This window comes from Panthera uncia (assembly GCF_023721935.1).
Source record: "Panthera uncia isolate 11264 chromosome A3 unlocalized genomic scaffold, Puncia_PCG_1.0 HiC_scaffold_12, whole genome shotgun sequence".
Classification (NCBI taxonomy): domain Eukaryota; kingdom Metazoa; phylum Chordata; class Mammalia; order Carnivora; family Felidae; genus Panthera; species Panthera uncia.
Genome location: NW_026057579.1, coordinates 13,949,589 through 14,215,077, shown reverse-complemented (window position 1 = coordinate 14,215,077; position 265,489 = coordinate 13,949,589). Strand labels below are relative to the sequence as shown.

The 265,489-nt window shown below is 40.3% G+C and overlaps 2 protein-coding genes, 2 non-coding genes and 1 pseudogene across 9 annotated transcripts in view; 2 read left to right on the top strand and 3 right to left on the bottom strand.

Moving 5' to 3' along the window:
- The window catches only part of BIRC6 (baculoviral IAP repeat containing 6), a 224,931-nt gene extending 218,727 nt beyond the window's left edge, over window positions 1–6,204 (top strand). For all 6 annotated transcript variants that reach the window (XM_049652325.1, XM_049652324.1, XM_049652323.1 and 3 more), the window contains 2 exons: window positions 4,012–4,146; window positions 5,277–6,204. In XM_049652325.1, coding sequence (XP_049508282.1) covers window positions 4,012–4,146; window positions 5,277–5,456 — 315 coding nt within the window. In that variant the 3' untranslated portion in view covers window positions 5,457–6,204. The remainder of the gene's footprint in view (window positions 1–4,011; window positions 4,147–5,276) is intronic.
- A 15,810-nt stretch (window positions 6,205–22,014) lies between these two features.
- Window positions 22,015–208,244, top strand: TTC27 (tetratricopeptide repeat domain 27). Its single transcript, XM_049652326.1, has 20 exons — window positions 22,015–22,264; window positions 23,681–23,858; window positions 24,257–24,386; window positions 30,637–30,777; window positions 35,751–35,853; window positions 47,884–48,048; window positions 51,803–51,936; window positions 59,641–59,753; window positions 63,084–63,150; window positions 94,036–94,149; window positions 122,365–122,460; window positions 127,202–127,324; window positions 147,515–147,742; window positions 167,672–167,770; window positions 171,806–171,858; window positions 178,000–178,165; window positions 197,322–197,519; window positions 198,805–198,916; window positions 203,145–203,245; window positions 207,998–208,244. The coding sequence occupies exons 1-20, from the start codon at window positions 22,165–22,167 to the stop codon at window positions 208,118–208,120; spliced, it is 2,544 nt and encodes an 847-aa protein (XP_049508283.1). The 5' UTR covers window positions 22,015–22,164; the 3' UTR covers window positions 208,121–208,244.
- On the bottom strand, window positions 44,385–45,265 carry LOC125937550 (cytochrome c oxidase assembly protein COX20, mitochondrial-like; annotated as a pseudogene).
- Window positions 47,468–47,550, bottom strand: LOC125937833 (small Cajal body-specific RNA 18). Its single transcript, XR_007462520.1, has one exon. It is a non-coding gene; the product is annotated as a small Cajal body-specific RNA 18 (non-coding RNA).
- Window positions 47,630–47,769, bottom strand: LOC125937840 (small Cajal body-specific RNA 17). The gene has a single exon (XR_007462527.1). It is a non-coding gene; the product is annotated as a small Cajal body-specific RNA 17 (non-coding RNA).
- Window positions 208,245–265,489: the final 57,245 nt, after the last annotated feature.

Below are 265,489 nucleotides of genomic sequence, written 5' to 3'. Positions count from 1 at the left end.
AGGTCTATTTTTAATTTTCTGAGGAACCTCCACACTGCTTTCCAGAGCGGCTGCACCAATTTGCATTCCCACCAACAGTGCAAGAGGGTTCCTGTTTCTCCACATCCTCTCCAGCATCTGTAGTCTCCTGATTTCTTCATTTTGGCCACTCTGACTGGCGTGAGGTGGTATCTGAGTGTGGTTTTGATTTGTATTTCCCTGATAAGGAGCGACGTTGAGCATCTTTTCATGTGCCTGTTGGCCATCCGGATGTCTTCTTTAGAGAAGTGTCTATTCATGTTTTCTGCCCATTTCTTCACTGGGTTATTTGTTTTTCGGGTGTGGAGTTTGATGAGCTCTTTATAGATTTTGGATACTAGCCCTTTGTCCGATGTGTCATTTGCAAATATCTTTTCCCATTCCGTTGGTTGCCTTTTAGTTTTGTTGGTTGTTTCCTTTGCTGTGCAGAAGCTTTTTATCTTCATAAGGTCCCAGTAATTCACTTTTGCTTTTAATTCCCTTGCCTTTGGGGATGTGCCGAGTAAGAGATTGCTACGGCTGAGGTCAGAGAGGTCTTTTCCTGCTTTCTCCTCTAAGGTTTTGATGGTTTCCTGTCTCACATTCAGGTCCTTTATCCATTTTGAGTTTATTTTTGTGAATGGTGTGAGAAAGTGGTCTAGTTTCAACCTTCTGCATGTTGCTGTCCAGTTCTCCCAGCACCATTTGTTAAAGAGACTGTCTTTTTTCCATTGGATGTTCTTTCCTGCTTTGTCAAAGATGAGTTGGCCATACGTTTGTGGGTCTAGTTCTGGGGTTTCTATTCTATTCCATTGGTCTATGTGTCTGTTTTTATGCCAATACCATGCTGTCTTGATGATGACAGCTTTGTAGTAGAGGCTAAAGTCTGGGATTGTGATGCCTCCTGCTTTGGTCTTCTTCTTCAAAATGACTTTGGCTATTCGGGGCCTTTTGTGGTTCCATATGAATTTTAGGATTGCTTGTTCTAGTTTCGAGAAGAATGCTGGTGCAATTTTGATTGGGATTGCATTGAATGTGTAGATAGCTTTGGGTAGTATTGACATTTTGACAATATTTATTCTTCCAATCCATGAGCATGGAATGTCTTTCCATTTCTTTATATCTTCTTCAATTACCTGCATAAGCTTTCTATAGTTTTCAGCATACAGATCTTTTACATCTTTGGTTAGATTTATTCCTAGGTATTTTATGCTTCTTGGTGCAATTGTGAATGGGATCAGTTTCTTCATTTGTCTTTCTGTTGCTTCATTGTTAGTGTATAAGAATGCAACTGATTTCTGCACATTGATTTTGTATCCTGCAACTTTGCTGAATTCATGTATCAGTTCTAACAGACTTTTGGTGGAGTCTATCGGATTTTCCATGTATAATATCATGTCATCTGCAAAAAGCGAAAGCTTGACTTCATCTTTGCCAATTTTGATGCCTTTGATTTCCTTTTGTTGTCTGATTGCTGATGCTAGAACTTCCAGCACTATATTAAACAACAGCGGTGACAGTGGGCATCCCTGTCGTGTTCCTGATCTCAGGGAAAAAGCTAAAGGCTTTTCATACCAAGTGTTAGAATGTGCAGCAGCTGGAACCCTGATCCACTCTGATGGGAATATAGATATCATTACAGCCTCTTTGGAAAACTCTTTGGCAGGATCTAATCAGCTGAATATATGCTGAAAGACCAGCAGTTCCACTCCTTGGTGTGTGCTTCATAGATATTGGGTATAGTGTCTATACTGGGTATAGAAAATATTCATTACATTGCTCATAACTGCCAAAAATTAGAAACAGTTCACTTGTCTTTGAACAGAATGGATGGGCAAATTTTGGAATATTCATAAAATGGAATACAGCAATGTGAATGAATGAACTGCTATGCAGGTTAACATGGACAAATATCATAAATACAATATAGGGCATAAGAAGCCAGACACAGAGAATACATTTCATATGTTTCCTTTTATTAAAAGCTCAGAAATGAGTAAAACTAACTTTGGCTTAAAGAAGTCAGGATACTGTATACCCTTCCATGAAGATTTATGGTGAGAGGTAGCAAAAAGGGGCTTGCAGCCTGCTTGGTAATGTCCTGTTTCTCGTCTGAGTGGAGATTATGTTGGTGTGCACTGTGGGAAAATGCATCCTATTGTATGTGTAATTTGTGTACTTTTCTCTATGCGAAACTTCACTTTTAAAATGTATTGAAATAAGTGTGTAAGTGTATATACTCAGTTGAGGTATAATTTGTTGGTTCATGCATAAAAATTTTTTTACGGAAGAAAAACCGTTAACACAAGGAACTCTGAGTTGGGGGATGACTTTTACAAAAAGCAGATAAGTATAATTTGCAACAATAATCTTTCTCATCCTTTAGAACCTGGCTCACATTAAAGGGGGCGCCCTTCATCCATGTATGCTTTCCTGATTTTCCCTTCAGATGTGCCTCTTTGACTTCCCTGGGGGTTTTTTGTTTGCCTTTTCTTCAGTTTATTTTATTTCATTTCATTTCAGTTCAGTTCCATTGTAGTTAACATATACTGTTATATTAGGTTCAGGTGTACAATATAGCGATCCAACAATTCCGTACATTTTTGTTTTTTTAAGTACCTCTTTCTGGTTCACCTACCTCTTGTCTGGTTCTGTGGTTGTCATGGTTCGTCATGTCAGGCAGTGTCTTACTTCTATGTCCCTGTAGGCATCAAGAGCAGAAACTGTTAAATGTAATAGGATCTGACTGGTGTGTTACATCCATTCGCAGTTTCCCCTAATAAAACTTTGTAGGTATTATTGCCTTTTCTTTAGGGGAGATAAGCTCATGGGAATATAGTGGCCCACCCAGCATACAGAATAATATTTTTTAATTGATTTTATAATAATTCCAAATTGATCTATTTTCTGACTTACATTGAATAGAAGTAGACTCCTACTACTTAAACAGGAAGAAATTGTATTTAATTTTTCAGATAATTTTTTTAATTCCAAATACAAACTATAATTATTATAATGAAAGTTAACTTTATAATGTATTAATACTATTTTATCTAAAAATTAACCAGAAGACAAAATTAAGAAAGTAGTAATAGTGCTATTTTTAGGACTCTATTCTGATTTCTGTGTAAATGCCTTTGACACTTGAATGTCTTTAGTTATTTAGGTATTTGTAGAGTTCTCTTTTCAAGGTAGAAAATTTGACAGTTTTTCTATTGTCAATACTTTCCTAATTATTTTCTCCTGGTTATTTACTCACTTTGTGAATATACTGCATTATATACATCTTTATTTTCTCCAGTAGGATTAACTATTTTATTGTCTGGTTGAGCTTGGGCATTATTTTCTGTGTAGAGCTGGGCATCTCTGCACATGTCTTCTGATGTCAAAAGCATGATTCTTCCGGGGTACCTGGGTGGCTCATTCGGTTGAGCATCTGACTTTGGCTCAGGTCATGATCTCACAGCTCATGAGTTTGAGCCCTGCCTCAGGCTCTGTGCTGACAGCTCGGAACCTTGAGCCTACATTGGATTCTGTGCCCCTCTCTCTCTCTTTGCCCCTAACTCACTTGCATTCTGTCTCTGTCTCTCTCAAAAATAAACAAACATTAAAAAAAAATTTTTTTTTTAAAGCATGATTCTTTCTTGTTAATACAGAATTCACTAAATTAAGTTGTATGGAGACAAAAACATTGTAATTGTCTTTTAAATTTCATTTCTTTGTGGGGCACCTGGGTGGCTCAGTCGGTTGAGCATCTGACTTCAGCTCAGGTCATGATCTCACAGTTCATGAGTTGGAGCCTCGTGTCAGGCTCTGTGCTGATAGCCTGGAGCCTGCTTCTGATTCTGTGTCCCCTCTCTCTGTTCCTCCCCTGCTCACGCTCTGTCTCTCTCTCAAAAATGAATAAACATTTTAAAAAATGTATAAATTTCATTTCTTTGTCATGCCCCTTATTCTGTCTTTTTAAATTCTGACCTTAACAAACTTTGTTCCCTTGACTGTTTTATTCTTAAGGTTATACACAAACATTTTTACTTGAAAAGAGTTGAGATCATGGCCCAGTGCGAAGAGTGGATTGCAGACATCCAGCAGTACAGCAGTGATAAGCGGGTAGGCAGGACTATGTCTCACCATGCGGCAGCTCTCAAGGTGAGTAAGCCTTCCTAATAGGAGCCCTATTGTATATTCACTGACGGACCCATGGCCACCAAACGGTAAAGGAATCCAAAGGATGCAAAGATTAAAACCATCAAATTTTTCCTTCTCCTTCCCTAATTGTTTTCTCCTGTTGTCCACAGTGGAAGGGAAATTGGGGTAGGGAACTTACGAGTCACCAGCGTGTTAATCCATTTTAAAACCTTACAAATGGCTGCAAGTGTGTAGTTGTCTTACCTTGTTAATGCATCTTAGACCTCCGACCAAAATTTAGTCTCTCTGAGGTCAGAGATTTTATCTTCCTTATTCTGCTCCTTTTACATTGTCAGTGTTGAACACTGTACCTCCTACTTAAAAACTGTTTTGTAAATGTTGGTTAGTTAATTTTCAAAGTCAGCTATTGACAACAACAAAATTTGAAACCCCTGGTGTGATATTTGAGGCCATTTCTCTCCCACTAGAAAATTATAATCCACAACTTAATATTCATAGACAACTAATCACTCTCTGTTAACAAGTCTGTATCTTTCCCTAAATGGCAGTATAGTATAATACAAAATTACACACTCTCTCTAAATCTTCTTTTTCATTTGGTTAAATTAAAAAAAAAAATTATGTTGATAAAATTGTTTCTAAGGTTTTTTCTAGCATTAAGTGAGGTAATTAGTGTGAAACATATTGCAAATGTTATATACATCAACCTGCTGTGCCTGATGAATCTCATTTAGTAAAATAATGATGGGTTTATTTTCATTTACAGACTTTCTCTCAAAAATATTTAGCCAGAGGCAAGATGTATTAGTCAAGAGGTTACTCTCTTTAATTTAAAAGAGTGTGTATTGCAGAAGAACGGTATCTTCTATATCATAAGTAATGCTGTTTTGCTCCAGGGATGGAGGCGTGGGTAGGGTCTATGGGCATGCTACTCAGGGCTTTTTAGCAACGTCAGTTATTTTGAGGTTCGAGATTTTTGCCTCTTACAATAACTAGCATAAGGAAGGTGTTCAGTAAGTATTTGTAGGCCTAACGCTTTGGGTTTTGTTTTAAACTCATCTCCTCTCTCAGCTGACGTTATGTTAGAATCCCAGGGTTTATTCCAGTATCACTTACTCTCCCCCATGTAGCGTCACACTGCTCAGCTCCGGGAAGAGCTGCTAAAACTTCCCTGTCCCGAAGGCCTGGACCCTGATGCTGATGATGCCTCGGAGATGTGCAGTGCCACAGCCGGTGCTGAGGGGACTCTAACGCATGATCAGGTCAAACCCAGCAGCAGTAAGGATCTCCCCAGTGACTTCAAATTATGAGCTGCGTTGACACGGACTTCGTAGACACAAAGGCTTTGAAGCACAAGCCAAATATGTCAATATTTGTATGTAAGAAACTAATTATGTAATAGTTATTGAAACTGAAACTATACTATGCCCTTAAGGAGATCCAGTTTAATTCAAGGTGATCTTTATTTACCTGTACAAGAGTGTAAACTTTTTTGTGCTTTTATTTTTCAATTGTGAGAACCACTGATTGGTATGTTCAACAAATTTGTGTATACAAAGAAATGGATAAATCACTGATATATAAGGGAAACTACCTTAGGAAAGAATGTTTACTGAATGTTTATTATTTTTTTTTTTTTACTGTAGAGTGAGGGGTTGTTAACAAAGAATATATATTGGTCATTCTTACAACTACTATTTAAAGTCAGCAACTTTTCACTGAATTTGATAGATTTTATGTTTGGCCATATCTTCATGCTCATATTTGATTTCTGAAGACCTCCTACATACACTTAAATAAAAGTTAAATGGACATACTCCCTCTTTTTTGATTTACTGGTACATTTTTTAAATGATAAATATGCCATAAAATGCATTATAGCTGGAGACTTGCACTTGTATGGATGAATTTATTACATTCAACGTATTTAATTTTATGCCTTCTAATTCTAAGATGCAGAAAAAAATAAATGAACATGATTTTATTCTATGCCAACATTTGGGCCTGTGAATGTATCCGTTATTTGAATTTAAGTATATGAAAAGGAATGGTCAATTTGAAAAGTCACTCTAAACTGATTTTTTCCTAAAGGGCTCCTTTTTTCCTGGACTCTGGTTTTATTACTAAAGTCACATGTATGTATTAAACATTGAGGCTCTGTAGAGCAGAGAGGATACCTCTCTGGTGCTGTTACAGTACATTCTGTACCTGCCATATAGGCTCATTTTCATGCAAATTCTTCCTAGAGCCAAATAAATAAAGACTTAGGTGTATTAGTATGTCTTCTTTCTAAAACAGTTTGCCATGGTGTGAAATGCTGTTTCTACAAAGAATTGGACACTTCCAAGACCTAAGCTTGGGAAAGGAAAGGATATTTTTCAAAGACCAATTATCACAAAGGAAAAGCTAAGTATATAAAATGACGTGGCCTGTGGGAACCTTGAATCTGGAGCTGACCAAGAGAAACTGTATTCTGAACATTGAGCTGCTCTCTGAAGCAACAGGGGAGCTAGGGAGTGTGATACTCTCTGATGTACAAGGGGTAGTGCTCCTTAAGCATGGACAAAGGAGGGGACAGACTGTATGTGACCAGAAAACAAAAAGTTCTCAAACACACACTGTTCGATCTGGTGGGTGATGAGCTACACCAAGAGTGACAAAATAAAGTCCATTTATGAGGAAGAAGAGTCCATTAAATGTCATCCACGTACATGCTAGCTAAATTCTAGGTAACAGTAAGAAGTAAAAGGACAGTCCTCCATCCTCTAGGCTTTTTGTTTTTTGGTCTCTCAGGGTTCTGTGAGGGATAGAAGATAAAAGCTACTATATCAAGTGTACTGTTTGCCTCCAACTTGTGATTTTTTTTTTTAATGTTTATTTATTTTTGAGAGAGAGAGACAAAGCACAAGCTTGGGAGGGGCAGAGAGAGAGACACAGAATCTGAAGCAGGCTCCTGGCTCTGAGCTGTCAGCACAGAGCCTGACATGGGGCTCGAACTCACAAACTGTGAGATCATGACCTGAGCTGAAGTTGGACGCTTAACCGACTTAGCCACCCAGGTGCCCCTTGGGATTTAATTTTTAGTCATTAAAATAAGGCTAGGTCCTTTTTCTCCAATTCACACCACTAGTCTTCAGGGGGCTTTATAAAAGAAAAGTAACAATACCAGTACGATAAGGTCCAATTCATGTTTTTAAAAAAACAAAACCTAAAAGTCTGAATTTGAGACTGATTACTTTCAAATGGTTCCCTCTGGGATCCTGACTTTATGCCAGCAAACATTTGAGCACTCACTTTGGTACTAAGTACAGGTTCCCGAACTTCAGGGTTGGATGACAGACGTGGAAACTTGATGTCAGTACAATTGCTAAGTTCCCAGAAAGAGTTCTTTACGGGGTACTATTGGGAACACAGGGGAGGAGCACTTCGCTCAGGCAAAATGTTTGAGGTGATGTGGTCAGGAAAGGCTTCCTTAAGGAAAATATCCTGAGTCTCGAAGGATGAGGATAAAGAATTCAGGCAGAAGTTACCACAGACAAAAGAGAACAAGAGGAGAGCTCGAGTTAATAGCACATTGGATTGTCAGAGACAGTGGGATAGTCAAATGAGATGTTAGGCCATAGCGTTAGATAGGAGGGCTTGGATCATGGAAGACTTCTCTTGTTAAGGAGCTGTAACATCCTGTGTGTGATGGAGAGCTCCCAAGGAGCTTTAATTAGGGGAGCAACCCAGTCGTACTGTTTCAGGAAGATGATTCTACCAACTATGGGGAGGTAAGGAGATGAGTTAAGAGCCCACTATAGTCCAAGTGGTAGAGCATAAACTAGGACAAATAGGTAGAAAGGAAGGGGGGGGGGAATACATATTTTTTGGTATAAGAATAACCAGCATGTTTACAAGCTAAGTAGTCTGAGGGGGGTTGGGGTGGGGTAGGAAAGGTAAGCGTGAAGGCCTTAGAAAACAATGGAACAAAAACCAGCAGGCATAGGATGGCCTAGATCCAAAACAGCATGTGCAGAAAATGTGAAGAAATTTGGAAACCAGTTAAGACCGTTGGTCTATTCATAAAACTATCAGCTAAGAAGACTTTTATCTTAAAGTACAAAAATAAACTGCTTAGATACCATTGTAGCTTTAAGACCAATATCTTCAAAGTCAGATGTAGAAAGTACTATAAATATTTTTTTGATGTCCTGTGATTCGGTTTATGTAGGATAAGGTGGGTGAGGTGAGGTGTTCTAGTTAGTGTGTCTTACCCTGGTAAAGAGTCAAGGGTTTTTGGTTCCTTTCCGCTAGAGACCCATCCCATGCTTTATACAATGCTGTAAAAAGTGTGCAGCTTGTCACATTGTTTCCTCTCACTTTCTGCACTTAGCCCACTGCCACCTGGGAGCAATCTTAACCGTGAATTGAGCAGCACTGTTCTCAACAACTCAAATGGGGCTTGGCCCCGAGCCAGGCAGTACTCCCTGGCCATTTAGTCCTTAACCCAAAGCTGATTATTTAAGTACACGAATTTCTACAGTTGGCCTTTTTTTTTTTTTTTTTTGTAACCAAGCAATATATACACTTAAAGTTGTATTCTGATATGACCTTGTGTAGGTGCTAGAATAGTATTTTGCTGAAACAAGCCTCACATCTTGTGAGGCAATGAGACTGGTTAGAACAAAAGATTCCAAGATGGAAACTTTCATGCCCACTGGGTCAGCCTAGACATGGGAGTAACAGATCCAGTTGCAGACCTGGGGGGAAGCTAGACAGACTCAGCTGGAGGAGGCAGCCAGGGTAGCAGAGGACTGGAGCCAGCAGCCTGGCCCAAGCTGCCATGCTGATGCTCCAGTCTTGGGCAAGGCAGTCAGAGCCTGGCAGCTCTTGGGTTCATCTGGCTTCATAAAACTGAGTGGTTTTATTGTTATTATAGCTTAATGTACAGCTCACTATGGAAAGTTGGGAAAATCCTGAAAAATACAAACTGCGAAAGTAAACAGTTTTCTGGTATCTTTTGCTCTAAATCTATTTTCTATACTTCTCTTTTCTATGCAATTGTTACATTGTATATACACTTCTATCAGCTTTTTAACAACACGTTAGGAACACTTTTTATCCTTAAGGAAACTGAATGGCTACATAATATGGATATACTTACCCAATCCCTTACTGTTGGACATTTAGGTTATTTCTGTTTTCTAATTACAAATAATGCACTGATTAACATGGTCAGTACCTTTATTTCCTTCTGATAAATCCTAGAAATAAAGTTACTAGGTCAAAGGTTTTGATGTATATAATGATGAATTGCTTTCCAGAGAAGTTGTATTGATTCTTACTTCCAGTATCAGTTAACATTGCCGTGCCCTGGCCAGCATTGGAGATTATAGTTTTTTAATCTAGCATTTTTCCTATTATCATCAAACATGATTATATCTGCATTTCTTCAACATTATCTATTTATTAGCCATTTGAATTTCTATTTTGTCAATGATGACTTTATACCTCTTTCCCATTTTTTTATGTATTGTTTTAATGTTTTAATATATATGAGCTCCTTGTGTAGTAGGATTTTATTGTTTTTATCATTCTTACTGTATCTTTCCCAAATGGCCTTTTAATTTTTCTCAAGTTTTAAACCACCATGAAATAATCTATTGATCTTTTCCTTTGTGATTTTAACTGCTTCTTTATTATTTTAAAGCGCATCCGTATACAAAGACCAAAGAATCCTATATTTTCTAACAGGGATTGATTTTGGTATTGGTCCTAGGCCTGTCTGGATCCCAATTGGAAGAGGTTAAACCACTCTCTGGGTCTCATCCCCCATTCTATGCTCCCACCCAGCCCAACATAGTGGTAAGAATGCAAAAGCCATGTGCTCAAGTTGGAAGGTGCCAGGCAGGTTAAAAGGCAGCTCTTTGTTTTTTCTTATTTATTTATTTATTTATTTATTTATTTATTTATTTATTTATTAAAGTAGGCTTCAGACCCTGCACGGGCCCAGTGCGGGGCTTGAACCCACGACCCTGAGATCAAGAGTCAGATGCTTAACCGACTAAGCCACCCAGGCACCCCAAAAAGAAGGAAGCTCTCTCTGGAGCACCTGACTGGCTCATTTGGTACGAGTCCCACGTTGGGCATGGAGCCTACTTTAAAAAAAAAAAAAAAAAAAAAGTCCTTTCCCTTTTTTCTCTTGAAAAGCTGCCCAATTCCCCACAGCTTTCCATCTTTCAGCATCAACTCACCTGATGCTTCAAGCTAAAGGAGCTGATCTGAGTCCTCTGAACCTGTCCATTTCCTAGATAGAAGAGGCATCCTCTGGCTTCCATCCCTTAGCCCCTCGATGCAACCCTGTAGTGACCCCACGGCCTCCACCAAATGACTGGTTTCCTTCTATGTTCCTGTGTTCCTGCTCAAGTTGCACCAGCTATATTTTCTTATGCAGGAAGAAATTGCACTGGTCGCTATTTTGACAGTGTTTTCAATTTAATACACTTCTATTTCTCCAGGGAGGGAATGCCTGGTCCAGCCATGTCCAGGCTACTGGGGGCCTCAGAATACTGATCCTCTACACCTTCCTGGCCTCCTCTGTTCCAAGGGCTAGGTCACAAGCGGAGACATGGATCTTCATTCCTCCGCCTGCTCCCATCCCGTACCTCTGTTCTTTGCTATCGCTTTTCCCTAGCCTTCCTACAGGTTTCCTTCTTTGGTTTCTCCCTCTTTTCAAGGGGCCACAGAGCCCCATCTCCCTAAAGCTGTTCTCATTATTTAGAGGGACTAGTTAGAGCTCTTGTAGCTAGTTTTAGCTGGTTGTGTCCTGAGACTTAAATGACACGGGTTTCTCATTGTTTACTTCCAAAGATTGGAAATAGCTAGCTACCCATTGGATATTTTTTAACCTGGCAATTACATGTATTTCTGATTGAATTCTGTAGTCCATGCATGACACCCTTTATAAAAGGGAGTGTTAGGCTCCCTTTATCTTACGTTGGGTTTACTCTACAATAGTGGTTGAATTTTTTTTGTTCACTGGCTCTGGCCAACTCTAGCACACCAGGGCTTTATCACACTTGGGAGCAAGGTCTTTGTTTCTCTTTGTGTTGTGTGCATGTCTCTTCCACAGTATTGCAAGTTTCCTGAGCTTGGGGACTGTTTACTTACTGGTAACCTTAGCTGCCAACAGAGTGTCCAGAATACTAGAGGTATTTAATAAATATTTATTGAAATTTTTTTTATTTTTTAATGTTTATTTCATTTTTGAGAGAGAGAGAGAGAGAGACACGGAGCATGAGCGGGAGAGGGACAGAGAGAGGGAGACACAGAGTCTGAAGCAGGCTCCAGGCTCTGAGATGTCAGCACAGAGCCCGATGTGGGGCTCAAACTCACGAACCGTGAAATCAGGACCTCAGCTTAACCGACTGAGCCACCCAGGCGCCCTGAATTATTATTTTTTTTAAAGGGGCACCTGGGTGGCTCAATCGGTTGAGCCTCCGACTTGGGCTCAGGTCATGATCTCGCAGTCTGTGAGTTCAAGCCCCACGTCGGGCTCTGTGCTGACAGCTCAGAGCCTGGAGCTTGCCTCCGATTCTGTGTCTGCCTCTCTCTCTGCCCCTCCCCCGCTCATGCTCTGTCTCTGTCTCTCTCTCTCTGTCAAAAATAAATAAACATTAAAAAAAAAATGAATAGTGGTTGAAACTTTCCTGAAGTCTTTTTTTTAAACCTTAATTTGCTTAATGATTTGATCTTTAGATTTTAAGGTTAATCTAACCTTAACAGAAAGGCTTCTGAACTTGCCTTATGTAGTGTATTTTTTATTATGTATCTAGGAGCTTTATTTAAATCTCTTTTTTTTACCCTGCTGTTCTTAAACATTTTTTTTTTCCATCTGAGAGTTTCATAGGTAATTGAATTAATTAGTACAGTGCTTTAGTTCAGGATAATAACCTGTCTTAAATGTCTTGTTCTTTTACTTGTCTTCCTGAACTTGATGAAAATCCTTCATGATAGCCCTTTATTTGTTGACAATAGTTTTAATTTAACTTCCTATTTGTCTTCTGTCCTTGCAGTTTTACAATATAATTGTCTTTTTGTTGTTTTTTTTTTAATTTTTTTAAATTTTACACAAGTGGATATTTAAAGTGAGAAAAAGAGATCATAATTAAAATGCTACAAACATAAAGTGCCAAAAATAACCTAACACTAATTGAAATATACATATTTTGGCTGCATTCTTTTTGCTATTGTTTTCACGGCTGTAATCTCTTGATCATCTCTTTACAGGCCACGGTTTTTATAATATTTTGTAACTGTTGAATAGGAAGACCATTCCTTATTTCTTCCAGTATGGTTGATTAATATTTGTTATTATTGATGGTAGGGATGCATAAAACATACAACCTCACCCACGAACATATACCCTGTTTATAGTATTCCAATAGGATTGTGTCCCACCAACACATAAATTCTGTATTCCATGATTCCCATAAAAAAAAAATGCTGGTTTTGTAATTTCTTTATTTTTTGTTCTTGTTGTCAACCAACATATTTTAATCCTTTGGCGCATTTGAATTTTCTCTTATAGTGGTTTAGGTTTTGAAAGCTTTTATGGGGCGCCTGGGTGGCTCAGTCGGTTAAGCAGCCGACTTCAGCTCAGGTCACGATCTCGCGGTCCGTGAGTTCGAGCCCCGCATCGGGCTCTGGGCTGATGGCTCAGAGCCTGGAGCCTGCTTCCGATTCTGTGTCTCCCTCTCTCTCTGCTCCTCCCCCATTCATGCTCTGTCTCTCTCTGTCTCAAAAATAAAAAAACGTTAAAAAAAATTTTTTTTAAATAAATAAAAGCTTTTTATAAATGGACAGTTTAAAAAAAAACTGTCCTGTCAGTTTAAAAAAAAACTGTCCTGTCAGTTTAAAAAAAAAAAAATCAGGCAGGGAAGCCTGGGTGGCTTGTCAGTTAGGCAGCCAACTCTTGATTTCGGCTCAGGTCATGATCCCAGGGTCGTGAGATCGAGCCCCTGCATCAGGCTCTTTGCTGAGCGTGGAGCCTGCTTAAGACTCTCTCTCCCTCTCCCTCTGCCCTCTCCCCCACTCGTGTTCACTCTCTCTAAAATAAGATGAAAATACACTAAAAAAAAAAGAGGCAGAAAAGGCTCGAAGTGTTCTGTTTCTATGGACGCAGTGATGAACAGATTGACACTCTCTCCGCTCATGGTGGCCTGAGTCTGGGTGGGAAGAGGAATTCTGAGCAAGTAATTCAGGATGATCCGTGCCCAAAAAAGTGCAGGGTCCCTGAATGTCCACTGCACTTTCTCCCTGTCGGAAGGCAGGTCCAGCATTCCGTAAGTCTGACTCCTTTCCAGACCAGGTGTGATGTCAGGGACATTGCTGAAATCACTGGTTGTATTCTTTTCAGAGTTCCCCAGGAATTCCTCCAGAAGGGATTGGGCAGCATACTCTTCTGGGACCTTGAGAACAGGTCACTGTGTGACCAGGAAGAACACAAGTCTCCTTTGTGTCCAGCAGCCAGACAATCACAGTGAGCCCAACGCTCTTCGAAGAAAATCGGGCCTCCGTCTGCTTAAGGTCAAGATCAGACACAGCTTCCCCATTTCAGGCCGTGACTTCATTGCCCTCTCTCAGCCCTTCTCCATACGCCAAGCCGTCAGGGAGAATGTCACTTCTAAGTATTTGGCTGGGATGCTGATTCTTCTCCACCTGCACGATCACTGCAAACCTGAAGTCAGGCACCCTCCCAGGTTTTGTGAGCTGCACATCATAAACCTTGTGTAAAAGTCAAACATATTCCTGACAGGAGTAGAGTTCCATTTTGGCCAGGCACTGATGAGGATTGAGTCTTCTCACAATTAAAAAAAAAATTTTTTTTAATGTTTATTTGTTTTTGAGACAGAGACAGAGCATGAATGGGGCAGGGTCAGAGAGAGAGAGGGAGACACAGAATCTGAAACAGGCTCCAGGCTCTGAGCTGTCAGCACAGAGCCCGACGCGGGGCTCAAACTCACAGACCGCAAGATCATGACCTGAGCCGAAGTCGGACACAACCGGCTGAGCCACCCAGGTGCCTCTAGTCTTCTCACAATTTTAGATACCTGATTATTGGAAACATTTTCCATAGACATTTTCTCTGTATATTTCAAGCCTTGTTTCTCTTCCATCACCCATCTGTTTACCTCTGGCCCAGAGCACCATAGGACTTACTCATTTATTTCGTCCTAAGACCTTCAACTTGTATTTTTGTTCCATAAGAGATCAACACAGAGAACTGGCTCTAGGAGTATCCCTGGATGTTGGTGGGGGCGCCTGGGTGGCTCAGTCTGTTAAGTGTCTGGCTTTGGCTCAGGTCATGATCTCACGGTTCACGAGTTCAAGCCCTCAATCAGGGCTTCGGATCTACTCTCTCTCTTAAAAGCAAATAAACACTTAAAAATAAAATCCTCTAAATTTGTCAAAGGATTGTGAGACCACTCACTAATCAGTACGTGAAATAAAAAGACAAAGCTGAATGTATTGCTTCCTACATAGTTTGCTGGGGCTGCCGTAACAAGTAACACAGACGGAGGAGGCTTAAACAAGATCAAGGTGTTGGCATGACGCCTCCTGGCTTGGCCTGTAGGTGGCCGTTTTCTCCCTGTGTGTTCACATGGCCTCTCTGTGCATGTGAATGTTGTAATCGCCCCTTCTTATAAGGACATGGATTAGGGCCCACCCTACTGGCCTTCTTTTACCTTAATTACCACTTTAAAGACTCTATCTCCAAAGACAGCCACATTTTGAGAGGTCTTAACTGGGGGATAGCATCCCAATGTATGAATTTGGGGGTAGCGGTTGTGGGGGGGAGACACGATTCAGCTCCTGACATTTTCTAAGTGAGGGGACATTTTCTACGTGAGGGAAAATTGTGTTGGTCAGGCAGAGTCTGTCCCAGCAGAGCAGTGTTGATTTTCCATAGGGTGAGGGGCAGTGTGGAGTTCGGGGACTGGCAGCCTTTCAGAGGACTTGACATCATGGGAATTCGAGCTACTTCGCTGACACTCTTGGTGGTTGGCACTTAGATGCATGTTTAGCAGAGCGAGCCCATCTCTGCCAGGCTGAGCTTCGGCACAGGAGGCTGCCCCTGGATGGCTTGTACGAGCGTACGGGTGAGGCAGGTTGTCGTTGGCACAGCAAGCTTAAAGGCCAGCCGAAGGGCCAGTCTCCCTCAGTTTGTGGCAATGTTATTCTCCATACAAGTGGCTTTCATCTGGTCCCACTTTTGGCCTAAAGTGGCCTAATACCCCTTCCCCGGAACTTGTGGTATTTCTGGCTGATTTACAAGTTTGCACTCTGAATCCCAGTCACTGATGTTCTGCTGGATTACAGAGCAAGGGACAGACACCAGAGCCAGCTGGCTCTCTCAGATCACTAGTTCTATGGCCTTAAATGGCTTCACCAAGATTCAGTTTCTTTTTCTGTAATTGGAAATAACAACAACGGTCTCACAGTGTTGTTATAAGTATCAATCATCAACATGACTTAAGGGAAACACCTAGCACAGTATCCATGCCACATGCCACTTCATGGTTCTCATCTCCCACTTATTAGACTCGCCTAGAAGCTTTAAAAATTGCTGAGAAGAGGAATCTCCATAGCCCTCTGAGGTTCTGATTTAATTAGAGTTGGTTCCAGGCAGATGATGATAAAACTCCCAAGGTGGTTCTAAAGGTCAGCCAGGCTTGAGAACCATTATTAACTGCTCCAAAATGGTAACTCTTTCAATCCATTCTCGTATATCTTGATTGGCTTTCCCCCTAAACGTGATACTCTCCTCAAACTTAAGCAATTTTTCTTCTACATACTTGAGAAGGAAAAGCCCTCCCCATGCTGTATGCACACAATTTTATGACAGGATGTCTGTGGCTCTGATGTTATAAGAGATGTGTCTTCAGACCCAAAAGTGGAATTGAGGAGACAGGGTGACTGGAAGGGAATATTTCTTTTTCCAAACTGTAAAAGGATCAAGTCACATAGAAGTCTGCCCATGACATTTATACAGGAAGATGCAAAGGGAGATACACATGCTGGATATTCTAATATTTAAGTTATTAAAGTGATTGTTTTTAATGTTTATTTATTTTTGAGAGAGAGAGAGAGAGAGAGAGAGAGAGAGAGAGAATGAGTGGGGGGAGGGGCAGAGAGAGACAGACACAGGATCTGAAGCAGGCTCCAGGCTCTGAGCTGTCAGCACAGAGCCCGACCCAGGGCGTGAACTTACCAGTTATGAGATAGACACCTGAGCTGAAGTCAGACGCTTAACTGACTGAGCCACCCAGGCACCCCTCTAACTAATAGTTCTATGTGAAATATGTCCTATCATCCTACTTTGACAAATGTTATCTTCATAACCCATAGAATTTATGTATGTATGTATGTTGACTTTCTTTCAACAAAATCTTAATGATGGTTTAATCCTTGTGTCAGTTCCTAGGGCTGCTGTAACAAATTACCACCAATTGGGGGGCTTGAATAATAGAGATTTATTCATGCACAGTTCTGGAGACCAAAAGTCTGAAATCAAGGTGTGGGCAGGACTAAACTCCATCTGAAGCCTCTAAGGGAGAATCCATTCTTTGCCTTTTCCTGGTCCTATTAACACCAATAAACTAAAGAATTAAAAATATGTGATGTAATTTTATTCCAAGTATATAAAGTTTGAATGTATTTTCATCAAAAATGTAAATTTTTAAGAAAATGTTAAGTTTCTATTTTTCCCCTAAAACTATTTATTAAAACTAAAAGCAAAATACAAACTATAATTGGGGCGCCTGGATGGCTCAGTAGGTTAAGCGTCCGACTTTGGCTCAGGTCATGAAATCGCCGTTCGTGGGTTTGGGCCCCATGTCGGGCTCTGTGCTGACAACTCAGAGCCTGGAGCCTGCTTTGGATTCTGTGTCTCCCTCTCTCTCTGCACCTCCCCTGCTCATGCTCTGTCTCTGTCTCTCTCAATAATAAATAAACGTCAAAATTTTTTTTAAAAAATGCAAAGTATAATCAATGACTCTCAAAACTTTCATGCTGGTTAAAGAAAGCTAAACTTTTAAAATATTTTAAACATTTAATCCAATCTTTTATAAAAACAATTCAACAGTTCTAGGGTTTGATGTCATCTAGTGGCTAATGTGAAGAATTGGTGATGTATTACATCTCATTTGAATGGTACATCTGAGTTGTTTAAAACCATGAAATGTTTTCTAGCTACTGTCCATATGTGTTGTAAAGAAAATTTTGGTACCTCCAGAACCAAAAATAGAACGCAAAGAGTAGCATCACTATTGAGAAAAGACACTTAATTGTGCAAGAATCTGTTACATTCATGCCAAGAGAGAGATTGTAACAAGTTAATTGTCCTTTCTCTTACCTATGAACTTCTGCAACTCAAACCTTCCCTGTATTTTTAATTCATCAGGACATAGATAATATGTAGAAAAGCCTTTCTCTGGAGTCTCAACAGTCTAAATCAAGAGGGCAGATGTTCAAGGTCACCTTGTGTCCTTGGATCTTAAGTGACAGGAACCCTTACTCATGTATTCTTTGAGTCAGTTTGTTTGTGATACATAGGTCCCTTTAGAGCTTCCCACCCAGGGGAGGAGGCCCCCTTATGTGATTCTAAGCATGCCTAAGAGTTCTTCAGTTGAGGGAGAGATGGCACTCTCTATATGGTGCTGGTTGGATCAAGCCTGGATTATGTGAGACAAAGCAGCATTGTTCCTATATCTATACTTATGTCTCCTTTGTATCCATTTTGCATCTAGTGAAGTCTTGTTGAAAGCCTTATCGTATTTTCACCTGAATGAAGACCTATCGAGGGAAGGGTCTTATTTTGCTTTGTGGGGGAAACAGCATACTCTTGAGGGGAGCGTGCTATGTTAGTGTTTAGAGTCAAATTCTAGGAGCCCAAGGACAAAGTAAAACCTAGGAGGACATCACGGGGCTGCCTGCCTTCAGTCCCTACTGACCAGGGCAGTTTCCAAAGAAGGAAACCTTATGGGATCTGGTTGCTTTTCATTAAGGAGGGTAGCTCCTTGTTCTGTCTCTTTTGACTTCTATTCATACCAATATTCCACCCTCACCTGCAAACATTCTTTCTTTCCTCTGCTTCTCCAATCTTTGCTTTTAGGGATTTTTAGTGCCTGTACTGACCTAGGCTCTAGAGCTGTTTCTAGTATGTTTGCTAGGGAAGTTATTTCACTTATTTACCTACTTGCTCTGTCCTGCAGACCAGTCACATACTTCTCACCCACCGTTGTTCACCAGATGTGGAGAGCATGGAACTTTGGGCGTCAGACTAGGTTCAAACCTTAGTGCAATCGTGGGCAAGGTACTTACTTCTCAGTTTCCTTATTTGAAAAATTGGCTTAATAATATTTACTTTAAAGAGTTATTGAGAGTTAAGTGAGATATCCATTGAACTGTGTTTAACACCACATCTTCTTTGTCTTATAACTTCAATCCATGTTAATTTGTTTGCCACAGGACACAGACCCAGCTAACTCTCTGGAGGGTTCCTGGTAGTTGTGGGGTTTTGTTCTGAGAGACACAATGCTTGGAAAGAGCAGAGGACCAGCAGTGGGATGAGAAGAAAGAATGGTGTGTCAGGTGAACGCTTTTGAATACTAGTCTTGGGAGAGAAGATTTTATGTTTTATACAATGGACACTTTTTTAGAAAACAGTGTTATTGAGGTATAAGTGTGTATAGTTGACATAGAAAAAGGTGCACGTATTTTAACTGAACAGTTAAAGTTTTTCCATATGTATATTCCCATAAAATCATTAGCACAATCAGATAGTGAACATATCTCTTACCCCCCCCCCCCCCGGGAAACACTGATCTGCTTTCTGTCATAAAGTACTTTGCATTTTCTAGATTTATATAAATAGACTCATATATTACTTTTCCTGGCTTATTTTACTCAGCATAATTACTTTGGTGTTTGTGTATATTGTGTGTATCTATAGTTTATTCATTATTATAGCTGAATACTAGTCCATTATAGGAATATATCACAATTTGTTCATTCATTCATCCATGCATGGACATTTGGGTTGTAGCCAGTTTTTGGCTATTGCTAAAAATGCTGCCACACACAGTAATTAAAAATTATTATTAAACATGAGATTTGTTAATGAATATGAAAAAGGATCGAAGGATCATGAAATGCTGGTTACAATCCTGCCTCCTTTTTACTACTTAGAAAGATATGAGATAAGATTAGTTAAAACACATAATGTGTATCAAACGTGAAGCTGCTTGGAGAAAGTACATTTACAATACAATTTAAGGTTCTAGGGTAAACATGGAGTATTCAATATATGCCAAGTCTTCTTCTTCAAAACCCACTACATCTATAGTAAAGAAAAAAATTAAGACATATTCAACAGGGAAGGAGACCATGAGGCTGGGTAACCCTGTCTGGGAGCTAGTAACTGAGGTAGCTGACCAGAGAAGGCATGATCCTAAAAATGCAATGGAAAAAACTAAGGCACACTTGCAATCAGACTGAAGAATCCTCAAAAGACTCAGCAGCTGGGAGCACCAGATACCCCTGGGACTGAAGATTATGGGGTGGGAGGAGGAGGGGCTAAAATGAGGAGGATTGAGGCAAAGCTGATTCAGTCATTTGCCCACTCCTTTCCCTCTACCCCAACTGTAGTGGTCTTTACATGGTCTGATATTCAGACTGGATCTTGAATGCTGACACTCCTGGCTTTCTTGCTCTACTTGGCTCTGGAACTCTGGCAACCAGACCCTCACTGTCTAGGTAGGAGATTTAAAGAGTCTCTGAGAGGGGTGCCTGGGTGGCTCATTTAGATAAGCCGCCTGATTTTGGCTCAAGCTGTGATCTCTCTGTTGGAGGGATGGAGCCCTGCCTCCAGCTCTGCGCTGACAACATGGAGCCTGCTTGGGACTTTCTCTCTCTGCCCATCTCCTCTCTCTCTAAATAAATAAATAAACTTAAAAAAAAAGAGTCTCTGAGAAATCTGGCCAGCTCAAAAAAAAAGAACTTAATAGATGGTGACATCAGGGTTCTCAGCAACCCGCCCAGGCAAAGCACTCCATGGATCCCCAAGTGGACCTGCCCTGCCCATCAGCTCAGTATCCACTCCATATATATTTTTTTCAGTTGAGACCATATTTTTTTCTCCCACATTTTTATTCCTGGAGTCCATTTTGCCTGAAGAGAGATTAATATACTTAATTACTATGATTGTGAAGCATATCTCATTTAAGGATTTTTTAAAAGTTGATTTATTTATTTTGAGAGAGACAGAGACAGCGCGAGGGGGGGAGGGGCAGAGAGAGAGAAAGAGAGAGAGAGAGAGAGAGAGAGAGAGAAACAATCCCAAGCAGGCTCTACACTGTCAGTGCAGGGCCTGCCGAGGGGCTAAAACCTACGAAACCGTGAGATCTTGACCTGAGCCGAAACCCAGAGCTGGACACTTGCCCACTAAGCCGCCCAGGCACCCCTCAAGTGCAAACAAACCAACCTTGAATTCTAGAGAAAGCACCAAGTTCACTGTGTGGGACAGGGGGGCTCTACAGGCACCCGAGGAATGGTGTAGTGGTCAGTGTTTCTACTGTCAATTGGTTTAGACAGTGCTGGATTCTGTGCTGAAAAAAACAACAACAATACGGATGGACACCCTGATTAAATATCATTTCCCGCACCAATAACTTTTAATTACTTCTCAATGAGAAGACCTTCTCGGGCTTCTGCTCTTCTCCGCTCACAGCTCAGGTCTGGCTTCCTTTGGCTTCTTGCAGCAGCCGAGCACCATTCCCCCCAGGAGCGGCTCTTTCAGAGATCTCTTGCACTTTTATTGCCGCAGGAAGGCTGCGCGGTCGGGATTGCCCTGGATCGTGCACGGCATTCCATTCTCGGAGGGCAGGTGTCAGGCCCACTCGGGTGGCGTCCCGCCCCGCTGAGGCCTGGGTCTCTGAGCCTCCGTTTCGACCTAGGAGGGCGGCTACGTGGAAGAAAGGACAAGGAGAAATGCGAATGAGGCGCCAGCTCCGTGCTCAGCGGCAGGCCCGCAGGGGTGACAGGTTTCTGGCGTCAGTCTTTCCTCCACTAACTTCCTTCCCTGCACCAGCCGCCGGGCCACATGCCCCACTCGGTCATGATTTAGTGGCAGCGTCAAAACCAGATACCTTCCTTACACTTTTTAATTTTTAAAGTTGGTTTGTATTTGTTTGTGTATGCGTGCATAGAGGTATGTAATCTCTACTCCTGACATGGGGCTTGAACTCACGACCCCTAGATCGAGTGGCCGGTTCCCCGGCCTCAGCCAGCCAGGCGCCCCGATGCTTTCCTCACACTTTCATTCTTTCTAAGAATAAAGACCTAGTCTCTGCGGACGAGGTTCTTAACCCGGAGTTCGCGGACTCCACTTCAGAAGGTCTCTAATCTGCCGGACGGTACCCAAATGTTGGCACTAAGGGCCCACGTGCATTTTGCCGCCAGGACCCGCGTCAGGTAGTCAGGAGGGTTCTGATCCAAAAAGGTTTAGGAATCCAAGCGTTAGACCTTTCCTATTACCTCTTCTTCTCAGACCAAGACCGCCGTTTAGCCTCATTTTATTTAATCCCAGTCCGCAGCGGGTGGGGCAAGAGGACTCCATGCCGCTCAAATCTTCTACAGCTCGAGGCCCCCGCCCCTAAAGAGGAGACCCACCCTCGAACCCGCCCATTGCCCGCTCGGGGCGGGGCGTCTCTACTGGGCATGCTCAGTACTAAGACCTTGGGTTGGTCTCTTAGGCGGAAGCCGGGGTCGAGTGTGTGTGTTTTTTCCCAGGGTGTCCCGCGCTGCTGTCATGGCCGCGTCCGTGTTCCTGTGTCTGCACATGGAGTTCTAAGGCTGTGGGTGTATTCACAGGAACTGTCACCACGAGATTTCAGCGTCTTTGGGCCCTCCTCCTTTCACCTTCTTTAGTTGACTCCTGTGTGACCCTCGTAGGAACCTGTTTGGGCTGCAGCGATGTCCAGGGAGATGTGGATACCGGAGCTGGCAGTTTTGAGGGGCTTCCCCACTGAGGCTGAGCGGCAGCAGTGGAAGCAGGAGGGAGTAACCGAATCAGGTGAGAAAGGCGAACCTCCCAGGAACGTAGGCCAGCGTGTGGACTGTGAGGAGAAAGAGTGGCGGCGGCTGGGTTTTCATTCTTCCGTGTTTGTTTTGTTTTTCTGCCCAAATCTAGCTGATTCCTTAAAGCTTTGGATTGTTGCATCCTTGATGTAGCGGGTGGGGTCCTTGGGCTCTGTGCTTGTCTTTACCCCAAACTTCTCACCGCCTCGGTTCAGTGATGACACCGATGGCGATGTCAGCGTCTTTTCTAAGTCCTTAACTTTTATACAGTCATTTAATCCTTGTAATAGACATGTAAGGTAGATACTACATTTAATACCACTTTGCAGCTGAAGACATTTAAATACATTGTTTAAATAATTTATTCAAGGTCCCACCGCTGAGAAACAGAAAAGCTAAAACGAGGCAGCAAAGATGTAATTCTTGTGAACAGTACACATTTACAGGAGAGGTAGGGTTAAAAGGCATATTTACTAGTGATAAATGCAGGATATAGGCACATCTGGTTGTGGGATTAAGGCTGAATCCAGAAGAGAAGTAACAATCTAGGACAGTATATAAGCGGGGTGTGTGTGTGTGTGTGTACACACACAATAGGTGTGTGTGCACACACAAGCAATAGGTGCTTCAGGAGAGAGGTAGTTTTTGAAGTCTTGTCATCTGGAAAATTTTCAGGGAAGAAGTCAGATTTGAGCTGAATTTTGATTAAAGAATGAGACAAGTGGAGAAGAGCCCAGCAGGAAAAATCACAGACATATTCATGGGGTATTAGGGGAAAAATGAGTGAACCAGCTCTGCCTCAGGGAGTATAGTGTGGGTAGGAGGAGCCAGGTTATGAAAGGCCTTAGACCCCTGTTTATGGAAACTTTTCTCTTGTCAGTAGGAATCTTTTTGAATTCCCAACAGAAGGGTGACAATACAGTAAAACCTTGGATTGCAAGTAACTCGTTCTGCGAGTGTTCCTCAAGATGAGCAAACATTTCTAATAAAGTTTGACTTGATAAATGAACGATGTCTTGTGTCACCGAATGTCGCATGAACACAACTGAGCCAATGGTTCTTGAAATCCGCTTTGATATACCAGTGCTTGGATTACAAGCGTGTTTCCGGAATGAATTATGCTTGCAAACCAAGGTTTTACTGTACTTACTAATGAGGAATATCATTCCTGGGTCTGGCTTCTACCTTGCTGCTCGTTGTATGGATGAGCTGCTAATTGTAGAAGAGGTGATGTTTGTAGAATGATGGGAATTTGCTCAGTGCTTTGTGATTAATGTACAGTAGGCATTCTAAGGATATACATTTAAAAAATTTTGCATACTAAAATGGTAGATTTACCTAATGGTGTTATCATTTACAGTTTGAAAAAAATGGTTCTTTTGGATTATTGGACTAATTTTTTATATTGCAGAGAGTGGATCTTTCTTACAGTTGCTGCTAGAAGGGAACTTTGAGGCCATATTCTTAAATTCGTTGACTCAAAATATTTTTAACTCAACCACAATGACTGAAGAAAAGATTGACAGTTACCTTGAGAAGCAGATAGTAACATTCCTGGATTACTCAACAGATTTGGACGCAGCTGAAAGGTAGAATTTTATTTGAAATTTTCATAGAGAAACAGACTGAATACATTTACTAGAAAGACAGTTTTAGCTGTCATTGGAAAACCTGTGCTGTCCAGTATGACAGCCCAATAGTCACATGTGCTTTTTGAGCACTTGAAATAGGGAGTGCACTGATGGACAGAATTTTACATTTCATTTAATTGTAATTAATTTAAGTTTAAAAGAGCCTTATGTGGCTCACGGTTGTAATATTGGACGTTGAGACATAAATTGTTCAGGTTTCAGAAATTTTGTTTTGTAATACTTGGATAATCTCAATAACTGTTGGTTAATATTTTACATTTTTCCTAACAAAACTGAAATGGAATTAGTTGTGGTTGCACAGTGGTTCATATTTGTTTCTTTATTCTTCTATGCAGACAACAGCTGATATTCCTAATTGGTGTAAGCAGTTTGCAACTTTTTGTTCAGAGTAACTGGACGGGGCCTCTTGTTGATTTACAACCTCAGGATTTTTTGCCATCCTTTTTGTTCCAGCAGTTCAGTGAGGTATGCTTTTCGGAAATGTCATATATAGTTATTATTGTGTTATTATTTTTTTCTTTAGGAACTAGTCTTTATAACCTGGAGTTAATGGCAGATAGGAAAAAAAAACATGACTGTATAGCTTGTACAAAGCCTACTAAGAATGCTTGTTCATTGGTCAGATTTTCAAGTACTTCTAGAAGTTCCATTGTCAGTCATAGACTCTTCATGGAACTCTCCCAATTTATGGAGCTCTCTTAGTTGCCCTTTTTACTAAAGTCCAGGCACCTGCACCAGTCACCCAGTTGCAGATATTACCACAGTTATGTAAAGATCTTTTCTGGCAAAGCAGCAAAACTGGAAATCTGTTTAATTTTATTGCAGGTAAGTTGTGCTGCTGTGCTTAAGAATGGATCCCATGGGTGGTTTCCTTTATATTACAAATACTTCTTTAAAGTGCCTGGCACAGAAGTGCTCCATGGTGATAACAATTATTATCCATATATAAAGACAGTATTACTGATTGGCATTAGTATGTTATCAGTAGAACATACAGTTCGAATTCTGCAACAGTTTTTCAGCGCATATGCATGGAGCTTGGTGAGTATGACATACTCCATAAGAGAAGTGTGGTGACAGTGACTTATCCAGCCACCTCAGAGATCTAGACATAGCTATCAATCACTAAGCCTACAAAAAGGGCTCCTTAGCATCCAAAACTTTTGCAGCAAAAGTGACCTGTTTTCTGTTAGCAAGCTTCTCAAAATTAGAAGTAACAAATGAAAGGGGAATGAAATTATTAGAGATAAGTGTTAATAATCTGATGGTAGAGGGGCGCCTGGCTGACTCAGTTGGTGGAGTGTGCGACTCTTGATCTTGGGGTCATGAGTTTGAGCCCCGTGTTGGGCATAGAGCTTACTTAAAAAAATAAATAAAATATATTAAAAAAAATAATCTAATGGCAGTGTGGAAAGAGAAGTACAAAAGCAACCACAATCTGATAGCTACAGTAATTAGCACTGTACTGTCAGTGTAGTGAGTCACTATATTAGGTTGCAGTAGAGTAATTGAAATTCATAATCCTGGCCTTAAATCATTACTGAAAGGTTAAAGGATCATCTGTATCTCATGTCTAAGAAGGGAATTTTTTTTTTTAAAGTAGGCTCCATGCTCGAGGTGGGGCTTGAGCTCACGACCCTGAGATCAAGAGCCAGATGCTCTACCAACTGAGTCACCCAGACGCCCTTCTAAGAAGGGAACTTAATCTGCACTTTACAGAGGTTTTCATCCAAAGTAATTAAACTAAAATCCCGAAGCTTATGTGACTTAAAGAGATCTGCTTCACTTTTCTAGAACTTTGCTATTTATGTGGAACATCTCACTCCCTCTCTTACTGTGTATGAGGCATACTGTGTATGCCTCTTCAGTCCTGTGGCGTTAAAAACTCATCAAAGTCATAAGTGTTTGTTGAGCGTGGCTCTGTGGGGCGAGTGGGGCTTAATTGACATGTGTTCCATCAGTTTGAGGTATTCTAATTTTTTTTTTTTAATTTTTTTTTTCAACGTTTTTTATTTATTTTTGGGACAGAGAGAGACAGAGCATGAACGGGGGAGGGGCAGAGAGAGAGGGAGACACAGAATCGGAAACAGGCTCCAGGCTCTGAGCCATCAGCCCAGAGCCTGACGCGGGGCTCGAACTCACAGACCGCGAGATCGTGACCTGGCTGAAGTCGGACGCTTAACCGACTGCGCCACCCAGGCGCCCCAGTTTGAGGTATTCTAAAGATGAGAAGACAGAGGCTCCCGGTGGTGAAGGAAACTTGACAGAGGTCTTATAGCTGGGCAATTGGAAGCCACATTTTCTGGGTCCAAATCCAGTCCTCTTTCTGCTCTCTACTGGTGTAGAAGCACCTGTAAAGTCAGGTAACAATTCAAGGAAGTACATACGTAGGTTACATGAGAGATTTGGACTGTAAGAATATTGAAATTAACCAAATTAACCAGTATTGAAAGTGGATGTGTCAGACAGTTTAGTTGGGGGTGGAGCGTGAGTTGAACCTGAAGGGTGATGAGGAAATGGACAGGTGGAGAAGAGGAGGAAATGCAGTCTGGGTGCAGTCATGTGATCAGAAAGTCAGAGGGGAGAAGAGCATAGTGTTTGTGGGAACGGGCTGCTCTGAGCTTGCTGGAGTAGCAGTAAAAGGTCAGACTTCATGGGATTCAGGCCAGACTGTAGGAAACCTTGAGACTTTGATTGTAGCTTTTTTTTTATTAGAACTACCTCATACATTCAAAAAAGCGTATAAAGTGTATACAGTTTAAATAATAAAAGCCCTTGGTTCCCACCACCCAGCCTGAGAAACATTAGCAGCGTTGAAGAACAGAGCTTCCCGACTGCTGCTCCCCAGATGTCGAGCCCTGTGTCATTGTAGTGTCCATGTGGGGCCTGGGCTGGGTTGGGGGAGCCTGTGAACTGGTCTCCTCCGGTTAGCAGCATTTGCTAGTTCCTGCTGGGCACCACTAATAATAGCATCTTCTGCGGATGCTGTGCCTTGGAAAAGGTTGGGAAATACTGCCTCAGAAGGTCCCCTGTGTGCTTCCTGATGGCAGCCCTGGCCCCCCTCTCCCATGAACCAGGCTCATAAATTTTGTGTTAATCATTCCATTGCTTTTCTTCATAGTTTTAGCACCTGTGTAACTCCAGGAAACATACTGTTTAATTTTGCCAATTTTTGAACTTTTATAAATAAATGACATACACTGTACGTCTTCTGTGACTTGTTAGGCTCAGTGATATATTTTTGAAATTACATCATTATTCACTTTTACTGTTGTATAGTATTCCAGTTGCATGACTAGACCAGAATTTATATGTCTGTTCTACTCTTGGCCATATGGTATGTTTCCTTTCTTTTCCCCCCAATATATTACATACAGTGCTATTAGGAACATATCTTCTGGTAATCATTTGCAAGAATTTCAAAGCACAGCATACTGAAAAAATGATAGCGTTTGTTTGATGCAGTGTGCTAAATGGAGGAGGCCCTTGGGCTTTAGTTGGGTACCCTGAGGGCTGAGGGGATGGTCTTTTAACACACTTGTATACCCATCCCAGCAGGGAGTTGCGAAGCTCCTCTGTGGTGTATATTTCCGTACGTGGAATCGCTATGCCCTAGAGTATACACATGTTCAGTTCTTCTTGGTAATGTCAGATTGTTTTTGTTTATTTCTTTGTTTGTGTCAGGTTATTTTTAAAGGAATACTCAAGGGGCCCCGAGGTAGCTCAGTCTGTTGAACGTCTGACTCTTGGTCTTGGCTCAGGTCATGATCTCATGGTTCGTGAGTTCAAGCCCCGTGTCCAGCTCTGTGCTGACAGTGTGGGACCTGCTTGAGATTCTCTCTCTCTCTCTCTCTCTCTCTCTCTCTCTCTGCACCTCCTGCCCTGGCTCTCTCTCAAAATAAATAAGTAAACTTAAAAAAAAAAAAAAAAGACAAAAGGAATACTCAATTTATACTCTTTTCCAGCAATCCAAGAATTTGGAAGGTAGGGGGAGTTGAAGTTTTTAAACACATGAGTACAGTCATTTTCCTGTGGTAATTCATGATTCTTGGCTCTTGTGAAGCACAAATATTTGTGAATATATTTTATTGTCATAGAGTATAGTGACCAAAGCTAAATTCATTTTCCTTGCCCACAGATCTCTTCCTGCCCCTCAGCAAGGTTCAGGGCTATGCTAATCATTAGCAAGGCTGCAAGGACAGGGCCAGGATCAACTACCTTATGGTGGTGTGGCCTTATCATTTTTAACACTGTTTTCTGGTTTCTGATGCTAACCGGTCTCAGAGGAATAGCACTAAAGGTCCATGTCTGAGCAGTACGTGAGATGTGCTGACAGCGGAGAGCTTGATGTGGGCTCGAACTCACAAACTGTGAGATCATGACCTGAGCTGAGGTCGGATACTTAACTGACTGAGTCACCTAAGTGCCCCTAAACAATCCTCTTTAAAAATGGACAATTTCCCAAAACCTCTGGAAACACATTTGGAACTCAGTTGCAATATCAGTGTTATATCTCGGGTGTAGGCAGAGGCTGATTTACTTAAGCAGAAGATAGAAAAGCATTTCATTTTTTCATGATTATGCAAGGTAGCACTGGGAAGAGAAATGTATTTATTTATAGATTCACTCATTTATTTGTTATTTGTCTTGTTACTACCATCTCCCGAGAGTTTTGAATTGAAGAGTAGGAGGTTTAGTAACCAACCCCTGCTTTGAGTATCAGAGGTAATGATACCCAGGTGGTATATCATGGGCTGTCTCTATCTCTTTGTATAATTTTTTATTTGTTACCCTAGTAAATTACTTGTTTGCTGCTTCTGTTTAGGGATTTCATTTGCAAGAGAATGATCTAAACGTGTGCTAGAATGGTTAGTTATGTTTCTCATTTCAAAGTGATTAGAATATGGATTATTTTTCTTTTTTTTTAATATTTATATATTCTTGAGTGTGAGTGGGTGAGAGTGGGGGAGCACGGGAGAGGGTCAGAGAGAGGGGGAGACAGAGGGTGTGAAGTGGGGTCTGAGCCATCAGCACAGAGCCTGATGGGGGCCTCGAACTCACGAACTGTTATGACCTGAGCTGAAGTCGGATGCTTAACTGCTTGAAGCACCCAGGTGCCCCACAGATTCTTTTTCTTAAAGGCATGTCATATCTTCTTGTAGTGTACCAGTTTGGTCTGGACTTTGGGAAATAAGGGTGGTTGTATCCTTATTTTGACATCTTTGTGTGACAGAGAACTCAATGAGGCTGCATCTCTAGTCTCGGCACATTAGGCAGGTTCTTCTCCCAAGTTCTTAAGTGAGTATATCTGCTGGTATATTCGGCACCTCTGCATGGGGGTCTCGCAAGATGCCTTGTGCTCACGTGTCTCAGACTGAACTCATGGTGAGGGTCTCCCCCACACCTGGTCCTCTTCCAGTGTCTGTATCTTAGTAGCCATGCCACCATAAGGTAGTGGTCCTAGTTGGAAGGCTGGAAGTGATCCTGGCCTGGTGCTTGCATTCTTCCTAATGCTTAGCATAGCCCTGAACCTTGCCAAGGGGCAGGAAGCGGTCCGTGGGGAAGGCAGCATGGGGTGCTAGGAGGAACACTGATTTGGGAGTTGGAAAACAGGCTGGAATCTGTTCAGACACTGACGTCTGTGTGATTTTTGACTGCACTTAACATTTGTGTCTGTTTCCTTCTAAAATTGAGGTAGTTGTAGTAACTTCAAAATAGCTTCTTAATTATTGAGGTTTAAAAAAAATTCCTCTGGCCTTAGTGTAGGTAGCGGTAAGCTTTGTTTGCAGTTTGGTGGTGCTCTTTCTTTATTCCTCTATTACACTTCTTGACGATGAAGGGAGGACAGCGGGTGAACCCACAGCTTTTTCTTTGTTGCCGGTATCGAATGCTTCAACAATGTATTTATCCAGGCACTGGCATTATTTGGATTATTTAATTTAATCCTTACACGTACCCTACAAGGTGTGGGTTCTATGATTTCATTTTGTAGTTAATGATGTTTCAGTTCAAAAATTTACCTATATCCACAAACTAACAACAGGCAGAAAAAGGACACTGTCCTGTGTCTGTGACCTTGGAGCTCATGTTTCTAATGGGTAAGCATTCCTGCTGTCTGTCTTGTGGCAGTCGTCAAAACTATATAGTGCACATTTTAGAAAATGCAGGTGATTTGTCCATTGTAGAAAGTCTCTGTTTAAAGACTGGGTTTTCCAAATGCATGTCTTTTTTTGCAGCCTTCTGTTACCACTGGTCCGTAGTTTTAGGCCCACTCAGCATTTGATATGTAAGATCTAGCTGGCTGTTTGGCTTAGGAATTATGGAGCAGACCTGCTTTGTAATGACGTTTGCCAGCTAATGAAGCATATGTGAAATGTGTTTAATGTAAATACTTTAACATAGGGATGCTTTTTATTTTGTTGTAAGTAAATCTATAAAGTCGTGAAACCTCTTCAATACTAGCAGTTTCTTGACTTCCCTGTTCCTCTAAAGTATAGGCATGTAGGTGGCCATCTGTTAGGGCAGCCTGGGTTTATAGGTCTCCAGGGGCCTTTTAATGTTACGATTCTGTCCAGTGCCAATTGCTGTGTAATAGATTAATGCCTTTGTTTCAAAGTTGAATTAACTGGAAAATATGTGTTATTGTAAGATCTATAAAGAGTAATATTTTGTTAAATTACATCATCTTGGCTTACTTTTTTTTTTTTTTTTCCAGGTCAAAGGACTGGATGCGGTTGTTCTGAATCTGCTTATTCTAGACGGGGAATCAGTCTACAGCCTGACCTCAAAGCCCATACTACTCTTACTAGCACGAGTTATTCTAGTGAATGTAAGACATAAACTGACAACCATTCAGGTAAGGGGAGAAACGACGGTAGGTGGTGTTTTCTAAGTCTTCTTTAGGTATATCACTTTAAAATCTAATGAAAATAGAGATGCCTGGTTGGCTTAGTCAGTTGAACATCTAACTTTGACTCAGTTCATGATCTCACAGTTCATGAGTTTAAGCCCTGTGTCAGGCTCTGTGCTGACAGCTCAGAGCCTGGAGCCTGCTTCATTCTGTGTCTCCCTCTCTTTCTGCCTCCCTCTCCCCTGCCACTTGTGCTTTCTCTCTCAGAAAGGAATAAATAAACTTAAAAAATGTTAAAAAATTAAAATCTAATGAAAATAAGCAAAAACTTTCTCCTTTTATGAGATTCATCTAATATAAAATGAGATTATATTGAGCCCCTTTAAAAGGATTGTATAGACGTATGTTGTGTATGTGTGAGTGTATGTAAATGTTGATTCTCTGAATCTTAAAGGTTTGAAAACATCCTCCATGGTCTTTCATGAATTTCCTGTAGGGATAGTGAGCAGGAGGCAGAATTTTAGTATTCTTGCAGTCGATCTTAATTACTGTTTCCTGGCCCACATCCTACCTTGGTTCATCATTTGGGTTGGATTTAGTAGAGCATTTATTGAATGTCTGTTACATTGTTTCTTTAGGTCACAGATAAATTAGTGAGAAGACCTGCTCTACTCACAGAAAGCTACTATGCGGTAGGAGTGACAGAGCTCCAAGAGAGATACAAGCGTGTCTTTTGAGGGTTAGTGGACGTCACCACCTGTACAGTGTGCCTTGTAGCTCCTCAGGCTGCACTGTGCTGTGAAAGCAGCTGTGGACAGTTTGTAAACGAATGGTGTGTGTCTGTGTACCAATAAAGCTTTATTTATGGACACTGAAATTGACATTTTATATACTTTTCACATGTTGCAAAATATTCTTTTGGTTTTTGTTTTTTTCCAGTGTTTTAAAAATGTAAAAACTGTACTTAGTTCTTAGGCTGTACAAAAATAAGAGTGGGGTGGATTTGGCCTGCGGACTGTAGTTTGCTGACTTCTGTTCTAATTGTGGCAACTTGAGGATGTAGACCCAGAAATGATAAATCTAAATTGTATGTGAAATCTCCCAATTTCCAAGTTTTGGCTGAAGATTTTTAAGAAAAACAGTATTTCGGTGGGCAAAATGTAGACTCGGGCTGTACTGTGTAAGGACTTATTTTCCTAAGTATTTCATACCCAAGTAGGGATAAGAAGGCAAGTTTTGCCTCTTTCAGTGACTGTCATGCCAGCCAGAGGAATTGGAATCGCTTGTACTGGAAGGGGTTTTACTGGATGGGCTTCAAATGTCAGAGTAGATATAAGGCCTTATCTTTGATTGTTTAGTCATGCTAGCTTGAATAAAATTTTTTTTCTAGAGTTGATCTGAGTGAATGCTCTTTTCTAGAATGACTAGTATTTGGCTCTAAAGAAAGTGTCACTGAGGCATGAGGCTGCCAGATGACATTATTGTCTTTGTAGTGAGACTAGAGTAGTAAATGAGTGAGACAGTTTTAAATTTTGTTGGTGGAAAACGTTCATCAGCCAGTAGTTAAGCATCTTTTAAAAAAAGATATATGTACTATCAACTTAGGGTTGAACAAGTAAGTATTTGAACGGCTGGTTGTAAATGTCATACTTTGTGGGGTTGGAGAGACAAGTTACCTGAATTTCTTGGCAGGTGCTAAACAACTTTTGACTTGGGCTTACAACCCTGTTGTCTTGTTACCCATCACCATGCAGAGATCACTCTGTGCTGAAATCTTCCCTTTCAGTGAAAACAGGAAAGTTCTTTCTTCTTTGGGTCTGTAATATGTCATTTTCTAAATGATGATATAAAAATGACTTCTTTGATAAATGAAGATAAAATAGTAAAGAAGTGTCCCATACTTAACCAAGTTAATTTTAACCTTTTTAAGTTAGCTTTGAATAGACGTACTCATGAAGAATATATCAAGTTGTTTATAATGATATTTTTGTGGAACTATACAAGAAGGTGATTTTCCCCAAACCCCCTAATCTGTGAAGTATATAGACTAGTATTAGTAATATGTAAATGTTGAGTAAAAAGAGTCTTGGCTTCGAAATCAGACCAGAGTTTGTCTGGCTCAGCCGCTTAACAGCTGTGTGACGTTATGCTAGTAAATTTCTCTGGAATATCAGTTTCCCTTATTTATAATTATTTTAAAAATGGGCCAAGCTGGCAAAGATTTATTGGGTGCCTTTTGAGTACACTTATGCTTCCTGCCTTTTAGGAGGTTATTGACTAGTGTGACTTCCTAATCAGAACATTCTGTCATAAGTGCTAAAATCAGGAGACAGGATCTAGAAACTAGAGTGAGGCTTCAAATGTCTTTTTTTTATTAATGCCTCAGATTTTCTATTAAGCAATTCTTGGCAAACAGATAAGGGCACTTTTATTTTCTAGTAGAAAAATAGGCTATGCTTTCTTTATTTTTTTCACACTCCCTCTCACCCCAGATAAAGATTTGGGGTTAAGAGTTAACTTATAGATCTGATTTTTAAAGGTTCAGCATCTGATGATGTAGGTTTTCTTAAATTTATTTTGTTATGTTTTTATTTTATTTTTGAGAGAGAGACCCAGTGAGAGCAGGGGAGGGGGAGAGAGAGATGGAGACAGAATCTGAAGCAGGCTCCAGGCTCCAAGCTGTCAGTGAAGAGCCTGATGTGGGGTTCGAACTCACAGACTGCAAGATCATGACCTGAGCCAAAGTCGACGCCCAACCAACTGAGCCCCTGATGTCGTAGGTTTTCTTAAAAGGACAGTTTCTTTGACTCACTCTGTCTGAATTCCCATGTCTAGAAAAGGAAGGGTGGGCTGTCAAACCTGAGTCACTTAATGCTGATGCCAGTTCAGGGATAGATAATCGAAATGTAGCCTGTCGTTAGCCTTAGTGATAGAAAAGAAGGAAAATGAGGCAGCACCTCCGGGAAGTAAATGAAACATGATGTGAAACTTCTATTAGATAATTCTACCTTTCCTCACAGGGACTAAGGAAACAGCATCAGTAATTAAGAAGGATTTTGTTACAGAATCAAAATTCATTTGTGACCACACCATTGTTGGAGCAATGTGCTGTGGAGCAGTGTAGGAGGGAAACCAGGCAGTTTACCCCTTAATCAAATGAAGACATTAAGTTCAAGTTAAAAAAAAAGATGCTTTTGATAGTTAAGCATGATCTTCTATTAGTAGATGTTGCTTTTATTTATTTTTTAAAATGTTTATTTATTTTGAGAGAGAGAGAGAGAGAGAGAAAGTGAGCTGGGGAGGGGCAGAGAGAGGGAGAGAGAATCCTAAGCAGGCTCCATGCTTTATCAGTGCAGAACCCAAACCCATGCAGGGCTCGATCCACAAACTGTGAGATCATGACCTGGGCCAACATCAAGAGTAGGATGCTTAACTGACTGAGCCACCCTGGTGCCCCAGTAGATACTGCTTTAAAAAAAAAAAAAGGAAAAATTAATTTCTTATACTTTCATGCAGTATATTCAAAATAGCATAGTTATAATATTTAATTTAGATGATTCAGTGCATGGTCATACTTAATATTTTAATGAACCTATCAAAAATATTTAATACTTCTTACTTGCAAACTCACCCATACACTCTTCACACATGTACACATACACTCATATATGCATAGTGGAAGATCCAGAAGGTTATAAGCCTTTGTCATGGATTTTTCCAGGGGAGGAGAATGGCACTGAGTCAGCTGAAGAGAGACTTTCACTCTTCACTGTACATGCTATTGTATTGGCTTTTTGTTGTTTGTTGTTTTCTTTCTGTTTTTTTCTTTTTTAATAAGGAGCAAGTTATTTTTATTTTTATTATTTTTTTAATGTTTATTTTAGAGAGAGACAGCATGGGGGGGGAGGGGCAGAGGGAGAGCGAGAGACAGAATTCCAGGCAGGCTCTATTCTGTCAGTGCAGAGCCTGATCCGGGGTTCATACTCACAAACCATAAGATCTTGACCTGAGCCTAAGCCAGGAGTCAGATGCCCAACCAACTGAGCCACCCAGGCGCCCCAAGGATCAAGTTTTTTTGAAATAGTGATCAAGTGAGAACAGCATCAGACAATAGAGAAAAACCTACTGTGTTCTCAGCCACAGTCAAGACACTATATGAAATTCAGTCTCTATCCTCAAGAATGTTTGGACCAGGTAGAGTTATACTCTTGAAAAACAAGCACCTGATGCAGTGCTAACTTCTAGGAACAGTGTAGAAGTTCAGAGAAGGGAGAGACTAATATGTGCCACACTCGTGGGAGAAGGCTTCATGGAAGGGTCTCGCCGGGTGTGGAAGGGATTTTCTTAGTTTTGGGGAATATTTGAATGCAGGGTATTCTTTGCAGTGTAGTTTGTGTAAAATATATTGCTCTGAGGAGGACCTAGAGATGGGCAGGACGTGATTTCTTATTGGGTAGATGGTGGGCGACACTGAAAGCTAGGGATGACCTACGTGAATCAGTGGACTGTGTTTGCAAAGGAGGTAGTACAAATAATACGCTAGAAGTTCAGAGCAGAGAAAACATCACCACCCCCCTATGCCCACCGCACTCCCTGCCTCTGGGAGGTTCTTGCTGGAGTTCTCCTGGGCGAGTTGCTGCCTGGTTTATGGCGCTGAGGGGGTGCCATGGAGGAGAAGGGTGCTGACAGCAGCAGACGTTTTAAAGGACGAGGTCGTAAGTTCTAAACGGCATCACGAAGCCCAGCTGATTTAAAATACAGGCTCTGAGAGAATGGAGCAGAGGGGTTCTTGCGAAAGAGGGAGAAGCTGATGTGAGTATCATCATCAAAGACAGAGCAGTGGGTGGATAAGTTTGTCGAAGAGTAAGTTTAATTTTGCAAATGTTAAAAAAAATTCTAAACGCTAATTTCAGTTAGTGGAAAAATTGTTTTCCAGAGGGGCCTTTACTGTCAGTTTACATGGTTCTTTTTTTCCCTAGAGCTTGCCATGGTGGACTTTGAGGTGTGTGAGTATTCACCAGCAGTTGTTGGAGGAGCGCTCACCGCAGCTCTTTGCTCTTGCCGGAGACTGTATCGGGGAAGGTATGTAGCAGATTTTGTTTGATGCGGGCATGAAGTTCTTGGCTGAGATATTCCTTTTTAGTTTAGTTTTTTACAGGTAATAGTAACTTCTTGGTTGAGGGGGTTTCTTTTTCTCCCCTTTACTTCTGGATGTGGAATATCACAAATTATTAGGGTGTCAGATTATACAATTTCTTTTCACCTTTGAATTTAAAAAGAGGTCATCATTGTAATTTATATTACCTATTTAGAAAGTGATTTGTTTTATGTAGGTTGCCATGATTTTATCACAAGTGGCTTACAAGTATTTTAATATTTTGTCTGTGTTTTAATCTGAGAAGCCTCTTTGGAAACAAATGCAAACTTTCTTTGTTTAAAAAAACTTCCTTCATTAATGAGTTGGAGTAAATTGTGCCAAATGACATGCAAAATAGAAAATTATTTATCCTCTGTCCTATTGAGTACATGAAGAAAGCCTTTTTTTTTTTCACATTTAGTAGAAAATACATTTTCCTAAGGATGGCAATAGGTGGAGAGACATTTTTACATTTTGTATTATTTTTTATTATAATACGGAATATGCATGTACAAAAGTACCTAAAATATAAATGAAAGTAGAAACCACACACCTCTGTCAGTGCCTCCCACTGCCTTTGCTACACATACCTTGCAGGTTTCCTAGGGAAGCATTTTTATTTTTTTATTTTTTTATTTTTTATTTTATTTTATTTATTTTTATTTTTTTTATTTTTTAATATGTGAAATTTACTGTCAAATTGGTTTCCATACAACACCCAGTGCTCATCCCAAAAGGTGCCCTCCTCAATACCCATCACCCACCCTCCCCTCCCTCCCACCCCCCATCAACCCTCAGTTTGTTCTCAGTTTTTAACAGTCTCTTATGCTTTGGCTCTCTCCCACTCTAACCTCTTTTTTTTTTTTTTTCCTTCCCCTCCCCCATGGGTTTCTGTTACGTTTCTCAGGATCCACATAAGAGTGAAACCATATGGTATCTGTCTTTCTCTGTATGGCTTATTTCACTTAGCATCACACTCTCCAGTTCCATCCACGTTGCTACAAAAGGCCATATTTCATTTTTTCTCATTGCCACGTAGTATTCCATTGTGTATATAAACCACAATTTCTTTATCCATTCATCAGTTGATGGACATTTAGGCTCTTTCCATAATTTGGCTATTGTTGAGAGTGCTGCTATAAACATTGGGGTACAAGTGCCCCTATGCATCAGTACTCCTGTATCCCTTGGATAAATTCCTAGCAGTGCTATTGCTGGGTCATAGGGTAGGTCTATTTTTAATTTTCTGAGGAACCTCCACACTGCTTTCCAGAGTGGCTGCACCAATTTGCATTACTAGGGAAGCATTTTGAAAAGAGAAAAATCTTGGGTACCTTGATACTTGGTTTCCCTGGGCTTTTGGAATGATTCTTCTTAGCAAAAGTTGCCAAACAAATCAAAACAAAAACAGATTCTCTTGTAGTGAAGGAACACTTGAACACAGATGAACTTGGACTTGGTTACAGACTTCGGAGTTACAGAGAAGGGGTTTGACCTTCGGTGTGTCTGATTCCAAAGCCCGTGGTCCTTTCACCATAACAAGAGTATGTATGGCGTGAGTACGTGCACATGTGTGTATGTGTGAACAGTACTCTCCCTTCTCCGTGGTGTCCATCTCAATGGTTTCGGTTACTTGCAGTCATCTGCGGCCTGGAAGTAGATAATCCTCCTTCTGACCAATTGTCAGAAGGTTAGAAGAAGCCTAATGCTACATCACGATGCCTGCGTCAGGCACCTTACTTCCTCTCATCACACCGGCATTTTATCATCTCACATCACCACAAAGGAGGGTGAGCACAGTACAGTAAGATATTTTGAGGGAGAGAAAAGGGCTTGGTTCTACTGTGGTTTCTCACATCCACTGGGGCCCTGGGACCTGTCCCCCTTGGATAAGGAGGGCCATGGGGGGGAAGCGGTGGTTTTCGTCACTCTGGGTGGAGAAGCAGTGATCTGTACTTGGTGGAGTAGCACACTCATGAAGGCATAAAACGACTCTTAACATGTGTGCATATGTCATTACAAGAAGCTCCCACACCTTTCTGGAGTCTGTTTCCTTCAAGGGTACCTCTATGTAGTAACAAGCTAGGCCAGAATACAGTGGAGAGAATGTTAGTTTGTGCAGCAGTAAATACTACTAAGCTAGGTAATTTAGTTGAAATTAATGTCTCAATTTTGTTGTTGTTATTTTAGGATAGAAATACATAAGCATATGCTAATCTTAGATAAAATGAACATCTGTACATTATTCAAAAGGAGAAAGTAAGGAAAATATTCAGTCAGTATGATAATTGATTCATTTATATTGTGTATGCCAACTGAGACTTAGACCATTTATATTCTTTCAGGACTTTAGGTAATGCAAGGCTATGAAACAAGCAAGGGCATGTTAAATCAAATTTTGTATGTGTGTATATATATATATATATATATATATATATATATATATATTCTGCTATGGGATTTAAACCTGACATATGATAGATTAGTTGTTTTATTACATGTAAGGAGTTTACTTTTCTGTACAATGGTAATTCTTTTCTTTCTTTCTTTTTTTTTTTAACGTTTATTTTTGAGAGAGAGAGTGTGAGCAGGAGAGGGGCAGAGAGAGAAGGGGTCAGAGGCTCCCAAGCCAGCTCTGTGCTGACAGCAGTGGGACTGACATGGGGCTGGAATTCATGAACCATGAGATCATGACCTGAGCCAAAGTCAGATGCTCAACTGATTGAGCTACCCAGGCACCCCTATACCATGGTATTTCTTAAGTAACAGAACTGAAAAACAGACTCTCGCTTTTTCTGACCAATAGTTTTGGTTTAATGCTTTTGGATTATAAAAGATTTTTATGAGCAGATTTAGCCTACTGAACCAAGACTATAGATTCTCTAGACTGGAGGTCCTTGAGAGCTGTTTTTGTTTGTTTGTTTGTTTGTTTTGTTTGTTTTTAAGCTTCTTTCTACTTAGCATAGTGCCTGGAAAATAGTAAATAATTAGTACATATTTGTTGAATAAGAACAGTTAAGGTTTATTGAGGCCTTTCTACATGCACTTTTAGAACTCCATCTGTTCTCCATTTCAGTAGCAACTTTTATCTGACTTAACTTCTGTACAAGAGTTTTTCAAAAAGTAGAATATCACAGGTGCGCCTGGGTGGCTCAGTCGGTTAAACATCTGACTCTTGAACTCAGTTCAAGCCTTGATCTCAAGGTCTTGAGTTCAAGTCCCACCTTGGGCTCCATGATGGGTGTGGAGCCTACTTAAAAAAAAAAAAAAAAAAAAAAGGAATATTACAGCAGTTAGGAGAAAAATTGATCCTACCCAGATGCCATATGGACTTTGAATCTCTCCTAATAACATTGCCTAAAGGTGGAGTTCTCTTCAAAATGAATACAGAGTGAACCTTGGAGAAAATGAATACCTGACGCCCCATTTAGCAGACATCTTTTCCTCTGTATTCAGTAAAATGAAAACTGTGTAGACTGAGTCTCCCCCATTCATGCCATTGCATATTTTTGACATGACGTGAGGTATACTCCATAAATGAACATAGTGCAAAGGAAGAAGGGGGGGTGAGCTTCTAATTTATGAAATTGGGTAAAGTTTTGAAAGGCAAGGGTGACTTTAACATCATCGATAATTATGGGGAGAAAAAGTTGCCTTTTCCAGAGGATAGTGAGAGCATTTGAAGTAAGATGGCATCAGGATTCAGCCCACTGTTTAATTTTGTAGAAAGGTAATTACATTACACTACTTAGGATATTATACGGTTTCCTGTGCTTCATTATACTTTTATGGAAAACTGGTTAACAAAAAGTGAACAAAAAAGGTGTCACTAGGAGTTGTTTTTTCTTTTTATGGGAAATCGAATTTGATGCAGTTGTTATAGCGAAAGTCACATTTCTTCCCTTATTCCTATATTATATAAACTTGCATTTATGGCTACGTTTTTTATCACAGCACAGTGACTAATGTTCATAATTATTAATTATTAAGAAAAGAAAAAGTAGCATTCCTTAAGTGCCATTTTATTTTATTATTTTTTTTTAATTTAGAGAGAGAGAAAGAGAGAGTGAGTGCACAGTGGGGAAGAGGGACAGAGGGAGAGAGAGAGAATCTTAAGCAGGCTCCATGCTAGGTGCAGAGCCTGAGGCAGGGCTTGATCCCAAGACCCTGGGATCATGACCTGAGCTGAAATCAAGACTTGGATGCTCAACCGACTGAGCCACCCAGGCACCCTCCACCCCCTGCGTTATGTGCCATTTTAAAAAGGAAGGACCATATGATGTGTTTTAGAGAGAATTCTATTCTGTGGGGTAAAATTAAGTTTCCAAACAGAAAGGGTTAACTAAGATCTGGAAAATATGACTTGTAAGTGACTCATTCCCCAAGTGGTCTTGATTCTTTTCTGCAATATATTTCAGCATATCATTTACTTTGCCTTACAACTAAGCATTTTTTATGTTGCCATTCTAGGCTAATCAACGACATTTTTCATTTTATCTAGTCATAAATTCGTCCATTTTGGCTATGTTTAAGTAGGTCTGCACATAGTCTTCAACTGCAACATTTCATAAACAATTTTATTTAAAAAAATGTTTTGTTCTGGGATTTGACCCAAATGTTGACCGAGCAGTCAGTTACAACTGAAATATTACTCAGTGTCCAGAGAAGGATATTATATTTGAAATGTTGCCCTTGAAGGATCATCAAAAAGTTGGCAGGATTTTTTTCAGTCTATGAAACATAAGTGAGGATTTCATGAACAACTGTGGTCGTTATATTTTTGTCCAGGAATGTGACATCAGTACAGTGTAGTGGAATAGAGCCCATCACACTGTCAGCAGAACTTTGCTGGACTGATCACATGTATGAAATGAGTAAGTTAGAGTCTTGCAAAGTATGCTCTTTAGTGTGATCTAGGCACTCTTTTTGATGTCACACCAATGAAACCCATGATTCTCTAAAAGATGGCTTAGATGCACACACAACCATTTATTGTGGGAGCGTATACCAAAAATGCATTTGATATAGTGCATGAGATGTAATATTGCAGTTTAGCTCTTCGAAATTGAGTTTATGAAGAAGTTCGTGTGTAAGAGAAAAGTTTGAAATGCTTTGTCCGGGAGTTCTGCTATAACATCTATAGGCAACTCTGTAACTCTCGGGTTAAGTTGTTTCCTCATCAAAAGAGCTGATCAAAAGATTAATCTCTTGGTGACTGATGAGTGCATTGATTTAAAAAAAAAAATTGATACTTTGCAATGAGTGTTATTAAATATACTAAACATATTATAACTATCTGTAGGAATTTCATTTTAAAATAGCCTTAAAATAATCTTTTAAGAAGAGACTTTGGTTTTAGCACACATTTTAAATGTACTAGTTGACATTTGTATCCAGAAGGTCATGAATATTCATTTCCATGGAGAACCTACAGGTTTATTAAAATAATATACATCTGAGTTGACATGTTCCTTTCTTTACTTAAACCTTGAGTCATCCAAAGCTTGAAACTGTGTGTTCATAATTGACTCATTGTTTTCCATGATACTGTGCATCTAGCCAGTTCTTAAATCTTACCAGTTCTTCCTTAAGGGTCCCATGTACATCCATTCCTACCACTCTTATCCTAGGCCATGTCCGAAATCTTTAGTTTGGAAAGGCCCTTTAGAGATTATTTTGTTCAGCTAACTAACTCATTTTACAAAGACTTGTGACTCAAATTGCCCAAGAGCCAGACCTATGATGTAGAGTTTGTAACTCCAAATCCCTCCCACTCTTCTTTCCATTATATTTCTGCAACTGGTCAGTAGGGCAGAATTCTAGTATCTGATAAGGATAATGCAGTTCACATTTCTACAGTGCTAGCTCTGTACCAAGCCCTGTACTCTTTAAGTATATGAACTAGTTTATTCCTCACAACCACTCTTATGAGATAGAACTGAAGACTGAAGAGTTTACAGAGGATGGTAGACTGGTGCATGTAGTGTTCTTTCCTTTTTTTTTTTTTTAATGGGTTTTTGGAGAATAATTAACCTACAGTATTTACTCATATTTTGAAGTGTGCGATATTTTACACATGTATACACCTGTGAAATTACCACAATCAAGACAATTAACAGAATATGATGTTTTAAGATCTGGCTTTTAGTTTCTCCTGTCACTTAGACAGCTCATCTGATTTCCGAACTAAGGATTCTTTCCATGTAAACTGATCTTTGAAGCCTTTCCAGGTATAAAATAATGTGATTCTTCTTAGGCTGGCTCTCCACTCATCCTAATGCTGGAATTCATTGCAAGATTGTATCCAAAAGAGTTACTTCCTCTTCCCTTGGGAACTTTCTGAAATTACTTTGAGGGAGAATGCATTCCATTGTTAGTATCTGTAATTGCCGCAAAGTGCTTCCTTTTATTAATTAAAAACATCTGTGATTTTGTCACTTATGACTGCTAGCCAGAGCTGTGCTGATATAGTAGCCACTAGCTATCTGTGACTATTTAAATTTAAATAAGTAAAAGAAAAGACATAAAAAATTCAGTTCTTCAGGTTCACTAGCCACATTGGCAGTGCTCAGAAGCCATGTGTAGCTAATGGCTGCCATTTTGGACAGTGCAGCTAGAGATTATTTATATTGTCAGAGAATGTTTTGGACAGGACTGCTGTTGAGCAACAGACAATGACAAGGTAGGTCTGTCCTTCTTTCTATATGACCAGCCCCCAGTTACTTAAGGCTACTGTCACTGTCATTTCACGTCTGAAGGGTTGTCCCTGACTTGCAGACTCATTCTTGGCCTTCGTTCCCTCTCCCTCTATGTTAGTACTGGATTGGTTTTTCTAAATACCATTTACATCATGTCCCTTTTTTGCATTAGGAAAGTCTTTAATTGTTCCCAGTTTTACCTTTGACTTTATATTTTATACTCAATTTGATATTTAATACAAATTGTTTTTAGAATGCTTGCTGTGTTTCAGTCACCATGCCAGGTGCTAGGGATATTGAGGAACTCAGTGGGGCAAGGGCAAAAATTACAAGTAGAAAAAAGGGCATAAAGGGGATAGGAAGGGATGTGGTTAATCTAAACCTGAGAGATCAGAGAAGGCTTCACAAAGAGCCTCATGCTTGAACTGACTCTCGAAGAATTAAGAATTTATTAGATGAAGCTGGAAAAGGTATATAACATGTATTAAGAGAAGTACAGAGACTTGAAACATCTCTGTGGGTTTGGGAATTTGGGTAGTTTGGAATGGCTGGAGCAGAGTGTGAGGGTGGGTTGTGTGGCAGGTGATGAGGTTGAACAGGTAGGCAGGAACTGGTCCTTAGAACATTGGATTCCATCTTGATGGTTGCTGTCAAAAGGTTTTTAAATATTTGAGTACTCCTAATACAGTTATTGAGGGCCACCTATGATAGGGGGTACATAGAGCAGTGAACCAGACTCACGTGGGCCCCTCTTTTGTGAGCCTTATGGTCTAGAAGTGAATTGCAGCCAAATTTCTACCCATCTTTCAAGGCCTGCCCTTCTGAAAAGGTTTGTTCAACTATCCTAGTCTTAGGGATATGCCCCCTTTGGTATTTATGATCAGTACCATACAATTTCACTTCACAGTAATTGTTATGTGTCTTCTCTTCCTAGCTCTTCTTTTCCCCATATCTTGTTAGGGAAGATCAGGGCTTAAACCTTGCTGTAGGATCTGGTGTAATTCGAAGCATATATAATAATTCAGTAGATGTTTATTAAAAGTCATAGGATAGAAAAGAGGGAAATTGTTGAGGAAGGGAGAGAGGCAGGAGAAGGATGGAACACTGGAGGAGCAGCAGTAGGAAATAAGCTTGCAAAGTATGGAGATAGGGAGAAAAGGATTTTTTTTAGAGGAAATGAGTTGGCGTTGGCTAGTGCTTTCCTGTTTAGACATGATGTCACAAATGTGTAAAGGCTGGCTTACGGTTATGGATTCTTAGGATAATTGTTTTCCCCCTTCTCCCAGTGCCATTTTTCTTGCTGACCTCTTTTGCATGGCAGACTTAACCTCTTTTTTTAACCTCTCAGTGAAGATACAGTAATTTGGGTCTCAGCTTTGAATGGACTCTCCTGCTGGATTGGCTACTTTGGGTGGGTCTAGGCCTCATCTTCTGTCTTTGGTGTTCCTTGCAGCCATAAAAATGGAATTCTAAGGTCCCTAAGGTTTGGTAGATAGCTTCAGGGCAGAATATGGCTTCGGTGCTTGCGTAATTCCTCAGGTTCAGTTTTCATTCAGTTTTTGTTCTTTGAGGATTCCTTACTTTCTTCTCAGCACAGTGGTATCAAACATCTTATTTATTTTAGTTTATTTATTTATTTTTGTTTATTTATTCTTACACACACTTTATTTACTTGATTGAAAGCCTGTGGTACATACAGTGTTTAATATAGCTGACTTAGCTTTGTTCACACTGACTCCAATGTGCTATATTTGGGTTTTCTGTGCTTGAGACTTTGCTCAGTTGCTGCTGTTGCCATTGGTTTGTTTTCTTTCAGATCAGGAGCAAGGTGGGTACTTTCATATAAAATCTTATTTTTAATTTTCTCTCTGGCAATTGTCTCCTGGGTTTTTAGCTTGTATAGTTATACCTACAATGGAACCAGCATCCTAAAACCACTGAGATAAATCCTCCTACACCAATATCACATTATCTCCTAAATCTACTAGTTAACAAAAGATGTCCAAGGCCAGCCACAACAGATTCTAAAGAGCCATTCATATAATATTGAATCCCACGCCCAGGGAATGTTTTCGGCATCTAAAATTCCTAGGATCTTAAAGGGCTTTCCTGTGGTGGGTTCCCTCGGCTCTGGCCCTGTAGCCATGAGTTCTGGTATATGACTGCGGCCCTCCCTGGCCTGCACTGTCTATTAAACATTTTAAGTCCAGACTTTAAATCTAGCTTTAAAAAATTTTTTTTAATGTTTTATTTATTTTTGAGACAGAGAGAGACAGAGCATGAGCAGGGGAGGGGCAGAGAGAGAGAGAGAGGGAGACACAGAATCTGAAGCAGGCTCCAGGCTCTGAGCTGTCAGCACAGAACCTGACGCGGGGCTTGAACTCATGAACCGTGAGATCATGACCTGAGCCAAAGTCGGACGCTTAACCGACTGAGCCACCCAGGCGCCCCTAAATCTAGCTTTTTAAAGGTGTTTTTATTGGGAAAGTAATTGGTCATGCTGTTGGAATTTAAAGATTAAACTAATTCTTAAAAAAAAAAAAAAACACCCCCAAAACAAAAAACCATGGCTTGTCTTCCTATTTTTATTGAACAGTCTTTGACCCCTGAATATATGAGCTACAGAAGAAGTAGAAGATGAAAGCCAATTACTCTAATATCCACCTGAATACACACAGGTAGATAGGTAGGTAGGAGGGAAGATAGATACAGACAATCAGCTTTGGGCATTTATGTGACTTAATTATGTGTTATTAGGACAGTTTAAATTTGACAGCCTTCCCTAGACTTACATGGTCTATCACAATGTCATAAGTCTACTTACATGCAGAAATGGCCTTTCTGTGGTTATTGAGAGGTTTTTAAAAAGCTTGGCCAAGTTTTACATCCCTTGATATATATTGCATCCAGAACCTTAAGGGAAAATTACTTTACTGTTGACAACTAAGGAAAATTGTGTCACTTGTGAACTGTGCTAAGATGATAGAAGGTTATTGTATTTCTGAGAAAAATGGCTAGACACTCAGGAATAGTGGGCAGATAGACGGAAAAAAATTAATAAAAAGCACTAAGAGCACTGAATATCATCATTTCCTGCTTTTCTTGAGTTTGGTTTGTGTGGAAGAAATCTGATGGAGTTTCGTTGCGAGAAATTCATGTTTGGATGCCTGTCTGTCTTTTAAAGTAACACATGTACATCTCTGCTTACTCTCCGAGTCCAGAGAATCTCTTTAAAAAGGACTGGCAGTATATAGAAAAACACCTCTTCAGACTCATTTTAATTTTGGTTCAGAGTAAAATAAAAGATATCTGTTTCTTAGCTCTAAGTGTTTGTCAGATAACTAGGTGATGAAGGAGGTTGGGTTGTGTAACATCACCTCTATATTCATTCTGCCAACTCCCCCCTCACCCCTGTTTTTTCCAATAAGTGTGGATTCACATTATGGCTTTGCCACTTAACAACTGAGGTGACGAGTGAGTAAGCTATCTAAGTTCAGTTTTCTTTTCGTTTCTATATTTTTTTTATTTGAGAGAGAGAGAGCTTGCACGTGCACATACGCAGGGAAGGGGCAGAAGGAGAGAGAGAATGTTAAGCAGGCTCCATGCTCGGCATGGAGCCCGACAGGGGGCTTGATCCCTCGACCCTGGGATCATGACCTCAGCCAAAATCAAGTGTTGGATGCTCAACCAACTGAGCCACCTGGGTGCTCCTGAGTTTAATTTTTTAATGAATTAAGTGGGGATAGTGTCAGCCTCAAAGACATCATTGTGAGAATTATAACACAATATATACCTAGTACTAGGCTGAGATGGCATTCAGTATGTATCACTTCCCTTTCAGCTTGAATAATAGAAAACTGATTCTCCATCTTTGGACACTGGAAGTGTATTTTCTATTCATTTATTATGCATTAATTCTTTAAAATATTTTAAAAATCTTTTTTTATAAGTTTATTAAGTAATCTCTACCCCCAAAGTGGGGCTGGAACTCACAACCCAGACATCAAGAGTCACCTGCTCCACTAACTGAGTCAGCCAGATGCCCCTAAAATTCTTTTTTTTAATTGAAGTACAATTAAGGTACAGTGTTAATATTATTTTAACATTATTTATGCATTAATTCTTGTGGAATGCTGACTAACCCACTACTGGAAGCCTTTGTGAGGGGTAGTTTGTCAGGGGTGCTGTAGAGGTGTGGCTCAGGTGACCTGTGGACACCTCCTGCACTCTGGTGTGTGTCAACTAGCCTCTTTATTATATATGATTAATTTTGACAGTCATTTTGTTCCAGACACCTTGTTATCAGGTTATTATCCTCCCGTCTATTCAGCTACGGTATTCAGAGAAATAAATCCTAATCTGACTGCTAAGCTAATATTCATTCTCTATTTGGTATTCATATAGTCATCTGTATCTATGTGTGTCTTTCTCCTTTGAAGGGAGAATTTCTACATTCATTATGAGGCAAACAGTCTGTAAGCTGAGCTCTTCATTAGATTTTCTGTGATGTTTATTTGTAGATTCATTTGGTACTTTGTATCTTCACCTTGCATTGCCATATTCTTTTATAGCATGAGTAAGACAAGCAGTCTAAAATTAGAGCAGATTTATAAATTGTATTTCCTAGGATCCTGTGGAATAAAGGATGGATGTATGCAATGTCCTTAGCTTTGTTCTTGCAACATGTGAGTGCTGAGAGAATGCTAGCTGTGAACTATTTTTATATCTGCGTTCCTCATCTTTAAGAGCAGGGAATATGCAAATGTATACTTCGCATACTGTGGACTCAACATTTTACTCATTTTACTTAATCATAGATTGTTATTTTCATCATAGTTACCCCCCCCCCCCCCCCCCCCCCGTCTCACAGTCAGCTCTCAGCACACACTCCATCACCTGGTTCCTAGAACTCAGATTGTGCAGTGGTCACGTCATCATTGACCAGGGCTCACACTTACAGTGGCAGAGGCCTTCCTAAAGCTCCATCATCTCCAGCCTACATGCTGCCCCTATTCTCCTGGCCCCCGGTCCCCAGTCCCACTTTGCCAGACACATTTTCATAATCTTTTCAGGCTCCAGGCTAGTGGCATCACCAGCAATGGAGCCTGATCATGTAAGGAAAATACCACGAGCTCATGAGCGGCTAAATCGGGGACTCCGGGGCGTCCCTGCCCTAAGACACTTACTACACTCCCTCAGATGCCAACCTCCCCAATTCCTCCTGCCCCCGCCTGCCAACTCATCATAGTTTTTAATGTTTCATCTCATGTCTTTCAGTGACGAAACAAGAAGATCTGTTTGTAGATGATTCCGGTCCGTATTTGGCTATTCAGTTCCATCTGGAATGTGCATATATATTTTTATATTATTATGAATATGCAAAAGCAAAGGATCAGTTCCACATTGCTAAAGACATCAGCAAATTACAAATTGATTTGACAGGTAAGACTTGTTACTTTTTGTGGGTTATTAATTTATTTTTGTGATGAAACTATTACATTGGCAGTTTGGCTGTCTTGTTTGGTTGTATTTGATTTTTTATGTTCTGTTCTTTGCTTTATAAAAATAGATTTTAAAGATTTTATTTTATTTCATTATTTTTTTCTCTTTTAATTTTAGAGAGAGACAGAGTGCGAGTGTGAGAGGGGCAGAGTGAGGGAGAGAGAGAAAGACAGAATCTTGAGGAGGCTGCACGTTCAGAGCAGAGTCTGATGTGGGACTTCATGACCCTGAGATCATGATCTGAGCTGAGACCAAGAGTTGGATGCTTAAACAACTGAACCACCCAGGCGCCCCAAGAATTTATTGTAAAAATTCATAGTTTTAGGGGCACTTGGGTGGCTCAGTTGGTTGAGCATTTGACTTTGGCTCAGGTTATGATCTCACGGTTTGTGGGTTCAAGCCCCGCGTCAGGCTCTGTGCTCACAACTCAGAGTGTGGAGCCTGTTTCAGATTCTGTGTCTCCCTCTCTGTCTTTGCCTCCCCTGCTTGCACTCTGTCTCTCTCTCTCTTTTTCTCTCTCTCTCTCTCTCTCTCAAAAATAAATAAACATTAAAAATAAAAAAATTCAGTTTTAGGGGTGCCTGGGTGGCTTTAGTCGGTTGAGGTCTGACTTCAGCTCATATCATGATCTCATGGTCCATGAGTTCAAGCCCTGTGTGGGGCTCTGTGCTGACAGCTCAGAGCCTGGAGCCTTCTTCCCGTTCTGAGTCTCCGTCTCTGCCCCTCCCCTGCTCGCACTCTGTCTCTCTCTCAAAAAAAAAAATAAAATAAATAAATAAATAAATAAAATAAAATAAATAAACGTTAAAAAGTGTTTTAAAAGTTCATAGTTTTAGAACAAATTAGGAATGAAATCTTTTCTTTATTCCTGGAGATTTCCTCTATTTTCTAGTCTGGTTAGATACATGTTAGTAATGTACAGCAGCCAGGTAGTATACAAATGAACTTGTTTTTAAAAAGTAAGCTCTCGGGGCGCCTGGGTGGCTCAGTCGGTTGGGCCTCCGACTTCGGCTCAGGTCATGATCTCGCGGTCCGTGAGTTTGAGCCCCGCGTCGGGCTCTGGGCTGATGGCTCGGAGCCTGGAGCCTGTTTCCGATCTGTGTCTCCCTCTCTCTCTGCCCCTCCCCTGTTCATGCTCTGTCTCTCTCTGTCTCAAAAATAAATAAACGTTAAAAAAAAAAAAAATTAAAAAAAAAAAAAAAAGTAAGCTCTCTGCCTAGTGTGGGACTTGAACTCCAGACCCTAAGATTAAGAGTTGTGTGCTCTACCACTGAGCCATCCAGGTGCCCCTACAAATGAACTTTTTGATCATTTGTTTGTGAATGTGGGTTTCCTAAAGTTTGGCCTAACTCCCAAGTTTGGTGTGGCCTCTTTACATCGCCCTTGTTTTGTAAATACCCACCTTCCATCCTGGTTTTCTTGTTTTCCTTAAGAACAGAAATTTTTGACTTTTATTTTTTTCAATACCTTAGAACACGGGTATATAGTTGGCACTCAGATGTTTGTTGAATGAACAAGTAAGTTACAGAATTTCTTCAAAAACCTCTGTGTTTCTTCTGAGTATCAAATAAGAAACATTAGTTGCTTTTTATATCTTGCTCTATCCCTGGGTTTTCACAATATTCTTGGCATTCGGTACTGATGACATTAATGAAAGTCAGACATGGTCAGTTGAGCACATGTGTTATACCTGTTAAACCTGAGCTGAGCAGTCCAGGCTGTGACAACGGGTGTGTGAAGGTTGAAGTGATTGAACTTATTTGTCATTCTTGGGCTTGGTCTGAGTTATCCCTAAGGCCGATTCTAGGCCCCTAAATTCTTTGTTTCTTGGGGCGCCTGGGTGGCTCAGTACGTTAAGCATCTGACTTTGGCTCAGGTCATGATCTCACGGTTCATGAGTTCAAGCCCCCCGTCGGGTTCTGTGCTGACAGCTCAGAGCCTGGAGCCTGCTTCAGTTTCTGTGTCTCCCTCTCTCTCCGCCCCTCCCCTGCTCATGCTCTGTCTCTCTCTCTCTCTCTCTGTCTCTCTCTCTCTCTTTCAAAAATAAACATTAAAAAAAAAATTCTAGGGGTGCGTGGGTGGCTCGATTAGTTAAGTGTCTGACTTCGGCTCAGGTCATGATCTCACGGTTCATGGGTTCAAGCCCTACGTCGAGCTCTGTGCTGACAGCTTGGAGCCTGGAACCTGCTTCGGATTCTGTGTCTCTCTTTGTCTCTGCCCCACCCCCACTTGCGCTCTGTCTCTCTTTCTCAAAAATGAATAAACGTTAAAAATTTTTTTTCTATGTTTCTTATTGAGCTGGTCTTGTCAATAAAATCTTTCAAATACATTATGAGTTAAATATGACTGTGGCCTGGTCTGGGATCTTAGCCATCTTTTATTACATTGTTTGTATGGGGAAATTATTAAATATCTAGCTTATAACTTTTGGAACGATGGCCATATGTAAGTTGGAGTCTTGTCTGTATTTGAGAATATAGTTATGTATAATATAACTTGTGAGGTTAGTTTCAGAGATTATGTTTTTAAATGTTTCAGCCCTAGGGGGCTTTTCTTGGGCTATTTAAAAACTAATGGCACGGTATTCTGTATAGTCACCTATAACTGCTGGTATATTTACTAGCTAGTTCCTCATATTTTTTCCAAGTTAAGAGTGAAGAACTTAAAAAAATACAAATGTGGTACTCACAAATATAAAATGGGAATCAGATTATTATTTTTTTCCATTTAACTGTAGCCTTTCTATAAAAAAGTGAGCTGTGTTAGGCCGTCTCAGTAGCTATTTTTATGTAACATGTGTAAAGGGCCAGATTCATTGCAGGATAAAATCTAGACTTCTTAGACGGGTCATTATGGTCAAGGGTCTTTATAATCTGAAGCTTGCCAGAGAATGGATAATAGGACTGTTGCTTCTATTAAAGCTATTCTTGTAGCAAGGTATTTCAGATACAAAATGGACAAAATGTTGGTGTTAAATGAAGCCAGATAGAATCATGGAAAGATAGACTGTGGGATTTAGAACCTGGAGACCCTGGCTTTAAGCTCTGGCTCTGATACTGATAATCCCTGTGATCTTAAGCAAGCGGCTGCACCTCAGAACCTCTGTTTTTTCATTTGTTATATGAAGATGCTGATAATCCTTCTACCAATGACACTTTTTTTCTTTAAATGTTTATTTATTTATTTTGAGAGCTGGAAAGAGTGGGGGAGGAGCAGAGGGAGAGGGAGAATCCCAAGCAGGTTCTGCGCTGTCAGCCCAGAGCCCGAAGTGAGGCTCTCTATCTCACGAACTGTGAGATCATGACCTGAGCCAAAATTAAGACTCGGATGATTAACTGACTGAGCCACCCAGTTGCCCCCATGACACTTTTTTGAGGAAGGAGGTAGTTTGATGCAAAAGTAGGTATGTGTAATCCAGTGGTGTAAATCTTGGGTTTGAGTTCTGGCCACATAGCTTATTGGCTTTATAATTCTATTTTAATTTTTAGTATTATTATTAATTTTTATCTCCCACCCTGGCTTTATAATTTTATAAGTAGTTTTAAAATCATCACTGGGCCTCAGGATTTTTTAAAATGTGAAATGGAGAAAATACCTTACAAACTCTAAAGCACTCTGAAAATACTACTTTTCATGATTGTACAGTAGATGTAATTGACAAATCAGTAGATACAATTTAATATGCTTTTTTCAGGTGCTTTGGGGAAGAGAACACGGTTCCAGGAAAATTACGTGGCACAACTTATTCTAGATGTGAGAAGGAAAGGGGATGTCTTTTCACACTGTGAGTTCAGTCCCGCACCCACTCCTCAGGAACATTTAACCAGGGTGAGTAGGATCGAAAGTTAATTGAATTAACATCCAAATCTGACAGTGTCAGTAGGTGAGTTTTGTAGAAACACTGAATGGGTTGGGAAGAGGCTTCATTTTGTCCCTTTTTGAGCTGTTTCAGGGTGGCTGGGGTTTTAAAAAACAAACCTATGGCTAGGCCTTTTTTACCCTTAAGTAGAGATAAAATGTTATTTTTTTTCTTAGACTTCAGTAATAGGAATTAGCAATGCAGTTAGTTTGTATTACCCTTCTTGAAAGAATTTGAAGGACGAACTGAGTAGAGTCTAATTTTTCTAGCTGCTACCGTATTTGTTGTCTTAACTTTCACCTTCTGTGGATATTTTTAAATATTAAGAGACATGAAATTTCTTAGACTTCCTCTTTAAAATATATAAACAGATGATAAGAATACCTTTTTACCAGTGTTCTGATCCTTTGTTACTCTGTCATTATTGGGCTGGTTGCTGCCTTAGTATGTTTTTCTTGACCTGGCTAATGCATTCTCTTCTTTTTTTTTGTTTTTTGTTTAAAGATTTTATTTTTAAGTAATCTCTACACGCAACAGGGGCTCGAACCTATAACCCTGAGATCAAGAGTCACCTGCTTTACTGACTGAGCCAGCTAGGGACCCCATGCATTCTCTTTTCTTGTAGCTTAATTTTATGGCTCTTAGCAGGATAATAAGTTGGAGAACTTAGTGGTCAATATTCAAAGCTAAGAAGGTACAAAATGCCTTGGGTTAAGATCCAAGAGCTTGTGACAAAGCTTGATTGGGACACAAGGAATCCCTGGGAAGTGAAGGGAGCTAAAAGCAAAAGGTGGTTGGGGGGGGTGTTATGGTGATTGACAGTGACAGCTGATGGTCTCATGCAGTCTGACCCCTAACACAAAAGGAAAATTTAAATAGTAACTACTCTTGTTTTCAGATAATAAAGAAATTTACCCCCCCCCAAATAAATAAATTTATGGCTCTTGGTCACTTTACCTGTTTAGATGCCTTTCCATCTCCTTCCGCAGAAATCATTAGCATTTGTATTTTTTTATTGCAGAAATCCCAAGCCAACATTTTTGGTAGTCCTTTGCTTGATGTTACTGTCTTTGAAGCCCTACTCTTCATTTTAGAGCCTACAAGCACATTTATCTTGGGTACTTTGAACACCAAAATTCTATTCTGTACTGAAAATAGTGCCAAGAGTAGGGGCTAGGGATGGGAAGGGAGAGTGGCAGCAGTCAGGAATCCCAAGGAAAACCTTTAATGACGTATTGTATACCTCCTGGGCTTACTCCAAGCACTGTCTTGTTTGCATTTAAGATATCCAGGGAAGAACAGCTATTGATTCTAAGAGGGGAAGGAGGGAGGTAAGGAAAAGATGTAGAAACTCAGGGATAAGACTACACAGGGTGCTGCCTATACTTCCCCACATAGGTTGAGCCATAGTGAAGGAGGGCTTGTACTGCTGTGTTGATGCTGGTCCAGGAACACTGTGCTGTTACCTGCTTCAGTCCTTGGCCTCCTTACATGTCTGGAGTCTCCTCTTTAAGCCTTTATTTTTCTTTTTTTCTTTTTTTTTTTTAAACCTTTTGATGTAAACCAAATCCTTCTCTAAATCTTAGATTAACTGCCATAATCCTGATCTTTAAGCCACAGCATAGCATCAATGAAAAGAGATTTAATTCTGCAATCCATGCGTTTAATTCAGTAATCCATTGTTGTTTATTTAATTAATTTATTTTTTTAATGTGGAGTTCTCTTATTCAAAATTGTCTTCTGGGGGCGCATGGTTGGCTCACTTGGTTAACCGTCTGACTCTTGATTTCGGCTCAGGTCATGATCTCATGGTTCGAGAGTTCGAGCCCCACATTGGGCTCTGTGCTGACAGCGATATTCTCTTTCTCTCCCTCTCTCTCTGCCCCTCCCCTGCTCTCTCTCTCCCTCTCAACATAAAAAAAAAAAAAAATTGTCTCTTGTGATGATAAACAGGATAAGGATATGATGACTGTTATTAGGAATGCAAAAAAATGATGCACAATTTAATATAGAATTTACTGAATCTTTAATATTTGAAGTAAAATACATTCAGATAACCTTATGGTTTTCATTAATTACTACTTAAAGGAGTAAGGTACAAATTATGTGATGTATGTATTGATTACATAGGAACAGCTTTATACTTAAGGACAGAAGATAGAATTGCTTGTTTAATTTCATATCCTATTTCCTTATGTGAAGGACACTATTAGATTATAAAATACACTATCTTTTTGATAACCACTCTTTGGGAAAAAAGGCACGTTATTACATCAGTTTTAGTTATTGCAAAATATATCTTGATTGGAAATGTTACAGTGTGAAAATGTGTATCTCAGAATTGAGGAAACAGTAATTTTATTGCCAGTGAGGAGCATATTTCCCTGTGGGCCTTTCTAGAGTCTTAATCTGTTATTACTGGGGAATTATATAGATTCAAGCCATTGGAGATCACCAACAGTTAGGAGCATCCCCACTGTGCAGATTAAAGACACACTCCCTGTTCTTAGTTGTTCAATTGTGTATTCACAAAAAACAAAAATGCATACATGATCACTAATGAGAAATATATATTAAATGCTACGTATGGTATGTCTCACATATTGGAGATAAATTATGTGCTTATTTCTTGGTTAGGTAGAATGTTATGAGGTACAAATGGTACTGGGGCAGAACAATATTCTAAATTTGGGACTTGCAGAATGGTTAGGTAAGTACGTACGGTAGCCGACCCATTAAAACATTTTTTTTTCTTTGAGAGAAAGAGAGAGAGTGAGAGAGAGAGAGAATGAGAATGAGTGGGGGAGGAGCAGAGAGAAAGCATGAGAGAGAGAATCCCAAGCAGGCTCTGTGCTGTCAGTACAGAGCCAAATGTGGAGCTTGATCCCAACTCTCTGGGATCATGACCTGAGCCGAAATCAAGAGTTGGATGTTCAGCCGACTGAGCCACCCAGGTACACCAACAGCCAACCAATTTTAATTTTAGAAGAGCTAAATAGGAACATAGAGAATTTTGAATGAAGATCAAAACTGATTACTTGTTTGTGTCTGACAAATAAATAATTCTGTGTGGCCAACTCTGACATATCTCAGGTCTTCTGTGGTGGAGGAGAAGGAGTCCTGGGATGGTGGAGGAGACTTGGGCCCCTGTCCCTTCCTTATTGTCTAGCCTGGGATGAGAATCTGGTACAGTTACAAAATACTTAGTTTCCTCATTTGTTTTTTCCACATCACGCTTTGTTAAAGGATCAGATTAGATTTATAAAGGTACTGTATGGGTGTGTTAAAAACACTGTGTATTAGGAGCACCTGTCTGGCTTAGTCAGTAGAGCATGTGACTCTTGATCTCGAGGTTGTGAGTTTAAGCCTTGTGTTGGGTGTGGAGATTACTTAAAAATAAAATTTTAAGAAAAAAACAGAAAACAAAACAAAACATTGTGTGTTAATTAAGTAGATTAATATAACCCTATAGTGATGTAATAAGATGAGAATTTTGGGATACTGTAGTGCTACATAGACCAATATGGTAGCCATCAGCCACATGTGATTATTAATCACTGGAAAGTTGGTTGGTTCAAACTGAGATATGCTGAAGTGTAAAAGACACATCAGATTCATAGACTGTATGAAAAAAAGAATGTATGATGTCTAATAATTTTCTCTTGACACAAATTACTGGAATAGTATTTTGGATGTATTGGGTTAAATCATACGTTTTTTTTTTTTTTTGTTTTTTTTTTACTTTTTTACTTTTTTTAAGTGTGGCTGCTAGAAAATTTAAAATTATGTATGTAGTTCTATTTTTTAAATTCTGAAAGGCCTGTCTTGAAAATGATGGCCACCAGGGTGTGCTGTGCACCCGCCAGCCCTGCCTTTGAAGGGTGCCCATTCCGGGAGGAAGAGCCATTTTTTCAACTGATTCTGAGCAGTCGCCTAAGTTTCTGTGTTCCTCCCATCAGCAGTTGTTGGTGTTGCTGTACTCTTTTCTTGAAACCCTGTAGGTAGAGACAGACCCACCGTTAGGGTGATTTTGAGGCTGGACAAGGAAACAAGTTCCTCTGGGCTGTGTTTTGGGCAGACTTACTGCTTACTAGGGAAAAGGTTACGAGTTAAGAAGTTGACCTCTTAGCCATAGACAGTCCAGCTTTCTGGTCTGTTCAGCTCCTAGTTTTAAGTGCTTTTATTGAATTAGAAAAGAAAAACTTAAAGTGTGCCTTTTTATTTTAAATGTACATTTTGCATTTTGAAAAATAGACCCCATAGAGCCACCACCATAATAAAAATACAGAGTCATTTCCATTACACCAAAAAGTCGCTTATACTTCTCTGCAGTCAGTCACTTTCCCTCCCACTGGTCTGCTTTCTGTCACAGATTAGAGCTGCTTTTCCTAGAATTTCAAATAAATGGAATCATACAGTATGACTCTTTTGTGTCTGGTTTCTTTCCCTTAGCATAATGTTTTTTTAAGTTGTAGCAATTCTCTTTTTTCCCCAGTTTTACTGAGAAATAATTGGCGTGTCACTGGATAAGTTTAAGGTGTTCAGCATAATGGTTGGGTTTGCATAAATTGTGAAATGAAATGATTACCACAGTAGGTTCAGCTAACATCTATCTTCTCATATAGTTGAAAAGAAAAGAAAAAACAGAAAAAAGGGAAAAAAATTTCTTCTTAGGGTCTACTGTCTTAACAGCTTTCCTGTCACACAGCATACATCACATCAGGTCATACATCACATTCTTAGTACTTATTCGTTTTGTAACTGGAGGTCTGTAGCTTTTGACTGTCTTCCTCCAATTCCCCTTTCCCCCACTCTTTGCCCCTGGTAACTACAGATCTGATCTCTTTCTCTATGAGTTTTATTTATTTATTTATTTTTAGATTCTACGTGTAAGTGAGATCATACAGTATGTATTTTTCCCTTACTTAAGTTAGCATAATACCTTCAAAGTCCATCCAAATTGTCACCATTGGCAGGATTTCCTTGTTTTTTTTTTTTTTTTTTAAGGCTGAATAATATTCCATTATGTACCATATCTTCTTCTTTTCTTTTAATGTTTATTTTTTATTTTTGAGAGAGTGGGAGAGGGGCAGAGAGAGAGGGAGACAGAGGATCTGGAGTGGGCCCTGTGCTGACTGCAGAGAGCCTGACGTGGGATTCGAACTCACAAACCATGAGATCATGACCTGAGCCAGAGTCACATGCTTAACCCACTGAGCCACCCAGGTACCCTGTACCATATCTTCTTAATGCATGGATGCAAACTTAGGTCCATCAGAGGACAATGTGATTATCCATTTACCTGTTGGTAGACAGTTGAACTGTTTCTAATTTTTGGCTCTTATGAATAAAGCTGCTTGAAACATTTGTGTGTAAGTCTTTGTGTGAACATATGTTTTTAATTCTCTTTGGTAAATACCTAGGATTGGAATGGTTGGATCGTGTGGTGTGTTCTTAACTTGATGAGAAACTGCCAAACTGTTTTTCCAAAATGGTTGTACTGTTTTATATTCCAAACATCAGTGTATGACAGTGCCAGTTGCAAATGCTTGGTATTGTCAGTCTTCTGAATTTTGGTATTCTAGTGTGTTGTGTGTGTGTATAGAGAGATCCCATTGTGGTTTTACTTTTTTTTGACAATTCATTTTTTAAATCAATTTTTTTGAAAAAGAACTTCTATCCAAAAGTTGATCCATTTTAATTGATGAGATTAAACCCATTCAGTTTGATGGCATTTGACAAATACATATATCTAACCATTATAGTCAATGTATGTTTCATTACCCTAGAAGGTTCCATCATGCCCCTTTGCAGTTAATCCCCCACCTCAGTGGCCCTAAACAGTCATAGATCTGTTTACTGTGACTAGAGATAGATTGCTTTTTCTTTTTTTTTTTTTTAATAAAAAATTTTTAAATGTTTATTTTTGAGACAGAGCATGAGCTGGGGAGGGACAGAAAGACAGGGAGACAGAATCTGAGGCAGGCTTCAGGCTCTGAGCTGTCAGCACAGAGCCTGATACAGTGCTCGAATCCACAAACCATGAGATCATGACCTGAGCCAGAGTCGGACACTTAACCAGCTGAGCCACCCAGACACCCTGATAGTTTGCCTTTTCTAGAATTTTACATGAACTTTTTTGTATCTGGCCTCTTTTGTTGAGCATGTTTTTGAGATTTACCTATATGGCTACCTGTGGCAGTAGTTCCTTTTTATTGCTGATTAGAATTCCATTGGATGGATATAGTATAGTTTTTCTTTTATCTGTTTATTGACAGACATTTGAGTTGTTTCTGGTTTGGGCGATTACAGCCCAAACCATTGGGCTTATGAACATTTATTTATATATGTCTTTGTGTGGATATGTTTTCATTTCTCATGGTAACCACTTAGAGTGGAATTGATAGCTCCTATAGTAAATATATATATATTTTTTATAAGAAGTTGGCAAAATATTTTCTGTGGTTGAACACCATTTTAAATTTCTACCAATAGTGTGTGAAAGTTCTCATTGCTCTAGATCCTTGTCAACATTTGTTATTGTCAGTGTTTTAAATTAGTATTTCCTCTTGACTACTGTTGTCAGGGATCTTTTTGTGTGCTTATTGGCCACCTTCCTTTATGAAGTATCTGTGGAAATCTTTTGTCTACTTTTCTATTGGGTTGTTTATCTTCTTTTTGAGTTGTAAGAGTTCTCCATACTCTCTGCATACAAGTCTCTTTTCAGATATTTGTTTTTTGAATATATTCTGAGTCTGTAGCTTGGCTTTTCATTTTCTTAACAATGTTTTCAAAAAACAGAAGTTTTCAATTTGTTGAAGTTCAATTTAGTAAGTTTTTTTCCTCTGATGGTTCAGGTTTTTTTTGTATGTTCTAATTAAGGACTAATTACCTAGCCCAGCACTGCAAAGCTTTTCTCCTCTGATTTCTTCTAGTTTTTTCAGTATTAGCTTCTGCATTAAGGTCTGTGATCAATTTGGGTTTAATTTTTGTGTTGGTATGGGATAAGAGTGAAGGATCATTTCTTTCCAAATGGATATCCAGTTGTTCCGCCATGTTTTTTTGAAAAGACTTTTCCTGTGTTGAATCACCCTAGGCACCTTTGTTAAAACTCATTTGACCATATGTGGGTCTAAAATTCTGGACTCTATTTGATTCCTTTCATGTGTATGTCTATCTTCATGCCAGTACCACGCTGTCTTGGCTTTGTAGTAATTCTTGAAATCAGGTACTCTATTAAAGCCCCCTAAGTCCTCAGATTTTATTCTTTTTCAAATTGTTTTGGTTATTCTAGATCCTGTTGAGAAACAGAGTTGGGAGTGGATGTTTTAGATTAGAATTTAGAATAGAGTATGGAAAGATCTGGTTTTAAATCCTGGTGGATCAGTAGAGGGGCTTTTGCCTACTGGGCTCAATGAATGATAGCTGTTGTTTCCTATTACTGATATTGTCAGTGCATTCCTGAGGTTTAGATGGCATGTCCTCTGTTTCTACGTAGTAAATTATCTCTAAATATGTGTTTCACAAGAAAAAGCCTATTGACCATATGTAGACATTGTATAATCTTTAAACAAAAAGGTAAGTTATCCCTCCTTAGTAATCAGTTGCATACAGTGTATTGAATGAATCAAATTTAATTTTTGGTCTAAATATTTTCTTTTGTATTGCACCAGAATCTTGAACTCAATGATGACACTGTTCTAAATGAGATTAAGTTAGCAGATTGTGAACAGTTTCAGATGCCTGACCTGTGTGCTGAAGAGCTTGCTGTTATCCTTGGAATCTGGTAAGTCAGTTACTTCCTTGGGTACTTTGAACACTTCGCATATTGTTTCTCTTGTATTGAGAAAGACTATTCCAGGACTCAGTTTTTCTGGATGAATAGGGAATCTTATAATGCTTATAAGGATCGAGAATAGTGGGGCAATCAGTTACCACTAAACCACCAGTGGTCTCCACTGGGCAACCAAGTAAAGGGTTAGAGATTAGGAATCTCAGGGATCTCCTTTGAATTAGTATACTTATCCTTCTCTTTTCCTTCATAAGTAAAATATCTTTGATTAGCTTTTGCTAGAAATAAACTTTTAATAAAGTATTTAGGAGAGTTGAGAATGACTAATTTGACCTTTGAGGATATTTACATTCTGAAGGATAGAATTCTTTTTTTTTTTTTTTTTTTTTTTTAATTTTTTAAGTTTATTTATTTATTTTGAGGGAGAGAGCGCCCTCCATGGGAAGGGGCAGAGAGAGGGAGAGAGAGAGAATCCCAAGCAGGCTTGTAAAAAAAAAAAAAAAGTCTTTTCACTCAGTAGAACTTACCCTTTTGTGACCACCTCATAGCATTTTACTTCCTTTCCACTGACAGTAGGATTTCATTTACGCACAAGTTGAATGCCGCCCTCCATTCCTCTTGTTAGTTAGGGTGAAAGGGATCACACACACACAGCTGTGCTTCTAAGCCCACAGCACTCGTCCTATCACATTATTTGATTCCACTGACAGAATTTATGCTTACTATGAAACATTGTCCAATTCATGATGATTCTTAGTATATAAATAATATAAATAGCAACTATTTGTGAGCAGTTTCATGTGCTAGGAATTGCACCATGTACTTCCCACATTACCTCCTCTTAATGTTCTAGTGACCCTAGAGTTTGTTACTCTTCTCCATTTTTCAGAGGGGAAAGCGGGTTTAAATGGCTGACTGACTTATTCAGAATTACAAAGCAGCAGTGAAGGCTTGAATATCCAGGTTTTACTGACCCTAAGTTTTGAGTTCTCCTCTATGCAGTTTCTTAAAACATCATTTTGGCAAATTCATGATTGTCAACTTATCAGAAAATTAAATCAAGCAAAGTATACATATTCCTAGGCATTCTGTCAATTGAGCTTTAGGTACAGTGAATTAAACTTCACAGTTGAGAGAGGACTAAAAGACAAAGAAAATGCTTGTTCTAAAATACTGTTTTTTTCCTCCAAATACAATATTGATGGAACAGTTAAAAGTGCTGAGTGGATTTCGTAGGCAACTTGAATCTTCCCTGTTCGGTAGAAACTACTTGGTTATGTTTTGAATCTTGGAGCACCTGATGCGGTTTATAAATGAGTCAGGACATCTACATGAACTGAATTCCCTTGGGGGTTGTAAACAGTGATTTTGTTACACCGCCTGATCTCTGTCTGATCCCCATGGTCATTACCTGTATGGGAAGGTGACTTGGACGTTGCAGTGGGCTGGGTTGGTTTAGAAAGGAAACACACAGAAGGTGAATTCTTACAGATGGTTGATTAGTGAAGCAGTGGGGCTAGGAAAAAAGAGACAAATGAAAAACCAGACTCTTAAATACAGAGAACAAGCTGGTGCTTGCCACAGGGGAGGTGGGATGGAGGGATAGGTGAAATAGATAAAGGGGGTTAAGAGTAAACTAATCTTCTTTTAGAGGTTTTGTTTTTTTGAGAGAGAGTGCACGTGAACAGGGGAGGGGCAGAGAGGAATGGGGAGAATCCCAAGCAGGCTCCATGGCCAGCACGGAGCCCCAGTGTGGGGCTCGATCCCACAACTGTGAGATTATGACCTGAGCCGAAATCAAGAGTTGAATGTTTACCCAGGCACCCCGAGAGTAGATTTATCTTTGTGGGCATTGAGAAATATGTAGAATTGTTGAATTGTTATATTGTATACCTGAAACTTCTATAACACTGTATATTAATTATACTTGAATTTTTAAAAAAGGTAACCACTGTCCTTAATTTTGCATTTGTCATCTTCTGTAAAAAAATTTTTTTTGGTAAACGTTTATGCATTTCTGAGAGACAGAGACAGAGCGCGAGTGGGAGAGGGGCAGAGAGAGAGGGAGACATAGAATCTGAAGCAGGCTTTGGGTTCTGAGCTGTCAGCACAGAGCCTGATGCGGGCTCAAACTCACGAACTGTGAGATCATGACCTTAGCTGAAGTCCGACGCTTAACTGACTGAGCCACCCAGGCGCCCCTCTTGCCTTTTCAAAAAATATATTAATTCACATGTTTTTATACTTCTTTTTTTTTAAATTTTTTTAACGCTTATTTATTTTTGACAGAGAGAGACAGAGCATGAGCAGGGGAGGGGCAGAGAGATAGAGGGAGACAAAGAATCTGAAGCAGGCTCCAGGTTCTGAGCTGTCAACACAGAGCCCGACGTGGGGCTCGAACTCACGGACCACGAGATCATGACCTGAGCTGAAGTCAGACGCTCAACCGACTGAGCCACCCAGACGCCCCACATGTTTTTATACTTCTAAGTTGATTGTTTCATGTTGTTGGTTTCTGAGCTTTATGAAAATGGTATCTTACTATATGTAGTCTTCTGTGATTGTTTTTTCTCTCAATATTCTGTTTTTATGATTCATTAATGTTTTATATGTAACTACAATTTACTTCGCATTACAGCATCCCTTTGGGTGAATATTTCTCTGTTTATCAGTCTCCTTTTGGACGTTTGGATTGTTTCAAGATTTTTTCCTATCATACACAATTTTACTACGGATATTTGTGTGTATGGTTCCGGTACACCTATTCAGGAATTTCTCTGGGCTCTATACCTAGGATGGAATTACTGAGTTAAGGATATATGAAGGTTTGCTTTACAAGATAGTGCTAAATTGTTTAACAAAATCATCCTGTCAAATTGTACTTGGATCAGCAGGATCTAAATATTCCCATTGTTCTGTCTCTTTGACAGCCTTTCTCTAATTTTTGCCTAATGGTTACAGTAATATTTTAATTTTTTTGGCCTGAGTTTGATAAATAGGAGCTGGTGCCACGTTAATTCTTTTCATTTTCTTTGTGACCTGGCACAGATAAGATTGCTTTCCCCCAGTAAAATAAGTTATGTTGACATTTAGTACACCAGCCACATTTTATTTGTTAGCATTTTACTACATACTTGCTTATTACATTATTTACTGTCATACTTATCTTTGGCACACTCATATCTATATTTGTACATGATACAATATTACAATATGTGCTTTGAAATATATACACTTCACCTTGCCTTTTTAAAAATTTGGTGTCATTAGTTACAACATGCATTTTAGAATTAATTTGCTTTTTTTTTTTTTTTTAATTTAAAGCACAAATTTCCAAAAGAATAACCCAGTGCATAAGTTAACTGAAGAGGAGCTGCTGGCATTTACATCAGTGAGTAATGTCGTCCTTTCCATTTAATTTTTTTCCTTGTATGTTTTAGGGCTTCTGATGTATTCTTGCCTCAGATTGCTCCTGTTGAAACACTGCCACTTAAGGAAGTTAAGGGGATAAAACCTCATCATTTTAGTTTCCAAACCACATCTATCTTGCTGTTGATTTAAACACAAGCATTTTCCTTTGTACTTGCTTGGATTTGAGGGCAGTGACCAAATATGTCTTGTTCATTGTTTGATCCCAGCGCCTAATAGGTGCTCAATAAATGTTGAATGAATAAATGAAGTGACAGAACAAGAGTTCGAATCCTCACCCCAAAGCTACTATAGTATGCAACTCTTTTGTCTAAAACTGAGGGTGTCGCCTGCATGGATGGGATGAGCAAGAGGACATCAGACAGTGAGGAGCAGAGCCAGGAGGGTGTAGGTTATAGAGGACAAGGAGGGAGGCAGTGTCCAGGGCACGAGGTGCTGGTCAGCCTTCCACACCGTAGAGCAGTGAGAGGCTGTGGGCACTGATAATTAGTGCATTGCTTATCTCCTGGACGGGTCCTGTGGAATATCATGTAGTCTCTCTCATTACGGGGAATTAAGGAGGGAATGGGGTATAAGAAAATAAAGCTGATAGATAAAGACCACAGTCAGAGAAGAATGTCAGTGAAAAGAAAAGATCCAGTAATAGAGATGTTTGAGGTTTTGAGATCAAAGAAGGATTTTCAAGAACAGAAAAGTCGCAGACCAAAGGGTCACTTGGTGTCTTCTTAGCTTTATGGATAAAAAGATAACGCATGTCTTTGATGAGCACAAATTACTTAAGATAATTTTTTCAAAGGCATTTTTATTATCCTAGTTAGAATCAAGTGAGAATTGTGATTTTTTTTCTTTGTTATTTTTCAGATAAGGCAAAAATGAAGTACTTTTATCTGGTAGAAAGCTAGCTTACTTTGTATTGTCATGTACATTTTGCAAGTTACTGTTTCCTGCATAAGGTCTTGGAACTGATGGGATGTACATCCTTTGAGGCCTCTGGGGGCCTGCTTTCTTTTCTCACTTAAGCATTCTGAGACGTCTTTGGTGTTTATGATTATAGTGTATCTATATGTAGGTAACTATGTGGAAATGTCCCTGTTTATTCACCACATATGCTATAAGGAATTTGACAAGTAAAGTGTTAAACACTTTTTTAAAAGATTTATTTAAAAATGATTCTGTGTTTCCTATTTATTTAGCTAATCTCTGTTGAATACTGAATCTATGTCAGGCATTGTGCTGGTCACTGGGGATACAGTGTCAACAAAGTCTTTCCCTCTTGGAGTTTACATCTATTTACATTCTTGTGGGGGAAATATATAATATACAAAGAGAGAAATAATATATTTAACAGATGTGCTCTGGAGACCTGTAGAGCAGGGTAAGGGAACATGAATGGCATGGGGATGGCTGTGTCAGAAAAGGTGGTGGGGAGGATCTCAGTGAGAAGGTGACGCTGAACACAGGTCCACGTGCAGTGAGGCCCAGGGAAAGGTGTGGAGGGTCTGAAATGGTGGTCAGTTTGCATTACTGTAGGGAAGTACAGAGCTGGTGGGGACAAGTGTCTAGATGATACATGATGACTGGGACGCTTGGGTTTCTTCTGATGACTGGGGTAAACAGGATGTAACATGTGCTAGGAAGTGTTCCTGCTGGCCTTTTATGGGGAGGGGATCAGTAATAACATCCTTTGGGGGACTGGTCTTAGCACATTAAGGTATATGTGTGACCCATAGTTATCCTAAAAAACCCACTAAAATACTCTATTTATATTCAAGCAGTTAATTTTTTTTTTTCAGCGTTTCCCTTTGGTGCAGATAAATTTCTTCCTTTTTAAAAAACTTTCCCTTTTTTATTTTCCTGTTTCTTTTCTGATTCTTCCCGCCCTCCTCCCCCACCCATTCTTGTTCCTCTCTACTGTGAAGTACTTCTGACGTAATTAACTCTGGTAACCTCTGGGGTAGGTAACTCATCTCTCCTAACTTGCAACGAGGTCATAAATTTGAATTTTATACTTTTCCCCCAGGGGCTTCACAATACATAATGTTTTTGCTCTCTTTCCTCCTCTAACTCTTCCAAGTCAGAGCTGACCTGAGGACTGATCTCTTTGGAGGAAAGCTGTTTGATTACAGTGATGCAAAGTGCCAGGCCTGACTCTTCTAAGGAGATGAGTTTTTAAATTCCAAGTGAATCTTTATTTCTTAAGAAGTAGGGTGAGGAACTTACCTGTAAGGAGGGCTTTTAGGAGCCCCAAGGATGCTTTGTGATCTGCACCACCCCTTCTTTTGTTTATCCCAAAGGAAGCATATAGAATATACTGGAAAAATCCAGATGAGCCCTTGTCAACTCATCCTTGTATTTATCAGTACTTCCTGACATCCCTTCCTTGTGCAAGATATTGAGGCAGATAATAAGATGAGTTGGAAGTGGCCCCTGGTTTCAATGAGGAATTTCATTGAAATTTATATCTTGTATAATGATATATCCTGTATATAAATATCCTTTATCTGTATTATTCTATATTACTCCAAAAGAATATTGGAGGAAAAGGGAACACTTTGAGTTGCTACCTCACTTCTGAACTCTTGAACTTCTGTCGGTGCTTTTTTCTTTCTTTTCTTTTCTTTTCTTTTCTTTTCTTTTCTTTTCTTTTCTTTTCTAAGTTTAATTATTTTGAGAAAGAGAGAACGGGAGAGGGACAGAGAGAGAAGGAGAGAGAGAGAATCCCAAGCAGGCTCTGCACTGTGAGCACAGAGCCCGATGTGGGGCTTGAACCCATGGACTGTGAGATCATGACCTGAACCGAAACCAGGAGTCAGGTACTTAACTGACTGAGCCACCCAGGTGCCCTTTCTTTCTTTCTTTTTTCCCTTCCTTCCTTCCTTCCTTCCTTCCTTCCTTCGTTTATTTATTTCTTTTGAGAGAGAGAATGAGAGCAGGGGAAGGGCAGAGAGAGAGGGAGAAAGAGAATCCCCAGCAGGCTCCTCACTGTCAGGGCAGAGCCCAACTCAGGGCTCAAACCCACAAACCATGGGATCATGATCTGAGCCAAAATCAAAAGTCAGATACTTAACTGACACAGTCACCCAGGCACCCCTCTGTGCCTTTATTTAACACAGATCATATTTGGGCTTATAATTCTTCATGTATTCATGTATATTCATGTATATTTTCCCTCCCACAGGACTATAAACTCTCCATTTCAGGGACTGGGCTTTGTTCTTCTCTGGGTCTTCTACAAGGTCCAGTGCAGTGCTTCCAAGCTTCACTTGTAATTGTTGCTCAGTAAATGGATGCAGAAGAAGAGAATGAATGAAATAGACTCAAACCCTGGACAGGATTTATTTGTGTTCATTACCTTGACGATTTTAGGTAGTGCTGCATGATGGTACTTGATGGGAAGGATAACCACTTGTTTCATCTTCTTCTGTGTGATGAGGGAAGTAGGGGATGTGCCTCGTCCTCAGCACTGAAAACTTGTTTTGAGGATCAAATTGGAGAATGTCCTGACAGTACCTTTGAGTAGGTAGAGCTGGTGCACCCATAGCTTTCGGGGATGAGCTGGATCCTGGTTTTAGGAGAGCATTTGTTTTCCAGGAATAAGAATTCCTAAGGGGATAAGACCTGCTTGAAATTGGCTGTAGATGTGGGAGAGAAGGAGGAGGGAGGAAACAGCATACTCTTTCTTGCTGGGCATCCATTTACCTTCTCTGGCAGCAGCGTGGTGGCCTGGAACTAGGGGTGTAAGCTATTGAGACTAAGAAGTGTCTTTTTGTTAACAGAAGGTCAGGAGTAGTTTAAGTCTTAATATTCCTACCAGTGGATTGTAAGCACTTGAAGGGATGGGGACCATAGTTACTGGAGATTTGTTAAATATTTATTGAATAGGGGCACCTGGGTGGCTCAGTAGGTTAAGCGTCCCACTTCGGCTCAGGTCATGATCTTGCAGTGTGTGAGTTCGAGCCCTGTGTTGGGTTCTGTGCTGACAGCTCAGAGACTGGAGCCTGCTTCGGATTCTGTGTCTCACTCTCTCTCTGACCCTCCCTCACTCAAGTTCTGTCTCTCTCTCTCTCAAAAATAAGCAGTAAGAAAAAAATTAAAACAACAAAAAAAGTACCTTCCCACAAGATGTTAATTACAAGGGTAAAAGGGTAAAAGAGAAATCTCTTTTTTGGAGACATTTTTATTAGTGATTTCCTGTTGGTGCAGCATGTAGAAATACACGTGAGATAATGTTGGGAGAATGTTTTAATTCAGCAATGTCAGAAGCTTATCCTGAAAGAAATATTTTATTTTTTTAAGGTTGTCATAATGTGGTGCTGTTCCTGAGATACTTGATCCACACATTTCAGGAAAACTGAATGACTCATAGTGAAAATAACCCATATTGTTTTAGAGAGCCATTTATGTTGTATCGGCTTGATAATTTAAAATTAGCTGTTATCTACGTTATTTCCTTTCAGATGGGCCAAGTCAGTGACATTCAGTAATGCTTTTAATTTCCTTTCATTGTTGAAAATGGGAACAATTTAGTTAATTCATACAGGTGTTTCAGTTTTCATTGGCAAAAGTTTTGCTTAAGTGTGAATTGATACTGGCAGCCTGCCTTCTGACTGTCTGCCGAAGCCCCAAGGTCTCCGTAAATGAAAAAAAGAAAAGACTTTTGGAACTTACACATTATATTGTATATATTTTCTCTTTCTGCTATAAATTTTAAAGCTATTTAATAAATACTTATCTGTGAACATAGAACGGTTTGCAAACACTTTTACGTGATTGCCTGTTTTTCTTTTAGGGCATGTGTATTTCTCAATTTTTTAAGATAGGCAACACAACTTTCCGAGATAGCCATGACACCCCTGACAGTTTGTGTTAGCATTACAAGATTGCACATTCTGTATTAAGCAGTTATAGCTCAGGATTTTTTTTTTTTTCTGGTTTGAATACTTGTCTCTCAAAATGTTACTTGTACATTTTAATAGGCATTTATTGGTAATGACTATTGTGGTGCTCTCTGGGTTATAAATGCTGTTAAAGAAGTAAGAGATAGGCCTGCTTTATTTTTTTGTATCAGTTTGTAGGTTAACTGTTATTAAACAGAGGATTCATAAATGTTTTTTGACTGGAGTTGAACTGAGTTACTTGTATATGTCCTATTTCAGGAATAGACAGAAGGACTGCTAGGATTTCAATAGGAGATTAAGGCACTTTTCTAACCACCATCTATCTACTCTGGTAACTGCTAGACTTCTTTCATCACCGTTAGCCATGGCTTAAGGTTAATACTTATTTGTGGGTTTACTTCTAGCCACATTGGAACAACTGGTACTGACCTTGAACTTTTACTGTAAGCAGCTACAAAACTGGACAAAATATATGAAGCAGCAGTGCAAAAAAGGATAAGTCATGACCAAATTGTGTTTATCCCAAGAGTGCAAAATTGGTTTAATATGAAGAAATCAATGCAAGTCATCTTATTAGTAGAGTAAAAGAGAGAAGCCAAATGATTATCTTGATAGCAGAAAAGCATTTGAAAAAAATTCAACACACTTTATTTTATATTACACAATACATACTTTATATTATAAAGTGTATGTGTATATATTATATTATATTATATTATATTATATTATATTATATTATAAAAGCTTTTAGTAAACTAGAAATTGAAGGGAATTTCAACCTGGTAAAGGGCATCAATGAAGAATCTCATTATTAATATTATTATTTTCTATTTTAGAGAACATGTGGGTGGAAGAGAGGGGGAGGGAGGCTCCATGCTCAGTGTGGAGCTTGATGCAGGGATTGATCCCACAACCCTGGGATCATGAGCTGAGCCAAAATCAAGAGATGGACGCTCAATTGACTGAGCCACCCAGGTGCTGCTCTAATTAAAATCATTATTGACAAAAAACAACCTTTCCTCCTTAAGATCTCCATTGAACTGGAAATCCCAACTAGTGTAATAAGACCTGAAGAAGATGCAAAAGGTATATGAATTGGAAAGGAAGATATAAAACTATCATTATGCATAGATGACACAATTATATTCATAGGAAACCCTAAAGAATTGACATGAAAGCTACTAGAAGTAATAGGCAAGGTCTCAGAATACAAGGTCAATAAAAAAAAAAAAATCAGTGAATAATTTCTAGCAGTGAATAATTGGGAAAGACATTTTAAAACTACTTATGATAGCATAAAATATCAAAAATAAAGTGTTTTGTGATAAATTTAACTGAAATATGACTTGTATGCTAAAAATGACATAATGCTGAGAAAAAGAAGATTTAAATAAATGGAAAGATTACAATATTCATGGATTGGAAGACTCAATATGTTTGAATTGACAGATTTCTCAAAATTGAGTTATAAATTAATAGAAATAAATTCCTAGTAGGCTTTTTCTCTTTCCAGAAATCAGCAAGTTGATTCTAAAATTTATTAGGAGGACTTCTGCTTCTGTGATGGGCAAGTAAGCTGTTTGGAGCCATCCTTCAGATAAAAAAGACAAACTGGACAAAATGCAAGAAATAAAAAAAACAGCTATCTGATGAACTTGGGAATGACTGAAGGCAGAAAGATTCTGGAGATGACTGTTTTGCTTGGAAGAAGGGAATGACATTGTGTGTTTTTCTTGTTTCTATCTTATGGCTAAATCTTGGTGTCTTAAGTGCAAGGCAGCTAAAACTCTGATAGCAATCCAGCAGTCTTTCTAAGGACAGAGATTGGGGCTACCATGGCTGCTGGACTGTGAGGGGGAACATTTCATAAAGGAGAGAGTCACAATGAAGATTCTTACATTCTTGATATAAATGTTGCCTAAGTCTGGCTTATTCTTGAGCTACACATGTGTAGGGAATACTCTAAGCAGCTTAGCTAAGGACAGAGGAACTCAGAGGAGATTCTGAGCAGCCACACAAGAGACTATGTCTATAGGCTTAGTCAAAAGTTATGTGCTAAACACAAGACTTTTATGTGTTTAAAAAAAAAATTTTTTTTAACGTTTATTTATTATTGAGAGACAGAGGGAGACAGAGCATGAGCAGGGGAGGGGCCGAGAGACAGGGAGACACAGAATCTGAAGCAGGCTCCAGGCTCTGAGCTGTCAGCACAGAGCCCGATGTGGGGCTCGAACTCACAAACCGAGAGATCATGACCTGAGCTGAAGCCGGATGCTTAACCGACTGAGCCACCTAGACACCCCAAAAAGTTTTATGTGTTATGTGTTAAAATATAAAAAGCCAACACTTTGGAACAACACAAGAAAAATCACTCTCAACAGTGTAACATTCACAATATTTAGGATATCATCCAAAATTGTTCAGCAAATGAAGAATAAAGAGACCATAAGCAATTCATAAGAGACAAGATAGTCGATGGAGACTAACTCCAACATGACCTAGATGTTGGAATTAGCAGACAAGGATTAAAGAAAGATCCTTTGCGGCACCTGGGTGGCTCAGTCAATTGAGCATCTGACTCTTGATTTCGGTTCAGGTTGTGATCCCAGTGTCGTGGGATCGAGCCCCATGTTGGGCTCCATGTTCAGCAGGAAGCCTGCTTAGCATTTTCTCTCTCTCTCTCTCTCTCTCTCTCTCTCTCTCTGTCTCCTCCCCTCCCCCTGCTACCCCTCTTCTTAACTTGAGCACACTCTCTCTCTCTTTCTCTGTCTCTCTCGAAAGAAATCAAGTGAGAAAGATCCTTTAATTACACTCAGTAACATAAAGGAAAAATGTTTGTAATAGTCACAAAGAGGAATTTGTAGAGAAAAATAGAAAGTATAAAGAACCACAGGGTAATCTTAAAATTGAATTTATGTAAAATAAAATGTATGTATTTATGTAAAATAAAAATTAGTGGATGAGATTTACAATTGAATGGAGATGATACAAGAAAGGTTTAGAGAACTTGAAGATAAATCAATAGAAGCTATCCTGTGTGAAGAACCCAGAGACAAAAAAGATAAAAATAATGAATAAGGCTTTTTGGATATGTGGGACAGTATCAGAAGGTTCAACATACATGTAATTGGAGCCAGAAGAAGAGAGAAAATAGGGCAGAAAAAATTTGAAGAACTACTGGCTAAAACTTTCCTAAATGTATAAACATCGTATATTTATGAATTCGAGAAGCACAGTGAGACCTAAGCAGGGTAAAACAAAGTAAATAAAGCCTATGTATGCCATAATCAGTCTGCTAAGGTGAAACATAAAGAGAATGTCTTGATAAGAAATAGAGAAAAATGACACATTAAGTAAGGGAAAACAAAGATTTCAAAGATCTCTAACTTCTTCTCAGGAACTATAGAGGGCAGAAGACCATGGAGCAACATTTTTAAAGTGCTCTAGTGAAAAATGTATCAACCCAGAATTCTGTATTTAGTAAAAATATCTTTAAAGAATTATGGCCAAATGAAGACCTTTTTGCTTTTTATTTTTTATTTTTTTCGATTTCTTAAATGTTTGCTTATTTTTGAGAGAGAGTCAGAGCATCAACGGGAGAAGGGCAGAGAAAGAAGGAGACACAGAATCCAAAGCAGGCTTCAGGCTCCAGGCTCCGAGCTGTCAGCACAGAGCCTGAAGTGGGGCTCAAACTCATGAGCCATGAGATCATGACCTGAGCTGAAGTCGGACGCTTAACCGACTGAGCCACCCAGGTGCCCCTGAAGACTTTTTTATTTTTTTTTATTTTTATTTATTTATTTTTTTTTTAATGTTTACTTTTTGAGACAGAGAGAGACAGAGCATGAATGGGGGAGGGTCAGAGAGAGGGAGACACAGAATCTGAAACAGGCTCCGGGCTCTGAGCTGTCAGCACAGAGCCCGATGCGGGGCTCGAACTCACGGACCGCGAGATCGTGACCTGAGCCGAAGTCGGCGCTCAACCGACTGAGCCACCCAGGCGCCCCTGAAGACTTTTTTAGATAAAAGAAACCTAAGAATTCGTTGTCAGCAGGCCTGTACTATAAAAAAATACTAAAGGAAATTCTTTAGGATGAAGTGAAAAAAAATTCATACAGAAGCTTCAGTGTTCAGAGAGAATTAAAGAACATCTGAAATGATAAAACATCTAGATAAATACAAAAGAGCATCATTTTCCTTACAATACCTTTAATATATATATTTCTATTTAAAACAAATTATGAAATTTTCTGTTGGTATTTTCTGAACTATGTAGAAAGCATGCAAAGGTGGATAAACAGACCTAGATGATTGTAAGTTTTCTACATTTTATGTGAAGGATTACACTATTAATTCTAAATACATTGTGGACAAGTAAAGATAATGCTATTCTAGAGCAACCACTTAAAAATCAAAAGCATCTGGGGTGCTTGGCTGGCCCAGTTGGTAGAGCTGGATCAAGATGTGACCCTTGATCTCAGGGTCATGAGTTTAAGCCCCATGTTGGGTGTGGAGCCTACTTAAAATTTTTTTAAAAATTATAAAAAAGTGCAAAAGCATCTAGCTAAAAATCCAATGATAAGTTAAAATGGCAATCTGAAGTATTTTTGAATAACCCAAAAAGAAGCAGGAATGGCAGTACAATAGGATAACAAATACATTCAACCATATCTATAATTATATTAAATGTTAATGGATAAATACTCCAAATAAAAGTCCGAGGTTGTGAGAATGAAAAAAAAAAAAAAAAAAAAAGCAACAACCAACAAGACATAACTATATGTTCTTTCTAAGAGTTGTATTTTAAATATAAAGGCTCAGGTTGAAAAAAATGGATAGAAAATATTATCCTATGCAAACATTAAGTATAAAAAGATACAATTTAGATTTGCTAAATTAATATAAAATAAAAGGGCTTTGTTATAAAGAATACTTCCAGAGACAGAGAGGGCTATTTCATAATAATAAAGGGAGAATTTTCCAAGAAGACATAATAATCATAAATGTATATGTGCCTAACAACAGCTACACGACGTCTGAAGCAAAAGTTGACAAAATTAAAGTGAGAAATAGACAATACCACATTCATCTTATTTTAACATTCCTCTCACAGCAATTAATAGAACAGCTTGACAAAAACACTGCATAAATACATAGTTAATTTGGACAATACTATGAACCGACTGGACCTAATTGATATTTATAGAACAGTGCACTCAGAATACCTTTTTTTTTTTTTTTTTTAAGTGCACATGGTATGTTCAACAAGACCATATACTGGGCCAGTAAAAAAATCTCAATAAAAAAAAAATGCACATCATATGGAATGTATTCTCTAAATAACTGTTAGATATCTAGAAAAACTCCCAAGTATTTGGAAACCAAATAATTAAGCAACATAGTTAGTCTGTGGATCAGTAAAGAAACCACAAAGGAAAAATATATATAAAAGTCAGTCATTGACCTCTATTTCCTTCAATTCCTTAAAGTAAAATTGTTGTAACATTGGGGTAATGAGCAATGCTAAGTGCATGAACCATAATAGAATTGGATAGAAAGTTATATTGAACTTCATTAAAATTAAAATCTGCTCTTTGAAGGACATCATTAAGAAAATGAAAAGACAAGATTCAGACTGAGCAAATATTCACAGTACATATATCTCAAAAGTCTTGTTTTCAGAATAAAGATCTCTTCCAACTCAATAATAATAGGATAAAGCAATGAAAAATGGAGAAGGTTTGAACCAGATCTTCCACCAAAGATACATGAATGACCAACAAGAGTATGAATGATGCTTAATACCAGTAGTCATTGGGAAAATGCATTTTAAAACCACTTTACACCACTTAAAAGACTTAATACTGTGTGGGGTAGTTGGAACTCTTATCCATTGTAGATACAATGTAATGTAAAATGGTACAACCAGTGTGGAACACAGTTTGGCATTTTCTCATAATCATCAGTGCTACCTCTAGGTATTTACTTATGAGAAATGAAAATAAATGTCCCACAAAGACTTATCTACAAATGTTCATAGCTGTTTAATTCATAATAGCTTAAAGCTGGAAAAACCCAATGTCCATCAACAAGTGAGTGATAAACTAGAGTACATCCAGCTAAAGAATTGATACGGAGCAATGAGAAGAAATGGAATACTGATACATGCAACAGTGTGAGTGAATCTGAAAAACACGATTTTGAGTTAAAAAGCCTGATTCCATTTAGTTGGAATTCTAGAATAGATAAAACTAAATCATAATGACAGAGAATAGGTCACAGATTGATTGCCAGGGAGCTTTTTGAGCTGATGGAAATTTGTATATCTTGATTTTCATGGTTGTTGCATAGGTGTATACATTTGTGAAAACAGCAAAGTCTTGCCAAATAATGGGTTTATTTTGTTGTGCCTGTCATATGTTTCAAGGGAAAATGTGTAGGTGTTATTTAGAACTATAATGTTTAAGATTGATGAGTTTATTAAGATGGATTTTGACTTCAGTGTAGATAGGTCGTCAATTTCAGAACCAGAACACGAAATACTCAGCCTACCTGATGTGTTAAGTGGAAAGAATGTAGGAGAACAAATTCCCAAAGGGAGGTTGCTCAGTGTTCACATTTAGTATCAATTTTACTTTTTTTTATATAAGGCAAAATCAGGGCAATTTCCCTCAAATATTTTTGGAAACTACTGTTCAAAAGAAACTCTAGGTTGCTCTTGGGGGGCTCAGTCAGTTAAGCGTCCAACTCTTGATTTCGGCTCAGGTCATGATCTCACAGTTTGTGGGATGGAGTCACGCATTGGGCTCTGCACTGACAATGCAGAGCTTGCTTGGGATTCTCTCTCTCCCTCACTCCCTGCCCCTCCCCCCTGAACGTACTGACCTGCTTTCTCAAAAATAAATAAATAAACATTAAAAAAGAAACTCCAAATTCAGGTGGAGGAATATACTGTTTAGAGCTCCACTTGTGGTACTTTTGACCCTTAGCACCTAACACAGGTCACTGATTTGTTGAGTTGAATTTTTCTCCCCTCATGATCAAGAGTCAGCAGAAACAACAAACAAACAAAACAAACAATTCATTGGGCCGGAAACTTGTGTATAAAAATAGCATACGTAATTGGCATCTTCTAAAATACGATAAGGTATTAATACATGATTTCAAGCAACTTCTCTGTTAATGGATATAAAAATAGCTAATTAGTAGAATTTAATTCTTTAAAGTCTGTAAATGCCATTCGAGTAGAATCTATGTCAGGTCTGGAGATTAAACTATTGATTGTGTGGCAATCAAAGAGTTGAAGAGTATACAGGAATTCGTTGTATGTCTTATCCTTGAAACTTCTCTGAAGAAAACAAATCTGAAAATGAAAAGTTAAAGGAAAAAACCTCTTGCACAAAACTATACAGAAAATGAGTAAGCCCATCACTGCCTTATGGCTAGTTAACCATTTCTTTTTAATTTAATTTAATTTAATTTTATTTTTTTAACATTTATTTATTTTTGAGACAGAGAGAGACAGAGCATGAACGGGGGAGGGGCAAAGAGAGAGGGAGACACAGAATCGGAAGCAGGCTCCAGGCTCTGAGCCATCAGCCCAGAGCCTGATGCGGGGCTCAAACTCACGGACCGCGAGATCGTGACCTGAGCTGAAGTCGGACGCTCAACCGACTGAGCCACCCAGGCGCCCCATAGTTAACCATTTCTATTTGGAGTTGAAGATAATAAGCCAGCTCTCTGGGACATGTTCAAATAACTGTTAAACTTCTTTAAACCTGCCTTTGTTCTTTAAACCCTTACTGGGTTTCAACCTTGTGGCTTACCCCACCTTGTCTTTAGTAGTGAAGGAAATAGGGAGGCATTAAGAAGTAAACCTAAAGATATAGATTTAAAGGGGGACTGATGGGCCAGAGATCAGAGGCTCCCATGATCAGAGATCAGTGGCAGTTGTGAGGAATGGAATTATCTGACCTAATAGTGCTTTCAGAACTTTCTACTAAGCCAAGACCCTCAGACAAGTCTGAAGGAATCCTAAATTCATGGTGTGGCTTGCATGGCAGCAGAAACCAGTTTCTTTGGAGGAAAACATCAACAGTCCCAAATTAAAACTGAGCAATGAGCTCACAGTTAAAGATCAACAGAGAAGAGAAAGCAAGCCACCATGACTGAGAGTCAACAAAGACAAGAAGCAGGCTAAAGGAAAAATTGTGGTTTTCTGATTCATAATATAGACTGGCTATGGGGATGTTGAAAGAAGTAAAGCATGTACTAATCACGAAGGTAGTCGAACAACTTCTATTCTTAGACTTTTATGATTGGAGAGGGAAAATATAACTTTTACAAGTAATTTGAAACTGAAAACCAGAATTTAAAAAATGCAACCCATGCTTATCCACATCATAGAGAGGTGATAAAACACCAGGAAGGTGTGTGTAACAGGTGTTTCAGAGGTTGCAGACTTAGAAGTATACCTAAGAAGTGCTTCCATCTCCATCAGTAGATACATGTACGGATGTTTAATAATGGTAATGTTTGTCATCATGGCAGACAAACTGGCAACAAGCTAAATGTTTGCTGATAGGAGAAAGGATAAATAAATTGTGGTATTTTATCCTTATTCTCATTTCTTCTTTCTTTCTTTCTTTCTTTCTTTCTTTCTTTCTTTCTTTCTTATTTTTTTTAAAGTAAGCTCTATGTGGGGCTTCAATTCACAACTCTGAGATCAAGAGTTGCATGCTCTACAGACTGAGCCAGCCAAGCGCCCCCAAATTGTAATATTTTATATGACAATTGTGAAATATTATACAACAGGGAAGTGAAAATAAATTAACTATAGCTAAGCAACAATGTGGGTGGGTTTTATAAATGTAATGAAAAGTTGAAAAAAAGTCCCAGATTCACAAGTGTTTATATTATTATACTTTATAACTTAAACTTTAGCTACTTATAATCTTCTGTGTGTATCAAATAATAAAAACATGGTATCTAAAAATTATTTTGAGCAATGGGAAGATCATTTAAATGTTACTTGATAAAATTTTTTTTAATGTTTATTTTTTTGAGAGAGAGAGAGAGAGAGAGAGAGAGAGAGAGCATGAGCCGAGATGGGGACAGAGGATCTGAAGCAGGCTCTGCGCTGAGAGCAGAGAGCGTGGCATAGGGCTCAAACCCATAAACCATGAGATCATGACCAGAGCTGAAGTCAGACCTCAACCGACTGAGCCACCCAGGCGCCCCTGATAAACCATTTTCAAGAATAAACAGTTCTGATTTCACTGCGTACATTTTACTTATAAAGTGAATGTTACTGTCATTCATTAGGCTAGTGTGAAACAGAATCAGTGATGATGGGGAACATTAATAGAAGATGGAAGAAAAAGACTTAAGAAAGAAAAGACCCTTAGTAGGGTTCACAGTCCCCAGAGAAGGAGAAATATATAGGACTTATAGCTAAGTTGGTAATATATTTGATATTAAGGAGTCTTGTTCAAACTCATGTCTTTGTGCTTACGCGTTTGGCCATCACTGAAGCTAAAGAAGGTTCTTAGGCTTTCTGACGTGATGAATTAACATGGTGCTTAAGGATGAAAAATTCAGCTTTAAAATAGTTTGTGTCTTGGGGCGCCTGGGTGGCTCAGTCGGTTGGGCGTCCGACTTCAGCTCAGGTCACGATCTCGCGGTCCGTGAGTTTGAGCCCCGCATCGGGCTCTGGGCTGATGGCTCAGAGCCTGGAGCCTGCTTCCGATTCTGTGTCTCCCTCTCTCTTTGCCCCTCCCCCATTCATGCTCTGTCTCTGTCTCAAAAATAAATAAAACGTTAAAAATAAAATAAAATAAAATAGTTTGTGTCTTTTAAATAGGTCTGTTTCTCATGACAGTGTGAAAGGTGAATCTGGTAGAGCTGATGAACTGACATCTCCAGAATGTAGAAGGTCTTTATTTTATTTATTTATTTATTTATTTATTTATTTATTTTTAACGTTTATTTATTTTTTTGGGACAGAGAGAGACAGAGCATGAACAGGGGAGGGGCAGAGAGAGAGGGAGACACAGAATCGGAAGCAGGCTCCAGGCTCTGAACCTTTTTTTTTTTTAACGTTTAGGTCTTTATTTTTTGAGGCAGCCACATGACTAACAGCTTGATCTCACTCTGGTGTCTGCTTTCTATATGAAAATTTGCAGAGCAGTGAACAGAGCTTTGAGAGCAATTGTAGTAACAGGAGGTTTGGAATCTCAGGATTTGCCAAGCATGTTCCTAGATATTATGGAAGAAATCAAGGTATAAACATAAGACTTGTCTTCCTGGATTTTTTTTTTAATTTTTTAATGTTTTATTTCTTTTTGAGAGAGAGAGCGCGCGCAAGTGTGAGCAGGGTAGGAGCAGAGAGAGAGGGAGACATAGCTGAAGGAGGCTCCAGGCTGTGAGCTGTCAGCACAGAGCCTGATGCGGGACTCAAACCCATGATGTGAGATCATGACCTGAGTCGAAGTCAGATGCTCAACTAACTGAGCCACCCAGGCGCCCCAAGGAATTTTTAATCTAGCTCAGGTCAGATAAACTTATGAAAACATAATTGACAATACCAGGCAGTTTAAACTACAAATTGGTAGCACAGATAAATCCCCTAACTGCTCAAAAAAAGTATTTAGGACAGAGCAAAGAAGGCTTTGTTCACTAAGGGAAGATTTGAGTCAGGCCTTGAAAGACAGCTGGGGTCTAGATGGAGTGATAGCAGGAGCAAAGGCAAGGAGATGGGAAGGGTGAATTGTACTGGGTTTGGTTAGCTGGGTTGGAAGATTTGGTTAGGGCAGTAGTGAGACCTGGGGGAAAACAGATTTGCGACAGATTTTAAATGGCCTCTGGAGTAAGGCCTGGGAATTTGGACTGTAGTTCTCCTTCTGGGGATAATTTATAAACTAAATTTAGAATTCTAAACTTACTGTCATTTGATACTGAATTTAACAATGGATGCGGTTTTGAATAGTTCATTATGGAAGGGGGAATATACTTCTGCTTTTTATAGTATTTCTTTGTTCCTTGCTTTTGTAAGGTCAGCCTGACCTGGGTAGGCACCATCTGATTTGGCTTGAGTGTAGCCAGACAATTATGGACCCACAAAGAGAATGCTGAGTAGGCTTTGATTTATGTGCAGAAAAGCAGTTATCTAAAAGCTCCTTCCTTCACATTTAAAGGAGCAGACCAGCTGGCTGTCATGTAAAGGACCCCAGTGACGTCTGGAAGAAGATTATTGGAAACATGCAGTGATAAGAATGAAAAGGAAATTTGTTTTTAATAGAAACAACACTCCAGAGTTTCTTTGAGGGTGTTACAAAACTTTCTTTGCTACTTTTCTGGGAATGATGGCAGTGTTTCACGTAGTGGGATTGTCAGCTATGTAAAATGATGCCTGTATACATAGCGTATCATAATAAGATTTACTTTTTTAGCGTGATTTAGGGTGGTATTCATTGGCTTTTTCATTTCACACTGTTAGCTGAGTTTCGTTAGGTGTTGGATTATTACAGGTCCTTTTTTAGTGTGAGTCTGAGCACCAGCCCAGGTGGTGTATCTTGAAGTGATAGGCGCCTGCTGAGGCATGCAGAACAGCCTTCCTTTTGCTCTCAAAATACCTGCTTTTCAGCACTTGCTGAAGTGGATTGATTCTCTCGCTTTTATAAAACGCTGTAACTGTAAGCAGAAGATATTACCAGAGTTGATTTCAACTTTCATAGTCATAGTAAATATTTAGAGTATGTATTACAAATTTATGATATAAGTATTAATAAGTCATGTTACTAATAAGTAATATTGTAAAGAGTACATGAAAATTATACACTTACAAAAGCTTACTGGATCAATGAATCGCCTTTCATAGATTTTGGTCAATGAGAGTTGAGAAACGAGAGAACTTTTCTTAAAACAGCCATGCAAGTGTTATCACTCACATTTCGGTGGTTTCTGACCCTTGCCCTGAAGTGCACAGGTAGTGAGTATTCCATTTCATATACAAATGTCTGGTTGCAAATGACACAACCTTCTTCAGCAGTGTCCTAATTCACAAAGGTCTGCTAGTTGAACATACCAAATTTCTTAAGGTTCTTTTTTGTTTGTTTGTTTGTTTTATACTGTATTTTTAGCCAGCATATGTCATACTTCCATGGGGTGATATTTCATCAAATTACTTGAATTCGTAGACTCCAAGTAAAAATAAATGGACTTAAAAAAGACAGCGTATACAATTGTACGATTCCACTTACCTGAAGTACTTTGAATAGTCAAATTCACAGAAACAGAAAGTAGAGTGGTGGTTTCCAGGGGCAGAGAGTTGGGGATGTTTATTGGTACAGGGTTTCCGTTGCGAGATGAAAAGAGTCCTGGACATCAGCTGAACCACCATGTAAATGTACTTTACTGTACACATAAAAATGGTTAAGGTGCTAAGTTTTATGTTCTACGTATTTTACCACAATTTTAAAAAACATTAAAAAGAGGAAAAAAGATAGCACCTGCAATAATGTCATAGACAGGAAGTTTCAAGAAATAAATCTACCAGAAGATTTACGGGACCTCTGTACTAAAATCTGTAAAACATTATTAAGAGAAAATCAGTGAAGGCTTAACCCAATGGGGCATCTGCTATCATGGAGCACTCAGCATTTGAAAATTTCAAGTCTTCTCGAGTGGACCTATATAATGAATGTGATCCCTAACACAATCCCTGAGTTTTGATTTTTTGTGGTTTTAGTAGTTGTTGCTGTTGTTTTTTGGTTTTGTGGAATTCATGCTGACTTTAAAATTCATGTGGAAATGTAAAGGGCTAAGACTCACTAAGGCAGACATGGAGAACTGAGCTGGCGTACTTACATTGCCAGATACCAAGCCCTGTTATAAAACTGTATTATCCAGATCATTGCTTACCATATGGCGGTCCTTGGACTGGCAGCATCGGCATCACCTGGGAGCTTGTTAGAAATGCAGTTTCTCCGACTCCATCTCAACCCCTTATTTGAATCAGAATCTCTGGGGTTGAGGTCAGAGAGTCTGTGTTTTAACAATTTCTTTACGTTATTCTTATGCACTTCGAAGTTTGAGAAGCATCGAATTAAGACATTTTGACATAAGAAAATACGAAACAACCAGTAGAACAAATAGAGAGTCCAGAAACAGATCCATACGGACACGGTTCATCTGATTTATGACGAAGTTGGCATTGCGGTACAATGGAAACGAGTAGGCTTTTCAATAAATGGTATTAGATGATTTATATCCATATCTAAGAAAGCTGTCTTAACCCCTATATCATACTATATATACAAAAATCAATTCCAGACTGAATTTATAAAAGTGAAAAGCAAAAATGTAAAACTTTTAGAGGAAAAAAACACAGGGGAACATCTTTGTGACCTTAGGACAAACAGTACAATGAAGCTATAACCATAAAACAAAAACGATAAATTGGACTATGTTAATATTAAGCATTTCTCTTTATCAAAAGATACCATTAATATTTGTAAAGCCCTTAGACTGGTGCCTTGCCAGCATGTTGTTTGTGTTACACGAATGTTTGTCAAGAATATAAATAATATCCTCTTCCAACAAAAAGAGTACTTGTGTTCAGGAAATATAAATAGTTAACAAATTATTAAGAAAAATTCTGACAACCCAATAGAAAAAACTAAGGACTTCAATAGGACTTAATGAAGAAGCATTAAATGGTCATTAACATAGTTAAAAGGTGCCGAACTTTGAGTCATCGGAGAAGTGCAAATTAAAACCATAATGAAATACTACTACATACCCACCTGAATGGCTCAAACTCAGAATAGACTGTGTTGAGTGTTGCAAGGATGTGAAGCAACAAGAGCTCTCTAATATTTCTAGTAAGAGTGTGGAGGGGAATAACCTTTTAGAAGATTGGCAGGAACTGGGAAAGCTAAATGTCTTCATGCTCCATGACATAGCGATTCTACTCTTAAGTATATAGTCAGCAGAAATACTGGTGCATGTTCACCTGAAGAACATGTCTCAGAGTGTGTGAACCACACATGCTGGTAGTTCATCTAGAATGTCCATAGCACGCTTGTATCAGCCCCAAAGTGGAAACTGCATAGATGCCCATTAGTGATATGATGGTTAAATAAACTATTCATGTAATGGAATATTATGTGGCAATAACATGAATATTCTACAACTCTGTGGATGAATCTTTCACAATAATGTGGAGCAGAAGAAACCAGATCCAAAGGAATACTCTGTGATTATATTTGTATAAAGTAGAAAAGCATGCACACTGACCTCTGGGGTTACAAGTCAGGACAGTGGTTACCCTGCCAGAGGGGCAGGAGAGTGACCAGAACAGAGCACAAGGGGGACAGTAGGAATCTGGTAATGTCTCTTGATCTGAGCGCCGGTTACGTATGTCTGTTCAGTCTGTGAAAATTCATTGTGCACTTATATAAATTATATAAACAATGTTTTTTTTTTAACTTTTTTTTAAAGTTTATTTTTGAGAGAGAGAGAGAGAGAGAGAGAGAGAGAGAGAGAGACAAAGAGTGAGACAGAGAATCCCAAGCAGGCTCCATGTGGCAAACATGGAGCCTGACATGGCTTGATCTCACAAACCATGAGATCATGACCTGAGCTGAAATCAAGAGCCAGATGCTTAACCGACTGAGACACCCAGGCACCCCTAAAAGCAGTGCTTTAATTAATGGAAAAATTGGATTATTAGCCATTTCTTCACCACATCAAACTGAAAAAGACACGGAAAGAGTCCCGTAGGGCATTGACATTCATGGTCAGATGAGTTGCAATGGTCATTCTTTGAATATTCTGAAAGAAGAGTATTTTTAAGAAAATGAATGTTAACAAAGCACCCTTTCTCAGCACATTTTAAGCAAACTAGAATCTCTTTTATAAAAACAATTTCTTTCTGGGGCGCCTAGGTGGCTCAGTCGATTGTGTCCGGCTCTTGATTTTGGTTCAGGTCATGATCTTATGATTTCATGAGTTCGAGCCCCACACAGGCTCTATACTGAGGCGTGGAGCCTGCTTGAGATTCTCCCTCTTTCTCTGCTCCTTCCCCACTCACAATCTCTCTGTCTCTCTCAAAATTAATGAACTAAAAAATAAAAAAATAATTTCTTTCTGACTGTGAATAATTTCATTCCACTTTCTTGTGTGGATGTATTAAGTGTTTGAATCTCTCTTCCATGTAATCTATGTGAAGATAAACTATGAACTTCCAAACTTATTGTTTACATTAGTGCTTTGCTTGGGAATAATCTGATTTATTTCTTTAAACCTATCAATGCTAGAAAAGCATTAAGATGCAGGATGACCTACTCATGACTATATGAAAAAAGTGACAGTTTCTTGCAAAAAAACTCAGAAGCATCAATCAAAGCTTATTCTCACAACACATTTTTGCCATGTATCTAGATTCTATACGTTTTTTTTTTTTTTTTACATGTGTTTAATGTTTATTTTTGAGAGAGAGAGACAGAGACAGAGCGTGAGCAGAGGAGGAGCAGAGAGAGAGGGAGACAGAATCTGAAGCAGGCTCCAGGCTCTGAGCTGTGAGCACAGAGCCCAACGCGAGGCTCGAACTCACAAACTGAGATCATGACCTGAGCCAATGTCAGACGCTTAACCGATTGAGCCACCCAGGCGCCCGTTTTTGTTTATCTTAACAAAGACAAATAAATGTAACATTTTGGTTGTAAGGATGTCTCTGGTACAACAGAGATAGAACAGTATGCTGTTCTAACAGTAATGTATAAGCAGTTATTTTCAACTTAATGCTGTTTAAATATTTCACCAAATATCAGGATGGAGCTGCCAGATACCCTGAAGTCTACAAGGACTTGGTTTAAACATAGAGGGACATAGATGGGTTTGTATTACTTGGGAAGAATTCTAATGAATTGAGTATCTGTGCAAGGGGAAGCTTGCTGCTGTGCACATCAGCTGTTTGCCAGTGCACATAACTAGGCGGGATGAAGCGTTTCAGACTTTAGGATAATAATATCTGTGCCTTTTTAAGGGCGAGTGGCTAAGCTGTGCATCGGCAGGCTGAGCACTACCAGAAAGCTTAGGGGAAATGATCACAGGTTAATTTGGGTTTTGAGTGATTTCCATTTTAAGGGAAATTTTAAGGGTGTTGGTGTGCTCCTTGCCTTCAGAAAGACGGCAGCTTGCTCTCCTGCAGGATGAATAAAATCCTACTGAAGAACCGTTGTCAGGGCTTCCAGATCAGTAAGGAAGAGGTAAAACTTTCACTGTGTGCCCGTGACATGATACTAACGAATTCAGTAAAGTCACAGGACACAAAATCAATCTACAGAAATCTGGCAGTTCTGTACACCAATAATGAAGCAGCAGAAAGAGAAATTAAGAAAACAATCCCATTTACAATTTTACCAAAAATAATAAGATACCTAGGAATAAACTTAACCAAAGAGGTGAAAGACCTGTACTCTGAAAACTGTAGAACACTGATAAAAGAAATTGAAGAGGACACAGAGAAATGGAAAGACATTCCATGCCCATGGAGTGGAAAAAAAAATATTAAAAAAATTTTTTTTGACATTTATTTATTACTGAGAGACAGAGGGAGACAGGGCATGAGTATGGGAGGGGCAGAGAGAGGGGGAAACACAGAATCTGAAGGAGGCTCTAGGCTCTGAGCTGTCAGCACAGAGCCCAATGTGGGGCTCGAACTCATGAACCGTGAGATCATGACCCGAGCTGTAGTTGGACGCTTAACTGACTGAGCCACTCAGTTGCCCCGGAAAAACAAATATTTTAAATGACTATACTACCCAAAGCAATCTATACATCTAATGCAATCCCTATCAAAATACCAACAGCATTTTCACAGAACCAGAACAACAATCCTAAAATGGAACCACAAAAGACCCCAGATAGCCAAAGCAATGTTGAAAAAGCAAAGCAAAGCTGGAGGCATCACAATTCTGGACTACTACAAAGCTATAGTAATCAAAACAGTATCGTGCTGGTTCGAAAGTGGACAATAGATTAATGGAACAGAATAGAAAACCCAGAAATGAACCCGCATCTTTAGGGTCAATTAATCTTCAGCAAAGCAAGAAAGAATATCCAAAGGGAAAAAGTCTCTTTAACAAATGGTGTTGGGAAAACTGGACAGCAACATGCAGAAGAATGAAACTGGACCACTTTCTTACACCATACACAAAAATAAACTCAAAATGGATTAACGACCTAAACATGAGACCTGAAAGCATAAAAATCCTAGAAGAGAGCACAGGCAATAATTTCTCTGTCATCAGCTGTAACAACATCTTTCTAGATATGTCTCCTTCGGCAAGGGAAATAAAAGGAAAAATAAACTATTGGAACTACAAAACAAAAAGCTTCTGTGCAGCAAAGGAAACAACAAAACAGGCAGCCTACAGAATGGAAGAAGATATTTGAAAATTACCTGTCTGATAAAGGGTTACTATCCAAAATACATAAAGAACTTCTAAAACTCACCACCCCAAAAACAAATAGTCCAATTAAAAATGGGTGGAAGACATGAACAGACAATTCTCTAAAAGATACATAGAGATGGCCAACAGACACATGAAGAGATGCTCAACATCATTTGTCATCAGAGAAGTGCAAATCAAAACTACAAAGAGCTATGACCTCACACCTGTCAGAATGGCTAAAATAGGGGTGCCTGGGTGGCTCAGTCGGTTAAGCATCCGACTTCAGCTCAGGTCACGATCTCGCGGTCCGTGAGTTCGAGCCCCGCGTCGGGCTCTGGGCTGATGGCTCAGAGCCTGGAGCCTGCTTCCGGTTCTGTGTCTCCCTCTCTCTCTGCCCCTCCCCCGTTCATGCTCTGTCTCTCTCTGTCTCAAAAATAAATAAACGGTAAAAAAAAAATTTAAAAAAAAAGAATGGCTAAAATAAAAAATGCAAGAAACACCAGGTGTTGGCAAGGATGTGGAGTAAAAGGAACGCTCATGCACTGTTGGTGGGAGTGCAAACTGGTGCAGCCACTCTGGAAAGCAGTATGGAGTTTCTTCAAAAAGTTAAAAATAGAACTACCCTACAATCTAGCAATTACACTACTGGGTATTTACCCTAAGAATGTGAAAACACTAATTTAAAGGGATACATAAACCCTATGTTTATAGCAGCATTATTTACAGTAGTTACACCATGGAAGCATCCCGCGTCCATCAATAGATGAACAGATAAAGAAGTGATATGTATAGATATAGATATAGATGGACATTATTCAGCCATAAAAAAAGAATGAAATCTTGTCATTTGCCATGACATGGATGGAGCTAGAGAATATAATGCTAACTGAAGTAAGTCAGTCAGAGAAAGACAAATACCGTATGATTTCGCTCATATATGGAATTTAAGAAACAAATGAGCAAAGGGGAAAAAAGAGAGAGAGGCATACCAAGAAACAGTCTTAACTTTAGAGAACAAACTGATGGTTACCAGAGGGGAGGTGGGAGTGGGTGGGTGAAATAGGTGATGGGGATTAAGGAGGGCACTTGTCATGATGGGCATAGGGTGATTAAAGTAAATTCCTAGAAACAAAACAAAACAAAAAAACCACTGTTGTCCAGGCTTTTACAGTTGAGTTGTAACTGTATTTCCCTCAGAACAAGAAGCTGACTCTCCTGTTATCAGCCTTGTAGTAATTTCTCTTATTTAGAGCCAACTTTAGATACAAATATTTAGAAATTTACAGAACATTTCTGAGAAATAAGTGAAACATTAGAAGCAAAATAGAGATTGTAAGAATTAGCAATGTATAGTATTTGATATCCTCAAAAAATGTATTTTTTGGAGGAAATAGAAACTGAGAAGATTAAAAATAGTGTGTTTACTATAACTTAATTATACAGAGACATATTTTCATGCACTAAAATAGCCCAGCTTTTTTGTGAGACAAATTCTGAAATTTGGGAGATGTTGAATACGCATATAAGATGTTTCATCCAAATATCATTAGTGACTTTAGAAAAAGAAAGTGAAATAGTAGTTTGAGCTTATTTTTTTATCTTAGGTTTTCTTTTTAAGTCTTTAGCAACACTGAACTTGAATGTAAGACTGTTCTTTTTAAGGACCTTGTAAGTAATGATTTTGTAAAATATATCCTTTTTATATTGTCATAAATTTTTCTTAACCTAATATTTATGCTTTTAATAATTTTTAAGTCTACTGTTCATTGATATTAGGGACATTTACACTGTCCTGCAGTTATCAGCACTTTCCATCTCCAGAATTTTTTTATCACCCCAAACTGAAACTCTGTCCCATTAAACACTAGCTTCTCATACTTTCCTTGCCCTAGAATGGCGGTTGCCATTCTATTTTCTGTCTCTATGCGTTTCACTATTCTAGGTACCTCACACCATCATAAAATATTTGTCCTTTTGTGTCAGGCTTATTTCACTTAGCATAAGGTCGTCAGGGTTCACCCATGTCATAGTGTCTATCAGAACCTCCTTCCATTTTACGGCTGAATAATATTTCTTTATACATAAGGAAATTTATATATAAATCTTTGTATGTATCTCCCAAATTTGTTTATTCATTTTTCTGTCAGTGAATATGTGAGTTATTTCTTCCTTTTAGCTATTGCGAATAACACTGCCATGAACATTGGCATGCAAATATCTATTCAAGTCCCTCCTTTCAATTCTTTTGGGCATATATCCAGAAATAAAATTTCTGGATCATGTGGAATCCTATATTTAGTGTTTTGAGGATTTTTTTTTAATGCCCAGATTTTCTTATCCATACAAAGATATAGTGAAGTGTCTGCCATGAACATGGAACAGTCATTAAAACTTCATAATCTGTTAATCTCTAATGTATTTTGGTTTTTGCTCACATAAATGATTGGTAGCTAGAATCCTAGGCTAGTAAAAGATTTTATCAGCCTATATTTAGGTACTGTATATTCAGTCACTCATTGCTTCCTATCAATGCTGAAACTGTCCTTATTTAAAACCTCTTTTGGGGCGCCTGGGTGGCTCAGTTGGTTAAGCGTCCGACTTTGGCTCAGGTCATGATCTCGCGGTCCGTGAGTTCGAGCCCCGCGTCGGGCTCTGTGCTGACAGCTCAGAGCCTGGAGCCTGTTTCAGATTCTGTGTCTCCCTCTCTCTGACCCTCCCCTGTTCATGCTCTGTCTCTCTCTGTCTCAAAAATAAATAAACGTTTAAAAAAATTTTTTTTTAAAAATCCTCTTTTACATAAGACACCCCACTGTTCATGATCTGATGAGTCACTATTTGGTATTTGTCAACATCTTCCTTTATTTTACTAATTTTTGGCATCTGAGAAGTTTAGCTGTTCTCAAGTACTTTTAAGTTGGATAGTAAAGAACTTTCATTAGCTTTTAATAACCTATTTGTGGAGTAGTGAATATGAAGTCTATAATCATTACAACCAAATTAATGTTAATTTAAAAACTTAACCATAATTCGACAAAGATCAACTTGGGAATTCATGTCATTGTTTTCCCTTCCTTATGACAGAATTTTGGAGGTGAAATAAGCTTTGATCATCTTTTAGTCCTTTATTCCCCCCCCCCCCCCTTTATAGCTAAGATACATCTTAGGTCAAGAAGTTAATCCATTTATTTAAGGGCATTTAGAGAATGTCTGGGAAGGTAGAGCAACCCAAGCTAGTTTAGAAAACAGCTTAATTTCTAGATATTTACAAAGTATCGTAATGAATTAGTTGGCACCTTATTTGCTATAAAAGAAATGGAATTTTATTAAAACTTCATAGCTAAAAGTAACCTTAGAGACCATTAAATCAAATCCCATCATTGTATACATGAGGAAAATGAGGTCTAAAAATAGTACCTTTCCCAAGAGTTATGCAGCTAATTGTTGGAGAGTCTGGTCTAGGATCCAGTTCCTTTTTTCAGTACATTTTTCCACTTTGCCATGCCTCTTCTTTAAAAATATGTTGCATACCACAATTTAGCAATGACTTATTTTCTTTCTATTAAAACAATTTTTTTAAATGTTTATTTTTTGAAAGAGAGAGAGAGTGCGAGAGCATGCGTGAGCAGGGGAGGGGCAGAGAGAGAGGGAGACACAGAATTGGAAGCAGGCTCCAGGCCCAGAGCTGTCAACACAGAGCCTGATGTAGGGCTCGAACATACAAAACTGCGAGATCATGACCTGAGCCGAAGTCGGATGCTTAGCTGACTGAGCCACCCAGGCGCCCATATAAGCTTTTTTTATTTGGCATTTGGAGCATATCGTTATAAAGAAAAAAATACTTTAAGGTAAAGTTCAGGTTTCTGAGCTGCTTCACAGTATACCTGGATTATAGTGATAAAAATATTATTTCATGGTACCCAATTATTATTTACTATGTTGTGTCACTGGGGGAGAGTATTTTCCCAATTCTCTTCAGAAAGAGAAATGTAGGGGCGCCTGGGTGGCGCAGTCGGTTAAGCGTCCGACTTCAGCCAGGTCACGATCTCGCGGTCCGTGAGTTCGAGCCCCGCGTCAGGCTCTGGGCTGATGGCTCAGAGCCTGGAGCCTGTTTCCGATTCTGTGTCTCCCCCTCTCTCTGCCCCCCCCCCGTTCATGCTCTCTCTCTCTCTGCCCCAAAAAAAAAAAAAAAAAAAGAAAAAAGAAAAAAGAAAAAGAAATGTAACAGGTGATTTTCATAAGCTCCAGTCACTGTTCATTTACATTTCTGTTTCAGAAGAAGCACCTTTGTACATAATGTTTTGCCTCTGTGTAAATGATGACAGAGAAAAAAAATTCCTTTTTCTTCCCCTTTATCTCTTTCTTTGAGTACTTGCAGTGTGCCAGGCTGTAGGTAAGGCCCTAGTGGATGGAATAGCTGGGGCCTCTGCCCTGAAGGAGCCAACCTGGATGCAGCGGCAGAGAATCATGGGATGCAGACAGAGATATGCAGGAAGATGGTTGAGAAAGGCTTTCCCAGGAGGTGACGTTTGAGCTGACCCCCAAAGGGTGAGACAGATCCAATACGAGGCAGTGGTCATTCTCGGGTCCTAAATTGGGTGGAATTAAGATTAATTCCTGTCCAGGATGTGGTGGAGACCCTGGGTCAGCCCTGCCTGTCCATCTGCACAGACTAGCTTGAGTCCTCACCGGCCAGCCTGCTGCTTGGATGGTTAGGTGGGTGCTCTCTCCACTGGGTTTGCTTGCTCTACTATTAGATCAGAAATGTCTTAAAAATAACATTTTCTTCCAAAGTTGGCAGAGCATTATAGTGTATATCCCCCATTTAATTTTCTTTTTCTTTACCTAATTACGATCGACTTACCTTGTGGGCAGCAGTGTTCTATAAAATATATTAAACACAGCCTATCTGCAGTTACCTCCTTTTAGAAAGACTTTCCCAACCAAGTCTTTATATCTCCTGGCCAAACAGATATATGATATATGCATTCTTCAGTGATACCATTATCCAGCCAGTTCCCTCTTTAAAGCTTTTCAAATGTCCGTTTGTCAGATTGCATTTTATTCTCGGTGTTTAGTGAGAATGTTTTGCTTGACCTTCGCATAAAAGTCTCAGGCAAACTCTTGTTCTCATGCCAGCACAGAAAACAGTCTGATTTTGTTTCTCTCAGGAAAATATCTCCCCTACTTGGTGTGCAAACCTTAAAGCTGGGCTTTAACTCTGACAAGCCCGTGGCCTGAGCTGATCTCTGTCCTGACACACCATTGACAAAGTGGTCAGTGCGGTTGGGAGCTGTAGGGGAGGACAGGTTTCCTTCCACCTTTTTAGGGCTGGGTCTGCAAATTAACCTGACGGATTAACGGGAGAAAAGCACACAGATTTATGTAGTATAGGTTTTTTTGTGACATGGGGGGCTTCATAAGGAAAAGAAGACCTGAAAAAGTTCAATCTGAGTATTTTACGCTCGGTCTGATGAAGAGTGGGCATCATGGAGGAGGAGTGTGCAAGGTCAAAGAGTGTGTGAGTGTAAAGGATGCTCCTTTCTTCTGGGTGTAGGTAGGATATCTCTCACCTTGAGGGTTTTATGACCTGTTTCAGGGCAGAGGGGCAGGGGGAAGGTCGGAGTGATCTTCCTGCTTCTGCTGTTTCTCAGACTCCATGGGCTTAAAATATTCAATATGCCCAGGTGCCATGTTTTGGCGAAACCATGTCCTGAACCCTATCAGAGGTTAGTGTCATCAACCTGTGTTCACTCTGGATGGTGACTTTCTGTTAGGGGTGAGAGAAGGTGTTACAGGAGGAGAAATCCTGGAGGGGGCCACTTCTGTGGATACTCGGAGGCTTGCTAAGCTTTACCTATTCATATTTAATCCTCACAACCTGTGAGACATGGGAGTCCCCACTGCTGTTTTAGAGAGGAGGTCAAGTAACTTCCCAAGGTCACCCATCTGGTCACCTCACATGGTGAAGCTGGGATTCTGAGCAAGCTCTGGCTGGCTTGGAGAATGTTCGTGCTATTCTCCAGAGCCCTTCCCTCAGCACTCTTCCATCCTGTCACAGGGTTACAGAGACAGTCCCTTTAATAAGGTGAAGAGAAAAAAATGCAGTGATGCGACCCATTGTGGGTTGGAGAATCACTTTGCAGATTCACTTGATGAAGAGTTCATTCCTTTGAAAATTCTTGAGATCAAGTAATGTTACACATTTTAAGTGTTTTTTTTTAATGTCTTTTATACTTCATCGTGTATCTCTTTATAGTGCCACATACACCTATTTATGTTGATGAAGCCGTTCTTCTTGCAGATTTTAGTTACTGAAGGCTGAGATAAGGGTATAGATTAATCTGGTAAAGCATATTTCAAGGGGATAAAATAATTTGCACAGTTAGTTATAGAAGGATAAGATTACCTAATAGATGTTGCATTAGAAAGTAGATTCTGTGAGGGCAGCCACTTTGTCTGTCTTGCTTGCTAGTTTGTCTGTGGGGCCTGTGCACATGGCCTTGCACAGAGTGGGTGCTCATGTGAATCCATGAACGAACACACTTTGGTGAGACTCCATTCTGTTGATTCTCCTCCGCCCTTATTCGTGGAGGTTTTGTTCACTCCTCATCCCACTCCCCCTTAGCAAAGCAGTTTCCCAGCCTTCCTTACTGTGTCCTCCACTCATGTTGCTCTACCACTCTTTCCTGGGTAGTGTCATCATTTCCAGGAGGTAATCGTGTCTGGAAAACATGTTGAAAAAACAAGATAAAGATGTTCCGGAGACCAAGAGGCCAGATATTAGAATCTGCTTTTGCTACTAACAAATGTGTGGCTTAGAGCAAGCGGTCGAACCCTTTGGTGCTTTCTTTTCCTTTTTATTGTAAGGGAGTTGGTCTTGATTTGGAGTTGAAAATTCAAATGCCTAAAGGGGCCGGCAGTTAGCTCACGCGGTGCTCATGGACGGTCTTCCTGCTAACTTCTAATGAGAATTTGGAGTTATAAATGAATGTGACCAAAGATAAACAGTTGTGTATCTTAGTGGTTCCTAAACTTGGCTACAGTTTAGAATGACCTGGGGAGTGTTTTAAAAAACACTTTTACCAGGGGTGCCTGGGTGGCGCAGTCGGTTAAGCGTCCGACTTCAGCCAGGTCACGATCTCGCGGTCCGTGAGTTCGAGCCCCGCGTCAGGCTCTGGGCTGATGGCTCGGAGCCTGGAACCTGTTTCCGATTCTGTGTCTCCCTCTCTCTCTGCCCCTCCCCCGTTCATGCTTTGTCTCTCTCTGTCCCAAAAAAAAAAAAAAAAAAAAAAAAACTCAACCCCAAAAAAAAAAAACACTTTTACCAGATCCCGCTCTCAGAGATCTGATTTACTTGAAAAACAAAACAAAACAAGGCAAAAGCTTCTCAGGTGCTTCTAACCTGCAGCTTGGTTTTGAATGATTAATTGGATTCTTAATTAACTAGGGTGTTTTCTACACTGACTTTTGGAAACAAGCAAATGATCAAGGATATGGTCAGCTGGCAGACAAATAAGCATTTTCCCTTGTTTTGCAGCAATCTTGACTGAAAGTTACAGTTGTGAATGATCATGGGGAGACAGTATTGGATTCTAGATCAGGAGCAGAGTGAAAATTGTGTTTGTTACATCAAGTAGCACCTACTGCATTCTCATTGTCATACATTTTGCCCGTTTCACTCACCTAGAACTTTTATTTTTCTCCAGTACATCTGTTGTCATATTCCGTGGTTTCTACTCCATTCTCTGAATGCTTGGCAGTCACAGCTTTCTGGGGTTAGGACCCAGTATTTGTATATTTGAGGTTTTGTTTTAGGCCAGTCTTTGTTAAGATGCGCCCTCTAGGAAAGCATTTTAACTAAATCGGAGACTCACTACCCTAACCAAGGCCAGAAAGCATTCTCATACATTTTAGTATTGTTTTCTGTAATATGTGTAGAAAGAAAGATCTTTTGCCTTTAAGTGAGCAACTTAATTCTTAGGCATTCTGTGTACTTAAAGTTTGATTTGCATTTGCATGTGTGAATTAGGATATTTTTCAAGTGAAAAGTTACAAGATTTCTAATGGTTTGTTTTTATGCTTGAGTTTGGGTGATTTTTAAAAATTTATTTCAAATTTGAGGAAGATATTTTTAGGTGGTTTATTTTCTCACATTTTTTAAATAACTCGTGAAATAAAAGACTTATTAATTCCTGTTGTGATATACTCTGCCCACTGTTTTATCTGGAAAGATTTTGATTTGTTCCTTAAGGGATTTATTCAATAGATTGGATCCACTAGGTTAAGTAATGACTGCTCAAATGAACACACTCTTCACAAAAATACTTGACAGCACGTTTTATTATTATTTTTTTACAGAGAAGATTTTCAAATCTCCAGTTGTATTCTGATTTTTTTGGAAGAATGAGTTTTGTACTAATCAGAGAGCGATCACTGAGCTTATCCCTTCTTTTTGTGTTTTTGTTTTTTTTTTTTTTCCTCTTCTGACAGTTTTTGCTTTCACAACCAAAGTTTTGGGCCATTCAGACATCAGCCTTGATCCTCCGGACAAAACTTGAGAGAGGAAGCACACGCCGAGTGGAACGGGCAATGAGGCAGACGCAGGTGAGAATTCATGTGACAATTCTTGTTATTCTCCCAACTCTCTTTTGCTATTAAAAAGCATACATCTGGGGCGCCTGGGTGGCGCAGTCGGTTAAGCGTCCGACTTCAGCCAGGTCACGATCTCGCGGTCTGTGAGTTCGAGCCCCGCATCAGGCTCTGGGCTGATGGCTCGGAGCCTGGAGCCTGTTTCCGATTCTGTGTCTCCCTCTCTCTCTGCCCCTCCCCAGTTCATGCTCTGTCTCTCTCTGTCCCAAAAATAAAATTAAAAAAAAACGTTGAAAAGAAAAAAAAAAAATTAAAAAAAAAAATAAATAAAATAAAAAGCATACATCTGTGTTATAAATATAAGAGAATGAGATAGCTTTCATTTTGTTCATTTTGGCATTATTTAGGGTATAGGTTCTAGAGTTCATTTGGCTCCAAAGCCCAGCTGTGTCACTTAGTAGCTCTGTGACCACATTATTTAACCTAAGGAAAACTGTTCCTCTGCTTACAACACTTCTCCCACCGGATGTGTGGGTCTTCCACACCAGGCATTTCTCCGCTTCCCTGTGGATATCAACTGGGTGTCCTACACTTTAATTCAATTCTGACACTTCCTGGAATTAGTTCATACCCCCTAGGTTAAGGGCTCAGACCTACACCACTGTCCTCTACTGTAGATGCCAATCTCAAGTCTGGTACTTCTGACTGACTGGCTGTAAATCGTGGGTTCTGACTCCCTCCTGGGGTCTGATAATTTGCTAAAATGGCTCACAGAACTCAGGGAAGATTTACTTACTATTAATGGTTTATTATAAAGGATATTATAAAGGATACAGATGAACAGCCAGATGCAGAGGCACTTAGGGCGAGGTCTGGAAGCATCCTGAGCACAGGAGCTTCTCTCCTTGTGGAATTTGGGGTGCATCACCCTCTCAGCATGTGGTAGGTACACCAACCTGGAAACTCGCTAAATCTATTTGTTTTAGGGTTTTTATGGAGCTTCTGTTAATGTAGGCATGATTGATTAAGTCATTGGCCATTGGTGAATAACTCATTCCCCAGCCCTGCTCCCCTCCCCTGAGGGTGGGAGTGTGGCTCAGAGTTCCAGCCCCAAAACTGCCTGGTTGGTTCCTGTGTCAGCTAGCTCCCATCCTTCAGGAGTCACCTCGGTATCTTGGCCTGAGGAATGGTGCGAGGGGCTTAGGAATAACAACAGATGCTCCTTTAAGGAAGCATGAGAGTTATGAGAGTTTTAGAGGAAGTTATGAGAGTTTTAGAAACTCCATGCTAGGATCCAGGGATGAAGACTAAATATGTACTTCTTATTACATCACATCTCACCTCTAAACTTCATTTTCATGATCTGCAAAAGAGGGTAATAATACGACTTGCAGCAAAGGTTTATGATGAGTATTTAAAGAGACAATATAAGAGTTAATAAGATGTGGTTCCATAGGTACAGAATGTGTAAGGAGATAAAATTCATCCTAATGCAAACATAATCAAAATTAATCTGCATTCAGGCATCATCTCCATTTAATACTAATGTTTATTCTCATCCAGTGACTAAATAGCATCTCTTTTCATTCTAATAAACTAATAACCATGATGCAAATTGATTGCCAAGAAAAATTAAAAATGTTACAAAAGATGTAGGATTTCGTGAAGCCAATGAAACTGATATTTTAAACAATTTATTTTTTGGGCTGTTTAGGTAGCTCAGTTTTGGTTAAGCATCTGGCTTTGTCTCAGGTCATAATCTCCCCATTTGCGAGTTCAAGCCCCACATCAGGCTCTCCACTGTCAGCACAGAACCTGCCTTGAATCCTCTGTCCCCTTCTCTCTTTGCCCCTTCCTTCTTCTTTCTCTCCGTCAAAAATAAATAAACATTTAAAAAGTACAAATACCTTTTTTTTTTTTTTAATAATTGTAAGAATGATATGAGGAACTCCTATAGGATGAGACCCTGGTCAAATTTTTTTTTTTTAATTTTTTAATTTTTAAAAATTTATATCCGAATTAGTTAGCATATAGTGCAACAATGATTTCAGGAGTAGATTTCTTAATGCCCCTTACCCATTTAGCCCACCCCCCTCCCACAACCCCTCCAGTAACCCTCCGTTTGTTCTCCATATTTATGAGTCTCTTCTGTTTTGTCCCCCTCCCTGTTTTCATATTATTTTTGTTTCCCTTCCCTTATGTTCATCTGTTTTGTCTCTTAAAGTCCTCATATGAGTGAAGTCATATGATTTTTGCCTTTCTCTGATTGACTAATTTCACTTAGCATAATAGCCTCCAGTTCCATCCACGTAGTTGCAAATGGCAAGATTTCCTTCTTTTTGATTGCCGAGTAATACTCCATTGAATATATATACCACATCTTCTTTATCCATTCATCCATCGATTGACATTTGGGCTCTTTCCATACTTTGGCTTTTGTTGATAATGCTGCTATAAACATGGGGGTGCATGTGTCCCTTTGAAACAGCACACCTGTATCCCGTGGATAAATGCCTAGTAGTGCAGTTGCTGGGTCGTAGGGTAGTTCTATTTTTAGTTTTCTGAGGAACTTCCATACCGTTTTCCAGAGTGACTACACCAGCTTGCATTGCCACCAGCAATGCAGAAGAGATCCTCTTTCTCCGCATCCTCGCCAACATCTGTTGTTGCCGGAGTTGTTAATGTTAGCCATTCTGACAGGTGTGAGGTGGTATCTCATTGTGGTTTTGATTTGTATTTCCCTGATGATGAGTGATGTGGAGCATTTTTTCATGTGTCAGTTGGCCATCTGGATGTCTTCTTTGGAGAAGTGTCTATTCATGTCTTTTGCCCATTTCTTCACTGGATTATTTGTGTTTTGGGTGTTGAGTTTGATAAGTTCTTTATAGATTTTGGACACTAACCCTTTATCTGATATGTCACTTGCAAATATCTTCTTCCATTCTGTCAGTTGGCTTTTAGTTTTGCTGATTGTTTCCTTTCCTGTGCAGAAGCTTTTTATTTTGGTGAAGTCCCAGTAGTTCATTTTTGCTTTTGTTTCCCTTGCCTCCGGAGACGTGTTGAGTAAGAAGTTGCTGCGGCCAAGATCAAAGAGGTTTTTGCCTGCTTTCTTCTCGAGGATTTTGATGGCTTCCTGTCTTACATTGAGGTCTTTCATCCATTTTGAGTTTATTTCTGTGTATGGTGTAAGAAAGTGGTCCAGGTTCATTCTTCTGCATGTCGCTGTCCAGTTTTCCCAACATCACTTACTGAAGGGACTGTCTTGATTCCATTCCATAGTCTTTCCTGCTTTGTCAAAGATTAATTAGTTGGCCATACGTTTGTGGGTCCATTTCTGGGTTCTCTATTCTGTTCCACGGATCTAAGTGTCTGCTCTTGTGCCAGTACCATACTGTCTTGATGATACTACAGCTTTGTAGTATAGCTTGAAGTCTGAGACCCTGGTCAAGTTTTATCAGTAGTCCTAACAATGTCCTTTGTAACAAAAGGATCCAAGCACAGCATTGAGCTGCCTCATCCTTTCAGTTTACTTTTTTTGGGACAGTTCTTCATTCCTTTCCTGACCTTTATGGATTTGATATTTTTGAAGGTCACCAGCAAGTTATTTTGGAGATTCTCCCTCAATTTGGGTTTCTCCAACATTTCCTCGTGATTTGATTCAGGTTACACAGTTATGACAGTAATAATATGGAGATATTGTTGTACTTCTCACTGTATTCCTCTCAGGTGCCACATGATGTGAGTTGTCACTTGTGATGCTCTTTGATCATTTGAGTAAGGTCATGTTTGTGGAATTTCTCCCCAGTGTAAAGTTACTCTTTACCTTGTAAGTAATAAGCATTTGGGGGGAGTTACTTTGAGATCATCATGTTTGTCATCCAATTTTCACCCACTTGTTTTAGCATGTGTTGATGTTGCCTGAGAAAGGAAGTTATCATGATGATTGCCAAGTGGTAATTTTCTAATTCCATAATTAGTAAATAATATCTTAGTTGGTATTCCAGAATAGGCAAGAGCTTTCTCTTCTTTGTATTTATTCCTCCACTGATTTATTTATCAGAGTGTAGACTCATGGATTTCTATTTTATTCAACCGGGTGTAATCTTATGCTGTCGTTACTTTTTATTTACTCTTTTTTATTTTGATAGAATTTCAGCTCATGTGAATAAGATAAGCTTAAGTATAGAGCATCTTATTTGTTGCTGTAGTAAAAGCAGAAGTGGATCCTCTGTGTTTAAGAATGCTAGTTGTACCCAATTATCCATTCTTCTCTTTTTTTAGTAATAGAACCTGAATTTTATCCAGACACATGACTTCCCATCCTCTTTTGCAGGTAGGAGGGACCATGTGACTCACTTCTGAATAATACAATGTGTGGGTGGAAGTGATAGGTACCACTTCTTGATCATGTTGAGAAAAGACAGGGGAATTTGTGTATTCCCCTGGCATTTTGTCCTTTCCTCTTGGCGAGGAGGTCAGAGAACTGGGGCTGGTACTTTAAAATTTTTTTTTTTTAATGTTTTTTATTTATTTTTGAGACAGAGAGAGACAGAGCATGAACGGGAGAGGGGCAGAGAGAGAGGGAGACACAGAATCGGAAGCAGGCTCCAGGCTCTGAGCCATCAGCCCAGAGCCCGACGCGGGGCTTGAACTCACGGACCGCGAGATCATGACCTGAGCCGAAGTCGGACGCTTAACCGACTGAGCCACCCAGGCGCTGGAGCTGGTACTTTAAATCAGAGATGCCACGTGTTGAGATTAGCAGAGCTATTTTACCAGCTCTGGATTACTAATTATTGGACTTACAAATGAGGAAGAAAACTATGTCTTGCTTAAGTAAGTATATTTTAAAAATTGCTTTTTACAGTAGTTTAGCCTGTAGGGCCTAAGCTGAGAGGACTTTATTGATGTTCCTGGAGGTAGAAAGATTATTCTGTAGGTTCTATATCTTTCTTAGCTCTGTCTACTGAGAGTCCAGGGCACTGGCACCTCAGCAGCAAATGAGCACAAGTTGTGGCCACATCTTGGTTTCTAAACACCCTTCTTCAATAACAGGGACCATTGCTCCTTGAGTAGATAGCTGATTGTAGGATTGGGGCTGCTGAGGTAGGGAAAATACAAGAATATCTTGTGTAGCGCAAGAAAGTAAGGTAGTGTTTTTTTTTAAGTTTATTTATTTTTGAGAGAGGGAGAGACAGAAAATCCCAAGCAGATTCCACACTATCAGCGCAGAGCCTAATGTGGGGCTCAAACTCACTAACTGTAAGATCATGACCTGAGCCAAAACAAGAGTTGGACACTTAATCAACTGAGCCACCGCAGTGCCCCAAAAGTAAGGTAGTGTTAAAAAAAGAGGGTTTGGGGCACGTCAGAAGGACACAGGAGCTGGTCTGAAAGAGAACCCAATAGCCAAAGCTAGAACAGTTAGAGCAACAAAATAACAAAGTATTTGATTATAATCAAAGTGTTACAACAAATACATGAGTCTATACTGCTATAAGTGAAGGATTGATTGAATAAATGGAAGAAAGGACAAATCTTCCTTATAGAATAATTTGAAATAATTTATGTAGATACAACCCCCCCCCCCCCCGCCCCGTTAGGAGGTGGAGTTTAATCTCTGTCTCTCCTAGAGTGTGAGCTGGACTTAGTCACTTTCAAAACTAGAGTGGGAAACAGAACACTAATGGCTTTACAGCGGAGAAACCTGGCAACGCCCCACCTTAATCAGGTGGTCACGGTTAGCATCACCAGAGAGAAGTCTTTTGACGTCACATACACTCTGGTCATAGGATATGGTGAGAAGAGCACTTCCTCTCTGTGGGATTCTTCCTCCAAACCGGTAACGTCAGTTTAATTACAAGACAGCTTCAGGAAAATCCCAACTGAGAGGCATCCTATGAAGTACCTGGCTAGTACTCTCAAAAGTGTCGAGGTCATGGACAACATGGACTGAGAAACCATCACAGATCAGAGACACTAAGGCAATTCTGTATGGTATCCCACATTGGATCTTAGAACACAAAAAAGGACATTAATGAACATTAACGGGAAAATGGTGAAATACGAGTAAAGTCTGTAGTTGAGTGAGTAATAATGGACTAATGTTAATTTCTTAGTTTTGAAAAATATATTTAGGTAATCTGTTAACATCAGGAGAAAATGGGGGAAGAGTGTACAGGAACTGTCTCTAGTATCTTTTCAGATTTTTTGTAAATCTGAAATTATTCCAAAAGAAAAAGTTTATCTTAAAAAAAAATCAGACACACTTATATTCCATTTAGAAGTTATCTTGGTTTAAGAATGTGTATGCCTGGGGGCACCTGGCTGGCTCATTCAGTAGAGCATGCGACTCTTGATCTTGGGGTTGGGTGTAGAGATTCCTTAAAAATAAAATCTTAAAAAAAAAAAAAAAAAAAAAAAAAAGAATGTGTATGCTTTCAAGTACCAGGTTAACACTGCCACTCGTTTGGTTTCCAGTTGTATGTCCAGCTCCTGCCCAGCATCTCAATGAGGAAGGTGGGGTCAGTGCATGTCCTACGTCCAGATGTTTTTTTAGTGAGGCTTGAGTTAGATTTTTAACTGAGAACACAGGAAGGAAGAATATAGTGAGATCTAAATACTGTATAAAGTATGTTCAGGTTTAAATAATCATAAGCATTACTTGCCAGAGTCTACAAGGCTGGGGTGAGGAGGAGGGAGAGATGACTTAGGGAGAATGCATTTCGTGTGTGTAGAGGACAGGGTGCTTCAGTCTGGGTCATGCTGGAGAGCAGCAGGAGATAATGTTGGGAAGGCTCATTGTTCCAGTGCTAGTGTCAAGTCTTCCAGAAGGCAAAAGAATGTGTATCTTCTCCTCTGAGTGGGAGAAACTATGGGTAACATGACAAAAGTCACAGTTTCTTTCTTTTTTTAAATACCGTTTTATTTATTTTTTTGTATTTTACTTTATTTTTGAGAGAGAGAGAGAGACAGAGCATGAGCAAGGGAGGGGCAGAGAGAGAGGGAGACACAGAATCCGAAGCAGGCTCCAGCTCTGAGCGGTCGGCACAGAGCCCGACGCAGGGCTTGAATGCTCATACTTACAAGCTGTGAGATCATGACCTGTGCCAAAGTCAACGTTTGCCCAACTCGGCCACCCTGGCTCCCCAAAGGTCACAGTTTTGAACAGAGTCTTAAGAGTACTGCAGCATTTGTTGGTGAAAATAGAAGCAGAGACCTTGATTGGGGGTTACTTAAAGAGCCCTGCTTACTGGGAGAAGATTCAGTATAGGTAGAAATACAGATTAAAAAATTTTTTTTCAATGTTTTTTTGAGAGAGAGAGAGAGACAGACAGACAGACACCCACACACACACACACACACAGAGCGTGAGGGAGAGAGGGACAGAGAGAGAGGGAGACACAGAATCTGAAGCAGGATCCAGACTCTGAGCTGTCAGCACAGAACCCAACTTGGGGCTTGAACTCATGAGTTGGGAGATCGTGACCTGAGCCGAAGTTGGCTGCTTAACCGGTTGAGCCACCCAGGTGCCCCTAGACATACAGATTTAAGAGATGATTTCCTTACTACTTGTTCAAGATAAATCATTTAACTTGAAATTGAAATTAAAATGATAGATAGTAAAATTCATAAAACTTTTTTCATCTGTCTGCTTAAATTGAAACTCTTAAGGAAAAAAATGTTTAGAATAAGATTATTTTTCAAAGAGAGAAATCGGGAAACTAAACAATGTGAACACTTTAAAAACAGTCTTTAAGAGCTTTTAAAATGTATTTCGTTTAAAAATAGCTCACCTGTGTTAAAAATCTTTCAGTTGCCAGGAAAAACCAGATGTTTATCTGGATTAAGTGAAGTCTTTGTTCAAAAAATCCATGAAAACAAAAAACAAACAAAAAATCCATGAAAACAAAATACCATGTCCCATTCCAGAGCTGCTCTGTGCCAGTATCGTTTGGCAAACCAAGTAAGAGGGTTACCAAGTTACTATAAATATCAGTGCTGCTAACTTCCTGGGTAGCAAACATTTACTGAATTCTTAGTATGTACCAGGGACTGTATTGCACCCTGGGTGTACCAAGATAATTGATACCTTATCTTTCACTTTCAGGAGCTTACATTCTAAGGGCCAGATTATGTGTCTTGGAATGATTTTCCACTACCTCTTTTCAGTGCCCTCCCCTTCTCTGCAAGATACTATGCAGTTACCATGTCCTGTTACTTTTCTTCCTGCACACTGTTTGGATTTGTTGAGGGCCTCGTATGTGCTTTGCAGCATCACATACCCTTGTAATCATTTTACTTCTTTTCATTCACTGAGTATCATCTTACTTCAGGTCCCTTTATAGTATTGTCACCGGTTGTTTTCTCCAAAACAGTGAGACAGGGATCAGGGTTCATTGCGACCTGAAGAGAATTTGGAGGAAGTGGGATTGGGCCGAGGAAGAAGTCACACTGAGGTGCAGGCCCGACACAGCCCAGGCTATTTCCCATGCCCAGCATCTCCCTCACCCCCTACCTTCCCTTCCCTGCCACTGGATATAGGCTGCCCTGGGAAGTGAGGAGACCTCGGGCTGGGTGCTCTCCATGGCTGTGGGGGCCTCTGAGACAGCTGACAGCTGGGGGCCATGTGCAGACCCCACTCCCTGAAACCGGGCCCAATATAAAGCAAAGAAGGAAGGTGAAGATGTGGTTTCATGAGGAGCACCTTAAAGAGTTCATGTTGAATTGCCCCTATTGTACTGAATTTTATTTATTACGAGCTCATTTTACACTAAAACAGCAAAATGTTGAAGTAACTAGTGTTAAAATGATCAAATATGTATATTTTATTAAAATACATGTATAGTTTTTTTGTTCAAGGAGACTACACATAATACTTTTTTTTATTTTGGGAAACAGTTTAAATAGTTCTTTTTTTCTTGCCCAAGTTTGGCCTTCATAATACAAATAATACTAGGTTACATTTATTTATTAATGAAGGACATATTGACTTAGAAATGATTGGCTTTGCATTCATTTATTACATTAATTTTGGCATGTAAAATGACCAAGTCATCATTCATTCTCCCCCGCTTTTTATGTTTGTTTGTTTGTTTATTTATTTATTTATTTTAATTTTTAAAAAATGTTTATTTATTTTTGAGACAGAGAGAGACAGAGCATGAACGGGGGAGGGGCAGAGAGAGAGGGAGACACAGAATCGGAAGCAGGCTCCAGGCTCTGAGCTGTCAGCACAGAGCCTGACGCGGGGCTCGAACTCACGGACCACGAGATCATGACCTGAGCCGAAGTTGGACGCTTAACCGACTGAGCCACCCAGGCACCCGAATGTTTATTTATTTTTGAGAGACAGAGCATGAACGGGGGAGGGCCAGAGAGAGAGGGAGACCCACAATCCAAAGCAGGCTCCAGGCTCCGAGCTGTTACCACAGACCCCGACGTGGGGCTCAAACCCACAAACCGTGAGATCATGACCTGAGCCAAAGTCAGATGCTTAACCAACTGAGCCACCCAGGCGCCCCTATTCACTTCTCTTTTGGAGCGGCAATTAAACTAAAAAAGCATAGAGGTAAATTTGTCTGTAAGTGTAGAACACATCTTTTTAATTCGGAACCTGCATTAGTCTTTGAATTGTGCACATTATGTTTTTGGATATTGATTAACAAAGGATGTGTTTGGGGAAGATAGATTTAAAGAAGCAGCCACATCACCATGCTGTCACGCTTTGCCCTCTCCTGGCTTCATATATGTGGCATCTCTCCATCTTGCCATCCAGCTTCTGCATTCTGGAGAGTTGTATACTTCTCTGCCTAAAGAACAGGATTAGGGAATTGTTATTTCTGCCTTTACAGGGTGGTACATCAGAGAAAATCATTTCATGTCCCAACCCAGAAAATTTGGAAACTAGCCAGATCATGTGACAAGATGAATGCAGAATTTGTCTAATTTTCTGTCACTTGTTGAGCTATTTACCTCATAATCTGAACTTTTGCCAATTCTCTGATTCAGAGTTTGATATTACTGTGTTTGCTGAAGTTGCTGCATCCCTGAAGAATAAGAGGAAAATGATTTTAAAAGTACTTGTATATATAAAACAATGTTTAGAAAAAATTCTGTTTTAGTTTCTCTAAAAATCTGTTTCCTTCCTCAGCTGTTATAAAATGATAAAATGATAAGCTGTTAAAGCTGGAAGAAAAATAAGCCAAAGGAGCTGTTAAGGGAAAAGCCTAGTCTTGTCATGTTACAAGTTGAGGAAGTGCAGGTGGGATGAGGTCAGGTGACTCACCCCAGTCGGCCTGGCTAGTTAATGAGAGTCTCGCCTGTAACTTACACGGTGATGAACGGCTCCATTGATGTGATGGCAAATCCTGAAGATGGCAGATTTGGGAGGGATTTCTCAGACATACCAAACGTAGAGACTCTTGCATCACACCAAAAGGTAAACAAACCAATGTTATAGGATCCACGGAGGAAGAAGAAACTCCAAATTTTTGAGGACAATCCATTAAAAACACCCTATCTCATGAAAATTATTCTAGGCTGGAGTTCTTTTAACGATTGCATATTTGGGGCTATGATCATGGTGGTAATCATGAAGAAAATGATATTTGTGGAAACACTTTTTAGTGGTCATGATTCAGAAGCAGTGAATTAAAGTGAGATTACATTCTCTAGTATTTACTTATACCCCGCTTTTGATTGTTTTATGTTCATTATTAAAATAATCTTGCTAATTAATTTTAATTGCTCACTTATCTCTTAACCCTGTTAATTTAAATGGGGATGGTCTGCCCCTGTTCATCTGAAGATGCTTGCCTAATGGGGATCTTTTCCTTCACCTTTGAATTTCTGGGAGGATGTTGCATTGAATTGGAAATCATATAGCCGTTTTCTGCCCCTGGAGTCTGTACTGTGTTTGACTCTCTCTACTGTGGCAGTTAATTGAAATTTAACAATTTTTAAATAAGTTTTAGTTTTTCAGGATCACTTCTTCTTAATACTGTAGTTGCATCCATGCTTTGCTGGAATAAAGTTTATGTATCATGTTTGATTCTGGAGGGAGAAGGGCCCAGAATAGGACGATTGGTACTATGATGGAGGTTATTGCTCCTGTGTAGGCTAAAACACTTCTCTGTTAAAAGCTGATAGTCCCTTCTTTACATGACTGTTTAATTTCTAGTAATCATAACAAAAGCCTTAATTGGGGAAAAACTGGTTATAGTCCTATAACGTCAGGATTTATACAGTGAGCCTCATACTTGTTTTTGAATACTTTCATAAAGAAATCATTTAGATTAGTTTTTATATTGATGGAAAACCTCACCTCTGGCATTATATGTAACACCTGGACCAAGTCCATGGGTAGTAGTGGCAAAGTATGTTTTGTTTTTTTAAACTATGTCACTGTTTTTTAATTGCTTTTAATTATAGAAATAATACCTGCTAATTATACAAAGTGTAAGCAATACAGAAACAGAAAGTAAAAAGGGTTTCCCTCCCTTGCTTGCCTTCCAATCTCAACAATTTGTAACCTAGATTACTTTTTCTGCATTAGCATAAGTATTCTTTTTTTTTTAATTTTATTTTTTACTTTTTAAAATTTACATCCAAATTAGTTAGCATATAGTGCAACAATGATTTCAGGAGTAGATTCCTTAATGCCCCTTACCCATTTAGCCCACCCCCCTCCCACAACCCCTCCAGTAACCCTCCGTTTGTTCTCCATATTTATGAGTCTCTTCTGTTTTGTCCCCCTCCCTGTTTTCATATTATTTTTGTTTCCCTTCCCTTATGTTTGTTTATCTGTCTTGTCTCTTAAAGTCCTCATATGAGTGAAGTCATATGATTTTTGTCTTTCTCTGACTGACTAATTTCACTTAGCATAATAGCCTCAAGTTCCATCCACATAGTTGCAAATGGCAAGATTTCATTCTTTTTGATTGCCGAGTAATACTCCATTGTACATATATACCACATCTTCTTTATTCATCCATAGATGGACATTTGGGCTCTTTCCATACTTTAGCTATTGTCGATAGTGCTGCTATAAACATTGGATTGCATGTGTCCCTTTGAAACAGCACACCTGTATCCCGTGGATAAATGCCTAGGAGTGCAATTGCTGGGTCGTAGGGTAGTTCTATTTTTCGTTTTCTGAAGAACCTCCATACAGTTTTCCAGAGTGGCTGCACCAGCTTGCATTGCCATCAACAATGCAAAAGAGATCCTCTTTCTCCGCATCCTCGCCAACATCCGTTGTTGCCTGAGTTGTTAACGTTAGCCATTCTGACAGGTGTGAGGTGGTATCTCATTGTGGTTTTGATTTGTATTTCCCTGATGATGAGTGATGTGGAGCATTTTTTCATGTGTCAGTTGGCCATCTGGATGTCTTCTTTGGAGAAGTGTCTATTCATGTCTTTTGCCCATTTCTTCACTGGATTATTTGTGTTTTGCGTGTTGAGTTTGATAACTTTATAGATTTTGGACACTAACCCTTTATCTGATATGTCACTTGCAAATATCTTCTTCCATTCTGTCAGTTGGCTTTTAGTTTTGCTGATTGTTTCCTTTGCTGTGCAGAAGCTTTTTATTTTGATGAGGTCCCAGTAGTTCATTTTTGCTTTTGTTTCCCTTGCCTCTGGAGACGTATTGAGTAAGAAGTTGCTGCGGCCAAGATCAAAGAGGTTTTTGCCTGCTTTCTCCTCGAGGATTTTGATGGCTTCCTGTCTTACTTTGAGGTCTTTAATCCATTTTGAGTTTATTTCTGTGTATGGTGTAAGAAAGTGGTCCAGGTTCATTCTTCTGCATGTCGCTGTCCAGTTTTCCCAGCACCATTTGCTGAAGAGACTGTCTTGATTCCATTGGATATTCTTTCCTGCTTTGTCAAAGATTAGTTGGCCATACGTTTGTGGGTCCATTTCTGGGTTCTTTAGCGTAAGTATTCTTAAACATCAGTGGGATCATGCAGTCTTTATTACCTTATACCTTGAGGTATACCTTATACTTAAGGTATAAGGTATAACAGCCTGATCAACTTTGCATGTTGGTACCTGTGGATCTAGTTCATTCATTCCGGTAGTTGTATGTTACTCTGCTAAGGGGAGGTTCTGTAATTTACTGAACCTATCCTTTATTTTTCAAGGTGCCCTTTAATTAATATTTTGGCTTTAAAATTGCCTATTAGGAGCTTTGGTACTGCACATGGTAAAAACATTTTAATCTACTCCGAAGGATCACAAATGAAAGATACATATTTTCCTCCAATTCCTAGCCCATTTTTTAGCAGTTTCTTTTTTTTTGTTGTTTATGCTAGTGGTTTCCATCATAACTTTAAATATTACACTTGTATTATACTTATTTAAATGCTTATATTCTATTTCTAGGTTTATCAACTTTAGATGGAATCTCTTGCCTCCACATTGTGAATTATGGATGAAATCAGTACACCTCTCATCCCCTCTTCCATTTTTATGCTTTTTTTGGGCAATTATTAGGGATTATTACTCTGCATTTTACTCTGTAATTGATGTCATCTGTGTTTCATCTATATGTTGATTTTTAAAATTTTAAATCAGTTTTACATTACAATTATGATTATATATGTTAATTATACAATCAAAACCTGTGATTATACCTATGGAGAAGAAGTTGAATGCTTTGTCTCTAAACTTTTGCTACTTGACAAAGGCTGGCATGACAGCTTCCTTTTTTGCCTTTTTTTTTTTTTTTTTTTAACTTATTCTAGGTTGTAGTCAGCTACTACTGTTTCTTTTTATTTCAGTTGGTACCTTCCTTGTTTTCCTTATTGTCTTTTTTATTACCTTTTGTGTAACTTTTCATATGAAGGAAGCGGGTGGTAAAATTTGAGTCTTTGTGAATGTATTTTTCCATCAGAATTTCTTAGTTGGGTTGGGTATAGAATTCTAGTTTCAAAATCATCTTTTTCTAGGACTTTAAATGAGGTCATTTCTTTAATATCTTCAGACATCCTAGTTTGCTGATAAATATGGCAGTTTGACTTTGTTCCATTTTAAGTGATATTTTTCTTCTCATTTTGAACACTTTTAGAATTTGCTCTCCATACTTGGAATTCTGGATATGTCTCAATGTGAGCATGGGTTCTAGCATCATACTACCTGCTTTCAGATGCTAGCTCTATCACGTCATAGCTGCTTTTGCCTTACACAAGCTACCTAATCTCTCTGTGACTCAGTTTCTTCATGTATATTATGGCATAAACGTACTTATTAGGATTATATTAATTAATATTTAGATCAATGTCTCTCATGCAGGAAGTACTTAACAAATGATATAACTATTATTATTTCTCTTGTTGGAGTACTTACCAGGTTCTTTAAGTGTGAACAATCACATCTCTATAGTTTGGGAGTATTTTTTTTATTCTTTTTTTTTTTAATTAAAAAAAAATTTTTTTTAATGTTTATTTTTGAGAGAGAGACAGACCATGAGTGGGGCAGGGGCAGAGAGAGAGACAGGGAGACAGAATCTGAAGCAGGCTTCAGGCTCCGAGCTGTCAGCACAGAGCCCGACGCCAGGGCTCAAACTCACAAACTGCGAGATCATGACCAGGGCCAATGTCAGATGCTTAACTGACTGAGCCACCCAGGCACCCCTCTATTATTTCTTTAATTATACTTTTTCTCCCTTTTTTAAAAAGCTTTTTTCTCTGGTTCAGTTCTGTAGACTTATGTGAGATCTCTTGAATTTATCTTGTATGACTCTTCTCTTCATGCTTTCTATCTCTTTGTACTTTTGCTTGATGTCATGGGAGATTTCTTTTACCCTTTTTTCTGTATCACTAGTTTTGATCATTAATATATTCAGCCTATCCTTGTAGCTTTTTATTTTGACAATTCCCTTTCTTTCTTTCTTTCTTTCTTTCTTTTTTTCTTTCAATTTACAGTTAGTTTCAGATGTACAATATAGTGATTTGAATCACAATTCTATGCCTTTTTTTTTTGTCAGTGCTCTATTCTTAATAACCTTTATTTCATTAAAAATAATATTTGAAAATTATTTTAGTTTTCGGGAATTCTGTATTTTTCCAGTTTTTTTCTAATAGCCTTTTCTTGTTTCATTGATGCAGTGTCTCATTTAATTTCTTTGCACATTGTTCATTAGAATTTTCCATGAATTCTGTCTCCTCAGTAACAAATTATTTTATATGTTCATCTTGGCTGTTTTTTTCTCTTTTCTTTTCTTTTCTTTTCTTTTCTTTTCTTTTCTTTTCTTTTCTGTGTTGTTGTTGTTGTTTTGAGAGAGAGAGAGAGAGAGAGAATGCAAGCAGGGGAGACAGAGGGGAACAGAGGATCCAAAGCTGGCTCTGTGCTCACAACAGTTAGCCCGATGTGGGACTTGAACTCATGAACGGCAAGATCATGGCCTGAACTGAAGTCACCCAGGTGCCTTTTGGCCCTTTTTTTCTTGGTATTGCTTTTCCTTAAATGCCTGATAATCTCCAATGTTGATACTAGTGGTCATTGTGAACTTCCTCTGCAGTTATGTGGATCTCTTTGAGAGGCCTTTCCCTAGAATGGAAGGGCTGACTACAGACTGCACACCTGGCCAGGGTGTGTCTAACTGGCAGGCTTCTTTAGGGTTGCCAAGAATCTTCCTTCTGCACCTTCCCCTGGGGCCCTGAACTCTGGATATGAGGTAATTATAACAGAGATGCTTCTTTTTTCAAACAGGCCCCATATATCCTCTTGCTTTATTTCCTTATTCCTTTCCTTCTGACAAGACCTGTAAGGTCTGGACAACACCCCCTAGATGGCGCATGCAAACAGTGTGCTTCAGTCTAGGGGCCAGAGATGGCGTCCAGGGGAGCTGGTAGCAGTGCCTAGATCCCAAGTGAAGAGCCGGTAACAAGAGATAGAGACCTTCATGAGGAGGAGCTTTTCTCAGTTATTGTCTGAAGCATCAGCCAGTGGTTGTGAGTCACAAAGTCACAGATAGCCTAGAATAGTGGGTCACCCTCACCAGAGTGAAGGCCCAACAGTTGAGCTCTGCACAGAGCAGTGAACTAAACAATTTGTGAGGTGTTGTTAGGCCACTGAGCTCAGGGAGGCCTCAGCAGATACAAAAGGCTTAGCATGCTTAGGAGAAGCACCTGTTCATCAAGAACAAGTTAAAGTATTTAAAGGATGGGATAGCAGGGTCAGAAAAAAGATCCAACAGTTCCAAATATGTGTATGTGGTTGATAATATGTAAAATTAGCTCTGCAACAAATGTGTTAACACAGAGCCTCCCTTTCTGTCCTTAGACCACAGGCAGACCTTGGGTCAAGGCATCACATCAGAACTGCCCTTTGCACGTCGTCATAAAGAACATTGGGCAGGAAGGCAGTAGTTGGGGGCAGAGACGTAGCTTATGTGAGTCATCTCAGCTTATAATCATTGTGTAAGTGTGTGGTTCTCTCAAAGAGATTGGGCTATGACCACAAGAAAGAAGGTAGAGGACCCAGCTGTAGGATGTAATATGTTAGTTATACTAAGCTGGAGGCATGTTCTCCGGGTAGGAGCTCCTCAGGACCCCCCAGTTTCTCAGCAAGATGTCCAGCTGTAGAGGATGCCATCCTGTGGCGTCCAGTGCCGGAAACTCCCCTTGGCATTCTCACAGGGGTGAGCGGCGAGGGATAGTTAATGTCCTCCTGTGACCTCCCATTCCTCAGCCAGATAATGACTGTGAGGGAAGGTGTCCCTGAGCAAACCCCGGCTTCTGACCTATCTTAGCTTCATTCTGAGTTTTGTGAGAAGAGGATTTCTGAAATTGTTTTTTTTTTTTTTTAATGTTTATTTATTTAGAGAGAAAAACCCAGGGAGGGGCAGAGAGAGAGGAAGACAGAAAATCCCAAGCAGGCTCCCTACTTGTCAGTACAGAGCCTGACAAGGGGCTCAAACCCACGAACTGGGAGATCATGGCCTGAATTGAAATCAAGAGTCAGACGTTTAATCAGCTGAGCCACCCAGGCGCCCCTGAAGTTGTTTTACCCCTCACCTTATGAGAGAATTATACCACCTTAGGATCTTTATCATTTCTCACCAAGATTGTTGTAATCGTCCTTAGTTTTTCTCTTCACTGGTTGGTCCTTTTGTTGAAAAATTAACTGACCATTTGTGTATGATTTCTTCCTGGGTTGTGTTTCTGTAGCTATATTTGAGCATTTACTGAATTATATTATACTTTATTGGAAACATTTCTGTCTTCACATCTAGAACGTGAGCTTCTTGAGGGATCAAGTTCTTTATTTTGTTTATTTTTGTATTCTCAGAATAGGCATTCAGTGGATGTTTGCTTCATGTTTGAATTAGCTACTTATTAGCAGGGCTCTTTGAGAATTGGCTAAATTAAAGATCAAATTTTCATCTGGCACTTGAGTCATCCATGAGCTGTACAGACCAGTCCTTTTTCATATCATTCCAGTCCAGATCTTCAGCCCAGTGCCAGAGCTAACAGTAACAGAACAATCACCGTGATCACAGAGGTTAGCTTAGTGTTCTCAGAGGATAGTAATTTCCAGTTTTGTTGGTTGTAATGTTTTAGCGGGTGGGAAAAGAGATAAAGAGATGTCAGTTTTTTCTTAAAGGGTTTCCTAAAAAATGATGACTTTCAAGTATAAATTACTACCTTTTGAGACCATTAGAAGTGATAAGGGAAGGTTCACTCTGTATTTCTCAATGTACCAAAAAACCAACACTTTTTCTTTATATTACAAACTGGTCATTTGTTCTGCATTAAAGAATGCTCTCTCATGTTTTAGTGTCTCAGGATATGACTGTGCTCTGATATTTCCATGTATCTTCATAAAAGCACATCCACATTCATTGTACTTGACAGGCTTGGTATTGACCTTGATGTGTGACAATTTGTGTGAGTGGGGAGTATACATACCACTGCCATTGTGGAGCCCCGGAAGAAGGGGATGGGGGATGGGCACATAGTGTAGTAATTCAAACTGACTGTGGTTATGGCTGGGCTTGCCTAATTAGTGGGTATAGCTTCAAAATTTGAGAAATTACATTTGATATTTATACTTATTTTAAATATCCTCTCCTAAATACAAGGTGCTTGTAAGGATAGATTGAAGTTTAGAGCTTTTCAAGACCCTTTACACTTCTGCTTCGGTAAAATTTAAGAACAGGTTTCAATAAGGAATCTTTTCGTTGTAAGGGACAGAAACCCCATTCAAACTGGCTGTAAAGAAGGAAACGTATTGGCTGTTAGAACTGGGAAATCTTGGGGTATTCCAGTGTCAGCGATAGCTGAGATTTAGGGGCTCAACCAGATCATCAGCCCTTTCTCTTTCTGTCTTTTCTCACCTGTGTTTTCCCATCTCTGCTTTTCTCTGCCTGCTTCAGTATCAGAATGTCTGTTGTCAGAAAGGCACCAGCTTTCATTGTCCACAGACCTCCCAATCCAAGAGGAAGAGAGGTCAAGTATGATGGCCAGGGTTAAGCCCCCTAATCTCTTGTGCTTCACTCCTCTGTAGAACAGAGAGAGCAGGAAGTAGAGCCTGCCTCATACAGATGTTGAGAGATTCAATGGGTTAATTTTCGTGAAGTACTTGGAATAGTGCCAGGCATATAGTAAACCCTCAATAAATCTGGACTGTTATTATTATCTGCACTTTACAGGAGGGAAAGTTTAGGTACGAGAAAATAAAGCTGCCCAATCCTTCATATAACTTACTAAAAGCAGTCATTACTACCTGGAAAATCTGAAAACTTTGGGATAATTACAGTGCTTCACATTTAATATGCTGAGTCATGCCACTGAGTTTTTTAAAAATCTGAGAGATGAAAACATGTCCATTCCGACTCTGTTCTTCACCTGCGTGAGTAATCATTTGCGGCATTTGAAAGTTTCTGAAAAGCATACTAGGATTTGCTCGTGTGATTGTAGCTGTGCTTTTATTTGTTGGAATGATTATAGTTAACCGCTATTTATTTAGAATTGTGTCTAGTTACCACTGTTCACTGAACCCTTAATATGCCGGGTGCTAAATAAGTCTAGCTTATCGGCATTATCTACATTTTTATTAATGAGGGACGAAGGACAGAAATTTTAAGTGACTTACCCAAGGTCTTATAGCTGGGCTAGAATTCAAACCAGGTCTGGTCTCCCTTGGATTTTGAAGTTCTTGCTTTCCAAGGGAATCCGACATGCTGTAGTGTTCTGAGGAAGCTACGAGAACTGGCTTAAAAAAAGATATCAATATAATAAGACTTTGCATTGTCTAGAGGAAAGGAATTGAATGAGCACAGGCAGGAAGAAGTGAATAGAGGCTTTTGTGAGAGAGGCTTGGGTTGCAGAACTCTGCCCCTTCAGGCCAACAGTTGAGGTGAGAGGGGAAGGAAATGGAACACTGCCACTCTCAGGATGAGGTGCTATGAGGGAAGAAGACATGCACAGGGGCGAGTGAAATTGGCTTCTGCCAAGGCCAAGTAAAGAGGCTGTCCTGAGGGACATGGCTAGGCTGAAACCAGGATATGGATTTCATAATAACAGTTTGGTAGAGAATAGGCAATGATTAGTTCAGAGACAAGTGAAATAAAAGTGGGACGAGTAATAGACAGCATAAGATGAACTTTATTTTTTAATATTCATTTATTTAATTTTTAATTTAAATCCAAGTTAGTTCACATACAGTTTAAGAATAATATCTACAATTAACTAAAAAAGGTGTTAACATTACTCTTCCCTTTTCCAGCCATATAGCTGTATGAGGCCATGTTTATTTATTTTTGAAAGATTGAGAGCACAAGTTGGGGAGGGACCCAGAGAGAGGGACACAGAGAATTGGAAGCAGATGCCACACTTGACAAGCAGAGAGCCCGATGCGTGGCTCGAACTCACAAACCCTGAGATCATGATGTGAGCAGAAGTCGGACTCTTAACCGACTGAGCCACCCAGGCGCCCCTAAAATGATCTTTATTATTAGCAGTAAAAAATGTTTTTGAAAAGCCTAGAAAGTTACAGAAAAGTGAACGATAGGAAACAGCAAAGGAACTTCCTGAAAGGATAGAAGAAAGCACACCCACTGAAGCACACTTCCAAGGCGGCCCTAAACGATAACTCTGGTTGGATTCCAGGTAGGGACATGCTGAAGTTCTGTGGACAGAGTCGGATTGTGTTGACTAAATGGACACGTCAGTTTTCCCTGGAAGAAAACCCTGTGTGCATCCTAACGGCCTTGTGCAACGTTACCCAAACTTGCCTGAACACGGGAGCACTTCTGAGGTGCTTGTGAAAGTATAGCTCTTCAGCCTAGCCCTCAGAGCTTCGGGGTGAGCTCAGCGTTGGGGTGGTGATTATGGGCGCTTTTGAGAAAGACTGCCTTAGGCAGAGGTAGGCTGTTAATCTTTAGTAGCTCCAGATGTTTTTCTGTCTCGTGCCTGCCCCAGGACTTAGAGAACAGAGGCTAAAAGGTCATTTACCCAGGTCTGGAGGCCAGAGTTGTGATTTAATGGGAGACGGAGTGCCAGGAGGAACCTTAGAGGTGAGTGTGATTAAGTGTCACAGAATCTGGGGCCAATTGACATTGAGCTCTGAAGAACAGGAGCTTGGCATTGGACACCCACCAAGGAAGGTAGGGTGTATTTATTAAGCTGAACTCTTTAACTTTTTATTAGAAAAGATGATGCTAGGAGTTTAAAACTTTCACTTAGGTTTTAATAATAAATATTTGGTATTCTTTTGCACTTTTATAATCCTTGCAGATTATAAACAAGCCAACTTGTGTTTTCATTTCCTAATTTTTATTCTTACTAAATTTTTAAATATTTATTTTGGAGAGAGAGAGAGAGAGAGAGAGCATGAGAGTGGGAGGGACAGAGAGAGAGGGAGACTCAGAATCTGAAGCAGGCTCCTGGCTCTGAACTGACAGCACAGGCACCCCTCATTCCTAATTTTTCAAGACAAGAGGTTAAAAAAGAATTTCTAAGTATTTCCTTAAACACTAAGCAAGGAGAAGTTTGGGGAGAAAGTTCGAGGTGGGTGGGTGTGGGGAAGGCATTAGAGATAGTGTATCTGCTAATTCTAAGGCAGCAGTTCTCAAAGGGTGATTTGTGGAACCCTGGGGGTCCCCAGACCATTTCAGTATATCTACAGGTTAAAATCATCTCTGTAATAATAATACTGGGGTGTTATTTGCCTTTGCACTCTGTTCATACATTGGGTCAGAAGAGGCAGTGGGGGTGGCAGACTGCCGGCTCCTTCACCTGAATCAAGGTGGGAGGCAGCAAACCTGTGTTGGTAGTCATCCTATGCTTCACTGCCATGCATTCGGTTTCCAAAAAAAAAAAAAGTTTTATTTATGAATGCCTTTGATAAAGCAATAAATATTATCTTATTTATTTATTTGCTTATTTATTTATTTATTAAACTGTGTTTATTTTGAGAGAGGGAGGGAGGGAGAGAGAGACAGACAGACAGACAGGGCATGAGAATATCCCAAACAGGCTCTGCGATCAGCACAGATCCCGACTCAGGGCTCGATCCCACGACTGTGAGATCATGACCTGAGCCAAAATCAAGAGTCAGACGCTCAACCAGCTGAGCCGCCCGAGCTCCCAATGTTATTTTATTAAGTCTTTACCCTTGACGGTGTCTTTTGGAATATTCTCTGTGACGAAATGGGGTGTACGAGGAAACACTTACGCTCCGTGCTAACATACCGTGGTTGTCTCAGGAAAAAGCTGAACTAGCTGTTTTGCCCATGGAACATGATTTTTACTTGAAAGAACTACCGATACCGTTGGGGTGTTCAAACTTAATTATTTGGCAGAAATTTTCTCAAAAAAGCAATGAAGTGAGCTCATCACTTCAAGGAGAGAAATTGACAGTAATTTGTTACTAGTGATAAAATCTTGAGCTTTTAAAGATGAGAGTTTTGGGAAACTTGGATCTGTCCCTGTGAACTTGACAGTTTCCCAGTGTTTCAGGTATTGGGATCAGAGTTTTCTGAGGAGATTGTTGGTGATACTAAGGTATATATATTTTTTAATATTATGTGAAATACATCACATGTGGAAGATGTGTACATTTTCCAAATGACTAATACAGATGGTAAAAAAATCAAGCCTCTGTAAAAGATCCATTCAAGCTTTAAGTTAGATCAATGAGTGTTTTTGTATGTTTATTTGTTTTTTTACCAGTGTATTTTGCTGTAACAAAAGTTCATTGATAAGATTTCAAATTCCACATTGCAGGTAATGCTGAGAAGCTACTACATGTTGAATTTTGGTGTAATATCAAAGAATAATCTCTACAATTAACTGAAAAAGGTGTTAATATCACTCTTCCCTTTTCCAACCACATAGCTGTATGAGGCCAAATTTTCTTCCTAAACTTCAATCAAAATACCTTATTGCAATAAATTGACTAGAGAAGCAGGTTTGAGATTTTTAGATGTCATCTATTAAGCAAGACATTAAAGAGATGTCCAAAAATGTAAGACATTGCCAATCTTTTCAAGACTTAAAGTTGTTTTTCCTAAAGACATGTTATTTATGTTAATATAATGCATCTATTATTTTATTTTTTGTTAAAAAAATTTGTAATGCTTATTTATTTTTGAGAGAGAAAGAGAGCACGAGCCGGGGCAGGACAGAGAGAAAGAGAGACAGAGGATCCAAAGCAGGTTCTGTGCTGATAGCAGAGAGTTCAGTGCGGGCCTTGAACTCACAAATCATGAGATCATGACCTGAGCCAAAGTTGGACGCTTAACCAACTGAGCCACCCAGACGCCCCTATTACTTTATTTTAAAATGGATTAATGAGTATTTAAATTTTTCTCAGTTTTAATTTTTAATATGATAACTATTGATAGATTATAGCCCATACAAACAAAAGCTCTTTGAAGTCCCTAACAATTTATAAGAGTTTAGAGTTGTCCTGAAACCAAATAGTTTAAGACTATTGACCTAAGGTATGACAAAGGGGAGTGCTTCCTTGAGGACTACCTTTTATGTTCATCTATTTGCTCTGGAATCATAAATAAAGGCATCCACGTTCTCCCAGTCCCCATTAGTAGACCCAGTTTCTATCATCCCACACACTGAAGTCTTTTCTGTGTCTGGAACAAGAAGCAATAATTGAAGTTCTTGACCAGGCCACGCCCTGACTCCCATGTTATGGGATTCAGGTGGGGAAAAAAACCAATTATGGAGTTCTGAATATTTTTCCAGTGAGAAGGTGCTTTTTGTTTTCACAGCCCTGGTAATTGCCCACTTAGTTATAAGGTGAGGTTTTAATGAAGCTATCAACTTGGTCTTTGGAATCAAGCAGGCTTATTTATTTTATGACTTTATGACTTTGGGCAACTCATTTTTATCTCTCTGAGTTACAGTTTCCTATACACGAGCTAAAATTGGGCTAACAATAGGTTTAATGGTGTTAATACAGAGTATTTGTAATAGGTTTTAATTCTCATTCCCCTTGATCCTATTGGAAGTTCTCTTGGACTTGGGGGTTTGAGGCAGTAGTTAGCTTGACTACTCTATTTGTAAATCATAGCTGAATGACTGCAGACTCCTGTCAGAGGAAGCTATTCAGACCAACTGTTGGATATATTTGATTAAGTACATCTTTTAATAATAAATCCAACCCTCCTTTTTACACACACATATGTACAGAGATTGTACAACAAAGCAAGGTGATTTGGCATATGATCAATCATACCTTTTAGATTATCAGCTAATTTCTGCTTGGCTCTTCAGAAAGATGATAAACACTTTGATATCATGCTAGCAAGAATGAATAGCCTTCAGTGGGAGGGTAGGTCCTTAGGGACTAGCTCTGTTCTTTTGAAGATATGTGTGCCATACTTTTAGATATGAGCACATAAATAAAGTCTAAATCATACCAGACTTTGTACAGAATTGTCCTTCTATACTAAATCATTCTCCATGTGCTAATTTTAAAATGTAGGCTTCATCTTCCCTATTTTTTTTTTTTTTTGGTGGAAGTTCTTTTTCTACTGAAAACAGAACACTGAAAAGACAAGGCACATCGTTGCTTTCTGTGGTTTTATTCTTTTATTCCCTGTTATATAGAAATATCTTCTGATCTGTGGTACTAAGGTTCCTGGAAGGTTTGAGAGTGGTTTTTGCATGAGGTTAGGGAATCCGTATGCCCAAGTACATTTTCTCAAAGGATGCTCAAAGTATAAATGCTTTGAGGTGGTGTTTGGGGAGAAAATGACATTTAAAGGGAGCCTTAACATTTGATAACAGTCTCATATCATAATGTGCATACATCACAAAATTATTGTTGGTGTGTCCCAGCAGTCATGCCTGGATTTTCTGTGAGTTGGCTCTTTCCCCACCTGTGGACCAAGCCCTAGACTATTCCTCACTCTCTTCTATCACCATCCTGGACTATGCTCTGTCTTGCTTTCATTTCTCAATGATTCAGTTCTTAATGGTGGGTTTAGGATATATATGCTTGTCTTTCTCTCTCTCCATTTTTGGCATTATCATCGTTCCTTAAAGACCACCTCCTCATGTCAGTTTTAACTTATAATCAAGAGCCCATGACTTTCAGGTGTGAAATTCATGAAACTTAGAAACCAGAAAGAGAAATTGGTGCAAAGGTAAGACACTGCTGTAGAGACTACTTACCTACATTTCTGGGAGTACGTGTAAGCTTGCAAAGTTCCAGTTTTGCACAGAATGCATTGTTTGTGTCCGTGTTCATGCACATAGATATACACAGTATTGATTGAGGCCCCAATTTCATTCACTCCTGTTCTCCTAGTACTGAATGTCCTACGTTGTCTTCCAAACTATCTGGATGTTTGATTTACCGCTAACAAATCTTGTGTTCAGTTGATGGTGCAAACCTCCTCAAATGGATCAAAATACTCTTTTGATAAAGCCCTGTACCCACTGAATGTTGGAAGTACAGACATCATTTCATAGATGAGTACCATTATGGTTTAACGACTTGCTTGTTGGAGATAAACCTAGAACAGAATCCAGGTCACTTACACCTTCCAGCACTGTTTTTCCTGTAAAACACTTGAGTTTATTTATATATAATAGAATTATTTACCATGCCTATAAATGATTCCAGTTGTTTGAATAGAGTGGAATTATTTCAGAATGAGTTGCTAAAAAAATCTTGCTCTGAAAAATCTAGAGATGTACTGTAAATATGTCCCTGTATGTATAGTGAATTAGCAAATAAAAAAGAGTTCTTTCAATTCAGTAGAGGAAATAGGCAAATAACAGTATACCATCATCCCTTTCATTTGTATATTAATTTAATGTTCTTAGCTTTATGGGTGGGTAAATCTTATTTAGGAGGCCATCATGCTTAAAGTAGGCAGAAGTGTATTCTGTGCAGGAGTGAAAATAGGTTAGAATTCTGTTTTTAATCAGTATCATACTTATGGCCTAATCAAGCTCTTTTTAAGCATGACTATACTTCTACAGGGGCTTATTCATGGAATCCAGCTCAAATAAGTGTTGGTTTTCTGATCTTCTCCTGTGATTTTGGAGAGTATCTGAGAATATCAGAGATGCTTGAATACTCTGAGATCATCTAAAGTTATCTGAGAGTATCTGAAATATGTAATAAATCTGATCATTAATCAGGAGGTTTTTACTGAGCATTTTGATATATTTTAGCTAGATGCAGTACCTAAGGCAAGCAACATGAGGTTTTTTTTGAAAATAAAGTGTTTTGCATGTAGTTAGAACTGTATAAAAGTAGGTGTTATGTGTTGATTTTGGCTTTTATTATTATAATAAGCATTAGTTATTTTTTTCTTTCTAAAGAAAGAAAAAGAATTGATAAAAGGAAAATTTGCCCCCTTTTGATGAATTAATTCAGCGAAACTTTTATTTATGTATTGTAACCATATGTATTCAGCTAGAAGTTTTTCTTCTCTTCCTCTTATGACTAAACAGCTTTGGGCAGAAGCATGCAACCTTTTTGCTATTAAGTTTCTCTGAAGTAAGGCCAGAAAGCTTTAAAAATATTTTGACCAAGATGGTTTAAGAGTCTGGTTATGTCTCAGTTTGTTCTGATGGACTTGATTGAATAACATCTTGGATTGTCAAAGAAGTGATGTAATGAGTATTTTCTCATTCTACAGGACATTCTTAGGCTAACGTATATATCTCCCTCCTAGTAAAATACAGAGAACCCCCAATTTAAGAGTTTTCCTGCTTAGAAATTGATCTCCTTGTCTTGGGTTTGTACTCTGGGGTATGTTAGATTCTCGTTTTCTTTCTTTTGAGGAAGTTTAGACTTGAGATCTCATACGTTTTTTGAGATTTTCAATTGTAAAAATTAATTTCATAAAAATTTGAAATAATTTCAAATTACAGACAAGTTGCAAGTACAGTACAACTATTTTTTGTATCCTGAAGAATTTGAAAGTAAGTTGCCAACATGGTACTTCATCATCCTCAAATACTAAGACGTTCTCCTACATTGACCACAATATGTACATTGAAATCAGAAAATTAACATTGACCTATGGGTTACTGCCTAATCCTCATAGGATAGGCCTGTGAAAACTAGTCAACTGGCAAAACAAACAAACAAACAAAACCAAGTTAGAGTACTGCATTATGTAGAATAGGTCATGATAATTCATAGTTGAGAGAAGATCTAAGTATATGTCAGAAAAGTATGTATACTTACAATAAATTGAATGACATATTAAGAGGCAGGTGAAGATGATTGTGGTAATGGGTCCATTATGCATGTATTTGCTTAGGAACTCCAGAGTATGGCTGCATTCACTTTGATGCTGAATATGTGAGCTCTTTCGAAGACTGATCATTTGACCACTGGATGGTGCCAGCCTGTGACTTTGCAGTTGGCCCTGGTACCTTTTCGCAGAGTCAGCCATCTTGGTCTTAATGGTCTGCTTCTTGATGTAGCTTCTGGGAGTTCAGTGGTATTTTGGTACAGCAGAGGGATTCTTCAATATAATGGAGCTTGCAGCTGTCCACTATACCTTAAAGATGGTCTTGCCTGAGTGAATGTCTTGCCTTATAGATCTGTTGCTGAAGAGTAAGAAAACTCACTCACTGTGACCAAATAGACCCACCTTTTGCTTTCACTTTATTCCTGAGAAAATAGTCCAGAATGAAGTTCTTCATATAATTTTTTTCTGATTTAAATTTTTTTTTAATGTTTATTTATTTTTGACAGAGAGAGAGAGACAGAGACAGAGACAGAGACAGAGCATGAGCAGGAGAGGGGCAAAGAGAGAGGGAGACACAGAATCCGAAGCAGGCTCCAGGCTCTGAGCTGTCAGCACAGAGCCCGACGCGGAGCTCGAACTCACAGACTGCAAGATCATGACCTGAGCCGAAGTCAGACGCCCAACTGACTGAGCCACCCAGGCGCCCCAATTTTTCTCTGATTTATATTAACAAATGCCATTGTCAAAGTGAATCATAGTTGTGAAATAGATACATTAAAGAGTGCTTTGTCTGCGGTGCTTGGGGGGCTCAGTCTGTTAAGTGTCCGACTCTTGATTTCGACCCAGGTCATGATCTCAGTTTCATGAGTTTGAGCCTTGCATCCGGCTCTGTGCTGACAGTGTAGAGCCTGCTTGTGATTCTCTCTCTCCCTCTCACTCTGCCCCTCCCCTGCTCACGCTATCTCTGTCTCTCTCAAATAAATAAACTTAAAAAAAAACAAAAAACACTTTTTCATAGAAAAGGTAAAAACCTGATGAATTAATACTAGTTCTCTGAAAGAATCATTATAGGAAATCTTAGTTTTAAACTTTTTAATGTACATGTTCAGGTAAATGTTGGTTAATTTTAAAGTTTTTTATTTAAAAAAAATTTTTTAACTTTATTTTTGAGAGAAAGAGACAGTGTGAGTGGGGGAGGGGCAGAGAGAGGGAGACACAGAACTGGAAGCAGGAGGCTCCAGGCTCTGAGCTGTGAGCACAGAGCCCAACATGGGTCTCGAACTCAACGAGCGGTGAAATTATGACCTGAGGTGAGGTCGGACGCTTAACTGACTGAGCCACTCAGGCGCCCCTAATTTTAAAGTTTTTTAAACATTTGAAGAAATTCAAGAAAAAATTTACATGTTTCATCACCTTATCAAAGTGACTCATGTTCTTTGTTGTTTATATGTCCATTTGTATGACTTTTACAGTGAGAATCTCATTTGTATTAAAACATTATTACACATATAGATTCTGATTATGATACATTTTCTTAAGGCTCTTGCAGACCAGTTTGAAGATAAGACTACATCTGTATTGGAACGTCTGAAGATTTTCTATTGCTGTCAAGTACCCCCTCATTGGGCCATTCAGGTATTTTTGTTGCTGTTTGTCATTGGGTATGGAAAATACTTTGCATTTGAAAGATAAATGCATTAGCAAAGAATGATTTTCAGTTTATGTTTGAGTTTGCAAATATTTCAGTGAGAAGAATAAAAGTATCTAGCTGGGGATTGCCGATTACTTCACATTGCTCTTTTGGTTAAAGTGATATTAAACTCTTAAGTTTTTTTTTTTTTAACGTTTTATTTATTTTTGAGACAGGGAGAGACAGAGCATGAACAGGGGAGGGTCAGAGAGAGGGAGACACAGAATCTGAAACAGGCTCCAGGCTCTGAGCTGTCAGCACAGAGCCCGACGTGGGGCTCGAACTCACGGACCACGAGATCATGACCTGAGCCGAAGTTGGCCACTTAACCAACTGAGCCACCCAGGCACCCCTTAAACTTTTAAAACATTTTTAAAAGAATTTAGAACTAGATTAAATAGAATTCTTGAAATTAAGTAGTGGAAGAACCACAGAAGCTTTCATTTTCAAAGTAACTTTAAAAAAAAAAATTTTTTTTTTTAACGTTTATTTATTTTTGAGACAGAGAGAGACAGAGCATGAACAGGGGAGGGGAAGAGAGAGGGAGACACAGAATCCGAAACAGGCTGCAGGCTCTGAGTGGTCAGCACAGAGCCCGACGCGGGGCTCGAACTCACGGGCTGCGAGATCATGACCTGAGCCTAAGTCGGACGCTTAACCGACCAAGCCACCCAGGCGCCCCCAAAGTAACTTTTTATATTTAAAAGCCTTTTTGAGGGTGCCTGGGTGCTCAGTTGGTTAAGTGTCTGACTTCGGCTCAGGTCATGATCTCGTGGTTTGTGAGTTCTAGCCCTGTGTTGAACTGTCTGCCATCAGCACAGAGCCCGCTTCAGATCCTCTTTCCCCCTCTCCCTGCTCACATGCACTCTCTGTCTCTCTCAAAAATAAATAAACATTAAAAATTATAATAAAATAAAAGCCCTTTAGGACCTTTTACCAGATAATGAACCTTTAACCAAGTTGTTTACCAAAGCAACTTAAAGCATTTGTTTCTTGCTCTATATTGTGAGATACCCTTGACTACTTTCCTTGTTCTGAGATATGAAAATACCTAGCATAGCTCCTAGAGCTCCAGATTGGGATTGAGATTCAGGACTTTGCCTCATGGTTCTCCTGGCTATGGTGTGGTTCCCCTATTTTGTAAAATTTTTAGCACTGAAGGCAACCTAGGTACCTGGTCCAGTTTCTTAATATTACAAAGACGCCCAAACTGAGGCCCCGTCCAGTTGACTATTATTTTCCAATGTGGATCACACAGCTGTTCAGAAAGTAGATCTCTCATTTCCCAGTTTTAGTCTGGTTTCCCTCCTTTCCTTATTGGAAAGGTGTAATTAAAACCAGCTTTTACTGCTTACTTAGTATGATATCAGCATGCATTTTGTTCTACATTTTGCACACATTATAATATTTTATTGGAACAATTTTGTGAAATATTCTCATTTTATAGATGAGGAAGCTATGGCACTGAGAAGTTAGTAAGTATTGTCATTTTAGCTAGCTTTCTGTCCTCTCTGTCATGGATTATGCACATAGGTGGTGATTTAGAGTTATAAATGCCAACCCACCATTCAGTGACTCTGAATCCCCATTAGATTTTTTGGAGTGTGTCATTTTTTTTTTTTTTTTTTTTTTGAGAGAGAGAGGGCGCAAGTGAGTGAGGGGTAGAGAGAGCGAGAGCAAGAGTGAGAGCGAGTGAGAGAGAGAGAGGAGGAGAGAGGGGGAGAGAGGGGGAGAGAGAAGCAGGGCTCCACCCAGGGCTTGTGTTTTTACCCGAAGTGGAGCTTGTGTTCACTCGAAGTGGGTTTCAAGTTCTCCTGATGTGGGTCTCGAACTCACGAACTGTGAGATCATGACCCGAGCCGAAGTCAGATACTTAATGACTGAGCCAGCAGGTGCCTGAGTATGTCATACAAGCACAGGGTAAACTAGGGAATTTATTACACATTGGAATTCACTTTGTCTGTTGAAGGCGTCTCAATATAATGGGAAAATAAAGAGCTTTGTTATATTATCCTAAAAGGAATACCTTCTTTAGCAAGAAGGTGTTAACAGCTGGAACTTTTTGGCATGTTTTTGACCCTGATCTGTGAAATTTGTTAAGTGCTTTGTACTGTGTGGTTTGTGGTGGATAAATATTTCAGATTCTGAGCCATTATTATGACAAAACATGTATGTTGAGGATATAGCTTTCAATCTGTTTCCTAACAGAAGCATTAGGAAAATTAAGTACTGTTCAAATAGAATTTAGATGAAATGTTTATTTTATCTGCTTAGGAAGCTGTGGATTTTAGGATCTTTACTTTATCTTTAGATAAACATCCTCTTTCATTAACAGATTAAATAATTTTTTTCTTTCTATAATTATAGGGAGTAAAGATCAAAAAATAATAGCATAGTTTATTGTAAAAAGAAACTGTCTTTATTCTGTCACTAGCTAGCCATAACAATTTAGATGCCATAACTTTCCTCATCCATTATAATGAGATTAAACTGCTTACTACATGAGCACAAAGATTTATTCCAGCACCCACATATTATGTTCAACTTTATAAAATGTCCAAATATATTAAATAGCCAAATTCTCCAAAATTCATGGCATAAGGAAGAATTAGAACATTCCCTTTATTTATTTTGTTAATATATTAGCTTATAAGTTTCAGGTATATTTCATATTACTTTCTAATTTTGTCAACCCAGATTTTCCATATCCTTTGGCTTCTTAACTCTTAAATACGTATTGAATTTTGAAAGAATACTAAAGTTGTATTGAAGAGAAAAGAACACAGTTCTCACTAATATGAAACCATATAGTATTCACGAACCTCACCTACTTTTTTTTTTTTTTTTTAAGTAAGCTCTATGCCCAATGTGGGGCTTGAACTAATGACCCTGAAATCAAGAGTTGCATGCTCTACTGACTCAGCCAGCCAGGCACTTTTTAAACCTTTCTAATATTTTTCCTGTTCTTGGAGGATGAACTATTTATAAACCACAATATGTTTATCTTTTGATATGTTTAACCTTCACTGACCTTGCCACAACTTGCCCCCTTTTCATCTGCCAAGGGCTGGGAAATAAAGTAAGTTTTTTAGAATGTGCTTAAAATAAATCTAAGTAGACCTGAATGAAAAAGACCCAGAGATGCTTTCATGAATGAAGTACACAAATGCTAGTGCATAGATTTATGTCATTTATATCGACTGCTTAGTTTTTATTATTTGTTTGAGTTCAATTTCATTTTTTTCCACTTTGAGATATAATTGACATAAAACGTTGCATTAGTTTTAGGTATACAACATAATGATATGTCTATATATTGTGAAATGGTCACCACATTGAGTTTAGTTAACATCCATCCCCTCACATAGTTACACATTTTTTTTCTTGTGATGAGAACTTTTTAAGAGCTATTTTCTTAGCAGCTTTCAAACATACACTACAGTGTTGTTAATTGTAGCAGCATGCTGTACATTACCTCCTCAGAACTAACTTCTAACTGGAAGTTTGTATTTTTTGACCACCTTCATCCATTTCCCCCATCCTCACCCACCACTTCTGACAGCCACCAGTCTGTTCTGTTTCTGTGAATTTTTTTTAGATTCTTCTTATAAATGAGATCATGTTGGGGCGCCTGGGTTGCTCAGTTGGTTAGGTGGTGACTGACTTCGGCTCAGGTCACGATCTCACAGTTTGTGAGTTCGAGCCCCGCATCGGACTCTGTGCTGATAGCTCGGAGCCTGGAGCCTGCTTTGGATTCTGTGTCTCCCCCTCTCTGTACCCCTCCTCTGCTCATGCTCTGTGTCTCTCAATAATAAATAAATGTTAAAAAAATTAAAAGGAAAATGAGATCATGCTCTATTTATTTTTCTCTGACTTATTTTATTTAGCATAATGCCCACCAGGTCCATCCATGGTGTCACAGATGGCAAGATAGCATTCTTTTTTATGGTTGAATAATATTCCTCTGTGTGTGTGTGTGTGTGTGTGTGTGTGTGTACACGTACATGTACACTACAATTTCTTTTACCCATTCATCCCTTGATGAACACTTGGGCTGCTTCTATGTCTCAGTTATTGTAAATAATGCTATAATGAACATGGGGGTGGAGATATTCTTTCAAGTTAATATTTTCATTTTCTTTGGATAAATGCCCAGAAATAGAATTGCTGGATCATAGGGTAGTTCTATTTTTAATTTTTTGAGGCACCACCATACTGTTTTCCATGGTGGCTGCACCAGTTTACATTCCCACCAACAGTACATGAGGATTCCCTTTTCTCCACGTCCCTGCCAACAGTTATCTTTTTGATACCAGCCATTCTGAACTAGAGTTTTTAAACCTTGATTTCTTGGATCTCAGCTTTACAAATCAGATTGTAACAAAATCTCTAGGCGAGAAGGAAATACTGATTTTGCTTTCTAAATTATTCTGAGTTCTTGGGAAAAATTGATATATTGAGTATTTTGAAAGTTTCTGTACTGTTTTTTAATTTCTTACCCCCTTGCTACAGTAGAGGCAAGTATTAAATCATTGTAAATTTCTAATTAGTAGAGGTCAAATTGTAGAAATGGTGTGTTTATTACAGTAAGTGGACCCTTAAAATGGCAGATTGGATACATGTGCAAGTCAAATGGGAGTCTCTTTACATAAAGAAATGTTCATTATTTTAACTTGATTCTTACAGCGCCAACTTGCAAGTTTTCTTTTTGAGTTGGGATGCACAAGTTCAGCCCTTCAGATATTTGAGAAGCTAGAGATGTGGGAAGATGTTGTCATTTGTTATGAGAGAGCCGGGCAGCACGGAAAGGTATGTCAAAGGAACATGGCGTACACTCGCGAGAGCTTGGGGGCTTCTTTCTTGCTTTGCTTTGTTTCTCTAAGCCCACTTTTGCTAGTACTTGAGTTACATTCTTTTTTTTTTTTTTCTTTTTCTCACTTTTCCCCCAGAAATCTTTTTAATGTTTCCTCTCGTTTTTGTTGGGGCACATAATTTTATGTGTATGCATGTGTGTGTATATGTGAAAGAGAAGAGCAGGCCAAAATTGATACGATGTGTGTTTAAGAATGAATAATGAAAGCATTAAAGACTCTGCAGTTTGGTCTCTTTCCTTTACTAACTCTCCTCCTGAGGACAATTTCAAAGTGAAATATTAGGAATTATTTAAGCATCACTGGGCTGCCTGGTGATCAGAGTTTGTGGGGCTGAAGGAAAGTACCTGGGAGGGAGAGCAGCTGGCTTGGCCTATAGAAGATCCGAAGGGTGTGGCCTCCCGCCCTCCTTGGGGCAGAAGAATTGTTAAGTGTGTCACGCACATTTAATACCACCCTTAAATTGGCCAAAGAGGGAAAATGTTGCAGTGTTCATATCTGTTATTTATTGTTTTTTCCCCTCATAAATGAAGAGAATTTTTAAAAGAACAAGGAGCTCTGCGTTGGGAGTATCTGTTGAAACTGACACATTGAAGTCATACGTTAATTTTGGATTAAACTTTTAAATGACTACATTTCTATCATAAGTACAGTCCACAACAGAGTACAACCCACACATCGGTTCATTTATTTCTACAGCCAACCTTTTGCCATCACCCTGAAAAAAAGAAGTAATGGCACAAGTACACGTGTGTCTGTTTCTTAAATACCTTCCTAAGCATGTCTTATTTTAGACTAGTAGTAAAAGTTACACTCCCTTCACTAATCACCAATGGCAGTGAAGGTAGGTCTGAGTTGTACTGGCGTAAGGAGAAACCAGCATGGAAATAAAATTTTATTGTAGAAGATTATAGAATTTTAATATTTTCATCCCAGGAAAGAACTCCATAATCATCCGTTCCAATTCCCTCCTTTTTGAAATGGAAAGGAGTCTCTAGTGATTTGCCTCAGGTCACAAAGCTGGTTATTGATTGTTGGCTTGAGAGCCCCCCTGGCGCGGTGGTTAGAAGCGGAGCCTCTAGGCCCAGGCTGTGCGAATTAAGCGCTAGTCTTGCCACGTGCTCGCCTTGTGCTATTGGGCGAGTTACCCATGCCCGCCCCCCTCCCCATGCCTCAGTGTCCTCACCTAGTGGGACTTAATCAACCTACGCTACAGGTTTTCATGATGTAACCTACGTAAAGACATAGAATGAATGGTCCTTTCCTTACAGGGATATGTGAGTGTTGGCTGCTATTACTGCTCTGTTCTAAGACACTTTTTTTTTTTTTTCCTCACATTTTAACATCTCTGGCTGTATCTGACACTTGATAGCATCTTCCAATTGCTGGCTGTCAAGTGGCCATCTGGTCAGCTTGTCTGTGCTTGTCCAGACTTAGTCACAGCTATATTTAGTGTCATCATTTCAATGTGTCATCGTTTCAATAGTGTTATGTACCTGTTGTCATTGCTACATAGGGTGGATTTAATCGCCATTTAGAATATCTTCGAAAAGATTTTATTATGATTTGGCCTTGAAACAAAAAGTTATTGAACACACAGAAAAGGACAGAAGCAAAGTAGAGAGATGTTAAGTTTGGTAGTTGTGAAGTAAACTGTTGCCTTTAGAGAAATCACCACAGTTTCATTTACTTTTCTTTAAAAATAACAACTAAGTGCTTTATGGGAGCCAGGAAAGGATGACACCCCTAAGTAAATGAAACTATGTTTTGTATGGAGATGTGTGAAAAAAGTTGTCATTTAAAATGTCAGGCAATGTATGGAAGGCAGGAAGAATTGCCAAATTTTTCTGAATGATTTGTTTTATAAAAGTATCAGAACAATGAGAGGCTGATGTGATTCCTTCAAGGCATTATGTCATCATGTGATTGAAAGCATTTTTTTATTAGTTAAGAGTTTTATGATTGGTAGTATCCCAGATTTAATGAAATATAGTATGTTTCTTCGAGGGTTTAAATATCTATAAGCTGCCACTTAAAGCAGTGCTCAGGTGTTTAACAAAGGAGTCGATGGATGGATGAGTATCCGCCTCCCAGTCTGATGCACTTCCCGTTGTGTTCTTCACTGTGGTAGTCTCTTCTGTTGGCCAGTAAAGAAATAAACAAACTAGGGGCCCCTGGGTGGCTCAGTTGGTTAAGTGTCCGACTTCAGCTCAGGTCGTGATATCATAGTTCGTGGGTTCGAGCCCTGCATCAGGCTCTGTGCTGACAGCTCAGAGCCTGGAGCCTGCTTCAGATTCGGTGTCTCCCTCTGTCTCTGACCCTCCCCAATCTCTCTCTCTCTCTCTCTCTCTCTCTCTCTCTCTCAAAAATAAACATTAAAAAAATTAAAAGAAAAAGAATGAATAAACTGTATGTAAAATTAGGGTAGTTTTTGAAATAGTGATTTTTGAGATAATTAAGTTGAATTAAGTTGATAATTAAGTTGTTGAATCACAAGCACCCAGGTATATTTTGAAATATATGTAAATATATGTAAATATATTTTGAAATTTATGTAAATATTTTTAAAAAGTGTGGAAAGCAGAGACTCTCTCAGAGCAGAAGAAAAAAAATAAGGAATCCATCCCTTTCAGAGAAAGGATTTGACTCTGTCCCCCAAAGTAATTGTAGTATTAATATATTTTTTAATTGGCACATGACCTTGTAAGCATTGTCTTATGTTCATGATAAATTCTCATGTTTCTGGTTACTCTAGAAAATGTGTGTCTTTTTTCTAGGAATGCACGGTCATTTACTTTGTCTTAAAGTCTTTTGTGAGTTTCAGCCAAACATCCCTCAAATTTTTTATTTTAAAAGTTGATTTAGCATTTCATTTGTCACATAAAAGACTTACCTTACCTTTTATTCTTATGTTATATTTGCTGATCAGTTTAACCATAGACCCTAAAAAAGTTTTGCTTTAAGCTGGAAGCAAATGTTTTATTTCTAAAACAGCCGAGATTCTGTTCGTGTTTGGTCGTGTGCCAATAGTTGTCACCACATTTGATTTAACTAGAAGTTTGTGAAATTTTAATCCTTCCATTTAGTGCTTAATGGCATAATTTATTTTTAAAAGGCAAATTCGGAAAAGTATCTAATTCTAATTATTGTGTTCTGGTGCTCGCACCCTATTATTGTAGGGTCTCAGACTTTCTAATTTAGATACTCCTTAACAGAAATTCTCATTATTTAATGACCATTGGCAAAATAGCTTAGATTAATTTTGCCTGACCTTGGGATCAGACCTGGTTCTCATCTGTTAGCATTTATTTTTTTTAAAGTTATCTGGCACACTTCTAGCAGTTTCCCCAAGCCTATGGACAAATTCTTATTTTGGTGTGCAGATTTGATCCCTAAATGAAAGACAAAGACTGAGTTGGTATAAACTGCCTGCAGAAGACGGGAAGGGAGTGGAATGACAAGGATTAGGACCTCTCTTTTTTTCTTGAAACAAGGCTTACCTGAGATTACATAGCCTTATTTTTTATTTTGCTGTGTTTGCAGATCATTGTAGCCATAGGCTCTTAAAAACTTTTCCTTTAAGTTATAAGTAAATGTTTTACTTCTAAAACAGCTGAGACTATTTTAGCAGTTGGTTTGGGTTTTTGGGGGGATGGGAGGTAGGTTTCTAAAAAAAGGTTCTAAAATAGTTTCTTTATATGATGTAAAGTATTTCCTGCAAACTCTTTTCCCACACTGCAGCCAGAGTGATCTTCCTAAAAAACAAATCTGATCAGGTCACTCCCACTCTTCCGTCACTTCCCTTTGTCTCCAGGATTAAGTCAGAGCTCTTTAGCATGAATGGTTTACTGACCACTTCGTGATCTGACTCCTGCTTACATTGCTAACTGCTTTGTCCCCCTCTTTTATCTCTGCTTCATCCCCCTTTGTACTTGCTCATTGAGGTTGTGTTCAAAGTTCCAGCAGGACGAAACTACTTGTCATTTCTTGACTTTGCAGCATTGTTTTGCCTCAGGACCTTTGTATGTGCTATTGTCTGTCTATAACTTGTCCTCCTTCAGCTCACTCCTACTTATATTCTTCAGGTTTCTCCTTGGTGATTACTTTCCACAGTGAGCTTTCCCTGCTACCTCCCTCTCAGATTTGGGGGTGTTTTCCTGTGTGCTTCTATGGCACCCAACATTATTCTGATTCCCCTTTCCTGGTTTACTTCACGTACTAAACTGTAAGCTGTTTAAGAACCAGACTTGTGTCTATAGTATTTACAGTGGTCTTCCCAACACCTAGCATGGGCCTGACACATGGTGAGTCCTCAAAAATATTTGCTAAATGAATGGCTTGTAGCAATTCATTATGAATAGTTACTGCATTGAAACAAATCTCCAAGTAGAGACTATACTCCCTTTGGGCTTTACATGTGGCAAAAGAAACCTCTCCAACTCTTGCCATGTAGTCTCTCTCCAAAAACGAATTATGAGATCTCTCTCCTCCCATTTTAATCTTTTACCTTTAGGAATAGAAGCAGGTGCCTTCAAGAAATTTATTCTTGCTTAGTAGATGCTAGACACTGGGGGAGCATGCTGTTATTATGTAGCACAATATTTTGAGTGCCTCTTTCGTACTGCGTACTTCATGTAATTATTATTTGTCACTGTCATGTACTATTTATAAAACATACAAAGTGTGAATTGTTTCTGCCACTTTACTGATTAGTCCTAGTAAGCAGTTTTTGGAATCTGAGCTTAGACCTTCCTCTTCTCTTAAGCCCTCAGTCCTTTCTCCCCCGTGCCTCTCGCTGGAGTTGTTATTAATTCCTTAAAAATTAGGCGTTCGATTTGTAAGACAAAACCTGCCGTTGTGCCCACTTGAATGAGAAGAATAGGCAAACTTACTGAACGTACCCTGTAAGTTGGTAAGGCAAAATAGGACATGAACAGCTAATTGGATAACTAAGGCTGCTTTTAATTATTCTGTCTTATCTTGGACCTGAAGGATTTATGTTGGCAAGTACCTTCAGAAAATCAAGCCAGAGCATGGTGTTGTCACACACATAAATGTAAAAAGCAATTAGTGAGCACTTGTCTCCGTGAGAGACTGAACAGGACTAGGCACCAGCGCACCTAGAAGAAGTCTAGCTGGGAGCAACCCACTGGGGAGGGATGAAGTGTTCTGCATTTTCACCTCTCAGTTGCTGTTCAAAGGACAAGAATTTAGACTAGGCACAAACGGCCTTTCTGCTAGGATTACCCCTGGCCAGCCATATGGTGCTATCTTAGCTCTGCCCTGTCATCCTTAGTCACTGTGTCAAGGACAGTAGAACACCTTTCCAGTAGCCATTCTCCCTGCCTTTGTAGAGCCCACCTCTGGAATAGTGAAAATCAGAATCCATTTTCGCTCTCTGCTGCTGGGGAAAAGACTGGAATTAAGCTCTGTCCAAAGTTGTTGAGTTATATGCACACACTCACACAAACACATTTTTTTTTTTTTAAGCCTGAGGCTTTTGTCAAGTGGCCAAATCTGACTATTAGTGTGACCTTAAATTCTTAGCCTACGTTTTTCCACCCCCTTGGAATAAACCTCTGGCCATTAGGCCTAATCCTGTCATTTCTGTAGTCTTCAAAGATACTCTTTATAGTTAGTACCACATCTGGGTCTAAAGCTCATTTTCGCCCCTTCATTCTTTGCCAGGAGAGCTTCTTAGAGTTGTTGCTCTGCTGATTCACAACTGCCTGTAATGACCAGATGTAATGTCAGATGAGGGCCAGGCCACACTTATCACACTTTATAACTATTAATGCCTTTCGCTCATTCACAAAATCAAGGCATAAATCACAGCCAGCAGGGGTAGTTTGTTTTGATAATTCCTCTGACTCAAGGATGAATTATTTTCCTCAACTGTTTTATCTTCGTTTTCACCAGGGATTGAACTTCACTTTTACCCATATCCTTGATCAGATACAAGAAGCTCCTTTTAGGCCATCGGTTTCATTTCTCAGTATTTTTAGTCCCAACAAGAGTCATTTCCTAGGTGTGACTCCTTGGGTTATAAGGGTCTGTTAAATTCAGATTCTGCTATATGACCTCTCTGTCAACTAGAATAAACTTGTTGTTAGGTCCTAATTTAGTCATACTTAGTACTGATGTCGGCCAGAGCACATCCTGTAAAGGAGTTCTTCCTTTGTTCTCAATGGGAAGAATCTTTTATGTCTTTATTTAGAATCTGAAGACGCTTAGAAAACACCAGGAGCCCTTGTGACTTTAGTGTTAGTTTTAGTTAAATTCATCCAACATTTATAGAGCACCTACAGTGTGCCAGGCAGTGGTATACCAAAGATGATTACGAGACAGAACTTCCCTCCAAAGAGCTTATAGTTTGATAGTACAGATGTACATGAGGAGAATACTTTAGCCTAAGATAGCAGGTGCTAAGATGGAAGTATGTACAAATTCCAAATTTTATTTGGCGATTGTATCGAGAGCTAAATATTTCTCCCTGTGCCTTCCTGAAAGGCAGCAGTAGTCCACTCAGTTTGTATCTTGTACAGACTTTTTCTCTGAGATCTCTAGCATCTCCTCCTGTGACTCTACACGCTTTCATAAAAAAATGATATTTGGTTGAAATTAGCCTTACGTGGAAAACTTTAACCTTGTAATAATCAGTAGTCTTCTCCTTTGACCTCGCTTCCTCCAGTCCTGTTGGCTCAGTTACGTCAGTCACTTACTCAACAATTGACAACAGCACTTCCACTGTTGGAGAAACTATTAAGCAGTTCACCAATGAGATTATTTACAGAAAATGTTGATGTTCCTAGAAGCTGTTTCCAGTTCACTTCCTTCTTTCTAGTAGGGAAACCCCGAGCATCTTACTTTCTAATCTGGTTTTCCAAAACGAGTTGAGAAAGAGCACAAACATTAGTTTAGGGCTTACTGTGTGCCTGACAAAAAGCTAGGTACATTTCACATCTAGTTCTTGTAGGTAAGGTGCACATGAAGAACAGACTCTCAAAATATTAACCTGCTCAGGGTCCTACATTTTGTAAGTAAAACTAGCATTTGAACTGCCTTTCTGACTAAAGGCACCTGTGTTCTTGAAGATCTTCTTCCTATACCTGGAAGTCTGTAGACGGGATTATGCAACACAGTTTTCTAGGGACATGGTAGGACTCTTATGGTTGTAAGAGAACCAACATATATTACCTTAGGCAAAAAAGGGAATTTATTGGTTCATGCAACTGAAAATTCTAGTAGACCTGGCAAAATAGCTGTATCCAGGGGCTGAGGTGATATCGTCATGGTTTTGAGGCTCTCTTGATAAGGCAGATAATATCGCCACAGGAGGCTCAAGCTTAATAATCCCAGTAGAGAAATATAGTCAATTCCATGACTCTAACACAGATGTTCTAATAAAGACTTAGGGGCCAAAGTCATGGGCCCTGACCTCCAGTAGGCCCCACATGAGCCATATGGAAGGGGTTCCCCTCAGAGAACAGGAGTTACTATTATCAGAAGATCAGAAAAGGGATACTGAGTAGGAAAAAGAGCAATTGATGTCCACTATAGGGTGGGAGTTTAATGCTCTAAATCTGTTGTTATGAGAAGTATTTTGTTTGGCTTACACAGTATTTTGAAAAAAATTAAACATTTTCAGGTAGTTTCTTCTAGGCTTCTTCTAGGCTTCTAGGCTTCTAGGCTTCTTCTCTTGGCTTCTCTTAAATGATGTGGAAACACAAGGCCAAATTCCCACATTATTGTTCTAACTGGCATTCCTTCTTTTATGGGCTCACTCCCCAGCCTGCTTCATTCATTCTCAATAATTGCCAAGGATCTCTGGGCATTTGAGCATGGGACCCTTGCTCTAAGCAGTGCAGATTACCAGTGCAGGTATCAGGAAGTGGAGCGTTAGTCCAGCCATAATTGTAGCTTCTGCTTAAGCCTCAGCCACATGTCATTTTATACTGAGATTCACTGTGTGTAATTATTTCTAAAAAAAAAAATTGTATTAAAAATACTAATTAGTTTTTTTCAATTACAGAATAAAATAGTTTATTGCAGAAACCTAGATAATGTATGTATGTATGTGTGAGTAGAGGGATGGTCTTTGCGGTTTGTAGGTGACAAGATTCTTGCAAGCAACCCTGCTTAATTGTAGCCAGCTGCCCATTTAAATATGCCTTTTCATGTTTGGGAATGCAGTTTTATCCTATTTAATAGATATTTAGATGACAAATTTCTTGTATTCTGTAAAAATGTACATCTGTATTTTCCCGTAGGGAAGTAGCAACCCATAGCCAGAAATACCAAAGCTGTTGCATTCTGTGAAGATTCCTGGCCACCCACATTTTGATATTGCAAAAGAGATATTATAAGCCCTTGTGCTTTATTTATGTTCACTGGGCATATCTATTATAGTTCTTTATTTGACAATGAATTATATAAATCGAGTGGCTAAGTGGAGGAGGGAGGAGCAAATAGAGCATTTTTGGAAAGAGTGAGGAAGAAGACTGAGGAATGCAGGGTGACTAACTGAAGAAAGAAAATATATTGCCTACAAGCTTTGCCCTTGGGAAAGATAATGCTGTTGGCAGGATGAAGAGGTATAAAATCTCAAGGAGAAAGAACTGACTTATCTAATAGAAAAATGTGGGATAGGAATTTGAGGAAAGAAGAGGCCAGTTCAGACCAAGCAAGGTCACTGCTTTTGTGTTTCTTCTTCAGGAGGCTGCCCCATTCTGGCTCTGTAGACCCATGTTACAGTGAATAAAATACCCAGAATTGAAATTGTTTGGTGACAGGAGTTGCATACCACCCACTCCCTATGTTCCTCATTCTTGTAAGTGTTTATTTAGGTAGATATGAATCGGTGGAGGAAGTATTTGAAATCCTCAGTACCTTAGCATTTACAAATGTGAAGGTTTTCCTGATGGTTATTTAATCTTTCATTTGTGTATTTGTCTTCTTTGCAAGTTTGCCAACACTAGGGCTGTGTTAAATGTCTTCGGACTCTGGTGAATCTTTACAGCCTATACAATATTTGTAGAATGGTAGTTTTAGGTCATGCAGGTGTTTTAAGGGTATGGCTTGATGTTCCGAATCTTGGATCCTATTTTTTTTATAGGGTACCTGCAGAGTATAGTACTCCCTTATAATTCTTTTTATTTCTGTAAGGTTGGTAGCGATTTCTGATCTTTCATTTCTGATTTTAGTAATTTGAATGTAAAGAACCAACTTTTGGTTTGTTTCTCTTTTGTTTTTCTATTCTTTCTTTATTTACACTGACCTTTATTATGTCCTTCCTTCTTTGGATTGAATTTAGTTTTTTTTTTTTTTTTCCTAGTTTCTTATGGTAGAAGATGAGATGATTGCTTTGAGTTTTTTTTTTTTTTTTCCCCAGTACAGGCATTTACAGCTATAACTTTTCCTCTAAACACTGTTTTCACTGCATCCCATAAATCTTGGCATATTATATTGTTTTTATTTATCTCAAAGTGTTTTTAATTTCCTTATGATTTCTTTTTTGACCTATTGGTTATTAGGCACTGTGTTATTTGATTTCCATGAATTTGTGAATTCCCCAAATATTTTTGTTATCGATTTCTAATTTCATCGCATTGTGGTTGAAGAATGTACTTTGTATGACTTCAGTCCTTTCAAATTTATTGAGACTTGTTTTACAGCCTAAGGTGTAGTATACCCTGGAGAATGTTCTGTGTGTATTCTGCTGCTATTGGGTGGAGTGTTCTTTAGATGTCTTTTAGGCTTAATTAGTTTATAGTGTTATTCTTTTATTTCTATCTTCTGTATAGTTGTTGTATCCATTACTGGAAGTTGGAAAGTGAAGTCTTCATATATTATCAATGAATTGTGTATTTCTTCCTTCAGATCTGTCCGTTTTTGCTTCATGTAACTTGGGGCTCTGTTGTTAGGTGAATATATACTTATAATTATGTCTTCTTGATGGAGTGAATATATATCATTAAAATACCCTTTCCTCATCCTATTAACAATTTTTGTCTGATACTGATAGCCACTCCAGCTCATTTTTGGTTACCGAATGTATGTATGGTGTGTCTTCTTTTCTTTCTTTCCTTTCCTTTTTATTTTCAGCCTTTTTTTCTGTCTGGACTCTAAAGTGTGTCTCTTGTAGACAGCATTTCATTGAATCATTTTTTTAATACTTTCTGCCAATCCCTGGCTTTTCTTTTTAATTTTTTTTAACGTTTATTAAGTTTTGAGAGAGAGAGAGAGAGAGCAAGTGGGGGAGGGGCAGAGAGAGAAGGAGACACAGAATCTGAAGCAGGCTCCAGGCTCTGAGCTGTCAGCATAGAGCCGGACGCGGGGCTGGAACCCACAAGCTCTGAGATCATGACCTGAGCCGAAGTCAGAGGCTTAACCAACTGAGCCATCCAGGTGCCCCTAATCCCTGCCTTTGATTGCAGTGTTTAATACTTTTAAATTTAATTACTGATAATGTAGGATATATATTGGCTATTTTGTTATTTTCTATGTTTTATGTGTTCTGTCTTTCCCTATTTCTGTCTTACTTTTGGCTGAATGTGCCATTTTAATTCCTTTGTCATTTTTGCTTTTTTTTTTTTTTTAAGTTTTTTTTTTTAAGCAATCTCTACACCCAACATGGGGCTTGAACTCACAACCTCAAGGTCAAGAGTCTCATGCTGTATAGACTGAGCCAGCCAGGTACCACTACTTTTTTTTTTTTCTTTTTGAGTTATTTTCTTAGTCCTTGTACCAGGAATCATTTAAAATAGCATGTTTTTGGGGCGCCTGGGTGGCTCAGTCGGTTGGGCGGCCGACTTCGGCTCAGGTCGTGATCTCGCGGTCTGTGAGTTCGAGCCTCGCGTCGGGCTCTGTGCTGACAGCTCAGAGCCTGGAGCCTGTTTCTGATTCTGTGTCTCCCTCTCTCTGACCCTCCCCCGTTCATGCTCTGTCTCTCTCTGTCTCAAAAATAAATAAACGTTAAAAAAAAAATTTAAAAAAAAATAGCATGTTTTTAAAGTGTCTATTAAACCAATCATTGGGCATTCTCAGTGACAGTTTCTGTTGGTTGCTTTTTTTCCTTATGTAATGGCCATACTTTCTTGTTTCTTTGCCTATTTTTGTAATTTGTTGTTGAAAATTGGATGTTTTAAATAATATAATGTGGCAACTCTAGAAATCAGGTTGTTACTGCTGTTTGTGTTCTTTTGTGTTTAGTGACTTTTCTTAACTAATTCTGTAAAATCTGTATGCTTTGTCCGTGTAGCTGCTGAAGTCTCAGGTTGATTAGCTGAATGGTCAACTAATGATTAGACAGGAAGTTCCTTGAATGCCTAAATCAACAAGCCTCCCAGTCTTTGCTGATGGGCTCTGTGTGTGTGTATGTGTGTGTCGGAGCATGCTTCCAACACTCAGCCAGGCAGTTAACAACCCTGCCTTAGCTTTCACTGAGTGCTTGTGCAAAGCCTCGAGTTCAGCCTCAGGTTAGAGCTTAGGGCCTTCTTGGGTCTTTCCTGAACGTGTGTACCATGTTATACATTCATGGCCTTCTGGACTTCCATGAATATGTTGGTGCCTTTCAAAGCTCTTATGTATATCTCATTCCCTTTTTCCACTTTTTTTGGTTAGCCCGTTGTTTGTCCCACTTGTTCTTTACCACTTCAGACAGCTACAGAATTACCAGTTGTCTGTAATTGTTTTTGACAAAGACTTTTCACTGGGCAAACTCAGAGTTAGGTTAAATACAGACAGCCTTGCAAGTTGGAGAAAGGGGAATAGGAACGGTGCAAGTTAAGATCACACAAAGTGGGGCACCTGGGTAGGTGAGTTCGAGTGGGTTCGTGAGTTCGAGTGCCACGCCGGGCTGTCAGCATGGAGTCCGCTTCGGATCATCTGTCTTCCTTTCTCTCTGCCCCTCCCCTGCTTGCACATGCACTCTCTCTCTCAAAAATAAATATAAAAAAAATTTTTTTTAATTAAATAAAATCACACAAAACTTGTTCTTATCAAGATATCACTACTTTTTAAAAATAAACATTCCTTGGATTATTTCAAGTTTTTGGTTAACTTCCAGAATTATGAAAAAGTTGATTCTAAAACTTTTTGTCAGTTTTCTTGTTGCCTTTATGGAGTAGGGAATTTTCAGAGGTTCTTAGACCACTATTTTTGCTGATGTACACCTGTGGAATATAGGAAGAGTACTGAACCTGAAATTAAGGTCCCATTTTTCAACTTAGTATCTTTCGGTTTTGAGCTGGCCAGTTGGCCCATGGGCATATTATTACCTACCTCTCAGACTTACTATAGGGATTAAATGAAATAATACATTTAACAATATATTGGATAAAAACGAATCTGTAAATCACTGTCAAAGGGGAGGACACATAAGGCGTTTAAAAGGCAAAAAAATGAAGAAAAGATTGTATCATTCAAGTTTTGTTTATGGAAGCAGAGCTACTTTGAGTAGTTTTGGGAATAAGGGGCTTACGAAAGGAGTTAGATCTCACACAGATGTGGGAAGAGCCGAGAAACGAAGGTGTGGAAGAGGGAATAGAAGGACCAGGGCAAAATCATTTATCAGTCCACTTGAAGCACTGGCACGAGTGGACAAGTCAGAACTTACCAGGGAGTCTGAGAAGCTGAGCACTTCCAGCCATGAAATGGGGGCGTGAAGGAGGAGCTTGTGGAGAGACCTGTGGAAAGCTGTTGTCTGTATGTGGCTCCCAGCCCTGGGGTCCACAGTGAAATGTCTGCCGGCCGTCCTGGAGCTGCTGTTGGTTGGCAGGGCCTGCAGTCAGAGGCACAAGCTGGATGCAGAGAGCAGAGGACAAGCGGGGGTCTGCAGGACATCTCTGCATCTTGTCTGACACCGTACCTAACCATGACCACCTTCCAAGAGTAAAAGCTGTTGCTTTACTTCTGCCTTTCACATCCCCACCAAACTCCCCCTCTGACCAGCTCTAATGCGAAATTGGGAGGGAAAGGAATTTTAGGAGACACATCTTAGGTTCCAGCTGAAGCAACTTGACATCGCAGTGCATATGACCCGGCAGTGGGTTAGCCCTTTGGCTTGGGGATTTACTTATTTGGAAAGTTCCAAACTACTACTAACAGGTACAGAGTATTTTATATATTATGTTATGTAAAGAAGAGTTTTTGACTTGGGGAAACTTACAATTTCTTCGAAAGAGGCTGAAATATTGAAGCATTCTTAAAACATATGAGAAGAAAAGCAACTAGAAATACGTATTTATTTTCCATATCTTGCTTTATTGAGATGAGTTCCTTAAAGGCAATATATCAAATGAATTTTTGTAAATTGAACATTTCCTAATAACAAGTTACAGTATCAGGAATATGATCATTTCCACTTGGTTTTTGGGTGACATCAGCACACCATTTGTCTGAGTTTTGGAGTATTATTAGCATGATGTCATCAAGGTCCTAGATTGGTGAGGTCTAATGAGATGGGGAGACAGTCAAGGTCCTTGCAGACTAAATTATACCAGAAAAGTGTACTTCTCTCTGTGCTAGTGAAAGCCCACTACATCTGATGTTGTCTGGCTATTAGGTAGAGAAAAATGTATTTACTGTATCAGTACCTGCTTATCATATGTCAGGGGGTGTGATTATTTACTCCAGTAAAGAGATCATGTCTGGAACAGTAGGTATAATTAGAGCCACCATTATATTAAGTTTGTCATAATCTGACATTTTCCAGGACCCATCTATATTCTGCTCAGTCTAAATGGGTCAGTTAAACTGCCTACACTCACACACTTTGCAGTATCTCTCACGTGTTTGAGAGTGGCACACATTTCTGTAGTTTACATAGATATGCAATGGTGCTTTGGGTTTTCTCTTAAGGGGGAGAGTAAGCTTGGGGCTTTCACCTGGCACTTTATTCTGCATTAGTCCTCAATGAAGGCTCTGCTGGTTGTTGGATATATCTAATTCAACTATGTATTCAAGAAGTAGGGAGGTAACCACTGGGTGGGTCCAGAGACTTACTAGGCCTACCGTGGGATAGACTCACTCCCATAAACCCACTAACTCATCATGGTAATATTCTGGGTCCCAGAGGATTATCATTAACTAAGAACCAATCAACCTTGAAAAGACAGGTACAGTATTTCTTTCCCTCCAGGATAGAATTACCCGGCAAATGTTAAAGGTACGTCTTTGAGGGGGGCACATGAGTGACTCAGTCAGTTAAGCGTCCTACCCTTGATTTTAGCTCAGGTCATGATCTCATGGTGCATGGGATCGCGCTCCGCATCAGTCTTTGCGCTGACAGCACTTTCTCCTGTTCTCTGTCTCTCCCTGCATTCGCACGCTCTTTTCCGCCACTCCTCTCTCAAAATAAATAAACTTTAAAAAAAATGTTATGTCTTTGGGGAAGACAAGGGAAGAATTATGGTATATGCTAGTTATATTATAGTGGGGTCCTTCCTCACTGGTATTGACTCCTTCATTCCTTCCTTCCTCCTTTCCTCCCTCTGTCCCTCCCTTTCTAATTTTTAAAAAAATGTTTATTTTTTTGATAGTGCAAGTAGGGAAGGGGCAGAGAGAGAGGGAGACAGAGGATATGAAGCAATCTCTGAGCTGACAGCGGCAGCCCAATGCGGGGCTTGAACTCACAAACCACGAGATCATGATCTGAGCCAAAGTCGGATGCTCAACCAATTGAGTTACACAGGTACCCCTCTGATTTTTTTTAAAGAGCCTCTGACTGTGAAATGACTCCAGGATAGGCATTGGGTGAGAAACAATGTTTTAGCATGGTGACCTGGGTCAGACGTCTGACCCCAAACCTAGATTTTTTTTTTAATGTTATGTAGATCAAGTTTGGACTTAGGTGTACATCTCATTTGGCTTTAAGGCTTGCTGGTGAGTCAGCAACCACCTAAGATCCATGCTAGTTGCATTATTGTAATTATTACTCTGGCTGTTCCTGTTGCAAATGACCATGCTCCTCTGTAGAGCTACCCTATAGCTCTGAGGGGTTGAGTGCCATCAGCTGGTCTCTATCTATTCTAATCATCCCCTGAAATCCGGAAGCTCATTTCAACTGAAGGACCTCCCAAGTGTTCCCCCCAGTTTACAGGACATCGATAGCACTTTTAAGGGATGCTAATACTGCCATATACAATGTATTTCTCAAAGTTAAGATGAAAAGAATATCCCCTGGGCCCTCTTGGAGGACATTGGGATGGGTGAACAGGTTGCAAATAATAAATTGACAACAACTTTTTCTTCCTAAGTTGTTAGATTCTTTCCTTCACATCACACCAAGGAATTTCTGGCATCTCAACTTAGTTTTGGCCACTTTTTTTTTTTTTTTTTCTTCAGTTTTGGCCACATTTGAGTCCAGGTTTTAGCCAAGCAATTGAGCAAATAATTGAGAGCTATCCCCAGCTGCTTGAGTAGTTAGCCTTATGAATCAAATAGTACTGATGAGTACCTAAATTCAGCTGATTAAAATTGTGATCCGCTTTGTCTACGGTCTGTCACCCTTAGAATCTCTTTTTCCGTATGGTCCAAGATTTTCCCCCTCTAGAAAGTAAATACAGTCTTGCAGTTCTCTTTGTGTATAAGTGTGTTTACATGAGTGGAGGCAGTAAGGGATGGAAGGGGTCAGCGATGAGGAGAACTGGCATTCTCTTGCAAGGTACTTCCCTGAGGTACAGTCATTATACTGTCTTTTTTTTTTTTTTTTTTATTGTTTTTTTGAGAGAGAGAGAGAGAGAGAGAGCATGAGCAGGGGAAGGGCAGAGAGAGAGAAAGGGAGACACAGAATCTGAAGCAGGCTCCAAGCTGTCAACACAGAGCCCGATTTGGGGCTCGAACTCATGAACTGTGAGACCATGACCTGAGTCGCAGTCGGACGCTTAACTGATTGAGCCATCCAGGCGCCCCAGTCATTGTATTGTCTTTAAACAAGGTAGCACTAGTCTTAACAGGTAGGGGAGGACTGCCTCTGCTGGCATAGGAAACTCAGTAGGGTTTGGAGGTTTCTATTTTCAGAAACATCCCGCATGTCCTTATTTAAATTCTTGGGCCTTGCTCCTTCATGGTCAGTGCCCTCTTCTCCTGGCCATGATGAAGTAAGTGGTACTAGAGTAACCCTCTCGTTTTAAACAACCATTGCAGTTATTATTGCTAAGAACCAAGCCACATCAAAACTTTAGTGTCTTAAAACAACAAGAGTCATTTGTTTATCTTGCATTGTTTCTGTGGAACAACTTTAGGAAGGGCTTGACCAGGCCACTTGCGATGTGAGAAAGGTGAGGTGATATAACAGTTAACTCTAAATGAACTTTGATAAATTGAAGATGTGCATGATTACCTCTAGAGCAGTCACTCAAAAATAATAAAATGACGGGGCACCTGGGTGGCTCAGTCAGTTAAGCGTCCAACTTTTGATTTTGGCTCAGGTCATGATCTCAGGGTCGTGAGATTGAGCCCTGTGTTAGGCTCCATGCTGAGCATTGAACCTGCTTAAGATTCTCTCTCTCCCTCTCCCTCTTCCCATACCCCATGTACACACATATTTCCTCTCTCTTTCTCTCTAAATAAATAAATAAATAAATAAATAAATAAAATGATGTGTGGTTAAAAGGCAACAGAGGAAATAAAACAAATGACTAAAACATATTTGATTAACCCAGTGAGATGCCTTCATTTGCACATAGACCTAGTGAAACTGAGTTTGTCCTATATTCAGAATTCACGCAGCAGCAATGTCTACATCCGAGTTTTGGCTATACTACCTTGGCAGCTACGAGGAAAAAGAAATTCTTTGAGGCAATCATAGAAATAACTTGCTTCTCTGAACTTGAGGATTTAAAACACTGAATGTCATTTTCTTTCTTTGTGCTATTTGGTGTAATTAGAAGCCACCAACCTACCTCACAGCCTGGTATCTTCAGTGTCCTATCACTTAATTCACAGAAGCCTTTTTTTTTTTTTTTTTTAATTTAAATTTTAGTTATTTAACACAGAGTGCAATATTGGTTTCAGGAGTAGAATTCAGTGATATATCACATACAACACCTAGGGCTTATCACAAGTGCTCTCCTTAGTACCCATTACCCAGGGCACCTGGATGGCTGGTTGGTTAAGTGTCCAACTCTTGATTTTATCTCAGGTCATGATCTCACGGTTCATGAGTTCGAGCTCCACATCAGGCTCTGAGCTGGAATTCTGTCTTTCTCTCCCTCTCTCTCTGCCCCTCCCCCCACTTCCATGCACAGTCTCTTGCACGCTCATTCTCAGAATAAATAAACTTAAAAAGATACCCATCACCCATCTAGCCTGTCTCTCACCCACCTCGCTCCATCAACTCTCAGTTTGTTCTTTATCATTAAGAGTCTCTTGGGGTTTGTTTCCCTCTCTCTTCTCTCCCTGCTTCCCATATATTCATCTCTTTTGTTTCTTAAATTCTATATATGAATGAAATCAAATGATATTTGTCTTTCTCTGATTGACTTATTTTGCTTGACATAATACATTCTAGCTCCATCCACATCGTTGGAAATGGCAAGATTTCATTCTTTTTTTGATAGTTGAGTAATATTCCATTGTGTGTGTGTATGTGTATATATATAAATATATATGTGTGTATACACACACACACCCCACATCTTCTTCATCCATTCATCAGTCGATGGACATTGGGGCTCTCTACATAGTTTGGGTATTGTTGATAATGCTGCTATAAACATCAGGGTGCATGTACCCCTTTGAATCTGTATTTGTGTATCCTTTGGGTAAATACCTAGTAGTGCAATTGCTGGATCATAGGGTAGTTCTATTTTTAGTTTTTTGAGGAACCTCCATACTCTTGTACAGAGTGGCTGCACCAATTTGCATTCCCACCCACAGTGCAAGAAGGTTCCCCTTTGTCTGTGTCCTTGCCAACACCTGTTATTACTTGTGTTGTTAATTTTAGCCATTCTGACAAGTGTGGGGTGGTATCTCGTTGTGGTTTTGATTTGTATTTTCCTGATTAGTGATGTTGAGCATCTTTTCATGTGTCAGCCATCTGGATATCTTCTTTGGAAAAGTGTCTATTTGTGTCTTCTGCCCATTTCTTCACAGGGTTATTTGTTTTTTGGGTGTTGAGTTTGTTCTTTATTGATTTTGAATACTAACCCTATGTCATTTGCAAGTATCTTCTCCCATTCCGTTGGTTGCCTTTTAGTTTTGCTAATTGTTTCCTTTGCTGTGCGGAAGCTTTTTATCTTGATGAAGTTCCTATACACAAAACCTTACATTAGGTAGGAGCTTTATTCTAAGCTCCCATAGGTGATAATTTAAGAAATTCTTTCATCACTGGATATCATGGAGCACCAGTGCCAGACCCTCTCATGATCACTGCCTCCTCATGCCTTCAGATCCAACCACATCAGATAACTAATCACAAATTTTTATTTTCTGCACGGGCAGCCTTCTGAATTTCTGGGAGGGTTTGGGTTTCAAGTTTCAATGCCATATTGCCAGGAGAAGTGCCTTCAACTACACTATAAGATCATGTCAGCAAAAATTCCACTGTGGCTATAGTCTGTTACGTGTAATTCGGTTGAATACATATATGTGTATATGTAAATATACCTGTGTTGGGTACTTATATAAACAACTTATAAAATTATGGTTAGAACAGTAATAACTATTGTATCATTGTAGAGGTTTCACATGAATTATATTTTAAAATTTCATATGTATTTTGGCTATTTGGGATTTATAACTCTTTTTGCTTAGAAACTGTTTTATAAATTCTGGTTCCACTTTCAGACCAGGCCTAAAAAGCCTGCATAGCCCATACTGTATCAGAAATGCAGATAGGGCGCCTGGGTGGATCAGTCAGTTGAGCATCCAGCTTCGGCTCAGGTCATGATCCATGGATTGTGGGTTTGAGCCCCATGTCAGGCTCTGAGCTGTCGGCACAGAGCCTGGAGCCTGCTTCGGATTCTGTGTCTCCCTCTCTCTCTGCCCTTCCCCACTCATACTCTGTGTGTGTCTCTCTCTCTCAAAAATAAACATTAAAAATTAAAAAAAAAAAAATAAAGAAATGCAGAGAAGCCAGCATCCAAAGACACTTTTATAAGCACAGTCGTCTTTTAGAATGTTTCCCCAAAATTAGACTAGTTAAGAATTCTAGCTGGATGCAACCTAAAGCAAATCAAATACATCCACTTTGAGATTGCCAACTGTGTCAATTAAGGAGCCTAAAGAATCAATTTAGCTTCTTGAGGATGGCTTCCCAGATATCGACATCCATTGTGGCCATCCATGGCTGTCTTGGCATCTTGGGTGACTCCACTGCTATTTATAGGAAAGTGTTTGCATGTAAGGATGGGACGTGGAAGTAGAGCCGCTGCCATGCTGTTGAAACTGATCAGAAACAAGGGGTGAGGGACACGGGCCAGGGAAGCAGAGTAGTGGTAACAAGTACAGAATTAGCTTAGCCGATGAGGTGAATCTGAAGTGTGCACATAGGGGAGTATTACCCAAGCTTGTGCCGTGTTCTGAGGATGGTCTTTAATTGCTAAACCGAAGGGACTGTCTGGAAGCATATAGGCCTCCTGTTGGCAAGTTTTATCTGTGAGATAAACAATGACTATTAAATTGTACCCCCTCCTTCTTTTATAAATGTTTCAGCGATCCTGGGCTCCCTGAGCAGGACATTTTAAAAAAGGAAAAATAAAGCAGACTAAACCAAATAAACTAAACTAAGAAACATACCCTTGCATTGCCATTGAGTAGAGGTGAACTAAAGACGCTGCTCTCACAGTCACAGTGGTGACAGCTGGAGTGGGGGGCTTCTGGGGAGTCCAGTGAGTCCTCCCAGTATCGTGGACTAACTTCCCCTTGGTGCCTTTCTTTCCTGGAGGATTCCAGATGCCAGTAAAGTAGCACTCGGTTCTTACTTCCTGTTCCTCTCTTTTACCTGTACCATATCTGTTTTCTGTTGTTTTCAGCCTTTGTCCTAGATGCATGAAATCAACAGGTCATCTCAAACTTTGAAAATAAAAATTTGGGTCCTGTGGGATTAAAGATGTTTATGTGCTAAAAAAAGAAAAAGCCATTAGTCACTATAAGCTAATTCACTTACTTCTGTTGTCATTTCTAGGCAGAAGAAATCCTCAGGCAAGAGCTGGAGAAGAAAGAAACGCCGAGTTTGTACTGCTTGCTCGGAGATGTCCTTCGAGACCACGCTTGCTATGAGCGGGCCTGGGAACTGTCCCGCCACCGCAGCGCTCGGGCTCAGCGCTCCAAAGGCCTTCTTCATCTGCGGAACAAGGAGTTTAGAGAATGCGTGGAGTGCTTTGAGCGCTCGGTGAAGATCAATCCCATGCAGGTTAGACAGTTCGGAAAGCCCACCTGCTCTGGGCGCTTCTGTTTCTCTTTGGTTTGGTGTCTTACCAAGATGAGTGAGCACCCATCTTCTGCCCACGTGCCTGGTGAGCTGTGTTTGCAAGCCGAGAGCTGAGTCTCCCACGCTTCTGGCTTGTCATGGGAAATGCTGCTTTTCTCTTACTTACTTTCTGCTGTGTTTCTGTTATTTACTTTTCAGTTTTATTTTGTTATTTCTTTCTTTAAACTGTCCTTAACCCAAATACAGCTAGGAAAATTAGGTTTTGTTTTCAGCAGATATGTTAGGGAGAAATAGAGGAGAGTCAGAATTGCACACACTGTAGGACTGTGCAAAGAATTGTTGGAATCAGCAATGAGAGCAAAACTGATATAAATAGGGTAACATCTAGAATGGATTCTTGATCATTTAAGAAAAAGTATATTTACAGACACATAAATTTTTCTTTTTTTAAGGTTTGAAAAAGTAATACAAAAAGTCTGGATCGTTAAAATAGGTGACAAGCAGGGCACCTGGGTGGTTCAGTTGGTTAAGCGTCTGACTCTTGATTTCAGCTGAGGTCATGATCTCGTGGTTCATGAGAACGAGCCTCTTATGGGGCTCTGCACTGATAGTGAGGAGTCAGCTTGGGATTCTCTCTCCCCCTCTCTCTCTGCCCCTCCCCTGCTTATGCTGTCTCTTTCAAAATAAAGAAATATTTAAAATAAGTGACAGGATAAATCCACAGGAGAGGACTAAATTTTGAAGGGAAGAAATTGACCATACTTTGTACTTAATGACACTCAGTTGGCAAAATGATTTTATTCTCAGAAATGGTCTTTGTTTTTTTTTAAACCGTACTTTCTTTATGACTGCTTTCCTGTTTCACCAGTCAGAGGCACACATAACTGTCAACCATGGGTCCTGACAGACATGCACGCTGACTTGGTAACATTCTGGTTAAAACACTAATTTGTAATCAGCTGCTAATGTTTACTGAATACTTACTATGAGCCAGATATGTTGGGCATTTTGCCAATATTTGAACCCAAGACAGACTGACCCCAGAGCCTGTGTTCTTTTTTTTTTTTTATTGTGGTTAAAAAAAAAAAGCACGTAACATAAAATTTACCACCCTAACCATTTCTAAGTGTTCAGTTCAGTTGTGTGAAGTTTATTCCTGTTGTTGTGTAACCACCACCACCGTGCATCTCTACAACTTTTTTTATCCTGCAAAACTAGAAATTTGTACCCATTAAACAGTAACTCCCTATTCTCCCCTTTCTTTAGTCCCTGGCAACCATTCTGCTTTCTGTCTCTATGAATTTGACTGTTGTTGGCCCCTCGTATGAGTGAGTCATACAGTATTTGTCCCTTTGTGACTAGCATATTTCACCGAACTTCATGTCCATGTTGTAGCCTGTGTCAGAGTTCCGTTCCTTTTTCAGGCTGAGTGGTATTCCATTGTATGTATATGCCACACTTTGTTTATCTGTTCGTCTGCAGCTGAACACTGGGTTGCTTTTGCCTCTAGGCTATTATGAATAGGCTGCTATGAACGAGTGTGGGCAGAGATGATCATGTTTTGAACTGGGTAGATTTGGGGCATAGCTCTTATATGCAAAAAATTGGAAGTACATTTTTGAGCTAATCACTTGCTTTCTTCACTCTGGGTAATGAATACAGTGAGAACCTTCCAAATCAGCTGACTGGTAAAGAAAATCCGGAGAAGAGATTATCAGCAGAAATTAACAGGTGCATTTGGCAGAAAGGATATTTAAAGTATTGTCAGAGTTGGTTTTTATTGACAACTCACTCAAACTGAGTGGTCAACTGGGGAGGATTTTGCCCCCCAGGGGACCTTTGGCACTCGGTGAAGTGAAGGGGACTGCTACTGCCATCTAGTGGGCAGAGTCCGAGGCTGCTGCTAAACATCCCATAATGAACAGGACAGCCCCCGAAGGTAAAGAATTATCGGCCAAAATGTCTGTAGTGCCAAGGTTGACAAACCCTGCACTAACTTGATTGTCACTAGATTTTTTTTTCCTTTAAAAAAAAAAAACAATATTGTGTTGTTAAATTTTTACTTTACTCTTATGGAAAATTGTGTCCTTATCCTTGTTTATGTTAGTACCCCTGCCTAAGATTTGCCTAACCTCAGCCGCTGGAAGGAGTGAGGAAAATAAACTCCCTCCCCTAGCCTCCGTAGTCTAAGTTGTATGAGTGGCATGCACCTGATGGATGTGGGTTATTCTCTCAAGCGCACAGTCTCTTCCCAACAGATAGGCATTCATGTTTTCATCTTGCCCCACTGGCTCCTCCTTCTCAGTCTTGGCGGCTTCCTAGGCTTAGTCCTTGGGCCTCATCTCTGTCTACACCAGCTCCCTGGATTTCATCTGCTCCCATAGGTTTGATACTGTCTATACACCGACAACTCCCAAAAGTGGGTTTCAGGGTTTCTCCCCTGAACTTTAGACCCCTGTGTCTAACTGCTTCCTCAGTCTCTCCATCCATTACTCCAGCTTAACATTTACAATATCTGAGATACTCCCCTCCTGAAGACTTTTGTCCTCAAGGTCATCCCCTTCCTAAATTACTCTGACTGGTCTTCCTGCCTCTATCGATCCCTATTCTCAAAGACCATCCAAATGGGTCCTTTTTTTTTTTTTTTTTTTCTAAATCTTTATTTATTTTTGGGAGAAAGAGAGACAGAGTGTGAGTGGGGGAGGAACAGAGAGAAGGGGAGACAGTATCCGAAGCAGGCTCCAGGCTGTAGCTCTCAGCACAGAGCCCAGTGTGGGTCTTGAACCCACGAACCGTGAGTTCATGATCTGAGCCGAGGTCGGACGCTTGACAGACTGAGCCACCCAGGCACCCCCAAATGGGTCCTTTCAAATGTGAGTCCAATATGTCATTCCTCTGTTCCCTCCCCTAGAGGTAGCAGGCAGAATCCCTGAGAGGCTCTCTCCCAGCAGAGTGCCTCCCATTCTTCCCCCTCAACTCACTCCACCTCAACTTCCCCCTCAACTCACCTCTTTCTTCTTCCCTGAATATTCCAGGCACATTCCTGCCTCAGGGTTTTAGCACTTTGATCTCCCTCTGCCTGGATGTTCTTCCAGATATCTGCATACCTCACTCCGTTACCTCATTCAAATCTTTGCTCAAATGTCACTTGTTCAGAGAAGACTTCCACAATCATTCTGTGTAAAAGCATAGCCCACCTTCCACCCCACCTTATACTCCTTACTTTCTTCTCTGCTTTTTCTCCAGAGCATTTAGCACCTTGTAATATTTTTACAGCTTACTTTAAAAAAAAAATGCTGTGTCCCCTTCCCTAGAATGTAAGTCCTATGAAGGCAGAAGTTTTTGTCTTTATGGTTCGTTTATATTTTCCTGGTGCCTGTAACAGTGCCTAGCACATATTGGGATTCAATAAATATTTGTTGAGTGAGCGAATACATAATATCTTTAACCAATTAGTCAATCAAACTATATGCTAATTGTCTGCTGTGTACATAGCACTGAGTCAGAGGACAAAGCAGTAGCAGCAGCTCGCCAGATAGGCTTGTTTGTACCCCCTGCTACAGTCTAGTGAAGCTAACATAGGCAGAACCAGCCAATAGTGTGAGGCATCAAAGAAATACCAAGTGAGTTATTTGTAAAGCACTGGTTACCTAGAGGTCAAAGAGATAGTAGAGACAGGATGGTAGATAGTGAAGATAGGATGTTGAATTTGGCTTTGAAGGACAGATAGTACTTGGATAGGCCAAGAGGAGGGCGGTGGAGAGGGCATTCCAGGCAGGTGAACAGTATGAGCAAAGCCCTGGAAACCGAAAGAGAAGGGGTGCGTACATGTTTGTGTTGGAGGAACAGAGGAGTTAGAGAGTAGGCTAATAGGGGGAACAGAGGAGTCAGTGAATAGGCTGGTTTTGTAGAGTAAAAGGAAATAGGGCGGTTCCAGTGGGAAAGTTGGAGCGGAGCCAGCTTATGAAAGGTCTTAAATGTGAGGTTAAGCTCTTTGGCTTTTTATTTGGCAGATAGGGAGCCGCTGAAGGACCGGTTTGTGTTTGGCTTTGTTTTGAATGAAGGAATGTGGTATGCGTGGAGGTAATTTAGTCTTATTGTTTGGGAAGCGCTGTGGCCTTGGAAGAGACTAGATGTAGACAGGTTTGGGAGACCAGCACATGTCTAGCCTGACAGTTATCAGTCTGGCAGGGGCGATAGGAAAGGGGATGGATGTGAGGGAATTTGCAAGGGAGGACTTGACAGGACTTGATGGTCTCATTATATAATTTTGAATTAATTACTTAGCAAGACAAAGAAATGACAATTGCTCAAAGCAGCATCACAATACAAACAGATGTTATGTGAGGATATTTTGCAGTTTGTCATATGGATCCAATTCAGGCAGGCTGTGAGCCATGCCAAAATATGCAGGCGTTTGATGCTAAGTTGTACAGAACTACTACAAGATACAAACTTGGACTCCATAGACATTGGAACTTGGGATCCAAGTTTGAACCGTGTCTAAGAAGGGACAGCTCCTACATGCTGTCGTCTCCTTTAAGTCTTGGAATAGAAGGAAAATAGAACGGAATTTAATTTAAAAAATAGGGATTTCAAAAAATGTATTCTCTTCTTTCAGACATTTCCAAACAGGTTTAATAACAAAATTTAAGCAGAATGAGAGTGATATTTGGATGGCTTTTGTGCACTGTAATGACTTTCTGAAACCAAATTGGTATAAAAATAGAAGTGTTTGTTTTATATCAGGGAGTGTCTGCAAAACCAAATGCACTGTCTACGGAATATTTGTTAGAGAATCAGAAGACATGTGCACTGTTTACATTTGTGCTTCTGAGATTGCCAGCTATTGTTCCCTTCGACCTACCCGTTTCATTTCCCCACGCAACTTCTGACACTAAAATTCAACCTTAGACTTGACTTTGTGGGCTGTCGGAAGGTGAAGAAGGTGGGAGAGAATAGTAACCAAACCTCCCAAACAGGATCTCACAGTCTCAGGACCCGAATTAAAATAGAAATCCTTATGTCTACTTGTTATTCCCATTGTCCCCTACTCTTATGTAAAAAGTAAAAACAAGGAAATTGCTCAGATATCAAACCAGTATGTGTAGCATTGAAAAAGGAAAATGTCACTTCCTATTATTTTTTCTGCTGTCTCTCAGCACACATACTAGATTCCTTTTCTTTTGTCAGTCCCTTCCCAGGGCACGCCCCCCCCCCCCCCGCCCCCCATTTATTTTCCCCGAACTCTCCTCTTCATTGAACTGGTCACCCACCTTTGTAAGGTTACGTGATATAACTGCAGGATAAATACCCGAAGACATGTATGGCCAGAAGGGCCATGTTGGGAGGAGGTGGGCAGACACTGTGGACTGACCACATCAAGAAAGGCTATGCTGGACATGGTGCAGGAGTGAACGCAGGTGTGCACCGAGGGCTGGAAGGTGAGTAAGTGTTCAGAAGGGAACTGGCGTCCCAGGTTAGAAGAGCACGAGGAAAGCCATGGATTTGAGTGTTCACTAAACATAAGTGGCCAGGTTATGCCTGTTATCCTGGTAACCCATCGTGTTTAGTGTTTGTCTCAAGGTTTTTCATTTTTAAATGAGGTGTTATTAATTGTTGCATAAAAAGCAGAGTGGGTTTTCATAGACATCCTCTTTGTTCTTCCCTCTTCTGCCGCAGTCTCATCTAGTATCGTACTCAATGCATGTGCAGAGGACAGAGCTCCCACTTTCCAGTGCTAAAATTTGAACAATGACCAGTAACAGCCTGTCTCTTTTTTTTCCAACCCTTTCCACACAACTTACTAACCTGACCCTTTCAAGGACAGTACACAGGATGCTCGCTGATAAAGCCTCCTGTGCTTGCTCACAGAGTCTGGGAACAGCCACCTCCTTCAGGTCCGGGGTGCTGGTAGGAGAAATACTCGCACTAGTGTCTTTGTAAGCCCCCTTGTATGTATCAGACATTTGTGCCAAACTGCGGCCTGTGCGATGCATGACGTTGCCTGGCTACCACTTGGCAGGATTAATGGGAAATGTGGGGAATCATAGACTAGATGTATGGGGAGCAGAGCCGAGCAGGCCTGCCATAAATAAAGCACATGGGGAATAGTCTGAATTCTCTTGCTACAGTGGTTTGATCACTTATTGTATGGCCTAAATGTACCACTATTTTTATATTACATTGCTTGGTAACTTGTATATAGTTTATAGTAAACCCTTTGGCAGCATTCATTTCCAAAAAGCAAACAAATGAAAAAAGTGTGTTAGAGGACCATAAGGAACTCAATTCTCGTTTGTCAAGAGAGCTAATGAATGTATAGGTTGTACAACATTTACTCTCCACTTCAGGGGCTGTGGTGATATCACTAATGGGAAGACCTAAATTTGTTGAAGAAACATTAGCATTTACATCAAAAGTTAGTAGTAGTTGGTTTTCTTTTCTTTTTTTTTTTAAAGTCACGTCCAAAGATGATGATTTAATATGAAGCTATAGAAGGTGCATTTTCATGGCATTTTGTGAGGCTTGACTTTTTATTTGGAGCAAATGAAAATGAGCAGAAATGGTTTATAAGATTGGTCCATCCCACATTTTCTTGTATGTGTAGGAAAAGTGAGATCACAGGTGCTAATGTGCTTGCTCTCTTAGGTGAAATAGCTCATCACCAATTGAATTCACCAGTTTGGTATCAGTGACATCAGATGCTTCAAATAGAAAAGTCATTAATTCTGTTCTCATAATGGTTTAATTTTTTTCACCTAGTTAGTGGATTCAGAATAAAATTCTTGGAAATTCATTCTCTCAGAGGTGAAACATCTCACATTATTCTGAATGCTCTTGTACATTCAGTTAAAAAGGTAAACATAACAGATAAAAGTCTTACTTGTAGTGGTGGTAATACGGATATCAATTTTGGTGGACCCTGTGAAGTGTAAACGTACTTGGATTTGATTGTGATGGTAGACATAATGTGGTCCAAAGAGGCTTCTACTAATGGAAATAAAAACTGGCTGTTGTCATTTATAATTTTTTTTTTTTTTTTGAGAGAGTGAGCGAGAATGAGCAGGTGCGAGCTGGGAGAGGAGCAGGGGAGAGAGAGAGAGAATCCCAAGCAAGCTCCATGCTCAGCACAGAGCCCAATGTGGGGCTTGATCCCATGACCCTGGGGTCATGACCTGAGCTAAAATCAAGAGTTGGATGCTCAACCAACTAAGCCATCTGGGCACCCCTACAACTATTTTTATATACACCATTGGGTAATTGAATTATAAGATTCTTGTGACTTTTCTGATGTTGAATTAAATTTTGTATCGTGTGGCAGTATTTACTTTTCTTTTTCTGCCCATCGTCAGGTGGATTTTAAAAATGTTTGAATTTTTTAAGAATTATTTTATAAGTCAATTTAAGTGTCCTACAGTCACATGGACTGTTTAAGAAGAGAGTCTTTTGCATTTTGGCTGCATTCTGTTAAAAATCAATTGGAAATCTTTTATGTCTTCAATTAATGGAGTTCCAAAAAAAATCAAGCTTTTGAAAGTTTTTTAGCAAATTGTAATTATTGTAGGCAATACTTTCAAACAGGGAGACATTGAAATTTTCCACAAAGGGAATACTGAGTGTTCAAATGATACACAGGATTTAATTTTGAAATGTAAAATCACACTTTTGAATATCTTCACTGTCTGCTAGGGCTGCCATAACAAAATATGACAGACTGAGTGTTTAAGTAGCAAAGTTTATTTTCTCACAGTCCTGGAAGCTAACAGACCGAGATCAGGGCACCTTCAGGGCTGGTTTCTCAAATTCATATTTGAGGTCTCTCTTTCCGGCTTTTAGATGGCAAGGCTCTTCCTCTGTGTGCCTGTAGTTCTCTTCTTATAAGGATACCAGTCCTGTCATATTAGGGCCCCAACCTTATGACGTCATTTAATATTAATTATCTCCCTTTTTTTTGGCGTGGGAGAGCTCGAGGGATGTGGGAAGGGTGGAGCATGGTGGGTGAGAGAGAGAATCTTCCAATGCAGGGCTTGATCTCATGACCTTGAGATCATGCCAAAATCAAGATTTGGATGCTTAATGGACTGAGCCATCCAGGCACCCCCTAATCTTAATTATCTCCTTAAAAGCCCCCTCTCCAAATATAGTCACGCTTGGGGGGTTGGATTTTAACATATAAATTTTGGGGAGGTATAATTCAATCTATAACATCCACCTAGGAGGAGTTGTTTGTTTGTAACATTTTATTATGCAAATTTCAATTATATAAAATATATAATAGCAGAGAGACCACTATAATGAGCCCTTTCCCATATGCCTGTCAATCAGCTTCAACAATTACTAACTTATGGCTGATCTTATTTCATCAGTATTTCCTTAACTCAACCCCATATTATTGTAAAACAAATCCACAGGCACCTGTGTGGCTGAGTCAGCTAAGTGCTGGGCTCTTGGTTTTGGCTCAGGTCATGATCTCACGGTTTGTGGGATCGAGCCCCACATCGGGCTCCATGCAGGTAACACAGAGCCTGCTTGGAATTCTCTCACTCCCTCTCTCTGCCCCTTTCCTGCTCATGGGCATGTGAGCACATGTGCATGCTCTCTGTCTCTCAAACTTTAGAAATAAATTTAAAAAACTAATGTATCAAGTCATTTCATTTTTTATTTTTAAAAAATGTTTGTTTATTTATTTTGAGAGAGAAAGACTGCAAGTTGAGGAGGGGCAGAGAGAGGGGAGAGAGAGAATCCCAGGCATGCTCCACTGTTATTGTAGAGCCCAATACGGAGCTCTATCCCATGAACCATGAGATCATGACTCTAACCAAAACCAAGAGTCAGACACTTAACCTACTGAGCCACCCAGGTGCCCCCAAATCATTTCACTTTTATTTTTATTCAAAAAAAATTTTTTTAATGTTTATTCACTTTTTGAGAGATAGAAAGAGTGTTAAGCAGGAGAGGGGCAGAGAGAAAGGGAGACAGAATCTGAAGCAGGCTCCAGGCTCTGAGCTGTCAGCACAGAGCCCAGTGTAGGGCTTGAACTCATGAACTGTGAAATCATGACCTGAGCTGAAGTTGGCCACTTAACTGACTGAGCCACCCAGACACCCCTCTGTTAAAAATATTTGAGTATATATCTCTGAAGAAATGACTTTAAAAAATAACCATAATACCATTGTACTTAAAACCTCAATAATAATTTGTAGGAAACTTTTATTGATCTTCTGATTTTAAATGAATTAATTTATATTCTATACTAGAATTGAAGCCTATAATTTATCAGTGTCTAAATTTGGTGAAACTTATGAAGAATAATAAATAGAAACAATTTATTTTATGAATTTTGTCTTATTAAAAATATTTGTTGAAGGTGCTTGGGTGTCTCAGTCAGTTAAGCATCCAACTCTTGATCTCAGCTCAGGTCTTGATCTCAGGGTCTTGAGTTCAAGCCCATGTTTGACTCTGCGCTGAGCATGAAGCCTACTTAAAAATAAATTATACATACAGTATATATATTTGTTGAAGAAAGGCACTCTAAATGGAGGCAAAAAGACAATACTTAAGAAAAATATTTATAAGTTTCAATATTAATAAGACTAATATTCAGAATATCCTCTGTTTAATAGCAGTTGCTCTGAGTTTACCAGTTATCTCAGCGCATTAGAATTTTTTTCAGGTTAAGGTGCCTAGGTGGCTCAGTTGGTTAAGCATCCAACACTTGGTATCAGCTCAGGTCATAATTTTGCTGTCTGAAATCAAGTCTCGGGTTGGACTCGATGCTGAGCATGGAGCCTGCTTGGGATTCTCTCTTTACCTCTTTCTCTGCCCTTCCCCAACTTGTACTCGTACGTGTGCATTCTCTCTCTCAAAATAAATATTAAATTTTTTTCCCAGCTTTATTGAGGTATAATTGACATATTACATGGTGTAAGTTGGAGGTATACATTGTGATTGATACTTGTATTGCAAAATGATTACCATGGTAGCATTGTATTAACATCTCTGTCACCTTACATAATTACGTGTGTGTGTGTGTGTGTGTGTGTGTGTGTGTGTGTGTTGATAACATTTAAAATCTACTCTCTTGGCAACTTTCAAGTATATGATACAGTCTTGTTAACTATAATCCCCATGCTGTATGTTAGAACCCCAGAACTTATTCATCTTTACAACTGGAAGTTTGAGCCCTTTGACCAAAATCGTCCCATTTCTCTTACCTGCTTGGCCCCTGGCAACCACCATTCTGTTTCTAGAGTTCATCTTTTTTTAGAGTCCACGTAGAAGCAGGAACATGCAGTATTTGTATTTGTCTCTCTCTGTCTGACTTACTTCACTCAGCATAATGTCCTCAGAGTCCATCCATGTTGTCACAAAAGGCAGGATTTCCTTCTTTTTTTTTATGGCTGAATAATATTTCTCTTTTTGTGTGTGTGGGTATGTGTGTGTGTACACATTTTCTTACCCATTCCTCTATCCACAGACAATTAGATTGTTCACATGTTTTGGCCTTTGTGAATAATGCTGCAGTGAATATGAGGGTGCAGATACCTCTTCAAGACAGTGATTTCATTTCCTTCAAATATATACTCCAGAGTGGAATTTGCTGGGTCATATGGGAGTTCTATTTTTAATTTTTCCTCACTACATTTAGAAAGAATATTTTCTCAACTAAAATCATTATGGCCTACTGACAAGAGTCCATCAGAAGTTTTAACCGTTTTAAATGTATTAGCAATAAATTTGACAATTAACCATAAAGAACAACACTGGAGTAGACAGGTAATTTTATGAAAAATTGTAAGTACTAAGGTCATAATGAAAAAAGAAATTAATCAGTAAAACAGCAATACGGTATTAGATATGATTAAGGAAATGATTAAAGTTTATAAATGCTGATAAAATTTAAGTAATTTTAAATCTATAGTATATTACAGAAATGTTCAGATGTCATAAATGTACAGCTTGATTATGTTCCTTTTGTTATTTTAAATGTTTAGCATTTAAACATTTTTACTTTAATATATTTTTATTTTTCAGTTTTGAACAGAACAATCTTATAGGTTCCCTGATACAGTAAAACCAATTTGTTGTTCAACAATTTGTTGGCCAATAAATAAGGTCTTTTTTAATGTATGTAACTTTAATTATTTTTTAATGCTCCATTTCCCTTTCAAAAATGTTGCATTTTGATCAAGTATGTTACATGGTTGCCTAACTAAGCATTATCGAGAGCCTACCACGTACACACACGGATGTGGGAATGAATTAGGCTGTGTCAGCCTATCAGCAAAGAGCGGAGAGTTTCCGGTGGGGAATGATACGGATAGAACTAGTTTTTGAAGGGCCTTAAATGCCCTCCTTCAGGATCTTCCAACCCCGTGGATGTGGAAGTCTGATGTGGTTTTGAACAAAAGAGTGATATGACAAAAGTAGTATTGTAGGAGGTTTAAATAAGGAATGAATGTCATGGATGAATGGGCAGCAAGAGGAAAGATAGAACGGGGTGAAGCCTCATTACAAAGGAAAATCTTCTGAGACCTTGTCATTTGGACTGGCAGGATGGAGGGAGAGCTTAGAATCCGAGAGGATGCCAGTTTCCTCAATTGTCTGATTAAAAAGGAAAATGTCCCCATTGATAGAATGTAGAGAATTCTGGAGGAAGGGAAAAGATCTTTTACGGGAGAAGATAATGTGATTTTGGATACTGAACACGAGGACATGTTGCTGTATCCAAGCAGAGGTGGCCGATCGTCCATTGGACCTAGAGTCCGAAGCCCGGTAGTAAGACCACAGTTGAACTTTCAGATTGGGGCTTTTTTGTGGAAGTAGGTAAAGCCATGTGAGTGAATGAGTTCTTGACAGAAAATCTTGGAAGAGAACGCTGAGCAAAATCCTAACCTTTGAGCAACAGTTGGAGGAAAGTAGAAGTAGCACCAGTGAAAAAAGATTCAAACAAAAGAAACCAGAGTATTGGTCAGAGGAGTAGGGATTCATGGAAAGGATTTTTGGAAACTAAAGGAACAAGTGTCAGTGAGTGATGTGATGTGTAGTGATGAGGTCCAGAGAAGGCCAAGAAGAGGCCACTGGATTTGGAGGTCACTGACGACCTTCAGAACCAGCTTCTGGAGGTTTAGACTGGGCAGCGCATGAGGAAATGGATGTAGCATCAGTCGACTGTTCATATTAGGAGCGTGTCAAAGAGATGAGAGCCAGAATGTAGAGTATTGTACAAGGGGCAGAAGAGGCAAGTAAAATGTTTCAAGATACGGAGACCTTTACATGGTTGAGGGCATTGGATAGAGGAGAGGGTGAATACAGCAGAGGGAGGAAAGATTGAATGTTACAGAGAGAGGGGAAGATAACTAGAGAAGATCACTCTAGGGAAGAGTGAACTGAGGGGAAGAGATGAAGGTATTAGCTCTGGAAAAGGCATAATATTTCTAATGAGACTGGAAAGAAGATGAGAGCATCACTATTATAATAGCATTTTCTGTTTTCTTACGCATCTTCTATAGTCTGAACTAGAATGTAAGCGTAAACCATTTTGAGGTACTGAGGGGGATATGAAAGAATTGTGTTAAGACATGGCCTCTCACCCTCCTGTGGTTTATATGGGCTAAATGAGGAGAGGAGGCAGAAATAACTCTGTGACCAAGGGGTAGAGTAAATAGACAGCATGCTTCGGATGCCTAGGGGTGGCATTATGAATGAGGATGTGAATGGTCAGAAGAGGCCTGGTGCAGATGCTCTGAACTAGGAGAAATGGTTGGGGTTTGGACGGGAGGCAGATGTTGAGAAAACGGGTTTCAGTAGAGAGACTAGCAGATGCAAAAACCAACCATGTAGCCAGGAAGGGTTTCTCGGGACCTCTTGGTTTGCACTGTTTATTTTTTTATTTAATAATAATAATAGCAGCAGCTAACATCAAGTATTTACTAGGTGCCAGGTTCTAGTGTCAACGTTTTACGTGTACTTTTAATCCCCACCACATCCTTTAATCCTTGAGGTACTTACTGCTTTTACCCTCATTTCACAGATAAGGAAACACAGGGTTAAGCAATTTGCACCAGTTCCCACAGCCTGTAATGGGTGGAGTGGGGATTTGAACCTGGGCTTTCTGGTTCCAGAGCGCTTACTCTCAACCTCTTCCCTCTTGCCTCTAGAGGATGTCGTCTTAAGGTTAGGAAGTAATGGTGGATTTGGTTGAGGTCGAGTTAGAAGCTGTGGGAAAGCTTTGAATGCAGAACTGTCAAGTTTGAATTTCATTCTTCCTTTAACGAAGACCCGCTGGGGTTTTCATCAGGAATGAAGAGAAGTTGTAAGTTGCACATTCCGTAATGATCCAGCAGGTGACAGCGCGTGTGTCTGCGAAGACCAGGGAGTTTGAGAGGAACCAGGGAGGCCCTTCCCAGCCCATTCTGTACGTAAGACCACACTTCCAGGGCACAAGACTCTGATAGAATTGAGAGTTATCTCGGGAGCTTGTGCTCTCCCTTGATGTGTAGCGGTTAATTTTCTATTTCATTGTGGTTTTTGAAAGAAGAAAGCGTTTTTATTTGAAACGGAGTTCTCTAGTTTCTGTTGTGAACTGGTATTCACCGTGGTGGAAAGACGCGAGGAATTGGAGCTTACATTCCGATGGAGAAGACAGAATGAACATATGTGAATAATATGGAGAGAAAAAAGAGATTCTTTCCTTTTTGTTCTTCCTTTCTCATATTGGTAAGCAATGAAAAATGAAACTCTTAAAGTCTAACTTGCATAACTGCCGAGAAACACGAGCCCCTTAGTAACATCTGGGCCATAGCTGTGGCTGAAGGGCAGCGGGGAGGGCGGAAGCTTTGCTGCTGTAAACCCGGCTCCAAACCCTGGCGACCCCAGGAACACAAGGAAGGTAAATCCCCTCATCTTTCTGAGCCTCTGTTTCCTCATTTGTGAGGTGGAGATACAATCCCCATCTCAGTGTGCTGCTGGGGAAATCAGAGCCAACGTATGTCAAGTGTCTAGCATGTTTCCCGTAGCGCATTCTCAGTCATAGATGTCACATTTCTCTCCTGCCTGTTGCAGTGCGGTAGTAATGGTGGAAGGAAGTCATCACTGCCCCATTATCTGTAGCCTAAAATTAGGGGGCTACATCTAACATGGGAGTCTCACATGCAGATAATACCTGAACACCTGTATGTCCTCACATTATACGTTCTCTGGAAAGAGTGGGCAAATGTAAGAGCCAGTCATAACCAAATCGGGGAAAGGAATAAAAGGGGGACGTTAAACAATTAATAGCCTGTCTAGTTAAAGAAAAAAATATGTATAAAGTTTAGTTCATCCTGTAGTTTAATTATTTTTTAAGTGTTTAGTTTTGAGAGAGAGACAGAGTGTGAGTAGGGGAGGGGCAGAGAGAAAGGGAGACACAGAATCCGAAGCAGGCCCTGGGCTCTGAGCTGTCAGAGCCCAATGGGGGGCTCTATCCCAGGAACCCTGAGATCATGACCCGAGTCAAAGTTGGATGCTTATCTGACTGAGCACCTAGGCGCCCTGATCCTGTAGTTTAAGCAAGACACTGAAATAGAGGAAATTTTTCCTTTAGAGAGAGAGAGAAGCTGGCAGCCTGGGACTTGTGTTTCCTTAGGGAGGATATGAGAAATTTGGTTATGAAAGAGTTGGTGGTGCACATTTTTAAAGAATATGAGCACCAAGCATTACTTTAGAAAAAAGCTGTTACCAAAGAACATTGGTATCGCTCTTGGATTTGTCTTGGGTCATTTCCTGTTTAAGGAAACCACATTCAACAACTTATCTGAATTTGGGGGTCATGGGAATGAGTCAGGGACGTGGAAAGGAGGGATAGAGAGCATGGCTTGGCTTTAGGATTCGTTATAACATGTTGAACGTTTTACATGACATAAAAAAAAAAATTCAAACAGTCAATCCTGTAAGGAAATTTAGCAAAAATGTGAAGCTGCTGATTATTTCTTCTGCAGAAGCTTTGAGGAGGAAGTAGATTTGAGCAGTAGACTCTTCATTTAAGAAAGAAAATTGTAATACATAAGCAAATGGTACCTAGCATGGATGTACTTTAAGACCTCTGTAAAAATTAACTTAAAAAAAATTTTTTAACGTCTATTCATTTTTGAAAGACAGAGAGAGACAATGTGAGCGGGAGAGGGACAGAGAGAGAGAAAGAGACAGAATCTGAAGCAGGCGTCAGGCTCCGAGTTGTCAGCACAGAGCCTGATATGGGGCTCAAACCCACGAACTGTGAGATCATGCCCTGAGCTGAAGTCGAACGCTTAACTGACTGAGCCACCCAGGTGCCCCAAATTAACTTTTTTATTGTAAAAATAATCCACACCCTTTGCCTAGTGGTGCTTAGTCTTTGTTAGCCCTCGGAGTAGCAAACTGTTTAATTCCTTTTTTTTTTTTTTTTAACTTTGATTTCTATTTTAATTTTTGAGGCTAATGTATTGTGGTCTCTGTGTTCACCACACCTGTTGCACACCAGGAACCAGGAGCCATTGTGTGCATTGTGTGGCTCTAGGCAGATTACTTCCTCTCTAGGCCTTGTTTTCCCCTCTGCCTCTTTTGAATTGATTTCTAAGGCTTCTAAATGAATTGATTCCCTCCGGACTCTTCAAACCTGCGGATTCTCCGGTTTGTGTCGCCAGGGTACTTACTTTGCCACTAGATGGCACTAAGGTGCGTTTGAAGCCTGTCACCTCTGGGTTTTCAGAATCTTGGGTGTTTGCTTCCTCAGATCCCCATTTAACATTTGGGTGACGGAGACCCAGAGGTTAAGTTACTCAGAGCCTCTTGAATCTCAGTCATCCGTCTTCCCCTCTGTTCCACTGTTTCTCTAAGGGGCTTTGTGAGGGAAACTCAGAGACCACGTTCTCAATCAGTCTTGTTCTTTCTTAATTATTTTTAAAATAATTTTAAACCATTCTTTAAGTGCATATATCATCATATTCAAAATAAATAATTGGCCTGCATTAGTGTTTCTGTATTGGCTCCCTCAGAGAAAAAGCTAGACTGTCCACTTCTAAAGATCTTTGCCCTTCCTATGAGCAGCCGGCCTCACAGTTTGTGCTGGAATAAACACTACAGAAATCTCAACCGGAGCCTCTCTACCCGATGGTTGTTTCTCCATTCTTGCCCAGTCCCTCTGACAAGGGTTCGCCTTTCAGCCCTCCCCTCCAACTAAACATGGTCATCCATTCTTGTGCCTCACCTCTGTCCACTTGCCTAATTGGGAGAGCTTTTGCGGGGGTGGATATGCTCCAGTTCTTAAACATTTGATCTCCTGGGTTTTCCCAGCCCATGTTAACCGTTCTTTTTTTCCTGTCTTGCGTCATTGGTGACGAGGATGGGATTGCCATCAATCATGGCTGTGTGTGGACAGATGGTACAGTGGGAGACAGGGTGGCCACGTGGAGAAGACGTGGGCTCTGCAGTCCCGCCGACTGGGTCAGATCTCTGCTCTGTCAGGGACTGACTCTGTGGCCCATCGTCATCTCTCTAATGAGGAGGAAGTAGTAGGGTAATATTTACTACCTGGAGAGGGTCCCGTGAAGAAGAACTGAGGTAATGTATGGAAAGCTCCTGATGTCAGTGCTTGGCACACATAGTAGCTGCTCACTAAGTGCTAATTATTCTGATTGCCATTGTATAGAGAGGAACAAGAGAGGCTATATATAGCATGTGAAAGGTAGGAGCCCAAGCAAGGGTCTCGGTCAGAGGACCTAGATTTTTTTTTTTTTTTAAGATCTCTACATCCAACGTGGGGCTTGAACTCACAGCCCTGATATCAAGAGTCGCATGCTCCACTGACTGAGCCAGCTACATATCCCCCTTTTTACTTTTTAAGTGTAGCTTCTAGAAAAAGTGGTGAGGCTAACATCATATCCCCACCTGATTGTACTGGACTGAAAGGTAGAGAGGTCTTTCGTACTCAAGCATATACAATTTTAATTTGGGGAATCATCTATTAAGGTTTTTCGGAGGCTTTTGATTTTTTTCTCTTACGATGTGCTTTTTTCTTTTAAATACGTTTCTTTTTTTTTTTAATGTTTATTTATTTTGAGAGAGAGAGAGTGTGTGTGTCTGAGCAGGGGAGGGACAGAGAGAGAGAAGGAGAGGGAGAATCTCAAGAAGGCTCCATGCTCAACGCAGAGCCCATGGTTGGGGCTTGATTTCATGAACCATGAGATCATGTCCTGAGCCACAGTCAAGAGTCGGATGCTTAACCTAGGTGTCCCATGATGTTCTGTTCTTAAGAGCCTGACTGGCATCTTGATGCACTATTGGCATTAATCGTTTAAGTAATCGTTAAAAACGAAAAAAGTAAAAGAGGCACCAAATATTCTCCTTCGTCCTCCAAATCCTGAGGACCTCAATGGAGAAACATCTGAATGTATTATTTATGGTTTAGTGTGTCAGCTACAAGCAATTAGAAGATCCTTGAGTTTGTTTTTTAAAAAGCCATTTCATGATTTCAAAGAATAGGGTGTGTGCAAAAACCATCTCCCATGTAATTATATCTTATCAACAGATGGAAATCTACTAGCAGTTAATGGTCCTAGAATTTTCCTTCACATGCAAATTATTAAAACAACACAAATGACCAAGAGTAAAAAAAAGAGAGAGAACCATAATACTATATATTAAATGAAGTCATCAGCCTGATTTTCATTAAATTTATTTTGGTTTTAAGACACTAGTTACAAAACATTGACTTCTTTCAAAACCTTAAAGGTAAATAATAATCTCATTACCAGCTTGTTTTAGAGCTATGAGTAATTGCTAATTTTAGATTTGTAACCTTTGTCTTGCCAGGTGGATTGAAAAATAAAGTTCTTTATTTACATCTTGAATTTACACTTACTTTTTTTTTTTTTTTTAAATAATGACACTTGTGAAATAATTTTGTGGGAAGTTTATTTGCAGAAAGCAAGCACGGCACATGGGTTTTGAGAACTTTGAGTGTAATTTTCATTGTTCTTCCTTTAGTCCCAGAATGAGGTGTCCCTTCTTCCAAGTAAACTTGTAACCATAATTCGTTGGATATAAGATACCATCAGTTGTAAGAGGCACATTTATTTTAAGTGCCACCTTGTATAGAAAATAAAATGCCTCCAATAAACTCTGACAAAGCTGTTGGATCTATTTCAGAACTGTTAAATGGTGAAAAACAGGTGTACCTTATACCTGATGAAATATAAGACAGATTTTGTAACTTACACATTGGTTAGAAGTTAGAGAGCTTGTTTTATATATTGTTTATAAGTTAGCATCAGACTTTAGGTGAGCTCAGAATGTATTATATTTAGTGAGTATGGTTTGGTCTCTAGATTCTGTAAATAACTGATGAAAGGAAAGTGTAATGAGGTCTCTTTTCAAGTGCTGTTAGCCCCTTGATTCAGTAAAGTGAACTAACTTTGCTTCAACCTGGTATCTCTACCTTCTCCCCCCTCCCACCAAACACACACCCACCCTCTTTTCAGTCCTTACCTATTCCTCTAACAAAATCTGTTCTCCATAAAGGCTCCTGATAGCAGTTGTTTATAGCCTCTTGTGAATTCAAGCAAAGTGTTAAATTGCCCAAGGATGTTTGCTTTTTAAGCCTTATCTCTAATTATCGGCTAAAAATCTTTATCTGCTTAAAAACCGTTCAGGCCCCAACTAGCCATATGGAACAAGTTTTGTGAAAATGGCTGGGGGGAGGAGGGATGTGGGGGCGCCTCCTGCGCTGTCTCTGTGGAAGGCTACGGGCAGATAACAGAGCACCTGATTTCCTTTCCCACCCTGAAGGGTGCCACCAGACCTGTCTGCCTGCTCCCTGCCTTTGTCCTGGGAGTCTGTGAACCGAATAGGCTACATTCTGCTGCTGCCCTTACTGACCGTATCCAGAAGAAAAGCAAACTTGCCTTGAAACAGCTGCATTTCTGACCAATTTCATTGAAATTTTTATCAGTTTTATCTTCCTTTTGATAGAGGCTATTGAATTTTAAGGAAGCCCTGTGATACGAAGAATTCTTTTGTAATTTCAATAGCTACTTCCTAATTCACCTGTTTTTTTTTTTTAATTTTATTTATTTTTTTCTTTCGAAATCTCTGTGCTCATACATCTTACTGACTTAAGTCAGGATTTCCATTTTGAATGACTATTTGGCAATCCAGATTCTCAGCCCACTTTTTCTACATTATTTTCAGGCATGCCCAAGCAGATACATGGTAGAGCAGTTACTTTTGTTTAAACTGCAGAATTGTTTGTGGTCTAACTTGAAGATGAAAGCAAGAGTTTTTTGGTTTTTTTTTTTTCCCCTCTCAAGTTTGTTATACATTTATCAGTTGTGAATTTTCTGATATTTTGTATACTTAAATTTTTTTTTTATCTTTCTATTTTATTTTTGAGAGAGAGAATGCTAGCGGAGGAGGAGCAGAGAGAGAAGGAGACACAGAATCTGAAGCAGGCTCCAGGCTCTGAGCTGTCAGCACAGAGCCTGACGCAGGGCTCTAACTCAACGGGCTATGAGCCCCAACTTATGACCTGAGCCAAAGTCGGACGCTTAACCAACCGAACCACCCAGGGGCCCCAATACTTTGTAAACTTTTGACATAGTTGATACTCACTAAAAATGTTAGATTAATCCCAAATTGGTACTATCAGGGTTTATAGACAGAGCTCTTGATTGCATTTATGGCGTTTGGTTAACACAAAGAATGGTGTTTCTCAGCAAAAGACATGCAGTGATATTGCACATGCTTTTGGTGTTGTGTTAGCTTTGAAAACTCTATGAAGAAATTCACCTCTGTTACTAAATTTCATACATTGAAACTAATGTAAAATGTAAGGTAAATATCCTATAGATGTCTGTATGTGCTTGCATGACTTTGGCTTTTTTGTCTTTGCAGCTCGGGGTGTGGTTTTCTCTTGGCTGTGCCTGTTTGGCCTTGGAAGACTATGCAGGTTCGGCGAAGGCATTTCAGCGCTGTGTGACTCTAGAACCCGATGTGAGTTTGTTGGGTCTCCTCCTCTTCTCACAGCTCTGGGATATTCTCTGAGTTACTTGAATTGTACTGTAGTTCAGTAATTCCTGTGGGTACACAGTTTCAGTTATACAGAATGAATAGATTCTAGAGATCTGCTGTTCAACATTGTGCCTGTGGTTAACCATACTGTGTTGTGTACTTACAATTTTGGAGAGAGGGTAGATCTCATGTTAAGGGTTCTTATCACAATAAAAAAAAAAGATAAAAGATGGAAAAAAATTCAAATTTTCTATTATTTTATGTTAAAATAAAAAGAAAACCAATTGGAAGAAAATATACCTTTGACAGAAAGTCACACATTAAGGTAAATTATTTATAAATCTAGAAATAAGTTTTTTCTTATAATAACTAACTTATTCATGGAAAATAAGTTTGATACAACAGTTTTTTAGTTAAAATTATACTTAAGTATATAGCAAAATGTCGCATCTATTCTATCATTCAGTAACATGTGCTGCCTATGTTCATTGCATTATTAGAAAGTTCTTTTAGTTTACAGTCCTTTAATAGTTAATAGTTTCACTGAGATGATAAATAATTCACATATCATGTAGTTCCTCCATTCAAAGGTAAAATACAGTGATTTCTTGGTATATTCAGCATTGTGTGACTGTCACCACAATCAATTTTAGAACATTTTTATTATCATAAAAAGAACCCCCCTGTACTCATTAGTAGTCATTCCTCATTTCTTCCAAACGCCTTCCACTCATTACCCTCCACGCCATGCCCCAGGCAACCACTAATGTGGCTTTGCCTGTTCCGGACACTTCCTATACATGGAATCCTATGCTATGCGGTCTCTTGTGGCCTCTTTCACTTTGATCAGTGTTTTCCCAGTTCACCCACGTTGTTGCACACATCAGTACTTCTTTCCGTTTTACGGCCAACTAATAGTCCGTTATATGGGCGTATCATGTTACTTACTCTTACATTGTTGGACGTTTGAATTGGTTCCATTTTTTGGCTATTTTCATAGTCATTTACAGTTTTTGTGAAAATAAATAGATTTAGATTTATTTTGTGTAAATAAATAGATTTTTGTGTAAATAAATAGAATCACAGATATATGATTCTGTTTCTCTTAGGTATGTGCCTACTAGTAGAGTTACTGGGTATGTTAGCTTTGTGTTCAAGATTTTGAGAAACTGTCAGACTGTTTTCTAAATCACCATTTTACATCCCCACCAGCAATGTATGGGGGTTCCCGTTTCTCCACACTTTGGTAGCTCTTGTTATTATCTGTCTTATTGATTCTAGTCATCCTTGGAGGTGGGATCTTGTTGTGGCTTCATTTTCCATTTCCCTGATGGCTAGTGATGTTGAGCATCTTTCCATATGCTTATTGGCCATTTGTGTCCATTCATCTTTGGAAAAATATTTGTTTGTTGACATTCTTTGCCCAGTTTTAAATTGGGTTAGTTGTCTTTTTATTGTTGAGTTTATAGGTGTTCTTTATACATCCTAGATACAAGACCCATATCAGATATATGATTTGCAAATATTTTCTCCCATTCTATACCTGTTTTTCACTTTCTTGATGGTGCCTTTTGAGATACAACAGTTTTTAGTTTAGATGAGCCCCAACTTATCTGTTTTTTTCTCTTATTGCTCATGTGTTTGGGGTCATATGTAAGAATCCATTGCCAGATTTAAGGTCATGAAGATTTACCCCTATCTTTTCTTCTAAGAGTTTTATTCTTTTAGCTCTGACATTTATGTCCAATCTGCTGTTAAATCTGTTTATTCAACTCATCACACCTTATGTGGTTGGTGGATGTTGACTAAACTTATTACAGTGATCGTTTTACAGTATATAAATGTATGAAATCATCAATTACACACCTAAAAATGAGACAGTGTTATATAGCAGTTATTTCTCAATTTAAGAAGGCTGTGCATCATTTCAGATAATGTGTTTTCTTTAGTCCTTTTTACAGTTTTCATGTTTCTGAGACTTCCAAGTTGTTCCCTTACTGTGTTCATGTCTTCTTCAAATCTTCGTATTAAGAACAACTATTTTGAAGTCTTTGGTTATTCCTACATCTCTTTCATTTCTCTGTTTCTACTAATTTTTCCTTCAGCTGTGGATGAATTTTCTTGCTCGTTTGCACGTCTGTCAAGAGTTTTAATTGTATCCTACACACCATGGATGCTGTGTTGTTGAGTTCCTGGGTTTTGTTGTTTTCCCTCAAGGAAAGTAGAACTTTATTTTGGCATTTGTCTAATTTACTTGTGGATCATCTTCATTTTAAGCTTTGTTAGGGTGGGTGTTGCATTGTCCTTATTCTGGGGTTGTAATCACGCTTCTCTGAGGTGTAAGCTTTTGGTGGCTGACCTTAATCCCATGTGTGATCAATAACAGTTCTCCACTCTGGTTGGTTGGAACTTGAACAGCTCCTAGCATTGTGTGGCCTCCAGAATGTCTGTTCAGCTCACAGCTCTCTGGCAGTTGTTCTCTGCTTGGCTTCAAGAAGTTTTGCCCTGAGCACGTATAGCTTAACATTCAGCCAAGGACCCACAGAGATACTTATTGAGATTTCTGAAGCTTATTCTCTGCACGGATCTCATTTCCCTGCTTTTTTTTTTTGTTTTTTTTTGTTTTTTTTTTTTTTGCCCTGCAAATTCTAGCCGACATTTGAGCCCTGAACTCTAATCTTTTTTTTCTTGAGAGAGAGAGAGCGAACATACATGTGTGCATGATCAGGGAAGCAGAGAGAGAGAGACAGAGAGAAAGACAGAGAGAGAGAGAGACTCAAGCAGGTTCCTTGCTTAGTGTGGAGCCCAACATGGGGCTCCATCTCACAACCTTGAGATCGTGACCTGAGCTGAAATCAAGATGCTTAACCAGCTGAGTTGGTTGCTTAACCAACTGAGCCACCCAGGAGCCTTTGATCTCTTTTTCTTAATCTCAGTAAGACTTGCTTCGTTTGATTTTTTTCCTCCCTGTGCTGCAGTCCTGAAAGTGCCTCTAGATGGAGGTGTAGGTTGATTGTTGAGACATCTCAGTTTACCTTCTCTTGAGGGTCACAGTTCCTTGCTGCTTGTTGTCCAACTTCTCAGAAACAGTTGTTTCCTAAATTTTGTCCAGTTTGTAGCTTTTTATTGTAACAAGGCTAGCCTGGTACTAACTGTGCTATGTCTGCAAGCAGAGGTCCATTGCCACTTGATTTTTAAATCATACGTTTGGAACCTGAAAACTATACACTGTATATTTTGTAAAAAGCTCAACAAAGAGGAACAAGCATAATTCATATCGTTCTTGTTAGAATCAACATTCGTGCAATGGCTTTAATTTATTTTTGTCATTGCACAGAGGAATAGGGAAAGAAATATGTTTGATTGATGAAATATGTAGGAATAACACTGGAGAACACATACTCCTTTATTCTCCTATCTGATGAAGGATGATGGTAAAATAGCAAAGCCTTTCAATATACGAAAAGCAGGGGCGCCTGGGTGGCTCAGTCAGTTGAGCATCCAACTTTGGCTTAGGTCGTGATCTCATGGTTCATGAGTTCAAGCCCCGCATCGGGGCTGTAAGCTACCAGCACGGAGCCCACTTCGGATCCTCTATCCCCCCCTCTGTCTCTACCTCCCCCACTCATGCTCTCTCTCTAAAAAATCAATAAATATTTTAAAAGGTATGAAAAACAATATTCTGCATAGCCTTGGATTTGTAATCAATCTAAATATTATGTAAATTATGTTGCAAATTGTACAGTTATTTTGGAAATCTAAATTTGTAAATAAAATCTTAGCTAAGTTCCAAATTAGTGCTGTAAGAGTTGTGTCGATTTGCTGACCATTTTTGTTTGAAATTATACAAGTGAAGTTTAATTCATTGAATTTTCTCCTACAACTCGAACATTCCTTATTGACAAGTCTGATTGTAAAGAGCACATCTTGGACTCGGAAAATATGTTCTACTTTGGGTGGTAGCAGTTATTTTACCGAAATGAGAGTGGTGTATAACTGGATTCCCAATCATTTCAGAATGCTGAAGCTTGGAACAATTTGTCAACTTCCTATATCCGATTGAAACAAAAGTAAGTACATGAGACAAATATGAAGAACTCAGTTTCCAAAATGAGTGAGTTCAAAAAAAATTTTTTTTTAACAAATGAGATTTTCTTCCACTGAACACTGAACGTTGTGCCTTCCTTCTTTTCCTCTTGCCCATCCATGTCTTTGAATTAGAATGACTTAATATAGCCATTTGAATTCTAAATGTAGCTTATTTCGTGAAAACACTTACCATGTAATAAAAAAAGAAATATTATTTGGAATCTTTATTTGATACTGAAGTTTTACATCCTAAATTTCATTGCATGATAAAAGTAAGCATGCCTTTAGTTAGTCAACTTCATTGATAGATTCGTATCAATTGCTTGATGTGTACTAGATATTACTGAGAAATATAAGTATGAATCAATGTCTTCAGGAATTATAGATTGAAAAAATAAAATATCACTGTATTATTTTAAAAATTGATTAGCATTAGAACTAGTATGTGGTAGGGGCACCTGGGTGGCTTAGTTGGTTAAGTGTCTGACTTCTGCTCAGGTCATGATCTCATGTATGTGAGTTTGAGCCCTGCGTCGGGCTGTGTGCTGACAGCTCAGAGCCTGGAGCCTGCTTCGGAATCTGTGTCTCCCTCTTTCTCTGCCCCTCCCCCTTCCTTGCTCACGCTCTTTGTCTCTCTCAAAAATAAATAAACATTAAAAAATTTTTTAAAGAAGTAGTATATTGTAAATATCAAATGGGAAATACAAAGAGAGCTATAATAGGGCACCTGGGTGGCTCAGTTGGTTAAACGTCTGACTTCGGCTCAGATCACGATCTTGTGGTTTGTGAGTTCAAGCCCCACGTCGGGCTCTGTGCTGTCAGCTTGAAGCCTGGAGCCTGCTTCAGATTCTGTGTCTCCCTCTCTCTTTGCCCCTCCCCCACTCATGCTCTCTCTCTCTCTCTCTCTCTCTCTCTCAGTAATAAATAAACATTAAAAAAATTAAAAAAAAAAAAACCAAAGAGTTCTAATAATAGTGACATTCGTGGAACACTCATTCTTTTTTAAGTTTATTTTTATTTATTTTGGTAGAGATATAGAGAGAAAGTGGGGGAGTGGCAGAGAGAGAGGGAGACAGAATACCAAGCAGGCTGCACCGATGTGGGGCTCGAACTCATGAACTGTGAGATCCTGATCCGAGCTGAAGTCTAGAATCCATCTCTTAGCTGACAGCCCCCCAGTCGCCCCTAGAACACTCATTCTATGCCAGGCACTCTCTTTAGGTCTCAGAAGAGAAAAGGATTATGGTCCTGCTTCAGGAACACTTCTGAGAGAATGTTGGACTCAAGCTAAAATGTGAAGAATGGGTAGATGGACAGAGGAAAGCCTCTCAGGCAAGAGAAATGTGATCATATGCAGAACAAGTAAACTATACCAACTATAGATTATAGTGAGGTCTCTAGGGAGAGGGAAGGTTGGAGTCAAATGGCAGTGCGTTCTGATGATTTGACTAACAAGTTGAGACTATCCTGTTGGCAGTAGGAAGCCAGAGATTTCGGGGGTGGGTGGGGTGGGGGGGGGAGGGAAGTTCATGAAGAAAGAAGCTTTTGGGGAAGATTTATCTGGTGGCAGTGTGAGACAGACTGGAGAGGAAACTGGGGGCTGGGAACCCAATCAGGAGACAGCTGTTGTAACAGTCCAGGCAGGAGATAACTAGCCTGGAAAAAGAAGGGGCCAATGCCAGTTTATAGAGGGGACAACCAAATGGCCTTATTGACTGGCCACAGAAAGCCAAGGAAAGGGAAGAGACAGGGTTTCTGTTGCCAGAGTTTACTAGTAAGTGAAGGAAAGGATGGATCTATTTCCATTTTCATTTGGCTTTATTTTCAAGCTTAATTTAATTTTTCTTTGTGGATTCACAAGATACTTCTGAAGATATCATTAAATCCACATTACATAGAGATCATGAAATGCTTCTGCTGCCCTTGGATGACAAACTACATAAATAAAGTTCTGTTTTTTCTACTGCTGTCTTCGGAAAATAATACTATGTTCTTGATTGCAACTGATTGTGTTAAAATTCCCTGGGGACCCTTTTGGTTTAAAGCAAGGGCAGGGGAAATCCCTGTCATAGTTATAGAGTGATCTCAGTGGTTTTTTCTGGTAACCCTGATAGTTTTGTATGTAGTAAGGCTCTTGTATGTACCTTCTCTTCAGCCCACTAGCCCTGAGCATTCCTCTTTTTCTCGTAGGGGTTCCTCACATTGTTTGACTTCTTTTTGACACTTTCTTGTCTTCCTGCAGCTCCGTAAATAGGTTTTTGTGTAAAAGTGGGGTTGTAAGGTCAGAGGTGAATCACTGCTTTATTGTTGCCTTTTTGCTCTTTCCTTTCTTTGCTGCTGTTCCAGACATGGCTCATTTTTGACTCGTGAGATTGTTACTTCAGGGGTAAATTATGACCGCTCCTCTCAAAAGAATTCTATCCATGCCTAAAAGGAACCCTTCAAACCATGTCATCTGCCCCTTTCCTCTCTTGGGGTTCTTCACTAATGTGCTCTTTTTGCTGTTTCATCTGGTTCCCTAGATGTCATGTCCTTTGGGAAAATCTTCCATCTTTCTGTATAACTTGAAAAAAATTTTTTTTTATGTTTATTCATTTTTTTTTTCTTTGAGAGAGAGCGTGAGTGGGGGAGGGGGAGAGGGAGGGAGGGAGGGAGGGAGGGAGAGAGAGGGAGAGAGAAAGACATAGAATCCAAAGCAGGATCCAGGCTATGAGCTGCCAGCACAGAGCCCGACATGGGGCTCGAACTCACAGACCATGAGATCATGACCTGAGCTGAAGTCGGACGCTTAACTGACTGAGCCACCCAGGCGCCCCTGTATAACTTTTACAGTGCAGTGTCACAACCACTCTGGGCTTAATAAGTGAATCCTGAACTGAAGATCTTTGTGAAGAGGCCATACTTAACTAGAAAAGAATTCATAGCAAAAACGTTGAGACCTGGAAATTGAGGTTAGAGGACCAGAAGACATGCAAGAGAAGGGATACTCCTCCTGCCTAGGTTGCTACCTGTTGAGTTCTTTTCCGGCAAGATGACCTCACCCAGCCCCACACAGATGGGAGAACCCCAGGCGTGGTCCGCCACTGTTGAAGGCAGTTGCTGCCACATGGGAGGTGGGCTCTGGGAGTACAACAGAGAAAGGAAAAAAGACACATGCACACATACACACATACACACATCCTCCCCAAACAGTTTAAGGCTGAATTTGAAGAAGTGTTACAGCAAGGGTACCTTCATTTTTAACTATGAAGGTTAGTGGGCCAAGAGATAAGCCAGTCAGTCTGTTCCATAACACCTCTAGGTAAATTGTTATGACATGGCCATTCTTCTTTTCAAATGCTTCAGGGAGTGATTCTCAGGGCAGTGGCCTGGGATGACCAGAAGAACCTCCATTATCCCTTCCAGAATTTGCCTTGAAGTCATCAAGGAGGAGATGCCTTGTTGAAACACTGGGGCTCAGCAAGGAAAGGGAGGTAGACCTTGTAGTCTTAAATGAACAAACTCAAAATGGCTTTGGAAAAGGAGATTGGTAGCATACATTTGAAGGAGGTTACTGTAACTGTCCAGTAAAACATTTATGATCCATAAAGGAACCAGAGTCTTATCCAGCCAGCAGAGTAAAGCCTGAGAATCTTTTTGTTGGATGAGATGTTTAACATTTCGAATAGGTGAAATGAAGTTCTGTTGATTTCCTTGTCAGTATCAAGTTTTTAATAGTCTTTTTCTCTTTTCTGAAGTGGCTTATATAAGACAAGGATTACTTTTTGGTTTGCTATACCGTTTCTGTAAAACTGCCTAGCCTTTTTTTTTAACTTTAATTGATTTATTTGGCTATTTCTTTAGCTCATCTTTATTTGTTCATAGCATTCTCTTTATGATTTTTTTCAAAAAATTATTAATCTTATTTGTGCCATTTTCTTTTATTCTAAATGGAATTTAGTTAGACATTTGTCTGTTTTATTTTATTTTTTTCAAAGAACCAGCTTTTGGTTTTGTTAATCATTTCTACTTTTGTTTTTTGTTTTTTGTCTTTTTAAAAGATTTTATTTTTAAGTAATCTCTACACCCAGTGTGGGGCTCAAACTCACAACATCGAAATCAAGACTCACATGCTCCACCAACTGAGCCAGCCAGGTGCCCCCTAGTTTTTCTTTATATTTACTTTCTTATTATTTTCTTCTTTCTTAAGTTTATTTGGTATTTTCTACCATATTAAGTTGAATGTTTTCACTATGTCATTTTTTGTAATAAATGCATTTAAGATCATAAATTTCCTGCTACATACTGCTTCAGCTATATCCTGCAGATGGTGATAAATAGTAATTTTCATTATGTTCAAAGTATTTTGTACTTTCTTGATGAATTTTTAAAAAATTATTTTTGAGAGAGAGAGAGAGGCAGAGAGAGACAGCACGTGTGAGGGAGGGGCAGAGAGAGAGAGGGAGACCTAGAATCCAAAGCAGGCTCCAGGCTCCAGGCTCCGAGTTGTCAGCACAAAGCCAGATGAGGGGCTTGAACTCACAAACTGTGAGATCATGACCTGAGCCAAAGTCGGATGCTTAACTGACTGAGCCACCCAGGAGCTCCTTGATGATTTATTTTTGACAGAAGAGACACCAATGGTGGGGCGCTCACAAACCTCGAGATCATGACCTGACCCAAAGTCAGACACTTAACCGACTGAGGCATCCAGGCACCCGTAAATATTTTGTACTTTCTGATATGAGTTTCTTTTTCCCCTTGCTGTGGTTTCCTTTTTTATTAGACGTGCATCATTAAGTTTCCATATATTTCAATTTAGTATTGATTTCTTATTTAATTTCAGAAAATATAGTCTGTATACTTTCAGTTTCACTTTTTTTACACAAACAACTAGTAATTTTTGTTCTCAATAATAGTTAAATGTAATGACATATTTCATCACTTTCTTTTCTCACCATTGATCATTTATTGTATCCCTTTCTTTCTGGCTGAATTCCCTTTTATTTTTGTAAGAGAAGGTCCTTTAGTGGTTCTATAAGATAGGGGCAGAAGGTGTAAACTTTCTTAGTCTTTGTACATCTGTAAGTGTTTGATTTTGCACTTATTTTTGAGTGGTAAGTTTAGCTGGTTGTAAAATTTGGGGCATGACAATTATTTTCATGCAGTGCTTTATTCTGTTGTCTTCTACATCTTTTGTTGCTAATGAAATATCTGCTATTCTCTCATTGTCATGCTTTTTTAGGTTTTAGGATTATCTTTTTAAATTTTTACTTAATTTTTTATTTATTTTTTTTATTTTAGAGAGAGAGAGAGCATGCAAGCAGGGGAGAGGGACAGAGGGAGAGAGAGAGAATCTTAAGCAGGCTCCACGCTCAGTGTGGAGCCTGATGTGAGGGTCCATCTCATGACCCTGGGATCATGACCCGAGCTGAAATCAAGAGTCCAATGCTCAATTGACTGAGCCACCCAGGCGCCCCTGGAGTTATCTTTATGTTTTGAAATTTTGTACAGTATACCTAGGTGTTGGTTTATCTTTATTTATAATATTCGGTACAAAAGTATACTTTTGATCATAGAATTTAGGTCTTTTTTCAGTTCTGGAAAATTCTCAACTATTATCTTTTCGAATATTGTGTCCTGACATTTTCTGCATCTATCTGTTTACTCTGCCATGTCTATCAAATGTATATCTGAACCTTATGTCTCATTCTTTCTTCTCTTTATTACTCTTTTATTTTTTAATCTGAATTCCATGTAGATTTCTCACTGTTGTCTTCCAGTTAGTTCATCAGTTCTCTCTTTGTGTACATTCTAGTTTTTTGTCAGCTATTGAGGGTTTTTTAAATTTGTTTTAATGTCTCTTTCAATTCCAAAATTTCCAGTTGCTTTTTATTTACATCTCCCTTTCCTTGTTGCGCTTCTACCTGTTTTGTTTTGCAATTTCTTGCTCCTTTTAAATTAAAGAAAATTTGTAGGCCAATTTGAGGTGGTTTGAGGTTGTTTGGGTCTCAAATTCTGTACTAACATGAATGACTAAGGACTGACAGAAAGTCCACATTAACATTTTATGCATTAAGTTACATAGTTTATTTAGGTATGATTATTCATTATTATTCTCTTTAAAATCTGGTCTTTAATAGAGTAAAAGCTTTTAGGACTTTACAAGAAGCCCTCAAGTGCAACTATGAACATTGGCAAATCTGGGAAAACTACATTCTCACTAGCACTGATGTTGGGGAATTTTCAGAAGCCATTAAAGCTTATCACCGGCTCTTGGACTTACGAGACAAATACAAAGATGTTCAGGTAAGACATTCATATTTTGACTTTTCAACTTGTGATTGATGTTAATGCTTGATTATATGATTATGATGTTGACTAAATATGTATTTGGTTTTGGTTCTGGTTTCTGGCACAGAGCTCCAAAAACCTTTGGAATTTCCTAAGTGATGACAGCCATAAAGGTGTCTTTTGTTGAGTTAATGAGGTGACTTTTGGAAAGCACCTTAAGGATGGGGTTGGTTGCCAGGGAGTCAGTCATGTGATTAGAGGGTTGGGACTTTTAGTCCCATAACCTCCATTCCCCCTTTCTCCATGACCTCCTAGGAGGGATGAGGGTTTGGAGATTGAACTCAATCACCAATGGCCAGTGATTTAATCAATTTGTCTTTGTGATTAAGTTCCTGTAAAAACCCAGAAGTATATGGTTGGAAGAGCTTCTGGCTTGGTGAACACATGGAGGTACAGGGAGAATGGTACACCCTGAGAGAGCATGGAAGCACCATGCCTTTTCCCACATATTTTGCCCTACGCTCCTCTTCCATCTGGCTGTTTCTGAGTTACATCTTTTCAAAATAAACCAGTAATCTAGTAAGTAAAATATTTCTTGGGGTTCTTTGAACTGCTCTAACAAACTAGCCCAACCCAAGGAGGGCGTTGTTGAAACCACTTACAAAGCACAGGTGATGACCGAGACTTGGAACTGGCATTGGAGGTGGGGAGCAGGAGGGGTCAGCGCTTGTATAGGACTCAGACCTCAATCTGTGGGATCTGCTGTTCTCTCCAGGTAGATCGTGTCAGAATTGAGTTTGTAGTGTGGGGAACTCCCCGGCTTACACGCATGTGTGCACATGTGTGTACATGCACGCACGTACGCACACACGTCAGGATTGGTGACCAGAATCATCTGAATGATATAAACTGTTTCCTTGGCTATACACAGGAAAATTGTGTTGAACACATGTAATGTATAAAAACGAGTGTTTTTTCTCTAGTTGAATATTCTTCATTACGTATTCTGGCATTCCAGTGTCAAATATGTTTGTGCAGTCACAGACTGAATGTTACCGTGACTCAGTTAAGGAAATCTGTTATGTGGTTTATGTATATACAGTGGGCTTGCAGAAATGAAATAGAATGATGTTTGTGTGATTTACTGCTTTGGTTATCTCAGTGTAATAGCTGGAGCAAGTCCCATTCTCATTTGTTCCCTCATTGGACAAGCATTTACTGCCCACTTTCAGATGTTTTGAACAATATAGAAATGAAGCCTAACATTTTCTTTGCAGTGTTTAGTGAAATTGTCCTCTTGGTGAGATGCAGTCAGAATGGTTGACTCTAACACTGTACAAAAAACACTAGATCCTTTCAGAAAATATGGGAAACTTGAAGCCACTGAGTTTGTCACCCAGCAGGATGACATATACAAGATCTTGTGGTTTAATTGTAGGTCAAGACTGTATAAAGAAAGGGCTGTGCAGGAGCCTGTGGGTTACAAAGTCAGGGGGCTTGAAAATACAACACTTTGCATGAATCGGTACATGCTATTTAAAATGTTGAAGCTGGAATTATGAAAAAACAAGAAGTAACTTCTAATGTGTGATAATACCTCTCTATTTTTATGACCTATTGTCTGTACTCCAGCTGTTCTGAAATTTACCTTATACGGGCCCTGTCTTATAGCCCCAGCCCTTGATGTATGCATGGTCTCGCAAGCTCAGCCAAGTTCCTTTAAGGCTCAGGTTTTAGGCCGTTCACTTGAAAGGTCTTTTGGCTTTGAGTAGAAGCATACCTACTTCCAGGGTGTATGTCAACCCCTTTGAATTAGTTTTCTTCTTCTTACACTTTTTTTTGTCCTTGCTAAATATTGTACACTGACCTTCCATTATAGAAAGAAGGGACTTGAATTTTATGGATCAACTGAAATGTGAATGGAGGCATGGCAGAATGTTCCATCCTGGAGAGGAATGGAGCCCTAGCAAATCTGTTTGCATGGTTTCCTGGCAGCCTAATATGTGTCCTGTTGACAGAGCTGACATCCTCTGTTGAGGCAGCTCTTTTTCTTCTACACTTAGCCTGTTGATAAAGGGCACCGATGAGGCTGTGAACAGATCTTGATATGTCACCAAACCACTGGGATGGGGCAGAGATTCCAAAGTACTTATCTCTGGTTTACTTCAACTGTAATTTTTTCAAAGATCTTTCTTCACTAGAAAGCATTGTGTAAGCTGTTCCTAAAATCTCAGGGAGAAGGTAAATAATTTACATTGGTATTTCATTCCAATTTATACTTGAAATAAATTCTGTGTGTTTTTTCTTTCACATTTAAAAAATGTGCATCAAACATTCAAATCCAACACTCCTCATTTAGACACCACCGCTGGCTCAATTCCAGCATTCTTTAGAATTACAAACTGTCAGAGCAGGAAGGGCCTGTAGAGCAGTCCCGTGGGCTCGGCGGGATAAACCACCATGGGTTGGAAAGGAGCATGAAGCCCCGCTCCTGCCTGGACTAGAAGGGTTGCTTCTCCGGTTGTCAACCTGCTCTCCTGTCCTGCTGCTGTTGCTGCTGGAGATGTCACGTCTCCCTGAATTGCCTTAGAATTGGCTCCTTGGCCAGTCCGATGCCATTAATCTTCCATCACGTGCCTCCAACTTCTAACTGATCTGCTTTTCTTTTGGATGCAAGTGGGATTTCCCTTCCAAATCCATATTTTAACTCATGGCAATCCTTCATATCTGCTAAGGATTGTAGTAATTGACTTACCAGACTGGCTTTTTGGATTTTCCCGAGAAAATCCTGATCACTCTTCTATGCTCGGCACCCTTGGAGTTGGTTTTATGTAAGGAGCCCAACTGGCTAGGTCTAGGCCTGTCTCCTTCTGTGAGAGATGGACTTGGGTGGGTTATGGTACGTAAGCATCGAAGTGAGGGGTACTTTTCTCTTTTATCTCTCACTTATTTTCCTGTGCTTCCCAAGGCACATAAAGCAGGTCAAAGTGGGACATGGTAGAGGAATAATAACCTTTATTGGGGGCTTATTGTCAGACACCCTTCGAAGCACTTGACATGGATTAGCTCAGTTCTCAGCACAGCTTTATGGGGTAGTTTTGTGTGTTGGACTCTGCAACATACGTATGTGTCTTCCCCCTTGTTTTAAGGGAGCTAATGATAATCAAAATAACTGTTCAAAAATTGTTCTCAAAAGCTGTTACTTCCACCTCATAAAGAGTTATCGAGTCATCAGGATATTGCTGATTTTCGTTGACTTAGGTGTATCAGTATGCCAGATTGTCTAGCTCTCCCCTCTCTGGCAGGCCTGTATTCCGAAAGAAAGGCAAGACAAAAATGAAACAGTTGCTTTACTGAAGATGATGATGTAAAGTAGGTTCAGCCTTGATCATTCCAGTCTCCTGCAATTAAATTAGCCGGAAACGTGCTGGAGAATCTTACTTACGTTTTTCTTCTGTCCCTACGGTTCCTCTACGACTCCTAGCCTAGGAGTGTCCTTCTCTCTTCTCTCTTGGGAGGGAAAAAATTCTTGCACATGTCTAGAGTAATACTGCTGTATTTGAGTATGGGTAACAGTGTGGGGAGAGAGGTGACACTTAGAATAATATACTGGTAGTCACAGTAGCAAATACCAAGGAGAAAACTGGCAAAAATAATCTGAGTTTAGTTAGTCGATTTTGAAGATAAAACTTTCAGTTGTTGATTTGGCTTGTTGTATACTGAATCCAGTTCATTGGAATTGTAAGAACACACGCTCATAAATCTTTCGGGAACCTCCTGTAAGAAAGAATAAAGAGACTCACATAATAGTTTTTTATTCTGGGGAATTCTGGGCAATTCTCAGTCAATACCATTCATTTTGAAGTAAAAATGTATTCTTAAGTTTTTACTGAAGAATTAAAGAAGAAACAAAGCTTAATGTATAACAAAGGATTACTTTTTTCCCCCTTCGATTTAACAAGCCTCAATTCTGAATGCGTAGAGATACATTTTGAGCATTTTTCAGAAAAGGAAAAAAAGTCTTAAAAAAAAAAACAAAACCTGAAACTTTTCCTGACACAAATTGAGATGCTTTAAAAAAAATTTTTTTTTAAATTTTTATTTATTTTGGAGAGACAGATCAAGACAGAGTGTGAGCAGGGGAGGGGCAGAGAGAGAGGGAAACACAGAATCTGCAGCAGGTTCCAGGCTCTGAGCTGTCAGCACAGAGCCTGACGCAGGGCTCGAACTCACGAACCATGAGATCATGACCTGAGCCAAAGTCAGCCACTTAACTGATGGAGCCACCCGGGCACCCGTGAGATGCTTTGATTGAACTTTTATCTTAGATTTTTCAAACATATTTTGGTGATCGTGCAGCTTTTCACTCCTTCCAGCAAATCTAATTATTAGGAATTTGTACCCATGGAAAAATCATGTTCTGATTTTCATTTAAAATATTCTAATCCTGAATTTAAGTGAAAATCTTTTGGCTTTCTGGAGAAAATTATTAGCATTTGGTTTAAATTTATGGCCAGCTAAACAACAAGGCAAGGATATGGAGAAAAAGGACCCCTCGTGCACTGTTGGTGGGAATGCAAACTGGTGCAGCCACTGTGGAAAACAGTATGGAGGTTCTTCAAAAAAGTTTAAAAAAAGAGGGGCGCCTGGGTGGCTCAGTCGGTTAAGCGTCTGACTTCAGTTCAGGGCACGATCTCGTGGTTCGTGGGTTTGAGCCCCGCGCCGGGCTGTGTGCTGACAGCTCAGAGCTTGGAGCCTGTGTCAGATTCTGTGTCTCCCCCTTTCTTTGACCCTCCCCTGCTCGCACTCTGTCTCTCTCTCAAAAATAAATAAACATTAAAAAAAAGTTTAAAAAAGAACTAGCCTACGATCCAGTTATCACACTACCAGGTATTTACCCTAGCAATACGAAAATGCTGATTTGAATGGATACATGTAGCAATGTTTATTGCAACGTTATTTACAACAGCTAAATTATGGAAGCAACCCAAGTGCCCATCAATAGATGAATGGGTAAAGAAGATGTGGTGTATATATATAGAATGGAATACTACTCAGCCATAAAAAGAATGAAATCTTGCCATTTGCAGCAACATGGATGGAGCTAGAATGTATTATGCTAAGTGAAACAAGCCAGTCACAGAAAGACAAATACCGTATGATTTCACTCATTGTTCACAAAACAACTGAACAAAGGGAAAAAAGAGAGACAAATAAAAAACCACTCTTACCTATAGAGAACGAACCAATGGTTAGGAGAGGTGAGGTGGGTGGGAGGATGGGTGAAATAGAGGAAGGGGATTAAGAACACACTTATCCGTGATGAGCACTGTAACATATGAGGCTGTTGAATCGTATTGTACACCTGAAACTGTGTAACACTGTATGTTAATCACACTGGAATTAAAGTAAGTTTAAAATAATTTGAGGCCAGCTGATATTTTATCTCTTTTCCTCTAATTCTTCCTTTGTTCCTCAAATTCAGAATATGAAACACAACTCCTATTGTACAGTAGTATTTCATCTGTATATGAATATTTCAATGAGTTTGAAATTAGTTTCTATAAAAGTTCAGTGTTTTTAGAAACAATTAATGGCAGCTTTGGGCTTCCTGAGACTTCCCTCCTGTAGCCCCACTGCCACACACAGGAGCACCAAGAACCGTGCATATTGTGAGAAATATTGCTCATAAACAAAGCGCTTTGAGTTTTTATTCTTATTTTTTTTAATGTTTATTTAATTTAGAGAGAGAGAGCATGTGCTTGTGCACACTTGGGCGGGGGAGGGGCAGAGAGATTGAGGGAGAGAGAGACTCCCAAGCAGGCTCTACTCTCTCAGCGCAAAGTCTGATGCAGGGTTCGATTCCCGTGACCATGAGATCATGATGTGAGCCGAAATCAAGAGTCAGATGCTTAACAAACTGAGCCACCCAGCCACCCCTAAAGAAAGCACTTTGAATAACATTTTTGAAGATGTCAGATCTTAAGGCTGTTAGCTTAATTTTTACATTTGGATTTGGAGACATATTCTTGAGAACATAACATCTAGATATAAGGAGCAACTTGCTCAGGTCAGATTATCATCTGTAGCACTTTATAATGGAGAAATAGCCACAGTGAGATAATGTGTCAGGACCTGTTAATAGCTTTCCTTAGAAGTGCCTTGGAGTGCTGCTGGCAATGTTCATTGTCTGGCAGGTGTGGGTAGAATCACTCTGTAGTGATGTAATCATCATGGAAGGAAAGTTTTGCTGGCTAGTGATGGGCTCAGTCATATTTAGCTTCATAGAATATTTCTGACTGTCATCATGCTTTATTACAACCAGTCAGCGTGGACCAAGACAATTGATAGATTGTCTGGAATATTTTTATCTTGGCAAAAAAATTTTACTTATTTTGACTCTGCAAGTTTGGTAACAGGTGTCTTTCAAAAAAACTCTGATATTCTTATGTTTGACTCTACTTGACCTTATTCTATTTTAGTTTGCTTTAAAACTTTTTTAATTTATTTTTTTCTATTTCTTTGTAAATGTGACTTGTCATTTAAATTGTTTCTGTTGCATATGTGTGTTCATGTGTAAATGTATACTCCTTTTAATACAGACACAGGGTAAGTTAGCTGCAAATTATTCTGTATTTTTCACTATTTGTAATAAATGAAGGAGTTGTATCTGTATCTTTTCTCCTTTTTCTCTCTGTGCCCTAATTTTGACTAATGCATAAACTAGTAAAACTTAGGAATGCGTTTCTATCGGAGTACATATTTATATTCATGTATTTTGAATATATATTTTTAGTTACCATAAAGCAAAATTTCATATTCCTGCATAATTAGTCTCTGTTCAGTTTTCCAGGTATTTATTATTGTAAATAATGCCATCAGTACCCTTGTAGATAAAGCCTTGTGTATAGCCATACTTCTTTCCTCAGGGTAAATTCTAATGTTGATTTATTAGTTTTTTCTTTTTTCTTTTTTCTCCTCCTCTTTCTCCTTCTCTTCCTCCTCCTCCTCCTTTTTTGATGACTGGGCCAATCATTTTGGGAAAAGAATTTAAGTATTGCAGTATTACTCCCCACTTGCTATTTGTAAATGGAAGAGGAAGGGATTAACATATATTAAGTGCTTGCTATGTTTCTGGCACTTAACATGGGTTATCTGTTATAGGGCACTCAATATTTGAGGTGGATACTAAATATTTCCCATTTTACAGTGGATGAATATGAAACACAGGGAAGTTACATAACTTGACCAGTCATGTAGCTAGTAGGATCCAAAGACAGGAATCACATTTAGGTATGCCTGTTTTTCTCCTTTGTGTCATATCTTGAAGTCTATGGGATGTCTTATGTTAAAAACACATTTCCACATTATATTAGTGAGTATGTGAACTATACAGAACAAAGTTTTTTTAAATTGGGGTATAATTTACATATATTAAAATTACAGATCTTGGGTGTTAGTTGCTGTATTTGGATCGTTTATATGTTCTTACATAACCACCACCCAAAACAGGTGTGGAACATTTTCGTCACCACAGATGTCCTTTTATGTCCCTTTCTAGTCAATTGTACCACCACCCTTTCTCCCCAAGCCAGGCAACTGCTTTCTGATTTCTGCAGCATGGTTCAATTTTGCTTTTTCTTAAATGTCAGATACAGAGAATCATGTACTGTGTGTTCTTGTATACTGATGTTCTTTGTGTGGATTTCCGTGTGGTGTTTTCTTTGGGAAGGGGGGAGGTGATGTTGATGTGCAGTGGGGCAGCTGGCCAGCCAAACAAATCCTGCAGCGAGTGGTGGCTAGGTATTACCTGAGAGAAAAGAGGGGAGGGAATGGATATATTTTATACAAATTATATCTGTAAAGTAGGTTTTATCTCCCCTTGCTTGCTGAGGTATCTGAGGCTCTGTAAGGTAAGCTAATAAGGCTGGTGTTTCATAACTAGCAAGTGGTAGGAAAGCCAAGACTTGAAGCTTAAAGTCTGGCCTATTTAACCTGAAGCCTGTGCATGCCTTTTCCACACTCTTAAGACTTTTTTTTTTTTTTTTTCCCTGAGGAAGGGGGAAAAAAAATCACCAAATATTAAACTGCCTACCTCACTGTGATAACTGAGGCTTGGGGAAGCCAAGGGTCAGGGTTATCAGGCCAGGAAACAGAGCAAGTTCTTTAAAGAGCTCCCAAGTGGAGCAGGGAGGTAGCCAAGCTGGGAGGTGGAAAATGGCTTCATTCCTGGCCTGGAGCCCTCCTGGACTGAAGGCATTCCCATTCCTTCCTGCTTTGAAGACCTCCAGCACTCAAAAGCCCAACACCTTGTACTCTCAGCCAAGGTTTTGGTGAGACCTGGCCAAGGACTCCAAGGCTAGTGTTGGAGAAAGGGATAGTTAGGCTTTTCTCTTTGTGGGGATTCTTCAGCATGTACATTGGAATCGCTGTTCTTCCATGTGAGGAAGCGGGAACTTTCTTCAGGGACTGGAGATGGCTCCCCAATTCATTCTCTGCTTGCTGCATCCCCTAGGCATGTTCCGGGATGGAGGTGAGAAAGAGGCCTAGGATAGAGAATGAGATGAAGATTCCATATCACCTAAGTGGATGAGAGATGTGGGCGAGGGCTTAAGAGGTCATTGCGGGGCATCTGTGGTGTGGCATTGGTTTGGGTAGGATGTGAGGAGCTACAGGGCTGTTTATATTGATGAAAATGAAATCCCTCTAAGCTTGCAGGCTTAAACAATATACATAGATTATTTTATGATACACCAAATGAATTCCAAATGGACTAACTGTATGCACAGTATTTTTTCATCTCATAAGAAAATCAGGAATAGAAGTGGATACTTCCCAAATTTTCTGAACTTTAAAGCAATAAAAGAAAACTTGAATTTTTATGACTACAGTTTAAAAGTATGTGACAGAATATTTGTAACAAATAGGAAAGATAAAAAGCTAATAATACCCTTATTATATGAAGAGTTAACATCTGCCACAGGAATGAAATGTGACAGAACAGAGAATTCAGAAACAGACTCAAGTAAGTATGAGAATTTAGTCCATGATAAAGATGACATTTTTAAAATCTGTGGGATAAAAATAGAATTTTCAATATGTATTGGAACGGTTGGCCAAGCGTTTGGGACCCAAACCAAAGCTCTGCTTCACTGCTTAAACCAAAATAAATTCAAATGGATAAAATATTTAGATTGAAATGCCTCGAGAAACAGGATTACGTTGTAGATGAGAGCATAGATTCTGGCGTTAGACCGTCTGGGCCTGCAGCCTGCCTCCGCCAATCACTGGCCGTGTGACCTTGGGGGAGTTAATCACTTTCTGTTCCACTGTCATGAGAGGGGGATTGTTGTGAGGATTAAGTAAGTTAATATACGTAAAGGGTTTGAGACGGTGCTTGGCGCACGCAGGTGTTATTAAGTGTAGCTGCCGTCATCATCAGCATCATCATCAAAGAAGTCAAAACCATAAAGGCACTAAAAGAAGGTATGGTAAATATTTTATAGGCATAGGGTTGGAGACACTATTTTTGATCATGACACAAACACCATTCTCCAGTAAGGAAAAGTTCGAGAGATTTGGTACTTGAAGCTTCTACACCTGGGGAAAGAACGCCATCTGAGTGGGGTGCTAGAGGTCACTGTCCCTAGAAGGGGCGGCCATTCGTGTAGTGCCTCCTGAACTGAAACTGGAAGATGACTAGTAGAAACTGGGTGGGTGTGCTGGGGAGACACTGTCTCAATGATCTCAGAGTCATCTGGGTCTTTCTACTTAAGACTGCTGGATTTGTAGCCTGCGGCCACTGTAACAAATCACCTCAAACTTGGCGTCTTCAAACAAGAGAAATGTATCCTCGCCATTCAGTTCTGGAGGCTAGAAGTGTGAAATCAGGATGTTGGCGAGGCCGTGCTCCACATGAGGCCGTGGGGGACAGTCCTTCTGTGCTTCCTCTGGCTGCTGGGGGCTCCTGGCGCCTCCTGGGATTGTGGTGGCATCGCTCCCGTCTCTCCGTCTTCACTTACCTCTGCACCACCTTTTCTGTGTGTCCTCTCCTCTTCTTAAAAGAACTCTGGTCAGGGGCGCCTGGGTGGCGCAGTCGGTTAAGCGTCCGACTTCAGCTCAGGTCACGATCTCGCGGTCTGTGAGTTGGAGCCCCGCGTCGGGCTCTGGGCTGATGGCTCAGAGCCTGGAGCCTGCTTCCGATTCTGTGTCTCCCTCTCTCTCTGCCCCTCCCCCGTTCATGCTCTGTCTTTCTCTGTCTCAAAAATAAATAAACGTTAAAAAAAAATTTTTTTTTTAAATAAAAAAAAAAAAAAGAACTCTGGTCATTGGATTTAGGGCACACCTACTCTGGTATAACCTCTTCTTTTTTTTTTTTTAAACCCGAATCCTGATAAAACCTCATCATAACTGATTATGTCTGCAAAGACCCTGTTTCCAAATCAGGTCCCATTGTGAAGTTCTGTTTAGACATGAATTCAGGGAGGACGCAAATTTACCACAGCTGACCTGCCCCGACTGTTAACATTCCTTTTCAGAGAGAAAGCAGTGCCTTTGAGTTTGGGAAAGATAGGGGAGTGCACCCAACACACACCTCGTTGGTTAGCCGTAGTGATAGCAGAAGTGCCGTGCACAGACACACAGCAAGGGAAGGCCAGAGAGCCCACACTGATCATATGAAGGCCTTGCCTTTAGCAAACGATGCCAGCTGCCTGAACATCTGGAAGTGGCAAAAGAGATCGTAAGGATAGGGAGGGAACTCCCTATAGGAAACTAATAAAGCTTTTCAAATAGCTCTTCGTCATATGCAATATTGACAGAAAAGACTGGAATCCCATGCCATGGTGGGCAAAAATAGGATTTCTCTTATTTTTAAGTTGTCCAAGTCTAGTATAGTTAATACACAGTGTTATGTTAGTTTCAGGCGTACAATATAGTGACTCAGCACTTCCATACATGACCCAGTGCTCATCATACCAAGTGCCCTCCTTGAACCCCATTGCCTATTTCATGCATCCCCCCACCCATGTCCCCTGTGGTAGTTTGTTCTCTCTAGTTAAGAGTCTTGGTTTCTCTCTCTCTCTCTCTCTCTCTCTCTCTCTCTCTCACAAACTAGGATTTCTAAGAAGGATCCATTGTTAAGCTTCAGGAGATCGTGATATGACCTGCAGCACTGTGAAAAAGACGTGTGTGTGGGTATGCGCATATTTTGGAAAGAGGCTTCCAAAGTCTCATTAGATCCACATGGGTATCCAGAATCCCAAGAAAGTAAACACAGACTAAACGTATCTAGTGAAGAGGTAGACTGTTAGGATTCGTTTTCAGATAAAAAGTCTTGTTGGCCCTGTCTTCTCCTCACCTCTGTAAGTTGTGTTACATTACAAATGGGAAAATACTACTGAATGCATGTATCTGTTGCTCTAATTTTTGCACGTTCACAATGTTGTCCAACACATTCACATTCCAAGCACACTCACTTTCTCCCCACTCCCCACACCGTTTCTCTTTGGCTCCTTAGCTAGGGAGAAGCATCTTCCCACATGGCCTCCACTTCCCCGCTGCCAGCCTCTTTGGAGCCCATGCAGGTTAGGCTTTATCTCCCCCAGGCTACTGAGCCCTGCTGTTGTCAGGTCCGTGCGTCCTAACACTTCCTGGGGACACTTGTCAGGCCTCAGGTTCTTCAGCCTGTCAGCAGTGTTTACTGCCACAGATCTCACTCCCTCGTCGAAACACGTCCTTCGCTTGGCTTCCAGAATTTTACAGTTCTTACCTTACCAGCTGTGGCTTCTCCATCTCATCTCCACACTTCCCTTCTCTGTGACAGCCGCTCCAGGCTCATTCCTCACCCTCTTCTCTTCCCCACTTATGCTACTACCCCTGGCGTCTCACCATCACCTTGGTTTTCCTTCTTCCCTTTCTAAGGCGATATATATAATGAAAACAAGGTAAAAAGTTTTCTCCCACATGACCCTTTAATTCTTTCTCATGGAAGCTCTTCGTTTTATTTCATTATGGTTACACTTTTCAAATGTCTTCATTTTTTTTTTCCTGTTGGCTCATACTCCCCTGGTGATGCCGGCTTTGCACGGGTAATGTGTGCTGGTGGGAGGGGTTCACGCAAGCCCAGGACCTAAGGGGTGCCCTTTCTTGTGAGTCTGGGTCCTAGGGGGAGTCTCACCCCTTGGGTACACCTCACCACCGCCCCCTCCCACCACCACCAGGTAGCCTGGCTCCTCGGGAAACCTCCCTTTTTTCTGCCAGGTGCTGCTTTCTCCTCGTGCCCGTGTTCCTGAGTAGCCCTCTAACTTCAGAAAGTGTGGGACTAGCCAGGCCACTGGGACCTGTTGCTTTCCACTTCCCACTGGCCGGGCCCTCTGCCCTGCTGTACCCACAGGTCGCTGGCTTACCCTGGGCTGGCTTGGAGAGCACTCACCTGTGAATGTTGGTGCCTGGCACTCTTCCGCCCTTCGCTGCCCTTGTCCCCCATACCGGGACCAGCCAGTTGCTGTCTCCTATGGTTTCTTACGTATTTGCTGTTTCCACCTCAGATTCATCAGCTTTCTCCTTTCTCAAGCGATGTATGGACTTGGGGTTCAGAAAGAGGAGCTAGCCATGGGTTAGCTTGTGAGCTATATAATTTCCAAAATGATCAACAGTAAAGATGTTTTCATATTGGAAAAAGATGAGTTGAGCACAAATTAAGAAAATGTTTAAATGTCTTTAAAAGGAACTATGTTTTGGGAATGCAAGCTGGTGCAGCCGCTCTGGAAAACAGTATGGAGGTTCCTCAAAAAACTAAAAATAGAACTACCCTACGACCCAGCAATTGCACTACTAGGTATTTATCCACAGGATACAAGTGTGCTGTTTCGAAGGGACACATGCACCCCCATGTTTATAGCAGCACTATCAACAATAGCCAAAGTATGGAAAAAAGCCCAAATGTCCATCGATGGATGAATGGATACAGAAGATGTGGTGTGTGTGTGTATATATACACACACACACACACACACACACACACACACACACACACAATGGAGTATTACTCGGCAATCAAAAAGAAGGAAATCTTGCCATTTGCAACTACGTGGATGGAACTGGAGGGTATTATGCTAAGTGAAATTAGTCAGAGAAAGACAAAAATCCTATGACTTCACTCATAGGAGGACTTTAAGAGACAAAACAGATGAACATAAGGGAAGGGAAACAAAAATAATATAAAAACAGGGAGGGGGACAAAACAGAAGAGACTCATAATTATGGAGAACAGATGGAGGGTTACTGGAGGGGTTGTGGGAGGTGGGATGGGCTAAATGGGTAAGGGGCACTAAGGAATCTACTCCTGAAATCATTGTTGCACTCTATGCTAACTAATTTGGATGTAAATGAAAAAAAAAAAAGGAACTATGTTTACGTAGCAAACATTTGGAAAGAGATTTAAGTTCACTAATAATAAAAGAAATAGCATTCATTGTAATAGCTGCATATACCTTTAGAAGAACAAAATATCAGAGATTTAAAAAGTAATTAATACAGCCAGTGCTGGTAATGCACAGTGAAATGATGCATTTTCATGTACTACTGATAGGCATCTAATTTGATTTAGCCCTTTTAGAAAGTATCACACTTACCTCCAGATTCTTAAAATGTTTATTCCCTTGATTCCGTAATTCTGTTCCTGGAATTCTTTTTTTTTTTTTTCTTTTTTTAAAGATTTTTTTTAATTTTTTTCAGTAATCTCTACCCCCAGTGTTGGGCTCAAACTCCCAACCCCAAGATCCAGAATCACAGGTTCCACTGACTGAGCCAGCCAGGCACCCCTGTTCCTGGAATTCTTTTTTTTTTTTTTTTTTAATATTTATGTTTTTTGAGACAGGGAGAGACAGAGCATGAATGGGGGAGGGTCAGAGAGAGGGAGACACAGAATCTGAAACAGGCTCCAGGCTCTGAGCTGTCAGCACAGAGCCCGACGCGGGGCTCGAACTCACGGACCGTGAGATCATGACCTGAGCCGAAGTCGGCCGCTTAACCGACTGAGCCACCCAGGCGCCCCTCTGGAATTCTAACCTAAGGAAAGTTTCAGTGTGGAAAAAAACTTTGGGCACAAAAGATAGGCATTGAAGCGTTACTTATAGTAATAAAAACAACACTGGCAGCCATGGAAGCAGTGTATTTATCTGACTACAGGGAAATTGTTAAATAGACTACAGTCTGTCAACCCAATAGAATATTTTGAATCTGTTAAAAAAATCTATTTTAAAGATTATATGAAAACAAAAAAATACTATGACATAATGTTAAGCGAAACAGGTAAGAGAAGACAGTTTACATAGTATTAAAAAATTTATACATAGCAAAAAAATTAGAAGAAACTCACTGCAATGTTAGTAATACTTGTATTTGGGAATTTTATTTTCCCTTTTTATTTTTTATTGGCTCTGATGTCTTGAGGAAAAAAAACAATAAAAAATAAAATTACAAAAACCTGTTTGGTTTTGGTTGATTCAAGATTTGGCAAAGAAGGGGTGCCTAGGTGACTCAGTTAAGTGTCCAACTTCGGCTCAGGTCACGATCTCATGGTTCGTGGGTTCAAGCCCCACATTGGGCTCTGTGCTGACAGCTCAGAGCCTGGAGCCTGCTTTGAGTTCTGTGTCTCCCTCTCTCTGCTCCTCCCTCACTCATGCTCTCTCTCTGTTTCTCTCTCTCTCTATCAAACAAACAAACAAATAAATAAATAAATAGATTTGGGGGAAGAAATGATAATGAAATGATCAAAGTTATTAGTATACATATTTCATAAAAAATAAATTTTTCTGGTGTAAAACTATTTCTTATTAGAAAGGAGGAAATAACAGAGGAGTAAGGAGCTGTGCTTTGTAAATTAACACAGCGAATGCTTGACAGCAATATCCAGGACTTGGACTACAGGTTCACATCCAACGCCGCCTTCCCCAGCTGTGTGACCTTGAACAAGTTACTTGACTTCTCTGTGCTCCAGTTTCTTCATCTGCAGAGTGCAAATAACAAGAGGACCTTTGTAGAGGCTCTGGTTCTGACACATGCTCATATTCTTTCTCTGTCCCTCTCACATCTATATATGTAACTGTTATCTACCATTGTCATAGTCTTCTCCATCAAAGCTCAGGAGTCAACTGTCACTGGTGTTCAGGACCCCTCTCTGCACCTCACTTGCTAGGGGAGGCAGGGAAAGTACATTTTGCCTCTCTTGCCTAAGTGTATTTGTAAAGTGGGGCTAGTAAAGTGCCTGTGTCCTAGGATTGCTGTGAGACCCCAGTGAGATCAGGTTGGTCACATGCTTACCACGTAGTGATGCTCATAGCGGAGGCACTAGGGAGGTACTGAGAGCCGATGCCACGTCATAGATTCTGTTTTTCTTTAGGTCTGTTTTGAAGCATAAGGAAAGTCAGGGGCACATGGTGAGTGAGTTAACTGTGAGGGTTTTGCTGTCCACTTCTGATGTAGTAAGGAAGTTGGGGATCATTGATAATCCTGATCGTTTATAGGCTTATATTGCTTTACGGTTTCGAAACTGTTTACATGTGTGTTGACTCCTTGATACAACAATTCTGTGATGTAGTAGGTAGAAGGCCCTACCTCATTACCACTGTTCACCAGTGTTGTAGTCGTACCCCCTTACTTTCGGTGGACTTTAGCAACTGATTCTGTATGCTTCCTCTTTACTCTAGATCTAGCCGGTCTTGAGTCTTGGTGTTTTAGGTAGATGGCACTTGTAGTACTTTGGACATAAAGTTTTTTGTCCTTTTGTTTTCTCCATATGAGCACCCCATTCAAGTGGCCGTATCTTGGATTCTGTTTCCCCAAGAGTTGTTCCATCTCTAAATTCTTCAACTTCAATATTCTATTCTTCAGCTGCTTATTACATACTTAGTAATTCATTGTTTTAACCAGTTACTACTAATTTATTCCTAATAGTTACATTTTTATTTAGGTTACATTTACTTGTTTAACTTTTTTTTTTCATTTTTGATTATGCAAAGGATTGTAATGCTGGTAAACATCATAGACTACCCAAGAGGAAACTGTATTGTTTGGTGATTCATTTAGTCAGAGAAGTTCTATTGTAGTAACTTTGCTGCTTTTTTTTCTTTTTTAAGCTTATTTATTTGAGAGAGAATGAGACAGAAGAGAGAGCGAGCATGTGTGTGTGAGCAGGAGAGGGGCAGAGAGAGAGGGAGAGAGAGAATCCCAAGCAGGCTCCATGCTGTCAGCACAGAGCCTCATGTGGGACTCAAACCCATGAACTGTGAGATCATAACCTGAGCTGAAATCAAGAGTCAGACACTTAACCAACTGAGCCACCCAGGCGCCCCCTCCTCCTTTGCTTCTTTTAAGTTACAAATATTTACTTCTTTCCTTTCCTTTCTTCTTTTTTACACATATTTACTTTCTAAAGAAGAATTTAAATATGTGTTAAAAGTTACTGTTTTTGTAGTCAGTCTGTATAACTAGAATGTAGTTTTTCTCACTAATTAGTTTGAGGAAAATGGTGCTATTAGACAGTAAATTATAAAATTAATGTTTTTTAAAAAATAATTCTGTTATCACTCTGAGACTACTTTTTAAGATTATAAATTAACTCCATTTGTTAATGGAGTTTAATAACTCTTTTTTCCCTTTAGTGCATGGGACTTTCTTAATTACAGGAAATAACTTCTTATTTAATGTTTTATTAAAGTAGAGTGTACATATAGAAAACTATACAGATCATAAGTAAACATAGGAATTTTCATGAAGGGAACACACTTGTGTCCCCAGCCCCTGGAGCATGAGTCAGATCATTGCCAGCTCTCCCAAAGCTGTCCCAGCCCCCTTTCAGTCACTAACCACCCCCTCCCCTGTGCCAAGGACATAAATTGAAAGTAAAATCTAATAAATGAATATTCATGTTGCCGTCATTTTTTCTTTCATCTTTTCCAATCTTTGAATGTGTTTATACTTGCCTTTTCTGTTTTTAAATTAAAATTTTATTTTATTAAGATAACACAAATGTGTACACAAGTTAAATAGTAGTAAAAGGCTTAAAACAAAATGTAGCAATTTCCTGCTCTACCCCTTTCTAGTCCTCAAGATCCTACTCCCTAAAGGAATGTATAGCATTTAGTATATACTGTATTTCTTTTCCCATTTGCACATTTCCAGATTTCATAATATAAGTATATGCTGCTACTTTTTATTAACCAAATTTAGATATTATCTGTTGATTTCCTATTATAGTAAAGCAAGGTCTTAACTCCCTTATATCAGCATCTCTACTACTTCTTTTATCTTCTTAATATATTTACATTAAATTTTTTGGCTAAATGAATATTCTCTATTAACATTCTATGCTTTACATATAAAATTTAAAATATTACAAGGTACTATGATTGGTGGTTTGTTTTATTGCTTTTTGTTTTTTATGATATTATTAATTATTGTCTTGGTTTTCACATTTTTCTCTCTCTTTGTACGTCTCTTGTCTGAAATCATAATGTCTCCTGCCTTTCTTCTTCTGACTTTTGGTCTGGATACAGTCACCAACGCTTGTTATTGCTAAACCCAGTGGAGTCTTCCAGCCCTAAACTTTTGTAGATGTGCTCTCCTTGTTACTTCCTCCTTCCTTGGTTTCCATAACATCACTTTCTCCTGTTTTTCTGAACACTCCTTTTTAGTCTCACTCATGCATAGACCTCTATTCATCTTCCCTTAAGTGTGCGTTCCTTAAGATTCTATCTGGGGGTTCCTGGGTGGCTCAATTGGTTGAGCGTCTGACTCTTGACTTTGGTTCAGGTCATGCTCTCATGGTTCCTGGGTTCAAGCCCCACACTGGGTTTTGTGCTGAAGCATGGAGTCTGCTTGGGATGCTCTCTCTCTCTCTCTCTCTCTCTCTCTCTCTGTCTCTGCCCCTCCCCTGCTTATGTACACTCTGTCTCTCAAAATAAATAAATAAACTTAAAAAAAAAAAAGATTCTATCTGTAATATGATTCTTACCCAGAAGAATCTCTTTAGGTAATGTCTGCCATGGCCATGAATGACTTCTGTTATCTGTTTCTTCTTACAGAACTTTCTTCTACATATATCTGGCCATTGAACATACAGATAGAGAGACTATGAATACATTTGTCTTGCTTCCATACCTGTTCAGGGTCCCACTCTCTTCTTGTGACATCTGCATATGAATTATGTGGAGGCTTTGGTATCTGTCTATAGTTCTTTACCCTACCCTTCTCCTATTCACACAGACACACCACTTCCTTACCCTTTACTGTTCCCTTCACACACACACACACACACACACACACTCAATCTCTCTCTTTCTCTCTCTCTCTTTCTCTTTCTTGCTCTCTCTTTTCTGACCTTTCTCCTCTCAAACATGTGCACTGCCACTCTCCATTTTTATTGGCAAGAAGGCTAAAAATTGTCTCCTGCCCATTGTCTCTTCATGTAGGTAAAGTGAGGAGATGGGATGTTGGGCCAATTGTCAGATCCTAGAGAAAGCAGAGTGTTTTACTAATTTAGTATGCTTCATTTATACTTGATAGTAACTATTTTAATAGATTATCCATTTTAAAGCGTGTTAATCCTTGAAATGTTTAAAAAATGATCACTTGATAGTGCATATTCATATAGTCTCTTCTGCCTTGTTACTTTCAGATTTAAAGTCATGAATGGGATTGTAATATGAATTTTATTACTTTCAGAATTAAAACTACACATTTGGGATTGTAGTGTGAATTTGCAGGTGGAGATCTTGTCCAAACAAGAAGGAAGAAGCGCAATTAAACGTTCTCCTGTCCACTCTTTTGCTATATGCGATTCAGACCATGAGTCTGAGCTTACATTCCTAAAAGCTACAGGTGTCCATCAGATCATTCAGAGAGAGCACTCAGATTGAGAAGACAGAGGCATCGAGCCTGTGAAAGAAGAGCCCTAAGGAGCCCTAAAAGGGAGCACAGAGAGCTTGTCAGTATGTGATTTTAGAGAGTGGTTCAGGACTTTTATTTGTAAAAAGTGTAAAGGTGATATTCCAACAGGTCTCAGGGTTTTTCACCATCATTGTTATTGATGATGGTGATGGTAGCCCTTTGTTTTTTGTTATTATTTCGTTGTTCTTGGCTTACCCGTTTGTTCTGCGCATTTTTTAAGGTCCTTAAAATTCTGGTCAGGGCAGTGCTTGATGGGATGACTGATCGAAGTGGAGATGTTGCAACTGACCTCAAAGGAAAGCTGCGGGAGTTACTTGGCAGAGTGACTTCAAGAGTGACAAATGATGGAGAAATCTGGAGGCTGTATGCCCAACTGTATGGAAATGGGCAGAGCGAAAAGCCTGATGAAAATGAAAAGGTCAGTCCTCTTCCAGTCCTCCTGGGTGCTTGCCTTTTGCTTGAATGACGTGTGGGGCATCTGCTTTGATGGTTGGAAGCAGAGATAAATAGCTTAAAGGGGAAGATTGATATGCTCAGGTCTTCTGTCTTGATTCAGAATCTTTAACATAAGCACTTGGAATTGCGGGCAGGTTAAGACTCGTAAGAATTCATCTTTTCTCTTTTCATGGGTTTTTCTCACACGGTTGTTCTCTGCTTCCTGCAAAAGGCTCTGTCTGACCTGCTCCCCTGCTGGAGCTGCCTCAAGTAGCTGTCCACAGTATATACCCTGCAGCCCTTGCCCCAGGCCCCTTGCTGAAGACTCGGGTAGATGGGGCTCAAGGACAGAAGAGCGTTCAGATCTGAGACGGGGGCCATGGAAGGGAAGAAGAAAAAGGAACCAGATAAGAATATTAGAGGCGAGCTTTAAGTCTAAACATAAAATGCTTTACAAAGGTCGCCCGGCCCCTTTCTTGAAAGTGTGTTAGAACACCAGTTACACTCAAGTAATGCCTTTGGCTTAAGGGAGCCCCCAGGGTTTCCAAGGTTGAAATAATTGTTTTCTGTTCTTTTCAAAACATCCACAACAAATCAAATGTACTCCTTGCGTGAGTTTGGAATTTGCTGCAGTACAGCTAATCTGTGGGATGGTTAGCCGTCTCTCCTCCCTCCGTCCACCCAGCTGGCTTCTGCCATTGCCTGTCTGCCCAGAGAACACATACTTACATGCACGCATGCACACACTCCTACCTGCCATCCTTCCATTTCTTCTTGAATTATGAGGCTTTGCATATGTGGAATCAAGGGTAGTCTGAAGTCTCTCATCTGTGACTTCTCCCTCAAGATTCTGCAGGGATGGAGCTGTGAAAGTGTCTTAAACTTCTGTGAGTACACACACCTTTGAGTAATCCCATAGTTGTGCCTGGGTTCATGCCTCGTTTTCCAAACGGGGCTCGTAAGCTGATGGCTACTGATGCTGAGGAAAGGTGTGCAAGCTTCTTCTAGATTTCCAAACCTGGCATTTCTGTTTTTCTGTTTGGAGGGAAATGTCTCTATCAGATACATCCCTTTGATTGCTTTTAATTGCTTATTGCTGTCGGGTGTGCATCTGTACCCCTTCTTTGATGAGAATAGTAAAGGCTGTGCTGCGTGACACAAACACTCGTTTTTCAAGTTGGAATTAGTTCCATATGAGTTCCAGAAAGCCGAGTTTGAAATGTGAATTACACTTGTTATTCTGAACGTTGTTCTTTCTCTGTCCTCAGGCGTTCCAGTATCTCTCCAAGGCATACAAGTGCGACACACAGTCCAGTTGTTGGGAGAAAGATATGACATCATTTAAGGAAGTGGTTCAGAACGCCTTAGGCCTCGCACATGGTATTTGATGTAATGTTCTGATATCCCTGCCATGCTTTAATGTATTTTTACTGAAAAAGTATTTGTCAGAAGTGAAGTTCCATTACACATCATTTCAGATTATTTCATTGTATTGAAATTGTTGTATTTGATTCAGCAGATCTTTATAAGACCAACTACCGTGTAGTAAGCACTTTGGAGTAATCTGAACAAATATAGGATAGAGCGGTCTGCGGGATAGAGGCTTGAATGCCATCTGAGTGACAGGTTAGTTAGGAGCTTTCGGTACGTGAAGTATCTTCACAACTGTAGCCAACCTTCACGGCACATAGAGTCTACTTGTGGTTATCATGTAGCGGTAGGGAAATCTGTTAACATTTGCTGACTCCTATTCCTTTATAAATGGAAATATTTATTATCAGAAATACGTAGATTCCTGGAGTACATAGCAACATACAAAAAGCTATGGCTTGTACAAAAGAAACAAAAAATATCCTGTCCCTGCCTTTGGGAGATTTAGTGGGTGATATTTGAAGGGAGGGATAACCTTACATATAAAGTTGTATGCCTGTTGGGCAAATATATTCCAGATAAAGGTTCCTTTTAATTATTTGCATAAAGAGAAATATACTGGATAAGTTGACAATACATTTCTATATTTATATTTGAACATGGGTGTGTGAGGCCCTGGAAAGGGAGTTCAAATAAAATAATGAAGCTACAGTGCTAAGAACTGGTTCACAGGGACTATGATCCTATCCTAAAGTCTTCCTCCAACTTCTCCTGCAACTATTAATTACAGTAACTGGGGAGCCAACAAGGGACCATAAAAAGGGTAGACCCTTGAAACCAGGGAGACCTAAACTCCAGGACCAGCTCCACCACAAAGTTGCTAGGTGACGTTGGGTAAATGACTTCTCTCTGAGCCTTAGTTCCCTCATCAGTACAATGGGGGTAATACCTACCTCTGATTGTTCGGAAGTAAATGAAAACATATTCAAAAACTTAACAGTATCCTACACATGGTTTAAATGTTAATCCCTTACATTCTCGCCTCAGCCCTGTTCCTCTGGGGTAGAGGATCTGAGCTGTATGATAAGGCATGCAGAACTAAAAAGAGAAAAGTGAAGAACAAAAATAGCATTTAATATGTCTCTAAAGAAGTCACAGAACATTCAAACAGCTTAGAAATGGGTTTAGTAGATAATAATTCTACTTCTGGTCTTTGATATCCTTGACAAAAGGGATATAAATATCCAGTTTTCTGGGCTGCCTACCGCTTGGCAGATCCAGTAGACATGCTGATCTCTGTCTAGCTGAAGTTCAGAGTAGATAAGGTGGAGGTCATTGCTGGGAGACCCATGGAATGTGGCTACAGTTCATGCGGCTTGTGTTGGCCATGGTGGGTAGGCTTAGATGGAGTTCAGTTCTTGTGCCTTTGACCTTTGTGGATATAGTACCAGGTTTGGGAACCCCCATAGCCACGTGTATTATGTATATAATTATAGCAAGGTGCAATCTCCTTGGAAGAATTTATCTTATCTACTTCAAATTGCCAACCCTAAACATTTCTGTGAACAGCTAGCTTTGTAACAGTTAAAGCCAAGGTATTTTCTGTAATCACTAAGTGTTGCTATTGAACCTGTCAAGTATAAATGCACAGGTTAAAGAAATAAGTGCTGCAGTAAAAAAATCTTCATTTACATCTTAAAGTTGGTTTGAAACTATTTTGGACACTGTTTTTTCATCAGGGCAATACTGGGAGAAAAACAAGTGTTTATTCTTTTAAGTTCCCTTTGACTTTAATGATTTAGGTGTTGGTGCTCCAACAACATTTTAAGCATATTTTAGTGGATGCTCGGGTTTAGTTTCTGGTGATATTTTAGATTGATAAAGATAAATGTTTGCCTTTTCTTGTTGCTTTTTTTTTTTAATTAAAAAAATATTTTTTCATGTTTATTTTATTTTTTAAGAGAGAGAGAGAGAGACAGAATGCGAGCAGGAGAGGTACAGAGAGAGAGGGAGACACAGAATCCGAAGCAGGCTCCAGGCTCTGAGCTGTCAGCACAGAGCCCAACATGGGGCTTGAACTCACGGACTGTGAGATCATGACCTGAGCCGAAGTCGGACGCTTAACCGACTGAGCCACCCAGGCGCCCCTCTTGTTGCTTTTGTATACCAATGCTCAGCTGAGGAATGAACTGGATTTCTATTCTATTCTGTTGCCCACCTTGCTCAGTTCTGAAAAGGCAATGTAACATTAAAAAAAAAAATCTCCACACAATGACTCCTTTGAGTTGCTCTTTGTAAGAGTAGCTACGTGCTTCAAAAGGCCAGAGAAGACATTACAGTGTCTACATAGGGTTTGAGACCTTTGAATAACAACGTTGTCATTTTGTGCCCCTTTGTATTGTTTGGGGGCTATTCATTTATAGCCTCCGCTCTTCTGTTTTCTGGGAAACGGTGCGCAAAAGCTGGTTCTTTCTTTGCCATTCAGGAACTTTAAAAATAATAGTTATGCATTTTAACTACAGTCTACCTGGAGGAAGCACTGCTGTCTTGGATTTGCTGATAATTTGAAACAGCAGTTTATTTCTCTCTTTTTCTGGAGCTCTCTCTTTATCTCTAGTGCCTTTTGGAAGTGGGATTGAGGAAGGGGTCTAATAGTGTTTGTCTTTTTGATCTGCTTTTGTGTTTTTGTTGTTGTTGTTTATTTGTTTTGTTTTTCAGAATTAAAATAAGGATTTAAAAAAGAATCACAGGGGCGCCTGGGTGGCTCGGTCGGTTAAGTGTCTGACTCTTGATGTCTGCTCAAGTCATGATCTCACAGTTGTGAGATCAAGCCCTGCACTGGGGCTCTGCTCTGGGTGTGGAGCCTTCGGAAGATTCTCTCTCTCTCTCCTTCTACCTTTCCCCCCTCGAGCTAGCTCTCTCTCTCTCTCTCCCTCTCCCTCTCAACAACAACAACAATAACAAAAAGAATCACAGCTATTTCTGATCCGTTCCTAGGCATTTAACAGCCCACATACCTCAGCTATGGTAGTCAAATTTTCTTCTACTAAGGGACACAGACATCATAATCCTCACTATCTATCTCCAGGTTAACTGTGCCCTTTGAAGATGAGGTGAACATTGTTGATTACCATGCATTCTTTCAACCCTTAGCTGAGAAATGTCAAAGTCTAAGTATTATTTTGAAATGAGAATGTCACACGTTCTCACCAACCATGGAAGACATTAATTAATGATAAAGCAGTTTTTGCCAGGCACAGGTAGTCTCCACCAAACGATCAGAGTTCGCATGCAAGAAAGACGTCTATTTCCATTCCTGGTCTAAGATCTAGGGTACTAAGTAGACTTGCACTGTTGTACTGGTTAGCGTAGTTTTAAAACTGGATCTGGTTATGGATCTGCTTATAGCAAGCATAATTTAGAAGAACAAACACAAGAACAAACCAGTGGAGAGATATCAGGTGCCGTATTTTTACAGAGCTCTTTACTGGTTCTTATAAAGCATGAATAGCCAGGCCTTTTGCTAGTGAGGGTTATGCTTTCTTGGTAATTTCACATTTTAGGAAGAAATGGGCTCCCCAGCTCACTGGAGGCAGAGTAGGGCCACATGGGCAACTCTGTTCTCTCCCTGCCCTTGCTGATGTCAAGTGCAACCCGAGATCCCCATTGCGGTCACCTCCCTGAATGCAAGCATATAGGTTGTGGAAATCACTCCTTCCAGAATGGTGATGGAAAACCCTAAGTATAAAAAGGAGGTTAGGATTGAGCTGTCAGCACCTGTCATGTCGCTTCACTAGGCCGGTGTCATTGGCTACTGTGAGTCCCTTTTAAGGACTTGGTGCCCCAGGAAGCTACACTAAGATCTGCCACATCTGGTTTTGCCCTCTGTGGACACCTTGTGTTCAGTTAGATTTTGTCTCTTTTTGCCTGGTTTCATTAGTGTATGTCTGTATATGTTTTGTGTGTGTGTATCTGTGTTTAGGGTCTCTTCCTGATGATTTGTAACGTACCAAAAATCACCTATTTTCCTCAAAATTCTCCTTTTAGCAGTAAGTGTTAAGAAAGATAATGAGAACTGTGCACATAATTATTGTCCTTTTACCAAAATAAAGACTCTCCATGTAGAAATATTTGTAGAGTCTGTACTATAAAATCCTAATTAAGCAATTGTTTTTTGTACTTGTAAATTATCGTGACCGGTATTTAATGCATGTTTTCTCCCATGTGTATTTTTCAGTGGCTATGAAACACAGTCAACACAAATCCAGCCCGCAAGAGGCAGTACAGGTGCTCTCCTCAGTTCGACTCAATTTACAGGGCTTGATATCTAAAGCAAAGGTAAGAGTGAAATGTCAATTCGTTTGAAGTGTCACAGGAAGAAGGTGTTAGTATGACCTGACCGCTCTGAAGTCGTCTTTTACACTGGGAGTAATTTTAGGCCCGCGTGACATTTCAGATATCAGCCCCCAGGTGGTCCATTGTCCTGGTGGCAGCATCATCAGCCTAATGGCTCAACTACCCTTCCTGGGTAACTCAGGAGTCTTTGAAATTAATATTTATAATCCAGCCCTACTGCATTCTTCAAGTTAAAGTAAAGCAATGCTCTTTTTTTTTTTTTTTTAATTTTTAAACATATTATTTATTTTTGAGAGGCAGAGAGAGCGTGAGCAGGGGAGGGGCAGAGACAGAGGGAGACACAGAATCCGAAGCAGGCTCCAGGCTCTGAGCTGTCAGCACAGAGCCTGATGCAGGGCTTGAACTCACGGAGTGCGAGATCGTGACCTCAGCCAAAGTCAGACAGATGCTTACCTGACTGAGCCACCCAGGTGCCCCAAAGCAATGCTCTTTTACTTACCATCGCTTTCCCCAAAGTGTGGCACATACATTACTGATAGCACTTGGCTAAAGGTTTTTTTGTTTTTGTCTTTTTAAAAAATATTTATTTATTTTTGAGAGAGAGGAAGGGGAGGGACAGAGAGAGAAGGAGACAGAGGATCCACAGCAGGCTCTGGATCAAAGCAGAGCCCGATGTGGGGCTTGAACTCATGAGCTGTGAGATTATGGCCTGAGCTGAAGTCAGATGCTCAACCAACTGAGACACCCAGGCACCCTAATTTTTTTTTTTAATTAAAAAGAAATTTTTTTTAATGTTTATTTATTTTTGAGAGAGAGAGAAAGAGCATGAGTGCCTAAACTTTTGATTTTAGTGTATATTTATTTCAGTGCATGCTAGAAAAAGTATAACTAGCACATCAAACCTACATTTTCATGAATATTATTGCTTATTTTTCATTTACAGTAGTATAATGTTTCCTTTAAAAAAAGACTTTAAAAAAAAAAGACTTTTATTTAAATTTAAAAAGTTCGGGGCACCTGGGTGGCTCAGTCGGTTAAGCATCCAACTTTGGCTCAGGTCATGATTTCAGTTAGTGGACTCGATCCCTGCATCAGGCTCTGTGCTGACAGCTCAGAGCCTGGAGCCTGATTCTGTATCTCCCTCTCCTTCTGCTCCTTTCCCATTCATGCTCTCCTCTCTTTCTCTCTCAAAAATAAATAAACATTAAAAAAATTATTTGTTTAATTAAAAAAATTTAACTTTAAAAAGTTGAGTTAGAGACAAATATTAAGGAGGTAGTATATGGATTTCACAAACATTGTTAACTTAGGTGGGTGACTCAGGTTTGACAACTAAAACTTAATATAAAATCTACAAACGCCACCTTATAAATGAGCACTTGGATGGAGACACCGAAGAGTCCCCAAGACAACTGGTTTGAAGCCTGGACTCTTAGTCTCTACCTGTGGCAGGTCAGGCATGGGGCGGAGCCTGGGAAATCTGTGTAGCCAGGTGTGGATTATACTTTTGGAAGCAAAATTTAAAGGCATATAACTTGTAACACAATTCAGTGCTTTCTCTTCTCATTTTTTTTTAATGTTTATTCTTGAGAGAGAGAGAGACAGAGCGTGAGCGAGGGCGAGACAGAGAGAGAGGGAGACATAGAATCCAAAGCAGGCTCCAGGCTCTGAGTTGTCAGCACAGAGCCCGACGGGGCACTCGAACTCGTGAACCACGAGCTCATGACCTGAGTCAAAGTCAGACCCTTAACTGACTGAGCCACCCAGGCACCCCTCTCTTCTCATTTTTACTCATCTTCACTTTTTAATCGTAGTTTGCAAACGAATCCTAACGCTTCTGAGAGTGAGTCTGTGTGTGGCAAGTGAAAGTCACTTCTGGACACGTGTAAAACCCTTCCCAGAGTTTGCATGCCTTTTTATCAATTGTTTGATCTTTTCTGATGAGGACATCGTTTTCGCCTGTTTAGATTAGTAACTTGCTTTACTATCCTTTTAGTCTGCAAGCTGGAACCAAGTTCCTATAATCTACCAGGAGGAACCATACTCCCACCCGTCTTGGTGGCATAACTTCAGTTTTGTGTCTTTGAGAAAGCAGCATGAGCTCTCAAAAAAAGTCAGGGTAGCATGCTTTCCTGTGACTTTCCTTCTCAGATCAGGAGTGTGGTTTCCTAGTTGGGTTAGATCACTTACCTACCCGTGATTATTTCCTCAGGATACACTCTACTAGTTCCCTTCTCTCTGTGCAAAGCTTTTTCTTATGAGTTATTAATTGCATATAAATCTATACTTACATACTTAAATAGTCTTGTCTGTGCAGAGACTGCCTATCCTCCTGTATTGTGGAAGATGCCCAAACATTGAAGATAAGGCCTCAGATGGGGCATCTGAGTGGCCCGGTTTGTTAAGAGTCTGACTTCAGCTCAGGTCATGATCTCGTAGACCCTGAGTTCGAGCCCCACATTGGACTGTCTGCTGTCAGCACAGAGCCCACTTTGGATCCTTGTCCCGCTGTCTCTCTGCCCCTCTCCTGCTCACGTCCTCTCTCGCTCCCTCAAAATAAATAAAACATTAAAAAAGAAAAGAAAAGAAGGACTCAGAGCATCGTCTATGTTTAGATTGTGTTCTCATTAGATCCTAAGGGGTTATCCAAAAATGGGAAAAAATTGCCTCCCAACGCCTCCTTTGAAGCACAGTTTTTTGCTATAAAATTTGGGAGTCTCTGGTTTTATAGTAGATCAGATGCCCTTCCTATTTTTTTCTTTTTTTAACAAATTGGTTTGTAAAGCTGAATTGCAGTCCCAAAAACACTTTTTGAGAGCACCTTAAATACTGAAAATGGAATAGGATAGCTCAGTTAAATAGCTTGCAGTAAGCTTGGTTCGTACCAGTCTCTGATCTTTTCTTGCCAGGCCAGGGACTTCATAGAAATAAAAGCTCCAAGAACCTAGAGACTCACCTGACCTTGTCCCGTCTGTGCTCCCCCAGGATGGAGCAACTCTCCACCCCTCAGCACATCGTCACTGTGCAGATTTGCTCCAGAGGGCATGGAGCTGTTGGGGGAAATGCTGGACAGCCTAAACACAGAACAGATTTTATCACTTACGTGCTTAGGGATCCTCAGCAAATAATTCATTCTTTCTAAGCCTCGATTTCTATCTGCTTCCTCCTGAGTTCATAGGGGAGTGATGCAGATTCATGATGATTTGCAAGCACTGTAATTCTTAGTAAAAATCAAATGTGCTGTGTGAGTCCAGGTTATTTTCCTAAAAGGTGTTTTCTCTATCAATCACATTGCAATGTTCTTATGTCAGTCTGTTATGAAATGCTGTACACAATGTGACTACACGGTAATGTGACAAATCTTTACTAAACATTTATGAAGTCCTGCATTCGAGTGAATGCTCTCGGCTCCAAAAATCACTGTGTGAAACTCTAAGCTTGTCCCAGTGATGATACTATCCCTCAAAACATCTTTGGGACTCCCTCTTTAGAATTCTGTCAGAACATTTGTCATGTGATATATGGTAGTGATAGTAAATAGTCCCACAGTAAGGGTAAATTTACTTTTTGTAAACAGGTCAGCTAGTCAAGTCTGATGAAGAAGGTAGATAGTGTGCTGGGGCGTCTGGGTGGCTCATTTGGTTAAGCGTCTGACTTGTGGGTTCGTGGGTTCAAGCCCCATGTCTGTCTCTGCACTGGCAGTGCAGAGTCTGTTTGGGATTCTCTCTCTCTCTCCCTCTCTTTCTGCCCTTCTCCCTGCTCTCTCTCTCTCTCAAACTAATAATAATAAAAAAAGGTAGCATGCTGAGTAAATTACATTTCTGATCAACACACACACACACACACACACACACACACACACACAGTGGTCATAAAATCCCAAAGCTAATTTTTTTAGGTGCCTGTCTTGCCTCAGCAGGCAGTTCCTAACAGAGGCTTTCCAAAATGTCTCAGCCACGATGGCATCGACCTATGTTGCAATATACCTCCCAAGGCAATTCCTTTTATAGGAGGAGAGAGCACATTCATTTTTATTTTAATGTGCTGGGATTCTTTGCTTTTACCAAATCTTGATAATCTTTTTGACCCCTGAGTCCTATGCCATAATTAACTTTTAAATAACATAAAGGCAGGGGGGTGCCTGGGTGGCTCAGTTGGTTAAGTGTCTGACTTCGGCTGAGGTCATGTTCTCATAGTTCGTGGGTTTGAGCCCTGCCTCAGGCTCTCTGCTGACAGCTCAGTCTGGAGCCTGCTTCGGATTCTGTGTCACCCTCTCTCTCTGCTCATGCTCTGTCTCTCTCTCTCTCTCTCTCTCTCTCTCTCTCTCTGTCAAAATAAATAAACATTAAAAAAATAACGTAAAGGGTATGGTTTGTATGAACTTGAATATAAAATGTGTTTGTTTTGTTTGTATACACAATGAATAGATTTGTTTTGTTGAATGAAAAATCCAGAAACCATCCTGTGACATCAAAATGAATAACCGATATTCAGGGCAGCCGTTCTGAAGAGCATAGCTCATTCAAATTTACAGGTTCAGGCACGTTGTTTGATGCCTGGCTCAGTTTTGCAGCTTGTGCGTTTCCAGGATGGTGAACAGAACAAACCCTACCATTGCTGCTGTCATGTGGTATTATTATATACAGGGAATTTGACTTCTCTGCTCTGTACCTATCTTATTTTAAAGAGATTTGTCATTGTTTTGATAGTTCTCCTTTGTTCTTTATATTGCAGCAACTTTTCACAGATGCGGCGAGTGGAGAGATTTCCAGGGAGCTCGCTGATGAAATGGTAGCTATGGACGCCCTAGTAATTGAGCTACAAGGCCTTAGCAATGAGTTTCGAAATCAGTATTGACCATCCTGGGAACACTTTCTGGAAAAGGAGCTCTCACCTTCTGAGTTTCTGAGTTTCTCTCATACCTATGTATCTGAAACACAAGATACTGATTTTTTAAAATAAATTTCTCTTTTATGGCTAACATTTTTGTTTTGTGATTTTTCCAAATGTTTGAGCTTTCTGAAGTACGTTAAAAGTTCCCTGTTTCTTTAGGCTTAGTTACAGTTGAATTCAGCATCTTTATCATTCTTGAGGTGTTTCTGCACAAAGAACGAACAAATTGTAGTTTTCTTTTTAGCATAGGGTTTATTCTCTCTCGGCCTAAAATGATATAGATCATCCTTTGGAAAAACTTAGTCTATACCAGGAAGAAAATATCACACACTACAAATTTGTAGAATCGTTAGATCGGCTGCTTTATTATTCAGAAGTGGTAAAAGGGTAGATTGAGTGACAGAAACCTTTTTCCTTCTTGAGATTTTGTATTTGTGTCTGAAAAATACAGACTTGGCTAAATTAGAAATGTGCGTATGGTTTAGCTTCGAAATCAAGAAAATGCAAGAAAAAAAAATGACATAACCCAAATTTTGATTCAACCATTAGCCACTAGTAACCAGGCAGACCCTTCTCCTTTTATATACTGCGAGCCCTCGAGATGGTTGTTCAATAAGGTTATTATGAGTGAAGACAGCCATAAACGGTGCCATGTTACAGAGATGCCAAAGTAAAATGCTTTCTTAGCAATGTCTGTGGAAACAAATATTGAAGACATTAGCTGAGTTTAATAATCTTACTACAAAAGTCGTAGTAAGGAATTCTCAGTCCTGGCGTGGGTTGCTGAATTTTGGGTCCCGTGCATCAGTCATCTGACCCTTGCTTTTATCTATGTTCTTATTTATAAAATGTGAATAATTACCACCCCTTCCTTCTTTGTTTCAGCTGTTGCAGGAAATTTAAAAATGCATACTCTGCGGATATAGGAATTCTGAACATTTAAAAAAAGTCTTTTAAAACTTTCATCAATGAATTTTAGTTACAAATGGTTTCCTATGCTTCGTTTCCTTAACCACCTGCTTGTCTTTTCTAGTACACTAGTCTAAAAAAAAAAAGTCGGTGTCTTCCTCAAAGCAGTTTCTCATACAGGAGACACAGTAACTGTGAGAAAGCTCAATAAAGTGAGCTAGTAGCCTGAGCTAACATTAAATGTCCATTCAAATCTGTTATGGAAGCTGTTGAGGAGTAGGTAGGTAAATGGAGGGAGGGAGGTTTTAAGATGAACTCTATCAATACCCAGCTGTGAGCCCCACTAGAAAATGGATAGACATATACTGGGAAGGGCAAAGATTTCAGGAATCAAGTGGAAGGCTGAAAAAGAGTTTCCAAGTATTAGAAGTTTTTAATTCTCAGTTTGATTTTCTTCAGGTTCAACTCAAGGTAGAAAGACGTTGGTGAGTGTGAGTTGTCACAAACCAAGTCACAAAAGGATTATCTCCTTCCCGTCCTGCTGTCTAATGCTATGTTGAACCAAATTCTCCAGGACGATGCCCTACACCCTCTTTTATTTTGGAATGATCTCACAAAAGAGGGGGCTGTTAAATGGCTTCTTTTAAAGACGTAGACTTGTTAATGATGTTTAATAATCTTATGTGAATGTTTAACATAATTGAAGAAAATATATGGGGAAGTACTATGGTAAAGTTGGAAATGTTGGGGTCTTATCAAAACCTCATCTCTACCACCTCTAACACTTAATGCTCAGGTACTTGATTTCTTCATCTGTGAAGTGAATGTGGTAATAACAGTACCTTCCATCAAGTTCTTAATATCTCTTAGAGTACTTTCACCCAGTTGCAGAGTCAGTAAAACAGTATCAGCTTAAAACTGCTGTATTTCATTACTGTAGGGTCTTTGAGGCTTCATATTGCTATATTATGATTTAAATATTTGCTATTTCCAAATGTCTTTTATAAGTTTCAACTTTGATTTTCTAGTATTACTACTTTTGTTTTCAGCATTACTTTTGTGCCTTGTCAAATGGAAGAATATACAAGATGTGATTCTTTAATCCGTATTGAGTCCCACTAGTATGAATAATCATGCCAATAGCTACAAGTTAATTGCGTTCTCACTATGCACTAGGTAAGTCTATGATATCACCAGGACTCTAAAGCTCATGGGCTTTAGAAAGAGAAATAGCCAGAACTCTCTCAACTGGCTCTGTCAGGGCTAGAAAAAGCTTCCAGTGGTCAGCTGATTTCTGTCTTCTCTTTATCACAATGGGATGCCTGGAATGTTTGCCTTTCATTGTTTATAAAGTTCTTCAAGGAGAGAAATTCTGTGGAATCCCAGTACATAATAGCCTGTGGTCTGTTAAGATTATTGTACTCTTTTTTTTTTTTTTTTAATTTAGAAAAGTTTTTGTTAGCCTTTTTCCAAAGAAGCCGCATAGTAAATGGGGGCCCTAACTGCAGATGGGTTAAACCCCAGTGAAATAAAATACCTTCTCTTTACCCAAACCCCAAACTCAGGAAACTTACAGAGTTGATGCTGAGTCTAGGAAGCAGAGCCATGGAGCGTGTGTCAAACGCTAGTGAGTGGATGTGGTTCAGAACTACAGAACCCCTGGTTGGATTTTGAGGTTCCTTTTTAGGGTGAGTGCTTGGCCTTACCTCAAAAGGAGACTCAGCACGGTAATGAGGACCCCAAACATTGAAAACATTGACTTATTTGTATACCAAGGCTATTCTTCATGCTCTACTGGTTTCTGTTGGACATGCTATCAGTGTGCTATTCATAAGCAGAGATTTAAGGAAGAAATGACACTAAGTATGTGTAGTTTCCAGACTCCACTCAAAGACTGTGACATAAGCAAAGGTATGGCTAGTTTGGGCTCTTTGTGACCATTTATCCAAACTGTGGTAAATCTACTAAGTTAAAACCCTCGGTGAGTCTCATGAAAAGTACTTTTTTCCACTTCTGTTTTTATAACATCCACATCAATCTAAATCACTGTTTAGATAAGGTAACTCTACTTTACTGGCCAAGAGTGAGGAATAAAACCTGTTAAGTAGATGCAACATACTTCCTTTCTGCGTTCATTCGACAGGCCCTATAGTGAAATGGCAAAGAGCCTTTATTCAAATGGTGGGCGCCATGCTGTGGTGATACAGATGGATTTTTCACAACGTGCAGAAGTGCTTATAAATAGATAGGTTTCAATCAACAAGTAGCTTATTCAGGCATGTGCTCAAATATAGTAGCTGCATTCATTAGACAGACATTTCCACTAATCCCAAGACTATACTAATAAAAGAGTAATCCCTATGGGCTAAAGGTAGTGCTGGCTTGCTTTTAACTCGTATAGAGTCTTTCACAGACCAAGGCCTAATAATAATTGTAGCTGCATTAGGTTTTCACCAAATGAACTATAAAGCCAAGCTTATCTTGAATTTTCTTCTTTTATTTTATTTTTTTTTAATTGCAGTAGCTTAAGTGGACAAAGAGGTACTTCTTACCCTGGATATGCGGCTTGCAGCAAAGCCAATTTAAAACCAATTGTGTGTGCATTTGCGTGAGTGTGTGTGCGTGTTCTCATTACTTTATTATAAAGCACTTTCTCTTTCACCCTTGTTAATAAAGTGATTAATAAAGAGCTTGCTTGAGCTGATTTTGTTTTTTCCATTGGCTTTGAGAGGAATAACAAGTTAATGTCAATTCTGAGATTTGCAAACTCAGTAGGGTGGTTGGACTTTTTATGTGGGCCTTTTCTTCCTTGGGCTGGGCTTTGTTTGACAGGGTCTTTACTCCTCCCACATCATTCAGAGCCAGCGCTAATTAGTTTCTTAGCACAACACTAAAATTTGTCCCTTGCCAGTGATGTCAGACCTGTCTTCCTTTTTCTTATTCTGACTTCTTATAAACCACAGTGACCTGGGAGTCAACCGCTCCATCTCTTGGCCCTGTACCAACATTGTGATCTATGGAAAGGGACTCCCGCCAATGACTGTGAGGTGGAAAACTGATAGTATTAAAGCGGGTCTTCTGAACAGTAAGTATCAGCCATATTTGAATCTTTTGTGGTGTCATTGCCAGAAAGGGGTGGGAGGAAGTAAATCATGTTAGTGTTGTTAAAGAGCTAACCCATGCATTGCTAACTTTTTCCAGACTGAAAGCTCAAATGAACGTCGGTATCTATAGACATGCAGAAGTTATTACTGTGGCTCACAGACAGGGGAGTGCTGCTAGAAGCCTCCGTTGTTTGAGGCTTGTTGCTTGGGGCTTGAGGAAGCCCTTAATCTCTCTGTAGCCTGTCAGCAATCCACAGACAGAGATGTTATAACAAGAGCAACCGGAAAATGCGTGTAGAAGTGCTTTGAAAATGAAAAAGTTTAACAGCAATACACGTCACAGTGTCTTAGAAACCACCCAATAATAAGCATTGACACAACCTTTTCTGTTCCTTAGGCGGGAGCTTGGTGACATTCAGTGCTGCTGGGCCATGACACCAAAGTGTCGTGTTCTCAGTGTCTTCATTGTAGCAGCCTTCCCAAGTTTCTGGGATGCATGCACAGACAGGGGAAGGGAAGAAGGAGAGAATGTGATGGAGTTTTACAAAGTGGTGGATTTTTATGCCATCAGGAGTTCTCTGGGTGGACCCACGCTGGGAAAAGGAAAGTGAGATGATGATAGGCAGAAGCCAGCAGGAGAAGGATGACCCCAGGAATTGACTGACTAGGGTGAAGCCAGGGTTAGAAGCCCTGGATTGAAGTCCCAGCCTCACCGTGTCCTAGCCGTGACCACATCTGAGCCCCTGAACTCACTCCGTGGGCCTCACTTTCCTCCACTATAGACTGCAAATCGCTGCCCTACAGACCAGACAGAATTGCTGTGGGGATCGTATCAGATGCTGTGTGTGAAGTGTTTTGTGAGCAACCGTGCACAATTAGTTCTTGTTATGATCAAGAGAAAGGGGCATTGTGGATGGTCTTTCGGGTCCCCGGGACTGGTGGAGTGGCTGGGTGGGGGCTTCCAGGCATTTGGCTCCAGTTTCCGTAATCCCCGTGGGGGTCATAACCCTGTGGTTTGAGAGACAATGCTGCAAAAGTTTTTCCAGTCTTCTGGGTGCCCTTCATCGCTCTACTGACCGAAATCAGTTTGGCCTAGAGTATGTCTGGTGCCAGGGTTGATAAAAGCTGTCTTGGTATTTTTATAGCTGTCTGGCCAGAAAACCTGCTTATGCCTCCTCCACAGTTCTTTTTCACACACAAAAAAATGTGTATCCGCTACAGAACTAGAGTGTGCTTTACATACTCAGTTGATTCCCCTGATCATAACCAGTAAGATATAGGTTATTGGGGGGCCGGGGGGAGGGGAGTGCAGGGGGGAGGGGAGGTGTACTCTGATTCTTGTTGACCTCCTTTAATAAATTACACAAGTGTCCCATCCCACATTCATTGTCAAAAAATTAGAAAATACAAATAAACCAGAAGAAAAATACTGAATCATCCAAATTCCCACCGCTGTAGAAAATAAAACCGTGTTAACATTTTTCTGCAGATGTGTGTATGTATACACACACACACCTGTGAAAGAAAGAGACAGGCTTTTCAAAAAAATTTAATTAAGCTTTCTAACAAAGCACATGGAAGTAGGCCTGCCTTCGACCTGGCGAGGCTCAGAGCCAGAATACAAATGGAGGCCCACGTACCATATATCTAAATATTTAAAAGTTATAAATCAGGCTAAGAAACTGTTAGAATTAATTTTATGCTTGGATCTTAATATATATTCCTCCATACTGACTTGGAAGGGCATATTTTAATTTAGAATTCTTAAAACTTCAGAATTCCCGAGCAGAATAGTGCTCCCTTCAGGGAGCACATTTCCTCCCTCAGCCCACCCTTCTCTGCAGGAGCCTCGTGTGCATAGGTGTGCACACCCAGCTGACGTCTCAGTCTGTCACACCACCCAGAGATGGCTGTAATGACACCCTTCAGACCTAGGAGTGTGTGGGCCACAGGCCACTCTACCCCTGGGGGAATATGGACTTGGGGTAAGGCCACGCAGCCCTGGCTGCAGGCTTTGGGCTTTGAGCAGGAGATTCTGGGGTCTCAAGTGCCTGAGCATCGTCTAGAAGGTGAGGTGAGTACAGACTCTAGGTGAGTTCATCCCCTTGACCCATAAGCAAGGGATGTCTGGAGGACAGAGAGAGAGGGACCTTTTAAAGCAAAAGGCCCAGGGCAAAGGTTCCTCTTGCCTAGTTTTTAAGGGTGGTTCCGATGGGAATGTGCTGCCAGATACACTTATTTATTCCCCTCTCCCTAATTTTCCCTAGAAGAGAGAGAATTTCTACTCAACATGCTCTGAAGGAAAAGAATAGAACAATTTAGCTTGTCTTTACTATGCATTTAATCCAACACCAGAGGCATGATGTAAGGAACTAGACAAGCTTGATTTCTCCCTGTCTGTGTGTCTGTCTCTGTTTCTCAAGACTTCCCTGACAAAGGAGAGGGCTCTCTTCCTACCCATATTCTCCCTATAAGCACACTTGAGTCAAGGCCCAGGCTTGTCTGAGAGGTGACCTCTCTCTCTTTGTTCTTCCCAATGGGGCGGTAATTCTGGATTGTATCTGCTCTCTAGTCAAAAACTCTCCCTTTAGGGATCAATCTAAGAGCTACACTTCAGGAAAAGTATCTAGGGGCTCAAATGTGATAACACATCAAAATAATAAAATGAACACTTTGATTTCCATCTGTTGGAATCCAGAGTCTATACCTCCGTTGGTTTCAGAATCAGTCTAGAGAGGGGAGGAGAGTGATTAATTGCTTGGATTCAAGCCCTAGTGGGGTTCATTGAGTCGTCTAGTGGAATTTTTTTTAAGTCTGGTGAATATTTAACCAGGGCTGTGAATCAGAGCCATCTAAAGAATTAAAAAAAAAAAAAAAAAAAAAAAAAACACAACACCACAAAATCTTAGATATAAGCTCTGGAGATTCAGATCCATTAGGCCTGAGAAAATTTGTTTTTTACAGTTCCAGAGGTGATTCTGATACTTACCTGAAAATTACTGAGCATAATGGAGCTTTATAGAATGAAAATAAATCCTGCATTGCTTTGTCAGAGACTGAGGGTGAAGATGAAATGAAAAAAAAAAAAAAAAAAGTGTACTGAATACTAAAAGTCTCCCTATATAAAGTTTAATCTATCATAAATTATTGTGTTATTTTTTTATTTTAGAAAGAGTGAGCAAGTGGGGGAGTGGGACAGAGGGAAAGAGAGAAAGAATCCCAAGCAGGCTCCACACCCAATGCAGAGCCTGATGCGGGGCTTGATCCCACAACTGTGGGATCATGACCTGAGCCAATATCTAGAGTCAGACACTCAACTGACTAAGCCACCCAGGCGCCCCTATTATAAATTATTATGAATAATTATCTAGTATTAGTAATTATCTAGTATTGTTAGTTACCATAGTTATTAAATAATACACATTTGGAGCAAAATGCAGTAAAGTAAATATCAATTTCAATGGCCAGATTAAGAAACCCTTATTTAGAACAACTAAATGTATTGGACAAAACATTTTTTAAAGATTTCTTTTTAAATGAGTGGCTGAATTGTAGAGAAATAGGGAAATTCTTGGTGTCCATAAAGCCAAGAATCAGGAGAGGTTAATGAATGCTAAAGGCAGAGTGTGTAGGGGCATACACTAATTTTGGGGGGAGTAAACTCAGGCTGAGCATACTTGGAGACATGAGGAAAAACCCAGGATCCACCAAAATGGGAGGTTGGTTCAGGGATCCTTTATATCCATATATGAAAAGTAGAACAATAGTTACAACAAAAAGTCACTCAACAGAGGGACGTTGGTGAGACATTTGTCTATCTTTGCCTTGGCTCTGGGTTAAGGAGAAAAAGAAAAAAAAGGAAAATCTCTTTTCTGATAATTCTTAACTCCAAGATTGCTCTTATACTGAAATTTATAGTGTGGCCTAAAGCCATTAAAAATTTAAATCTGGCACACTCAGGTTGATGTGCCACCATATATATGATAGAACGAACCTCTTTGGAGGAAAACACATTTAACACGGAACTCAGTGCATTATCCCAACAAGGTTCCAAGTAATAAGAATTCATAGTAAAAAAAAAAAAAAATCAGAAACACATCAATAGGTATGGCACATGGGTAAGAATCAGTTGAAACAAACAGAATAAGATTGACAAAGACCACAGATGTTGGAATTATAGAATATAGAGAAGGTACATTTTTTTTAATGTTTAAAGAAATAAGAAAGCAAATCAACTTTGAACATAGAAGAGTATCAGAAAATTTCAGAAAGATTTGAAAAAGAGCCGTATTAAACTTTGGAAATGAAAAGTATAATAATTGAAATTAGAAATTGAATAGGTTAAACCAGAGTTTCTCAACCTTGACACTACTGACATTTGGACTGGATAATTGTTGTAGGGGGCTGTCTTGTGCATTGTAAGAGGTTTACTAGTATCTCTTGTCTCTATTATCTAGATGCCAGTAGCATGCCCTTCCTGGTGTGACAGCCAAAAATATTTCCAACATTGCTAAGTGTCTCCTGGGGGATAAAATCACTCTCTTTTGGGAAATATTCGGTTAAACAAGAAAGCTGAAGAGAATTTTGTGAAGCAACCACTTCACAAGTTGTTTCTGAAAACAATGCAGTGCATTCATATCAGAAAAAAAAAAAAATGAAAGACTTAGAAGACAGATTTCCAGAGGACGAAGATTTCCAGAAGGATGTCTTTAATCAAAATTTCAGAAGGATATTAAAGAGAATGGGAAAGAGGCATTTAAAAAGTTAACAACTAAAATTTCTTCAGAACTGATGAAAAATTTTGATTCTCAAATACAGGATTTTCATATAGATTAAAAAATCAACTTCTCCATTTACACATACACACAACCTGCAGGGATTTTGAAAAGGAAAAAAAAATTTAATGGCGCCATTTATAATAGCATGAAAAATTCAAATACTTAGGAATTAATCTTTTTTTTTTTCACCCCCCCCCGGAATTAATCTTTTTAAAAGTATTAAATATCTCAGTAGAAAGCTAAAACATTTTCAGGAAAATTAAAGAAGTCCTAAATAAATAAATGGTATGAAATCCTATGTTTTTAAACTAGAAAACTCAGTATTGTAAAGATGTTTCTCTCCAAATCAATCTATAAATTCCAAATAGCCTTAATCAAAATTATAGTAGACTTTTCGGTAGAAATCAAACATCTGATTCTAAAATGTGTATGGAAATTCAAGGGCTGAGAATGCCAAAACAATCTCTCTTTTTTTTTTTTTTTTTTCCCAACGTTTTTTTAAATTTATTTTTGGGACAGAGAGAGACAGAGCATGAACGGGGGAGGGGCAGAGAGAGAGGGAGACACAGAATGGGAAACAGGCTCCAGGTTCCGAGCCATCAGCCCAGAGCCCGACGCGGGGCTCGAACTCACGGACCGCGAGATCGTGACCTGGCTGAAGTCGGATGCTCAACCGACTGCGCCACCCAGGCGCCCCAACAATCTCTTTTTTTTAAACAATCTTGAATAACAAAGTTGAAGACTTACAATATCAGAAATAAAGACTTAACATAAAGTGAGAATAATTGAGACAGTGTGATATTGGTGTGATATTGGTGAGACGGTGTGATATCTAGACCAATGGGATATATATAGACCAATGGGATATATATAGAGTCCAGAAATATGCATATACAGACCCTTGATTTATAATAAAGGTAGCATTGCTCAGCCTTGGAGAAAGGATGATGATCTTTCTAATAGTGCTGGGTTATTTAGATATCTATATAGAAAAAAGTGAATCTTGACCCCCTACCTCACACCATACATAAAAATCAATTTTTTTTCATAAAAATCATTTGTAAGTGAATTGTTGACCTAAATGTGAAATAATAAAGCTTCTAGAAGATTATATAAGAGAATATCTTCATGAAATTGGGGAAAGTAATGTGTCCCTTGGGACACCAACAACACTAACTTCATAGGAAATTTAAAAACAATTTTGAACTACGCTAAAATTAAGAGCTTCTGTTCATCAAAAGACCTGGCAAAGAGAATGAAAGCTAAAAGATGGGAGTAAATATTTGCAATACATATAACTGAAAAAGGATGTATATTCAGTAAATTAATAAAAACTATTAATAAGAAAAAACTTGACCACATACTCAACAGAATGGCTAATATTGAAATGACCGTGCATATCAAGTGTCAGTGAGGGTGTGGAGTAACAGCAACTCTTAAACATTGCTGATCACGGTATGAGTTGATACTAACACTTTGGAAAACAGTTGAGCAACATATACTAACTTTGGAGATAAACATACACTATGACCCAACAATGTTACTCCTAGGTGAACACACATACATACAAGCACACATGTGTGCATCTATGCACCAAACTCTCATACAGAAATGTTTATAGCAACATTATCCCTAATAGGCCCCTTAATGGAATCGATCCAAACATGTACCCACAGTGAAGTGGATACATAAATGGCAGGATAGTCATGCAATAGAATAGTATGCATCAATGACAATGAATTTACTATAGCTACACTACAGCAACAACATGAGTGAATCTCTCAAACATTATGTTGGGCAAAGGAAGCCAGATGTGAGGAAAAAATACACACTACATGTTTCCATGTATATAATACAAAATTGAAAAGGCAAATGAAATTAATGTATAAAACTTAGCGGTCCCTGTTGGAGTGTTAAAACTGTCCAGGAAAGCAAGAAAGCGAATACCACAAGAGACAGTGGTTACTCTTGTGGGTGCACAGGGCTGATGACTAGGAGGGTGTATGAAGGACTTCGGGGGAAGCTGGCAATAACCTTTATTAATTTGGGTCATGGTTATCATGGGTCTTTTACCAGATCATTGAGTTATACATTTTTGTTTTGTACATTTTTCTGAATGTGTATTATAGCTCATAGTAAAAACCTTTAAAATATTAGGAACAGTGCAGTCCTCCTAATGTGAACTTGGGTGTCTGCTTTTCCCTTCTGGATCTTTGTAATTTTCTACCTCCTTGGTCTGTTTTTTTTTTTTTTTTAAAGACCTGACTCCTTTTCCTTGCAAATCATAAAATTGACGTTTAAAAAAGCATACTGCTCTTTGAGACAAAATTTGGCATTACTAACCCCCATGTAACTTTACCCACCACCCCCAACATCTTAAACAAAATATAACATTTTACAACTCTCTAGTGGTTTTACCCTAAGACAAAAATGTGGATACTTTGCCATTATACTCTAAATTCTTTATTTCTTTTGTCTCACACAGTTAAGATCCTGTGCCTTTCTTTCCACATTGCTCTCTGGATAAATAGTGTGGTACTAATGTAAGGGAACCTGGCCAGTATTGAGTCATTCATTGATAGAGTGTGGCCATCTTGTTGACCAAAGCCAGCTTCTCACATTTCTCCTTGAAAAGCATGGTGTTGACATGTTTAATATCCTGTGGCATTTCCTCTGAGCCCCATAGTATGATGGAAAAAGTCCCTGTTGATGTCTGATGGCCAAGTTGAATAAGCAAGGCCTTGAGACTCTCCACTTCACAGCTCTGGCTGGCATGGTGATTTCCTTCAAAGCCGTAATAGGAATCCTGGTAGTCATTTCTTGACAGGATCCCCATACCACTGCTTTCAGGGAGACCACTTATGTGTGCCTGGATGGTTTCTGAACAAATAACAGTGAAATCTCATCCACAACTTGATAGGGAATGGTAAATCAAAACCCAGCACACTACAGAAAAAAATGATAGCCCTAAGGTTTTAAGCTTTTCTGGAAGAATTCCAAAAAGGCATATTTTAAGGGAATGTCTCAGGGCAACCCTAAATAAACTGGTGACCTATGGATCAAAGACACTGTATTTTATTAGCCATCTCCTGACCCGCCAATCCTACTGTCCTCTAACAGGCATCCAGATAAACCCTCCCTTCTCTTTCTTCCTCTGAGAATCACAAGAATCACATATCAGCCCTGACAGCATTTGATTTCTCATCTTCAGGAATGTAGCTGGTACATTCTTTATGCGAAAGAGGCAATCCTAGGAAGGGGTCTGAACCAGACAGAATTAAGAGTATCTTATTTCATCTGCACAAGAACAAAAGAGTGTCTTTCCCTTTCCAGTGCCTGCATGAGTCTGAGGACTTGAATGGAAGCAGACTGGCTGAGCTTAGCCCTTAGGACAGAGACACAGCTGGCAGCAAGAGGGGTCCAACTGAGGTAAGGGGGTCACTTTCTCTCCTCCATGATTATTTTTACAGTACAGCCCTGACTTGCAAAGGGTGCAGTGATTGGCACAGGGCTCTTTATCCTTGACTGTAAACTTCCACCAAATTAAATGGCTTCCACCACTGATTCCAAATCCTATAGGTTCATTTTGGATGTGGTTAATAAAATGTTACGGATTTCCATAAGTTTACTCTATGCTGGGAATTTAGTGAACTATGGATGAGGCAGGCTGCCTCTGAGAAGTCCCCCAGTGATCTCTGCCTCCTGGTAGTCATGGCCTTCTGTAATCTCCTTCCCTTCAATAATTAGTTTCTCCTAACTGGTAAAATATTGGCAACATTGAAGGGGATGTCCCTTCCGTGACCGGGTTACATAAGCTACTGGTTCTGTCTTGCAGCAGACTCTGTCCCTTGATAAAGCGGGCCACCATGCTGGAGAGGTCTGTGTGGTCAGGAACTGAGGGTGGCCTCAGGCCAACACTCAGCAAAGCCCTGAAGGAAGCAAGGATCTGAGCAAGTCCTTCAGTGCAACAACCCTCCAGAAACAATTCTCACAAGAAACACTTGAGCTTAGAAGCAGATCCTTCCTTGGTTGAGCTTTCAGATGAGACTCTGGCCAACTCTCTGGTTCAGTTTGATGAGCGACCCTGGAGTAGGAACCAGGTCAGCTGTCCCTGAACTCCTTTCTCACAAAAACTGTGAAATAATAAATGTGTGCTTTGAGTTGGCAATTTGTTATATAACAATAGGTTTTATATATATATATAATAGGTCATACAGTAGATCTCACCTGTCATTTTTCTTTCTGTAACATACTCACTTAATATTCACCTTGGAAGATGTTTCCACTGCTATTTCTAAGTTGGTAGACCGACATTCAATTAAACCCAATATGCTATCATTGTACCCCATACTGTGTTAAAATCAGTCATCTCTTTAGAACTAACAGATCATATAAGGGCAAGCATTAAGAAGTTTCTATTGTCTAAAATGTGGCTCTAGTTGTGCCATTCTTTTGCTTAAAGACCTTCTGGAACACTCTAGGAAACAAAACTTTCATAATGTGACCCCAAACACTTTCTCAGGCTTTCTCCCCATTATACTGCTCCCCATCACCTTTCCCACACTGTGTCCCATCCCTTCCCATGTCTGTCTTCTTTCCTACTGCCCTTCATAGTGCTCCCCTCCCTCCACCACCTCATACCTGCCTTTGGAAGGCCTATCTCTTCCATGAGGCATCTCCAAGATCGCACATGTACCCCTAAGCCAGGTGCTCTGTCTTCTCAGTCTATCCTCCCATGCCACTTTTGGTCTTGCTTTGCATACTTTTCACATGCTGACCTTCATCCTGGTTTGCTTTCCATCCTTTCTCAGATTCTGCCTTCTCTGATCTCTTCTGTGAGTAAAAGCCCATGAGGGCAGAGACTGTCCGTTATTCTCTGTGTGGCCCTTCCCACACCTAGAGCATTACCTTGGGCATGGAGAGGAGCAGAGCAGTCACCCAACGTGTGTGAAGTTGAATATGACGAAAGGCAGACTGGGATGTGGGGCAGCATTAGCACGAAGGTGTTAACAGAAGTGCTACTAAGGAAGGGCCCTATGGCCAAACGAGGTTGAGAAACTAGGTGTACCTATCCCTTCACAAAGAGTCCCTGTGGACATTAGATGATCAAAGTCTCCTGTAGTAAAGAAATGGATGTTGTAGCTGCAGCTTTCTTTAATGCTTTGATTTGGGCAGGAGACTCGGAAGCCGCCTCATCACTCATCTATAGGATCCCTGCCCATTTAGAGCTCACCTCACAGCGATTGCCACATGTTGGGTTTTTCTTTGGTAGGGCTTTGAGCGTATCATGCTAAATAGTCCATATCCAGTCACCTTATTTAGTCACAGGTGATTCCAGATGGTTGTAATTGGTGATACTCTGAATGGATACTCAGCTCCCCAAAATACACAAGTTAGGAACTAAGCCACCTACACTGTGTGAAGAACCATGTTTATAACCAGGTTGGCACGACCTTATCATTATGGCCCTTCTGCTTAAAGTTGCAGAGACTGTATTTAAAGATTTCAGACATTAGGGACTCATTTTTTCCACCAACCTTTGCCAGAGCCAATCTTGGTTATTGGAGGTTTAAGAAGCATTGCCTGTGTGTCAGGCACTGTGCTAGGTGCTTAGGATACAAACCTCAATAACACACTGTTTCTGCCCGAAAGGATGTGTAGTCTGACTCAGAACATAGATTCTGTTAATACAATTCCCTGAGCACTAAAACCCTGTTACATGGGCACACAAGCAAGGGAGTGGGGATCTAGCCTAGAGGGAAAGGGAGGCCTAGCGTGAGAGTTGAAAGGTTCTGAAGGGTTACCCTGGGAATAGAGGTGGAAAAACAGAAAGTCCAATTCAACAGATTTGTTTTTTGAACACCCACTCTCTGCCATGTCCTAAGAATTCTAAGAGGAATGAGGCACACTCCCTTCCTTCCAGGACCTGAGCTGAGTGAAGGCGGTGGGGGCAGAGGTCAGGTGAGGCCCACTGGGCCTGATTAGTGGGGACTGAGGACCCAAGGATTGTAAGGCGAATGGCCAACACATGTCATACCTTCCATTTTAATTTAAACAATAATTTCTTGCCGCTAATCTTTTGTTGTTGGTGGTGGTGGTTTTTAAAGAGCAAACATCACTCCTCTGGGCATCTTAAGCCCATAGACCTAAAGACCTAACAGCTATGAAGTTAAGAATTCCTGTCGGGTCACTGGTTATCTATTGCCTGCCTTAAGCACTCTTCCTCCCTTTCCTCTCTCCTCGTGCTTCACCTCCCTGAAGGGGACATTGGAAGGGAGAAAGAGGAGGTGGGTTTGCCTCCTTTTGTGGTCTTGGCGACTCTTCCTGGGATTCGTTTTAGGGGGCCTACAGTAGAGCGATTGCACTAAACAGCTAAATCTGACATCTATGTCCCTGGCCGCAGCCTGGCAGACTTAGTGGTAGTTGTGACCCTTGCTCGTTGATTGTGTGCCCTTGGGCATGTTTCCTAAGGCTCTGTGTTTACCTCATCTGTAAAATGGGTAAAAAGATATTCTTCCCAGGGCTGTGTGTGGGTTAGTACTTCTGAGCTGAGCATACTGTCTTCATAAAGGCTGTATTAGGTGCTTCATAAATGCTAATCCCTCTTGCCTGTTTTCCGTGAAATCAGGGCAGTCGTTCCGGCTTTGTTGAGATATAGTTGGCATATTTCATTGTGTGGGTCTGGGGTGTGCAGAGTGATGGTTTGATTTCTGCATCTGTTGCAAGATGACTCCGCACTGGGGTTAGTTAATTTCGCCATCTCATAGTTACAGCTTTGTGTATGTGTGCCCTTATCTTTCTTTTCTAATTTTTCTTAAACACATTCCAATTTTATGATAAGAAAAAAAATTGAAGAAAATAATCAGGAAAGACACACTTGTTCTGAGTGTATAAGAACATTTAATTTTTGGTTTAAGAACTCAGACATCATGTTGGCTTTTTCTACAAGGACCCTGGTTACAAGTAGACACCCTCTTCCCCCAGTGAATGCAACTGTTATACTTAGTGGCCTAGTCTACTTGGGCTGAGAAAACTTTGTCATTGTATTTGTTGCCTAAAACAGGTGACTTAGACATTTTTGTTCCTTTCTTGGAGAACTCCACCATCTCATTTTTCTCCAGCTTACCTTGAGAAAGACAAGGGAGGTGGTAGTTTATATTGGCAGGATTGAAAGAGAACATAAAAATGGGCGGAACACATATTCAATGATGGATGGGATGTGAACATTTTTGGCTTAAAAATCAGTTTTCCCTTGCTCTTGTACTCAGGCCAAGGAAGCACCAATTACTTTGGGTCTTTCCTGGAGTAATTAATTCACCTGGAATGCCTTGCTCTCCTCCCTTCCTGTAGTCCCGTCTCCAGAACTTGTTTTCTGTATTCAAAGGACCTTTACCGAGGGCCAGCCTAGAGACAGAGCTACTAGATGAAGAGGGCAGGGGCAGAGGGCAATGGGGTGGGGGGGGGGGCACAGGCATGCGGGCACTCACACCCTCCACTCCTTGTCTGAGTTTGGTGCATCCGGCCCACGGCTCTTGGTAAGGGGAGAAGGCAAGGGCCCTGGGACCCAAGCTCTGCAGGGTATCACTCAGAGAAGTGGAGAGAGTGGGTGCAGGCCCTACAGGACTGAGAAGGGAACCAGCAGGGCCAGAATGAGTGATGGGTATGGGGTGCGCAGGGGTGGCTTCCCAAGAAATGCAGGTCGTAGGGGTGACATGCAAGGAGTGGGGAGAAACCAGTGGTGCAAATGGCAGAGGCAAAGACCTCTCTCTCTGTCACATCTCTGCACGTCTGACCTCTTTCTGGGTCATTGTGGCTACAGACAACCAGCTGCTGTTGCTTCATGTAGAGAAGCATCCAGTGGGTCATGCTGTTCTAGAAAGGGGGATACAGACAAAACCAGGATGCGGTCCCTGCTCTGAGGAGTTTGCAGCCCCCGTGCTGTGCTCCCTAATCAGGGCTGCGTGTCAGAGTCAGCCCGGAGCTTTAGAACATGCACCTTCACGTTTCTGCCATCTGAGAACCTGCCTCTAGCGAAATGATGAGCAGGGGAGAAAGTCAGCACCCCTGTCTCCCAGGCTCTCGGCTGAGTGCATCATATTGCAGGGGGTGAAATACTCAAGCTGGTGTTCCTGAGCAGACCCAGCTCAGCACACAACAACCAACTACACACAGTTCTTCTCAGCCTGACACTCAGTGAAGTCACATCAGTTACTCTGAGAGCAGCTATGGAAATTAGCGAATGGTAAAAACCAGGGCATCTCCCTCTCTAGAAAGCCAGTTGTTAAACATTTCCTGAAACACCACAGTATGTGTCTATATAATCTCATTTAACCTAATCTTCATAATAAGCCCAGATTTTATGTATGGAATAACACTTTACTGCTTTCTAATCACTTTGAAATATGTTACCTTGCTGTCATAATAGCCCAGGAGAATAAGTTAGAGTAGTATTGCTATCCTCATTTTATTTTATTTTTTTATTAAAATTTTTTTAATGTTTATTTTTTGAGAGAGAGAGAGAGCAAGCTGGGGAGAGACAGGGAGAAGGAGAGAGAATCCCAGGCAGGCTCTACATTGTCAGCGCAGAGCCTGACATGGGGCTCAGTCCACAAACTGTGAGACATGACCTGAGCCAAAACCAAGAGTCGGATGATTAACTGACTGAGCCATCCAGACACCCTGCTATCCTCATTTTAAAGAAACACTGGCTCAGAGAGGTCACCCAGTGAGGAGGGCAGACCCAAGCTGAAGAAGCCCAAGTTTGACTCCCAGCTGTACTCTTCCTATTCTGGCAAGCATGGCCCCAGTGGTCAGATTTCCGGTTCTGAGTCCGTGTCTTGACTGCAAGGGCTGGAGGGACCAGACCTGACCCCGTTGTCAGATATCTGGTAACAGGAAGTTTCCCTAACACTGGCAGGTGTAGCTTAATAAACGACCTTCCCGCTCTGCTTATTTTTGTGCATGGAGTATTCTCATGCTAAGTTCAGGGCCTAAATAGGCAGGTTTAAAGGGGGTTTATATTTTGAGGGGGGTGTGATGTGCCCGGGAAATGCGCCTTTGGCTGGCATGGAAAGAAGGGAATCCGGAACTTTAAAAAACCCACTCCATTAAGGTCTTGGCTGAGGCCATGGGAATTTCCAAATATTTCACTGGTTCTAATTGAGGTAGCAGTGAGTTGGAGGCTAGTATGAGGCTTGGAGATTTATGTCACCATGGAAAATTCCCAGTAGACAGGGAGCTAATTCTCAAATGGTGAAAATAGCAGCAAACTCAACCAGTGCCAACGGATATTACCTGCTGGGGACAGAATGTGCCCTGAGGAAGAAAGGAAGAAGAGACTCCTCATTCTCAGGGTGCCGTTCCTCCACTTCTTGTCTTGTCAGGACCTACTTGCTGTATGCTGGGGTGAACCATGGAATGAAAAGCTGGTCCACATCATGGAAAAATCACACTGAAAGACTTTTTTAAAGACAGAATTTTCCTTTATGTCTGAGGTTCCGGTGGCTGGGATTGTTCTATTCACGTGAACAAACACCCGTGTAGATCACCACAGTCAGAGTTCCTTGTGTGTCTGTCGTACTCTCTGACCCTACCTGGAACTTCCACGGAGGGTGTCAGGTATCATTTCCTCTCTATGCGCTGAAGGATGTCCTGTCCGAGGGATGAGCTTCCAGATGGCACCAGATGGAAAACTGGGGGGAGTCGTGGTCTGTGGAGCAGCCCATGACATCAGGACTGCAGAGGCTTCTGAATGGATGCGGTCAGAGCCCCCGGGTCTCTTGGCAGAAGGTAGATGATTCCTTCACCAAGCTGTGTCCGCCCCTCCAGCCGCCATGCTGCCTACCACCCCCAGGCTGGGCACAGAGTGCGCACTGTTTTCTTTGGAATCCATAAACACAAACGTGCCCCCAGAAGTATCTCAGACAACGTGGACCAGCAGCAGTCCAAGAGTGTTTGTGCAGAGCCTGCAGGGTTGAAACATGAGCAGGACCACTGCCAGGTGGGCCCACCCGTGCTTCAGCAGGGAACCCTCCTTGGGAGATCTCATGTTGTGATGAGAGATGTAGAAGGACTCAGAATTTCAGACTCAGGGTGTGAGGGAAGATTGGAGGTGACTGGTGTCAATAGAAGAGTCAGCAGGAAGAAGGTGCAGGATAAAGCACGTTCACTGGCCACCATTCTGGGAAACCTGGCTGCAGTGTGGTTCCCAGACCCGCAGCAACCGGCATCACTTGGGGACGTGTTAGAAATGCAGAGTGTCCAGCCCCACCCTGATCTCCTGACTCACAATCTGTACAACAAAACCCTGGGGAATTCTGGTGGATTTAGAGGTTGAGTGTCTCGCGACTCTGAATGAAACCAGACAGGCTTCTCCCCACTGACTAAGACCAGGTCCAGGGCACTTCCGGGTGCCGGTGTACTTATTATACAGTAACCTACAGAGGTTTACAATAGAGAGTCAAAGGGGAGAATCTCTTTTCCTTTCTCTCTTTCACAGACACAGACACACACAAACACAGACACAGACATACACACATGCACACACATATGTGATATCAAAAAGGACCTGGAGTCAGAAGCGATTTGAAGTTTCACGGCTGGCTCTGTCACTTAATAACTTAATACTCATGGGACCTCAGCCAAGTCTCTGACTTCTCTGAACATGTCTCCGTAAAAAGGAGGTAGTCAATGACTCCACTGAGCTGGGGACTCACAGGTAGTGAGCAGTAAACATTTTACATGTTTTGACTCATTTAATTCTGTGGACAGCCCATATGATGCTACACTCTTATTGCCCACATTTGACAATGTGGCCCTGGGGGCGCTCACCGACCTGCTGGAGATCCCACAGCTTGAGGGTGGCAGAGTGAGGCCCCTACTCTGTCCATACCCCATGCTGGGACACAGCCGAGTGACCAGTAGACTGGCGTGTAACCCGTGGGGTGATGGATGTGAGCCACACAGGCCAGGACCTGAGCCCCCAGTAAACGATCGCTATCAATATTATACATGCACAGGAGAAAGTTGGAGAAGATGTAGGCCTTAATCAGGCATTAATGTGATTTCTTTATGACACTTTTTCATGTCTGTGTTTCCCTGAAATTAATGTCTTTCTTTTGTCATGAAAATAAGAAATTGTCATTTATAAAATCCCTCTTTTTATTCTTTTTTAAAATGTGTTTAATTTATTTTGAGAGAGAGAGAGAGAGAGAGAATGAGTGGAGGAGGGGTAGAGAGAGAGAGCGAGTGAGAGATTCCCAAGCAGACTCCATGCTGTCAGTACAGAGTCTGACATTGAGCTCGATCCCATGAACTGTGAGATCATGACCTGAGCCGAAATCAGGAGTCAGACACTCAACTGACTGAACCACCCAGGTGCCCCTAAAATCCCTCTTGGCTTGCTTGTATGAGTTGCTCCTATGACTTGCTCATTTCCAGTATGAGGGAGAGAAGGAGAGAAACCTTTCAGAGCCTGAGCTAAGCTCCTAACTGTAGAAGCACAGAGGACACTTGCCTCAACTCTGAAAAAGCAGCCTATCTCCATCTCGCTATCCAGAAGTCACAACAAACAACCTGGAGAAGGGCAGGGCACACACTTGCAGCAGGGCTTAAGGAACTCCCTGAGGTTTACATTTCAGTATCTTCCCACACCAGGCACCAGAACCTTTGGGGAGGGGGATGGCCTTGCCTCCCTAGTTCCACTGCATCCAGAATGAACATTCTCAACAATAAACCTTTCAGTGCATAAAGTAATGGCATGGAAGAATGCATGTATTAGAGACTCAGGGTTAACGACTTTCTAAGTGTGGAAAATTTCCTCCCAAAGTGTTTCCATATATAGAAAACTCAACATAATAAATGACGAGGGCTCACAGATCTTGGCGGCAGCGGTAGCAGGGGGCAGAGTGAGGAAGGAGAAGGAATTCCCAATTCCCAGGGCCAGCCATCCCATAACTGACTTCCTGACTACTATGCCACCAATGGTTTCTTCATTGCATCCATCCAGGAGCTCTTTGGATAAATAATCTAAGTGAAAATCAGATGTATTATATTCTTAAAAAATTTTTTTTAAATGTTTATTTATTTTTGAGAGAGAGAGAAGCAGAGCACAAGTGGGGAGGGACAGAGAGACAGGGAGACACAGAATCCAAAGCAGGCTCCAGCCTCTGAGCTGTCAGCACGGGCTCGAACCCACAAACTGTGAGATCATGACCTGAGCAGAAGTTGGATGCTTAACCAACTGAGCCACCCCAGGCACCCCTTATGTATTATTATTCTTAAAGTCATTGACAAATCCCCTAATATAGATTACATGTCTCCCAGCCCTTCTGTACCAGAAGTGCTTGGGAGGTTGAGAATGTCACTGGTCACATTGTCCTTTTCTCTTGTGTCCCTAAAGGGCTTTATTGGGCAGCTTCATTAATGGTTGTCAAATACTCACTTGTCTCAGGCATTTTTAACCTGCTAGGAGCTTGTTGGATCAAACAAATGAACTAAAACCACCCCTGATTCTCTGCTGACTACATTTACCAAGATTAATTCCTATAATTATCAAGTTGCTGCCTAAGCCAACTACTCACAACCTTCCCGGCTGAGCCATCTTTTGCATCTTGACAGCTGTGAGCCTCCTCATCCCCGTGGGTGGAGGAAACTGGTAGGGGCCCAAGAGACGGGAGGATTGCTGAAAGCTGAATCTCACTAATGCTGCCCAAACTTTCCCTCCTGCAGCAAGGAAGGGTCCAGTTTTAGCACAGAAAGTATACTCAGATATGTATCAAAAATGCTTAACCAAAGGGAATTATGAATCAATGGTTCTGGGATTACAGCTGCCCAAACAGGTCTCTTCCAACTTGGGCTAGTTGCCCAAGAATGAGGGACCCATCCAAGGCTCTGAGTGTATTTCCTCAAAAATCAGAAAGGCCCTGGAGGAGGTCTGGGTCCTAGATGGGCCTCCAGAAGAATGGCAGCATTTTCAGTCTTAGATGGAGCCCTTGTTGTAGCATGGGAGACGTGAGACCTGTATTGGGTATGGGCTTGTGGCTGTGATGTCCATTTTATTGAACAAGGTGACATCCATCTCCTGAGAGATTGTCCGTGAGCCCTGGGCACACGTTTTGACTTAGAAAGTTTTAGCACCATAGAAGGAAAGGTCACCATGTTATTTTAAACTCAAACTTGATACTTGGATGTATTAATGGCCTGGCATACAGGGGTTGAAAAGTAAGTCCTCACTCCTCTAGCCACTGTTCAAGGCCTTAGCCACATGTCATTTTGAGGTTATGGCTCTACATTTTGAGAAAGATTAAAGTATCCAAACAGATCCCAAGAAGAAGAAGGAGAAAGAGAAGGAGAAGGAGAAGAAGAAACAGCATGAAAAGAAAGGTTGGAATTAGGTCTTATGCAGAATGTTTAAATGTGTTGGGAAAAAAGCCACATGACAACCAAATCTCTGTGTTTAAAGAAAAGAGCATTGCTTATACAAACAGTGCTGATCTGTTTTCTACTATCAGCCAATTAAATGATTTTATTGCCATGAGGTTCCATCTTGGGCCATGTAGGCAGTGAATAAGAATGTCTTCTAAGGGAAGACCCTGAGGATTCAGTTCTGGAGAGGGAGCGTGAGGAACAGCTTCACCTCCATGAGCCATGCAAACAAGGGCCTGTCAAGCTTAAGTGGTACTTCCCGAGCTTACCTGGCGACCTGAGGGAATGGAGAATTCTAGTGAGGAAGCTTGAAAGACATGATGGCCAACAGAAAGATAAAGAAATACTTAATCTTAAGGTTGATTAACTACTGAATAAAGGCTATGAAAGAAAGAGTGGGCCTTCTTTCCTTGGGGAGGCTTAAGAATGGTAGCCACCTTCCTCATTTTAAGGATCCTCTTGCCTGGAGTTGTAGCAGGATTCTTGTATAGAGAGTTGTGATGCTGAGGCTTTTCTTTCCGGGAAGAACTTTATTCTTACCGGCACTGCTCAGTTGGGTTCGTACCCGAAGAACTGAGCCCCAAATGCCACATGGCGTAGTTTTTTTAATGTATTTTCCTCTTCTTTGTCTCCCATATATGGTAACGTAAAACATGCAGTATGATTAAGTGGTCTCATGTTACAAGGTCATGAGGGATGTTGTCCCATATGTGTATAACCAGGTTGCCTTGAGGTTTTTTTTTTCCCTTTCCTTAGGGAGGGGACCCTACCACATTACCCCCTTTAATGCTCGGACCTCTCTATTTTGGGTCAAAGAGCATCATCTTGGTTTAGGTGTTTATATTTTTATAACATTATTACATGAGTGGCCGTCCTTTTTAAATCATGGCCTCAATGAGACTGGAGACAGACCATACAACCAAGGGAGCTTAGCAAGGTAGGATTAAGCAACCTCCCAGAATGGAGGATAATTTTTAGGAGAGTTTTGAATCCCTTGAAAGTTGAAAACTTTCCTCTAAATAACTCCCCGGGATTTTATCCATTTCAGGTCTGGACGGGGACATGAGCAATCCTTTTCATTTGATTTGTGATCTCTTCTATGACTTTTTTCTCATTATCTATCTGTAGGCAGCAGTTGTTTAGGTTAAACTTTTTACAAACTTTTTCCTCAGAAGCAAGTAGGTAATCTAAGGCCAAGCGATTTTGATAGATAGCATTGCATATTTTGGTTTGTTGTTTGGCTAGTCAGTTAAGAGCTCTAACAGGTTTATTGGTTATAATTTTTATAACTGCTTGTAGTCTGATTATGTGGTTTAGCATGTAAATAGGAGTGCAGTAGCCCCAGGACTCATCCTCTGCCCAGGTGGCAGGGCCATAATATTGGATTATATGCTCGGGAGGCCATTTATCATCTTTTTAATTGCCAATTTGTAAGGCATGCTGCTTCCTTTGAGTCTCCGTGTCCCCATACACTTGGACTCCCAAATGTTCCCCTCTGGCAGTGGGGAGCAGGACGAAAGATGGATGAATAGTTTCCAGCACACATGACCCTGACCAGACTGAGGGAAGTACTATGTAGGCTGTCCTTCCACGTATCTAGTATAGTCCACCTGGGACCTGCCATTTGATGGCTGTGTTGACATTGTCTCAGTCCTCTTGGAGATGAGAGAACATAGACAAGGGGAGGGGGTCTCGCTCAAGGTGATCTGGGGTCCCCCACTATTGGGTTTTTCAGGCAGTTGAGTTACAGAATCTTTGGCATAGGCATGTTAAGTTTTTAACGGAGACAATGATGAACTTTTTCCCCACTAGGCAAGACAGTTTTTCCTAATAATTGAGTTTTTGAGAAGCCAAACCCCAGTTGTAACACAGGAGTATTTTGTTTTACTACAAGGTTTGTGGGGATCTAATTTTCTAGTCTCTTATGGCCATTGTTTCCCCATGTTGGTACCAATGAAGTATCCTATCCACAAAAGGAAGGTGAATGTTAACAAAAACCTCTCACCACATTTCCAACTGGTCGGGGTGGCCTCGGCCAATCCTATGGCAAAGAGTAGAGCAAGAATCACAATAATAGTGAGAAACAAGGTGTGACAGTGCATCATAGTAAGGAAACATCTAGAAAATAAGGACAGTCTTTTGTTGCATCAGACCATCGATTCCTTAAGCTTCTGCTGTGCGTAAATTAGTCTGCTTCTGGAGTGACTAAAGCAGAGCTGCAGTCTCCCGTAGTCTCTGGAGTTGCAGATTGCTTCTTCTGTATGGTCAGCTTGCACAGCGTTGATGGATCAGGAATGCACTCCGAGTTTCGAGACGCTGGCTTCACTCTGCTGTGGTGAATCCAGGGACCCACTTTGGCTACCTTTACTGCAGCAGGGGTGGACAAAATGATAGTGACTGGGCCCCTCCAGAGGGGTTTTAGAGGTTGGACATTTCACTCCTTTATCCATATTGAATCTTCTGGTGTAAAGGGGTGAGCGTCTGTGGTCAGATTCACAGATAATTGCTCCCTGACCCAATGGTGTAAAGTGGTTAGGGTAGAGCCAAGGGCCTGTATCTGTTGTCTGAGGGTTAGGTTGTCTATCTCGTTTAGATCCCCTCCTTATGCCCTTGATAATGGGGGGAGGGTGCCCATAAAGGATCTCATAAGGGGAGAACCCCAGATGTTTCTTCAGCCTCCCACCTGCAGCTGCAGTCTGCCTCCCTGAAGGTCCCTTACCTCTTCCTGCCTAATGTTAATCCTTTCCCTATTTATTTCTCCCCTGGAACAGGGCCTGAAACTGCTGTTAGGGAACAAAGATGATGACTGTTCTGGCTTCTTCAAGCTGATAAAGGATGGTGTAGGGGTACAGCAGTTAGAGTCTACGCAAGGGTCAGTCCAGTGGCCCACAGTATGGTTTTACAGGAAGGCTGGCAGGCATGAGGCAGCATAAACATTAGCAGACACAGAGAAAAACACAAAGTAAAGATTATACTGACCAATAAGGTGGCATCTTAAGATAATGTTTACAGTTTCCAAACCTGACAAATAACTAGGAGAGACCCTGACGCTGTAGACAACACATGTCAGGGGATCTCTCATAACCCAGGTGATAGAGGAGCAGTAAATAATTAATGGTGCCTCTGTTTCTGAGAGTTTGGCCCTAACTTAATTTAAAAAAAATGTTTAAAGCACCTAATGCTTGTGAGGTATTATTTATAGTTTTGCTGAGTATAAGTAGACAGTTTGCTTTATTTCGAGGTATAAAAGTTTTCCAAGAGTCAGGAGTTCTACTAAAGAAAGAGTCAAGGTAGCCATCTACCATTATTAATTCGTAAATTTTTAGGTAAGCCAAACCTGGGTATTACTTCATAAAGCAGAATTTTTATTACTTTTTGTGCCTTTTCTGTCTTGTATGGGGAAGGCCTTTACCCAATTAGTAAAAGTGTTAACCCATACCAACAGATGTTGGAATTTTTTTGACCTTGGCAGATGAGTGAAACCTAACGGTCAGTCTTTTCTGGATGGCCTCCAGTTTCTTGATTGCCTGGGAGAGCAAGTTTGTGGTTGAAAGGATTGTTCCTAAGACACACTTCACAGGCTGATACTACTTGCAGAACTGTCCTTGACAAATTTTTTTTTCAGTAAACATCTTTTGGGCCATTTGATAAGTTTGTCCCTCCCTAAATGAAAGTCCTGATGCTGTGCTTTAATGATCTTTTAGCTCTGTGAACTTGGGAATAGTAATTGCCCTGCTCTGTTTGTAACCATTCCAAGGGCTGGAGACAGTGTCTAGGAATCAGACCCCAGTTTATTTTTGGGGGGACAGTAGGTGGGATTGAGTCTCCTTTAATATTCGGTATAGCAGGCAAACTATTTTTACTGAACCTTGGTATCTACAGCCTACAATATCCAGTAATTTCTGAAAACTCACATGATTGTTATCTGTCGTGGAGTCAGTAGCACCATAGTCTCTAATTAAGTTACAATGTCCCTTTCTAGCAAGAGAGTAAGATTCTCTGGCATCATCAGGAAAGAATGAGAAAAAGTTAGGTTTCCCATATGCATTCTGGGGCTGAGAGAAAAATTTAGTTAAAAGTTTTCCGGAGATGCCTCTAATGGTCATGCTGCATTTGGATAGTTGGCCTGGAGTAGAAAGGAGGACAGAAAAGGTAGCTCTGGCATCAAGAAGGAAATCAACTAATTTTCCTTCTATATTTAGAGTTACCCAAGGCTCTGGGTTTCTGATAGACAGTTGGTTTAGGGGAGCCACCGTGAAGAGCCCCAGGCCCCGGTTAGTCCCTTCCAGGGACTTGGTTATCTGAGCCCTCACAGAGAGAGGTCCCCAGGGGGCATTCAGATCTCCAGTGATGGTCTCCACATAAGGGACATGGCTTATGGGGTTTTCATTTTGGTTGTCCCCTTTGAGGATGTTTTCATTTCAGTGCTCTGAATGGCCATATAAATGGCACTTGGTGCCAGGACCTCGGGAAGTCCGGTCTGACAGTACATAAGGCTACAACTAAGTCCTTAGATTTTCTTTCTTTTTTTTTTTTAAGCCTCCTTTCGTGTGTGTGTGTGTGTGTGTGTGCGTGTGTGTGTGTGTGTGTTTATTCTTATTCTCCTCTTGATCTTGGTTGTAATGTACCCAATTGGCAGTTCGTAAGAGCTCCTCCAGGGTCCCTGCCAGGCCAACAGCCAGTTTTTGCATTTTCTCTTAATATCTAGGGCTTGGTTGAGTGACAAATTTGTCCTTTAAAATCGTCTCAGCCTTAGGAGTGGCAGGGGAGATAGCCATATATTTAATGAAAGCCTCCCTCAACCTCTCCAGGAAGGCCATCAGGCTCTCATTTTGTGTTTGTAAAATAGTGGCTAATTTAGCATAATTTAAGGGCTAAATCTTAGATTTCCTTAATTTTTTTCAAAGCACCTGTCTCATTAAGAGTCTGATTTAACAAAATCATTATATCTTTCCAAGTCAACTCAAAAACATACGTAATATTCTGAAAAGCCTTTATATACTTATCCAGTCAGAAAATTTACCTATATCTCCTTTTATCTGTCTTAAACCTTGTAATGTAAAGGTTTTTCCTTCTGGCATTCTAGCTTCTTGTAAGGGAAACATGCCTGTTATATCACAAGGAGGGCCTGGATAAGGTGGGTAGCAGGGAGCAGAATTATATATTTTTTATCTCTAGAGAGAGGGATTGAGGACCTGAGGAGGAGGAGGTTGAGGTGGGAGACTTCCCTTCCTCCTTCTCTAGGTCTGTTTTGGGTACAGGTAAGGGGCCCTTAGTTGTTTCCCCTCCTGATTGCTGGACTTTAGAGAGGGTTACCATTAAATTAGGATCCACCTTACATTGCTTACATATATCTCGGTTGTTTTTTTTTCCTAAGGCCCCGCAACAATGAACACAGAGGAATTCTCCCCATTTCTCTTCACATTTTCAAACAAACCCAATTGTAGAATAGTATTGTCATTGATATTTCCCTCTGGTGGCCAGGTTCCCTCTTCCAATTTGTACTGGAGCCAAGCCTTTTTGCAAAAGAAAATGAATCATAATGCATTCCAAAGGAGTAATGGACTTGATTGGGGAATTACCCTCTACAGGAAAAAGGAAGAAAGTTGTCCCTTATCTCAATTTCCTGTAGCTGACCAGGAGAAAACTCATCTCCTGGCCCCTTGTTCTTGGCTGGCTATGCGACTGGCAGCCAAAGCCCTGTCAGTCTTGTGAGGCTCTGGGAGTAGTCATTCTTGCCCAGGCTTGACCCTACCTCTGAGAGCTGGCCTGGTCTTTCCTGTTTTTTTTGTTGCCGCTCCATTTCCCCCCTGCAGGACCTTGGGGGTATGGACTGTGACCAAGCAAGACTTTCCTGGTTGTTGTAGGATGCACTCATTTTATTTTGGCCCAACAGTAACTTACATATTGATCATTGGCTGTTGAGGGAGGGGGTTCAAGGGCTAAAGTCAAGGTCTATTCCCCTGCCTTTTTCAACAATGCCCACATAAATATGTTTCAGCCATGTGGATATTCACTTTCTGCATACAATGGGCTAAGTTTAGTAAAATAGCTCCCATGTATCTTAGTAAAAGCCCTTCATATATCATCCCTCTCTCATATGGCAGAGGCATCCAGTCTTCTGCTAAATGGGAACAACACAAATGTGGAGGATTTGGAGGCCGGCCTCAAGGGTATTGCCATCATTTTCCCGGCCTTTGGATCAAAAGAGGAGGAATTTTAATCTTAACCCAGTGTACTTTTAAAATCCATTTATTTTAATCTTAGTCTGTCCTGACCACACATAAAATTTCTTTTTAAAGACTTTCTTTCACAAACCTTCTACAACTTTTCTTTGAATTTAGATTTTGTCCCAAGCCATTTCTCCCCAAATAACCAGTCTCATTTAGGACAAAATTACATTCTTTTACCTTCAACAAAAATATATTTCCATTTCTTATGTCTTTTTTTCATATCACCTACTTTTCTGCATACAGAGTTGCTTTTCTTAATTTTTTCAGTTTTAACTACATTTAGCAGAATTTTAACTCTTAGAAACCTTAGTCTCCAGTGAAAACTAAGTAGTAATCAGTGGTGAACTCTATGTTACATCAGAATTTTTTTAGATGGCAAACTTATGAATCCATTAAGCATAAAGCATGCTTTCCCACAGATCTAAATATCCTTAGTTTCTCTGCAACAAGTCAGAAGCACAAACCTACATCTAGTAATTAGTTCTTTAGCCTCTTATCTCATTAGATATCCAGTGAATTCAATCTCAAGTTATCATGCAAACAAAACTTTAACTAACGCTTTAGGTTACCAAAGACTTTGAAAGCTATCTTAACAATTATGCATGGGAACTTTGAGACAGACAAAATTAACCATCATTTTAAGTCGCCTTTTTGCTGACAAATTGCGACAGAGATAATAAGAGCTTGTTTGACCTTTAGAAAACCTTAGGTAGAAAGAAGTTTTATAGATTTAATGCTGAAAACTCTAAAGACATGTCTACTTTAAACCAACAGACTTAAATCCATTTAAATATCAAATTTATTCTGTCTGTGTCCATTTAAAAGTTAATCAATTTGTTCCCTATTGTCTATTTTACCTGGGGCACCAGTGGGGAAATCTGAAGGGGGTGGTCTTCACTCTGTGACCTCTAGGGAGGAGGAGCTGATAGTGCCTGAGGCATTGAGGAGCCAGTTACACAGGCCACCCCCCAGGTGATGCAGAAAAGGAGGGGAAGGGAAGGCAGAAGAGGAGAGGTGCCAGCAGAAGGCAGAGAGAGAGAGAGATTTCCCAGTTTTAAATCTTGTCAGCTCAGACAGAGGAGCAGACTCCTGGTTTCTTTTGTTTTGTTTTCAACTAGTGGAATTAGGGAGTCCGTGTCAGTCTGGAGAAAACAGGGAATTTCCCCGAAACAAAAGGAGTTTCAGCAGCTGCTTGGGAATATTCCTTAAAGTCCCCATTCTGAGGTAGAATAACCAGAGATAGTTGGCTCTGATTATCATAGTCATGACCCAGGAAATGAATGAGAGATAAGTCCCCACACACAGTCACACGGCAACTCCAACCCACCACCCACCCCCCGGGGCCTTAGAGTTGCAGATTCATTCCTTGTCCCTTCTGGAACTACTTGGGCAACTCTGGGAGGTGATCAGGCTCCCCTTCTGCCTCTTAGGGACAGGTCTGCCAAAACAAACCTGGGTTCTTACCGGTCTGGTGGGTGCTCCCTGAGCTGGTTCCTGGACCTCACAGGTTCTGTTGGCACACATGAGGTCCTCGCCCCAGCGTGCTAGGAGGGCTAGTCTCTCGTGGATCAAGCAGTCCGCTGACAGCAGGTGAGGCTGGCGCTAGGTGAGGTCACCTCTCCCAGTGCCCTGAGGTTTGTATCCCTGGTGGCAAACGAGGTGGAAATGCACGGTCTCCGAATCCTGGGCGCGAGTCCCCAACTAATGTAGCAGGATTCTCGCACAGGGAGTCATGACACTGAGGCTTTTCTTTCCCGGAAGAAACTTTATTCCTGCTGGTACTGCTCAATTGGGTTCATACCTGAAGAACTGACCCTTGAATGCCACATAGCGCAGTATTTTTTAAATATATTTTTCACTTCTTTGTCTCCCAGATATGGTAACATACAAACATGTAGTCTAATTAAGTGGTCTCATGTTACAAGGTCATGAGGGATGTTGTCCTGTAAGCATATAACCAGGTTGCCTTGAGGTTTTTTTTTTTTTTTTTTTGTCTTTAAGGAGGGGACCCTACCACAGAGTCAGAGGGCTATACCAGGTATCCTCTGTAAGCTCCACCTATTTTTATGAATCTATGATATATTAGAACTCCGAAGATGGAAATCCAAGCCTGGCTAGCCTGGGCCAAGGAGCAGATGTAGGGCTTCCATAACCAGTTTCCAGTGGGGCAAGTCTGTGGTTGGTCCAGGGGCCCTGGAACCAGGGGGGTAGTGTGCCACCTGCACTTTCTCCTCTCCCTTTTTCTGTGTGTTGCCTTCAGAGCTTGGTTTTATTTTTCACACAGTGGGCCTGGATTTATGTCTGACCCTTCACTAGTAAAGAGGAGCTGCCTCTCCTTCCTTGGTTCCATGCCAAAATATTCTAAAGAAGGACTAGGTCAAGGGCATACCCCCAAAGGCAAGCAGCCCATCCCTCAGTGGTTGGGGTGGCGGGGGAAACAGATCACAGGAGGAAGGACCAAGCAGGCACAACCATAGATACCCAGCATGGCACTGAGCCAGATGCCAAATTCTTCAAAAAAAATTTTTTTAATGTTTATTTTTGAGAGAGAGAGAGAGACTGAGTGCAAGTAAGGGAGGGTCAGAGAGAGGGGGAGACACAGAATCTGAAACAGGCTCCAGGCTCTGAGCCATCAGCACAGAGTCCAACTCAGAGCTCTAGCTCAGGAACCGTGAGATCATGACCTGGGCCAAAGTCACGCACTTAACCGGCTCAGCCACCCAGGCACCCCCAGATGCCATATTCTAAGTATGCACAAGCTGGATGAGAAAAGAGAGAGAAATAGTAAAAAAAAATGTCAGAGTCGGGCTGGGAAAGAGTGAGGGACAGGGTCCTTCTGTAGCATTAGCATGCTAATTGAAAGGACATTCAGTTCTACTCTTGCACAAAGATGCCTCAGGCCATATGTATCTCTTGCCAATTTCCTTTCAACCCTAATAACTTTTCCTCCTTAAATTCTGTCTGAGCTAGTTGGCAAAGCGTAAAAACACTTTCTGTTTATTTGTGCTTGGTATAGCTGGAAAGATTCCTGTGGAGCTTTTTGCCCCCATCATGTTGTCTGTAAGTTCCTATGCAGTACGAACCCTTTCTTAGTAGGCTACCTGGGAAATCCAAGAGGCAGTAGTATTTGTCAGTAGAAGCTACCCCTTTTTACCTGGTGCAGTATTTCGTGCAGTGATGAACTCCAGCTGCGAGTGGGGTGAAAGCATATTTATATGGAAGCTAGACATAGGGACGGGGTCTCGGCTTTTCCAGAACGAATCGCCAACAAGCAGTGGTGGAAACAGGGATGTGCAACCGACATGAGCAGGACTTTAGAGCCAGAAAGTCTAGGATTTGAATCCAGGCTGTAAAATGAGTAAGGATTTTGATGGCAGCTGCACTGCAACTTCCAGATCCCCCTTCCCAACCAAGACATTCATACTCCCCACTGCTGAGAGGATTAGTTGCTAAGGCCTCACAGTTCCCTTCTGGGCACTCCCATGGCTGAGGACCAAAGTTACACCTCTCCCAGAATGGCCCGGGCTGATGTAAGGGTTCAAAGCCCAGTACTTTCTACAGGGGCCTTTCTTGTGACTGCCTCAGTGTTCAGCCTCAGCGTTTGCCCCATCCTGCTTCCTCACTGTCTAACAGGGGTTGCTTCAGAGAGCACTCCCCAGTAAACTTCCTATGTGCAAACGTCCACCTCAGCATCTAAGATATTTCCTTGTAGGACTTTTTCTACGGGATGAAAGCCAGCCAGTGTGTGTCCTGAGCAGGTGCTCATAAAGTTATTGTAAAATACTTTGAAAGCCATGACTTGCATGGTTCAGTCACAGAGTTGAGCCACAATTAAATAGGATACAGTCTATTCAACCAGAGTAATTTAAAAAATAACTCAAGTCCTTTACAGATTCTATTAGGAGGGAGACTTTTGGTTGCAACCCCAAGTAAGATTGTTTAAAGAAAGGAAAAGTTTATTTGTGTATTCACATGGTTGGTGGGGAAGATTCATGAAACTATAAAGTCTGGGGGTAAACTTTCATGCATGTCTGGATCCAGGGGCTCAGAGAGGAGGGTCATAGGGCCTACTCTCTCCTCCTTCTTCCTTTATACTCCCTCCAAGCTCAGACGGGTTTTAACCATCTGCTGGTAAGAAAGTTTCTTTTACTGGCATTGTCTACCCCAGCCCCATGGCTTGTGTTCAGTGGAAGAGAGAATGCCTCCTTTCTAGGTGTTCACATAGAACAGGTATGTTGTAGAGTATTTAGAGCATGGATTCTCACCCCCCATTGCCCGGGTTCAAATTCCAGTTCTGTTCCTTAGCAGCTCTGTGACGGTGGATGAATTACTTATCAGACCACAGCTCCTGTATCTGTATAGTGGTTGATGATAGCACTACCCTTCCCATAGGATTGCAAATATGAAATGTGTTAATACTTATAAAATGTTCAGTGCTAGCATGTTGTAAACACCATATAAGAGTTTTAAAAAATAAGACAAAAATACTTCTCTGATTTGCTTGACTTGGGTCACAGTGTCACATCAGAGGAGATGATGTTCAGGTTGCCCATCCCTGGAGGTAAGGGTAGAGTTAACTCCACTGAAATTTAGGATATGAGGTGGGAGGTTCTCCAAAAGCAATCAGGTTTATGTTGCCAGAAAAAAGAGAATAGATGCTGGGCAGGCAAAGTAACAATTTCCCCCTCCCTATGTAGTTCTTAAAATAGTATACACAGACACACAGTGCTTAGCAATAGTGTTTTTAAATCCTTAAAAAAATTAAGATACTTTCATAATGAAGTAATCTGATAGACCCCAAATATTATCTAAGTGAAAAAAAAATTAGCATCACCTAGAATGAAACAAATTGATATGTTGTGCTTTCTAATTTGACATAATGGGAAGATAATCTCCTTTATTAGCTTCTAAAAGTATTTAGGACTATCTGGAATTCATTTTTGTATGTGAGCTGAGTCTTTAAATTTATTTTTTTCCAATGTGGATACCCTGGTTCCACAGTACAACTTTTGAAAGTTTATCCTTTCCCCACCATCCTGCTCTATCATTTTAATTATATTTAAGCTGTCATAATTGCATATTTATTTCTGGCTTTCTATTCGTCTATTTCTGTGCCAATACCATACTGCTGTCATTACTCTACAAGGTTAAGTGAAAAGGTTTAACAGATACTAAAAACTCCTAAAACAAGAGTAAGAGATTCAAGAAGCCAAATAAATCATAAGATAGATAGATAAATAAATAAATATTAATAATAAATAATAATATAAATAATAAAATAAATAACATGAAGCAAGGAAAAGCAACAATAATGACAAATTCGCACCAGACACATTAACAGAACTACAGAAAATAAAACACAAGCAGAAAGTCTTAAAAGCTAGAGAAAAAAGACAAGATTCCTTGTTAATGAGTGACAGTTGACTTTTTTTTTTTAATTTTATTTTTTATTTTTTAAAATTTACATCCAAATTAGTTAGCCTATAGTGCAACAATGATTTCAGGAATAGATTCCTTAGTGCCCCTCACCCATTTATCCCATTCCCCCTCCCATAACCCCTCCTATAACCCTCTGTTTGTTCTCCATATTTATGAGTCTCTTCTCCCCACTCCTGTTTTGTCCCCTTCCCTGTTTTTATATTATTTTTGTTTCCCTTCCATTATGTTCATGTGTTTTGTCTCTTAAAGTCCTCATATGAGTGAAGTCATATGATTTTTGTCTTTCTCTGACTAATTTCACTTAGCATAATACCCTCCAGTTCCATCCATGTAGTTGTAAATGGCAAGATTTCATTCTTTTTGATTGCCGAGTAATACTCCATTGTGTATATATACCACATCTTCTTTATCCAATCATCCATCGATGGACATTTGGGCTCTTTCCATACTTTGGCTATTGTTGATAGTGCTGCTATAAACATGGGATGCATGTGTCCCTTCGAAACAGCACCCCTGTATCCCTTGACACATGCCTAGTAGTGCAATTGCTGGGTCGTAGGGTAGTTCTAGTTTTAGTTTTTTGAGGAACCACCATACTGTTTTCCACAGTGGCTGCACCAGCTTTCATTCCCAGACGCTTGACTTCTTTTTTTTTTTTTTTTTAACGTTTATTTATTTTTTGAGACAGAGAGAGACAGAGCATGAACAGGGGAGGGGCAGAGAGAGAGGGAGACACAGAATCTGAAACAGGCTCCAGGCTCTGAGCTGTCAGCACAGAGCCCGACGCGGGGCTCGAACTCACAGACCGTGAGATCATGACCTGAGCCGAAGTCGGACGCTTAACCTACCAAGCCACCCAGGCGCCCCAGACACTTGACTTCTTAATAGAAGCAACAGAAGTCAGAAAACAGTGAAACGACATCTGATATGTCCTGAAGGAAAACAACTGCTGACTTGCAGTTCTTGCCCAGTGAAAATACCTTTTTTAAAAAAATTTTTAATGTTTATTTATTTTTTAGAGAGAGACAGGGTGCAAGTGGGAGAGGGGTAGAGAGAGAGGGAGACACAGAGTCTGAAGCAGGCTCCAGGCTCTGAGCTGTCAGCACAGAGCCTGATGCCGGGCGTGAATGCACAAACTGTGAGATCATGACCTGAGGTGAAGTTGGATGCTTAACCGACTGAGTCACCCAGGTGCCCCGAGAATATCTTTCAAGAATGGTGGTGAGGGGCGCCTGGGTGGCTCAGTCGGTTAAGCGTCCAACTCCGGCTCAGGTCATGATCTCTCGTGAGTTCGAGCCCCGCGTCGGGCTCTGTGCCTACAGCTCGGAGCCTGGAGCCCAACTGGTATTCTATGTCTCTCTCTTTCTCTCTCTCTCTCTCTCTCTCTCTCTCTCTTTCTCTCTTTCTCTCTCTCTCTCTCTCTGCCCCTCCCCTGCTCGTGCTGTCTTTCCTTCAAAATAAGTAAACATTAAAACAAAAATTAAAATTAAGAATGGTGGTGAAATAAAGACATTTTTGGACAAAGATGGTGTTTTGCAACCAGCAGACATGCACTAAAAAAAAAATTCTACAGAATATACTTTATACAAAAAGGAAAATTATCCTAAATGGGAAGACTGAGAGTAAAGAGCAAAAGCCTTGGTAAATGTGGCTCCAATAATCCTAATGGTACTTTGTGATGTGTTTTGTTTTTGTTGTCCTAGTGCTGTATAATGACAACCGTTTCATTGTCTCTTGAGATTCTGGGTGTTGAGTGTACTCAGTGAGGCAGTTCTTCTTCTGGTTTCCCTTGGCACGTCTCCTGTGGTTTCCATTAGATGCTGGTGAAGGCCAGAGTCATCTGGAGGCTTAAATGGGACGCCATTGTATCTGGGTCTTGTGCACTCTTCATGTGGTGTCTGGTCCTCTTCTCCCCCTTGTGGTTTCTCATATGGTAGCTCAGGAGTCCTAAAAGTACAGTAGGGGAAGCTGCCGGGCCATACTAATGTTTGGTTCAGATGTCACTTCTGTATTAGTTTCTCCAGAGAAGCTGAACCAATCGGATGTGTGATATATATTATACATTAACATGTGTGTGTGTGTGTATATATATGTATATGTATGTACATGGATGTATATATTACACATATGTTATATACATATATTATGCATATGTAATATGTATATACTACATAGATGTATATAACATATGTGTAATATATATAACTTATATAGATTTATTATAAGAAATTGGCTTATGTGATTATAGTAAAGAGATTGAATTAGTAACAACAACAACAACAAACTTGCCACAAATGAAAGCCCATGCCTAGAGGGCTTCCCTGGGGAGTTCCACCAAACATTTAAATAACAATGAATGCCATTTCTTCCAAGCCACAAGCGAGCCCTGTTAAGACTACATAAGAGAGAATACCAGGTGTTCACTGGGGATCATCTTTGGAGACCAGCTCCCAAAATCCGCCTTGTGTGAAATCTGCTTACAGATCAAGAGCAGCCACATCTTTGGCCCGCAGCTGATTGCTTCCTGAAACTCCTTCGGCTGGAGCTCTTCCAAATGCAGGCTTTGCATCCTTAGTAAATACAAAAGACCCTTGAGAAGTAACACACTAAATTTAAATCAGTCATTTACATCTTAGTGTAGACCAAGGACTTGAGAGATGGAATATTTAATGATATGGTAAAAGACGTTATTTCAAAGCCTTAGGACTTGGAGTGGGGAGAAAGAAACTTGACTGAAGGAGGGGGTGGGACAGGCTGGATGGCAAGTTCAGAGTCAGAAACTTACCTTGTACCAGACCTGCTTAAGTGTTTCATAGAGAGTAACAGTAAATGTCTCCCTTCAAGGAGGGCCTTAATAAGAATCTCAGTCCATAGCCATGAATCGATAATAGCACAATTTGGGACACATACCAGCAGGGAAGAAATGGGCTTTCCCAGAGCTCCTAATGTGGTCTGTTGACAGCCTCCTAACTCAGACTACATTTATTACAATGCAAGTATTCCATCCTTTTCCTAAGAGTTATGCATCTCTGAGAGAGTGGAGCACAGAAGAGTCTTTGGAAGCAACTTTATAAATAGTGACATCATAGTTATTTTGACCTCAGTGACCCAAAGCTACCAGCAATGGCAGAGGAGCCAAAGGGTTCAATGTGATTGGCCAGTCTGATAGTTCTTCTCTTGGGTTTCAGAAGGCCAGTGGTTCCTCAAGTGTGTTGGGAAGGGAAACCATAAACACGAGGCATTGCTTTCTTCTTAGGTGGTGGTCTCCCGTCTGAGGCTTGTATTGCGAGTCTTACCTGAACCTAGCACAGCCTTTGGCATGAAAGGTTTCAATGAATAAATTAATGCTTTTAAGTGGCTTGCTTAACTCCTTTTCTCTATACACATTCAGTGAGCTAATTCTATTAGCAAAGGTTGTTGATGGTCTGAGAAAAGTGGAAGGAGTTCATTTTTGGCAAAGATTCCTAATTTGTAATGTTGGTGGTTACCGCACCCAAGGCTTCCAACTTAATTGGAAACAGTGGAATGTAATTTAGCTGTGGCTGTTCCTCTGGCCGTTAATTGAGCTGATTTGAATTCCATTAAGGTTTTAATGGAAACAATTCCTTGTTAATTAACCAGAACCTCCACCGCTAGTAGCTCGTTACAGGTAGGATCTGCAGGGTGCCAGACCCATCCGTGCTTCTTAAAGCAAACTGTGCAAGGACGCCTGGTCCCAACTCTGGATACATTTGGCATCTAGAAACAGATCTTTGAAACTTCTGGTGTTTATAATCAAAACCAGAGTCTATTCAGTGACCAAACACTAAAACTGCTTGAGTTTTGTTTTTCTAGCTGAATTTCCAATGACAAAATATTGAAGGCGTTTTGTTTATTGGCTTTTCCCAGGAGATCTGCTGCTAAGATAAGACTAAAGCTTTACAACATTGTTTAAAAAGAGAAGTTAGCATCTTAAGAATCCTCTTTTATAAAAAGAAAGATAAAGCATATACTTTCTACTTCATTATTTCATTAAGACTTTAGTGATATTGAAAATCTGATATTTTTGTCTGCTAACTGTAGCGGACTAATTGTGGTCTTCTAAGTTTCCCACAGGAGTGTTCGAGCTGATCAGGGCAGTCTCATATTCCAAAATATTTACAAGGCATGGGTAATGATCCATCTCCGTCTTCTCCAAAGTTAGGAAGTAGGCTCAGCCCGGTTCTGAGAGAACAGAACTGAGCCCCAGCTTCCTCAGCTTTGGGAAGTCCTAGAAACTTCCTTGCCCCTGACAGAGGTAACTGTGTGTCGTGGGGCTCCAAAACAAAAGTTCCCTCTACAGGGTCATGGCAAAATATTGTTTTGAACTGGCAAAGGCAAATTTAGCTCCAATGAGGGAACACTATGATTGCCTTTCCCCCTTCTTTCCCTTCCCCCACTTCTCCTTGCCGCCGAATCTGGTAGGTGTTCCTGTTTCATCTGTAAGAACACACGCCACTGCTTGTAAATTGTCTTAGTTTTCAGTGGCAGCTTAGATGTTGGCAGAACCTTAATCATTCTGGGAAGAGGAGTCTTCAGTGAGCACATTCACTTCTGAGGCCCGATGGAAATGTGTGTGACAACACAGTAATAAAGGGACCCACGAGCCATGCAGGGAAACCAGGCTCATTGCCTCCCAGCCCCCATCACATGTCTGCTTGAGGTGGGAACTTCTTATTCCTGCTTTTGTTGGGCCATTAGTCTCAAACTACATGCTTGTCTCTTCTCAAACATCAGTGTCCAGCTTATGTGGACTGGAGACCCAAGAATTAACACGTCACTCCACTGAGGAAAAATAATGTGTTCTCATATGCACATTCTTCAACAACCATCCATTGGATGTCCGTTCAGGGATCAGGTGGCTTAGATTTTCCAAGATGACTCCATGGAAAGAAATTTTGATATTTTCCATAAAGGTAAATTATTAACTATATATTAAATGCAGCCCTAATATTTGAGGTTCTTATAAATATTAAAAATAAGGAAAACAAGGTAAAGGTGAATTATGTATTCCTCAAAAGGTCTATTTGATCACTCAGCTCTGTGTTAATATATTTGTTAAGAACAAACATGATTAAGGCATGATTCTGCTATAAATGTGTTCACATTGGGGTGCCTGTATGGCCCAGTTGGTTAAACATCTGACTCTTCATTTCACCTCAGGTTATGCTCTCTCAGTTGGTGAGATGGAGTCCATGTCAGATTCTGTGCTGATAGCACAGAGCCTACTTGGGATTCTCTCTCTCTCTCTTTCTCTCTCTCTCCTCCTCTCCTCTGCTCGTGTGCACACATTCTCTCTCTCTCAAAATAAATAAACATTAAAAAAATTAAATATGTTCATATGTAGCAGGGGACAGAAAGCATGTATACCAATAACACTACCAGAAGGTGAAAAGCCACAAGTGTGACAAGGAAGAAAATACTGATGGGGGAGTTCAGAGAAGGAGATATTGTTGAGCTGGAAAGGTGACTCAGAGGAAGTACGCTAGCCTGTTGAAGGACACCAAAACTTTGGAATAGTAGGGGTGAATTTCAGGGTGTTGACAGCCTGTAAAACATGTGAGCAGAAATCTGCGGAGGGTAATCGAGTTGAGGGCATGGAAGGAATGTACAGTGAGATGAAGAGGGAATGATAAATCGATCCATGAATCTTAGACCAGGGAGACTGGACATCACTTAGTAGACAGTGGAGTGAATCTGAATATTAAGGTGGGGAAGCATGATCAGAAGGGCTAATGTGCTATCATGAGTAGAGGAGGGGACAGGGGAATATGGGGAGAATAAGAGGAACGCAGGAACTTGGAAGGAACCGATCAGGTCCCTGTGCATGATGTGGAGGACTGTCTGTGGAAATCTGTGGCCACACAGGGAGGGTTCTAGCATCTGACAATGTGTGTATGGCAACAGTGGAGCAAAACACTCTGGCAAGGAGAAAAGGACTCTGGGTGAGTTGGAGCCATACTTCTCAAACTTTAATGTGTACACAAACCACTTGGGGATCTTGTAAAAATGTAGATTCTGAATCTGTAGGTCTAGGCAGGGCCTGAGATTCTGTACTTCTAACCAGTTCCCAGATGAGGCCCACACTCTTGGTCCAGGGCCCATGTTTTGAGTAGCAAAGAGCTAGAATAATTCACATTTGCTAGTTTTAGGAAATGATTTATAAGCCCTCAAAGTCTGTGAGAACCCAATTGTTTCGAAGGGTGTTTATTTCTTTAAATCTCATTGTAAGTATGGCAAGAAGCTGGCATGTGGTTAGATTGTGTTTGGTTTTTAGGTCCTAGCTTGACCCATCCAGAGTGTAGCTTTCTTCTGCGCAGGATGTGTGGACAGCGTTTCTGGCTCTAGAAATCACAAAGGCGAGTCTGCTCAGTTGAGAACAACCCTTTGAGACAGTCCAATGGCTGCCGTAGGTTCAAGTAGTAGACCTCTTCATTATTATGGAAGTCTCCCTTCTGTGTTTCCTTCAAGGAAGGAAAGGTTACTGTCCAGAGGCAGCAGATCCACCAGCCCATCCTGATTCAGTGTTCTGGAGTCAGTTTGCAGCCTGGGAGGGAATGGGGTTAACCTCCAGGCAGGGTGGTGGGTCAGTTACCAAAATGGTGGCAGGAAGGCAGGTAATGCCACGTTTGGGACTGACCCATGCAGGTCGATGGCCTGCCTGACTGAAGCCATTCTTCACAGCTCTGAGGAGTGCAGTCAGCTCATTCTCTGATACCACATGAGGTCCTTCATTTATGGGGAGACCAGCTTTAGTTCTATGCCAACCCTTTTGCAGCAGAGACCATGGCCTCTATGTGAATCAGAAGAATTGGCCCTGAGTTTCTCCTCAGTGAGCTGGAAAGGGGATACATAAGTCACATCCACTGATAAATATAGGGGAATTATTTATCTTCTGTCATCATCTTAGGCCACAGAGAAGGCCCTATTTCTCTTAATAATCTGATTGGTAGGATTCTCAACCACCACCCACTAACTGGAGCTGCCTTAGTATATACTTATTCCCTCTCTTGGGACATCTTCTTAGTGTCACCCCTGAAGTCATTGCACCAGCCAGACTGAGTGAGCCTGGAGAAGGCCTGGGGACTGCTCTGGACAGTGGGGCTTGGGGTCCTTGTGCACAGCCCATGCCCAGTGTTGTCTTGCCAAAGCATCATCCTGGGTTTCAGCACCTGCAGGGGCTGGTAGATCAGCCCATGGGATTTTTACAGAAGGTCATGGCTTTGCATGGCATGGCTGTGAGGCCCTGCTGAACAGGAGCAACTTTTCAGGGCTGGAGGGAAAGGGATAGCAGATGGCTCCCCAACCAGGACTGGGTCTCAGTCCCCATTTTGTTCTCATTCTTGTGTTCAGGGTATTAATGCCCTGCTCAGAAGTCCTGCTATATGAGTCCCCATCATAGGTCATCACTAGACAGTCAAGGTCCTGGCATAGAACAGAGGTCAGGGGTCACTCAGATAGTAACCCTCCCCCTCCATAGTGAGTTCCTTCTGGTTGGGGAGTTCCTTGCCATTCTTTTCACACATTTACCTCACTCATTGACCAGAAGCTGGGCCCAAGCAATCATCAATTACTCTCATAATTAGAGGTGCACACACAGGGGTTCTGCAGTTGAACATGAAGGTCTTAATCCCAGCTCTACCAAACAGTTCAAGGCCTACTGATCAGGACATGCACCTTGGGACCAGCCCAACTGGGACCTGTGTTCCAGATCCTCATCTTCCTCATTGTCCGACCTCGGGCAGGCCTGGGATCACTGGGAGCCTAGGTTTCCTCAACCACAAAGCAGAGATTATCATGTGCCCTCTCCTGGGGCTGTGGTAAGAATGGAGTGATGGAACACGTGGGGAGCACTTCACACTGTGTGTGGCACATGGGAAGCACCCAATAAATATTAGCTATTACTATTAAATGATGCTTATTTAATAAGTAAGGAGTTGTGGGTTTTATTAGAAGGAAACCAGGTATGTCCCTCATCCCTCTGGGAAGCCACACCACAAGCTCGTAAATGCTCAGTGCGGCATCCACCTGGTGGCCGCATCCCCAAATCTCTCATCAAAAACCTTGGAGGAAATGAAAAGGCTTGTAATTTATAAGCTGAGGCTTCTCAAGGGGGCAACAGGAGGAGAGGGGAGGGTCAGAACCCACACTCTGGGGCTTCGTGGGGTCTGCGCAGGCAGCTTGAAAACAAAGCAGCACTTTGTCCCGTGGCTTCGCTTTGCTTTTTGTCATAATATTTAATTAATTTTGAAATTTCAAATAACATTGAAGGCAAGTGTGAGATATTTACATCTATTAAAGAAGAGGGCATAGGTGTAAATGGGGAGAAGCCATCTATAACCTATAAAATGCAGCAAAGCTCCCAGGAATGTTACAGCTACAGGAAGTCATGGTGCTCTGTTAGGCCGGCCCTGCCAAGCGCCCACCCATCCCCAAGGTGGCCGTGGGCGGGTGGAGCCCATGCAGCCCCCCCCCAACCCCCCACGCCCGCCTCGGCCTAATTGGAAAAAGCTGGCACATGCACAGGGCGCTTCTGTGTTCTGGACCCTTCCTTCTGCTTTCTAATGCTAATGTGTGAAACTTGAACAAATGTTCATTAAACCCGTTTGAAACGCGATGCCCCTTCCTCCCTGGGATTTCACTCTTATTCCAGCTATCCATCAGGATGTGGGGCCTAAGTCCTTTATTCCTTCCGAGAGAGGTCCATTTGCCACTCTAGTGAAATAAAACTCCTTTGTGGGTCTTTCGTCCTAGTTTTCTTTTTTTTTTTACACTAAAGACTTAATAAAAAAAATTTGAAGTTAATAAAAGTGAAAAATACTCTTGCAGAAAAGTGCACAAGTGTATGGCTTAATGAATGGTTACAAAGCGTGACCAATCAAGAAACAGAATGTTACCCTTCCCCACTGTCCCTCCCCCATCTTCTTTCTGGTCACTAACTATCCCAGAATGGTGACACAACCCTGGCTTATAATAGCACATAATTATTTTGCTTGTTTTTCTTTTCTTTTTTTTTTTTTTTGAACTTTATGTAAATGGAATCATACAGGATATGCTCTTTGGGGTCTGCCTTTGTCTAAGATTATGTTAGTAAGACCCATCATCCATATTGTTGGGTATTGTAGATCATTTATTCTTACTGCTGTATAGTATCATTGTGTGGTCCTTCCTGACTGGAGACATCCCAGTGGAGGTGGGCATGTGTCCCCTGACAGGGTGGGTCCCAGAGATGGGAATGTGACCACGGTGGGCCAATTGGGGTTTCCCAAATCAGAAGTAGATAGTATCTCTCTTCCTCATGGGAAGTAGTCTGTCATAGCAGATTCTGGAGTTGGGCCATCTGTGCTTAGTCCTGGCTGTGTCATTTACTAGCTGTGGTATCTGGTGTTATTTAATGTCATTTTTAGTCTTAGTTTCTTCATCTTTAAAAGGAGACAATAATAATAATGGCATCATCAACAAAATGAAAAGGCAACCTACTAAATGGGAGGAAATATTTGCAAAGCATATATCTGATAAGGGACTCATATTCAAAATATATACAGAACTCACATCTCAGTAGCAGAAAAACAAACAATCTGATTAGAACATGGGCAGAAGATCTGAACAGACATTTTTCCAAAAAAGACATGCAGATGGCTAGCAGGTGCATGAAACGATGCTCAATATCATTAATCATCAGAGAAATCCAAATCAAAACCACAACGAGATATCACCTCCAACCTGTTTGAATGGCTGGCATCCAAAAGACAAGAAGTAACAAGTGTTGGTGAGGATGTGGAGAAGAGGGAGCCTGTGTGTACTTTTGTGGGAACATAAATTGGTGCAGCCATTATGGAAAACAGTATGGAAGTTTCTCAAAAAATTAAAAATAGAACTACCACATGATCCAGCAATTCCACTTTTGGATATTTATTCGAAGTGAATGAAAACACTAACTCAAAAAGACATCTGCACTCCTCTGTTCACTGCAGCATTATTTACAACAGCCAAGATGTAGAAACAACCTAAGTGTCCACTGGTGGCCAAATGGATAAAAAATTGCAATATTTATATATATATATATAAATATACACTTATATATATTTATATATATTTATATATATAATGTGTAGATATAAAATGTGTATATATATAATATATACATATTATACATTATGTATTATTATAAATGGAATATTATTCAGCCATAAGAAAGAAGGAAAACTTGCCATCTGTGACAACATGGATGCACCTTGAGGGCATTATGCTAAGTGAAATAAGTCAAACAGATGTCTCTTATATGTAGAATCCTAAAGAAAAGAAAACCTCATAGATATAGAGAACAGATTGGTGGCTGCTAGAGCCCTGGGGGGTAGGAGTAGGGCTGGGAAAAATGAATGAAGGGCATTAAAAGGAAAGAAGAAAAAATAAATAAATATGGCACATTAATGACCAACCACAGCAAGGACAGCAACAAAAGAAGCAATTGTGGTTTTCTGGATGCACAGACCTAAAAGCAGGATGTTAGTTACAATATCAATTCCAGTTCAAGTTATTTTCCTTCTTAACTGTAATATTACAAGAAAATTTACCTTGAAATAGAAACTCTACTTTAAGGAATGTCCAAGCTCACATTTTTGACTTTAGCAAACAGCTTATGTGTTCTGCATTTGCATCTGGGAGTAAAACATCCTTGCCCCACAAATAATAATAGCATGAACCCCATAGAGCTGTTTCAGAGATTAAGTGAATGCTTAGAAACGTGTTGGGTACATGTTAAATGTTAATAAGTGGAGTTTTATTCTTAGACTGTAAAGTGTAAGGGCTGATTGGCCACTCAGACACCTGCAGTGTGAACACAAGGCTCTATACATACCACACCTGCCATGCCTCTGAACCTTTGCACGTGCTGTTCCCTCTGCCCAACCTATCATCTTCCTTTAATTCTCACACAAAAATTCCATCCCTCTTTCATGTATTAGCCTAAAAGGGCCAGTGTATCTACTTTGCTTCTAACAAAATGTCATCCCTGCCCCGTCATTGTACCACAGCAGCTCTCAGGGCATAGTCTGGAAGCCCCTGGCAGGGGGCAGTTCTCCTGAGACATTATTCCTCTCTTCCACTGTGTTGACATCTGTGCTGACACTACACTGGCCGTGGTGGGTGAAACTGTAGCTGCCTTAGCAGGAATCCAGGCAGCGACACCAAACTGAACTAGACGGTCGATTCTTCATCATCGCTTACTCCTTAAAAAGCCAGTTTTGCTTAAGAATGCCTTTGATTAGGCCGTAAAAATTGTTAATTTTTGACCCTTGAAGGCCTATATTTGAAAGTGTCTGTGTGACCAGGTGGGAGGTACACATTGGGCACTTCTTAAGGGCACCAAGGAAAGGCCCCTGTGTGGAAGGAGCTGCTTTGTCAACAGAGCACCATCTTCACTTGAAGGGGCAAGTGACGGACAGACCACGGTCATTCAGACTCAGGGATGTGGCAGATATTTTCTTGGAAATGAATGAAGAGAACTTGCTGTCAAGGAAAAGAACTGTCAGTCTTTGTTGCCAAAGATAAGCTTTGAATTTTCAAGTAAAAATCAGAATTTCAGAAAACCTGGAAATACTGCCAAGGGCGTAACAGCCCCCACTACTGAAAGGCTTTCCTGGTGAGATGGCGGGAGACACGAATGAATGGGATCGGGCCGTGATCCTAAGTTGTCTCTCTTTACCTGTGCCTCCCCCGTCCAGGTCGTAACCATCCTCTCAGTATGAGCTCCAACCCACCTGTCCTCTGTCTCCCTCCAGTTCTCATCATGTACGTCACCCCCCACATCTATGGCCACCGTGTATTTGACGGTTCACCGAGGAGGAGCTGGGCTGACTTCCCGGATGGCAGCCCCCTGTACCACAGCCTTGGGGACACAACACCTGCTGGCTGGGAGGTCCCTTCCTTTAGGGTCCAGGAGGGATTTGGATTCTGACAGTGGGAGGCTAAGGCCAGGTGAATGCGGGGAGGCCTGCCCCCTGGAGGGCAGGCGGGAGAGAGTGGGGGGGACAGGCAAACATGACAGGGCCCCTGTCTTCACACCCTTGCTTCTGCCTAGAATTCCCTGTCAGGAAGCAGTTTTGAAAAGAGGAGGTGTAATGAGAACATTCTCTTCCACTCTTTAAAGGGAGAGGCTTTATTTCTTTATTTTTTTAAAATGTTTTACTTATTTTTGAGAGAGATGGCACACAAGCAGGAGAGGGGCAGAGAGAGAAGGTACAGATGATCCAAAGGGGGCTCTGCACTGACAGCAGCTGGCAGGATGCAGGGCTCAAACCCATGAACCGTGAGATCATGACCTGAGCCGAAGTTGGAGGCTCAAGTGACTGAGCCACCCAGGGGCCCCTAAGGGGAGAGGCTTTATTGTTTAGCGTGTTGTTTTATTTGAAGCCACAATTAGGAAAGAATCTTAGGGCCCACCCTAATCTCACATCATTAGTTTAAAGGCGAAAAAGACTCTCTCAGCCCTCAGTGGATCATAGGAGAGTATTTAGATTAACTTCTTATTTATAGCTGATTAATATTACTCTTGAGCAATTATTGTGAAATACCTTTTGAATTCCCTCCTTTGAGGAGCATTTTTCTTAAGACATCAGAATCTCTTATGTCTCATTAGTTTTTTGCTTTAGAAATCTTTAAACATGTGGGTGCTGGGTGGCTCAATCGGTTAAGCCCTGACTTCGGCTCCGGTCATGATCTTGCGGTTCATGAGTTCCAGTCCCGTGTCCGGCTCTGTACCTGTGGGAGCCTGCTCAGAGCCTGGAGCCTGCTTCAGATCCTGTGTCTCCCTTGCTCTGTGCCCTCTACCGCTTGTCTACTATTTCTCTCTCTTTCTCAAAAAAAAAAAAAAAAAAAAAATAATAATAATAATAAAAAGAAATCTTAAAGCATATTATTTTGAAATAGTTTTAGACTCACGCTCTCTCTCTCAAAATAAACAAATAAGTAAACAATTTTTTTTAAAAAAGAAATAGTACGGTGTGTGTGTTCCTCTATACCTGTCACCCAGCATCCCCAATGACAATGCCTTATATAACCATAGTCTGTCCTCAAAGCCAGGGAGCTGAGATTAGTGCAAGGCTATTAACTAAACTCTGCACATTATTTATTCTTATTTATTTTCTCCATCTTTAAAGTATAGTTTTTATTTTAATGAAAGTTACACTCCATAAAAATATAATCGGAACCACTGGAGCCTAGTATGGTATCATGCGTGTAGTAAGTGGTGTGGACTTTAAGGTTGAAGTGCTGCCTGTAAATGTTGAATTGTGGCTCACTTGCTATGTGATTATAGGCAGGACACACACTCTGTATCCCTGAGCCTTGGGTTTATCACCTATAGAATGAGGCTAATAACCCCCCCTTGGGAGAGGTGCTGCATGGGTTAGACACAAAGCATATGAAGTGCCTGATGGGTTCGTCACAGGCGCTCCGTCCGTGGCCCGTGTCTCGGGTCAGGTTCCCCAGGAAGCCTGAGGTGGAGGTCTGCGTGCAGGTGGTTTACGGGGAGTGCTCCGGGTGTCACACAGATGAGCTAGCCGGGACACAGGGCTGGGCAGGGGGAGAGATTGAACTACCGTGCAGTTGTAACACGAGGTGCCAGCCCCAGAGGGCTGGGGTGGCCAGGCCTTGCATCCCTGCATCAGCCGGTCCCTGTACGTCGTGGGCTGCCCTCAGGGAAGGGGTAGCCTTGGGCGGGTGGCTCCCTTTAGCCAAAGGCGAGGCCCAAGGACAGGCCCAGGTGTGAGCCTTCAGCAGCTACCGGTCACCCAGCTCTGCTGGGGGATCTGGGGGGTGCCTCACAGCATCCACTGTTCTCACTATTACTGTGGCTCTGGGGAAGGGGACATCAGAAGAGGGGACGGTGGGGCGCCTGGATGGCTCAGTCGGTTAAGCGGCCGACTTCGGCTCAGGTCATGATCTTGCGGTCTGTGAGTTCGAGCCCCGCATCGGGCTCTGTGCTGACAGCTCAGAGCCTGGAGCCTGTTTCAGATTCTGTGTCTCCCTCTCTCTGACCCTCCCCCGTTCATGCTCTGTCTCTCTCTGTCTCAAAAATAAATAAAAACATTAAAAAAAAAAAAAAAAAAGAAGAGGGGACGGTCCTAGGTTTTTCACCCTCCCCACATGTGAGCCACATTAGACCCAGGCATATGTGAATGGCTTGATAACTCCAGAAAAAGCTGTTTCCTTTTTTGTTTTAAGCCATTGAAGGAGATCTGTTTACATTTTCAGGAAGAGCTAATTTGGGAGAGAAAAAAGCAACAGATCTTAATCTCCTTTATAGCTGTGAAAGGGAATTTCTTAAAATTCTCTTTGCCTTCCCCACAAAAGAACCACCTCTTGTGCATTCCGGCCCTCTGTGAGGATTACCTTAAAGCAGGTTTTGGAGGCCGACTTCTAACAATTTTTCAAGAACTCCCTCTCAGTCTGCCAAGGACGGGTTGGTATCAGTGCTATCATACAATAATTGTATTTGTTTAGTCATAGCTGGAAGCCTGACGCTGAGGTAAGGCCCATGGGGGATACCACAGAAGAGATACAGAGTCGCCAGCTAGAAAGATTCCATTTTATGCCTTTTCTCTCTGCACAACCGCTCAGAGATAAAGTAGCACAATATGGTTCTAAGTCCTCAGTGGATGTGGATTAAGATCCAGCTCATATCTAAACTTGATTAGTATGCTTTGGTCTATAAGCATCATGATATCATGTCCCCTGTTAGAAGGGAAAGATCACATATGTTAAGGTAAAGCACATCTATTTGGTGCAATACTGTAAATTTTGGGGTAGACAATTTCAATAAAGATACAGCTCACTGCACACAATAATGGTGAAATGATAACATGAAGAATTTTCATAAATTAGGGGGATTTTTCTGCCAGAAAACTCGATAAACACTTTTTTGTCTTTCTCTGACATCCATGCTGGGTATTTTGGGGGAAGTGTTTCCGCTAACACACAGTAGAGACTGACCTAGAAACTTTCACATCTGTGACAAACGTACCAGTGCTCACACTCCTCCAAGCTGGGAAAGGGTGAGCCCAACCCTGCTGGTCACTGTCTTCCACTACTCTCGGTCTCTGTCTCTGTCTCCCTCTTTCTCTGCCTCTTTCCAAACCAGGAGCTTACAGACAGCTGTGGCCCACTCAGTGTGGAGGAGGAAGAAGAGCAGAAGCCAGGTCAGTGCCCTGGAGGGTCCAAGAATGAGAGAGGAGAGCTCCTGTAGGATTGAGCCATGTGAAGGCCTGTCACCCTAGGGGACTTAAATGGCACATGTCACCCCTCTCCTGGCTTGAGGGAAAGGTCTAGGGGGCAGGAGCCAGATCTGATTTCCCTTTGGTTCCTCACAGGGCCTTGCACAGATATAGTTGGTGATTAACAAATGTTGGAGACTGAGTGGCCTTTTCTGTTATTCCCTATTAACAGTGCCAGAAAGGGAAGATATGAACTAATCAGCAGTGATGAGCTCCACAAATTAGTCATGATTAGAGGCAGCAGCATTTTGACAATTACATCAGAGATCTGGGTTCATTCCTAGAAACTCACTGGGCAATTGTCCTCTTAAATCAGAATCTGTGGTGAACTCATCTGAGGGATGGCTGGTCATGCACGGTCTGTGAGTCGGAGGAGGCCAGAGCTCAGATCTTTTCCCAGCTTCGCGACCTTACAGAAGCGGCTGAACCACCTTAAGGCACAGTTTCCTCCGAGGTTAAGTTGGTTGATCCCACACTACCTGTCACAGGCTTGTTTTATAGGTCAGATTAGGTAATGCCTACAAAGCCTCGGCTTCCCCCCAATGCTTAATACGTGTTGGCCATTATTATCACAACTGGGGTAATGGCATTATGTCATCAAATCAAGGCTTTGGAAGCAAAGGGGGAGCATAAAAACAATTAGAATAACTTTTCTGAAAGATTTACTTACTGACCGACAGATTGGTTTCTTCTGTTTCTTTTTTTAAAATGTTTATTTATTTTTGAGAGAGAGGGAGAGACAGAGCAAGACAGAATCCAAAGCAGGCTCCAGGCTCCAAGCTGTCAGCACAGAGCCCGACATGGGGCTCAAACTCACGAGCTGTGAGACCGTGACCTGAGCCAAAGTCAGACGCTTAACTGACTGAGCCACCTAGGCGCCCCTCAACAGATTGGTTTCTTACATTGGTGGACCTATTGATTCTATTTAGGGACTCTTCTCAAATTCAAAGTTCTTTTGAAGAAATGAAAGAACATGTATCTGTGTACATTAAAGCAAATTTTCTCTATATTGATCTGAACACTGAAAGATTTTTCAGCAGAGGGCACCTGGCTGGCTCAGGTGGTGGAGCGTGCAATTCTTGATCTTGGGGTCTTGGGTTCGAACCCCACATTGGGTGGAGCAATTACTTAAAAATAAAAATTTTTAAAAATTTTATTTTCAGCAGAATAATTATTCTTGGTATGTATTTAGGTACTTTAATCAATTCTTAGCCTAACTGTCATGGTATTTTCTTTGCAGAGTGTATTTTTAAAGCTTTATTATTTTTAACTTTTTCTACAAAATTGTCTGCATTTGTGGCTTAAGGAATTTGAAATTGCTGACGTTTACATTGGCTTCTCTGTAGATCATAATGTATTTAATTGGGAAAATATTTTCTTTACAGCTGTTAAAGTGCCTGGTAAGCCAAGAGCAATTCTGCTAAGCAAAGGCTATTATCAATTCTAACTTTTTAAAATATTGAAAAGTGTAAATAATTCAATCTGAATATTTTCTCAGGTAATTTTGGCCTTTATTCAGAGTTCCTTCTTTTTTGACAAATGTTTTTATGATGCAACTTGTTGAGTAAGTTGTCTCTATGATTCTTTTGAATGGTTCACCAAATTTAGATGATTCAAAATTGTAGGCCTTCTCAATTGCATTCTATTCTGGGACAGAATTTAAATTTATCCAAATAAAAATAGGAGCTCCATCAAAATATTCTTCTCATAGGTTGAGATCATCCAGTGCATAATTATAGAATTTCAAAATACTTCATTAGAGCACTCATTGTGGCCCCCACCCCACTTTTGCAGGATATATTTCAGTGTCTTCCTGCATGGAGAGCTGGTTTCATGGCCTCATGACTTGTGCAGTCACACAGAAGCCATTCCTTAGAAGGGCTCCACACTTGGTTTACTGTTCTGCTGTTGCCATCCTAAAATTCTTAATTTTTTATTAAATTTTTTAATGTTTATGTATGAGAGAGGGAGAGAGAGAGACAGAATGAAAACAGGGGAGGGGCAGAGAGAGAGGGAGACACAGAATCCAGAGCAGGCTCCAGGCTCTGAGCTGTCAGCACAGAGCCCGACGTGGGGCCCAAACCCACGAACCGCGAGATCATGACCTGAGCTGAAGTTGGACGCTTAACCAACTAAACCATCGAGGCACCCCCTAAAATTCTTAATTTTTTAACAGGCATTTTCTTTTTTGTGCTAGGTCCTACAAATTATGTAGCTGTCCTGCTTATTTGTCTTGGTTTTCAATAATTACAGTTCTCCAAAAGCTTCAAGCTCAAAAGCTGAATTAAAAAAAAAAAAATTCCATTCACTCAATACTTTGAAGACTTCCCAATGATTTTGAACAAAATGCAGCCCCAAATTCAGAGCATTGTAAGACACTTAGGGTGATTTTATGAAAATCATTTATCACAAAGACTCGGATATTCTGTCATTTGGTAGACACAAAGGAGAATTTTGTGATCTGGTTACTTTGTGTGTGTGTGTGTGTAAAATTTGTCAACTTAGCTTCCATTTCCATTGGTCGACCACCACAGCCTGTTTGGACCAAAGCACTAATCCTATATGTTCCACTACCTAATCGAAGTACATTGGGTTCCACGGGTTCTTACGTTAGCAAGAATACTGTTTCTACCAGGATTCTAGCCATCAAAATTTGTCACCTCAAAAACAAAGTTTCCCTTCAATGATGAACTTTTAACTTGGATTTAGTATAGCAATCAGAATAATGTCAGATTTTTCACCCGTGACAGAATGCACTTTCCAAAGGTTTAGTTTTATTCCCTGAATTAGGTTTTATTTATTTATTTTTAAAATGAATCATCATTGGAATTAACAGATTTCTCATGTGAGGTAGCTAATGACTGATAGAAAGCTTGGGTCATTTTACTATTTGCGTAGTGCGACTTCTGCTAAAGGCATTAGCAGATAATACTCCATTTTTCAGTCAGGCACAAAAAACATTAGGATTGAAAATGACTGAAATGAGTTTAGAAGAACAGTCGTTGCATCTCAATAAAAGCTAAGCTTTGCAGACTGATACGCAAACACACCTGTGCATCTGCCTGTGTTAGGTTGCCATCTTTGCACATCATCTACTTATTCAGTTAACTTTTGAGGTAAAAGCTGATGTTTCTTCAGCAAAATTGTGTTTGCTGGTTTTCATGTGTCCAGTGATATCATGATGATATCCCCACGGTAGAATCAAGATGTCAGTATTTTATTCAAGTTACTCATTTCTCTCCAACTTTAACGTTTTAATTTTTCCCTAAATATGTACTTTGATCTTTTCAAGCTGATTGCTGCCCAAAGAGTTTATTGCAAAAGGAAAAGATGTTATCCAACAATGTAATAAATAATGGTTGTAGCGTCACTGTATAGTAATGACAAAACTACTGTAAGCAAGAGTATTCAAGCTACAGTCTATGCTCTATGACGGGGCTGGTCAGTTTCCATTTCCTGCACGCGTGTCACTTACAGCTGTCCTGTGCTTTTGCACATTTCCTACTGACCCTGCTGCTCTGTGGCCTGGCATCTTCATGGACCTCCCAGCCCATGGCAGGGGGACTAGTGAGGGCTGGTGAGCAGCTGGATCACTCACCACCACGGAGTCCCTAAGAACTGGTGGCTGAGCACACTGCATTTTACCATGCTGTCCTTCAAAGGGGGTGTAAGTTGCACCTTGTCAGGAAATGGTTAGGGAAAGAGAAAAGGGTACTGCCGTCATCTTTCAGACTTTACCAGGAGAAAAAGTGAGAACTCAGTTTATCACACTTGTGGCTCAACACTACTGTTCAAGACTGGAAGAGGCTGGGGTGCCTGGGTGGCTCAGTCGGTTAATCATCCGGTTTTGGCTCAGGTCATGATCTCGCAGTTCATGAGGTCATGTCCCGCATCAGGCCCCGTGCTGATAGCTCAGAGCCTGGAGCCTGCTTTGGATTCTGTGTCTCCCCCTCTCTTTCTCTCTACTCCTCCTCCGCTCACGCTCTGTCTCTCTCTCTCTCTCTCAAAACTAAATAAAACATTAAAGAAATTTTTAAAAATTAAGAAAAGACTGGCAGAGGCTGAGAATGCCCAATGTGGGTCTACTGAGCCCATCCAGTGTGTTTAATTCCAGTATTGTTAATAATGTGTTCTAAAATGAAGCATCTGGGGTGCCTGGGTGGCTCAGATAGTTAAGCATCCGACTTCAGCTCAAGTCATGATCTTGCAGTTCATGGGTTCGAGCCTCACATCACACCAGGCTCTGTGCTGACAGCTCAGAGCTTGGAGCCTGCTTCGGATTCTAGGTCTCTCTCTCTCTCATCCCTCCCCCACCCTCAAAAATTAACATTAAAAAATTGTTTTCAAATGAAGCATCTGATATATGTTAGACTGTCTGGCACTATCCTAGGAAACCTGGGCACGTAGCCACCCTATCAACGACTGCTTTGGTTATTCTATGGCTTCCTGATGAGACATAATATTACTCTAATTTTACCACCCACTTCTACATCGGAAAAATGACCGTTCATTTAAATGTGAAGGAAAGAGTGAAGTTGGTACGGTCTAGAACAGGACAGTGTAGAGCTAAAGGTGAATGACAACTCAGTGGGTACATTTGGATATTGTGACTTACCTCTTCTGGGAGCCAAATCCCAGAGACAATTTCTGATTATTTTCTTACTGGTCTGGAGCTATTTTTTAGTGAAGGCAGACTGATTTCTGGAGGAGAAGGGGAAAGCTAGGTAATTTATCTTACTCTTGCTTCGTAAACCCAGGGCCTGCATAACTTTGGGTCTGTAACACTGAAATCCACTTTTAACTGTGCCCCAAGTGAAGTGTCAGGAAACCACTGCCTTTTTTGGGGAGTGGGGGTGGGGGTGGTGTTAGAAGTCCAACATTATATTGGAGGCCAGCTGTATACAAGTTGTGTAAACTTTATTGTCCGCGGGCTTCATCACCTGTAAAATGGCCCTCACAGCACGGGCTGCCAACACAGCTGGGTCAGGACAGCTGGGAACAATTTTCAGTTGGAAAAATAACTTATGTGGAAAAGGAGCATAAACTTTCATCATATACTGGCTGGTTGTAAACTAAGGCCATGTCAGGGAGAAATTCTAAAGGCTTGTTTTTCTATTTGGTTATTGTCACATATTTCTGGCGCACACAAGGTGCACATTTCCCAGGCGACAGGTCATTAGAATAAAATGAACCGGGTCACCTTATTACCTTTCTCAAGTTCTTTACTAGTGGATTTTGGGAAACAGATGCTAAATGTTTAACAAAATCCATACACAGCTTTGTTAGGGCTTTTCCACGGTAAACCGATCTACACAAGGTGCCCATAGAAGAAACATAACAAAGCAAACAAGTATGACCTAACACAGATTAAAACTGTAATTAAAAATTTTTTTTCATGTTTATTTATTTTTAAGAGACAGGGAGACAGAGTGTGAGCAGGGGAGGGACAGAGAGAGGGAGACACAGAATCCGAAGCAGGCTCCAGGCTCTGAGCTGTCAGCCCAGAGCCCGACGTGGGGCTCAAACTCATGAACTGTGAGATCATGACCTGAGCCAAAGTCGGACGCTTAACCGACTGAGCCACCCAGGCTCCCCTAAAACTGTAATTTTTAACATGTCAAGTAATGCCAAAGGAACTTGGGTGACCGGATGACTGTGACTGAGGCTGTCCAGATAGGAGAAAACAGCAGAGAGGGTGCTGTCCAAAAGCCGAATAAAACCGTATTTTGAATTTGGAGTTGCTTATAGTTTTAATTGTAAGATATGCTGTTCTCTTCCTGGTTTAGAAACCTAAAAGCATGAATGGACTTCAATCCACAGAATGTGTAAGAAATAGAACTACAGCTGATGCTTGTAAACTCTACCTGAACTTGTATCTTATCAACTTAGAAAGTCTTTCTGTTTGCCCAGAAGTCATGAAAAAGGCTAGTTTTTTACACTTTATTTGACCTATTATCCAACTATTCTTTAAATGTTTTATGATTCCTAATTTACAAAGTTGTTATTGTTGTAAAACATACATAACATTTACCATTTTAATCATATTCAAGTGTACGATACGGTGGCATTAAGTACGTACACAATGTTGTGTAACTGGCACGACTATCTATTTCCAGAACTTGATTTTTTATTTTTAAAGCTTCACCAAGATATGATGCTTAAACATTAAGAGGGGAAAAAGCATGATTTTTCTTTAAAGTGAGATCAACAAGTGATTGTTTTCTTCCTGCCTGCGAATGTAGACTGCTCCTGAGACAGCTCTTGTTAAGTAGGTCTGTATCTGTCAACATATTGTGTTTAACCCTGTTTTGAACTCTGCTTTTATTCTAAGAGGGTTGTAAACCAGGGAAAAGCTACAAAAATCTGTAAACGCTCTAAAAAGAAATTCCAGGACAATATGGCTGGCATGGGAGCTGAGGGGAAACTTTATTATGTTCTTATTTGGAGGAAAGGAAAGTCATTCAAGCCCCATAATGGTTAGATGTGACAGTGTGTGTTAACTAAATAGGGGGACAGATAGGAATGTAGTTTATAAACTTCTGCAATTCAAATTGCATATTGATTTTATTTTAAATGAAGACATTTATAAAATGAAGTCTCAGAATATGTTTGCATTAAAGGAAATCAATAAAGTAAAAGTGACTTTAGATATTCCATCTCCCTAAAGCTCATGACCTTCAGATCTAGCCATTCTCCTGCTTACAGGACATTTATCTTTCCTCAGTGTCCTATATTAATGTTCACACAGACTCCCTTGCCAGCCATAGCCCACCTCCAGGCAGCAGCAAAGCTCACTGAAGTCCTATTGGAAATATTTACGGTCTTTTCTGGAACCTGTCTCTTCTGTTTTGAAATTATGATTGCAAAAGGCTCAGAAGTGAAAGGTTTATTTATTTATTTATTTATTTATTTTTTAATTTTTTTTTTAACGTTTATTTATTTATTTTTGAGACAGAGAGAGACAGAGCACGAACGGGGGAGGGTCAGAGAGAGAGGGAGACACAGAATCTGAAACAGGCTCCAGGCTCTGAGCAGTCAGCACAGAGCCCGACGCGGGGCTTGAACTCACATACCGCGAGATCATGACCTGAGCCGAAGTCGGACGCTTAACCGACTGAGCCACCCAGGCGCCCCTGAAAGGTTTATTTTTAAGTGTTCCTTAAAGAGAGAAATAGAAATGGGACTGTTGGTTTAACTTAACAATTTATTCCATGGGTCAAATAGAGATACCCATCATTATATTGATATATGACCCAAATATGGCAAAATATTACATTTGTTAAATCAGTATAGTTATTTTATAACTGCTGGTTCTATTATTCTCTGTACTTTTCTGGACCTACTATGACAAAAGTGAATAAATACAATTTATGGAATTGACAAAGCAAGGGACATCATCTTTCTCTTGTAGGCAAAGGAAATTTCAACATTATGCTAATTTGGAACCGACCTGCCTTCCTAGAGTAAAGTTGCTTCCAAACTCCCAAGCAGTCTTATCTGCACATCTTTTGAAAAAGACTTAATTGTTGGATCCAGCCTACAGGCTCATCTCATGACACTGGTCCAAGGGTACTACGGCTCTTTCACTACCGTGAAAGAACATTCTCCACAAGTACTAAAGATTGGCTCACATTGGCAGTTTTGGAAACTGTGATGAGTGAATTCAGAAAATGAATTGTTCTGACTCTTTCAAGCTTTTAGGCTTTGAACAAAATAATGAATAACCCTTAGTAATTAAATGCCTTGTTTGTTTTTAGTTCTTTTGAATGCAATCAAGGAAAGGAATGGGAAGGAAAGACGCGCTCAGGAGGCCCCCAAAAGCACTTGGGCACTCACCAAAGCTGCCACACGATGAATAACACAGTGGGGGTATATGGCTAAGTAGGTCCTATTTTTGTGTTGTTCAATAACACTAGGAAACATGCTTTGGTTCAAAGCATTATTTCTCTTCAAGTGTCTCCAATCAGCATCACATAGCTTTTGGTAATGCTAGAGTGATTTCAATGTACCAAGTGTCTTTGAGTAGTTGTCTAAGGGAATAAAGCTAAGGAAAAGAAGAGGGCAGACAGAGGGCATTTGACCACAAAGACTGAGAATTTCATTGGTTTGTGGGAGAATTCCTTGGCTAGTACCTCTGGGAAATGGGGTGGTTTAT

Bases quoted from the DNA above. Each gene is read 5' to 3' on its own strand.
- TTC27 (XM_049652326.1), top strand. From the start codon at position 22,165: ATGTCCAGGGAGATGTGGATACCGGAGCTGGCAGTTTTGAGGGGCTTC. The intron at 59,754-63,083 runs GTAAGTCAGTTA...TTTAATTTAAAG, and splicing joins GCTGTTATCCTTGGAATCTG to CACAAATTTCCAAAAGAATA. The intron at 94,150-122,364 runs GTGAGAATTCAT...CATTTTCTTAAG, and splicing joins GGGCAATGAGGCAGACGCAG to GCTCTTGCAGACCAGTTTGA.